Source organism: Hippocampus zosterae, chromosome 10 (assembly GCF_025434085.1).
Source record: "Hippocampus zosterae strain Florida chromosome 10, ASM2543408v3, whole genome shotgun sequence".
Taxonomy (NCBI): Eukaryota; Metazoa; Chordata; class Actinopteri; order Syngnathiformes; family Syngnathidae; genus Hippocampus; species Hippocampus zosterae.
This window is the reverse complement of record NC_067460.1, coordinates 21,606,738-21,893,174: the sequence shown is the minus strand read 5'-3', so window position 1 is coordinate 21,893,174 and position 286,437 is coordinate 21,606,738. Positions and strand designations below refer to the sequence as shown.

The 286,437-nt window shown below is 44.5% G+C and overlaps 12 protein-coding genes and 1 long non-coding RNA gene across 33 annotated transcripts; 8 read left to right on the top strand and 5 right to left on the bottom strand.

Moving 5' to 3' along the window:
• Nucleotides 1–950: 950 nt before the first annotated feature.
• Nucleotides 951–4,805, bottom strand: mmp13b (matrix metallopeptidase 13b). 2 transcript variants are annotated; one of them, XM_052078504.1, is made up of 11 exons: nucleotides 4,692–4,805; nucleotides 4,521–4,631; nucleotides 4,098–4,225; nucleotides 3,874–4,022; nucleotides 3,543–3,668; nucleotides 3,297–3,452; nucleotides 3,095–3,215; nucleotides 2,777–2,910; nucleotides 2,466–2,625; nucleotides 1,860–1,963; nucleotides 951–1,779 (listed from the first exon to the last, which is right to left on the bottom strand). In XM_052078504.1, the coding sequence occupies exons 1-11, from the start codon at nucleotides 4,782–4,784 to the stop codon at nucleotides 1,679–1,681; spliced, it is 1,383 nt and encodes a 460-aa protein (XP_051934464.1). In that variant the 5' UTR covers nucleotides 4,785–4,805; the 3' UTR covers nucleotides 951–1,678. The 2 variants fall into 2 exon arrangements, with proteins under 2 accessions (XP_051934464.1, XP_051934463.1); XM_052078503.1 differs by having other exon boundaries at nucleotides 3,095–3,452.
• Nucleotides 4,806–8,291: 3,486 nt separating this feature from the next.
• On the top strand, nucleotides 8,292–12,356 carry LOC127608947 (collagenase 3-like). The gene is made up of 11 exons (XM_052078500.1): nucleotides 8,292–8,509; nucleotides 8,879–8,995; nucleotides 9,111–9,238; nucleotides 10,420–10,568; nucleotides 10,636–10,761; nucleotides 10,877–11,038; nucleotides 11,129–11,312; nucleotides 11,381–11,511; nucleotides 11,586–11,751; nucleotides 11,945–12,048; nucleotides 12,185–12,356. Exons 1-11 carry the CDS (start codon nucleotides 8,393–8,395, stop codon nucleotides 12,286–12,288), a joined length of 1,488 nt encoding a protein of 495 aa, XP_051934460.1. The 5' UTR covers nucleotides 8,292–8,392; the 3' UTR covers nucleotides 12,289–12,356.
• A 775-nt stretch (nucleotides 12,357–13,131) lies between these two features.
• Nucleotides 13,132–28,709, top strand: tbrg1 (transforming growth factor beta regulator 1). Of its 3 annotated transcripts, XR_007964410.1 has the most exons (16): nucleotides 13,132–13,412; nucleotides 13,552–13,670; nucleotides 13,854–13,911; nucleotides 13,995–14,077; nucleotides 14,192–14,228; nucleotides 14,479–14,541; nucleotides 14,806–15,069; nucleotides 15,256–15,326; nucleotides 16,166–16,398; nucleotides 16,473–16,609; nucleotides 16,692–16,838; nucleotides 16,969–17,066; nucleotides 17,272–17,382; nucleotides 17,455–17,594; nucleotides 26,494–26,690; nucleotides 28,535–28,709. XR_007964410.1 is itself a non-coding variant. In XM_052078484.1 (15 exons), the coding sequence occupies exons 2-15, from the start codon at nucleotides 13,552–13,554 to the stop codon at nucleotides 26,496–26,498; spliced, it is 1,566 nt and encodes a 521-aa protein (XP_051934444.1). In that variant the 5' UTR covers nucleotides 13,132–13,412; the 3' UTR covers nucleotides 26,499–26,938. The 3 variants fall into 3 exon arrangements, 2 of the variants coding, with proteins under 2 accessions (XP_051934444.1, XP_051934443.1); XM_052078484.1 differs by lacking the exon at nucleotides 28,535–28,709 and having other exon boundaries at nucleotides 26,494–26,938; XM_052078483.1 differs by lacking the exons at nucleotides 26,494–26,690; nucleotides 28,535–28,709 and adding an exon at nucleotides 18,037–18,484.
• siae (sialic acid acetylesterase) lies at nucleotides 18,279–23,275 on the bottom strand. 2 transcript variants are annotated; one of them, XM_052078487.1, is made up of 10 exons: nucleotides 23,249–23,275; nucleotides 21,727–21,894; nucleotides 21,304–21,458; nucleotides 21,065–21,203; nucleotides 20,824–20,995; nucleotides 20,611–20,696; nucleotides 20,418–20,551; nucleotides 19,788–19,942; nucleotides 19,121–19,307; nucleotides 18,279–18,757 (listed from the first exon to the last, which is right to left on the bottom strand). In XM_052078487.1, the coding sequence occupies exons 2-10, from the start codon at nucleotides 21,887–21,889 to the stop codon at nucleotides 18,470–18,472; spliced, it is 1,479 nt and encodes a 492-aa protein (XP_051934447.1). In that variant the 5' UTR covers nucleotides 21,890–21,894; nucleotides 23,249–23,275; the 3' UTR covers nucleotides 18,279–18,469. The 2 variants fall into 2 exon arrangements, with proteins under 2 accessions (XP_051934447.1, XP_051934446.1); XM_052078486.1 differs by lacking the exon at nucleotides 23,249–23,275 and adding an exon at nucleotides 23,028–23,240.
• Nucleotides 28,710–61,154: 32,445 nt separating the features above from the next.
• On the top strand, nucleotides 61,155–113,740 carry b3gat1a (beta-1,3-glucuronyltransferase 1 (glucuronosyltransferase P) a). 5 transcript variants are annotated; one of them, XM_052078580.1, is made up of 8 exons: nucleotides 61,155–61,674; nucleotides 88,507–88,751; nucleotides 101,238–101,380; nucleotides 105,357–105,386; nucleotides 105,468–105,976; nucleotides 108,776–109,072; nucleotides 111,092–111,203; nucleotides 111,299–113,740. In XM_052078580.1, the coding sequence occupies exons 3-7, from the start codon at nucleotides 101,269–101,271 to the stop codon at nucleotides 111,176–111,178; spliced, it is 1,035 nt and encodes a 344-aa protein (XP_051934540.1). In that variant the 5' UTR covers nucleotides 61,155–61,674; nucleotides 88,507–88,751; nucleotides 101,238–101,268; the 3' UTR covers nucleotides 111,179–111,203; nucleotides 111,299–113,740. The 5 variants fall into 5 exon arrangements, with proteins under 5 accessions (XP_051934540.1, XP_051934538.1, XP_051934542.1 ...); XM_052078578.1 differs by having other exon boundaries at nucleotides 105,318–105,386; XM_052078582.1 differs by lacking the exon at nucleotides 105,357–105,386 and having other exon boundaries at nucleotides 61,157–61,674.
• Nucleotides 113,741–117,509: 3,769 nt separating this feature from the next.
• LOC127609032 (uncharacterized) lies at nucleotides 117,510–231,977 on the top strand. The gene is made up of 2 exons (XR_007964456.1): nucleotides 117,510–117,709; nucleotides 230,428–231,977. It is a non-coding gene; the product is annotated as an uncharacterized LOC127609032 (long non-coding RNA).
• On the top strand, nucleotides 131,345–137,511 carry ilvbl (ilvB (bacterial acetolactate synthase)-like). The gene is made up of 14 exons (XM_052078469.1): nucleotides 131,345–131,867; nucleotides 132,171–132,372; nucleotides 132,762–132,889; nucleotides 132,997–133,247; nucleotides 133,628–133,727; nucleotides 133,845–133,942; nucleotides 134,074–134,210; nucleotides 134,883–135,017; nucleotides 135,107–135,221; nucleotides 136,138–136,307; nucleotides 136,403–136,473; nucleotides 136,568–136,639; nucleotides 136,888–136,993; nucleotides 137,061–137,511. Exons 1-14 carry the CDS (start codon nucleotides 131,772–131,774, stop codon nucleotides 137,237–137,239), a joined length of 1,860 nt encoding a protein of 619 aa, XP_051934429.1. The 5' UTR covers nucleotides 131,345–131,771; the 3' UTR covers nucleotides 137,240–137,511.
• fam118b (family with sequence similarity 118 member B) lies at nucleotides 140,069–151,807 on the top strand. 4 transcript variants are annotated; one of them, XM_052078595.1, is made up of 7 exons: nucleotides 140,069–140,480; nucleotides 140,853–140,942; nucleotides 143,070–143,322; nucleotides 148,059–148,286; nucleotides 150,005–150,133; nucleotides 150,350–150,647; nucleotides 151,005–151,807. In XM_052078595.1, exons 2-7 carry the CDS (start codon nucleotides 140,860–140,862, stop codon nucleotides 151,025–151,027), a joined length of 1,014 nt encoding a protein of 337 aa, XP_051934555.1. In that variant the 5' UTR covers nucleotides 140,069–140,480; nucleotides 140,853–140,859; the 3' UTR covers nucleotides 151,028–151,807. The 4 variants fall into 4 exon arrangements, with proteins under 4 accessions (XP_051934555.1, XP_051934557.1, XP_051934556.1 ...); XM_052078597.1 differs by having other exon boundaries at nucleotides 151,000–151,807; XM_052078596.1 differs by having other exon boundaries at nucleotides 150,934–151,807.
• srpra (SRP receptor subunit alpha) lies at nucleotides 151,282–159,012 on the bottom strand. The gene is made up of 15 exons (XM_052078466.1): nucleotides 158,869–159,012; nucleotides 158,619–158,757; nucleotides 158,290–158,373; nucleotides 158,047–158,210; nucleotides 157,464–157,624; nucleotides 157,222–157,384; nucleotides 156,219–156,366; nucleotides 156,021–156,142; nucleotides 155,829–155,950; nucleotides 155,660–155,746; nucleotides 155,390–155,562; nucleotides 154,272–154,485; nucleotides 154,030–154,193; nucleotides 153,171–153,269; nucleotides 151,282–153,094 (listed from the first exon to the last, which is right to left on the bottom strand). Exons 2-15 carry the CDS (start codon nucleotides 158,739–158,741, stop codon nucleotides 152,966–152,968), a joined length of 1,953 nt encoding a protein of 650 aa, XP_051934426.1. The 5' UTR covers nucleotides 158,742–158,757; nucleotides 158,869–159,012; the 3' UTR covers nucleotides 151,282–152,965.
• st3gal4 (ST3 beta-galactoside alpha-2,3-sialyltransferase 4) lies at nucleotides 161,878–180,007 on the top strand. 5 transcript variants are annotated; one of them, XM_052078589.1, is made up of 12 exons: nucleotides 161,878–162,331; nucleotides 165,911–165,984; nucleotides 167,445–167,543; nucleotides 169,585–169,666; nucleotides 170,040–170,129; nucleotides 171,945–172,042; nucleotides 172,430–172,493; nucleotides 172,595–172,690; nucleotides 175,995–176,184; nucleotides 176,439–176,576; nucleotides 179,365–179,511; nucleotides 179,595–180,007. In XM_052078589.1, the coding sequence occupies exons 3-12, from the start codon at nucleotides 167,495–167,497 to the stop codon at nucleotides 179,682–179,684; spliced, it is 1,044 nt and encodes a 347-aa protein (XP_051934549.1). In that variant the 5' UTR covers nucleotides 161,878–162,331; nucleotides 165,911–165,984; nucleotides 167,445–167,494; the 3' UTR covers nucleotides 179,685–180,007. The 5 variants fall into 5 exon arrangements, with proteins under 5 accessions (XP_051934549.1, XP_051934551.1, XP_051934548.1 ...); XM_052078591.1 differs by lacking the exon at nucleotides 167,445–167,543 and having other exon boundaries at nucleotides 161,881–162,331; XM_052078588.1 differs by lacking the exon at nucleotides 161,878–162,331 and having other exon boundaries at nucleotides 167,055–167,543.
• Nucleotides 190,829–216,633, bottom strand: kcnj5 (potassium inwardly rectifying channel subfamily J member 5). 2 transcript variants are annotated; one of them, XM_052078531.1, is made up of 4 exons: nucleotides 216,482–216,633; nucleotides 207,136–207,218; nucleotides 205,521–206,394; nucleotides 190,829–190,978 (listed from the first exon to the last, which is right to left on the bottom strand). In XM_052078531.1, the coding sequence occupies exons 2-4, from the start codon at nucleotides 207,196–207,198 to the stop codon at nucleotides 190,935–190,937; spliced, it is 981 nt and encodes a 326-aa protein (XP_051934491.1). In that variant the 5' UTR covers nucleotides 207,199–207,218; nucleotides 216,482–216,633; the 3' UTR covers nucleotides 190,829–190,934. The 2 variants fall into 2 exon arrangements, with proteins under 2 accessions (XP_051934491.1, XP_051934490.1); XM_052078530.1 differs by lacking the exon at nucleotides 190,829–190,978 and adding an exon at nucleotides 198,128–200,043.
• kcnj1a.1 (potassium inwardly rectifying channel subfamily J member 1a, tandem duplicate 1) lies at nucleotides 225,781–229,578 on the top strand. The gene is made up of 2 exons (XM_052078567.1): nucleotides 225,781–225,940; nucleotides 227,791–229,578. Exon 2 carries the CDS (start codon nucleotides 227,809–227,811, stop codon nucleotides 228,928–228,930), a length of 1,122 nt encoding a protein of 373 aa, XP_051934527.1. The 5' UTR covers nucleotides 225,781–225,940; nucleotides 227,791–227,808; the 3' UTR covers nucleotides 228,931–229,578.
• fli1 (Fli-1 proto-oncogene, ETS transcription factor) lies at nucleotides 231,457–267,673 on the bottom strand. 5 transcript variants are annotated; one of them, XM_052078513.1, is made up of 9 exons: nucleotides 267,562–267,673; nucleotides 256,230–256,441; nucleotides 254,916–255,070; nucleotides 253,744–253,947; nucleotides 246,261–246,329; nucleotides 236,465–236,524; nucleotides 235,385–235,444; nucleotides 235,068–235,115; nucleotides 231,457–234,975 (listed from the first exon to the last, which is right to left on the bottom strand). In XM_052078513.1, exons 1-9 carry the CDS (start codon nucleotides 267,598–267,600, stop codon nucleotides 234,446–234,448), a joined length of 1,377 nt encoding a protein of 458 aa, XP_051934473.1. In that variant the 5' UTR covers nucleotides 267,601–267,673; the 3' UTR covers nucleotides 231,457–234,445. The 5 variants fall into 5 exon arrangements, with proteins under 5 accessions (XP_051934473.1, XP_051934474.1, XP_051934475.1 ...); XM_052078514.1 differs by having other exon boundaries at nucleotides 254,916–255,067; XM_052078515.1 differs by lacking the exon at nucleotides 267,562–267,673 and adding an exon at nucleotides 263,593–263,837.
• Between the last annotated feature and the right edge of the window lie 18,764 nt (nucleotides 267,674–286,437).

Genomic DNA, 286,437 nt, shown 5'->3' with positions numbered 1-286,437 from the left:
AACCGGTTGCCAGCCAATCGCAGGGCACACAGAGAAGAACAACCATCCGCGCTCACACTCACACCTCGGGACAATTTAGAGCGTTCAATTGGCCTACTGTATATGTTTTTGGAATGTGGGAGGAAACCAGAATACCCGGAGAAAAGCCACACGGGCTCCCGTTGAGATTGCGTGATGCAACATCTAAATATATTAAGGCTGCATTGTGTTCGAGCTTTTCACACGACCATGTGTGTGTGCGTACGTGTGCAATCGAGTCGAGGAAACTAAGAGGAGGTCCCACGTGTTTTGATTTTGTGGGGAGAATTTGCATCATCTCATCCTGCTAACCTCAGAGGGAGTTTCCAGGAATTAAGTGGAGTCAGTGTTCTTAATCATTTGTCGTTTTCTGTCCACCATCTGGTTGTAATCAGCCGACCTTAGGCGGGACTGCGCAACGTTTTTCCCCAAGGATGCTCGCTCATTCACTTTTCATTGCTCCTCCACCTTCAAATGTCTTTTACTCATCTCGATCCAAAGTTCCTAAGCTGTCGCCACGCCCTGAAAGATTTTAAGAGCACACAGGCAATTACGCGTACACAAACGACCATTTAGCTTCATCTTTAAAGCTGACAAACATGTTTGGAATACCGATACACGCAACTCTGGCTTCCTCCCACATTCCAAAAACATGCAAAGCAGGCTGATTGAACACTCAATGTCTGAGTGTGAGCAGCAATGATTGTTCGTCTCTGTGTGCCCTGCGATTGGCTGGCAAACGGTTCAGGGTGAACCCCACCTACTGCCCGAAGACGGCTGGGATAGGCTCCAGCACCCCCGCGTGGTGGGGAGGGATAAAGCGGTTCGGGAAATGGATGAAAGAAACACACTCAATGCATTTGCCAATTAGCACAAGTCAATTTTAAATTACTGTTCCCAAATGAATTAAAAAAATACTTTGACTTCCAATGTTCCACTTCAAAACAAATCCAATGAACCATTTTATTTATCATTGACAAGAAATAGCAAAAACACCACATGACAAGTATAGAACTCAAAATGGGCCTTCTTCAAAGTTATCAATCCCTTCTACTTATTAGCATTACTTTTCAAAAACATACAAATGATAGTTGTTTCACCTACAAGAGTGTGCAGATCTTTTTGAATCACATTATCATGTCCAGCACGGGTGTCAAACCCATTTTTGTCATGGACCGCATTGTTGTGACGATTTCCCTCGGAGGGCCGTTATGACCGAAACCATATCAAGAAGTCAAGAATAACGGTTTATTCGAACTACTGTTTAAGTTACTGTAATGAGGGTTTGGACAACAAGAAAATGCTTACAATATCTCTCTTATTTCTTACGTATGAGAATATGAATTTTGGTACAGCTAGCAAGCATCGTGAAAGTTGACATGTTTGATTGGCTTTCGTGGTCCACATAAAATGATGTGGCGGGCCAGATCTGGCCCCCGGTCCTTGACTTTGACACCAGTGATATACAGTCTCTGCAAATCCTGAGCTAGAAAAAGAACCAAAAGAATAAATACAAATACTATCAGCCATCACACTGATGGGAATTCTCTCTGTGTCTGTGTCCAGCACTGTTGCAAAGAAACATTTTTTTAAAATGTTGCTACTGTGTCATTCCTACGCATTCCCTTTTATTTTGTACATATCGAACATGTCTGCAACCTCAACAGCCGAGAATAAAGTTGGTTCTCAGGATACGCATGACCTTCCTTGACGTGTAACTGTACTCATACTGCGTGTGGTCATGGAAGAAATACAAAAACCCTGGAAAAAAAACAACAACAAAATACTACTTAGTTCACTTGAGATTGAAATTGAGTGACGGAGAAAAGTAAATTTGTTACCGTAGTGATAAACCGCAGCATCAACCTCGTCGTCCATTCCTGGAAAATCCTTCTCTATGGATCGCGGGGAGCCACTATCCATGGTGCCGCTTGCTTCATCATAGCTAAATGGAGAAACATAATATGAAGAATGACTCATGCAAATTAAAAAAATAGATTTAAAATATATATAATGATTATTTTAATAATCGATTGGTCTGGCAATTATTTTTTTCAATTAGATAAAAAAGTCAAGTCAAGTCAAGTCAACAGTATTTATAGAGCACTTTCAAACAGCCATCGCTGCATACAAAGTGACTCTGAGTCACGCACTGCTCCCCTGTCATGTGGTGTTCCACAGGGCTCAATTCCGGGGCCTCTGCTGTTCTCGCTGTATCTGCTCTCATTGGAATGCATTGAATTCAAATTTCCATCCTATCACTATATCCAAACACGATATTATTTCAAATTGACAGTGCAGAAAATGCAGCAATATATTATGATGACGTTACTGGTTTGGTCTGTAAGGTGCAGTGTGAAGGAAAGCGGGAGGGGATGCTACACTGCACATAAGCTGCTCCCTAATGGCCTCCGGAAAGAGCATACAGTAAACATCATAAACATTACCTCCAATACTCCTCATCATGGAAGAGGAGAGTTTTCCCCTCGTCTTTGATGTGAACAGCCGCATCCAGTTTCCTCACGCTTTTAGGAAGTCCCAGTTTGTGGATGTACTTTGGATAACCAGCCACAAGGTCGTATCCATTCAAAGCCCACATGCGGATACCTGATGAACGCCACAGCAAGAGTTTGCTTCACACATATATATATATATATATATATATATATATATATATATATATATATATATATATATATATATATATATATATATATATATATATATTGATCATTATCTGTTAAAAATGTTAACCCACCGCTAAAAATGATGACCTGGTCTTTCTCTGGGTTCTCATAGGCTGCGTCGACCTTGTTGGGGATGGACGGCCATGTGGACTTGATCAGTGTTAGCTCGGGTTCGTGCATCTGAGGGTGGAGGCGCCAGTAGAATCTGCAACATGACACAATCATCAATAAGTGTGTAAAACTGCAAATTTAATCTATGTATTTTTTTCAGAGAGAGAGAATGCAATTAATCACGTTTATATATTATGTGGATCTACTTAGGTTTCATAAAAAAAATAAAATAAAAAGAATGCCCTGAGAATATTCCGTCTGTTTGCGCATGGACTCACTTGTCTTTGAAGATGATGGTTTCTCCTCTGAGTTCTGTAGCAGCATCGAAGCTCAAAGTCGGGTCACATTTTTGAGGGGCGTCTGGTTTCGGCTTGATTTTCTTGTGGTCTGGGTTGGGGCCTACCGGTATATTTCGGAAAGAAATCAAATGATTAAAAAAAGACAAAGCAAGAAACGAATGGCTGATGATGGAGTCGTTACCATATAGTGCCTGGATGCCTTTGACATCATCTTCGGCAAGAGGGTACCCCGTCGCGTACGAATAGATGGGGTACATGAGGGCGCCCGAGTCTGTGGAGTGCGACATGCCGAGGGCGTGGCCCAACTCATGTGCTGCCACGATGAACAGATTATAAGCTGCGTGTAGGGGAAAAAAAAACCCACATTCATATTTCTGCCATCTTTTTCTTTTCATGAAATGTCACAACTTCTGAGTCGGACAATGACCTGATGAATCTTTGCTCCAGTGCTCGTCCTCATCGAAGTGAGTGTCTCCTCCAATGCCTTCGCCTGGCGGGTAAGCGTGAGCCAGCAGCCCGTTAGGACCGTCGAAAGGGTTGTGGTCACCATGTTCTGTATGGTACAAGTTTATTTACAGTTCCAATGGTCAACCGCAGAATCGATGATGATGATGCAATGCGCTTGGATCGTTCGGCTTTTACGCGGGTGAACATTATACAGTATATTCTGAGAGACAACCATTTGAGCGTGTTAATTCTCGCCTTCATCTGTCTTTCTCTCGTACATTAGGACGATTGCAAAAGTTTTGGGTGAATACCTTTCCTCCCAAAACTGATCATAATGTCAGCAGTGCCGTAGTACAGCTTCTTAAATCTCAGCGGCGTCGCGTCAGACCACACGTTGAGTGCGGTGCGGATGGCTCGGTCCACATCGGACTTCCTCAAATCCGGAGTGTAATTTAGAATCCTGAAACAAATGTGAAATGAATTGCAGATCCGAAGAACGATTTTTATCCACATTGACATGTCTGGGGAAACACACCTGAAGGTCACAATGTTATTTTTCCATTTGAGGTGTCGCGGGAAGTGGTTGTATTCGGCCATATCCGGGACACCACATCTTGCCTGAGTCATCACATCTAAGGTGTTGTCATCCAGATTGCCCGTCACCTGCAGTGTGATGTGTGTGCGCAGTGAGTTGTCTTCAAGATGTGAGTAGTTTTACATGACAGTATTCACACATCCGCACGCTCATTTATTTTGTTAGCATGCACATTGTCTGCTTGCAGTTGATTAATTACAAAGTAATTACAATTAATTACAAAGTGGGCGGACTTGTCCGAAATGCCGTTCTGACAACATATCATCGACGTAATACAACGAATATGAAATTCAGTGGAAAATCTCTCCATTTTGGGGTGAAACGGGGAAGTCTCAAAGGCACCGTAAGATGGAATGGACTCACCTTGAGTTTGAAGAACCTTTGCATTTCCTGAAGCTTGGACTTAAAGTCTCCCGCTGTCCTCTTCTGGCTTTGCAGACCAACCGGAAGGCCATAAAAGCGCCGAAGGTACTTCTGTAAATGACGAAGAGGTCCTGAATGTAGTGACGGAACTCATACAACCTGGGGTCTTACCTCAGCTAGCAGCCGGTTGTCTTTTTCCGTGGCTAGCAAAGGCCCAGCCAGAGAGGAGTGAGCGGCCAGTGGCAGCAGCAGCCAAAACAACATTGTGTCCGTCTTGCCGTCATTGACGCCGTGCATCTGTCACTCGTATTTATAATCCTTGACCTCCTCTTTTTTTTTTTCTTCCCATAAATGCTCCAAGTGATTCATCCAAAAGCACCTAGCCACTTCCTCCTAAGTGCCGAGAATGCACTCGTGTTTGTCTGAGCGCCTGCTTTTGAACTGTGCTGGGCTGACTCGATGAGTTTACCAAAACACACTTTGCAAGCGTCAGTGTGGCAAAAACACGCTGATGTTGCATTTAATGCTGCGACACGTGCAATATAGGGTAGCATCCAATCGTAGGGCACACGGAGACGAACGACCATCCGCGCTCACACTCACACCTAGGGACAATTTAGAGCATTCAATCAGCCTGCCATGCATGTTTTTTGGAATGTGGGTGGAAACCGTAGCACCCGGAGAAAAGCCACGCAGACACGGGGAGAACATGCAAATTCCACACAGGAAGGCCTGAGCTGGAACCGAACCCACAAGCTCTTCACTGTGAGGTCAAAGCGCGAACCAACCACTGTTACACCGCGTCGCCTGTCCTATTTAGTTTACGATTACAAAAAAAAAAAAACGGACTGATGGGAATGGTGACATGATTAGTTTATTAGTCAACCAAACAGCTGCACTTGAACCAGAAGTGACGTCAATAAATAGAATATGTGTGGATCATCATTCCGAGTTTTCTGTCAACACATCTCGACATCAATGGCCAAAATAATCAAACATTTCCAGAACCCAAAATTGTATAATTTGTGAATACTCCATAATGCCATTTTCATTGAAAAACAGTCTTGGGTGACTCCTGGTGTTTGACTTAAGCGTGATGTCCAGTTTATGTGTTTGTCAAGAGATGAGCCAGATGACTTGTGGTCATGAAAAGCTGCTCCAGGTGAGGAAATCATGTGTTCAGTGCCAAAGACCATCTGTGTTCAGCAAACTGCTCCGATGACTTGAATCAAACTCCTTCGGATTAACCGACAACTTGGATTTTGACCGGGAATTAACACATTTAACTGAAAATGGCACCATCTACATCCTCTCCCTGTCATGATATCGCAGAGTAAACAAATCCTGTATCCAAACTTTGGTTTCAGGATTTGGAGCAACGTCGCTTCTTCCATGGGAATATGTGGGACTGTGACTCAGAGAGGGGAAGTTGGCCTGTCGAGGGGAATTTGGATGGTATTTTAAAATGGTCCAGATATTTTAAAATGGTCCCTGACAAACACACACATGCTTTGCGCGCGCGCGTGTGTGTGTGTGTGACTGTGATGACATTTGATATTCCTGCCTCACACTGTTTTTGCACATCATTAACATGATTGCAGATCAGTCTTTGTACCTCCAACATTTACTATTCCATAAATAACTTATTTGGCATTGTGGCATTTTACTTTAGCGTAAAATATAACACGCCCACTAACCATCAAAACAAAACCAAAAAAAAAAGATCAGGTTCCCATGAAATAAAAATATTGGAATTTTCTAGGAATGAGAACGGAATCATGATGTAAACTCTGCCATCCATTCCATTCTCTACACCACTCATCCCGACAGAAGAAAACATAAAGTGCAGTAATTTGCAACTTTATTTATTTGTATGCTGCTGACTGGTTGCTTAGGTCTGCAAGTGTTCTGTTTTTATTGTGTGTCACTTCTTGTCTGCATATTTTGGAATTTTTGATTTGCTCCATCCATGTGGCCAAAATGTGCTGGCGAGCTCCTCACATTTCCGCTTAGCCTCAGCTTTTTCTCCAGTGGTGACGACGACCGTGCTCATGAAATGCTCTTTCCCATATGTCCTTCACTTCAACCCTCACCGTCCTCAATCCCCGAAAATGGCAGGAAATGTACCATAGCTCTTTTGGGTCAGATCAGAACAAATATGGCATGTGAGACAAATGTGCTCCATAATGCCTGTAAGATATTGCATTGTAGTCAAGTGAGGTGAAGAGTTCACTCATGACAATCGTAGAGAGATGTGAGGTGGTACTGAATAGGCCTATAGCAGGAAGTTGTACAGTGTTGTATGTATACATATTGAATACTCGAATGACCCACAACAAAAATGCGACAATTTGAAAACACGCCACAAGAGGGCAGCATAGATCCAAAGGCGAAGCTGCAGTTTTCCGCTCCTTCCTTCGCTCCAGAAGAGCAACTGTCATTCAGATTTGGGGGGGGGGGGGGGGGGGGGGGGCTTGACCAGTGCTTTCCAGATTTTTAATAATGTTTTACACATATATGACTGCGACCTACGTGTAATTACAATCCAAATGCAACACGATTGTTTTTGTTGCTCTGCGCCAAAGGGACAATGGGAACACTTGACAATGCCTTTCGGGAGACACTTTTATTGATGCAACCTCGTTACTATGTACATACTGCAGTCTGGATTTATATTTGTACCCTCTAAAAATGGTAATCAAATACACAGAGCACTCACTTCTTCAATTTCTCACCGCCAGAATTCAGAGGTCCAAATAACCAGTGGCGGTTCTGGGGGAGGGCCAACGGGGGCCAGTGCCCCTGTAGCACTGATTCTGGCCTCCCCTGTGGCCCCCCCTCCGAACGTAGATTACGCAGTCGCGCCGAGTCGCCGATGCGAAAAGTGGAACGAAAGTGCGTGATTCAACATTCTCGTCGGACCCTTTAATGCGCTGCACCACTTAAAAATGAGCGGGAAATGAGAAGCAGTCCGCAGAGAAGGCACTTACCACGACGTGCGCGCGCGCGTGTGTGTTTGTGCGCGCGCGTGTGTAAATTTTTTAGTCTCCCTTTTTATTTTTATTTTTATTTTTATTTAACAGGATCAATATATAAGACATTGCCTTTTAAAATTTGGATAATTATATGCATGTAAAACATCTAGCTTCAGTGTATTTGCAATTTTTGTACCCGGCAGGCTGGTACCATATCATCCCCTGGCTTGAATATTCTCAACAGATGGACACGGCGTATTGTTACGCTTGCAGACATTTTAGCCTTCCTAATACTGTTTTTTACTCATCACTGTAATGTTATGACTACAATTTCAAAGTTTGAAGAAATAAAAAGTCATGTAAGATGTTAAATCTGTCTTTTTAGCCCTGGTTTGAATGTGCCCCCCCATAAAAACCCCTGGCCCCAGCCCGGCCCCCTTAGTGAAATTGATCCAGAACCGCCACAGCAAATAACGCAATGTCATGCTGGACTCCATTCCAAAGTCCCAAAGCAGCTGGAGCCGGACTGTGTTTTGTGTTTGTCAAGGTTATCATAAAGGTGAAGAGAATTCTGTCCGCAACAAAAAAACATGGCAGCGCTTCTTTGTGACAAATTGACTCGCTTGCCAATTTTTCAACACTTTCATGGCACTGTCAGCTCAGATTCCACTGTATGTTTATTACCGATTTGATTGACGTGTTGGAGAGCATCGTGTTTTCACAACTTTGGGCATATTGAGCAATTGTTATTGATTCTGTGTTACTGAGTAATGATAGCGGGCACCAACTCCACCGTTTGCACAGTGGGTTTGTCGAAATGTGACTAACAAGAGCAGTACAGGGGGCGCTCCGGACTCTGGGAGTCTTAGTGGAAAGAGGAGTTGAAAGAGGAGAATCATGACGCTGCGATCGGCTTTGCGGACGCTGTTGCTGGTTGTGGGTTTTTGGGCAGTGAGCCATGCAGCACCCACCCTCGCGCCGACCGTTTCGCCAGAGGAAAACGACCTGGCTGAGGTAAAATGCAACCGCGTAGACATAAACTCCCTCATCGAGGAGCTGCGAGGAATACGCAGGTGGAGACAAGAGTTTTTACATATTGATAAAATATTCCACTGTCCTTAATTTCCTTCACAGGATTAAGTACAGCGCAACCTTTAATTTTGGACATTTTTTTGTAGGACAATGGCGAATGTCAAATTCGGTCCGATTTAGGAACATTTTCTATACATGGGACTAAAAATAATTGTGAAAAATAAGTTTACCACTATTCATAAAAAAAAACTTCTACTGTCTATTCTTCGGAACACTGCTTGTTGAGTTTGCCCTGTCTAATGTAATACGTCACATTTCAAGGCCTTCAATATGTTTTTTGCTTTGTATTAGAAATATATCTCTCAGTTTTACGATGATGTCGGCACCAGAAACACTACAAGGAGAAACCTTGTTCTGAGAAATTTTAGCGAAGATCTGGAATCCATGCAAGCTTTCTTCGGCTTGGAGGTAAAAACCACAAAAGACGCAATGCCGCCGGAACGGATTCGTTGGTGAAAGGTTGGGGCATAAAACATTTTGTCAGTCAAACATTTGCTCATCATATATGAATATGGGCTAACAGGTGACGGGGGTGTTGAACAAGGAGACGGTGGAGGTCATGAAAGCTCCCAGGTGTGGTGTGTCTGACCTCAGCCCTTATGTACACTTTGCTGGGAGACCCAAATGGAACAAGAGGCTAATAACGTACAGGTAAAGTGGGAAGATGTGACATTGATGGAATTGGATCCTCTCATTGAACTTTCAGGCGTGTGGATTGTGTGGTGGGAGCATAAATAGACTCGCTGGAGTCCAGATCAATGCGCACAAAGTACTGGAGCTGCAAGATCTCCACTTGCAGATGATGTCAAGTTGGCTGCTGTGGATTGGGCATTTGGAGACCGCCTTGCATACACGATCGTGCATCCATGTGTAACAAACACTCACTCACTCCACACACACACACAAACACAATAGTTAAGCCAAGGCCAGGGGGTTGCTTTTGAAAATATATTAAATACGATAAGAATTACAATGCGTTCACTGTATTGATTTCTATAATGATTCAAAGAGTCCAGTGCTGTTGTCATTCTTTATATTTCTGAATGAAATGTGATGACAGCCACCACACGTATCAGAGCGATGCATTACACCACCCGCGCCACAACTTAGACCTGATTTCAGCTCAAGTCGAACGTTTTCTATACTTTCCGTCAGGTGTGCTGGGGGTGTGTAAGTGAAAATGCCCTTGGTCTGGTCCGCCCAGAATGACGCAAAGCGGTCAACCAAATTCCCCAACTTCATATAATGAAGACATAAACATAACCCTGGCACAAAAATCAAGATATGCCGCGGTTTATAACAGTCGCACTTGTGCTGTCTCTCAAAACCAGAGCACTAGATCGGAATTTGCTCCCTGGGTTCAAATGCATGTTCATTCATTCATCTTCCGTACCGCTTGATCCTCACTAGGGTCGCGGGGGGTGCTGGAGCCCATCCCAGCCGTCTCCGGGCAGTAGGCGGGGGACACCCTGAATCGGTTGCCAGCCAATCGCAGGGCACACATAGACGAACAACCATCCACGCTCACACTCACACCTAGGGACAATTTAGAGTGTTCAATCAGCCTGCCACGCATATTTTTGGAATGCGGGAGGAAACCGGAGCACCCGGAGAAAACCCACGCAGGCCCGGGGAGAACATGCAAACTCCACACAGGGAGGCCGGAGCTGGAATCGAACCCGGTACCTCTGCACTGTGAAGCCGATGTGCTAACCACTGGACTACCGGGCCGCCCTCAAATGCATGTGACAGACTAAAATAAATTATGAGAATGAATTACTTACTCATTTGTTTGTCGCAGTCCGGTGAATGTTTCCATATGATTTGAGCAGGATCACTCGGTACACATCAGATCTGAGCCAGAGACAGGTAGATGCGACTATTGGCCAAGCCTTCCAGCTCTACAGCGACGTCATCCCACTCGACTTTAAGCAGATCTACAGTGGCACCGCGGACATCATGATTCTTTTTCAGGGTGGATGTAAGTCCATATCGAAGAAATGGGAGCTACCCGGGTACTTTTGTAATCCTCTTTGTTTTTCCTGTAGATCACGGGGACTTTTATCCTTTCGACGGAGCGGGTGGAGTCTTGGCTCACGCAAATTCTCCCGGAAGGCAGGAGGGAGGGGACACGCACTTTGATGACGATGAACAATGGACGCTGACTCAAACAGGTGCCTGGTATTTCGCGATGGCATCTTGAAGTGGAGGGCAGAACTGAGTCACTGTGTGTATTACGCTAAGCTAACCTTGACCTTTGCCCTGACTTGTTGTGCTCGCTGAGTTCAGGTGTAAATCTGTTGCTGGTGGCCGCGCATGAGTTCGGCCACGCTTTGGGATTGGACCATTCCAGAGACAGGCGTGCACTGATGTTCCCCACTTACCAATATGTCAACACCAACGGCTACAGGCTGCCAGATGATGACAGGCGAGGTGTTCAAGCACTCTATGGTGAGATCAAGTTCATTCAATGTTGGCACGTATTGAGCGCTTTTGCTCTTATGAAGCCCTGTTCCGCGTCTATCGCTCTCCATCTCTCAGGTAGCCGCTCACAAGAGCCGACAAAAGCCCCCAAACCCAATCCACCACCTGAACCAGAGCCAGAGGGTCCGACCGAAGACCCGGATGACGCTCTTCCAAACCCTCGTGATGAGCAGTGCAGCAGAGATTTGATGTTCGATGCCGCCACATCCATCAGAGGAGACTTGTTCTTCTTCAAAAACGGGTACCTTTATTTCATTCTGTTTATGCGGGATCAGAGTACGTCATCGTTACGTTTGTGTACCGCCAAAGATACTACTGGAGGAAGAGTTCCCTATTCCAAGGAATCCGTTTTACTAAAGTAAGCACAAAATGGTCGCGGATCAACACCGTTGATGCTGCATATGAGGTCCCGAGCAAGGATGCCGTTTATCTCTTTGAAGGTAAAGATCATTTAAATGTGCTTACATTGTAATTGTGTTCATCAACATTATGCCTACCGCCGCTTTCTCTCCAGGTAATCAGTTTTGGGGTATTAGGGCTTATGCAAAGACATTACTACCAGGCTATCCAAAGTCGCTGACTGCCCTGGGCCTGCCCTCCACCGTCGGTAAGGTGGATGCGGCCGTCTACGTGCCAACGACTGGAAAAACGCTGATATTCGTCAAACGACAGTATTGGAGGTGAGTACGTTTGATTTTGACGTCAATTATTTTGTATGGTATACTGTATGTACATCACTTGTATATTGATTTTTTTTGGGTGCTTATCGCGATTGTTTTTTTTTTTTTTCGCATGACAGTTGTGTCACTAGTTTTGACACGACTGTTTATTTTTGAAAAGGCATTACACTGCTGTCTCCTTGCTCTCCCACAGCTACGATGAGGTCAGAAACCAAATTGATTTTGGATACCCACGAGACACGGCGAGAGACTTTCGGGGAATCGGCTCCAAAGTTGATGCAGTTTTTTCCAATTATGGTGAGAAACACAATTTTCCGTTTTTTCCCCCCCAAGTCAGGGGATTGCCATGACTGCATTTAAAACACGATTTGCACTTTTTGTTCAAATGTTATGTTAGCCAAAGTTGCGTGAAACGATTTCTTCTTTCTGTTAGGGTACCTTTATTTCTCAGCGGGCCCAAGACAGATAGAGTACTATCTGCCACAACGGAGAGTGATGCGAGTGCTGCTAAACTATAGCTGGCTCAATTGTTACTAAGAGTGACAGCACAGTATGATTTTTTTTTTCTTGTTAGGAAATTGCGCAATAAATGATCTTCTCCATGACTGCTTCTGCTTCTTTTTTTCAAACAAGAAACATCACCACAATGTAACTTTACAATATTTTTAGTAACACTTTTATTCTGATAACAAAAAAGATACACCGCAGATGTCAGCATTTTATTTTTATGTTCCAATTGGAACAAATCTCTGTAATCTGCTTTGTTCACTTCACACAAGAGCAACCACTAAAGGACCTCAGCAGATGCCATATTGTGTAACATTTTCTTTGGGGGGGGGGGGGGGGGGGGGATTTTATGTACTTACATTTTAGAAAGACATGCACAGTCAGTGCACATGCAACATGAAAAGTACAATTTCCTATACTGTACCATACATGACGTCAACATGAATTGCGCCTTGATTTTCTCTCAGCAAATGAAGCACAGGTAAAGGCCAGAACCTGTTTGTCAAAGAAGACAAAATAATTACATTTTCATTTACTAGGTCAGCAACGAATAGAATACCCTCAAATTAATTATATCCCATTTTTTCTAAAGGGAGGCTACACAGGTTTTGGACGGAACTGTAAACCCTCCTGGTATCACCATCCCTGGATGACGAGGATAAATATAAGGATGACGTAAACGGACCTCGCACCTTTTAATTTTCAGACTTAAATAAGATATTCATTTTAATCATTTCACTTCAGTAAAGCTTTGAGTTTTCTACATCGATTCGGATATCGGTTTATAAAGTCAACTGTAAAAAACAAAGTAACGCTGGAGATGGCAGTCGTGTTTCTCACGCCTGTTGTAACAACTTAATTTTGGAAGACGAAGAAGAGTGGTGGCGGAAGCGTCTTGAACTTGCTACACGGAAAACGAATGCTGACAGTCGCCCGTTACACCGAACAATTTTGTAGTTTTTGCTCGTATACCGTAACAGTTGCCAATCCGTTCTCAAACGTTTCCACTCCCGGTTTTTGCGCAAGTTTGCTACTCTCGGCAGCTTACCAACGTTAGCCTTTAGCTTATCTGCACGTAAACAATGGACTGAATACGAGCCATACCGAACGCGTACTCCAAAAGTAAACTCAACTGTCACTTCGGTATAAACGAGGTGAGCATTTTTCTGCCTGTATCGACAGCTTTCTAGTTTCTCTTGTGTTGTTCGGCTGAGAGTATCCGTTTCTGTACGTTTTTTGCGCCGCTGTACTTTTAAGATGATTTCTACAACGTGTTGTTGTCTTGCTCACCAGATGGAGTCACTCAACACATTTGAATCAGAGATGGAGGCGGATGGGCAGGGGAGCTATTCTCTGTTTCCATCACTCGATAGCATTGCTGGTTTGTCTGGGACGGCTGACACATTGGAAAGGTTTGTAGTAACGATCTTTTTTTCAGCAAGTGAGTTTTATTTAAAGGTCAAGTGTGAAGTAAACTTTGTCAACCATCTTTTGAGTAATATGTAGGGTTGAAACCATTTTGGACTTTTCTGCGATTAGAGACTATATAAATACCTACATTTGACTTGCCTTGACTGAGCATTTTATCTTGACAGTGAACCGCCCAGTGAAATCGCGGAGAAGCCAAACCTGACCTGGCTTGATGCTGCTCAGGTTCGTGTTGTTCTTTTTATTAGGGGTAATCAACTAAGGTTAACAAACTTTGACGTTTTCTTTCTTTTGCACGCTACACATAGATTGTTTTGGAAGAAGCAGGACATCCCATGCACATAAAGGAGATCAAGCAGAGAATCATCGACCGGGGGCTTGTGCAGTCCAAGTATGGCTAATTACTGCATTTTGTTTTCCCACCATATACATCAATTGCTACCTTTAATTACGATTCAGGTTGTTGTATAAATTGCGTATTCTCACACTTTGCTCTGTTGGCCAGCGCAAAGTCAAGTCTGGAAGCCGTCATGTATCGCGAGGTAAGCAAGACTTCGCACATGTCGTACATTCGCCCTTTCTGTTCAGCTGATGCGTCGCATTCTTCATTTTGAGTTAATTTAGTGTAGCTCACATCCTTTCACATCGCCATAGACATCTGAACTGGGGTTAGATATGAAGGTGCGGGCAACCTTCGGGTTGAGCTGCACAAGCAAGTTGTTGGTAAACCGAACGCCTGACGTGGCTCGTCCAGCCCGGATGTGTCCGCTTCAGTCTCATGCTATATTTCAGACACAAAAAGGCAGCAGGAGATTCAAGAGGATTGAAAACAGAAACGGAGTCTTTGCAATGCTGGTGAGTTGAACGCGGGCAGAACTGACACTACATTCAAATGTCATCGAAAATTGCAAATATTGATGTGATTATTTCAATGCTTTTAGTTCTTTTGCGGAAGATTCTATACTACCGTACACGATAATGCCCAGTCAAAATAATTTTGTGTCACATTCCTTTCGTATGTGTGTGTGCGCGGGCACGTGGCATCAGTTATTATTTCACCATTCCCATTGTGGTTTGGCACCGCAAGAGCCTCCTGGTGATCGTTGTTTTCTCCCTTAGACAGATGCCGAGCGGCATCAGGCTCTGAAGACCTTCAGCGCTCAGGCCTTCCTTGGCACATCGCAACAGAACATCGTCTCGGCTTCGGGATCCGGGGGAGCCGCCGCCGCCGGAGGCGCCATCGCCGCCGCCCCCCCTTTTCCTCCCGCCGCCGTTTCCTCGGAGAGCAAAGCAAAGATGAGGAGAGGAGCACGGAAAAAAATGAACGAAAAGTACCGGCTGAAGTACCTTCGACTACGCAAAGCAGCGCGTGCCATGATATTTGTGAGTAAGCAAAGTCTTCGGGAGAATATATATATATATATATATTTTTTTTACTTTTGTGGTTGAACACAACCAAAAAGGAAAACGTGGAAACAGAAAGAAGTCAGTCGGCATCAAAAACATTCTTCACCATCAGTAACTATAAAGAGCCTTTTCTTGTAAGTAACATTTGTCATCGACTTACAGGAAAATGCAGCTTTGCATGATGAAGTTGCCCATTTGGAGGAGAAGTTTTTGAGAGCAAAGGAAGAGCGCCAGTAAGTCAATACACAGAAATGTCTGTCTTAATCAGGAACGGGCGGCCTGGTAGTCCAGTGGTTAGCACGTGGGCTTCACAGTGCAGAGGTACCGGGTTCGATTCCAGCTCCGGCCTCCCTGTGTGGAGTTTGCATGTCCTCACCGGGCCTGCGTGGGTTTTCTCCGGGTGCTCCGGTTTCCTCCCACATTCCTAAAACATGCCCGACAGGCTGATTGAAAACTCCAAATTGTCCCTTGGTGTGAGTGTCAGTGTGGCCGGTTATTCGTCTGTGTGTGCCCTGTGATTGGCTGGCAACCGGGTATTCCTTCCTGAAACCAGTCACGTAATTGTCTCAATAAATGCATCGCACGATTCTTTATCCAGGCGGCCCGGTAGTCCAGTGGTTAGCACGTCGGCTTCAAAGTGCAGAGGTACCGGGTTCGATTCCAGCTCCGGCCTCCCTGTGTGGAGTTTGCATGTTCTCCCCGGGCCTGCGTGGGTTTTCTCCGGGTGCTCCGGTTTCCTCCCACATTCCAAAAACATGCGTGGCAGGCTGATTGGACGCTCTAAATTGTCCGTAGGTGTGAATGTGAGCGTGGATGGTTGTTCGTCTCTGTGTGCCCTGCGATTGGTTGGCAACCGATTCAGGGTGTCCCCCGCCTACTGCCCGGAGACGGCTGGGATAGGCTCCAGCACCCCCCGCGACCGTAGTGAGGATCAAGCGGCTCGGAAGATGAATGAATGAATAATCAGGAACGAATTTATTTTCCCATTTTGATTGTTTCAACATTCGATCGATGGCCATCTTCGAAATCCGTCGGAAGAGCAGGGCCCAACTTTTGCAAGTCTCTCTTCCAGATTGTTGCTGTTGCACTACCAGTCTCTGTCGGAGGGAGACTTCCCGCCCACACCCAGCTCGACCGCTCATCCCGCCGCGCCGCCTCCCGCGACGAGCTGCAGCCCCGCAGGACCGCCCGGCCTGTGCGGGACGCACCTCCTCGCATCTGTGGCGTCGACGGTGGACGAGGGGCAGCTGAAGAAACCCAAGAAGGAACGTAAAGAGCGAGGCAGAGAGAATGGAAAGGATGAGCGTGAGTGCTCTCTTGAAGTGTTCCGGTGACCGCATCCTTGTCAAAACGTCGACATGACTTCAATTATTTTTAAGTTCCAAAGAAGATGACCAAGAAGAGAAAACTGGCTGATGGTTCCCGGAAGCTGGTGCAACCCATCCCACTCGACTCCTGCGGCCGTCCCGTCTTCCCCATCGTGCTGGGAGGCCTAACGCTGTACAGCTTGGGCGAGGTCGGGTGAAGTCACGCTAGACGCCGCGCCGGCCGGCCGGCGTGTCCTCCGCTCAAGCCAACCTTTCCCGACTCCTCCCCAGATTATCACGGATCGAATGTTTTTCCACGATGAATGCGCCATCTACCCGGTGGGCTTTTGCAGCACGCGGGTCTTTGCCAGCATGAAAAACCCTGAGCTGCAGTGCCTCTACACCTGCCAAATCAAAGATGGTGGAAGTGGGCCGCAGGTAATCGGAAACACGAAAGCTCGTGCCGGTTGTGGGGAGGATGTCGTGCGAAAGGGCAACGCCACGGAGTTTGGAGGTTGCGTCTTTTGACTCTTGTATTGCATTTTCCTTCCCGTTTGTCACGGCACAGTTTGAGATCGTGCCCGAAGATGATCCCCAGAATGCCATCGTGGCCTCCTCTGCCCTGACTTGCCACTCCAACTTGCTCAAAGCCGTCGCGTCAGTCAGGTACGAAACTGCGCAATCATTCCAACCAAAGAACCTACGAAATACACGCGGACTTGTCATTGACTTTCATGCTCTCTGAGATGAAGTCTCACCAGATTTGTCTGTGACATCATAACGTCTGGTTTGTTTCATTTTGCTTCCCATAAATCCTCAACTCCAAAAAGGCTTTGACGGTTAACCGTATCACTTTTTTTTCTCTTCTCAGTTCTAAGGCCGTTGCCCCGATCGTGCCATCCGGAGCCAATTTCTTTGGCTTCTCTCATCCCACCGTCCAGAATCTCATCCAGAGTTGTCCCGGAGCGCGGAAGTGTCACAAGTATGTTTCTTATCATTCTTTTTTTTGTTCTCGCATCACGTCTATGCTTTCAGTTTTGCTGTCTCCTCACAGCTACCGATGGATACGGTTCGAAGTGTGTCGCCCGGGCGATGGCCAGAAACCTCACAGCCTGTCGGAGGACGACGCCTCCATCAACTTTGAGGCCTATCAGCAACACCGACGCTTTAGCGACAAGCCGGAGCAAATCTCAGGTTTGGTTGACAGTAAAGGGCCCTCCCATTTTTAACACTTTTGATTAATAACTCATTTATGAAAATAACAGATGCCGTGGGGACTGACTAATTGCATCAATTTGTGAAAAAGTATCAAATTAACCAAATTTGGACATAGGAGGTTTGGGTCCAATGGCACTGATAATATGCATTTCGTTAATAGATTTTTTAGGGGGGGCGGGGTATTGTACTGTACTGCATATGGTCAGCAAAGTGGAACATTGTGATATGTGTTGTATGTATGTCCTACAAAGAGACAAAAGTTTGTCTTACTTTCACTCCGACATAATAGAACAAACTATTGTTGCAGAACTACATGTTGACTTGCGAGTTCAGTTTGAGTTCCGCAAGCAAAGAGTGGAATGCGGTCTGAATTTCTCAAACACTCTTCCGACTGAATCACGTCGTCTCTTTCTTTTAGCACAGACACTGCAGTGTTCTAGCACCTCACACCTGACCGCCACATCCGCCAAGCCGTCGACTGCCTACTTCGGCTCCTGACGTTTCTGTGCCTCAAATGGCATCAAAGTTGACAAGGAGAACAAATGCAGGACACACGTCGTGTCTTTTACACGTGACAGTCATCGTTTGCTATTTGGGCCCAAAAACGTCCGCAGTTGTCGACTGTACTTTTCCAAATGAAAAGCGGGAGCTCAACATGTATTCAAGATGCTGAAATCTTTTTATTTGTTCAAATTCTGTGAATGAGAAACAGTGATTTGTCTGCGAAAGTGTTCATTTAAATAAAAACATCTGGCCATCATATAGTCTTGGGAGCAGAGCAATTCGTCAGCGGTTTTCTAAAAATAGCAAGAATTTTATACAAACTCCAGTGCATCTCAACAACGAATAATTCAGAGAGATTCACCCCCCAAAAATGATTTCCAAAAAGAATAGTTATTAGCTTGATAGCGATTGAAAATGAAAGGGGGTGCAGGTAATGCAGTGTTTGCGCCGTAAACGGGACATGCTTTAAAATCACACGGCCAGTCTTTCCACGCGTATCGCAGAGCTGCGACTTCAGCCGTGGCTTGACAGACGCCGGCTGCTAGCTGGACGGTGGTGGCAGCCCACTGGATGATGGGAGCTGGAACCCAGAGGGACTTGGGCCCGCATGGACTCTGTGACTGCGAGCAGCAGATCTTGGGAGGAGGGAGAGGGGGAGGGGGATATATCTTAGAGATAATTAACTTGAGCTAATTTATCAAAAAATACCAAAACAGTGAACACACACACACACACACGTCATGATGAGCAACAGTCATAACGGCCCTTAACTCATTCACTCCCAAAGACGTTTTTAAGCGTCTTTTCAGACTTGGTCCAGAATTGGCTGATACTGAATGAGTTAACATGAACGAAACAGAAAAATAAAGTTGATACAAGAGTTTGTGAAAGGAAAATCTTTGCCTGGGCCCCAGACTTGGGATTCACTCGCTTGAAGCCGTTACAGGTTTTACAAGGAGCGAGGTCAGTACAAGCCGCCCACCGTCGGTGCTTATTACCTCAAAGACGTCCTTAGATGACTTGACAGCGACAGCTTGATCGTAGGTGATGTTGACATGCATCGCAGTGGACAGGATTTGTTTCGGGAAAGGGCCAAGGAAGGCCACATCCGTCTCGTTGTAGGCCACCGCTCGTGCTCCAAGTGTCAGTCTGTATGCTACGTCCTGCTTGTCACGAGGGTGGATGCTGCACATATACAGTCATGTCACGTCACGTCACCCGTGGAGGAGACAGTTCGGTGGGTTCAGTTTCAAAAAATGTCATTTGGAGCATAAAAAAGGGGTCGGGAGGCGCAGGAGCTCTGCTATGTTTGGATATACTGTGAACATTGATACAAACAGTACTGTATAAGCATATACAAATCGCGGTCAATCTTAAAGGTCACGCCCTTCACTATCTCTGATTCGCTGAGACAATCGTGCAACCTCTGATTTGATTTTTTTTTCACTTGCACCATTGTGAATTCAGGGTGCGTGGGCACCTGAGAGCCCCGCGTGAGGCTGAAATTCCAAGAATTTGGGCCATTTAAAATTAAACGGGGTGTCTTCAAATGAACAATTCTCCCAAAAAATAATTTGATTAATTTGATATTTATTCATCATCAATTCATCATTGCTTGTCTAGTTCACACATTGTTTGTGACTTAGAAGTATACCGTTTTCTTACCTGCCGTACGGTGAGGTCTCATCTGGTAAATCCAAAGCCACGGCCATGAAGGTCCTTTGCAGACGAGAGTTGGGAACAAAGCCTTTGTCGGCTGTCTGGTGCCAGCGGATGTTTGGAAAGCCATCATCCTTGGAGCCTTTTATGTTGGTGGACAGCTGCATCGGGGAGAACTTTTGTCTAAAAGGCACTTGAAAAGATTTTGACAATGGTGCATCTGGCCAAAGAAAACTGCTCACTGGTGAAAGACTAAAAATAATAGGCTCTAACCAACAAGTGGTTTGATCATCAAATATTACGTCAATTAATTGGGGGATGAATTGATGAATCGGATTTCAAAAGTACCCGCTTTCATTTCCATCTTGATTTAAAAACTGGACATCATTTCAAAATGACAGGTGAAAAAAACCCCACAAGCAAATTATGTTTCCAGTACTGGGTTTGGCCCCAAAATGTTGACCGTTCCTTTCCAGTGTAAAAGCAGACCTTTGCGCAAGTTGTTTTTATTCAAAGTCAAGATAACCAATCTGCTTTCACGGAGGACTGCGGAAATCAGCCCAGGGTTTGGGGATCACTGCTCGAAATGATTAATCATTGCATTTCTAAAGAATCTAACATTGCTCAGAAAAATACCTGGACAAATCCAAAGGGAAAGTCCATAGCAGTTTGCCCGCCTGAGCCCAGGTGAAATGCCATCCTCCAATCATCAATCATGGCAGGGAAAGAGCAGTTGTACTTGTTTTGATGATAATAAGTATTTCTTTCCCCTAAAAACAAAAACGGTGAGGCATTTCTATTTATAATAGGTTCTGATTGTGCACATTACCTTGGTACCACAGAGCTCCTTTGAGTGTCATGTTAAGCAGTGGGTGGATCATCGCATTCCACAGGACAGAGTTGTCAGTTGGTGAGCTGAGGACAAAGATTTTGAGAAGGTTTTAGAGCATTGGCCCCCCCGTCCCCAGCCTTTATTCTGCCACAGACTGGCAACCATCTGTCAAATGGGTGGGATGCTGATGGACCTTCTTTGTAAACCTACCGGTACTTTTTAGTCTGGTCCAGCCCACATTGCTGAAGCGCTCTTGAAGATGACCAGGCTTCGACGGGCGTGCCCCCCCAACAGGACTCCACCAGTCCTATTGGGTACTTCAGTTTCTCGTACATGTAACGTCCAAAGAGCCAACACACGGCAGAGAACTGCGACACACAACCTGGAAACACGCCGCCTTCTCAAAAGCAGTCGTTGGATCATAAGATGGAGAAACAAACCACTTGCTTACTTGCTGTCGGGACAGACCATGGAAGCGTCACTCCATTCAGATCGGTCAGCTCGGTGTCACTCGTCTTCAAGGCAACCATAAAAGGCCTCACGTGAGGATACTTGGATGCGAGAGAGAGTTCCTCAGATGCGTTGAAAATCTACCGGGTTAAAAAATAAAATAAATTAAATTAAATTAATCCAAATTTCAAATCTCTTGACCAGTCAGTCATGTATGAATTTTCTATACGTTTTGCTGACCTGAGATGTTTTAAAGTACATGTTGCTCTGGCCACCACAAAGCCAAATGTCGCCGAACAGGACATCCGTCAGAGTGGCTGAACTGTTCTGAAGAGTTGCAGTCACATTGTAGGGACCGCCAGCCTCGATGGGGTCCAGGGTGACTCGCCAGGTGCCTGCACAGACAGCAAAATTTGTGGATAATTTTAACCAGATTTTTCCAAGAAAAACTGAGGGTTCGGCTCCAAATATAAATACATTTACAAGAATCTGCAAATACATGAATCCGCAGGTGCCAAACCGTGAGTTTGCGGGGTCCTCTGTACTTTGTTGTCACCCTTAATTTCAAGCGACTTGCACATAGCATTTTTACGCATCTGTCACGATCAGGTTTGTCAGGTTTGACCGCTCCTTTTTTCAATCATGCTGAACAGCAACATTTACCGTTCTCCACAGTGACTGGTGAGCTGTTGTATTTCAGTGGTCCTGACAAGTAGACTGTGACTTGGGCACCTTCAGGGTTGCCATAACCCCACAGAATCGCTCTCTCCGGAGACTTTTGCAGCACCATGTGGTTGCCATAGTAGGAGGCAAAGCCAAAGGACATCACATCTAGGCACACAGACACACGTGTTCTCTTGAAAGAAAGTTTTACATGTTAATCTATACAACCTTGGCACATACTATATATAAACTCAGTGACTCCTCACTATTATTACATGGGTTGGAAGAAAAAAAAAGAATGTAAATGAGAATTGGTTAGTGGGCCGTATCATAATGTAAACGGTAGTTAGCATACATGTAGGAGTCAAAAGAAACAGCCGCTATTTTAATGTTGCGATATTGTAGGCGTGTTCTCGCATTTACGACTGACTGAAACTTTTTAATAATTTCTAATTAATAATAGTATCGCAGTTTCGACAGCGATACATCAAAAGATGTGTCAAATGGCGACAATTCTCGTAAAGTGTCAAAGTGATCATCATAATTAAGGCTTTTCCAAATACAAAGAGCTGCACATCCGTTTTTAAACATGTTATTTTGTTTTAATAATAATGATACAGAGAAAAAAAAATGAAATTTGTGATGTTGTGTTTATTATTTTACTTTGTTAACTGTTGCTAAGCGCTTTGTTACAGCTGCTGCTGTTGTGAAAGCGCTATGTAAAATAGTGTAAGCTTTTTAAAAATTGTTAATTATTATCATTTTATATTTAAGCTATATTCTTTTATGTTAGTTACCTTAATTATACTCAGTTTAATACGTCCTGAAATATTCTTATGTTGCTTACATGTCATTGGGGAAGAAAAGCAGGAAGGTGGGTCGTTACCGGAAAGAAGTGTTCGTTCGAGAGTTAGGAGGCAGCCGTTGGAAAAATAAAAAGAAAGAGCTGTGTCAATTTGTTCAAACGAAGTCGTCCTCTCCTTTTTGCTCATCCTAAACGTAGAGCAATCCATCTAAAACCTACGAACCCCCCAACTTACAATAGCATGTATTGTATTGTATGTGCAACCGAAAATAACGTTTTTTAGAGTGCACTTGTCATGACATGAGGCACCCAACTCCTAGGAGTGGATTCAGCAAAAACCACTCATGAACGCACTAACTGAGTGCAAAGTGCGGATTCACTCGTAAATTAACTTGGGAGAACTACGACACGACCACCACCAAGTTAACCTCGCTCATCTTCAACGCGATACACTTGAACGACGAAGTCCCGAAAAGGAAAATGTGGTTTTACTCACCGCGGCGTTGAAAGGAAGCTAAAACCAGAAGAACCAACGCATAAAAGAGCAAAAACGATGCAATGAGTAGGTAAGCCCACAACAGAAATACGAGTTTAGGAAAATATCTCGACATTCTTGTTCATGATTCGTCCCAACTTCTTTTGACGGTCCACAATGGAAAACGATGACATGCGCTAAAAGCAATCTCGACAGACAAACGATGATTTACACGTACTTCTTTTTACACGTAAAATGCGCCTACCCCCCTTGGACCGGGGCCAGCTGGCACAGGTGGAGGCGGAGTCAAAGTACGTCCATAAGGGATGCTCAAAATGGCGTTCGACGAAGTTAGGATTACAGCTACTGTACTGTCAAAAGTTTAGATGGACTTGATGGGCGCTGTTCTAATTTCTTTGCCTTTCACTTAGTTTGCATGGAAGTACCATAAAGGTAAAGTTGAAAGTCTGTAGTTAAACACATCGTTTTTATTTTAGAAGATGGCTGTTCAATCCAACCCTGGCCTTGGAAAGTCTGTTGCAATAAGGACTGGATAAATTGTGGGAACTCAGGCTGGGATTCAATGAGATAATAAATGACTCTCGGCCGGATGACTCTTCCATTAACTTCAATAACTCATTTAGCATACAGCTATAATGATTTAAAACATGGACGTACCTGCATCTTAAATGGATTATACCACATATGATGTGGATGACAAATCATATGTGGTACTCTCCTGAGTATGTGATTGTCTGCTCCATGAACTGACACTGACGCTTGACCTTATTTCCTTCGTACAGTAGCTGCAAAGCTATGCCTTTGACAGTGATAAAAGTAACATTGCAATCATTTATGTCACCTCCAAATGTGTTGATTTATTTATCACGGCCCTCCAGACAACATAGAACAAACGTGACAGTGCATTTCAATGTCATCACTTCAGTTCAGAAAGCCAGTGTGAATTAAATAGGTGAAATAGGATTGGAAAATAGCGACGGGCTCCTCGAGTGATCAGTGGAATGGGCTCTGGGCCGTTCCATCAAATTTTGCAGCTAATTTAATGCGCTGCGGTGACAGATGCAGATATGTTTGTGGCGCCACGCGTGAACCAGGATTTATGGCCGCTTTCGAGACCATCGTAAGTCCTTCGATGCAACATCCGTCATGTGATGAATCTCTCGAATTAGCGCCTCCCTTTAAGAGACTCAGTGGCTATTATGCGCAATAGAGCAGGTGGAGCGTCAACTCTATTGCTGACATTGTTCCTCCTCTCCCAGTACGAGTAATCATGCCAAAACCAGATAAGAATTGGAGATCATGCTATGTATTGTACAGTGAAACGAAACCTACATGTGCGAAAATACCCCCCCTTCCAGTGTGAAAAGATTTTCATACATTAAAGCCATTCCCACTTTTCTGCTCCCCCTACAATGAAAAGTCCCCCTGTTCCGTTATGCAAAATCTTTTTCTCTGCTCTTGCCTCGCAACGAGATTCACTACAACGAAAATGCTAATCCAACAACAGCATGCCACAGTGACCTCTGCTGCTTCGTTCGGAAACGGCAACAGCAACCACCACACTGGTTTACACATGCACAGTAGTACAGGGAGACTTTGTTTCAGACGCAGCCCAAACGTTGCATTGCTAAAATGGCTACAAAACGGACCTTTGCAGGCCAAGGAGTTAAGAAAAGAAAAACTTTAACGCTTAAAGACGGGATAAAGGTAATAAAAATGAAAGATGGAGAAAGCAAAATAAAAGACATTGGGCAATAAATTGATGTTAGTGAAAGTAAATGCTGATGGTAAATTTTGCAATTTCTTTTCCTTTTTTTCTTTCTACACTGGCTATATGAAGTGTCAAATGAGTGTATGCTCATACTTATGCACTATTGGAATAAAAATGAAAAGTACACATATAAGTTTTTTGTGGGTGTTCGTGTTTACGTCTGAGATCAAATTTGCTCGAGTGAAAAGTCCCCTGTTCTGAAAAAATTCTTGCTGCAAACATGATTTCGTTGTAGAGGAGTTTCACTGTATTTATTAGAACGTGCTCAACGAGAATTGGGCGTGTGTACTTTTCTGACACATCCAGTAGTTTGTTAAAATGAAAAGAAATTTAATATCAAACAGGCTGCATTGTGGACAAATCGTAAGCAGGTATGTCTCACAGTTCTGAAGTTAAATATTGCTTGAATACACAGGGTAACCAGAATTAAATGCAAGTGTCCGCAATCAGTTTTATTGATTTTTTTATTGGTGAAGCCAATTACAGCTGAAAACACCAGTTAGACAAATCACTGTAATGGACTGAAATTTACACTGTGTAAAAAATAGCAGTGCTGGCAGGAGAGCTCTTCAGCCTCTGACCATTATTTCCAAACAACTTTGTCCGGCACAACACGGAGTTGCACCACAGGAGGAATAATAACAACATGACCACAGGAAAGCAAATAAATGGATACATAAAGTCAAATGTCACACGATTATTCATGAACTTTATTTTTCTGTAGCAGTCATCAGACATTTAATTGAGCTTAATAAAGATTAAATCAGTATTCCATTAGCTTGACATAAAGTGAATTTGTCTTTAAGCAACTCGCACAAATACTACATAGAAGCAGTTTTGTTGAGATACAATTGATACTTCCCATGTTCGTTCTCTTTTTTTTTTAAACAAAGAAGTGTGATTGAGCTCAGAATCTTCTTTACAACGGAGACTTGACCAAGATGACAACTGAATAGTTAATCATGATCGATCGATCAAGAGAGACGGGTTAAAAACAAAGTGACGTCATTCACACATCTGACCACAAGAGGGCACTCATGCCATAGCAGTGCAACCAAATGACGCCTAGCATACTGTACAATGCACGTCTTCATTTCTTACCACATCCAACTTACAGTATAAAGAGGTGACATTTAGTTGTTGTATATGTTTTCAAATATGGTAGAATTGAAATTGAGCCAGTGTTCCAGTGTGCTCTGGTGTATTGTTTTCACTTCACTCCAGAAATGGAATGTCATTCCGTTATGCATTGATTGCACTCATGATGAAGGCCAATTGAGCAGAAGGAAGGCTTTTACGGCAATAATCAAATATTACTTTGGTTCCCAACACACTGCCAACAACTGACATAAATAGCCTTCATGGCAAAACCTCCATGAATTAAAAAGGCAGTCAACTCCCAGAGTGGTAAAGGTCACACACTGGACGAAATTAGCCGTTTATTATTATTATTATTATTTTTCACTCGTTTTTCCAATGTTAACATTTAGCTCTGCTCCGCCATGGAAAGCTCGGAGGTCATACATACTCCGACTTTATGCAGTTTTTCCTCAGCTCGTGAGGCTCGTGGAGTCATTGATCTTGTCAACCGGCAATCAATCAAGTCGAGTAAACTAATACATTTTCATAAATTGCTTTCATCAAATAAGAAGGAATTTAATAATAATTAACAGCCATTGTGCAATACATTTACAGGCTAGATTATGCATATGGGTGAGTATGGGAGTATGAACGGTTGTCGATACGTTCCCTCTGACTGGCTAGCCACCTCTTCCCCAATGTCATCCGGGATCGACTCAGCCATGGCACGAACAAATGGATGGAAGCCAACCCATCAAAACAAATCTTTCCCCACCCATGACGTGTGCTGCTGAGAACAGGAAGAGTATTTGGTGAGTCTTCTGTTGACTTGTCTTTGGTGTCAAGAGATGTCACTCACCACATATTTGAACACACAGCTTGGTTACTCTGTAACATGCGCATGGGCTCGGCAACAAAGCACTTATACATACAAAATCAACGCTCCCATAAAAATCGATACAGACGCTTCTCACAGAGGGGTCGCCAACCTTTTTGAAAGCTCCAGTCTGGATACTAATTGATAGAGAGGGCTACCATTTTTTTTCCACACTTCTAAAACAATTAAAAAAAAAAAAATTAACTTTAATGCAATGTATTTCTGACGCTCCCTACTTCTGCCTTAAAATTTTAAGAAAACCTTTATTAGTCTTGCAATGGAGAAATTCCAGATTCACAGCAGCAAAGTTATGAAAGGAAGAACTAGAACAACAAAAAAATAGGAGCTGCTGGAAAGGCAGCCACTCTCGCGGCGCCATTTTGAAGTCAAAATAACAAAAAATAACACAAGACAACACATAGGACAGAGACAGTCGTGCAATCTTCTTTTGAGGTTGGGGGTTCAAATCGGGACTGGGGCCTTCTGAGTACTCCGGATTCCTCCCTCATTCCCAAAACATGATAAAAAAAACATTGTTGTTGTTTTTTTTAAGCTAAATTATAAAAAACATTGTCATTCGGCGTGAATGTGAGTGTTATTATTTAGTTTCTCCCTGTGTGGAGTTTGCATGCTTTCCCGGGCCTGGGTGGGTTTTCTCCGGGTACTCCGGTTTCCAAAAACATGCATGGCAGGTTAATGGAACACTCAAAATTGTCCTTAAATGTGAGTGTGAGCGCGGATGGTTGTTCGTCTCTGTGTGCCCCGCGATTGGCTGGCAACCGGTTCAGGGTGTCCCCCACCTACTGCTCGTAGACAGCTGAGATAGGCTCCAGCACCCCCCCCCCCCCCCCCCCCACCCATGACCCTTGTGAGGATAAAGCAATTCAGAAAATCCTTAAAGTCCTTAAAAATGAAACGGCATATAGCTCGGTGCGGGTTTCGATGGGTTAAGATTTGTGAGTCCTGGGTCGGCAATGCGTCACTTATCAGATGACGCATATGAGTGAAACTTTTCTCATCATTAACTCTTAAGTAGTTATCTCTCTCATTTAAAAATAGAACTGCCTTTTCACACATTTTCAAACATTTTTGGTTTTATTAATGTTTTATATACAGTATGTATATATTTTACTTTCAAGTAAAGTAATATGCTGACCACTGACCACCCTTGCAGTCTCTATTTACCAATCTCAACGGATCGAAATGAGCTCAGAACACTCCAGCACATATATTTCAAATCATACAAAGACAATCTCATTTTTTTTTCTGCGTGAACATCGTCCAAACTGTGTCGTGAGATTGCCACACGCTCAGATGACTTTTATTTTTCCTGATGTCACGGTGACAACGCACCTTTAGATTTGTCTCGTTGGACATGTATATTCCACCTGAGCGGTTCTACTAAGTTCGTTAAATTCAGTGCTTACCACGAAGACGGCCACTGACTGTTCCAGGAAATATGCATCGCGTGTGGTGCTTAATAATTAAACAGCGCATGTGGATTCAGAGAACAAAACAGCAGTACACCGAGGCAGCATCTTCAGCACTCATATTTTAGCATGTAGGGCGCAAAGCCGTCATGCCAAGTAGTTGTATTTGCGAATTGGGAATACTATTTCCTGCAAGGTTGCTTTATTTAGCTTCTGTACGTGTGACGATTTGGTACATTCGTTTAACACGCCTCTGAGAGTGTTAAACACAAATTATGTGGAGTATTTTGATTGCATTCTTGTATCCAATTGTTTTGGTAAATTTTCAACGGTGTGCATTTCTTGACAGTCATACCGTGGCGATGTGATGAAGTCGTCAGAGTAAACTGAGGATGACGTCTGTTCGTAAAAAGAGTTGAGCGGTGCGACGTCGCAGCTGTGACTTTCCACATCACCTCCTTTCACATCAGTGAAAGTGACACTTATAGGTTGGTGCGTCGTAATCCTATATATCACCGTCTTGGCCGGCATACACTACGACAGCAAAAGTGGGCTGTGATGATGAATAATAAAACAGAATAATGGAAACAATGGTGATAAAGTGAAGAGGATTACATTTGAATGGCATTGCTAAAAGCACTTGGAGGACTCAGACCTCCACCGAGTTGTGAGCAACAAGACCATTTCTTTGTATCAGCTAAAAGGAAGACATTTTGTTTCAATTTTCACCCCGAGGTAACAAAGTGAAATTGGATGTGAGGAACAAAAAAAAAAAAGCAAATGCAGTGTACCAGACATCAATAGTTGGAAATTACTTTTAATGTCCAATATGTCATAGGTAATAGGACATAGTTCAATCTGTCCATCCATTTTCCGATCCGCGACAAGGGTCGCTAACGGTGCAGGGACCCGGGATGCCTCCCACGATCTCTTTTGTTGTTTTAGACCAGGGGTGTCCAAACCTTTTGCCAAGGGGGCCAGATTTTATGTGGTAAAATGTCAGGGGGCCGACCTTGGCTGACATTCTTTACATTGAACAACAATATTATTCAACGAAAGCCAGTCTGTTTCACATTTCCATTTTTATTTTAATTTCAACAATCTTAAGAATTTCTTTTGGTTCATTTGAAACAGGTATATCACATGCAACTGCGTATTCACTTGACTTTTTCTTAAACAGAAGTCTCCTGAGTGCAAATTGATTGATTTGAAACATAAGATGTATCACCATGACTTTTCAATAGTCACAAAACCTTTGACTCGAATAACGGGGAAATGAACAAGCAATACACATATCCACAACTGCAAGGATCATTTGAAATATGACATATCAGTCAATATAAAAACGGTGTGATGTCTTGTTAACTCGTGAGTGATGCCCTCTAGTGTCTAAATGCTATTACTCATTTAGTGAATGCTATTACTCATTTAGCCACTAGAGGGAAGCAGTACTCTATGAAACATCACTCACCAGTCTACGAAGCCTCAGTCAATGCAACACGTGTTCCATTGCGCCCAACTTGCGGGCCAGACGGCACTGATTTTATGACAGGGGCCGAGGGCCGGATGAAATTCGACCGCGGGCCGGATTTGGCCCGCGGGCCGTACTTTGGACATGCTGTTTTAGACAAACGAGGCCCGCTTTGTGAAGCAAAACAATGAAACAAAACACTCCTCAGTCAGTATTGCGCAACAACTCTGGAGGGGAAGCGACAGCGTCCTGAATGAGCTTAGACAAAAAGTGATGAAGCAAAGATAAATGCGTTCACACCTGGAAAAGGAGGCAGCGTGCGCAGATCAAGAAAATGTCGCTCAGGAAGTGGTGCGTGAGCTGTTCTGAAATTGTGCGGGTGAGTACAGCATAACATCAGAAAAAAAAGCACCATCACTGGATCCCTCAAACATCTTCATTTCTTTCAAAATTATTTGACGTTTTACTATCCATCCGTCCATTTTCTATACCGCGTATTCTTATTAGGGTTGCAGGTGACCTGGAACTGATCCGAGTTGAGAGACGCGGTACAGCCTGGATTCAGCGACAGCCAATCAAGCGGCACATATGGACAAACAAAGCATTGACATTCACGAACGTGCACGTGTTTTTTGGAACGGGGGAGTACAGATCAAAACATCTCCCAGGCATCTGATGGCAAAAACATTCCGAAGCAGGGAGATGAACGCGAGGGCAGAATATTGTTCTCCGGGTTGTCAGCGGGACAGCAGCGTCTTGCATTTACTCATTTCCTGTCTTCTAATCGCTTCGAAAACAGTCGCCCGCACACCGTCTTGTCTCATTTGTCTCCTCTGCACATTTCCCCATTCATGTTTTCGGCAAACATCTATTCTTCAAGAATCCATAACACATCCAAACGAAACAGAGTCAGACGCTATGTCTATTTGATGGTTCAACCACTAGCTAATTTGATTTACAGCAATAAAAAAAAAGTGAGTCAATTGTTTGTCTCTTAAGCATCTGTGACTGATACCCAGAGGACCAGGAAATATCTCCTACCGTCCAACAACATCATCGCATAATGGACTTTTAATGGGAGCATAATAGCCTTTATGGAGTCATGAATTTACTCTAATTGTTGCCTCGGGCAGCAAGAAAATGCAACAAACCCATATTTGGACATTTATTTGTACAGCTTCCGCGACATGTTTGTAATGTATGTATTTCAAAATGAAACCGACACTGTTTCATTTGAAAGCCCACCGGGAAGTCAATTCCAATACTAGGCAAGCACATCATCCGAGATTTTTAATCCTTTCAAATCTGAGGATGTTTGACATGGCAACAGACGAAAAAAAGGGTGATTTGGTCTAAACACCAAAACAACCCATAAAGATCCCATTGAGATTGCAATTCATTTCCTGAGGAATCATCTGTCAAGGTTTGTTGCTCCCTTTTTTTTATGGTGTCAAATTACCACAATGGGAAATATGATTGAAGAATGTTGTGTCACAAGATTATTTGCCATTTGATGTGGCCTGCGGCAAGAAAATTGATTAATGTTTTGTTATGGATGTTATATCTCAAATGCATTTGGCCACATATAGGAAATAATATATTGTAAGACTTGATTCACATGTTGTTTTTGGTTAGTTTTTTTTTGCATTCAACGTAGTACATAATGAACACATCAACACTTTTTTTTTTATTGCATCGTGGTCCGGACTGAAAGGACAATCACAAGGATTAGACTGAACTATTAGAGATCAATTCTAAATTTTAGACCCAAGTTTTAATCGGCTTACCAGCCTTATTTTATCTTATCATTAAATCGTAATAATTTTCAAACGGCGTTTTCTCTCTGCATGACTTCCTGGTGGTTGGATTGCACTTTTCTTGGTCGTATTCAAACCACTAAAACATTTTTTAACGTTTCGGAATCAGAATCCTTTCATGCACTTTGTAACCTGACAACATGATATGCTGTCTACTGTAGTAACGCTTTTCCTGAAAGGGTTAATTAAGAAAAAATTTCTTAAATGACAAATATAGATTATACTGTGTTTTATATTATACTGCATTTGGTACCGGGCCGCATAGAAAGAATTTGCCTTAATTCCGTTTTATTTCGGAAGACGAAACATGTTTTATTTTGAAAAACTACAGGATTCTCCGTTACATCTGCTTCTTTTCACGCTTGACACACGTCAAGCCACGCTTCTCCGTCACGTGACCGGTTACGCTAAAAACAAAACGCCGCAGCTCGCAAAATGAGTAAAAAAAACTGCTGGACATCGCAAATGACAGCGGCCTTAAAAGTACGTTCGAGACAACTGGATTACAGTTATGGCGGAATACTCCGAGATTGCCACAATAGCACTTTTGCTATTTCCGACATCCTACCAGTGTGAAGGGGTTTTCTGCAGCAACGGCGACTAAAACAAAATTAGGAAGTCGACTCGACATAAACCACACACTTGAGGTGTCATTTTCTCCTATTATCCCGAGATGGGACCGTCTGGTTGCAGAAAATCACGCTCGGGGCTGTGGTGAGTCGTCATTTTCATGCACTTTGAATTTGCGTTGTATCGTATTTTGAAGGCATTAAACATTACCATTGTGATCAGGGGGTCGCGGCCAGAATAGACGCTCCTTGTGTTTATTATTATATTTCAAAAACACCTCAGTTTTCATGCAGCTCATACCATATTATGTTGTTGTATTATTTCCGCCACACCTTAAATGCCGGTCCCTGAAAATATTGTCTAACGTAAACCAGTCCGTTGGGGCAAAAAAGGTTGGTTGGAAGGGTTGTTAGTACTGTATTGTCTGTTGTTTTACTGTTGATTGTATATATTAAATTGCTCCATGTACAGCACTTTGTATGCAACGATGGCTGTTTGAAAGTGCTCTATAAATATGGTTGAGTTGAGTTGAGTTGTACAAGCACAACCGACAATGGATGGATGGACTTTAAATATTCAAATGATATTCCGTTTGTAATCAAATTTGCGCTCAAAGCAGATTGCCACTGGAAAACTAATTGAGCCTCATCATTGAGAACGGTTAAAGCAGGGGCAGTGGCAATTTTCCATAATAATGAACCGTTCAATTTCACCATTAATGCGTTTCAATACATTTCCTTAGAGTGTGTTAGTTCCTCATCCAAAATCAGCAACGATTGGCGCCGGATGACTCCTGACTCTAATGAATATAAATGGGCTAGAAAATGGATGGATCAGTTTTATTAACAGTATTAGAATTTCGTTTTGGTGTTTTGGCGCTTTGTGTTAATTGAGCAATATCATGACATATAAAGTGATTTGACAGATCCGCACAATTGAATTTACAGGACCTGGTAAGATTAGATGCGGGAATTGAGATCTGGTGAGAAAGTTCTTGTTTTGCCGTGATGAAAACAGAATTGCAGCTCCGGTCCTTGAGAGCCGCAGTCCTGCTCGTTTTCGAAGTTCCCTCTCCCGACACCCAATTCAAATGATCAGGATTTGACAGAGTTTTCTGTTCATTGGAATCAGGTGTGTTGAAAGAGGGACATAAAAAAAACAAAAAAAAAACAAGCAGGACTGCGGCTTCCGGGGTTCCGAGTTGTCTACCCCTGACATTGAGGGCGAGATAGATGGATCCAGTTTTATTATTATTATTTTTTTTTGATGAGAAGAGTGTGTCATTCAAATACACACGTCGAGATGAAGCTTTTAATCCAAAGCTGTGACGACCATCTGTGCAGCCATCTGGTTAGCAGAGGAAAAGGATTCTATTTCTTAACTGGCTGCTTTTGTTTTCAAAGAAATGCATAAGTGCAAGCGCGAAGACTCATCAAGGCAAAGAGCTCTTTCACACGGAGGGGCGGTTGGAACTTTTCCATTCTGAATAATACAGGACTCTTTCTAGTTCAACGAGAAGCTTTTTGTAAGCTTCAGACTACTTGTCGTGTTTTGCTTTATCGTCACAAAATACGCCTTACCTGATTGGATAAAATCCACGGCAAGATTGTATTACTTTCACAATTATGTTGTCTACATAATTATTGTGGGTATACATTTTTTTTTGGACTGATAACAATTTGGTTCCTCTACTATACTTAATGTAGCACTTTGTTCAGCCGCTCTGGGTAACTATTCCATTTTATATTGCGCGAATATGCCATTATTCATTGCAGATTCAACGTTAGTGTGAACAAATTTGAGGGAAATACAAATAAGTCTCGTAAGATTGCATGACTCTCTGCGTCTTATGTGTTGTATTATTTTGTTATTTTATTTGAACTGTCCCGGTAGTCCAGTGGTTAGCACGTCGGCTTCACAGTGCAGAGGTACTGGGTTCGATTCCAGCGCCGGCCTCCCTGTGTGGAGTTTGCATGTTCTCCCCGGGCCTGCGTGGGTTTTCTCCGGGTGCTCTGGTTTCCTCCCACATTCCAAAAACATGCGTGGCAGGCTGATTGAACACTCTACATTGTCCCTAGGTGTGAGTGTGAGTGCGAATGGTTGTTCGTTTCTGTGTGCCCTGCGATTGGCTGGCAGCCGATTCAGGGTGTCCCCCCGCCTACTGCCCGACAAGACAGCTGGGATAGGCTCCAGCACCCCCCGCGACCCTAGTGAGGATCAAGCGGCTTGGAAGATGAATGAATGAATGAATGAATTTGAACTGTTCTGTTGATGGTGGCGCGGGTACCCGCAGCGGCTCCTCTCTCTCTCTCTCTCCTGTGGTTGAGAGAAAAGAAATTTTGTCTGTGCCGGATGTTGCACAGAGAACATATTTGACAATAAAGTTGACTTGACTTGACTAATGCACAACTAGACAAAGATTTCAATGTATTCAATGAGTGCCCTTGAAATTTAGATGGGGTGGGTGTAGGCCCACATAATACAGTCAGTCTCCTCACTTGGTAACCACGGTGAAGCCTTTCGCTCTCCCTATTGCACAGTGCATGTGAAATCGATCTCGTCTTGCGCTCTGTATGCTAAATAGTAAGACTCGGCGGTGTCACGGAATTCTGCAAAACACTTTCCACTTGCTCATTAGCCATGCGCAAATGTCAATTAGTGTGGCTTCAGCGTCCGGATATGCATCCATGTGCATGATGCACAGCGGCAGGACTTCTCCCAGAGGAAAACATTGGAGGCCGTGGAGGTGGAACATCTGCCTTTTTGCCTCGCTCTTGTTTCTCAGGGCATTCATGCATTCACGTCCTGCAGTTTAACTTCTCCAAAGGCCATTTGCTCGTACATTATGCATCGGCAGGGCATTGTCAGCTTTTTGTCGGAAAAGTCCTCGCAATATCACACAGGTACTTAAAGGGGTCGGGGGAGGGGGGGGCAGAAATGCAGAATTCACAATTTTTTTTCCATCTTTGCCACAACACAAGAACGCTGTGTGCCCGAAGGCGGTACTTCCTGCAAAGATTTCTTGGCACTAAGCTGCGGTAGTAACTTCTAAAATACCCAAAAGATGTAATTCAACATTCAAAAAAAAAAAGATGCCGTTCCCACAATCCCGCTCCTCATAATAGCCAAGGATAAAATTCACAGCATTGCACTCCTACTCCTGTCTATACATGTTCATCGTTGTCTTCTTTTCCTTTTACTTCTCCTTCTTCTTCTTTGTTCTTTGGTGGATTACAGCTCTTTGGTGCTTACCGCCACCTACTGGACAGGAAGCGCAAAGCCTTTTCATATATTGTCAACAGAAGCAACCCTACTTGTTTGTGTTAGGCCTCGCAAACGAACACCCGAGACAGGAATGACACGTTTCTGTCAGTCGTCAGCAAGATGGGCGTCCATCAATGACGGACCAAGAGAGAAAAAAAAATCACTTTCGTCATGTGCGTCCATCATTTTTCAAGTTTCCCCATCATTTGTCAGCAAAAAAGATGTCTGTCAGTGGACTGATGGCCCTTGCGTCAATGTTGACGGAATGCCCACCTCCAGAGCAGAAATTTGTTTTCCTGCTAAGTGCAGCATGAACAAAAACTAATCGTTGTTGTGTAAACATTTTAAGGGGAGACATATTTTCAATCTGAAGCGCATCTAATCAAAACCAATCAAATTGTTTCGCGTGACTCTGAGCAGAGGCTTCCTACGCAAAGGCGACGCTAATGGAAAACTCATCTTGTTCACTGAAGGCTGGGTCAACTAAAAGTAACATGAGTGCCCATAACATCCCCACAATCTTTCAAATATTATTCATAAAGATTGCCTTTATGAAAATGATGCTTTTTAAGAAATTGCTACTTTTGAATTGAGCTTTGTGATCCTGATTGGATTGGCTATTGAGCGGACTACCAATTTCCGAGGGGGCTTCACGTCAAAACTTAATTACTCCAAAGTCAATCGTCATCGGCTACAATTGGATCACATTCTGACTCGTTCAATCAGGCCCATTGATTTTTTTTGCTTTTCATCCAAGAAAAAAAAAAAAAACCTGCACGCTTTGGCCCAGAATGCAATGTATTAAGTGCTTGTTTGGATCAATCTAATGTGCAATGATAGCACATTCACAAACTGCTGACTGGCCAGCAAAATTAATTAATTTACCCGATGCTCTTTTAGGAAAGAATTCAGTATACACTCACTGGATGATCAGGTCACACTGGTAAAATGACATAAAAGCCAAAGATAATATTACAAATTGCGCAATTGCTTCCAGCAAGCTTCTAGGAATATTTATCTTTTTGCTGCTTTGCTAGCAGGACTAAACAAAAAGTATAAATAACCCAATTTACATGAAACTTTGTGGAGCAATGGCATACGAGCCAACGCATTTGAGAGTATGTCATGATAATCACACATTTGAATCAAATACAAGCCCAGAATGCCAAAAGTAGAGGCCAGCCTGTTTATCAATCATCTTCCTGAACTAGAAGGCATTCTGATCAAGAACAAACCAGTGCGGCGGAGTGGAGGTCACAAAACAAAAACAACAAAAAAAACAAAACAAAAAAAACTTGGTGCTCCTTCGGCGCGGATGTATGCTAGCTGCATGCTAGCTATCCAGCTCAGCAATAGCGCTCACTTAATGACGTGTCCGGTAAGTGTGTTCGTAAAAACAACTCAACAGATGGCTTCATCATAATTCATCACAAGTTATCACCAGCTGCGCAAACATCTGGCGTGAAAATATGACCAGTGCTGCGCAACAGAACTCCAATGGTTTTTATTCTACCTGAATCCTTAATTGAGACGCTCATTTGACTGCTAAGCGGGCTTCTTGTGTCCTGCAAAGCTTTTTTTTTTTTAAATGCTGGCAGTGAATTATATTCATCCCTTCACATCGGCTCTGAATTTCAATGCCAGGGCAGCCATGGCGCCAGTAACCTTTGTGCTCCCGTTTGAGCTGAAAGCCTTTTCTCACTTTTATGATAATTCAAGCAAAGTTGCTGCCCTTTGAGCCTCTGCCAGGTATTTGGTAAAAAAGTTTCAGTGTGCCTTGTATGACTTAAATGTTCCATTAACTCATTCACTCCCAAAGACGTTTTTAAACGTCTTTTCAGACTTGGTCCAGAATTGGCTGGTAGTGAATGAGTTACTTTGCCATACCGAGAACATATGCAGTCTTTGATTGTAAGCACGTTTTCTAAAAAAAAATAAAAATAAACCCCCTCCAGAAATGACATAGGAAACAATTCAAGGGATATGAAAACTTTAGTATCAAGTTAGGTTGTTTTAGTAGATACAGTTGACACTTGTTCTCTTGCCTGACCTCTGTGACGTTAGCATGGGCTGATTTTAGTTTGCACTGTGCTCATTTCAATCATCTACAATAATTAACTTGCTGGATGAGCGATTAGCTTTTGACTACACTTGTTTATAATTCACTGAGGTGCTTTAAACGCAATAATCGAATTCTTGTGAATTAACCAAAGGCTGCTGTTGTTGCACAGAAGCTGTTGAGTTAATTCCATATTCATGTGAGTCCATGCGCAGGTGTTCCGCTACACCACAGTGCGGAACATTTGGTTTCATGGCCACTTTTGACGAGTGAACAGCTTGTGTGTGTCCCTGAATGTGACAGTCGCAAAGGGGCGATGGGATTTGGCCGTTTGGACAATCTAATTTTCATTTTTTTTGGGGGGGGAGCAATGTATACCTTCATCAAACAACAAATAGTTTTAAAAGAAACCGGGCCACTATGCTCAACTTGGCGGCATTGCAGTGCTCACCGATGACACCATGTGCAATCATGTCCCAATCGTATCCTATTAACGCAAACGGTGACGAGGGCAATTACTTATCTTCAACAGCCGCTGCAGGGGAGATGTCTGCATTTTTTTTTTTAAATGTCGAGTGTTATGTTATGTCAAGTTCATAGCAAAATAAAATCACTTACTATGCAGAAATGCTGTGAAATGGCAAGAAACAAGGCAGATTTGGCAGAAGAAATAAGTGTATGTCCCCCCCAGAACATAAACATGGATGCACCCAACCTTGTGGAGTGATCACGCATCAAGAGACACTGTGGAGATGATTTGGTGTTTCGATGCTGCTCTTTTGGTCAGCAAGTTTTGATGGGGCTCAGAATCGGGAATTTCTCCATTGTGAGACTAATAAAGGTTTTCTTATCTTATCTTAACTCTTTAATGCCAGGTTGTGAATGTTTGCTAGACCGGAATAGGAGATGTCATTGAATTAGCCCCTAGTGGCGAATTCGAGCATTACATCTGTTGAAGAGAGGGTCACTTTTGGAGGGGTGGGGTGGTGTGGGGGGCAATGGAGAGACGAGCGTGAATGCTGACGGTTGAGATAAGAATTAGTTGGCGGTTTTCTGTGGCGACATTAACACGAAAGACATTTTTGATCGATCATCGCTTCAGTGTGGAAGCAGAGGCGACAGTTTTATTATTATTATTTTTGTTGTCTTTTCAACATTATACGAGGGCATGTTGTGGTTAGGCGGCCCGGTAGTCCAGTGGTTAGCACGTCGGCTTCACAGTGCAGAGGTACTGGGTTCGATTCCAGCTCCGGCCTCCCTGTGTGGAGTTTGCATGTTCTCCCCGGGCCTGCGTGGGTTTTCTCCGTGTGCTCCGGTTTCCTCCCACATTCCAAAAACATGCATGGCAGGCTGTTTGGACGCTCTAAATTGTCCCTAGGTGTGAGTGTGAGCGTGGATGGTTGTTCGTCTCTGTGTGCCCTGCGATTGGTTGGCAACCGATTCAGGGTGTCCCCCGCCTACTGCCCGGAGACAGCTGGGATAGGCTCCAGCACCCCCCGCGACCCTAGTGAGGATCAAGTGGTTAGGAAGATGAATGTTGTGGTTACTGGCATGAGGATTATAAGGACACGAGGAGCCTTCGTGGCTGCCTTTTCATACGAACATAGTTAGGACTTGCGCTTTTGTTCCACTTGACGATAGACTTGCGTATTTTACAAGCGAGGTTTCAATCAGGACCACGACTGTCGTCCCACCAAAGGTTGCGACGTCACTATGGGATGTTCATGGCCTCTGAGCATCAGTGGCTTTGTTTGATTTAGATTACCTCTGGGAGGCCAAGGGGTGAGGGGAGGGTTCATGCGGCGGCGGTTTCATGATACCAAAGTAATGGAGTGAGTGAGGCAACTCGGTTTCGCCATTGATTCCAATAAGACAAAGCAGTCGAGGGAGACGAGGAGCACAGCGGGACTTCAACACGCTGAGGAAGGAGTTTCACTCACCTGACCTGAGGGATGTTCACTGTTTACACAACAGAGGACGCGAGGGAAGGGGGGGGGGGGGTTAAAAACACATCACATTGGAATACATTGGGGAACTGTCCTCCATTACTGCTCTAAAAAAAAAACATTGTGGCTGTTTTTCAGTTTGTCAGAAAAAGATAGCACGTTACAAAGAAGCCAATGCAGGACATTTGTTGTCAGAAAGTAAGACATGTGAGTGTCTATCCGTCCACTTTATAGTTCGTTGATTTTTACGTATTTATTTTTTTCAGGGTCATGGTGGGGGGAGCTGGAAAATTTCCTCATAGACTAGAGTTGAAAGGCATCCTTACGCTCTGGAATGGTCACCCGTCAATCACGGTCAAGGCATAACGCACACATTGATGACATGTTCAAGTTGCGTGCCAAAAATAGGACGAAATCATCAAATTGATTGCGCGTGGTTGGAAGTCCCAAGGTAAAAGGTAAGAAGGCAAATCCGTGTTTCTGATTAGCACCGATTTAATCCCGAACGGGGGAAGTCCCGACAAATTCATTTTACTGTATCCTCGTCAAATCTTAGTTATTTGCAGGATGTGATTTCAATTTGCAACTTTATTTGTACTTTCCTGCCATTGTCGGCAAAATCTGTTTCTTTATTGAAAGAAACCATGATATGCGTCCAGCTGAACACGGAAAGAAAACGCATGAAAGGCTTGATGTCGATATGACGTAATTATTCTTCTTGTCTCACTACGCTGACCTGATCTGAATTTAAACTTTTATTTTTCCAAACCAGTTTTTTTTTATTTAGCTGTGTTTTAACTCATTCAGTACCAGCCAATTCTGGACCAAGTCTGAAAAGACGTTTAAATACGTCTTTGGGAGTGAATGAGTTAATGAACAACGACTTCTAAAGAAGACGAGGGATTTCCTCTCTATGTACTTTGCAATACTTTGTTCTGAATGCTGCGCATTGCTTTCTGAACAGGTTTTGTACTAAATTCTCATGAGACCGCGTTGTCATGGGAACACGCAGCCACGAATTTCATTTTCACTCCAGTATCATACCAAAAAAAAAAAAAAGAAAAATCTACCTTTGCCTCACTTTATTCTCTCCGTTGATCTCCCCTCAACATCATGCGAATAGAACAGCGTACGATTTATTTCCGCCATGGGATATGCAACCTCCTCATGTCGGGATGATGCACTTTTCAGCAACAACGCGCCGACTGTTTTATTTGAGGTATAAACAAGAGCGGATTGGATGGATATTCATTTGATGAAACCGAGTTGTTTCCTCCTCAACCGATCTTGTCAGTCCCGTCTGCATATTGTCGAGGTCTTTGGAAGACTGGATTCATTTTTCATTGCAGAATTTTCCTTCCAGTGCTGCCTACCGGTGCAGAATGCAAAGCATTGTCACCACGTCGAGTAAAGTTCAGCGGACTGAATATACATGCTCGTCATGTGCGGTGTATGAAATATGAATTAAAAGAAGACATGTAGTCGCTCCCGTGTTCTTTGCCATTAAGGCAAACTGCTCTCGCTGGCCCGTTTGAGTGCTTATAAATTTCGCAGGAGCTTGTGTCGGCTTTTTTTTTTACTTCCTGGACTTTGCCCACTTTTCTGTCTTCATCAATGAAAGCAGAAAGCTTCAGACATCCCAGCACATGGGTTAAAATTTCATGTTCTTATGCGGCAGGTAATAAGGGAAGAACAAAATGGCTGAAAGGCCCAATGACACGGAGGCACACAGCTAATGGATGTGTCGGGTGCCGGGTGCGCCGCATGATTATCAGTGGCACCCGAGAGGACGTTTCCGACTTTTCCATCTATCGTGCTGAACATTTGACAGACAATCAGACGATAGGATCTCAAGATAACGTTTTCCGTCAGTCAAGGATCCCTTTTGTTCACGGCGCGATGGGCCCCATCGCCTCAAGTTGAGATTCGGGCTTGCCTCGGACGTCTATTTTTGTGCCGAGGCTTTTGAACTGAACAACTTCCTCTCGGATCGTCTCACTCCCACCGTTGCCCCCCCTCTGCCGCGGTAAATCCCGTCCGCCCAAAATGTCAGTCGACCCTCTCACGATTCCCCAGTGGTCACATGACATTCAGCGGCGCACCGACAGGTCGGGCCACCCCCCTCGGCTAGCAGCGCCGAAGAGGGGGTGGCAGCGTCATTATGTGACACAAAGATTAAAATCATCCAAGATGATGTTGGCAGAAAAACGGTTTTCAGGCGGACTTAGCATATAAATGGAAAAGAGATTAAATCGCAAACAACCTTAGAGTTCATTGCGCGGCGGAGAGAATTGCTTTCCTTTGAAATGTTTGCGGTAATTTCGCACGTGGCCGGCCGGGCTTTTCCGTCAAAACGACGACAAATCAATTTATTTGGTGACATTTGAAAGTAGTTTAGTGGAGAGAAAGAACTAGCATTGCTCATTCATCTGTCATGACTAACGCTCATGTTATTGAATGCTAACAACGAAGAGGATAGCGATTCTTGCTAACTGCCCTTGGGAGTCCGGTAATTGCCTGGCCATCGGTCCGGCCCGGTATTATTTTCCAAAACGGACACTGTATTTGGAAATATTTGAAGCACAACATGTAGTCTGAGGTCCTTCTCTCATTTTATTCCGCATTTCTTTTTCGGAAGCTAATTTCGCGGTGGCAAGAGTGTGAGTTCACACGACTGCGGGGGGGAGATGTCATTGTCTGAAGTCATCTCGCCGCGATGGAAAATCAGGACGTTGTGCTTGAAAAGCCGAGTGAGACATCCAAGGAAGCTTCTCACCTTTCCGGGGCAGTTGACACGCGTGCGTGTGTGTGTTTGCGTCTGTGAACAAGAGGCTATCAGCCAAGCCTGTGTTGTACAGTTGCCATGGAAACAGGTTCCGCGCTTTGATGACAACCGTGAAAGTCCCGTTGAGAGATTTTTATGTTTCGGTCAGGGCACACGTTCACACGTATGCCCGTTTTACACTCCAGACAGACATTTTATGCTAATGTTGCTCGCAGCAGTATGAATTCATGCGTCTTTGTGCAGGCAAAAGCAAAATCGAAGAGGGTTTGCTTGGACGGTATGTCGCGCTGTTGTTGTGACTGTCGATGATGTCACGTTTGTTACTTTGAATCAATATTTTTGTTACAATCGTTGTTTTTCATTCTTCCAAAGTGTCCCCCGTTTGCTTTGTAATCACCAAACATGTGGACGGCGCCACCATGAAGTCCGATGGGTGCCTCTTGAACGATCGTCGACTTGGATGTGAAGGAGGAGTCGATGACCATTTTTTGCATTTGCCTTTGCCTTTGTGGAACTGATTACAAGTCATGAAAGTGACTGCTGAAAAAAAAAGGGGGGAAGGTAGTTTGCACCCGAAAGCGAACGCCGGGTCTCTTCAGATGACATCTTAATTAATATACTCTGCGGGAGCGAGTCACGTCGGAAGAACAAAGATGGAACGAAATGAGACGACAGCAGTGATAAGAGTACGCGCCGCGATTGGCTGCAACCCGAACGGAAGATCTTAGTGTCTCCTCCGGTGTGACACCTGCCCGCGACGGCAATGGAAAATGAATATGCGAGTGCATGTTTCAATTTGGGATGGTAATTGGTTTGTCTTGAAGGTGCCCGTTTGCGCTTCCGAGGTCACGGTCACCTTTTGTTTGCCTATTCGTCACACCGATTAACAAACATTGGCCTTCACGCGGGTGCGCGTCGCAAAAGTGGGCAACCGTCACAAATGTATCGGATGAATTCCAGCGGGTATTCATCGTTTTGGAAAAGCGGGAAAAAAAACGGCCTTCTCATTCTCAAATCATGTGAGGGATGATTTCAAGACATTGAAGTCAAGTGTACAAATCACACGAACGTGAGAAGTGACTTTTGCCAGCTTGTGTGGAAATGAATGCAAGAAATGTTACCGTTTGGATCCAAAAAGTAGACTCGATTTTTAGACTGGCGTGAAAGAGTCCTTCTGAATCGGTCCAGAAATAACACCCCGATCACTATTTGGGGCGTAGGGCATGCGATCGCGGCGTGCAAGCCCGCCTCCAATTTCCCTCGTCACGTCATCCGCAAGGGGACATCTTGCCTCGTCTTGTTGACCCGCAGATGTCATATTAAGGTCATACTGTTCACTCATCCATTTGACCAAACCCTCATGTTAAAATGAACAATTTTTTTGAGTGTTTGACAGATGTACACCATGCGGATTAGGAGAAGGTCGTGACGATTGCGCGCCAATCAAATTACCCACCGGGATTGTCTGGGAATAAAACTAGAACCCGTCGTTGTCATTTGTGTCAATGTCAGGGGTTGATGAAATCCCACCACAGGAGATGCATTAAAAAAATAAAATTAAATTAAAATGAATTATAATTATTAAAATTAATAAAAATTGCATTAAATATAATAAAATAAAAATTAATTAGCAATTATTAAAACTAATTAAAATTAAATTAAATTTAAAAAGACATTTAAAAAAACATACAAATGGGTATTTTCTTGCTTTTTTTTTCTTGCCTTTTTCTCTTTCTTTCGCATTGTGTGCATGTCCGAATGTGCTTCTCGAGCCAGCATGGCATCTAATTAAGTGTCTGACTTTGCCAGAGAGAAATGATGGATAATGTGGAAAGGCGCCGCTCATAAAAGCCAGCCAAGCAGAGTTAAATGGAGATTTGGGAATAGGCTCCGTCCGACCCGGGGGGGGGGGGCTTTGCAGATGGAGGTGAGGGTGCTTCAAGTTTAAAACGCGCCCAATCCCATCGCGATGAGCAGCCGAGCGGGAGCAGAACTCAGTGACTGTCACGCCGCACAGTCATCGTGTGATCTGCGGTGTAATTGCTGAATAATTTGCCAGCTGGTACGTGTTTTAATTTGATAAATGATGTTTTCCAACTCGGGGAAATGAGATTTGAATGCATTTTACGCCGTCGTCAAGACACGCCGGCGTTCGCTTTTATTGGAATTTGCGGTGATATTTCCTCCTGGAAAAAGATTTTCGACGATCCTCGACGCAAACGCGAACAATAAAGTCTTCCCGGTGCGACTTTAAACCAAAAGGAGCACGCCCGGCAGCCGCCGATAAGACCAAAGTTATACATCAGTTGTAAATGTGTAAAATCATCCAGGCATGGCAGGAGACAACGCTGCGTGAAAGCGGCCCCGCGTTTCTGTGTTTTTATCCGCGGAGTCCTTTGTACGCTCGGCTGTAAACACCGAAGGACAAATTCAATTGATGAGGCGCTGATAAAGCTTTGCGCTGCCTGCATCGGATACGTTTCCGGAAACTTGGTCCGCGAAACATGGCGGCTTTTTGGAGTGCATCAAATAGGAGGACGCTAGTGCGTGTGTGGGCGGCCCGGTAGTCCAGTGGTTAGCACGTCGGCTTCACAGTGCAGAGGTACCGGGTTCGATTCCAGCTCCGGCCTCCCTGTGTGGAGTTTGCATGTTCTCCCCGGGCCTGCGTGGGTTTTCTCCGGGTGCTCCGGTTTCCTCCCACATTCCAAAAATATGCATGGCAGGCAGATTGAACACTGTAAATTGTCCCTAGGTGTGAGTGTGAGTGCGAATGGTTGTTCGTTTCTGTGTGCCCTGCGATTGGCTGGCAACCGATTCAAGGTGTCGCCCGCCTACTGCCCGGAGACGGCTGGGATAGGCTCCAGCACCCCCCGCGACCCTAGTGAGGATAAAGCGGTTAGGAAGATGAATGAATGAATGAATAGTGCGTGTGTGTGTGTGCGTGGGTGTGTTCGTTGCCTCGAAGCAGGAATGGTTGCAACCTCCGCGATAAGAGCGCAAGCCGGAGCTCAAAAGCTGCCATTTAACATGCCCTTTGCGTTCTGAATCATTGCGTCTCATGTCCACCACGCTTCACTCTCGACGTATTTTTTCCGTCACGCGTTTCCACCCCTCACGTCGGGGCCTTGACGTCTCCTCTGTGGCCCTCCGTGTTATGGCGAGGCCCCTCTTCAACCCCCCTCAACGCTCCCTGCCACTGCCACCATGTCTGATTTCCCTGTCAGGTCCATCTGTTGCTTTGATGCCAACAGATGGGGGGGACAGGGGGGGGGGGGGAATTCTGCCCGCAGCGACGCACTTATACCATGAATCCAATGATACATCACACTCTGCATCATTTTACCGTCTAGCTAACTCTGGTTAAAGACTGGAGGTGGGAGGGGTTGGGGGGGGGGGGGTGGGGGTTCAAATATAAATACTGCCAACAACTGTAGAGTAGAACCTCTAAATCAGAGGTGCCCACACTGTTTGGACCGAAGATCTACTTTTCGATCAACTAACCTTCTAACAATCTACCATTACTGGCGCTAACAACTTCCGGTGACATAATTACGCGCCATTATAAATTAAAGATTTACATGCTTTATTTTATTTTTAAAACATTTTTTGTGAAAATGAGACTGACAGGATGATTAGGGTGTGCATACATCCATCCATTTTCCAGACCGCTTGATCCTCACTAGGGTCGCGGGGGGTGCTGGAGCCTATCCCAGCCGTCTTCGGGCAGTAGGCGGGGGACACCCTGGATCAGTTGCCAGCCAATCGCAGGGCACACAGAAACAAACAACCATCCACGCTCACACTCACACCTAGGGACAATTTAGAGTGTTCAATCAGCCTGCCATGCATGTTTTTGGAATGTGGGAGGAAACCGGAGCACCCGGAGAAAACCCACGCAGGCCCGGGGAGAACATGCAAACTCCACACAGGGAGGCCGGAGCTGGAATCGAACCCGGTACCTCTGCACTGTGAAGCCGGCGTGCTAACCACTGGACTACCGGGCCGCCCCCGGTGCGCATACATTAACACAAAAAACATATTAAGATAAGATATAAGATAAGATATCCTTTATTCGTCCCACACTGGGGAAATTGACTGCCTACAGCAGCAATTACTAACATGTACAAAGACATACAACTGGTTGTTTTGTTTTTTTCCCCTTGACACTCCTCAGATCTACTTGGGACCTGTCTTAGATCTATCGGTAGATCAGGATCGAGCTAATGGGCGGCACCCCTGCTCTAAATGTAGCTCGATAACATGAAAGCGAGCTGGGCTGGATATTTCTGCCCGAAATATACACGCACCCAAGTAACGCTCGCGGCCGTCACACGACGCCACGTAATCATTATGCGGGAGCGGTGACCTCGAACACGACGAGCGCTTTTGTCATGTACGTCATGCGCATGTCAAACATAACCGTCCTTATCCACTGCAGGCTTTGCATTTCTTTTCTTTTTGTAGTGGTCAGCCATTTTCTTTGCCGTTGCTACTATATCCTACTTGGAAGTAGACCTTACACAATGCGTCGCATTCACACGGAGGGACAAAAGATGCAGCAGCTTTCCAACATCTTATTGCCACTCGGTATTGAAAGGCAAGATGGATAGGACAAGTCATGCTGCGATGATTCAGCATTAAAAGTCATGTCGTTGCTCCTCGGGGGTAATGAATAGTGAAATCCATTTCCACGTCAGCGCAATAAATGTGTCGTTCACCTTTGCGGCTGAGCCTTCTTTCAATATATCATCGCTCATCTGATGGTATGAAACACTTTCTACAACATTCGCGCTTTGTGCCCAGTGATCCAGTAATTCCGGTGTCCTTTGATGCCAACGTGGGTTTTCTCCGGGTACTCCGGTTTCCTCCCACATTTCAAAAACATGCATGGGCAGGCTGATTGAACATTCCAAATTGTCCGTCGGTGTGAATGTGAACGCGGATGGTTGTTCGTTTCTGTGTGCCCTATGATTGGCTGGCAACCGGTTCAGGGTGTCCCCCGCCCAATGCCCGAAGACGGCTGGGATCGGCTCCGGCACCCGCCCCCCCCCTCGACCCATGTGAGGATAAAACGGTTCAGAAAACTTCAGAAAAATGTGCTCCCAAAAATGCAGCCCGAAATAACAGAACACAAACAAAGAGCCATCACGTGTTAACTCATTCACTCCCAAAGACGTTTTTAAACGTCTTTTCAGGCTTGGTATAGAATTGGCCGGTACGGAACGAGTTAATGACGTCACGGACAAATAAAGGTTCGCTCTTAACACTGGCGCAGACGCAACACATTTTTATCCGCATGGGGCTTTTATTGTGAAGAATAGACTGTCGGCTTGGAGCAACACTATTACGCACCGCTTTACGCTTGAATATGAAACCAAGGACATAATGTAGCGCACAGCAACATTGTGCATTTTCCGATCTCCATTAAAAGGCACATTATACCCATAATACGAGTTGTTTTGTCTGCTGAACTTGAGAGAGAGAGAGAAAGAGAAAGGGAGAGAGCGAGCCTATCCACACTGCAAACTGGATTGAGCTATTTACGATGCTCAGGAAGTTATCCTTAATGGACCCAGACATTGCCTTTGATTTAATAAAATATGATTTGGTAATGGCCATGTTTACAACCGAAGTTACTCCCTTTCATGAAAACCCATTAGCGTTATTGACAGTTTTAAGTTGCTCTGCTCTTATTAATTACGGGCAAGTACTGTATTTTGTTTTCACTCCTGTCGTTGGTGTACTGTATTTCCTCGATAGGAGAGGAAACGCCAAGAATACAAAACCGCCAGTTTGTCAGTAGTCGGCACCGATTCAGAGCGAGTATTCAGAACACGAGTAATTTTTAAACGATGCATCTATTTTCCTTCATTCGGACGCACTTTGGTCCATGGCAGGGGTCTGCATTCAACTGACGTATGACTGCCTGAACTTGTTTGACACGTGTAAGAAAAAGCTCTGCTTCTAAAGTAATCCCATTGGTGAGGATTTTCTCAAAATAGGAGCCAAATATTATCACATTCATTTTTTCCTCATCCTCATTAATCTAAATTGCCGCAGTAGGAATAGTGAATTGTCACGTGACGCCCGGTCAGCCGCTGTTCAGATGCCTGAACCATATGTGCGGTCTGACCAAAGCATGGATAAAATCCCCGGATTTTGCAGTATTAAACCGTTTTTTATCTCAGCTTGGCCGGGAGATTATGCCTCACAGAAGAAAGCGACCATCTGTCCGATGGGCCAGAAAATAGAAGACACTTCGCTACCTTTTTATGGAGCCAGGGATCTATGTTGCAGAACAACTGCAGATCAAACAGCAAAACACTCTGCATGGGTCAGTAGGTGCAGGCATGGGAAGAAATAGCTACTCGGAGCCTTTATGTGCCGTAGCGATTCACATTTACTCTTGGGATGTCAATTGCTTTCACAGCCTGGAATCTTAGACAATGCCGTTTTACCACTACACTTTGGTTTCTGTGATTTGGGGAAAAAAAATATGTATCTGTCTTAAGGAAAAATTTTTTTTATCTGTCTTAAGTCAGGGCGGCCCGGTAGTCCAGTGGTTAGCACGTGGGCTTCACAGTGCAGAGGTACCGGGTTCGATTCCAGCTACGGCCTCCCTGTGTGGAGTTTGCATGTTCTCCCCGGGCCTGCGTGGGTTTTCTCCGGGTGCTCCGGTTTCCTCCCACATTCCAAAAATATGCATGGCAGGCTGATTGAACACTCTAAATTGTCCCTAGGTGTGAGTGTGGGTGTGGATGCTTGTTCGTCTCTGTGTGCCCTGCGATTGGCTGGCAACCGATTCAGGGTGTCCCCCGCCTACTGCCCGAAGACAGCTGGGATAGGCTCCAGCACCCCCCGCGACCCTAGTGAGGATCAAGCGGCTTGGAAGATGAATGATGAATGAATGAATGTCTTAAGTCACGTGTATCCCAGTGTTGCCCAACCCCGACACCGGCCCGCGGATCATTTTTAGTATCGAGACGCACCGAAAGAATAACAACTTACATTACTTCCGTTTTATTCATTTCGGAATCTGAAAGATGTTTTATTTTGAAAAATTACCGGGTCCTCTGTTCCATCTGTGTCACTCTTGGCACAGGTCAAGGCGCGCTTCTCGGTCACGAGATAGGTTACAGCTAAAATGAAACCCAGGAGTGAGCAAAATGAGTAAAAAAAAAAAAAAAATACAAACATCTTTGGAAAGGGGAAATGGCCCAGCCAGGAGACAGAAGAGGAGCCTCCAACTTTCACAAAAATGAAGGCTACATTTTTGGATTTATGGAAAATATGGATCTATCTCAATGAGAGCTTCCTGCGCACCAAGCCCATTCTGCGGAATACACGGCGATGGGTGAGTCGTATTTTTCATGCGCTTTGTATTCGCGTTGTATCTTATTTTGAAGGCACGTTTAAATGTTGCCATAGCGATCACAGAGTGTTGCGGCCGGATTGGACGTTCCTCGTGTCGTGATTTGTGTTTATTATTATGTTGAGAAAATACCACAGGTTTCATGCAGGTCATGTCATATGTTGTTGCGTTCATCCAGCCTTCAGGGCCGGTCCCTGAAAATATCGTTTGACATTCAACCGGCCCATGGGGACTGCTGACGTATCCCATGGGGGGGGTGGAGGGGGTGAACATTTCCAAGTCTTAGCGAAGGTAGCGAATTCGCGTTCAGTTCAAGCTGCGTTCATGATCGCCAATAATACCAAATGCTTGAAATTTTGAACAAAAATGTATTTGCTAAAAGAAGAAAAACTGTTGGTAAATATCCGCAAAACGTTTGGCGAACGTTTGCGACTTTGAACGAACCCCGGCAAGAATGCAACATTGGCTACCTGCGCAAACTGACAAATGTTCGGCCCTCAATGGAGTACGCTCTTAAAAGTATGACGCGCCTTCCTGACTCTGGCGGCAAAGGAAATAGGGCATTTCAAAGTCGGGACAAATCCAAAGTCAAACTGTCTGGAATTTAATGGAGTCTGGTCAAATGTCCACTGTGTTACTCTCATTACGTCTTTTATTCCGCACCCTATTAAGCTGTACATTTAAAATCACATTTCTTAACTCATTTGTTCATCTTCGTGGAAACGGAGCTTTTTATAGACAAAAGCCCTCATAACCTACATCAGGATTTTTCCTCAAGTGTTTTTATTCGTTTTTAGGCATGGAAAAAAAAGATAAAAATAACGGCTCAGGGTTCCACCGAAGTGGCTGATGCACAACCGTGACATTAAGATTCATGAATTTATGAGAGAACAATGCGTGAATAGCTGTCCACTCTCGAAACCGCTGTCCCTGAAAGGCTTCATTTGCGCAGTCCGGATGAGCTGATGTTGAAAAGAGAAGAGAGTGTTGTTGAGCTTTGTTGGAATCATCTTCAGGTCTATTTTGCGTATTACAAAAATGGAAAGCGCGTCCGCCTCGCGGTTCTGAAATTGGACGTTCAGATTGGTGGCGGAGGCCTTCCCGTATGAAGTTTGCATGTTTTCCCAGGGATTGTGTCGCTTCCCTCCGAATTCCAAAAACGGGCTTTTTAGGCGAGTTAAGACCTCGACATTTTGCTGAAATATGAAAGGAAAGTAGATCGACCGGTCGATCTACGTCCCAACCCTCACCTATGGTCACGAGCTATGGGTCATGACCGAAAGAACGAGATCCCGGATACAAGCGGCCGAAATGAGTTTTCTCCGCAGGGTGTCCGGGCTCTCCCTTAGAGATAAGGTGAGAAGCTCGGTCATCCGGGAGGGGCTCGGAGTCGAGCCGCTTCTCCTCCACATCGAGAGGAGCCAGATGAGGTGGCTTGGGCATCTGATTCGGATGCCTCCTGAGCGCCTCCCCGGTGAGGTGTTCCGGTCATGTCCCACCGGGAGGAGACCCCGAGGAAGACCCAGGGCACGCTGGAGAGACTACGTCACCCAGCTGGCTTGGGAACGCCTCGGAATCCCCCGGGGAGAGCTGGAAGAAGTAGCTAGGGAGAGGGAAGTCTGGGCTTCCCTGCTAAAGCTGTTGCCCCCGCGACCCGGCCCCGGATAAGCGGTAGAAGATGGATGGATGGATGGATGAAAGGAAAGTTTCACTTCCTTTCATTCGTCTCCAGTATTGACCTGCGGTTGGCTGGAAACCAGTCCAGGATGGATCTGGCCTCTCACCCAAAATTAGCTCGGAAAGCCTACGGCTCTCCTGCGAGCCGAGTGAGGAGACGCTCTACGGAAATTGGATGTCTGGATGGATGGAATCGATCTTCAAATCAAACGATGACGCGTGCCTTCCCTTTTCCGATGTTCTGCCGCTCGACCCTCAGAAACATGCAAATGAGACTGCCTTGCCTCGTGCAATCTGATAAACATCCTCCCCCCTGAATACCGAGGGGCCTCGATGCAATTTCTGCCGGAAATGATTGCGCTGATGAGCGGGAGATGCGACGCGTCATCAGTGGAGGCATGGATGCCCTTCCAAATATCTGTTACGTTCTAATTCTCCCGGAAAAAAAAAAGATCTGCGCTCTGTTGCGGAATGGCGGCAGACTATTTTCCGCATCTAATTAGTCAAATGTTGCGACTCAGATATGATCGACTGGATCTGAGCCTCGGAGGCGATGTGCTTGCAGGCGGCGAGTATTGAAGGGGCGTGGTTGGGTGTGGGGGGGGGGTCTGTGAAAGCAGTGGATGGACAAAGGCAACGAAAACGTCATCGTAATCCATGAGCTCCATCTTGACATGACGGTTGACAGATCCCGTAACTTTTGATCCGAAAATTTTTGCCCGGAAACTGTCGCGGCGGAACTGTTGCGGTTGTTTCGGAGGGCCGCAATTGTCACTATTGTTGTTCTGTTGAAAAAGCGCTCCCGACTTTGGCAGTGCCTCCTGGCCTTGGTGAGGATTTTTGGACAAAGTGGAAAAATATGAGAGAAGCGGCGACAGGCTGGCAGTGTCAGCGCGAAAACACTTCAGCTCAGTCCAACGCCTGAAGTGAGAAATAATTCAGCTGTCCGAACACTTTGGAATGTTTTTCTCATTAATCACGCGTTGTCGTCTCCAAGACTTCACCTGTGAAACTTTTGTGATGGTTTAGTTTTTTGGACTGGATGAGAACAAAACAAGAGCATTGAGGGAGTAGAGGAATTTGTGTTTACCGCGGCACGCTAATTATCATCAATTGGATTTTTTGGGGGGGGGGGGCATTTGCCGATCATTCGTTGATTGCGGTTACATGAAACAGAACTGAGCAAATGAGTTTTCAATCCGCTTTTTGGTTGTGATTATGTCGACGTCTTCCTAGCTTCCTACCTCGTGAAAGCGTTTCGTTTTGTCACAGAAATAATTGAACAGTCATGTCTCCAAATTATTACTCTGGATTAATATCAGACCATTTTTGGGTGGTGCGCACAAGCAATATTATGCTTATTTAATAGACTGATGGCATCCATAAAGGGCTAACCGTTCAATTTTACAAACCGTTCAAGTTGTGCGTTACATCACTTAAGCTAATTGGGCTTGCATTAGCTAAATGCGGGTTCCTCCGCTACTACTTCCATCCATTTTCCCCATCCGCTTTATCCTCACAAGGGCCGCGGGGGCTGCTGGAGACTATCCCAACCGTGTTCGGGCAGTAGGCGGGGGGATGAGGGGGGGGGGGGGGTGGACTTGCTAGCCAGTCGCAGGGCACACACAGACCAACAACCATCCGCGCTCACACTCACACCTCGGGACAATTTGGAGTGTTCAATCAACGAAAACTTTGATGCTTTATTTTACAGTCTGGTTTCAGTTCCCTTTCATGATACTTTGCTTCATATCATAATACCTGTCACGTCCCGTGTTTGCCAGCAGGGGGCGGGCTTTCTGCCCGTCGTTTACACACCTGTCACCCATTTGGCAGTAATTGCTCAGCCTTTATTTGAACGCTCTGGCAGTCTACTCACTGCCGGAGAATTCCACGCTGCGCCAATATTCTCTCGCTCGAATTACTATTTGGATTATTTGTTGCCTCTTAGCTTTGTGGCTGTTATTACGCACCATTATTCCTATTACGTACAAAATTTATATAATCGTCTAATCAGACCTTCCTTGCCATTTGTTTTCCGCAAGCGTTTTCTGTTGTTCCCTTTATTCTATCCCTGGTCCTTATTTTGACCAGCGTTTTTTGTTATTCTCCCTGTCGGGTATTTTGTGTTCGTCATTAAAGACTCCTTTTGTTCTCTGACAAAATCTCTTTTGTGTCTGCTATTTCGGGGATTCACCTTTCAGTTATTTTGTTGTGCACGAAGCAATAATTCCATCGCTTCGGGCACAACGTGACAATACCCAACCCCTCATCCTTCACAGAAATTTGATTTTTAAAGGGTATTGTACATTTGAGTGTGTTTGGGAGTGTGTGTGTGTGGGGAGGGCGGGGCGTTAATGATCTAAAAAAATTAAAATAAAAAAATGAAGAAATAAAACAATCCAAGTCCCAAAAAAACTAATGCCATTCAAAAATGGGTTGCAACATCCAACAAGGAAGAGTCCCAGAACCCCCATCACAGGCATTTTTTTCATTCCATCTGGTGCCACAAGAGCAACCAACCCCTGAGGAATAGCGAAAAGAGGCAGAAGGACACCCGGGCTGCTTGCTCAGCCTGCCGCTATCACGACCTGAAGGGATTTTAACATGCAAGCAAGTATGAAGGAGGAGGCCTGGCGAGTCGCCTGCTCTCATTTCAGGATCAAAGGCGCATATCCCGTTTGGAGGAACACGACAAATCAACACCTGCTGCACGTCCAAGCGAAAAGCTCGCAAAGACGGTTCCGATATGACAAAACGGCAAATCGAAGGGATGGGCCTGTTCTACGGTTCCTATACGTTCTGGATTTGAACAGTCGTGAGGTCTCCTTCAAAATATGCTGAGCCGCATCAACCCACAGTAGCATTTGTACTTCTTTGAATGTTCTATTTATTCACTCAGCTATGTTGTATTTAACATCACCACCCACATACCCACAAAATCTTACCGCCGGATGACTACATCGCGAGTTAGGCCGTGTTTCAACTCAACTCGGCCTAACTCCAGAGATTGTTATGCAAGATGACTGAGCAAACCATTCGGGCTCATCTGGGGCTTAGTGGTGCCATTGTGGGTATATTGAATCGAGTTGTAATTACATATGCATAATTCTTCATCCGTCTTCATCTCTGCTGCCGGTTTTCGAGCGCTCGTCTGAGTTCTTTGTCTACAAAGGGGCGAGGGCAGAGAAAAAGCAATGTTTGTATGGATTTTTTTTTTTTTTGGTATCCACTTAGTTCCCTCCTCGACTAAGTATGACTATGGCGTCTCCAGATCACTTTTGTGTGACAGTATTCCCAACCAGAGAACCTAAAAAAAAATCCTCTCCTTTTGTGTGCTTGCCGATGGGACAGCAGGGTAATGTTTGCACAACTTGGCCAAACAGAGAAATCCTTCCTTGATCTGGGCCCACCACAGCAGCAATTTTGGATGTTTGCAAATAATCATGGACTTCTTTGTCTGCTGCGGAGTCGTTCCTTGCTCTCTTCAAGCCTTTGATAGTGTGGGCCAAATTATTATTCATTCATCTTCCGAGCCGCTTGATCCTCACTAGGGTCGCGGGGGGGTGCCGGAGCCTATCCCAGCTGTCTTCGGGCAGTAGGCGGGGGGACACCCTGAATCGGTTGCCAGCCAATTGCAGGGCACACAGAAACGAACAACCATTCGCACTCACACTCACACCTAGGGACAATTTAGAGCGTTCAATCAGCCTGCCACGCATGTTTTTGGAATGTGGGAGGAAACCGGAGCACCCGGAGAAAACCCACGCAGGCCCGGGGAGAACATGCAAACTCCACACAGGGAGGCCGGAGCTGGAATCGAACCCGGTACCTCTGCACTGTGATGCTGACGTGCTAACCACTGGACTACCGGGCCGCCCCAAATTATTATTATAATAATTTTTTTTACTGGCCTTCTCTCATTTAGAGAAGATGTTCCATCCATCCATCCATTTTCCGATCCGTTTATCCCCACTAGGGGGTGCCGTCTTCGGGCAGTAGGCGGGGGACACCCTGAATCGGTTGCTAGCCTGAATGTCTATAATTTGAGTTTTATCAGAGTTTATCTAATATGAAATTACCAGTCCTTGTGTGTGTGATTGCGACACACACACACACACACACAAACACAAACACACACACACACACACACACACACACACACACACACACACACGGTACAATATACACCAGACAGTATCTCCAGTCACATCTAAATGTCAGTGTTTTCATCGAAAAACACAAACAGTCTGCCATCAGCAGCAGACTGTGACTCGTAAAGCGACGCATAATCCCAGAGAGTGTCATGTGTGACTCTGAAATGAGATGTGTATATTTATATCCTCATTAATAATGCAGTGTCAAAAAAAACAGTATGAGCTTCTCGCCATGTGATTAACCCCGTTGTCTCGGGACAGACGGGGTAGATTATGTGAATTTACATAATTGGCGAAGAAACATTTCTCGTCCTGATTGGGGTTGATACCCATATCCAATACATTTCATACATACACGATTATTACAATTATTACAACATGTAAATGAAGCCAAGTCAAGCACGGCTGCATTTATTGAATAGTTTAGCGTGTGTGCATTTCTTAACCAAATGAGAGAATCATGTGCTGTTTTTCAACAAGGCCGTTTTTGGAATACTCTGTATTTGGAATTCAAGTGCTTGTGATAGAAACGTGAGCGTATTGAAAACATGGACTTGTTTTGTTTTTAACGTAGCAGCTTGCGTTTCCATGGAGGAAGTGCACAGACCGCGTGGGATGCTCGGTCGTCTGAGACGCATGTAGCGCATGTAACGTCCTTGTCTTCTGGGTGCTGTGATTCGGTATAAACGAATCCTCCTCGGCATGCCCGCATGCTGCTTTCTTTTGCTGCTGCCAAAAACTGATGTTCGTCGGAGAACATGTCACCTTGCCGCTGCCCCGGGAAACTTTTGATAAATCGGCAACATTTTTGTCCCGCGGTTCCCCAAAATACATACAACCAAATCCGTTGTTGCCGTTTCTACGGCAACAGCACCTGGACACATTTACATGGTTTAAAAAAATGAGATATTGTGGTTGCCAGTTCCCGGTTGTCTATTATTCTTGCAGTTTATTTGTCACACGAGACACTTTTGGATTTTTGGGGCCAAGAATAAAACGTCATCTCATATCCTCAGATGCCATCCAAGTGGTGATTGTAGATCAGCAATTCATCTATCGTGAGGCAACGGGAGCCGCTGCATCCGCACTATCCATCAGTCCCCGGCGACTGTCTATATAGGAGGGTCACCAGGCAACAGACTCACCTCCAAGTAATGATACAGCCCAAGGCCGTGGACACAGTAGCGGGCCAATAATGGAACGGCCACCTGCCCATGTATCAGTTTAATGTTCTTTATAGCCACCTCGTACAAGCTGTGTTATCCATCCGTGTCAGCCAGTGTTTTAGTGGGATTGTCGTCTTCATGAGTCAGGAAAAAAAAGAAAGGGTCATATCGCCCCAGAGGGACCGGGCGATGTCGCCTGAAATTCATATCACCGTGTCAATCGCATCCTCTCACGGTAACGGTCTACTTTACATCACAGTCTGAAATTAAAGGTAAACATATTTGTAGATATATCTAATATTAAATAAATATTAAATTAATTTATTAATTTATTAAATTAATATTAATTAATATTAATTATAATTATAAATTAATTTATAATATTTATATTTATAATAAATTTAAAATTAAAATTAAATAAATAAATAAATAAATAAATGATTCATTCTGTATCGTTTAAATATATACTCCATTCGAGAAGCAAACTTGATAAACTGAACTAATGTTGAAACAAATATGACTTAGGATAACATTTATTATGTAAAAGTCCAAATGAAATGTTAGCACATAATGCAAAATAGTGCAAAAAAATTTGTAAAAATACTGCAAAAAAAAAAATTGTGACTCCTGATATTTCAAATGAAATTAGTACAACCGGCTTTCTTTTTGGGTGTCTATAATTCATTCAAATTGCTTTGCCCGTGGATTGATTAGCTTAAGGGTGAGCCCTGCCCACCGTGTGACTTCTCATCATCTCATGCGCAAAAAGCAGCTCAGGAAACGGATGGAAAGCCGTTTTGAATATTTATTTTCAAACTAATATCCTCTTAACCAACGGTGGCATATACTTACAGCAGTCGGCACAAACCTGTTGAAGCTTAAAAATACCGTGCTGGCTAGAAGATATGAAACGATGAATCATCCCCCACCGAGCACCATCCCACGTCTTTTTCTCCCCGCGAGTGACGAAGCCTCTGTGAAACAGACGCAACTTGTAAGAGATCGTTCCAACAAACATCCAGCTTTTGATTCAGCAGCTCGAGTCATGAAAGTCTGAAGATTGCTGCCTGACCGGAGCTTAAAATACTCTGCGGCACTTCGCGGTGAAATATTGCAGCTAGCTGTCAAATCATCTGAGAGCTTTTCTTGCTGTCTATCCTCACATCGTATCACTTGGCGACGATGCCCTTGAGCAGTGGTCAAAACAAAAAAAAAAATCAACTTGTGGGGTGGGGGTTGGGGGGGAGATTCTCTCTTATCAGAAATGTATGGCTGCCTAAATATGAGGACTTTTGAGGATGTTGAAAATGAATACCATTTTCAAACTCTTATTTTATTTTTTTTGTCCTTTCAGTTTTTTTCCCTGATTCCTTCAATCTTAGCTTTTGTCGCACAACCTCGAACACTATTATCGATCGCAAACCCACTGTCAGAATTTGCAAAAGTAAAAATCACAAACACTGCCTTGTACTGACTCAGTCGCAACTTTAGTCTCGAATTTCAAACGGTCAACACACCCCTTGCAAATCTCTCTACATTTATAGCTTTTATTTCCACCCCTGTGACGACGGTCTGGCTACACCGTCACAGCAGAAAAGTGTTTTAGGTAATTGGGTAAACTTTGCAATCAGCCTGAGCGATAGAAGCAAGCCACAGGGAAGCTGTCGGCGGAGGAAGCAGGAAGTGTGAGAATTAGCGGAGGCTTGGAACAAGACGTGGTGGTGAAAAATAAAGAGGGAGAGGCGCAAGAAATGGAATGAATGATGACATCGGAGCCGCGATACTGGACCGTAGAATCAACCTTGGCCAAAGGACGGAGTTTTTTTTTTTTTTTGCCTCTGACTTGGGTTTAATGGCGTGTGCGTGTGTGTGTGTGTGTGTTTTGACATGATAAACACATTTATTACAGTTTAGATGTTGACACTAAATATTCATTCATTCATTCATTTTCCGAGTCGCTTGATCCTCACTAGGGTCGCGCAGGGTGCTGGAGCCTATACCAGCTGTCTTCGGGCAGTAGGCGGGGGACACCCTGAATCGGTTGCCAGCCAATCGCAGGGCACACAGAAACGAACAACCATTCACACTCACACCTAGGGACAATTTAGAGTGTTCAATCAGCCTGCCATGCATATTTTTGGAATGTGGGAGGAAACCGGAGCACCCGGAGAAAACCCACGCCGGCCCGGGGAGAACATGCAAACTCCACACAGGGACGCCGGAGCTGGAATCGAACCCGGTACCTCTGCACTGTGAAGCCGACGTGCTAACCACTGGACTACCGGGCCGCCCCGACAGTAAATATTTTGAATTAAAAAAAAAACAAACTTGAAATTTGATTTGCTGTGTGTTTGGCGAACTATGACAAAAATCTGACCTCAAACACACACACACACACACACACACAAAGAAGCAAAAACCAGATGTGGTTTTCATTGTTCCCATCAGTGTGTTGTTGGCGCGTCGTGTGATCACTCACATCATGTTGTTTTGAAACAAATATTCGATGTTATGACCTGATTAGCACTTGTGGCCTGTCACATAAAAAATGCGTGTGTGTGTGTGTACAGCGTCTAGAATACGGCTATGCTCGAAACTGAAGAGGTTCGCTCTTTTTTTCTTCTTTTTTTTTTGGACACGTGCTACACTTTTACCACTTGGGTCTTATTTTTCCCCGCATGTAGCGTCCAGGACTGGTAATGTCCCGCCACCTTTATGTTCCAATCCCCGAGCTGCACGCAGAGACAAGTCTGCTGTGTTAGCTCACAGGAGGTGAGCTGGCCAAGACGATACCTCTGACCCTCCGACCAGACGCTGTCTCACCTCCGCCGCTGAAGAGCTCTTTATTCAGTGACGCCTGAAATGAGATGTTTTATGGGATGGAAGTGCGCTGGAATTGGCATTTGAGCCAGTCACTGTCAATCAGTGAAGCCACGGGAGTAGGAAGACAGGAACTGGTTTGGCACAGGAACTTGCATTTCTGAAAAGGTTGAGAAGGACAGTGTTGTTTTTTTTTGGGGGGGTTGCAAGAAAAATCCTCGAGTGTAGTTCCTAATCAAGAAAAGGAGCCATTTAGGTCATTTAAGAGGCTGCTCACAATGGACCCGCAGACCTTAAAATGAAAAGGCAAAACTATATGCTTTTTGGCCAAAGAATGATTTGTTCATTCTCATTAAATGCAGACATAGTGTGTAGAATGTGAATCCGAAAATAAATGAGCTACTAATTAAATTCTAAACTCAAGTTTCTTGGTATAAACTATTTCAACAAAAAGTTTCATTTTTAACTCATTCAGCCAATTCTGGACCGAGTCTGAAAAGACGTTTAAAAACGTCATTGGGAGTGAATGAGTAAATGCCTTGCAATGGGACATGATTAGATTTGACATTATATATATATATATATATATATATATATATATATATATATATATATATATATATATATATATATATATATATATATATATATATATATATATATATATATATATATATATAATATATAAATATATATATATATATAATATATATATAATATATATATATATATAATATATATATATATATATATATAATGTCAAATCTAATCATGTCCCATTGCAAGGCATTTACTCATTCACTCCCAATGACGTTTTTAAACGTCTTTTCAATTTTTAATTATATATATATATATATATATATATATATATAATAAAAAATATATATAAAAATAGTATATATAAATATAAAGAAAATATATATATATATACCAGCTCCGGCCTCCCTGTGTGGAGTTTGCATGTTCTCCCCGGGCCTGCGTGGGTTTTCTCCGGGTGCTCCGGTTTCCTCCCACATTCCAAAAATATGCATGGCAGGCTGATTGAACACACTAAATTGTCCCTAGGTGTGAGTGTGAGTGCGAATGGTTGTTCGTCTCTGTGTGCCCTGCGATTGGCTGGCAACCAATTCAGGGTGTCTCCCGCCTACTGCCCGGAGACAGCTGGGATAGGCTCCAGCACCCCCCGCGACCCTAGTGAGGATCAAGCGGCTCGGAAGATGAATGAATGAATATATATATATAATTTTTAAAATTTAGCTCTAAATAAGAACATTTTTTTCCAAGTGTGTCTGGAAATATCTATTTAAAAAAAACGTAAAAACTAACCTTTATCATCTATTTTCAGGCAGTTTTATTGTATCCCATTAAATTGTGCAGGTGGAGCGAATGTGCTGGCACCGAAAAGCAAACAGCCGCTTGTCCCACCCAATCCCCGACGCGCACATCTGTGCAGTTGTGCAAAGCCACTGAAGGATGAGCGAAGGCTTTTTCTATGACACAACTGTCGACTGCGCCGCATTAACATCCACTCTGTTCTTCTACAATTAGCGTGTGCGACATGCTCTCTTAAAACAAACTTCCATCGGAGGACGCTCAGGACGTCGCGCTCTCATCATAACACCAGTGACAGACATGCCGAGGAAGTAGTTAGAGGGGGGGGGGGGGGGGGTCGGGGGAGGGCGGGGTTTCAACACATTTTAAACAGGGCTGTCTTTATGTGTTTTGTCACCAGCCTTCTTTTCCATCATCTTATTTCACTCACTCCCTCTCTACCCCCCCCCCCCGCCCTGAGCGGCAAGCCACCCTATTCTGAGCTTTTAATGGTACATGCCATTAGAAAGCTCATCTCTAGAAGGGAGGGGTGGTCTCAGTCTCAGCTCAGAGGCTACTTTCGCCCCCACCACCGCCATTCCACCCCCCCCTCCCCACCTCTTAGCATAAGCACATTCACATATGCCTTCGCACGCGTCGAGTCGCCTCATCCGTCTCGATAGAGCCGCCGACTTCAGAGTGCACCAGCTAGCCAGCCAGCCAACCAGCCGGCAGGAGAGAAACGGAGCGGGGGGGGTCGGGTGACAAAAGCAGAAGGGAGGGAGCAATAGAAAGAAGGGGTACGAATCCACTGAATAAAACACAACGCAGGAGAAAGGAAAACATCCTGCGAGTCAAAAAAGGGGGGAGGGGGGGGCGAACAAAAAAAACAAAAAACGATCTCCATCACGTGGATGAAGGACTACAAGAAAAGGATGCTTTGAATGCCGGAGGAAGAGGGGAGAGCGGGACGCAAAACACAGCGGGGGCACAACCAGGAATGAATGGGAGTCCTGCTTGCTTGCCGCACGCACTCGGTGACAAGAGCCGCCGCACGCTGAAGTCGCTGAAAAGGTAAAGGGGGGGGGGGGGGAAAAAAAAAGCTCGATGTATCTGCCCGTTTGCTCCGTCTGAACCGGTCCCACTTGAAAGGATGCAAAAGAGTTTTGACGGACGTGAGGCGATTTCCACGCTGATCATCAGGCGACGAGGAGGAGATTGCCATCTTTGTCCCTTGGTTGTGGTTGTAGCACGACATGGGGGGTGGGGGGGCGAGCACGAGCGAGAAGGAGGCTGTGTTGCATGCATGCCTGCTGCAGGGAGGGCTTTGGGAAGCACTTCCGAGGAGAAGATGAAAAAGATTGGGGTGATAATCCTTTGGGATGAGCATGCTGGCGATTTGCTCTTAACTGAGCAGCTGAGGCGATGCACATAAGGTCTTTTAAAAAAAAAAAAATTATTATGGATTGTGAGAGCTAAAATGAGTCATTCGCAGTCTGATGTATAAACAAGACAGAAGTTGGATTTTACGAGAAGGCTGCGCACCTCGGCGGGGAGTTTTCTCAAGCTCAAAAACCTGACAGACCCACTTTCACTCATGACCCGAGGGAATCGTGCGCTCTTCTTTTCCTCTCTTAACAACTTGTCCGTAGAGGCAAACAAAAAGAGGTGCAGGGAAAGGGGGGGAGCTTGAGTGGGGCTGTACGCTTCCTTTTCTGCTACCTGCCAAAGGAAGATCCTTGACTCTGAGACGGGATGTACTTTTAGACCTTCAACAGAGCTTTGTCAGCCCTTTTTTCTGTCAGGTTAGTCTTACAGCCAGGAAAAAAAAAGTACAGCGGGATCGTAAGAGTCAAATACAAATCTATTGTGGCTCTCCCAATGACCTTTTCAGATTGGGAAACCGTTTTGGAAATCGAAATGAGCCTTTCCATGGTGAAAATGTCAACTTTTTTGGGGGGTTTTTGTTTAACCCTTGAGAAACCCCACGGAGTCTAATTTGGCCCCCTATAATTTCTGCTACTCAAATGCCACCCTTAAATCCCATTCATTCATCTTCCGAACCGCTTGATCCTCACTAGGGTCGCGGGGGGTGCTGGAGCCTATCCCAGCTGCCTCCGGGCAGTAGGCGGGGGACACCCTGAATCGGTTGCCAGCCAATCACAGGGCACACAGAGACGAACAACCATTCACGCTCACACTCACACCTAGGGACAATTTAGAGTGTTCAATCAGCCTGCCACGCATGCCCCTGGAATGTGGGAGGAAACCGGAGCACCCGGAGAAAACCCACACAGACCCGGAGAAAACCCACAAACTCCACACAGGGAGGCCGGAGCTGGAATCGAACCCGGTACCTCTGCACTGTGAAGCCGACGTGCCAACCACTGGACCACCGGGCCGCCCCCCTAAAATCCCAAAGGGTCAAATTTGGCCCTCATCCTAAATGAGGATGAAACCCATAAATATTTGAAAAAACATATTTTTTATTTTGGTGTTCGCTCATTTCATGTAAAATTCATCATTTTCCAAAGAAGAAACGGGTTCTTCGGTTCTCCAAGGTTAAATAAAATACCAATTTGCTATTAGGGCTTGGCTTCACTAGGGACGGCAATGAGCTGGAGCGTATCCTACAGTGGCCATGTTTGGCCAACATTCCGAACTGTTCATCAGACAATCCAAGTCATGGAAAAAAAAACAAAAAACGTTGGTTTTCAAAGAACATCCATATTTAGATTTCGGATATTTGCATCCTCTCCACATGCTCCGGTGCTCTTCCATAATCCAAAAACATGCATGTTGGATTCATTGAAGACTCCGATTTCTACCCGTAGGTCCGGATAAGAGCCGCAATGGCCGGTCGTCTGCGGTTGCGCAGTCGGCTGGCTCCGCTCACCCGCGATTGGAATGAGCTCAAGCGGCCTTGAAAATGGCTGCGTGGGTGGACAGATTCTTATCTGTGTAAATTTAAGATTATCAAGGAGGTCCTTCGGGGATTAAAAGACTCCAAATGTAGTTTACGGTTCTGCTGCATTTCTGACTTGGGGGCTTCTCTATTATTGTACTGTAATTTATCCAAATATTTATTTACCTGCACCACTATGTGTAATTTAGCAGTGGGTTCAGACATTTCGTGAGGTCGGAAAAAGCTCGCGTGGTGTGAATATGGTGCCAAAGGTCTGAAGTCCAATTTTAAATCCTTAGTCATGTGTCGGCGCACATCAGTCCAACTGCCTGGAAGTTCTGAACCGGTCCGGTGGCAGGCGGCTGACACCCAGCATGATATGCGCCACACTGGGTAAAATATCCTCCCCCAAGTTATTTATTTTTTTCAATATATGTGCCACAGACACCAGTACTCACTTGGCTACTGATGAATGCAACTCCGCGTATTCACTCATTGGTATGATGTTCAATTAATCTCATTTTAGAAATAATTATACATGTCCGCGTGCGATGCTGGGAGTAATTTCAATCCGACGCTGCCACTCACACGCCGGGCGGTGGAATGAACCCCGACTGTGTTCTTTCCTCATTCGATCCATCCGATGAAATAACACAGCTATGAAAAATGACATCCTCAATGAATCCAACTGCCACTGTTTTAATCTGCTTATCATTCCCCCCCCCCGAGACGGCAAACGCATAAAAATATCTCGGCCTCTATAGCTTCCATGCAGTGCAAGGAGTGTGTGTGCTGTGTATATCCTGAATGTGCGCGCGTGTAGCCCCCCCCCCCCCCCCCCCCCGCAGCTGTTTGCAACGCTGGTGTCGGCATACTCCCGTGGCAGCGCACTCTTTGACTGTGCATATATTTAGTTTCTGCTCGGTGTGCCAATGTCAGCGAATAGCATCCGCATCTCACTTATGGAAGCGGACACCTTGTGGTGTCATCCGCGTTTGTCGCTTTCGGCCCACAAGCATTTATAACAACATTTATAAAGCTGTCGTTATTGTTCATACAAGAGATTGGGATTGAAACATCCCCCCCCCCCACCCCCGACCCCCAATTTGAATCACGTGTCCATTGCTCTGTTCTTTACGTTATGTGATGTTTTTCTTATATTTTTTTAACCCTCATATTATGTTGAAAAAAAATCACATTGATTATGTTGTGGGTCATTTTGACCCGCACTGTAAAAATCCACACAAAATAGTCCAAAAACAGGTTACACCAGTAACAACTTTGTTTAAGATGATGTAAACATTCAGATAAGAGACATACAAAAGATTTTTAATCCCAAAAGTATATTTAAGAACTGTTTAGTTAACGTTTTTCAATGTCACACTTCTTTTTTTCATTTAAATATGAGAGACGGAGATAAGGTCTTGAATATTTGATTCGGCATTCTTGGCATGATTTAAATTACCGCTGAAGAAATGCAACAGGGAACAGTGAATGACTCTTTTTATTTATTTTTTTTCTGTTCATCTTGATTTTAAAATGTCATGGCTATCTATTGCGCAAGTATGTTTGTAAAACATAATGACATTCGCTGCATCAATTGGGGCAGTGTGGGTACACACACACACACACACACACACACAAAAAGGCACACACACAGAGCTCATCTCTGATAGCTGTGCAGCATTTCACACGTCATTGCACATTGTAATAACACGTATGAAGCCAGACAAGAAGGTGGGATTGGGCTATGCGCAAATATTTGGGAAGCTAGGGACAAGACTGTGGAAGTTTGAAGTCAGCATGTCGGTGCCTGTAATTTAATCTCACCAGTACGGGCAGTCGTAGGGGAAAAACGGCAATAGTGGGTGCTGTGGAAGCTCACGATGCAAGTGGTGCGCGCTCAAAAGCTCGAAATATAAAATACATCCTCCTCTGCAAACGTGGTGTTGGTAGCTTTTGTTTCACCGGTAAGAACAATTGCTTGTAACAATGTAGACCTTGTTTTCTAAAATCACCCACGACTTCAGTTACATGCACACGTGTGTGTGTGGGTGTGTGTGTGCTTTTGTTTGACCGTTGGGGAATTTCACTCCATTGGACAATATCCTCTCTGTACAAAACAGTTGTGGCTACAGGAAAGACGCTATAAAATTGGATGCAAATCGTGGGATATTTTGCTCTACTAATGTTTAACCCACTCATCGTGCAGCACCATCAAAGAGAAGAGTTAAATAATTTACCAAACGACAAAAGACAGGGTGGCCCTGTGAACCATGGGATAGGCTCCGGCACCCCCCCCCCCCCCTCCGCCCCTTGACTCTTGTGAGGATAATGGATGGATGGACAATTGCAGAGAGACCTCAAATGTTGATTGTTGGTAAAAAAAGGACACGATTATACTCCGTGTCCCAAGTAACTGCCGACAATCTAATATTACGACTAAGAGTTGGTTCCTGTTTATATTTACAGTAATTTGTTCCGATGACATATTCTGTATTTTTCTACGGTGTCTTTGCGATCTTATCTTTAGCTGTGTGCTTAATGCGCAGCATGTTTGCACTGAGGATCGAGAGGAAAGAAATTTAATCCGTGCTGCATGTTATAAAAGCATATTTGACAATAAAGATGACCTTGATCTTTCGTAGTATTGCGATAAAAGCTGCCAGTGAGAAAATTTCCCGTTTAACCATCGCATAAAGATTTCGGAATTCACAATTGCTATAAAAGCTGTAAAATAGTCATCCAAAGTATGCGATAAATCTTTAAACTCAATTACAATCCCACTTCAGTATAAAGCACTGAAGAGTGAGTGACATGAGACCAGACTCGCTAAGAACGCTCAATGACGACGACCAAGAGACCAAATCCAGAGACTTCAAGCGAAAACGCGCAACGTCACCAAGACCCCAAGTAAATCAATAATCTTCATCAAATGGCGTAGCGGTACACTCGCCTGACTTGTGTGTGGGGAAACATGGCATCGGTCCCCACTCAGTGACGGTGTGAATGTGGGTGGGAATGGTTGTACGGTTGTATGTGCCCTGCGACTGACCGGCGACCAGTTCAGGGTGTAGTCCGCCTTTCAGTCAGCCGGGATAGGCTATCAGGATCAGCGGTGTTGAAAATGGATGGATGCATGGTGATCAAGTTCCTCAATGTGAGCGACTTTGTCCATTGTGAAGATCAACCAGCAAGTCTACAAAGAGATCGCACGGCGTTTGCAACGTCGCAGAAGCCTTGCAGGAGTGTGTCCAAGTGTGGAAGAGAGATTTGTAATCTTTCCTTTGTGAGATGAGGAGCAGTCCTGGAACTTTTCTGACACACTTTGGCTGTCAACCGTAAATCTTGTCAAACATGATGAGTTCATTTTCAAAGGTGGTCACACTTGGATGAATAAACCAAACGTAATGACACTCAGCTCCATTCTTGACAGCGTTATATGAGTCATTCATTCATTCATTCATCTTCCTAACCGCTTGATCCTCACTAGGGTCGCGGGGGGTGCTGGAGCCTATCCCAGCAGTCTCCGGGCAGTAGGCGGGGGACACCCTGAATCGGTTGCCAGCCAATCGCAGGGCACACAGAGACGATATATGAGTCAGTTAAAAAAAAAAGGCAAGTTGCAGTACAGCCAAATGGTTACAAAAAGTATTGTACATTTATTAGTCCCACATTATTAGCCAAAAATTCTGTGTCGGCTCGTGAGACGATCAATACCCGGTGTCAATGGTCAATGCGAGAGCTCACAATACGATATTGCGATTGCAATATTCCATCTCACTTCTCCGGTATTATTAGAAAAACGTGTCCATGTGCTTGGCAAAGCCTGGTTACCTTCCCTCCGACAGTCCCCCCCCCCCTCTCGGGACTGCGGTTGTTTGGCCGAGGCGCGTCACGGCCCCTTGACCAGCGAGTGAATAATAAGATGCAGGATTTTCTGGCGGCAGATGAATTCATCGGCATTTGTTTCGGCAAGCTGACAACGGCCGCCGTCAAGAGGACATGACGGGAAGGGTGAAGAGTCTGAGATGAGGAAGAGGAGTCGCACTCTCCAACATCACAATCACAAGAGTGAGGTGACACGAGTCAGATGGAAGTTCGATTCGCTTCCTCGCTCTCCTGTTTCCAGCAAGCTGATAAATAATGCAAGACGCAATCTGAATACATTTTCACCTCTGCCGAGTGTGAAAAGCATGAGGCTACAAGTTGGGCTTTGATTGGTCGATAGTTAGTTGCTACTTGGTTAACGAGTTTGCTCGTTAATAGGGTGACGTAAAAACGGCATGAGCGATTCATGAGAAATTTGGATGAATGACCGTTGGTAGCAACCGATACATTTTGCCGCAGATTTTGCCGGCTTAGCCGACGTCCCCACACGGTTGATAGTCACGGTTGTCCAAGGCTGGAGGTTGATATTTTTCTTTAGAACTCTCTATTGGGGTTGGCGATGTGATTCAATTTCAAACAAAACACGCTTCCCTTTTGACACGCGTATAAATATTAATAGTCCAGTGGTTAGCACGTCGGCTTCACAGTGCAGAGGTACCGGGTTCGATTCCAGCTCCGGCCTCCCTGTGTGGGTTTTCTCCGGGTGCTCCGGTTTCCTCCCACATTCCAAAAACATGCATGGCAGGCTTATTGGACGCTCTAAATTGTCCCTAGGTGCGATTGTGAGCGTGGATGGTTGTTCGTCTCTGTGTGCCCTGCGATTGGCTGGCAACCGATTCAGGGTTTCCCCCGCCTACTGCCCGAAGACGGCTGGGATAGGCTCCAGCACCCCCCGCGACCCTAGTGAGGATTACGCGGTTCAGAAAATGGATGGATGGATGGATAATTATTAAGTTAACAGCATTTGCTATAAACAAAACACTCAGAGAATGGATATATCTAAATCGATTCACCTACAACGCTGAAGTGGATCTTTTGACTCAATCATTATTTCTGGTCGTTGTTTGGTTTCATTTTTGACTCAAAAAGCAATCATAAATTAGAGAGGAAATCAACTAATTTTATATTTAAGAAAAAAAAAAACAATGTGTTATATTGAAGATGAATGAATGAATGAATGATCTGACATTTGCCACTGAAGCCTGTGTAGCTGTTTACAAATTCAGTCGCTAATTCCAAGTAATTCGTATGAGCCCCCTCTCCCTTTGTTCTTTATGTTTTTTTTTTTTTTTGCATAATCTCATTATGTGTATTTGTACTTGGCCACGTAGCCTCAGGCAAGTGCTGCTGCCTGGCAAATAGGAGGTAGTATTAGAGACAGCTGGCGGTGCAGTGTCACTTGTGTTTGCATTCATCAGGCCCGCTAAAGATTAGGAGACAGTGGTTGTTGGATGCCCACTGGAGGCGCCGTCACATGGCGTATTCATATAAAGGCGCCCGCCCCCCCACCAACGCCCCCACAAAGACACATCGTCTACTACTACTTCAGGCAAAAAAAAAAAAAAAAAACAATGAGCAAAGTTCCTCTCGCTCGCTCTCTCTCTCACACACAAATACAGAACACTCCCCCCCCCAACACCCACCCACCCGCCCCCCCTCCTCATCACCTCTCCCCGGATTGATCCAATTACATCCAATAGAAGGCAGAAGAGCTTAGCCTGCAGTCAGAGTGGTCTGGCGGAGGTGTGTAGCATGCAGCGCACACCGTACAGTAGCCACCATAAATTTTTATCTAACCGCGGGCACCCGAGGTCACCGGTGGCAGAGAGATAATCATTTGACATAATGACAGAGGTCAACTCTTGTCAACAGTCTGCCCTTATCTTTGGGATGCGACCCAATAAACACAGAGGACTCTTTAAACAGCCCGTGGTCCATCCCTCACGCTCTTCTGGCACACGATATTGGATAAGAAATATTAGCATTTATAGATTTGTGCTTTATTTCCTAGAGTAATAATTAGCCTTTTCCATTCCGGGTTTTTACGTAAAAAAAAAAAATCTCACAGTGTAACTTCCCTATGCAAGAAAGTACTTTTGTAATAATTCATTCATTCATTCATCCATCGATCTTCCGTACCGCTTGATCCTCACTAGGGTCGCGGGGGGTGCTGGAGCCCATCCCAGCCGGGCAGTAGGCGGGGGACACCCTGAATCGGTTGCCAGCCAATCGCAGGGCACACATAGACGAACAACCAACCACGCTCACACTCACACCTAGGGACAATTTAGAGTGTTCAATCAGCCTGCCACGCATGTTTTTGGAATGCGGGAGGAAACCGGAGCACCCGGAGAAAACCCACCCAGGCCCGGGGAGAACATGCAAACTCCACACAGGGAGGCCGGAGCTGGAATCGAACCCGGTACCTCTGCACTGTGAAGCCGACGTGCTAACCACTGGACTACCGGGCCGCCACTTTTGTAATAATGCTACCTTGAAATGAGTGCAACAAACTTTTACCTTTATTACTACTATTACTTCACCGTATGAACAAAAATGCCACAAAAATAACTAAAATCACACCTTGAGTATTCATATTGTGCAAAAATGGACAAAAAAATCAAAAAAATCCATCTTAAAATAATGACTTCAAATCACGATGAATGGTGCGCCGGATTGGAATCATCAGATTGCGGCAATTGTTACCAAGGAAAAAGCCGATTTATCCTCGGCGACTTTCAAGAATTCTAATGAAGGTTTTGGTACCACCTCCTGTTCATTCAATGGCTCGTTTAACTTTTGTTGACAGACATGTCGTTAAATTGATTGCAATCGCCACAGTGGCTGCCGAGTCAAGCATCTAACTCGAGGAAAAAGATTCCAAATGGTTAATGATTATATAATAATTACGTGGGTTTTTTTTTTTTATATCGTTGTTTATATGACTTGTATTGTTTTCTGGGTGAACTTTGTGAGTGAATCCAGCTGGCACACACAGCTTGATTGTTTTTCGTCGTCTGCGTGATAATAAAAAAAAAAAAAAGTGACCTTCCAGGGACGGCTTCAGTAATGACTTGGAGATTAGATGAACACAAGGGCAGGCATCACGGAGCAACAAAAACAGTGTTGCTTTTCCTACACAAGCAAGCTCTCATAATTATTTTTGTAGGAGGGTTTTGGCTTTTTTGGGGGGGGGGGATCCCCCAGTTTCGATGAAAACTTAGGCCGCATTCACGAATGCTGAAGCTAAATTCTTCAGTCATTGAGTGTCTTGTCGTGGAATTTATTTTTAATATTTCACGCCAAAAGGTAATTTTTTTTGGTGGGACTCCACCACATGAGTGTGTTATGCACCCAGCGGCCTCAGGAATCTCAATGCGGAAGCATATTCTGATTTCACCGTCTGAGCCTGACTGATCCTGTCGCCTGCAAAATAAATAATAAATGTGTTTGGGCCGCCGCGTCGCATGCGCTTTGTTACAGCTGACGCTGTTGTAAAAGCGCTGTATAAATCAGCATGTATTGTATTGTATTGTATTGTATTGTATTGTATTGTATTTAACCGTGCGCAGAGGCGCTCGACTAACTCTAAATCTCTCGCATTGTTTCGGCTTTTGCACGATGATGTCAACGATGCGGATTCGTCGGCAAGAGCCCGACGCAAAATAAGGGTCAACCTTGTTTGCCGAGACTTCAGTTCTCAACCCATCTCGCTCAATTCAGAAATATTTCTTTTCAAAAAGCAAGAGGCTTATTGATTTAGATTTTGTCACACAAGCCGGCTAATGGTTACTTTTTCCTTGTTGAATCAGTCACAAAGTCCACGTGATGTTTTTCAAAACTTGGCAGAGCCCTTCGCAATTGATTTCCGATCATGTCCAACTATTATCTAAAAACAACACTAGTTGTTTTCTTTGGGTTTCTAGCATAAAATACATTGGACGCGGACCGTAGGCAGCCCTTCTCAGAATTATATAGAGTTCTCATGTAGCATAATCTTAATTTATATATTTTTTAATATAATTTTTTTGGATAATATTCATAATTTTTTAAAACTGATTCACAATTGCTAATCTCTGCCGTGAAAACACTATTAGAACCACGAGGGGGTTTTCATTCAGGAACGGTGAATGAACTGGACTCATTTGTTGCCGTGGCGCAATCATTTCAGCTACACATTGTCAAATACAATTGGCTATGAAAGATTTATCTGATGCTGCTCTAAGAGTAAAATGAATCAAGGTCGTTTCAGCGTGCAGAATTATTTGACTGAATGAGCCGGACGTGCATTCAATTCAATATAACGTAAAGCGGCCAGCGTACTTCTCTTTTATTTTCTGCAATACGAGTCAACAACTGTCACGACAAGCCATACTTTGGCAGGTTTTTAATTTGATGAGCGTGATGTATTGTAAGCAGCAATCTGAGGGTCTGTTTACGCTATATTTTTTGGGGGAAAAAACAAATCACACTCGTTTAAAATCTGGCAACCGCTCTTTGCCTCAATCACAGTGATAGGCTGTGACTACTAAACAGGTATGAAAGAGAAGGTAGAATTTAAGCCGGAAAAAAAAAATATGAGGTCTACGTCGCTGAACTGCCAGACAGGATCAGTGTCACTATGATTGTTTTCGATATTTGCTTGCATGGCGTTTCATGCGTCCTTGGCGCCGGTTACCTCACACGCTCAAGTGTCGCATCTGTGAGTCACACAAATATGTGCGTGTTACCTCTTCCTTCGGCGAACAAGCCCTGCAAATACGTCATTAAAATGCGGACAGAAACCTGCCTCGTCTGGGGTTTTTTTTTCCCACACTGGATTTTCTGTTCACGGGGAACATATTTGTTCAGTGGGTGAGACTTGACATGTATAACTTGACAGAACAACAAGAAAATACATTCGTAAGAATATCATCTGCACGTTTTGGCCTCCTGGTGGCAGTGTGGTGCCGTGCATGAATGGAGTGCATCCTTCCAACGAAAACAGAAGAAAGTTCCCTTTTTTGGGTGATCGGGTCAAATTCGTGTCCTTGAATATTGCTATGTAACGTGTGCATCGGCGTTTGTGTGTAAATAACTGTTATTCGGAGGAATGTCACTCCCGAAGTCAATGCTAACTCCCTGTTAGCGTTTGAATGGCATATTACATCCGCTTTAGCATTAGCGCTAGTGACGTTTTAAAAGCCTGAGCGATTCTTGGAAAGCGCCTGATTGCAGGAAGTGCTTATTTTCAAAAGGAAAAAAAATATATAAATATTTGAAGTAAATAAAGACCAAAAGCGATAGTTCCAGTCCGTGCAATGCACCGTGGGTATTTTTCGCATTGGTGATCATCATTCGTGACGCATCTGTGTGATGTGCTGCTGCGTGTGGAATGTGGAGCGATCAAAGTGGGCTCTGTGAATTTGCCAAGCGCGATATTTGCTGCTCGGCCTTAGGCACGTGTGTGTGTGCGCGTGTGTGTGTGTGTCTCTTTTGTGTGTCTGCTTTTAACATCTGTGATCTGTGGTCCTGATGTGACTTGCTGGAGTGGTTGTTTAGTAGCAAATAAGCCTGTTCATGATTAAATACAATATATTGTTCATGCCGCTATATAGGGTGGGGGGAGTGGAGCTTTGGGAAGACAGTTGGAAAAGCCACTTACAAACATCGAACATCTGATTATTTACACTTGCTTGAGCTGGAGTTCATTGATTTAGAAGTTGTTTGTCACTTCGAAGTGCGCCTGGCTGCATACACGAGTACACACGCGTTTTGCGATTCGTCACGCCAAACGTCTCATGGATGTTGCGACGGGAGCGTTTGAACCAACGCCGGGAGGCTCGGTTCATTGACATTCAACGGAGCGTGCAGCCTCGACGCTGATAACGTAGACTACCGCAATGCTCCGATGGCAAGTTGCGCGCACGAAACAAATGCCCCTATGTCATTGATTACACACTACAAGCTAATGAGATAAGCCGAGGCGGAATCGATTCAATAGGAGAGGAATCATGCCGCAGGCGCAGATGTAGACGTGTGTTTGCGCGGACACGCTTCCGTACAGAAAGATAGACACCGAGCTCCACTTTTTTGGCCGAGAATATCCGCGTGTCGTCACTTCTCGTAAAATGAACTGCTTAATCATTACTATGTCAGCCACATCCTCAATCAAGTCAAGCTTCGTTGAAGGAAGTCTTCTGGAATCATGCGCTCAAATAAGTGATCTTGACGTTTTGCATTGATGACACTGGGCAATCATGGCCATTGTAGTCCTTGGATCCTTGACTAACGTGTAATTGGTTGTATTGTCCCCCAAAATAGATCTTTTTTTTACTATTACTGGATTATGATTGATGCCACATGGAAATTAAATCAATCCGAGGTGGACAAACATCAGTGATTGTGTTCAAGTTGGAGTTTTTTTTAATTTTTTGACAAGACCAATCGTGAGAGCTTTTGTCATTTTATCGTGATCTGATGGACCACAACGATAGATGGTGGCTTTTTAAAATTCATTCATTCATTCATTCATCTTCCGTACCGCTTGATCCTCACTAGGGTCGCGGGGGGTGCTGGAGCCCATCCCAGCCATCTCCGGGCAGTAGGCGGGGGACACCCTGAATCGGTTGCCAGCCAATCGCAGGGCACACAGAATCGAACAACCATCCGCACTCACACTCACACCTAGGGACAATTTAGAGTGTTCAATCAGCCTGCCACGCATGTTTTTGGAATGTGGGAGGAAATCGGAACACCCGGAGAAAACCCACGCAGGCCCGGGGAGAACATGCAAACTCCACACAGGGAGGCCGGAGCTGGAATCGAACCCAGTACCTCTGCGCTGTGAAGCCGAAAAATGTATTTAATTTTTTTTTATTTTTATGAACATGCAGTCAATGGCAAAATGGTGAAAAGGTTTCTTACGCCATGTCAAAAGGGAATGTTGGCGGTCGGTAATGGGATAAAAATCAATAAGGGTCTAACCGTGCCGCAGTGCAAATGAAAAGCGTGCATGCCACGATAACGGATATGGATTAGTGGGTGTGTGGCTTATGATGAATTGTCACGTACGACTTCCATTTTTATGCAGCATGCTGCAAACGCTGGTTAAACTGTGAGAGAAGTCCGGGGAAGGGGCTGTGTGGGGGTGTAATGAATAAACAAAGACACGAAACAAGCGCGACATATCAGTGACACTTCTGTTGTGTTAGTCGCTCTGAAGTTGACCTTCGTCTGCTCCTCTGTGGAAGAGTGACGTGCACTGTGAGGCGGACGCGCTAACCCGCCGACCACCGAGCCGCCCTGCAAATTCCGTCCTGATTCCAGTCATGCAGACATTTTTTTTATTTTTTTTTTTGCAGCCCCATAAGATGCTTCATATTCCGATTCCATCTGCCCCATGCGTCACTACCCCCCCTGAAGGCGTTGTGCTTTGATTTGGGACACAGCTGTACCAGAGCTTCCCCTGTACCAGCGCACCATTTGTTAACATGCAGGTGGTTTCTCACCTTGTCAGAGGCAAACCCGCTAGCAAACAGTCAAAGAGGTCAAACTATTGCTGTTAATTGAAGTGGAGGCGGGGAAAAAAAGGCGTTGTGGTGGGTTGGGGGTGTGGTGAGTAAAGGGGGGAGGGCATGTAGAAGAGAGAGCGATAGGATCCAGAAGCTCCGGTGATAGCAAAGCGTATCTGGAGATGAACCTATGCCTGTCGGTGAATTCAATGTCACAGAGTTGAGATGGCGACGGTTGATTACTCCGCCTACTTTGGGGCGATAGAAGACAGAGATAAATGCTACCTCGTGCCGTAGGATGTGATATATATACACCTAGAAGGATGAAATACCAAATAAAGCATGTGGGGTTTACAATTCAGGAAGTAGTAACAAGTTGAGGGGAAAAAAAATTGTATACATTTGCAAAAGCTATTTAATGGATGGATGCAATGTGTTACATAACTCATTATGCAATAATCCAATTAATTCTCAAGGCGCCGAATCCATCGCAACTTGAGAATTCTTGTTAAAAAGTATCAAGTCATACAACACATTTATTACAATGTTACAAACCCACTTTACCAGGTCATTTTCAGAACTGTGGCCTTGAGAATAGCAGCTTAAAAAAAAATCAACAAAAATGCATCATCTCATGGTTTTGTGTTCAAAAGAGAAAACGATGGAAATGAATTAAAAGGAGCACTGGTAATTTGTTCTTCTAAGGATATAGATCAATTCTAAGGATATAGATCAGATCCGCCTGAAGATGTCGGGTAGAGATGTGACATGAATGGACTCGAAAAGTTTCGCTATTGATTTTGCTTGACAAATGAATTTGACGTCATGTCTTAAAGCCGCACGTCCCTTAAACGCTCACTTTCTTGCTGTCACAGATGTTCCAAAGATCGCACTCCAGTCTAGGTAGAGTCTGTGTATTTTTCTAGATATTTTCCATATTATACCAGCCTGAGAAAATCTCGCCATATAGATAACAGTCATGGTCATGGCTTCCGCAGGACAAAAAAAAACATTGCAATTATTAACAGGGAGTCTACAAACTGTGTGCTCTCACGACCCCCACTTGTGCTCTTCACATAAAAGCGAAAAGGAAGAATTAGGCTTCAGTGCGTCTGAGCCGACTGGCCAGCACGCACAAAGAGACGCCTGCTTGACTTGGCTGACGCGTGGTCTTCAGAGGGCTCTGAAAATTTGCAATGAAATGTGTAAATGTCTACGACTCGACAGTTCATGGCAGCGGAACCATATTTGGCAACGTCGGGCAAGTCCATCGAATGAAGGGTGCAGAAGTCAGGCAGATGCTGAGTAAAACCTTTTAAGTGAGTGCTCAGCGACCCCCCCTCTTCCCTCCATGCATCTTGGGATATTTTCCCAGCCGAGTCATCACAATATTTATACTTTCAGTCGAAATGGGACTAGTGATGACTAACTCATTCAATACCAGCCTATTCTGAACCAAGTCTGAAAAGACGTTTAAAAACGTCTTTGGGAGTGAATGAGCTAACGACGTTTCACGAGATGGCAAGGATGTAAGAACAGACAAAAACGGCCTGTACCGGACGTACGCTGAGATTGACTCGCGACCAGTACGGTACAGAGTAAAGCCAACGCACTGCTAGCACTAGCTTTGATGCTAACGCTGCATAGCAATGGCAACACTCCTGGCTAGTCCACCGCCGTCGTCGATCACCGCAAACTCCCCCAAAAAAGTAGGCCTGTGGTTGCCATGGTAACAAGAGCAGCTCTATTCAGTTTGGTACAATCCGACGTGGCATAAAATGATTTCTAAAATCTGACGTCGATCTGTCATTTTTGAAAAGGAGCATACGTGTCCCGTACTGGCTACATGGTACCTGTTCCGAAATCCGCAACAGGGACTTTAACGGCGTACATGTAGAGAAGCTGATGGATGGCCGCGTAAGGAGCGAGACACCGCGCTCCATTCATCAAGACCAGACAAGCTCTTCAGGCGTGGTGGCCCGACGGACAAATGAGCTTCGAAAGCACCCCGCCGAGCGCTGAAAAATGTCTCCAAGAAGTTCCAGCTTGCCCATAAAAAGGACAAAGACCTCTTGAAGGTGACCATCCAGTAGGTGCCCAAATGGACATCCGAAAGTCCATAAAACACCGGTGAGCTTTTCGTCTCCGGCAACGGATCGCATGAAAAATGGCTCTTTGTGCTTCAATAAGGCCCCAAAATTGGCACTTTAAAGGCTTGCGCTGAAACTTGTTTGGATACGGCGCAGGGAACCTGCGGCCACGTAAATCACTATTTTTTTTTTTGCATTTGGAACGGTGACAAAAGGAGGCAGTTGACTGGAAAGAGAAATCTTTGTTGGAAGTGGAATGAAGCAGGAGGGGGAGGTCCAGAGAACCGATAAGCTAAACGGAACGGAACAATAAAGCAAAGAAATATTGCGGATGCCTCCCGAAAACTCCCCACAAGCACCATGACTGATGATTACCTTTCCAAATGTGCTAATCATCTGGGAGCCGTACTACAGGAGCTTATTTTAAAGCCTTTCTCCAAAATCTTCTCTCTTTATATAGTCCATACAGATGTCGTCTGGAATAAATTCATGATCATAACACCCCATCCGAGTCTGTTTTAGCTCATACTAAATGTCATTGCTGATTTTGCTGCCAAGCAGTAATGACCTTGCCTTTAAGAGTGATTTGAGTCTGACTTGGAAGCTCTCATCAATACATAAAGTGACCTTAAACCTCGTTAAAGGGCCGGGACTGTTAAAAGAACAAGTAAGACCGATGACTCGAAATACGTTTTGACGGTCAGTCAGCCCGATGAGTGATATTCACGGAGAAAAACTACCGCTATTCATAATGCAGCGACTTCATCGTAGCGTGAGGAAAATACATTATCGTTTTCTCCTTTTTGTTTCATATTTTATTTAAGGGCACCTTGTCGGTGAGCGATGAGGGCAGCGGTGTGTTTATTTGTCACCATTAGGGCGCGAGCCGCCGCGATGACTGCCATCAGTCACGCTTTGAATTCAACCGCCTTTGACATGTCACAGATATGTACTGTATGTCATCGTGTTTACGTCTGTTCGGAGCGGAGGTGCTGCTGATTGGCCGTTTTCCACCAGCTGACTTGGCAGGACTTTGAAACCGTATAAGAGGGTCAAGAATAATGGTCTGTTCAACTGTAGTTTAAGTTACTGTCATGAAGGTTTTGGGCACAAGAAAACTTACAATTGCTCTCTTATATATTACATAAGAGAATTTGAAATGTGGGTACAAATTTTAGTCGGCATCATAGAAGTCAACATGGTTTGGTTTGCTTTCGCGGGCCACATCAAATGATGTGGCGGGCCAGATCTGGCCCCCGGGCCTTGAGTTTGACACCTATTACATGCGAGAATTTGAAATGTGGGTACAAATTTTAGTCGGCATCATAGAAGTCAACATGGTTTGGTTTGCTTTCGCGGGCCACATCAAATGACGTGGCGGGCCAGATCTGGCCCGCGGGCCTTGAGTTTGACACCGGTGACTTAAGAGTCTCCAGACTGTAAAATAAATAAATAAATAAAAGTTGGGTAGACTCAAAATTTTATGGCAACAAAATGTGATAACATTTTAAATTCAGCAAAATAGTTGAACTTCTGAAATGGAATTCAGGTCGGTTAAAAGTCAGAAAACTTGGGGTGATGCCGTGCTGTCCAACATGCATCTCTTGGCTCATAAAGGCCCGAGCCGGTCCGCCTCCATTAACAAGCCGAGCAGTCTGGACAGACTCAAGGACACGCACGGGGTGCATCACCCACGCACGAGCACAGTGTGTGCTTAATTATTAGCTGACTTTGACTGTGACTTTCATTTGCGGTTTAAATCAAGCGTGGCTCAAATGTAGAGGAATCCATAAAAGTCTTCCCGGGATAATTCTTATTGCCAGTATCTCGCTGGCATGTCTCAGATCTTGTTTAGTTTTGGGTTTCTACTGTCTGCTCCGGGGTGGTAAATATCCACTGAGGATCGACTTGCCTTTGATGCAACTTTAGCTTTGTTTACTGAGGCAGACGCTTTAATTGCACCGTGTGCGCAAAGCGATGCGGCCTCCTATGGAAAAGCCAGCGTGCGGTTTGATTTAATTGGGCTTCTGGCTGGGATTTCTCTCAAATGATATTATTTCCGCTAATTGTGTGACGGTGTACACCTTAAAAGTACAATTCTTCTGATTGCGTTTTCTACTTCACAAACAAGCATGCTGACTTATCGATTTCTTCAAAGCGTTTACAAAGACGTTTACTCCCTCAAGCAATACTGACTGAAGAAACACCATTGAGTGACCGTCAACAGTATTTTTCAATAAATATGTGCAGTTTTACTTACTATGATCGGTTTTCTTTTATCATAAAGTGGTTTACTTCTCTTGACATGTGTATGAAGTTGGAAGCCAACCGGTGTCAGTCAAACAACAGACATGTGTTCTGGGGGTTCCACTGTATTATTGATAGAAGTCAGATACTGTACAACACATTTACATTCATTCATTCATTCATCTTCCGAGCCGCTTGATCCTCATTAGGGTCGCGGGGGGTGCCGGAGCCTATCCCAGCTGTCTTCGGGCAGTAGGCGGGGGACACCCTGAATCGGTTGCCAGCCAATCGCAGGGCACACAGAAACGAACAACCATTTGCACTCACACTCACACCTAGGGACAATTTAGAATGTTCAATCAGCCTGCCACGCATGTTTTTGGAATGTGGGAGGAAACCGGAGCACCCGGAGAAAACCCACGCAGGCCCGGGGAGAACATGCAAACTCCACACAGGGAGGCCGGAGCTGGAATCGAACCCGGTACCTCTGCACTGTGAAGCCGACGTGCTAACCACTGGACTACCGGGCCGCCACAACACATTTACATTCTAATCTTATTTTTTGAAGCAAATGCAGGCATCTCGAATGAGATTTTTTTTTTTTTTTTTACACACAAATGCACGAACACACACACACATGCACGCTCACACACGTACACACACACACATATGCTACAGTTGTCAGCTTCACGTCAGACTGGTTCCCAATTATCTCGCTTATTTGCCTCCGAGACTCTCTTGGTTTCACTTGTGTCGTCATGCACCCTCGCAGTAATTCTGTGACACCTCATTCATGTGTCTCACTCACTCACGCTCAAGACAATTTAGAGTCCTATTGTAACCGCCGCAATTTGCACGGGATAGTGACATGCCTGGCCAAGATGAGTGAAAAGCCGCAAATATTTAACATTCCCACTTAAAGTCATCATAAATGCTTAAATGAATAGTGAATGAATGAATGAATGAATAGTTTGAGCCAGGGTTGGGCAATTGATTTTGCATCAGGAACAGCGACACATGTGGCACATGTGTCGCTGTTCCTGTTAGTATGTTGACAAGCCAACATACTAACTTCAGCTTTGTCTGTATTCGTTTTAATGTATTTAGGGGGGGGGGGCATTAAATGTATGGAGATCGGATATGTTTTGTTATAGAAGGAAATCCACATTTTAAACCAAATTTTCAGCGGCCACAAAAAAGAAAAAAATTGAAAAAAAATCATCTTCACACTTTAAAAAGTACTTTCATCCACCAACTTATATTAGCAGCTCCTTTTCAGTTAAGTATGAGTCAAGTATCACAACGCTTGACTAAAAGAGCAAATCTTAGCCAATCAATTGGTCCACTTTTGTCCAATTGGATCGTGACTCGCAATTTTGTGTTTTTTTTTCGTCATCAATGGGGCACCAGAGTCTGTGTCAATCTTCACAAGTAGGCGTCGAGCAGGTGTCCTGGCTGTTTAAAGCGGCAATTGAACAAGACGGATGAAGATGCAAGTTCTGAGGACATATCCTTGACATCCTTTGCAGGGGGGGGGCTGGGAGGGGTAACATCTGTGCTGGCGTGCGTTTTCAGTCGCAGGTGCCCTGTGCTTGATTTGAGCTCAGGAAGGCGTTTATCCGCTCGTGCACCTGCGTGTTGTTGTAGCTGAGCAAACACAGCATTCGAATTAAAAGAGATACAAGCTAACGCACCGGTTGCACAGCCGCGCGTCACGGGGGTGGCGCGGGGGATCAGTTAAAGATGACTTGATCTAAAACGCCGAAAACACCGACCCAACAAGAACATCCGTGTTCTCCCTAATGCCTCCCTTCACACCATAAGATGACTTAAGCCCCCTGTTTTATGGGAAGCAGAGCCCATCCGTTCCCCCAAGCCTATGTAATTACCGGTACGTAGCCTTGGAGTGTGGCTTATATGATTGGGATGTAAGGAAGGGAGGGGCGGGGGGGGGGGCGTATTGCCTTTTCTGGGGGTGTCAAGGAAGAGCATCATTTAATTGCAACATGCGCACTATTTATTTGGTGGATTTGGAAGGGCAATGTCTTTGTTTTGGATTTCACCAGCAGGTCACAGACATCGTAGCAATCGGATAGTTTATTGCTCGAATGATCTGAAGTTGTGGGATGGACTGTTTGAAAGTGCTCTATAAATACTGTTGACTTGAGTTGACGTGACTTGACTTGATATTGGATCCAAAGAAGATAGATTGTGTAGTGCGGGGGTGGCCATTACGTCGATCGCGATCCACCGGTAGCTCGCGGATCGATCCCTAGTCGATCGTGTGGGGTATAGAAGAGGGAAAAAAAAACATTTGTGTGTCTCTGCATGTTAGTAATATATATTTTTGTGTGAATGCACACTGCACCCTAATCATCACATCACTTTCATAAAAAAATATTTAAAAAAAATAAATCTTTAACCCACAGCGGCGCATGACCCGCGTCACCGGAAGTTGCTAGCGCTCAGCAGTCTGCAATTGCAGCTTGTGATCGGAGCTGTTGCGCAATAGCTTTTATTGTTCTCATTATTCTCATTCAGTTTGTTTCATGTGCAATTTACCGAGGGCAGGGGGCAAAGAATGGGAAATCTGGAGGGCGTTTTTTAATTACAACGGTACGCGTGAAGCTACAAAAACGCGTAAAAGCGCATCGCGATCCTCCGCGTCAGGCTGTTGCTCATCACGGCACGCGGTACCAGCCAATTCTAGACCAAGTCTGAAAAGACGTTTAAAAACGTCTTTGGGAGTGAATGAGTTAAAAAAAAAAAAAAAGTAAAATAGAGTGACTCTTAAGCCAACCTTACAAGCACCACAGACGTGCTTGCCCTCACCCAATTGTTAAAATAGCAGCTCATAAAACATTCAATGCACACTTCGGCTTAAACATGTCATTACCTCCACGGCTACCGTCAGCTTCCTGCGTCGCTTGTCGACACATTTTTATTCCCCTGATGTCATGCCATCCGCTTAACATGAGTACATTATTGCTTAGTTCACAAGCCCCGGATCTCTATTCTAGCTCATCCCTAAGGTGTTTGATGCATGGAGGTGAGGGTTCATTTCAGATTCATCCAAGTATGAATTTATGGAAAGTGCTTTGCTTTGTACAGGGCATCTCCACAAAATTGGCATCCTTCAATTATTTAGCATGTCAGGCTTCGTGGAGAAGATGATCAGGAATTTGATGACACAGCAAACTTTTTAGTGCTCGTTATTAAGATTAAGAAAACCTTTATTAGTCTCGCAATGGAGAAATTCCAGATTCACAGCAGCAAAGTTATGAAAGGAAGAAGTAGAACAAAAAAAAATAGGAGCTGCTGGAAAGGCAGCCACTCTCGCGGCGCCATTTTGAAGTCAAAAATAACACAAGACAACACATAGGACAGCGACAGTCGTGCAATCTTCACCACATTTCTGCATACACTTTGTTGTCTGAAGCAGTTATAGATGAAAGAGGAGAGGATCAAAGTGTCCTTTCACCAGTGGATCAGAGACATCATGCTGAAAATGTGCACACGTCTGCTACAAGCAAAGTTTTGAAAGCAAACACGAAGCTGTAGCGTCCATTGACGAAAAGAGATTATTTCACTTCTCCTGTCCCACATAATCCGCTTCAAACTCCAAGCCGCGACTCCCAGCTCCAAATTTGTTATTCAAGCAAATTCAGTACAGTGGCTTTTGAAAGTGTCAAAATTGTTCGTTCTCAACATCCTGAACACGTATCCCAGACACAAACGGCAAAAAAGAGATTGCCGTCTCACGTTGGATACTCGCGATAAATTCCTCCCGCTCCTTAAGTGTCATATATATATCACGCGCTTTCTCTCTTTGACAATGTCCGTCTTCATATTGTCCCCAGACCCGGACTTTTCAGATGAAAAGGAAATCAATCAGTTGGGTGCCACACTATGAAAGATGTATTAGCTGTGCGCGCTTGCAGTGTCGCAATGAAGTTTCCTTTCAGGAGAATTACCTTCCCCGTTTATGTTTCATCAGCTCGAGAGGAAATCTAATGGCCGTTGTAAGTAAAATCAATAGTTCTGTCGTGAAGATGACAGTCCGTCCACTAAAAATACAATAAAGCTCCACATACTCCCAAGCTTGCTCAGTCATCTCTTTTCATTTTCGGACCTATCCTCTGTTATGTGCTGAATAACTCACGACTCACCGTTTAGTTATTACTATCATGCCGTGTGGTCAGTTTGGAGTCAAAAGAACATTTCAAAGTGAGTTGAGGAGCTTCATTTAGACAAAAGTGGTGTTTTGGGGAGTCAGTTACTCGCAGATTTTTGCTAGATGCATAGAATTGAAGAGAAAGATATTTGATTTTCAGGACCTGTAACTGGCGCCAATATTGAGCTGTTGGTTGCCATGACAATGAAAATACGATTTATTTAGGCTTGTTGTTTTATAAAAGTACATTATATTTCTATGCGAACTTTCATATTTGATTTTTCTTTAAATCCTCTGAATATGTTATTTGGAATATTTTGTGAAGAATCACTTCCGGGTGACGTGAATAGCGAGGAATTAACTCGTTCACTCCCAAAGACGTTTTTAAACGTCTTTTCTGACTTTGTCCAGAATTGGATGGTCCTGAATGAGTTAAAGAGGAAGATCGAGAAGACAACTTCAGAGGGAGAGAGAGACAGAGATAGAGCTACGATACCGTGTGGTCTACGTGATTTAATTCGATCTACTTTCGGTTGACCAAGGTGCACACGCTATGTCATTTTGTGTTTATTTTGGTGTCTTGTTCAAGATATTGTCATTTGGATTGCTGTTTGAAATGTGTTTTAATTTTCACCGTGTTCCACGAGTAAACATTTTTTGGACATCAATACCAGGCGTCAAGGACGACGCCTGGTATTGATGTTTTTTTGATGATTGATGATTTTTGACACCAAAAGTTTTTGATGTCAAAAAATATACCTTGACCTTGAAGCTACAGTACCAGCATGCTGTTGTGGGAGTGAGCAAATTCTGCGACGTGGTGACTTTTGGCAGTCGCGGCGACAAAATTAATCATTGCAGAGTCACGATAACAATAACAAAAGCAGCATCAAAGGCAAAAGGCCTCGCACTGATTCAGCAATAAAAGCCAGTTGGAACCATTTGTCAAGATGGTGCGCTTTCATGTGTACTCAGCTGTTGTAATGGACTTTTGAAAAATGCCTGAGCAAGGAAAAGTCTTTTGGTTTCATTACTGTGAGAATGCAATTTATAGTATTGTGTTCTCCTTTGATTAAAACAACAATACCTAGTGGCCCGGTAGTCCAGTGGTTAGCACGTCGGCTTCACAGTGCAGAGGTACCGGGTTCGATTCCAGCTCCGGCCTCCCTGTGTGGAGTTTGCATGTTCTCCCCGGGCCTGCGTGGGTTTTCTCCGGGTGCTCCGGTTTCCTCCCACATTCCAAAAACATGCGTGGCAGGCTGATTGAACACTCTAAATTGTCCCTAGGTGTGAGTGTGAGTGCGAATGGTTGTTCGTTTCTGTGTGCCCTGCGATTGGCTGGCAACCGATTCAGGGTGTCCCCCGCCTACTGCCCGAAGACGGCTGGGATAGGCTCCAGCACCCCCCGCGACCCTAGTGAGGATCAAGCGGCTCGGAAGATGAATGAATGAATACCTAGTACAGGAAAATTGTTACTGCTGCAGCGGTTGTGAAGCTGCATTGCGTTCCTTTTTAGCGTAGCTCCATCTAGTGGATGCATTGCGCAAACCGCAGCCACTATTGTAGCTGCTATTCTATCTTTTCTCTTATTATGCGGTGCACCAGATATATAAAAACAGTTTTAAAATGGGCCATTCATTACTCCGAAGCGCATTATAGTGCGGAAAATACGGTAATTGACACCAAAACACAAAGTGAAGACAATGATTCTTTTCAGTGTATATTTTTAGTCTTTTCAATTTCCACATTGAACAACAACGTTGCAGTCAGTGAGCCGCCTTCAAACGAGTTCCCCATCAACAGGACTGGGTAGCGAAAAACACCTCAAGATTTAACCTGGACCAATCTGTTCTTACACACAGCTGCTCTATGTCACCATGGAGACCGAAACAACAAAACAGCATGAGGTTGGGGAAAAAAAAAAAAGAGAAACCTTTTTCCTCCTGAGCAGCACTCGCGCAACCGACCGCATATCGGCCAAATTATCATCAGTCTCATATTATTTCATTGTTTCTGCGAACAGCACGAGCGATTATACTGTGCACTTTGCTGACACGCGGAAGGACAATGGCAAAATTATTGTGGGGAAATGTTTCCAATCAATCACGTTGGTGATAATTACCTCTCTGACATTTCCTTTATTGGTTGAAGTGGAGCGTTATGAAAGGTTAATGCTAAAGCTAACGCGCCGTCATTCCTTTGACGATTAGCAACGTGGCTAATTACGATTCTCGGGCTTCTGATGAGGACTGTTTTTGTGTGGGGGAAAAAAAAACCCCCACCAAAGGGAATTCTGTGCTGTGCTTTCATTGAGGGTGTTTGGAGGGAGGGGGATTGATCACGTCACAACCTCCATCCCTTGAAAGCCAACTGCAGCTCCTCCAATTACAGCTGATGGGCCACCTTTTTCTATCCCGAGGTGTCACAGCGATATGACACTTTTCCGAAGCACAAAGTGGATGGATAATAAAGCCTTGAGAGGAGGAATATGGAGACCATGCGGGTCTTATTGAACTTTTCCAAGACAGATTCTGAACCACTTGCGAATTATTAATATGAACGCTTGTGCAAGAATAAAGCATTTACTCACCCACCGATGAGCCTGAATTCATCACGGCGTCGTTTCCAGAGGCACGTCACAATTCCCCAAATGACACAAACAAATGAATGCCAAATGAATGACAGAGGCACGGCTCTCCGTTCTAACATCCGCGGATTGATCACATTTGCATCAACATGCTACCCAGGATCCGTTTCTCCGCAAACCTTCCACCTCGGCAAATGTTTACACTCGTTTTGCATGAAATTGTCGATTAAAGCTCTTTTGATTGTGCGGATGTCCGTCCTGTTGTCTCCAGCGGGAGTACATGCAGTGACTGTTGTTTCTGCGCGTTTTTTTTTCTTTTTTTTTTTTCTCCTCCTCGGGCACATGAGCATTGTGCATGTACTGTATATCGTTCTGGTGCATTAAAGAGAAGGATTGCACCTTCAGGGCTCTTCATCCACACATTTGATAAACAAGAGATACCTTTAAAAGCTTTTTTTTTTCTTCCCTCTTATATTTCCAGATGATGGATGCATTGATGCCCACCGCACATATTGAAAGTGCAGGTGCATTTTCTACATTTGCACCTTGGCCATCAATGAATACATCATCCTACGACCATTGTTCTTTCTCATAGTGTGGTGGTCCAAGCCCCCGCCTCCCTCCTCCCTCCTCTCCCCGCTTTGTCCTACATTCATCACTGTCAGGTACCCACATACATATATGCAGTCAGCCCATATTAAAGCCACAGCAGGCCGTCACGTGGCTTCGGAGCTGGGCCTAAGACTGCACACTCCTTACATTTGTGTGCCACACAGGTCAAATTGGAAAAGCGCAGAAACTGACACGTGTGTTTGTGTGCTACAAAATGTTTTGGTTTTTTTTCTGATGGAATGTGACATGAATGTGGGATTGGAAATGTAAGTTATTTTCTTAACACGGCCTGATGAACAATGAGACCGGACCTAGTATTGAAACCACGAACAATTTTACCATAGAGTGCAGTTGGCAGGTGCAGCGCTCTTAAAAAAAATATGAAATATGAGGATCAAGCGGCTCGGAAGATGAATGAATGAATGTATCTGGATGCGTCAAACTGTCATGACTTTTACTGGCCGCCCTCAATTAAAAGCCAAGTCCATCTTGAAAGCAAAGGGATGGATTTTGCTCTTAGTACATCACACTTCCAATCAGAGGGTCATTTCCATCCTGTGTGGTAACCATAGCGACAATTTGGCTCAAAAGACACATTTGGGATCAGCGCTGAGGTTGATCTCTGAGCGTTCAACCCTCGATGAGCTCTAGCACAGCTTGAGATCTGAAGCAATCTTTGGTCCTTCTGCAGTCAGAAGTTTTTTTTTTTTTATTTATTCATTTATTTTTGGGGCTCTGATGAGTGAGTCGGCCCATTTGCAATAAAGACTCTTTCATTAAAAAATAAAATAAAATTAAATAATAAATAAATATTCTCCCCGGGTCTGCGTGGATTTTCTCCGGGTGCTCCGGTTTCCTCCCACATTCCAAAAACATGCGTGGCGGGCTGATTGAACACTCTAAATTGTCCCTAGGTGTGAGTGAGGGTGTGCATGGTTGTTCGTCTCTGTGTGCCCTGCGATTGGCTGGCAACCGGTTCAGGGTGTCCCCCGCCTACTGCCCGGAGACAGCTGGGATAGGCTCCAGCACCCCCCGCGACCCTAGTGAGGAGGAGCAAGCGGTTCGGAAGATGAATGAATGAATGAAAAATAAATAAATAATAAATTATTATTCCCCTTGCCGCTTGCAAGCACTTTTGGTTTGACTCATTCTTATCCTGGTTGTTTTGTTCCCAGCATTTTATGTTGGATGTATTGTATTCGATCTTCTCTTGTTGTGCGTTTGTGAGATCCGCTCCTGGTCCGGAACCTTAACAAGTACAAGGCGCTTAACATATTGAACGACGACGGATCCTGGATCGCGGCTGTGAATTATTGGATGCGCCGAATGTTTGCTAGTCACATCCCAATTGGCAGCGCAGCTTCTCCAACTCGGTTGTCTCGCTCTGTGTGTCACGTCCGATAGAGCAAATTGTCGGCATAGCTTAATGGGTGCCTTCCTGGGGTGCCATTTTAAACCACGCCCCCAAAATCTTGACCATCGAGTAGGTGAAAAAGAGTTGATGCAATTCAGTTCTGAGCCTTAGCACGCCTTTCGCACTTATCTTCAGATGTATTTCGAATCAAATTACAAAAAACAAAAAAAAGACTTGACAGGAACTTTTGTGGTTGCTTGCGCCTGTCGCAACAAATTGATCGATGAACCGAAATACATTATTGGTAGGAGATCATTTCGCCTTCAATTAAAAAGAGAATTTACCCCGACACACTGTTTTTTTTCGTTTTTTTTGTCATTCATTGTTTGGAGCCAACCACTAACATAAAGAGGTCCGTTTTCCCTCCTGACACAAATTCCAATTCCATTCTGCGTTCTGCGAATGATCCAGCGGCTTCATTCCCATCCGTCAATGCTCCTCATTGTGTGACAAAGAGGAGGCCCATTCTTACCCACCTCTTTCCTTTCTCTAGCACGCCAAACTCCTCTCGGGAGTTCGTCTGTCGCCTTCGGCGTGATTTTCACGTCGTTTGAGCACCCACGAGCAAGCTCGTCTCTGTTCTCCGGGCGGCACCAATTAAGGCGGGCTGGAGCCGGGGCGAGTTGTGACAGAATTGGACGACACAACCAAGGCGAAGAGCAAAAGGGACGACGACGACGACGGCGCAGGGAGGAGGAGGGGCCTGCGGGTGCAACAGACACAAGCGGAGGAAAACCGGTGAGTGTCTTCTAGTTGACAGTGTGGCTGCGATGTGCACACGTTTTTATGCTGAGGGGTTTTTTTTTTTTTTTTGCGGCTTGATTAATGTGCAACTGGACTGTTTTTTTTTCTTGATGTTAGAAAAAAATAAAGGCTTCCCACCTAATACACAAACGACACCCGTGTTGGTAATTACCTAATAATAAATGGCCCTATTGCCCAAATATGGTATTGATGTTCTAATAATTCACCCCCCCATCCCCCAATTGCGTCGTGCAGCATCCCATTTTAATCCACTTTTGGCCTATTCCTTTCCTTGCTTTGTAAAGGCTGATAAAATAAGAGTTTGGCTGTCATACCTTGGCTGTCTATTTTCAGCCTTGCAGCACATCAAATAACGGCTCCATTTTCACTCGGGCACCCAGTCGATGAATTAGGAGGAAGGGGTCAAAATGATCTGAGAGATGCACTCAACTTTCCAATCTCTGATACCTCTGATTTCATACCAGGCTGAGATCTCGTGCCCGTGAGGCACGTGCTGGAAACAGTACGAGTGAATTTAGATGGGTCGATGCTGCGGATGAGAAAAAAAAAAATCTAACCTATTTTAAAAGCGTGAAGGCAGCAAATGATGAAAGAGTAAATCATGATGCTTAAACCACATATAGCCTGTCAGGCTCTTATTACCTAAGAAAATATTGCCAATAGTGTCGACTTTTTAGGGGAAAAGTCATTCCAAAAATTCAAGTCTTTTTTTTATTCAATCTAATGAGATCGAGTGCAAAAGTTCTGTCAAAATCGATGGCTTAAAAAGATCATGTGAACACCTCTCGGTACCATACAATGCAAATTATGGACACCCCTGCACAATATTGTTCAATTAATACCAATTAGTCGGAGTATTATGGTGGCATTACAAAAACCTCGCATATGAACTGGGCTGTGTCGACATTTTATATCCACCGCAGGTGATCGCTTCTGTTCAACTGGCCACACTGTATCGTGTGACATTATCTCAAGCGCAATATTCCTGTCGGGCATACTTCAGCTTCACCGAGTGATGCCAGCTCACAATTGACATCATTGTTGGCTTTTCCGGTCTCTCTTTCCGTAGCAAATAGCATATGTTATATAATCATTCGAATCCGCCTGCCCGCCCCTTCATTTGGTGCAAGTTGAATTAGCAGGCACTCACTCGCTAATCTGCAAAGCGGCCTCACGTCATAGATATTGATAGACGGCAACCATCGCTGGCCTGTCATGGGAAGGGTATGAACTCTTTGCACAGATGTGTGGGCTAAAAAAAAAAACATAACAAACAAACTAACACAAATGTCAACTCACAGAACCGTATGCTAATGAGACATCGATGATCCCTCTGGCTGTGTCTATAATGCTGTCACTGAAGTTGACTTTGATTATACTAGGATGTCATTGCGAAGTCGACAGAGGGTCAAATACGGCAGCTTGGTCACGGAAGAGAGTTATCAATGTGACGGGAGATGATATACACACACACTAGTGTTATTACACTAGTAATAGTTTTTTCTGAGCTTAATTAAGTGGTAATTACTATGACATTAGATAATCTAGAAGCAAAATCACCTTAGCAGCAATCATCTCCCAAATAGAGCGCTACGCTAATTCGGGAATTGCATCATCGAAATAGTTTTGCATTTGTATGTCCTGACCTAAGGCTACAAATCATATAAAGAATAGACCGTCATGTTCTACGTCCCACCTTTGGGCATTATTATTCAGAGTAAGAGCATTTCCCCTTCTGTTGCAGCGTCTCTCGTTCGCCTGGCTTTGCTGATAAACATGCCCGGACTGAGGTTTTTGTACAAGAATTAATTATTTAGTGGGATTGCATCTTCAAAAAAAAAACATGATGTATTACAGATGACAATTTGGAACGTTAGCGTTGGTCAAGCATCGTGGAAGGTGACGTGATTTGATTTGCTTTTGGGGGCGGCCTGGTGAACGAGTGGTTAGCGCGTCGACCTCACGGTGCAGAAGGTCGTGGGGTTCGATCCGACCTCCCCCTGTGTGGAGTTTGCATGTTCTCCCTCAGGCTGCGTGGGTTTGCAACCGGCTACTCCTGTTTCCTCTCGCATTCCAAAAACACGCATGACAAGTTAATGGAATACTCTAAATTGTTCCGAGGTATGAGCGGGGATAATTGTTCGTCTCTGTGCGTGCCTTGCGATTGGCTGGCAACCGGTTCAGGGTGTCTTCCGGCTGGAATAGCCTCCAGCAAACCCCCCCCCCCCAACACCCCCCTAACCCCCCACACCGCAACCCTTGTGAGGATAAAGCATATCAGAAAATGCATGGATGGATAAAATGATGTGACAGGCCAGATCTGGTTCCCCCGGGCTTTGAGTTTGACATCTGTTTTTTGTTATTGTAAAGTGTCCTTGGGTGTCTTGAAAGGCGCTTATAAATAAAATGTATTATTATTATATTATTATATATCTGTGCCATCTGGGATCATTGATAACTTGCGTAAGTCTTCATTTATCAGCAAACTTTTTTTTTTAAGTTGCCGTGTTGTAGAACGGCACTTTATTCAGGTCTGGCATTTATAGTAAACCGTGCTGACACCACAGATGTTGTAGTATTTGCTCCGGAAAGGAATTCAGTGGAAAACACAAGCCCACAGACAGACAGACGTGCTCACGCCGGGCCAAAAAAGTGTTGTTATGTGATGCAACCGTTTGCAATTTTATTGTTAAAATGACAACAACGCGCTCCATATTTCCCTATCGAACGGTGAATTATTCAGGGCACAACATGCAGCTTTGCCTGTCAAGCCAAGTCGCCGGGCAATCACCCGGCACAGTTGCTATAATAACCGTGGCTCATATAAGATGCAAGCAGAGCCCAACCCTTGCTGGAAAAGAAGAATTCTTCGCAAAATGAGCACAAGAGAAGCTTCGGCGTTTGAATCGTTTTTATCTCTCAAAAGCATGACCTACATAACTAGTTCTGGGAATTGACTGCACATTAATATTAAGCAGCAACTTTTGTGAGTCTCAGACACACGGCTCCACAAATATACTGTATTATTTGGAAATAACCGCAAAGCTCATGATGCAGTAAAAGTTTGTCACCATTGCAGAATCAGCGGGCGATGAATGATTGCGACCTTTCCGAATGCAGCTTGTGTGTTTTGTCCTCCATCCATCTCGAAATGATGCCACTGCACTTAAAGGTTAAAGGGCCAGAGGGCCGAGTGCAACTTCAGTTGAAAATGTGTCAAAGTCCTGATGACATGCGCTATGTTAACGGATGGAGCTCGTGTAGACCCACCCCCCGGTTGTAAAAATCCCCACCGGAAACGACGGCGATTCGTTCCAAGCTCAAAGTTGACCGTCATAAAACCGTCATTTTCACAAGTTCACCGGTTCTAAAATGAAAGCGTCGGACTATCATAAGGTGTAAGGCGAAGGTGATTTATGTTGCAGAGGTGCCCGGCGGGAGTGAAAAGCATTTGTCTAATTATTTCTTCGTTGACTCTGGTGAAAATGTATGATGGAGTAATACTTTGAGTGGTGAGCAAAACTTCATCCATCCATGTATTTTCCCATCCGTTTATCCTCACAAGTACCGCGGGGAGGTTTGGGGGGGTGCTGAAGCCGATCCCAGCCGTCTTCGAGCAGTAGACGGGGGTACACAGTGACGAAACAACCATCCACGCTCATACTCACACCTAGGGACTATTTAGGGTGTTAAATCAGCCTGCCGTGCATGTTTTTGGAATGTGGGAGGAAACCGGAGTACCCGGAGAAAAGCCACGCAGGCACAGGGAGAACATGCAAACTCCACACAGGGAGGCCAGAGCTGGAATCGAACCCGGTACCTCTGCACTGTGAAGCCGACGTGCTAACGACTGGACTACCGGGCCGCCTGGATAAAGAATCATGCAATGCATTTATTGAGACAATTACGTGATTGGTTTCAGGAAGGCATAACCGGTTGCCAGCCAATCACAGGGCACACACAGACGAATAACCATCCGCGCTGACACTCACACCAAGGGACAATTTGGCGTGTTCAACCATCTGCCGGGCATGTTTTCGGAATGTGGGAGGAAACCGGAGCACCCGGAGAAAAGCCACGCAGGCACGGGGAGAACATGCAAACTCCACACAGCTGGGATCGAACCCACAACCTCTGCACTGTAAGGTCGACCCGCTAACCACTTGACCACCAGGCCGCCGAGTCAGCAAAACTTCTGTAATTTAAATATTTGAATGCAAAGGGAGAATTGTTCCTATTTCGAAAGCTTTTGTTGAATTTAGCAGGCTCATGCTGCCCAAGCGATCCTGCCTTATTGTGTAATTAAGCCCATCACTCAGGAAAATATTCCTCGGAGTTCTGAATTTTTCAACATTCGGGTCATTCAACTGTTATCCAGTGTATTCATTCATTCATTCATTCATTTTCCGAGCCGCTTGATCCTCACTAGGGTCGCGGGGGTGCTGGACCCTATCCCAGCCGTCTTCGGGCAGTAGGCGGGGGACACCCTGAATCGGTTGCCAGCCAATCGCAGGGCACACAGAGACGAACAACCATTCGCACTCACACTCACACTTAGGGACAATTTAGAGTGTTCAATCAGCCTGCCATGCATATTTTTGGAATGTAGGAGGAAACCGGAGCACCCGGAGAAAACCCACGCAGGCCCGGGGAGAACATGCAAACTCCACACAGGGAGGCCGGAGCTGGAATCGAACCCGGTACCTCTGCACTGTGAAGCCCACGTGCTAACCACTGGACTACCGGGCCGCCCTTATCCAGTGTATCTTATCTAAAACTCTGCAATCGCTGTACAATTGGTGGAGATTAGTCGTGAAGAAGGACAGCGCAAATGAATAAATGCTGATTGGGGGGTTGTTTGCCAAGGGCCATCCCTCTTCCTCTTGTCACAGTTCAATTCTGCCCCCCTCCCCCACCCCGCCCCCTTACCTCTTCCCTCCCTGCACTTGACAGCATGGTAGCCCAATTGCAGCATTTCCACATGAAATGCAGCAGACCTCAAGGGGACTTGTTATAGACACTGGCTGGACCGCTCACCACCCTTTCACAAGGGGTCCTGCGGTGCAGACGAGTGATGGATAAATACGGGTGGTTTCATTCAGCCTGCGGGTTATTGATCACCCTTACAGTATAGGAGGGAAGGAAATCACCCGTCGGTGTGTCTGCATCCCTGCAGAAAAGAGGATTTGTAGAGAAGAGACACTCTACTGTGGTGAAAAATGGGACAATATGAGCTTGCTGCAAAGTTGGCACAAAGACAACAAATAGAAGATTGTTCTAGTTTGATGAAAACTTGACTAAGGATTTTTTTTCAGGGTTTTTTTTTTAGCCACAATGCCTTTTTTTTGTCTTTCTTGTTGCCTGGCAACACTGAGTTGATTTTTGTGTGTGTGTGTGTGTGTTTTTTTCCCCCTCATCTCAGTGCAGTCTGTTTTGTTTTATTATCAGTGTTGAAAAATTGACAATCCCTTTGGGACACAGTAATCTAATTCATTCGGCGCTGATGAAAAATGGAAATATCGCACATCATAGCATTCCAAAAAAAACATGCCTTGACAAGATTTGTTTTTATTCCTGAAGAGAGTGTTGTTATTTTGTTTGCGTAACTTATTTTTATTTTGCCAAATAACTAATTGGCAAGGATGGCATAGCGATATACCCAATTTCTAAGCCAGACCGTTGCGGTGTAGAGTATAATAAATTCAAGTACCGGTATGCATTTTTTGTGGACGCCACCGTTATGACGTCGGATATCTGAATCTCTGGGGCAGCAAGGTGGAAGAATGGGTTGGCAAAAATATAGCCACACCCATCACTTGACTGCCTGTCTATAGTATAAGTGATGTGTGAATATATTAAATATATGTACATGGACATCATCATGAACATCTACTTTTTTTTTCATTTTATTTTATTAACTCACTGATGTTACATCTTCTCTCAATGCCTCAAGAAACCCATCCATCCAACTTCCGGGTTGTCTTCTCGGTGGTTGGCGGGGTATGCGTTGAACCGGTTGCAAGCCAATCGCAGAGCACACGTCGATTAATAACAGCCATTCAAACCATAAAACGGTTTAGTATGTACAGATAACCCACTGTGCATTTTTTTACCCGGAGAAAACCCACACGGACACGAGGAAAACATGCAAACAATCAACCCACCGTGCATTTTTTTACCCGGAGAAAACCCACGCGGACACGAGGAAAACATGCAAACAATCAACCCACCGTGCATTTTTTTACCCGGAGAAAACCCACGCGGACACGAGGAAAACATGCAAACAATCAACCCACCGTGCATTTTTTTACCCGGAGAAAACCCACGCGGACAAGAGGAAAACATGCAAACAATCAACCCACCGTGCATTTTTTTACCCGAAGAAAACCCACGCGGACACGAGGAAAACATGCAAACTTTACACGGGTAGGCCAGAGCCAGGATTCGCACCCGCGACCTCTGCCAATGGAAACACGCCGATGTGCCTCGAGAAACGATGACAATTTAAGTTTTAAACAAGCCCCTTCAAGCTACGCGACAGCTGTCACGGATTGTCACAGCACGACACCGCGCGCACTCTTGTTTGATAAGCGTGGGTTAGGATAAAAATGTGCCGTTCACGACTTTGTACACAGTCTCCTTAAAGCCGCCTCTGAATCCAGTGACATGCTGCCTGTCAAGCACTTGCGCCTGTTATCTTTGCAAAGTCACCTCCGGAGTGCCGAGGTTTTGCTGTGTCAACAGCGTACTGTCCTGTGGCTGTGCCGGGGCCGCAGGCTCCTGACACAAGAGGACAAACGGTAATCGTCAGCGATGAGCAATTATTTCACAGGCAGGCAAAGGGCAAATTACCAAAGTCTCACTTTGAAATGTCAAAAATGTCTTGTTGGCACGCTCAGGTGGCACCTTTTGCTGACTTAGTGTTTCTCTTTCAACACTGTCGCTCTTTTGACATTTTTAGCAGGCATCTCCAAATGTCAGTGCTTTTATGCTGGCCCCCAAAAAAAAAAAAAAAAAATCCGGTATATGAAAGGAAAATTTCAGAGTGAACCTAAATTTAAACACTGATGCTATTATGTTGAGGATGAGCCATTTAATATGCTCCGAATCATGGATCGCATCAAAAAGGTGTGCAACAAACATAACGTATCCACCAATTAGCCAAGTTAATAACTGTCACGGCCACACATGAGCTGACATCTTCCATGCTAATCACGGCACGCCAAAGAACGGAAAAAAAAAATCATATCGCCGCAGTAATTATGTCATTAGGTAAACACCAGAGAAGGACATGAACTCACTGCCAGCTGTGTTCGCTCCTTAATTGTGATGTGCATGATTTGCGCATACAGTAGCACAGAGATTCGGGAGCTCTCCTGTAGAAAATGGCGCTGAAATAAAACACACACACACACACACATGCTGTATCGTCTGAGCCTGTTTGTAGATGCAGCTAAGCAAACCTGACACGTTGGAGACACGCATGACTTGCACTGGTTTAGGATGTCGAGACAAGTCCCCGCTTCCCTGTGGCTGCTAATGTCTTTGGAAAATATTCCATTTCTGACAAGACACTTTTCCTGCTTTGCCGTTCGAAAGTGACAATGACGGACGGCATTATTTTATCTTGATGCACCACTCCGATGGAAAAAAAAAAATCTATTATTTGGCTCACATGTTCAATAATTTGCTTTTATTGATAAAATCATATTGTTTTACAAAGGGGCGGCCCGGTAGTCCAGTGGTTAGCACGTCGGCTTCACAGTGCAGAGGTACCGGGTTCGATTCCAGCTCCGGCCTCCCTGTATGGAGTTTGCATGTTCTCCCCGGGCCTGCGTGGGTTTTCTCCGGGTGCTCTGGTTTCCTCCCACATTCCGAAAACGTGCGTGGCAGGCTGATTGAACACTCCAAATTGTCCCTAGGTGTGAGTGTGAGCGTGGATGGTTGTTCGTCTCTGTGTGCCCTGCGATTGGCTGGCAACCGATTCAGGGTGTCCCCCGCCTACTGCCCGAAGACAGCTGGGATAGGGCTCCAGCACCCCCCGCGACCCTAGTGAGGATCAAGTGGCTCGGAAGATGAATGAATGAATGAATGAATGAATGAATGAATGTTTTACAAAGGGGATTTCTCAATTTATACGAATTCGACTGGTAGACAAATAATACACGTGCCAAAATTCAAATTGAAAAGATCTATAATGTTGAGTTTGTAAAAGTCTGGGCAATTAAGAAAAAAAAAAGTCATTCACGACTATTATCCGAATGACTTGCCAGTTAATATGCCACACATCGTTCCAGAAAAGCCTCGATTTGTCTTTGTGTTATTGTCCCGATGGCAGTTGCCGACTTGAATTCCCAAACGCAGCGCCGGATGTGAATCCCCTTCACGATGATCAAATTGATAATTACACAAGTTTTCCTTTTCCAAAGGCAGATAATTGGAGGAGGACTTTGACGCGAGGGGAAACTCTCTTTGGAGAGGTCCAGGCCTTGACCCTCATTACAGCACTCCTAACTCGGTACAGATAGAAGATGAAGACGGCAAAACTTGCACTCAGAAAGTGACCTTTAATTAGCTAATGAATGCGGAAACTCCCGCTTGCCACCTCTGACCTCTTATCAAAGCCTAATAAGCCCGCGCATGGTGAAACATGTCACAAGCGCTTGCGATTGATTCCCGGCAGACTCCAAGTCTCTCGTTTCATGAGATAAACATGCAGTCCGCATTCATGAATCAGCCCCGAAGACTCGCTAGAGATTTTGTTTTGTTTTGAATGTATCGATTCACTGCCTTTTCATCGAAGGTGACTAATTCAGGATTGATGTTATTTATGATGCACACCACGGGTGACACTTTATAAATTATACCAAAACACTAAGGAGAGAGAGTCAATGAATGAGTATCGATGCAAAAAAAAAAAAAAAAAGGGGGTCATTTATTTCAAGGTTTGTAATTGCAGCCATGTAAGTGCCAATTTAATATTGGCTCATTTTTGTGGCATGTTCCAGATGCTGTGAAATGTTGATATTGTTGAATTATGTTGGAATATTTCTTCGGAACAATTTGTTGTGATGTCATGTGATAGGTCAGTGCGTAGTTAAGTACGGTAACCGTGAGCTTCGTCACATCCCGGCTTGATTACTGTCATGCACTTTCATTTGGAGTCAGCCAATACTCCATTAAGTGTCTCCAGTTGGTCCCGAATACTGCTGCTTGCCTCTTGACAGTTTTTTTTTGGTTTAGTTTTTTGTTTGGCGTTGCGCCGGGGCTCAATGAAGTTTAGAAAATGTTGCAGAAAAACTCAAGAAATACGGTGCCATCTATCTTCAACCACAAAAAAAGTAAAATTAAAACAATTGTGTAATTAATTGACAAGTAATTTAGAAAATTGTGCAAATTATTTACAATTAGTCATTTCATCTTCTCTACAGAGAATATAATATAGAGAGACCTCGGTTTGCGAAGGAGTGCCGTTCTTATGGCGGTGATCCAACACAAATTTGACGGGAAATCGGAATCGCGAACCTATGCAGTGATGAAATCCAAATTACAGTGGATCATGGTCTGAAAAACAAAAACAAAGTCCGCCGAGCCACGACGGACCTTTTGCAAAATAACTTGAACTTGTAGGCTTGGCAGCCTACTGGGGGCAATCTGAAACGATGCCATCATCCCCCCCGTGGCTTCCCTCAAGATCACACCAGACAGCGTCAAGCTGACACCGTTGGTGCTGGTTTCAGATGCGGAGACTCGACAGTCCCCGCTGAAGGTTCTCTCACTGTGGCCAAGCCTGCGATGAGAAGCTTTCGTGTCGCTCCCACCGGGGCCCGCGTTGAAAATGCGGTCTGACTGAGCGAGCAGCTCAATAAATTAGTCAGAAGAAGTTCAGGGCGGGCTGCATTCTTCCCCCGCGGTTATCGGCAGAAAACAAGTTGCCTTTAGGCTTAGTGCTCCTAAATCTTTTATCATTGCTTAGGCAGGCTGATCCTGGCATGGACTCGGGCCATCAATCACAGCCGATCCTCACAGCTAATGGCGTAATAAGATTTCTTGGGTAGCCTAAATCAAGGTTGAAAAGTAGCGTTTGCAGTAATCGTTCCAAATTGTGCGGGAAAAGGCTCATCTTATTTATTCCTAATTTTGTATGATCCTCTACAGTCTTTAGGTCTAGTTGCGCAATTCATCGAATAAAGAAAACAGTACAGCATCCTTGATTTTAAGAGGACAGTATCTGGTGCACTTTGAACAGTATTCATACAGATTTACTTTGACTGCATTTCTATTTTGGGAAACGTAAATCCGCTTCATGAGTCTTCCACTCTCGAGAGCCTCCAGGTGCGAATCGCTTTGATGGGCCATGTAACTCCACGCTTGCATGTGGGTGACCTTTCGTGAACTCGCGTTGAAAATCCATGAATGTCGCATTACCGGTACTATTAGACTGTCGGAAGGACTGGATTTGAATAATCAATGCCTAAACGCCTAGTTTTCAAGCTTCGGTATTTTTCCGAGGATTGTCACCAAATTGCAGATGCAAACTGCAGTTTTAGCATGTTTGGAAAAAAACGATGACGATCAGAGTGAAGATTTTTCATTTTCGTTTGATTTATTTATAACATTTACATTTGATGTAAAATATTTGATATAAAAATATTCATTACGTAATTCATTCATTCATTCATTCATTCATTCATCTTCCGAGCCGCTTGATCCTCACTAGGGTCGCGGGGGGTGCTGGAGCCTATCCCAGCTGTCTTCGGGCAGTAGGCGGGGGACACCCTGAATCGGATGCCAGCCAATCGCAGGGCACACAGAAACAAGCAACCATTCGCACTCACACTCACACCTAGGGACAATTTAGAGTGTTCAATCAGCCTGCCACGCATGTTTTTTGGAATGTGGGAGGAAACCGGAGCACCCGGAGAAAACCCACGCAGACCCCGGGGAGAACATGCAAACTCCACACAGGGAGGCCGGAGCTGGAATCGAACCCGGTACCTCTGCACTGTGAAGCCGACATGCTAACCACTGGACTACCGGGCCGCCTCAATACGTAATATTTATTTAATTTCATTTTCAATTCATTTAATCTCTTTCCAGCTAGTAAAGTTAATTATAGTTGTACGAATAACAATAATTAAAAAGATATTTTATACACACACACACACACACACACACACACACACACACACACAGATATTCCACTTTACGAGACCTAGCGAGCCGGAAGCCCTTCATGTCATGATTTCAGCCCCAAGACAATTGCACCTGTCATCAGAGTTGTCGGAGCTGTTTTGTGGCAAGTTGAAACAATGGGGCGACGCCATAAAAGGAACAAGAGCCAGCGGAGTGGATGAAAAACGAGCTATTCGTACTCAGGCACTTGTGGAAGGAGGTTGTCAAGTGGGGGGGGGGACACTGATCCAAGGTGGCTCGTCATCCCAGAGGTAGTCGTATGCAATTCTTTTATCGCCAAAAGATTCTGGTTGGCTGCTGTTAACAAGAACATCTGGGAATTCATGTCCGCCTGTTCTGTCTTCATCAGGGAGACATTTTGTGATTTTTTTGTGTGTGTTGCATAACCCATCTCGACCTTGGTCTCGCATAGCGTTGGACTTTTTTTTTTTTAGCGGTCTTCCGTTTTCGCAGGGCAACTCGGTCATCCTCAGTGTGCTGGAGTGGCTTATTCTCGTTGAAAACCACAAATCTGCTGATAAGGCGGGTGTTTCATATCCGGGGCATTGCTTTCAATTTGACCTTTTGTCTCTCATGCTCGTGTGCCGTTTGGAAAATTAAAAGGCTGAATTTCTAGTATTAATAAAGGTTTTCTTATCTTATCTTATCTTATTTATTAGTCTCCCTTTTGGTTGCGTACCCACGACTTGAATGTCATCCGGGACTGTTACTCACAGTTGATTTTTGTAATGGTTTGGATTGTTGCGGAGAATATCTTGAGCGCGGGGGAGGGGGGGCGGACTGACTTAACCCTTCCTCATTGATGCCACCTGGCACCGCCTCCTCCTCCAAGGCTTCCTCCTGCGGTGTTAACCTTCTTTTAGTTGCCAGTCACACTTTAAGAGACGCTCTATTTATTGTCTTTATTTTTTTCCGATCGACTTCTGCTGCTCCACAATCTCATTCGCCATGTGTCCTAGCTTCTGCCAACTAACACAAGTCCGTTAATCAACCCCACCCCACCCCCCACACCCCTCTTGTTCTATTGTCTTCAAATTTTCATCCCGTATGAATGTGGGCGAGCTCAAGTGCTTATTATCCTGCTTCGGAGTCGTTAAATGCAAATTAAGGCGCTGTAAATGCACCAGTCATTTCCCAGCAATTAAAATTCTGCAACATGGCTGCGGTGGGAAGTTTATTTTCCATGTGTCCACGCTAGCCTCAACTTCGAGGGTCACAAGTTAAGACATGGCTGACGACGTGTGTGTTTTGTTTCCCCCGCAGGTAATGCAGAGCCTCAAAACCGATCCCGGAGATGTCGAAGAGAAGAGATATTCTTGCCATCGTGTTGATCGTGCTACCCTGGACTCTGCTCATCACAGTTTGGCACCAAAGCGCCATCGCGCCGTTCCTCGCCATCCATAAGGGTACGTATTGCGGTCACACTCCACAAGCCATATCGAATCTCGAGTGGGTCCTCCAACCTCACGGCGCACTTCGTGGCTCAGTTAGAGGCTCTCTCTTGCCGTGATCATCGACTTCATTGCGGCTTATCCAACGTGCAAGAAATGAGTCGTAAAATGCTACAATAAATGTTTCAGTGAAAAACACAGGCCAAAATATGGTCGACATAACAGAGAAAGAGAAGAAGAAAATAATCCAGTCTTCCTATGTTCATGATATTAAACCTCTGAAAGTACGCACATGCTACATTGAAATAAAATACTATTTTGGCATAATTTCAAAGCTTGTAGGACATGTCATAAAAAAAATGTGTCGAGTCTCAACAAATATGTTCCAACAACCTACAATAATTCATTCATTCATTCATCTTCCGTACCGCTTGATCCCCACTAGGGTCGCGGGGGGTGCTGGAGCCCATCCCAGCCGTCTCCGGGCAGTAGGCGGGGGACACCCTGAATCGGTTGCCAGCCAATCGCAGGGCACACATAGACGAACAACCATCCACGCTCACACTCACACCTAGGGACAATTTAGAGTGTTCAATCAGCCTGCCATGCATATTTTTGGAATGTGGGAGGAAACCGGAGCACCCGGAGAAAACCCACGCAGGCCCGGGGAGAACATGCAAACTCCACACAGGGAGGCCGGAGCTGGAATCGAACCCGGTACCTCTGCACTGTGAAGCCGACGTGCTAACCACTGGACTACCGGGCCGCCCACCTACAATAATATTTATGCATTAACAGTGCAATATTAAAAGCCCAGGACTTTTTATTTTTTTGTTCTTGTTGTTTTTGCCCCTGTAAGGGTAAATACGGCAGTCCTATTTTACAAAAAAAAAACAAAGAAAAAAAAAGATGAATGATTATTAATATTGACTTGATTATGAAAATTGAAATAATTTACAGAACATTAGCATTTGAATGTTATGTTCGGTTAATTTCTGAGTTCTCGGGGCAGCCCAGTCAGCCACCTCAAATGTGTGCATAAGAAGATTAATTCGGTTCCAAATTTCTCGTTACTCTTCAAAACGGTACAAAAGTGCTCGAGGGTCTCTGAAACCAATATGTGACGCTTGTTTATAAATTTGTCAAGCATCGTGCGGGTAAATATTACCCCAATTACTCAACCACATATCTATCACGTGTTTCATCCATTTGGGTCAAACCATTTCCCACCGACTGACATTCGCCACTAATCAATTGCGGGGTTCGTTTCAGCCGCATTTGATGTCATAAAGGTTTCCACCAATTAGCTTAATGGAGCCCAAATAACGTGCGCTTCTTTTCATACATCATATTCATGAGCCTCTCCCGATCTTTCTCTGCCGAGCCCGCGCAGCAACAGTCGGAAATGTCAAGTAAGCTCTTGGGTAAACAAAGCCAAATTAGATGGACAGCAAATCAATGCGTCTTTGTCTTCGATTCATGACCTCGAAAAAAAAAATACTGTACATCCAAAAAGAGGGGCCAATACACAAGAACCAACGTAAATACAGTGACGCCAAATGCCTTGAAGCTCGCCGGCGAGGAAACGGTGAGGTGTGAAACCAAATTAAAACTCCTCATTTCAATTCATTTAACCTCGACCGCTCACAGGCTTGCTTTTGTGAGCTCTTATAAAGAGGGAGCCGCAGGTTTTGGCGCCATCCTCGCTGGCAGGCTGTTGTGAACATCTGGCCATCAGCAGATTGTGTTAATCTATGCGTTGCACCAAAAAAAAAAAAAAAGAAAAAAACTAATCTCCTTTTATGTCTCAAGTGCGAATGGCTCTGTGGATGAACTCTTGACGAAGATTGTTTTTAGCCACGGCAAAATGAAAAAAAAAAGCATCAATGATCCTGCGCGGTTCTATTTCTATAATATGCTATTTTAGAATTGTATTATCGCTGCCATTGCCAAATTGTTGAATTTATAATACCATTTTAGATGATCCAATGTTAACGTTTATGTCTTGATGAGAGGAGCCGATCATGATCTCGACAAAATATGGAACATAACAAACTTTATACCAACTTATGTTCTACATTCATGTGTCATATGATTTGATCAGGTTGGACCTGTCCATTCTGTGCCACAAGCCCAAAAAGCAAAGTCATATTTCATATTTCCATTCGTCATGACAAAGCAAAAGTGTTTTCATAGAAATCTTAAGCGCAGTGCCCAGGCACAGTTTCCTGCTGAAATATTAATAGGATCAACCAAAAACAAAATCCTTGCGCTGCTTTGAAATATGATTTCGAGCGAAAGGGTGCCTCAAGCCGGTGAAATCGGGTCTTGAAGGCCATTCAAACGCAGCTACTGTATAAAGATACCCCAAGAACTATTTACGTGTAACTCTTTTAAATGTAAAAATAGTTTTCAATAAAGGGGAGCTGTCACTTTAACCCACCGGTGTCAAACTCAAGGCCCAGGGGCCAGATCTGGCCCGCCACAATATTTGCTGTGGACCGCGAAAGCCAATCAAATGATGTTTGCTAAAATCTCTTCCAAAAATGTAAAATTCTTAGATGTTATAATAAGAGAAATACTGTAGTGTAAGCATTTTTTTGTTACCAAACCCCTCATGACAGGAACTTAATGTTTTTGGAATGTGGGAGGAAACCTTAGTACCCAGAGAAAACGCACACAGGCACGGGGAGAACATGCAAACTCCAGACAAGAAGGCAGGAGGCACCTGGGATAGGCTCAAGCATGCCCTGTCACCCTTGTGATGATAAAGCGCAGGGGTCACCAAACTGCGGCCCGCGGGCCAAATCCGGCCCGCCTCCACATTTGGTCCGGCCCCCCTGAACAATACCAGAGAGTCTTTTGATTTATTTTTCATCTATGTATATTTGTATTTTATCATAAAATTTGGCTTTTGCAATAAAACATTCCTTAGTTATGAACTATCCTCATGATTAACTATTAGCTAGTAACAATTTCATAAACACCTATAACGTGACATTTGTTCCATCCTTCTGCGGTCTGTCTATGGCGACCACAGAAAAAAAAATCCTCTCAAAGAGAATGTAATCATGGCGAAAAGGTGAGAAAAAAATATTCCGAATACAGGGAATTTAACCCAAAATGGAGAAACTATTTTTTTTTCAATGCAAAGAAAAGATTGTCTGTCTCCTCTGTCGGTGGCGGTATTCAAAGAATACAATCTGCGGAGACACTATGATTCCCGTCACAACAACAAGTACGATTTTTTTGCATGGGCAGATGAGAGCAGACAAACTGTCAACGCTAAAAAGAGGAACATTAGCTCAGCAAAATACATTTGTACGCCAAGCTCAGCTGAACCAGCCATCTGTTCGAGCTTGCTTTCGGTTTGCTCAACTGATAGCAAGCAGCGGTAAGGAGAGTTTGTCAAGAAATACATGAAAGCTGTCGTGGAGGTGGCGTGTCCCGAGTAGAAAGACGTCTTTAATACCGCGAGTGTATCAAAAAATGTGATTTGATTTTGGGTGGGTTTCTGGGAAACTTGCAGGCACACTTTTGCTGTTACAAACTGACCCCGGGCCCTCCATCAGAGAAAAGTTATGTGGCCCTCACAGGAAAAAGTTTGGGGACCACTGATAAAACCGATCAGAAAATGGATGGCTGGATGGACATAATACAACGTATTTTTATTGCTTCTTTGACATTGCATAGCATTCACAACAATCATGTGAACCCAAACAATTGTGACAGCAGCACAGCAGGCGAGTCAGTAGATAAGATGTTGACACTTCAACACAAGAGGAGCAAATCCACCATATTTTCCTTCCTGATACGGGAAACTCCAAAATCAATGTTTGCTTCTTTCTTTCGTTCTTTCGTTCTTTTGTTCTTTCTTTCCATGCTCTCCTATCACAATCTCTTTGTCCGTCAGCTGTGTTGTCCTCTCAGTGCTTGCTTTCACCTTTTGCAGCATGTCACCACCTAGTAAAAGAGATCTTTATCATTCCAGAGAGGCTTGCGGTGCGCCACCGGCTCTCAGGTACACTTTACCCACTTTGGGTTTAAGTCACCTGAGGCTGAGGTTGCACTCATGCCCTCGCACGTCTTCTTGAACCTGCAGGTGACGGTGTTGAGGGCAAGAGGGCAGGAGGCCAGGCAGGAGACTCCAAGGAATACTGCGCCTCAGATAAGGACATAGTGGAGGTGGTGAGGACCGAGTACGTGTACACCCGGCCACCGCCTTGGTCTGACGTTCTGCCCACCATCCACATCATCACGCCCACGTACAGCCGACCGGTGCAAAAGGCCGAGTTGACGCGGCTGGCTAACACCTTCCTCCACATTCCCAACCTGCACTGGATTCTGGTAGAGGACTCCCAAAGGAGGACGCCCCTCGTCACGCGCCTCCTCCGAGAAACGGGCCTCAACTACACTCACCTAAATGTTGAGACGCCCAGAAACTATAAGTTGCGCGGGGACACCAGGGACCCTCGAATCCCCCGCGGGACCATGCAGAGGAATCTGGCACTCCGCTGGCTGAGGGAGACCTTCAATGCAAATAGCACCCAAGCTGGAATCGTATACTTTGCTGACGATGACAATACTTACAGTCTGGAGCTCTTTGAGGAGGTTAGTGTCCGTTTCTTTGCTCTGCTAGTATCACTTTTTATTTTTTCTCATCTTCTTCTCTGAACACCCCCATGTTAAGCCTTGGTAAAAAAGCAACGACAGTAAAAGCAGAAAGTCAAGCTTTTGATACTTGCTTAGTGAGGTTAAAATCGGACAAACACGGAGCCAGTCAACGCTCCTCAGGCTCAGTAATTGTAGTCATTCTTCACAGAGGATAAAGAATATGCCAGAGTTATGTCATCATCATGCATGTTTTACTCCACTGTTTTTGCTCAAATATTTATTACTTAAATGTTTATAACACCATGACATCAATGCTTTTTTTGCATTGTTTATGAGCATTACTCTAAACAGACTTAGAACTAAAGCAAAGCAATATGATCGTCTCAGCTCGACTGTATTTACTGAGCACTTTCAAACAGCCATCGCGGCATACAAAGTGCTGTGCATGGAGAAACTAACATAAATACAACAATAAACCAATAAATCGGTAACAAAGATAAAATAAATTACTCACTAAAGCAAAGCAATATGTTACCCAATGTGCAATTCTCATTCCGACATTGAACCGCAACTGGGAGTGGCAATGACATCTTGAAACGTCTTTTGTTTTTGAGGAATTGCTCAGCATCTGCCAAACTGCTCCATGTTGCCAAATGACTGAGTTCACTGTTGTCATCCAGCAAGTCACACCACAAAAATATATAAATATCCTCCAAACGACGACTCTGATCTTAAAAAAAAAAAACATCCTAAACTGGTTTAGTTGTGTATCTCAAAGCAGGTTTTGATGCTGGCCAAGCAGAGGTCTGCTGACATCGGGGTTATTTCTGCTAAAGAGTGAGGCAGAGGAGCGCATTGATTAGGTTGCTGAAAACGATCATCTTCCAAGCAAGTGTCCTTATTGACCGTTTTGTGTCGTATTCCTTGCCGTAAAAATCAACCACGTCCTTCGGGTATCGGTCCAGAGGGGGAATTCTGCGGGGAGCCAAGTGTCAACTATCGACATGGCCTGTCGTTACCTTTCTCCGAAAATCATCCAAAGTGCTCAGTCACCTTCCGAAGAGCTCCATCGCCTCCGAAAGGCTATTTTACGCGGCGGTATGACAGCTCTGAAAGGACAGAGACGACAGAAAAGGGAGAGCGGACAATAAAAACAAAAAGAGAGACACAAATCCCACCGCGGTGACTTTTGCTGACGCCACTGAAAATACGACCGTCGTCTGCTGCTTGACAACTGTGCAAACAAGGTTGAAAGGAGTCTGTGCCGTATGTCCTTTAAAATAAGGACACCATTTCCTAAAGCTGCAATCACGATCAGGCGAAAATGTATTCCACTCTATTCTATCTCAGCCACTTTCGAAAGGCCGAGTAAATTGCTGTTATTGTCCGAATATTATTACCCGTCTTTCTAAAAGCATACTTCTCTGGTTCTATCTTTCCTTAAGAGCAAACAAAGAAACTCGACAAAAATGTTTATTTTCTTTGCAAGTTATCGACATACCATCAAAGTGTATCGTTGAGCCTTTTGTATTTGGTTTGCGGTCAGTACGTGATTGTCGAGCTGCCTCTTTGACACCTTTCTCATCCCTGAAGAATGCACGTCAAAATAAACGATGATAATATTGTACGATTTATTTTTTTTTAATGCAGTTTGAGTTGCTGTCATACTCTGTGCTTATATATGTGTATACATATGGCATATATGAATTATTGTTTTGTGTTTTTTGTTATTGTAAAGTGTCCTTGAGTGTCTTGAAAGGCGCTTATAAATGTATTATTATTATTATTATTATTAATTAATTCATACACCTGGCGGCCCGGTAGTCCAGTGGTTAGCACGTCGGCTTCACAGTGCAGAGGTACCGGGTTCGATTCCAGCTCCGGCCTCCCTGTGTGGAGTTTGCATGTTCTCTGCGGGCCTGCGTGGGTTTTCTCCGGGTGCTCCCGTTTCCTCCCGCATTCCAAAAACATGCGTGGCAGGCTGATTGAACACTCTAAATTGTCCCTAGGTGTGAGTGTGAGTGTGTATGGTTGTTCGTTTCTGTGTGCCCTGCGATTGGCTGGCAACCGATTCAGGGTGTCCCCCGCCTACTGCCCGGAGACAGCTGGGATAGGCTCCAGCACCCCCCGCGACCCTAGTGAGGATCAAGCGGCTCGGAAGATGAATGAATGAATGAAATGAATAATTCATACACAGATGGCCTTTACCAAGACAATGTTGCCGTAACCGGGCAAAAAAAAAAAAATTTAAAAGGCAATCCTCAGTTTTTGATGGATTTCCGTTCCTACGGTGGTATGGTAACACAAATTTGTCTGTCAATGATTTCAACCAAGTCCTCCCGGCCTCCCTGAATGGCAATTGAGCTTGCATTGAAAATGGCATTGATCTTTCCCATCGGAGAGCAACAATATGGAGCCTCTGAAAGTGGTCGGTGCTCCTCCACGTTTCTTCGCCAACGCGTTTTGAGTCAAAGGCAAAGATGAATGATTCAAATGATTCACTCGAGCCACTCCGAGAAGACATCGGACGTTCATACTTATTCTATTCAAATATGATCTCTGCTAATCGTCTCCATTGTGGACCACCTGTTGAACAATACGGGTGACGGGCCTCCGTCTGACAATGCGTCAGCCGAACAGCGCAAAAATGGCCGCGGGTCAATAGTCAGTTTTTCGTGATGAATAATAGCAGCGGCTCTTAAAAAGCCTCGATCGCCTGCTTTTAGTCGCACTGTCATGTCGACTTTTTCACATGACTAATTCTCTCCCTCCCGTCACTCTTCTCCCCCTTGCTAGATGAGATCAACTCAGAAAGTGTCCGTTTGGCCCGTAGCCTTCGTGGGCGGCCTGCGCTACGAGTCCCCCAAGGTCAACGCGGCCGGGAAAGTGTACGGCTGGAAAACGGTGTTCGACCCCAGTCGGCCCTTTGCCATCGACATGGCCGGCTTCGCCATCAACCTGAGGCTCATCCTCTTCAAGCCGCAGGCGTACTTTAAGCTTCGCGGGGTGAAGGGAGGCTACCAGGAAAGTAGTTTGCTGCGGGAACTAGTCACACTCAACGACCTGGAACCCAAAGCCGACAATTGCACTAAGGTAAGTCAGTACTGCTATTGTTGTTGTTGTTGTTGTTTTTTTTTAATGGTTTGCGCGATATTTTATGACTTGCAAGTGGTTAGGGAAGCCCCGCAAGTTTGTTAAATAGAAATGATCCGTTAAAAGGATGCAAAGTAATTTATCTTGATCATCCACGAAGAATATTCATCTTCCGAACCGCTTGATCCTCACTAGGGTCGCGGGGGGTGCTGGAGCCTATCCCAGCTGTCTTCGGGCAGTAGGCGGGGGACACCCTGAATCAGTTACCAGCCAATCGCAGGGCACACAGAGACGAACAACCAACCACGCTCACACTCACACCTAGGGACAATTTAGAGTGTTCGATCAGCCTGCCACGCATGTTTTTGGAATGTGGGAGGAAACCGGAGCACCCGGAGAAAACCCACGCAGGCCCGGGGAGAACATGCAAACTCCACACAGGGAGGCCGGAGCTGGAATCGAAACCGGTACCTCTCCACTGTGAAGCCGACGTGCTAACCACTGGACTACCGGGCCGCCCTACTGCTATTGTTGTTGTAAAAAAAAATTTAATGGTTTGTGCAATATTTTATGACTTGGAAGTGGTTAGGGAAGCCCCGCAAGTTTGTTAAATAGAAATGATCCGTTAAAATGATGCAAAGTAATTTATCTTGATAATCTACGAAGAATAGGTGGCCTGGTAGTCCAGTGGTTAGCACGTCGGCTTCACAGTGCAGAGGTACCGGGTTCGATTCCAGCTCCGGCCTCCCTGTGTGGAGTTTGCATGTTCTCCCCGGGCCTGCGTGGGTTTTCTCCGGGTGCTCCGGTTTCCTCCCACATTCCAAAAATATGCATGGCAGGCTGATTGAACATTCTAAATTGTCCCTAGGTGTGAGTGTGAGCGTGGATGGTTGTTCGTTTCTGTGTGCCCTGCGATTGGCTGGCAACCGATTCAGGGTGTCCCCCGCCTACTGCCCGAAGACAGCTGGGATAGGCTCCAGCACCTCCCGCGACCCTAGTGAGGATCAAGCGGCTCGGAAGTTGAATGAATGAATGAATCTACGAAGAATATATTTACACAAAAATGTGTAGCGTGTATATGTGCACATTTATAGATATGCGTGCTATGCTTGCTCATGGCCCACGGGCAGTTTACGCTCCGGAAAAGCTCTTTTCAGTCAGCCAGAGGGGCTTCATCTTGCCAACAGTCGTAAACCAAACCCATAGAGACAGAAAAAGTTCGCGTCAGCCAGCCTGTTCTTGACCTTCCTCAGCCATCCACAGGAGTAAATGAAAGGCAGGCAAATCGGGGGAAACCGCTGAGAGAGCGTAACGGGAGCTGGAGGAAATAGCGAGGTCAGGACACCGCGCTGATTACAGATGAGGGCGACGGAGAGATGGTGTGGATTTAGACGTGGGAGACAAAAAAAATCGGGTGAAATTGCGCAACGGGTGACAATTTACCTCATATATACGTGCGCAAAGTCGGAGTGGGTAGCTGGATGACAGGAAAGGAGGTCACTCCAGCTCTAAAAATCATCCTTGGGGCTGTCGAAAGCAGCAGTGTACATTATTATTGTTGTTATTTAGAACTGGCAGCACAGTGGTCAACTGGTTAGCATGTCCAACTTGCAGTTTAGGGGTGCGGGGTTCAATTCCAGGCCCCCGGACTTCCTGTGTGGAGTTTGCATGTTCTAGCTGCGTCTGTGTGGGTTTTCTCCTCCGGGTTTCCTCCCACATTCCAAAAACATGCGTGGCAGGTGAATGGAACAGTCTGAATTGTCTCTAGGTTTGATTGTGTGAATGGCGGTCCCCCGCCTACTGCCCGAAGACAGTTTATGAGCTTTCGGGCTTCATTTTCAGTCATTCACTCCCAAAGACGTTTTTAAACGTCTTTTCAGACTTGGTCTAGAATTGGCTGGTACTGAATGAGTTAAATGATTTTTTTTTAAATTGCTGTATATCCGTAACTCCAGAAGAGACAGAAAAACTGAATTAATAATGTTTTTTTTTAACTTCTGCTTTTCTTTTCATCATCAGATACTTGTTTGGCACACGAGAACAGAGAAGCCCATCCTCGTAAACGAAGGGAAAACACAATTCACAGACCCAAATGTGGAGGTTTAACCATTTCTTCCACATCTCCTGCAAAGTAAGACCATAGAACACACCTGAAAACCGCTTACAGATGGTTGTCGAATCAATGTCCACACTTTCTTATCGCATCTTGGTCTTTTCTGTTTTCAGACGTCTGTCATCGGAGTTCCGGATATGCATTGATGAAGATTGCCTTCGAGGTCCATGATATAAGACATTTTCCAAGAAACGGACAAAGCCGTGGCGATGTCGTATCGCAAAGCACAGAATGGCGACAGGCGGCTTTTATTTCAGAGGTGTGTGAAAGGGACGTCGTCGAGGACGCCTCACTGGGCAGTGGGGGTGTCTCGGTGATGACAACCTGCCGATAAGACAGCACAATTTCAACCAAGTCAGGTACGAGAGGGGGCACGTCACCGGAAAAAAAAAAAAAGGAAAATGTGGGAAATTCTACCAAAATGAAGGACAACGACGTGACACGGACGATGCGTCTTTTGGATTTTACTCCGAACAAAACACTGGAAGGGATGAAATGTTGTTTTTTTTTTATAACAATGTAATGTTTGCTTTAATTTAATTGAATTTCTTTCGCTGTTGACAAAACTACTGACCCGTGCATTGACGTTGACTCCTGGTTTACAAGAACGACATGCATTTTATTTCGAATGAACACTTGAAGATTCCGCAGTTGGAAAATGTACATGATTTAAAAAAAAAATGCACTTAATTCCTTAGCACTTCAATACACTGATGGTATTTCTTTGTAATCACTTGTGTAAATAGAAATTCTTAACGGGAGCAATCAGGAAGTGTTGAAAATGTGTTGTAACGACTGTATTTATGTTGGTGCATTCCCAAAAAAAATGATCGCACGGTCGAGTTTTTTTTTTTTTTTTTGGGTCAGAGGTGCAGTTTGTGTTGAAAAATCAATGCTGAAAAGACAATTTGTGTCATTTTTATTGACATCGAGCGTTCCCGTTCTTCAGTGCGCGGCCATCTACCGTATAAACGTACACAAACACAGCCGAAGTCATCATCAATAAATTCTGTGGAATCGTTTCAAGACATCTTAAGGCAACCGAGGCGAATCGGAGTTTGCTGTTCATTCACTCTAAAGTCGTTGGACAAGCTGAGCGTGGCTGCGTTAGGGCACAACTCCAAGGCGTAATTAATCTCGTCATTACAACAACTTGCTTGGAAAACCGAAGTTCTGCACCTTCGGAGATCGCTTCTCGATGAATAAATAAATCCGTAATCAAGGACGTGTAGTTATTCCGTAGCTAGTGGAAAGGTATGCAAAAAATATATATACTTGTCAAATGTCATGCTTGCAACATTCTCCACTAGCGATGGCAATCACTACATTGTCCCTTTTTAAAACCACTTTTTAATTACCAAAAAAAAAAACAAAGCCATTCACGTCCACAAAAAAAAACGTCTATATTTTTTGGTCACGTCACTCCAAAACATGTTTTTTTTTTAAATTTTATTTTTTATTAATTTGGCTTACTTATCATGCAGAATCTGACTACATTTGCTTTGGGGAAAAGCATCATTGTAAAATGGTCCAAGCTCTTTTCCTCGAAGGTGTCTATGGTCCAGGTCGCCAAAAGGACGCCTCACTGAGTCTTAAATAGAAGAACATACGCTTTCATTTGTGGCGTCTATGATTTGAAAAATCCCAAACGATGTATCGCGGTCATCTGAAGCGTAGGTGAGAATAGAGAAATCATTTGTCTGAACGCATCCTTCATGATCTCCTTTTTTTTGACGATGTCGCGCGTGAACTCAACTATCGACGCCGGCAGCTGTTATTAAGCCGCTCTGGACGGCGATAGTCATATCTGCGTACGTTTTCAACTTGATAAATCCGAGCTTATCTGAACGGCGTCAGGCAGAAGCAATTGGAGACGATTCAGCGCGGCAAGAGGAGAGCGCATAGAAATGGGTCCGGTCTAAATAATATATATATATATAGACTACATCAAGATACTGTCTTAGAAAACGACCAAATTCATCTTCCTGGCTGCTTTTATTTACTGCAGGATTGCGTAGCGGGTCGACCATTTTGCCTCTTGCAGTTTGAGACGCTGTTTGTTTTTATTCCGTTTTTATTTTTGCGTCTTATATTGAGGTACGGGTGTGCAATAAAAAAATCATACAACTGTCTGCCCACGAATGAAACGGCAGACACGCGTCCTGTCATCCACCAACCGGATCGTCATGTGAACAAATACGTAATCAGCAATAGTAGATGAAAATGATTTTTAAAGTTTTGGAATCATCCGGAATCCAATTGTGCCGTTAACCAGCAGCTTACGGAAAACCCCACCGGCACGGAAGCGCGACGGCTTTTTCTATCTGGAATGTCACTTGAGAAGCATTAACAAGCCCCTCTCAAGGGCTTCGAAGGCACAAAAGACTTCCACTTAAGCCCTCCGTTGGTCCCCCTCATCTTCACAGTCATCCTCATGTGAATCACACTTTATGCATGGGACTCTTTAAGGTTGTCCGATTGCCTCTGCGAGTTTGTCTCAAAATGGAAGATGGTCGTTCAAGAATCAAGAAAAATAAACAACAACATCAACTTGACTGACTTGACTTTTATGTTCGTTTACATGTGCCACTAGATTCATATTTGAAACTGCACTCGACCTTTGCTCATGTTTCCCTTAGAGAACACACAAGGAAAGAGTGGCAGAAATTCTGGGGATGCATTTTTTTTTTATGTTTTGGACTTGGCATGGCCACTTATAGGTCACTCGTGGAGCATAAGTATTCATGTCCCAAATCACCAATAAAAAGAATACAGATATGCCAATCATGCCTATTTGGCTGTTTAAACCGCAGAATTTCTGGCAAATTAACAGCACCTTTTATATCTCTTCCAAAAGTCCAGTAAAATATTCATTCATCTTCCGTACCGCTTGATCCTCACTAGGGTCGCGGGGGGTGCTGGAGCCTATCCCAGCTGTCTCCGGGCAGTAGGCGGGGTACACCCTGAATCGGTTGCCAGCCAATCGCAGGGCACACATAGACAAACAACCATCGACGCTCACACTCACACCTAGGGACAATTTAGAGTGTTCAACCAGCCTGCCATGCATATTTTTGAAATGTGGGAGGAAACCGGAACACCCGGAGAAAACCCACGCAGGACCGGGGAGAACATGCAAACTCCACACAGGGAGGCCGGAGCTGGAATCGAACCCGGTACCTCTGCACTGTGAAGCCAACGTGCTAACCACTGGACTACCGGGCCGCCCCAGTAAAATATTTGTCACATTTTTAATACTCTTCTAAAGATGAAAGTGGAAAAAATGTATTTACCTCATGCAAATATTGTATTGAATTCACTGATGGCCCGCGGTGATTTTATCAAATAATTACAGATTAAAATATAGATTACTATCGAGTTAAAAACGAGTGTCTATGCTTTGTATTGAGCTAAATGTGCATGGAATTATTTTGCTCTTCAAGTGAAGAGTAAAATAATAGAAATCGGCGATTCAAAGCAATGTCTGCCTTGTCTCTCAGTGTGTGTGCTTGAGGGATCCGTCACATCAGAGGGAGCAGATATGTGGACCGGAGTGCACTCCTCTTTCCGTCCACCACACGCAAGGTGTGTCTTTGAAAACACGCTCGACGCCTGAGAAAATCTGCTCTCTGCATTGCTCGTTCTTTCAATCCTGCCTCCCGGCCCTCGCGAGGTCAAAGCGCCATATAATGGAAGGTTGCTGTTGAAGCATAATCTTACCATCTGCATCGCCGCCACGCTGGAATAACTGACGCGATCTGTCGTGAAGCGAAAGTTACCAGCTCGGCCGAGGTGAACGCGAGGCCAGAGATAGTGGGCGGCCAGGCTGCCTCGTGTGAGCGAAGCCCACTGAGAAAAGTTGGAGAGGACGCGGTGATGGAGAAAGAGGTGATGCATCTTATTGAATTCTTTTACCACACTCTTAAGACAATACAGTACCCATGACTTCCATCTCTTTTTTTTTTTTTTTAACAAAAGGAAGCCATTTGTGCACATTTCGGGAAAATAATGAAATGTGCTGAATTTTTAAGTTTGCTCACTTATTAACTTCCAAATTGTTGTACCTTCGATTGAATATAGTAAGTGTTTAACCCTGAAGTAAAACATTAATTAGTTGGTGAAGAAAAACACGGTGGCAAGTAGCTGAGACGTGACCACCGATTGGCTTGCCGATTGTGATCAAAAGGCGGGAGTTCCCTCATGCGTGCGTCAGTGTGAGAGCGGGTTTCATGCTTTCATGTTTTACGTGACATGAACGCTCGATTCCATTCAATGTGCAATTTGTGTGACAGTTCGCGCTGCAAGAAGGAGAGATACCGACGCTCGTTTCTACCGACTGCTGTCAGGCTGCTGAATAAAAATAACAACAATAATAATAGGGCGGCCCGGTAGTCCAGTGGTTAGCACGTCGGCTTCACAGTGCAGAGGTACCGGGTTCGATTCCAGCTCCGGCCTCCCTGTGTGGAGTTTGCATGTTCTCCCCGGGCCTGCGTGGGTTTTCTCCGGGTGCTCCGGTTTCCTCCCACATTCCAAAAACATGCGTGGCATGCTGATTGAACACTCTAAATTGTCCCTAGGTGTGAGTGTGAGTGTGAATGGTTGTTTGTTTCTGTGTGCTCTGCGATTGGCTGGCAACCGATTCAGGGTGTCCCCCCGCCTACTGCCCGGAGACAGCTGGGATAGGCTCCAGCACCCCCCGCGACCCTAGTGAGGATCAAGCGGCTCGGAAAATGAATGAATGAATTAATGAATGAATTTACAACTTGTCCTAATAAAATAGATAAGTAAAAATTAAGCTGTGTGTTTAACAAGCCGTCAAGTCTCTTGTGTGCTTGATGAATGCGTATTTAGCAACGCTGCTCACGTAGAGTTTGGTTTGCAAAAAATAAAAAATAAATAAATGCAAATGAGTCTGATTCTGTCAGAAAAAACGGCAAGACAAAACATTGCACTCTACATTATTTACGATTCGGAAGCTACTTCCTACCGCGCCCGTTTCATTTGCCTGCGCTATATCAAACTATTCACATTTATAGCCACAGTCCAATAAAGGTCAAGTGAAACACTGTTTATGGACGACAAGGCAATATATACCAAATCCTTTTTGTGTGTGGTACATTTATCCTACTTTAGAAAAGTGTACATTCGCATCATCCGCAGTAATGCGATGCCTTGTGGGGACCTGCCGGAGAGCTGAAGGTGTCACTTTTTGCGACCTTTGTGGATATTTGACAGGATTTCACCTCTTAAAATGGACACTCATTTGCACTGTATTCTTCTTAACAGAGCACAGCTTGTTGGCCAGTGATGCAGGTTTAAAAAAAAAAAAATGAATCGGGTGCAAATTGTGTTGGAGTGTTACTAAATTCATAGACCGTTTTGCTTCATTGGTGCATATATCATCCAAATATAAGAGATGTTTTGTGCTTTCAGGATATTTGTTGTCTGATTGTCTTTGGAAGTCCATGTAGGAGGTCGAACAGTGCAACATGCGTCTCTAAGTAACTGCAAACAGACCTCTACGGGCAATTGATGTAAAGTTGACCAGGAAGATAACAAAACTGTGAAGTGGGCATTCATGTCTGTGTGTGATGACCAACCTCTAGCCCCCCCCCCAAAAAATGCTAGGTGCCCAAATCCGCAGTGACGAAACTGGAACTGGAGCACAAGTTTCAATTTCCCGTGCGCGTGCATACCGTACAAATGCATCGCCCGCTCTAGATTAATTATGAACACGGCCGCATCACAGTGACAAGGGGGTGTGCACACTTGTGCAACTCCAGTTCGGTTGCTTAGTTTGACTTCCGTTCTCAGAAATTCTTTACTGGGGCGCGTACTCAAAGCTAGGTCGTTAACGATAGCTCGTTAGGTAGGGTGTAACGTTGGAAGGAAGGGAAGTTTGTTGTAGCGGGAGGTCTCACCTTCCCGGAAAGCCATATTTCATCAAACACAAATGAACTTTTCCTGACGGGGGACTCTGAAGTCTTTCTTGATTCTTTCATTATTGCACGCTATTCTTTCGCACACCCCTCCGGGGACGCGTTTTGCATCCCCGCAAGACAATAAACGGTTATGACACGATTAACCACCTACCGACAAACACGCAGACGCAATTTGAGACCTCCACTTCCCACTCGCTCGCTCTGAAGCTGCCGATATAAGGGGTTCCGGGAAAAAAAAAAAAGCAATTGTGTGCAAATTATTCGGGCGGGAGTGTGAATAATTAAAGATGCCAAGCAACACTGTGCAGACGTGCTGCATCGCCTCCCGATACAATGAACGGTTTATGCAGACCAACTGTGCTTTCAATGTCTTCTGTATTTTGTTGTGGCCCGGTAGTCCAGTGGTTAGCACGTCGGCTTCACAATGCACAGGTACCGGGTTCGATTCCAGCTCCGGCCTCCCTGTGTGGAGTTTGCATGTTCTCCCCGGGCCTGCGTGGGTTTTCTCCGGGTGCTCCGGTTTCCTCCCACATTCCAAAAACATGCATGGCAGGCTGATTGGACGCTCTAAATTGTCCCTAGGTGTGAGTGTGAGCGTGTTCGTCTCTGTGTGCCCTGTGATTGGCTGGCAACCAATTCAGGGTGTCCCCCGCCTACTGGCCGAAGACAGCTGGGATAGGCTCCAGCACCCCCCGCGACCCTAGTGAGGATCAAGCGGCTCGGAAGATGAATGAATGAATGTTTAATATAAGGCAGGTATCCCTATTTTAATTTCAAAACAACAACAACAAACTTTGCAGTCGTAAAGCAGCGCAATTCATTACTTCTGTTTCTCAGGCAAGTTTGAAAAGGACAGTTGTGCTCGGGGGCCACTTCAGTAGCTGTCATTCACTTGGGAAAATCGGCTTCCGACTATTTTATCGTCCAATCTCGCCCTTTGTTTGTGAAAAGGGATGGTAGAAATTATGCAAACGGCTATTTATTTTCATTTTTATGAATTGTAAGGGCGGCCCGGTAGTCCAGTGGTTAGCACGTCGGCTTCACAGTGCAGAGGTACCCGGGTTCGATTCCAGCTCCGGCCTCCCTGTGTGGAGTTTGCATGTTCTCCCCGGGCCTGCGTGGGTTTTCTCCGGGTGCTCCGGTTTCCTCCCACATTCCAAAAACATGCATGGCAGGCTGAATGGACACTCTAAATTGTCCCTAGGTGTGAGTGTGAGCGTGGATGGTTGTTCGTTTCTGTGTGCCCTGCGATTGGCTGGCAACCGATTCAGGGTGTCCCCCGCCTACTGCCCGGAGACGGCTGGGATGGGCTCCAGCACCCCCCGCGACCCTAGTGAGGATCAAGCGGTACGGAAGATGAATGAATGAATGAATGAATAATGATCGAGGTGTGGGTAGTGTTTATACAATTTGAATATTTGTCAAATTGGGCGGCCCGGTAGACCAGTGGTTAGCACGTCGGCTTCACATTGCAGAGGTACCGGGTTCGATCCCAGCTCCGGCCTCCCTGTGTGGAGTTTGCATGTTCTCCCCGGGCCTGCGTGGGTTTTCTCCGGGTGCTCCGGTTTCCTCCCACATTCCAAAAACATGCATGGCAGGCTGATTGGGCGCTCTAAATTGTCCGTAGGTGTGAGTGTGAGCGTGGATGGTTGTTCGTCTCTGTGTGCCTTGCGATTGGCTGGCAACCGATTCAGGGTGTCCCCCGCCTACTGCCCGGAGACGGCTGGGATGGGCTCCAGCACCCCCCGCGACCCTAGTGAGGATCAAGCGGTGCGGAAGATGACGGATGACTGACTGAATTGTAAGATAATTTTCTAGATCAAAAGATCAAATTCAACCCCCACACCCTCAAAAAAAGGCACTATTTTTATGTCCTAAATCTGCGCAGTGGTGAAATAGACTTTGTTTTGGTATTTTCATAATTGCACGGAGCTTGACGTAGTTCGAAACGAGCTATTTCGTACTATTGTGGTGGTGAACACAGCCAATTTATTTCACCGCCAATTGAAGCTACTCTTCTCCTCCACTTTAAAATCACTGCACAAAAGACGCACAGTCCTTCACAAGGGGGAAAAACTGGTTTGCTGTCGTCCATGCGGGGGGAGGGGGGTTCAAGCACTTCAAGTATGTTTACAAGGAATTGCAAGCACACCTCCATAACGCATATGCTCTCTGAAATTGGCCCATTTCTCACTCATTGAATACTTTTTTCATATGACATCCTTGAACCATAAACACGTGATTAAAACAAAAGCAACAAAGTGCAAGACCCAAATGTGAAATGCTCTTTTAACTATTACCCATCCATTGCAAACTTGAGCGAATCGCTCACTATGCTGATGCCTGCCTTGGAAATTTTCGAAGGAAATCAGTTGTTTACAAAACGCCAGGAAAAAAACACTTCTGAGAGAGAACATGGACGAAAGAGGGCAAAAAACACGATGAGAACGCAGCTAAGAGTTAAATGACCATCATTTTTTATTCTTTACGCTATTCTTTGTGTATTTGTTACATATTTTGATGCAGTTTTATGCTGTAGAAAACATTTATATCTGAATTTTGAGGGGGTTCGGAACGGATTAGGGCATTTACATGGAAAACACGTCTCGACTTACAAACTGGTTAAGAAATTTCTTCCAGAACCAATTAATTTCGTAAGTAGAGGTACCACCGTATCCCGTATTTTGCAAATGACTAAATTTACTCGGGCACTTACGGAGCCCTCGGTTGAATAGCTAGCAGCTGCTGCAATTCCACCACTGCCAATCATGATCTGGAAGTTTCGCCTTGGTTTGCAACTTGGCAAGCAGACCGGGGTCTACTCCGCCTCTCACCTCAAGCCAGTGGGGATAGGCTCCAATTCGACTTCAATCTGTGTAAACGACGCATTCGAAAACAGTTGTACAGCTGTAAGCGCGCGGTGTCATCTCTGCCAAATTTCAGCACCTCAACAGAGTCACCTGAGTCTGTGCCAAAAAGCTGTCAAAACACGGGCCACAGAAACCTCGACAGCACATGCACGACCCCGTAACAAAACCGTGACAATAAATCAAGCTGAAATGATTAAAAAGAACGAAGTCGTATGTTTGCGGTTGCCGGGTAGCAATCTCCGATCCGGGCCACTGCTCCATTGCGCAACAGACTCCAAAGTGTGAGGATGAATCATGAAAACGCAGGCTGCCGTTCGAAGAGTCTTCAATCACTGCAAGGCTGCGCAAATGAGAACTTTGTTGTTCTCGAATCAGACCCAGATTGCCCAAAGCTACATTTGAGCGCCTGGCCAGAAAACACTTGAGAGTTGCGCCCATAACCGCACAGCCAAATGGTTTGGAAACGCGCGATAGATAGCGCTTTGTGGTTTACTCTGCAATTTCATCACTCGGCAGTAATGGACGGTCTCTGACCTCATCTGAAGTCGCTCAAAAGCAGACGTACGTGCGTACACACACGAGTATGCATATAAAATCCGCGCTTTTGATATTATGCAAAGTTAACCTGCAGCGAATACGGTTGTACAAGAAGAATTAACTCTAAATGGTGAGATGAAAGCAGAGGCAAAGGAAGCGAGATGTTAGATGTCTCTCTGCAACAAACACTCCACACTCGCCGTGCGGTAGTGGCGGAATTCATTGCCCGCAAGATGCTCCTCGCTTTTGTAATCCACAACCTCGGATAATGGAGCGTCATAATCTGCGAGATAAAGCACTATCAGAAACAGCGGACGGTGGAGAAAGCGGGAGGTGTGGGGGGTGACGCTTCTTAGGACGCCACATACTCATCTCCATCAAACGCCACGAAACCGCAAAAGGTGACCGAAGGATCCTTTTTGTGTTGTTATCTTGATGGAAAATTGCGCATTTTTTGTGCTTCACAAAAAATGCTCAAGGCATTCAGTAAAATCTAACGTGAAGATTACTGAAGGTGAGAGAGGGTTGTCACAAATAGCCGCAATTTACCACAACAGAATAAAAAAGCAGTGCAGCATGTTGTTAACGTAAACGTTTACCTGTCATGGCGTTTGGATGACCTGCATGCTGCAAAAAATTTGATCTGTCTCACTGTAATAAAAGCAAGAAAATATCAAAGGCTTTCTGTCATTTATTTTGCCTGCAAGAAGAAAAAAGGTTGTCCGGAGTGAAAAAGATCTTTTGCTAACATCAGTGCAGAAATAACCCAAGATAATGAAGCGCATGCAAATTTAATGATAAAAACATGATATTATATTTTGTCCTTGCTTTTTTGTCAGCGTTTTTGGTTTGTTTGGTTGTTTTTGGTTTTCATTGTAACTAGCATCATGAGTTGCGCTTACACATCCATGACCCTAATTAGGATTACCGAAATGAGGGCGGCCCGGTAGTCCAGTGGTTAGCACGACGGCTTCACAGTGCAGAGGTACCGGGTTCGATTCCAGCTCCGGCCTCCCTGTGTGGAGTTTGCATGTTCTCCCCGGGCCTGCGTGGGTTTTCTCCGGGTGCTCCGGTTTCCTCCCACATTCTAAAAACATGCATGGCAGGCTTATTGGACGCTCTAATTTGTCCCTAGGTGTGCGTGTGAGCGTCGATGGCTGTTCGTCTATGTGTGCGCTGCGATTGGCTGGCAACCGATTCAGGGTGTCCCCCGCCTACTGCCCGGAGACAGCTGGGATAGGCTCCAGCACCCCCCGGATCCCTAGTGAGGATCAAGCTGTACGGAAGATGAATGAGTACCGAAATTAATAGATCAAGCAACCCGTTTATCAAGTCAAGTCAAGATTATTTCTCGAGCACTTTCAAAACAGCCATCGCTGCATACAAAGTGCTGTACACGGAGCGATTTAACATGCACAATAAACAGTAAGACAAATCGGTAATAAAGGCGGTAGAAAGCACCAAGCAGTAAAATCAAGAACAAATCTAAGTCATGCTGAGTCGAACGCCAAAGAATACAATTTTTTTTATTCATTCATTCATTCATTCATCTTCCTAACCGCTTGATCCTCACTAGGGTCGCGGGGGGTGCTGGAGCCTATCCCAGCTGTCTCCGGGCAGTAGGCGGCGGACACCCTGAATCGGTTGCCAGCCAATCGCAGGGCACACAGAGACGAACAACCATTCGCACTCACACTCACACCTAGGGACAATTTAGAGTGTTCAATCAGCCTGCCATGCATATTTTTGGAATGTGGGAGGAAACCGGAGCACCCGGAGAAAACCCACGCAGGCCCGGGGAGAAAATGCAAACTCCACACCGGGAGGCCGGAGCTAGAATCGAACCCGGTACCTCTGCACTGTGAAGCCGACGTGCTAACCACTGGACGTAAAAAAAAAAAAAAAAGGGATGCAAAGCAATGTACAGTCCTTGGCAAAAGAAAATGTTGAATGAATTCACTCGGGGGTGACAAAAATCTCTCGTAACATTTGCTTAGAGCGGAGCCGTCGTTTCAATGATGAGATTTCCCTCAATTCCATTCCAATTGAAACACGGATGGGCCAAAGCCACACACCATTTCATGGCCTATTATAACTTACTAGGCCCGATGGGGGGAAATACACCCCCATAAAATGCAGCGACATCCTTGCATAAATTAGCTAGCTAGATTCTTTAGCGTGAAGCGATTAAGAATTCAATTTAAACTTTAGTGGCCAAATTGGTCTGACTTTAATGGATTGAATCAAGGGCATGCTGCTCGGGTGAATAATAACCGTGCACGGTGTTGAGTGACAAGAGCTGGGCTCAGCTGCTTTGGCAACGGGGCCACTGGCCGTGACCGACTGCTGGATATGTTTGTGACTACAGAGCACTCAAGCGTCAAGGACGCCAATCCCCATCGTGGCGTGCAGAGCCGGACACGTGCTTTCTGCGCAATCTGATTTTGGTTCGCATCCAACAACAATAAGCCCGCGCGTCTGTCATTGTGTTTGGACGACGGGGACAAATTCGAGGCTATATCGATTCGTCTGGAATGAGAAAATGAATGGACGGCGCTGAGTCGACTTGATGTGAATTACGCTTCTTCAAGCTGTCGGGGAAAAGTTTGTCTTTTGGATGTCGGAGCACATCGACACCTGCGCGGTGGATGATAAATATTTAAAGCGGATATAAAAGGTGTTAAGTGTATTTTTTTTCCCCCCTCACTAATACTGACAAACCCGTTCAAGTCACTGACATTTGAAGGTCATAAAACATTTAACACGGGGACCATAAGCTTCGAGTGGATGAAGTTCAATCATCGTGAATATTTGATTTTTGAGGATTTGGTTGATTGCTTACAACTGGAGTGCAGCACCTGTGCAGGGTTGGCGCACTGTTTAAGTGTTCGGTCAGCGGCTAATGAAATGCCGTACTGCCTCTTGGGTTATTTGAAGACTCGAGGTGTGAGTGTGAGTGTGACCGGCTGTTTATGTGTCTTGAAATTGACCAACAACCAGACCCAAGTCAACAAGTACAAGGTCTAGCTCACGTGAGATCCGCATGAGGATAACGCGGATGGAAACAAATGACGCTCCATAGTGCCTGTCCATCCATTAAGCGTGAAATTCAGCAACCAAGTAAATCTTTTTGTTATCTGTCTAATTCAGAAAATGTGTCCGAATAAGCCCTTCGGCATTTACGCAGCCAATTGGCATGATTAACCACACTAACCACCAGCGACTTAGTAGCTAGGTAGGTCGCGAAGATCAAAAGCCACTTTCAATCGACGGCTGGACTACTGTGCCTGAAACGCTACATCAAAGCCAAAGGATAAGCAGAGCTGAGTTTTGTTGGATGTATTGATTAGTGATTAGCATTAGACAAGGGCCTCAGCTTCTAATAAGTGGCACTTACTCGATTGCTCAGTGAAGTTGGGCCCACGACACCACATAGACGGCAAAGTCAAATTGGAATTTGGGGGATTATCTTCCGTACCGCTTGATCCTCACTAGGGTCGCGGGGGTGCCGGAGCCTATCCCAGCTGTCTTCGGGCAGTAGGCAGGGGACACCCTGAATCGGTTGCCAGCCAATCGCAGGGCACACAGAAACGAACAACCATTCGCACTCACGCTCACACCTAGGGACAATTTGGAGTGTTCAATCAGCCTGCCACGCATGTTTTTGGAATGTGGGAGGAAACCGCAGCACCCGGAGAAAACCCACGCAGGCCCGGGGAGAACATGCAAACTCCACACAAGGAGGCCGGAGCTGGAATCGAACCCGGTACCTCTGCACTGTGAAGCCGACGTGCTAACCACTGGACTACCGGGCGCCCTCTTTGGGGGATTAGTGATTCCTTTATGAGTGTGCGTGTGTGTGCGTGTGTGTGTGTGTGTGTGTGTGTGTGTGTGTGTACTTCCGAGTTAGTTACTTTTTTAGACTGACGACAGCCACCACAAGCTCAGCCAGTTGGTTGTCATGGTAACGGAATCTGTACTTGCAATTGGCCCCCGCAGTATGTAGGGCAGAATGCGAGCTGGTTCACTTGCATGAAATGGATCTGCTCTCTCAAACGGTGTAACTTCTAAACAGAGACAAGACAAAAAATATAGTGTGTAAATTGCGATTCTTGATCTTAAGGGCATTTTGACCAAAGCATATCTCATGTCAAGGTGTGTGTGTGTGTGTGTGTGTGTGTGTGTGTGTGTGTGTGTGTGTGGGTGAGGCACTATAGGACTCTTGGCACGGTCAGTTTTACATTTTGAGGTTTTGTATTTCTTCACAGTGCAAAAACTCAGCACCAAAAGTTCGTCAATCGACCTGATTTCAACCCAATTCCTTCCAAGAAAATGAATTCAGAGTCCATATCAGCAGATCTCAACTCTTAGTCTCTTGATGCTGTGCTCATCCTTGCAGATCCTGCATGCCAGCCCTAACCACAAGTACGTTTGAAGGTCACTGTAGGTGCTTCTCACAAGGTTCACGGGGGAAGGTGGTGGTGTTGGGGGTGGGGGGTGCTGGAGCCTATCCCAGCCGTCTTCGGGCAGTAGGCAAGGGACACCCTGAACCGGTTACCAGCCAGTCACAGGGCACACAGAGTCTAACAAGCATCCACGCTCACACTCACACCTTGGGACAATTTAGAGTGTTCAATCAGCCTGCCACGCATATTTTTGGAATGTGGGAGGAAACCGGAGCACCCGGAGAAAACCCACGCAGAACATGCAAACTCCACACATAAAAGCAGATTAGGTGCTGATGGGGAAACATTAATATAAAAGGAATGGCAAAGGAAGAGTGTTAAATGTAAATGCCACTTTATATAATAATAATAATAATAATGCATTTTATTTAAAAGCGCCTTTCATACCACCCAAGGACACTGTACAGACAATAAGAAAGTACAATGTAAAAATTGGTAAGCAAGATATTATATAAAAACACAAAATTGCGCGTCGTCCCGCACGCGGTCTGTCCTTCCGTCTGTCCCTTTTCAAAATGTACCTACTTCACCGCGCCGCCACTGCGCGCCGCCACTGCGCGCCGCCACTGCGCGCCGCCACTGCGCCGCTCAGGCAGCGGCTCACTACGATGGCGCGGGCATCTTAGCGAAAAAATGTCTACCCACAAGCATTGCAATGAAATTGTTAGTTATTTAGTAGAGCTAAACATCTCTTTATTTTCGCCATAAGCAATGAAGATGAACAAAAAGTTGAACCAAGCAACAACACTTTTGTGGGCCGAAGGCCCACATTACCAGCCTTCCGCAGGAAATAGCTGATGAGCCGCCCGGAGGGCGGCGAACCAGCTAGTACCTAATAAAAAATCGAGCAGGAAGAAGCACAATCGACATTTCCAGAAATTGACCCAATCGGTTTACATTACTTATCTGCACAGGACTACCAAGTTAACAGGTGTATGGAGGATAAACGCATTTAAATACGAGTTGAAATATTGCCTGTACCATCAATAAAAGTTGTATGATGGTGTTTTGAGTCTGGAACACATTAATTCAATTTGTATTATTTCCTACGGGGAAAGTATGTTCCATCATAATTCCTTTGCTTTACCTTTGGTGTGTCAGCCTATATAGTGAAGAGATTATTGCTTTGAGAGGTAACTCACACACCCACGCATTCTTCTTTACTTGTCTTCGAGGGACTATAAACATCTCCACTTAGCACCTGGAACTTCCAACTCAAGCAAAAAAAAAATAAATAAACGGTATCATCTTTTCCCCACACGCGGGGATCAGCACAAAATATGCAAATCTTTGAATGTTAAACTCGCATCACTTGTGGAAAAAAAAATAATCATGTGGCACTAAAACATTCATGAAAATTCTCACCCGAGGGATGTTTTGCTCGAACGTTCTGGTCGTCATCGGTCAGAGATGCATTCGAGAACAAGCTGACTAGCAGTGGAAAACAACAAACAGTTGGAAGGAGGAAACGAAACATGTCAGTATGTATTTTTTTTTTTGTGCCAGCTTTTAAGACCCGACAGGGACGGTCGTCCTTTGGACCAGTCGATGGCTGACACCGGGTCACTCTTGTCACACTGTGAAAAGATCATTCTTCCCCGGCCGACATGGCGCTTTGCCCGGCTCTGTGTGCGTGCGCGCTTATTGTTTACTCGACAATGCCTCGTTTTGAGACTCAGCCCTCCCTTCACATCTGAGGTCATCTGCAGCATCTCCACGAGGCCCCCGAAACATTTATGCCCGAAAAGATAACATCATGCATTGTGACTCAAAATGCCCCTTGCTGCCTTCTCTGACCCCCTTTTCGCCTCAGCCACACTTCCTATGAGCTCTGCATCAGATAAAAAAATACAGCGAAACCCATCCATCCGTTCGTTTTCTGTTGAGCTTATGCTCATTAGCTTCGCGTGCGATTGCGGATTGTCCCTGCTGATTTTCAGTGAGAGGAAGGAGGCGGGGGAGTGGGGGGCAGGGGGGCTGATCTCAGGGCACAGGCAAACACAGTCACGTTCACTTCGATGAGCAATTTAGAGTCCTCAATGAAGCTAAAATGCGAGGTTTTGGAAGATGGGAGGAAATGGAACCTCCATAGTGAAATGCCCGGAAAGGTGAATTTGGAGTTCAACCAATATTAATTTGGAAAAACAAATGGAAAAATGGGCGGCCCGGTAGTCCAGTGGTTAGCACGTCGGCTTCACAGTGCAGAGGTACCGGGTTCGATTCCAGCTCCGGCCTCCCTGTGTGGAGTTTGCATGTTCTCCCCGGGCCTGCGTGGGTTTTCTCCGGGTGCTCCGGTTTCCTCCCACATTCCAAAAACATGCGTGGCAGGCTGATTGGACGCTCTAAATTGTCCCTAGGTGTGAGTGTGAGTGTGAGTGCGAATGGTTGTTCGTTTCTGTGTGCCCTGCGATTGGCTGGCAACCGATTCAGGGTGTCCCCCGCCTACTGCCCGAGGACAGCTGGGATAGGCTCCAGCACCCCCACGACCCTAGTGAGGATCAAGCGGCTCGGAAGATGAATGAATGAATGAATGAAATGGAAAAATAAAACCCACAAGCGGCGGCCTAGTGGTCCAATGGTTCGCGCGTCGACCTCACAGTGCAAAGGTACTGGATTCAATTCCAGCCCCGTCCTCCCTGTGTGGAGTTTGCATGTTCCCCCGTGGCCTGCGTGGGTTTTCTCCGGGTACTCCGATTTACTCCCACGTTCCAAAAACATGCCTGGCAGGCTGATTGAACACTCTAAATTGTGCCTCAGTGTGAGCGTGAGCGCGGATGGTTGTTCGTCTCTGTGTGCCCTGCGATTGGCCGGCAACCGCAAAAGAATAGCTTTGAAATTTAAATAACTTTGATGGAAACATCATATCGCAAAGGTGATTTTGTTCAACTTTGGAGGTTCCACTGAATTGTTGTGGTTTTTGCTTTACCTTCAATAAAAGACGTGTATTTGACATTGTCAAATTAGTTTCATTCAGCACTTGAAGTGCCGTAATTAGGTGAACCTTGGAGTGCCGGGGGCCGTACAAGTCTTTGAATGGAGGACACATATTAAGGGTTGGCATTTGTTTTCGGCGGTCGCTACAGCCTCGATGCGGCTGCCTTTTCAAAAACACTTTGAAATGGAAATCAGAGTTTGTTCAATGGCGCACGGCGCTTATGGAGTGAAAATGTCTGCTGGGTGGATGCAAATTGACTGATTCGAGTGCGCACGGTGCATTTGATTGCACGCCAGGGTCATACAGTGGTTGCACTTGGTGTAAAAGAGTCATTCATACTTGTTTGGGATTGATTTTGGATGCCATATGCCAGGGCTGTCCTAACTTTATCCTACGATGGCCACATACAGAAATTGAAGGACGCAAGGGCCGCTTTGTCATTCTGCAGCTTTAATTTCTAACACATGCTAAAACCATCAAGCACTTATCTAGATATCGTGAAATTGGGGGCGCGGGGTGGGCATGGCTAACGAAGTTTCGATCCATGGCCCTTGTAAGCATGGCAAAGTGTCCTTGAGCAAGATGCTGAACTCCAAATTGCTTTTGATGCTGCATCATCAGGAGGTGAATGTGGAGTTTGTGTGAAGCCCTTTGAGCGCCTCGTAGGTCGGAAAGTGCGAGACAAGTACAATCTCATTTAACATTCATATGCTGTACATTTATTTCTTGTTGAATGACTGCTATGTCACAGCTTTAATTAAAGGTAATAAGTATGGTAGTGGGCGGCCCGGTAGTCCAGTGGTTAGCACGTCGGCTTCACAGTGCAGAGCTACCGGGTTCGATTCCAGCTCCGGCCTCCCTGTGTGGAGTTTGCATGTTCTCCCCAGGCCTACGTGGGTTTTCTCCGGGTGCTCCGGTTTCCTCCCACATTCCAAAAACATGCGTGGCAGGCTGATTGAACACTCTAAATTGTCCCTAGGTGTGAGTGTGAGTGCGAATGGTTGTTCGTTTCTGTGTGCCCTGCGATTGGCTGGCAACCGATTCAGGGTGTTCCCCCCCCCCCCCCCCACGCCTACTGCCCGAAGACAGCTGGGATAGGCTCCAGCACCCCCCGCAACCCTAGTGAGGATCAAGCGGTTCGGTAGATGAATGAATGAATGAATGAAAGTATGGTAGTAATGAAAAGCAATTTGAATTGGAAAATACTGTATATATCTAAAAGCTAAGATTTGCATGATTATCACAAAATAAAGGTTTCATGCCTCGCTGCACGTCCTATGTATCTCTGTTTTGATGATGATTAAAAAAAACAAAAACGCACACATGACCTGGAACTCATTTCCCCTCAAGTTAAGCTCCTCCAAAAATACCTAACGACAACAGCCAGCTACCCCATTATCAGTGTGAATCTATTTTGGTCACAATATCTAATGAATGCGACAATGTGTCCTTTCAGGGAGATACGCCTGTCAGATGCAATTATCGTTCTCCGAAATACCTCATGAAAACTCTCTTGGAATCATCAGTGATTTTCATGTGGGTATCAGTGAAGGTTCATTTGTGTGATGTGTACTGCCCTCCATGCATGTCTTATAAAACCCGGTCGTCCTTTGTCGAAGATGTAAAAATGTGTGTCAAAGTCCATGGAGACGTTTGTTGTTTGGCGATGCTGAGAAATGCTCACATAAGACAGTAATTCATCTGGCTTTCACGTGACATAAACCGATTTGTTTTCATGACAACTATACATATATACTGTACATACTTACATACATTTATATAATGCCAATGTTTGGATACATTTTACAACAAAACGTTTGTAGAAAGATTTTTTAAAAATGATTATACAAGAAAATATTGAATAGTGGTAATTCTATATGTATGTATGTATGTATGTATGTATGTATGTATGTATTAATTGTATACGTATGTATTATAATGTATATATTTAGATTGTAGTGTAAAATGTTTGATTTTTTTCCCTTCTCCCGCTTGGATAAAGAGCCATTCATTTTTGTTACTTTTGGCGTGTATATGTCACAATAATTCATATTGATTCTTCATCCTCCCCCCCCCCCCCAAACATTGGAATTTACTTAGTTCACTTACGTACTGCATGCTCATTAATGGATCTCAGAGAACTTAGAAATAAAATGCTGAAGTAAAAGTGCTCCCCTCCCTGCCATAGAACCACCCACCAGAATTGAAATGCAGTTCAACACTTCCACCTGCAGGATATTATCGACTCTGCAATAAAAATACTGTACTGTAGTCACTGTCCTACATAATGGTTATTCCTTCCTGAATCCAATCACGTAATTGTCTCAATAAATGCTTTGCACGATTCTTTATCCGGGCGGCCCGGCAGTCCAGTGTTTTGTCGGCTTCACAGTGCAGAGGTACCAGGTTCGATTCCAGCTCCGGCCTTCCTGTGTGGAGTTTGCATGTTCTGCGTGGATTTTCTCCGGGTGCTCCGGTTTCCTCCCACAACATTCCAAAAACATGCATGGCAGGCTGATTGGATGCTTTAAATCAGTGGTCACCAACATGGTGCCCGCGGGCACCAGGTAGCCCGTGAAGACCACTTGAGTAGCCCGCCAGTGCCTGGACATTGTGATTTGCTAGTAGAAATTATGATTTAAAAATGCAAACATTGGCAGTACTGTGAGACATTTCGAAACACGATCAAAGTCTGACAATTTAAATCATCAAGTATTAAAAACAACACATCCTCATATTATTGAAGGTATTTTGGACAAATATGTTATTTCAGACGTGTATCAATTTGGTAGCCCTTCACACAATCGGTACACATGAAGTTGCTCTCACCCTCAAAAATGTTGGTGACACCTGCTTTAAATTGTCCCTAGGTGTGAATGTGGGCGTGGATGTTTGTTCGTCTCTGTGTGCCCTGCGATTGGGTCGCAACTGATTCAGGGTGTCCCCCGCCTACTGCCCAAAGACGGCTGGGATAGGCTCCAGCACCCCCTGCGACCCTAGTGAGGATCAAGCGGTTCGGAAAATGGATGGATGGATGGATTCTTTATCCGCGAGAGCTATGGCACTGTATTAGTTTCTGTATACACGCTAAGACAAACATTTGACAAATTAATTTTCCAGCCAATTAAGTCTGCCATAATGACTTTAAATCGGTGTCTCTGCATATTTCCATTTGGAGAGGAAATAATTACTTGTATACACACACACACACGCACACACACACGCGCGCGCACACCACTGGGAGCCTTTCACGACAATCTTCCGGCAGTAGGCGGGGGACAAGCGAGTGGCAACGTAAAATGGCCGCCGGCAGCTAAACTTTCGCGTCCCTTCAAAATTATACTAACCGGAATAAGTTATTTTTATTTTCAAAATAAAACCGAACGTTTTCTCTGTGATAGGAATTGGAGGAAAATATAGGTACGGATTGAACAGTACCTAAAAAAAGGTAAATATAGTGTTTGATAATTTGACAACAGTTGGTTTTATTGCATCACATTGCGCCTGTCGTCCATTATTAGACCTTTATGTTGAAAGAACACGTCCAACTCGTGTGTTTCGCTACCGTATTATCTAAATATATGAATGGAAGTGCCACTATCGACGTTGTCATCGCAGGAAACGACTCCACTGTTTTAACCTATCGCCTCAAGTAATGTCGTATTCGCTAACTCAATAATGAACGTTCTAGAATACCACAATCTGAAACGTGTAGCAATTGTTTGCAGTGGTTCCCGATTAATTTAGCCTAGCCTGCATTGATCTGCGCCGGGTGAACTTCAGTGTTTTGTTTGTCAAGTGTAACTTCATTCCGCCCCACTGCCTTGCTTCTTGTCATGGAGTCACTCGGGGCCATTCTTGGGTGTTTTGTTCTAAGTGGACTTATATTTGCTGCCAACAGACTTGGCTTACTGTACCAGTTGTTCCACAAGGTAAGCGTTCACGGACTCATAAAATCAGTTATGGTGTTTCTTTTCTTACTACACAGCCAGAATGTTGAGCGCCATTTTAGTGAACCAATTACCCCACTTACTAAGTGCTATCATTCCCTTTAACGAGTGTTACGTGAAAAATTAAATGCACCTAACCTTAGACTTTGTATGCCTTCCTAACACAAAGGTCAATGCCACACCCTGGCATGTTGTGAATGATGGATGTCATTTTCTTTAGATGCAGCTGTGGTAAATCAGTTCACAATCGATTTTTAAAATCTCGTCCTTTTTGACATCACACAGACTGAGACAAACAGCCCTAGACATGGTGGCGAAAGTGTGGCAGAGGTCCTGCGTGCCCACGGGATCAAGTATGTCTTCACTCTGGTTGGTGGACACATCTCGCCCATCCTGGTGGCCTGCGAGAAAGTGGGCATCCGAATTGTGGACACCAGGCACGAGGCCACGGCTGTCTTTGCTGCTGATGCAGTGGCACGGCTTTCAGGTGCCCTTTTATCACAGCACATCACAGCGGCCATGTTGTTTTCTTATTGATGTTGACTTCTTGACAACAGATTCCTGAGCAGTCAGGATGATGATGAATGAATGTACAGATTTCATCTTCCACTCAGTCTTGACCAAGGTCTATGGTCTGAGTGTTAATGATGTGTGATTGGTTGAAAACAAAGGTGTAGACAGTAAGCACTGTCGTACAATGCAAGCAAACGACACAAGCCTTGTTAAATGTGAAATTTTTAGTCTACGCTGCGGGCCGCTCAAACACGGATGGCCATGGTGTATACACTCCTGATTTAAACCATGCAAACGTTTGTTGAACTTGCAATTTATCGTGTATCTAATAATGTATCCTTTTACTGACTGTCTTCCCATTAGGTACCGTTGGCGTAGCTGCAGTGACTGCTGGCCCAGGTCTCACTAACACTGTGACAGCAATGAAGAACGCTCAAATGGCGGAATCGCCCTTGTTGCTCATCGGAGGGGCTGCTGGGACACTTCTTCAGGTGCAGTCAAATTGTTATGTTGTGACAATATGTAGTGAGTGTAACTAATGTTTCTGAAATGTTCCACTCAATGTTTTTTTTCTGGTATTTGTTGTTTTGGGTTCCAGGGCAGAGGAGCACTGCAAGACATTGACCAAATGTCTCTATTTAAGCCTCTGTGTAAGTTCTGTGCCTCCATCAGAACGGTCCGAGAAATCGTGCCTGTTGTCAGAAAGGCGCTGGCTGTTGCCCAGTCTGGAACACCCGGGCCCGTTTTTATCGAATTCCCCATCGACACTCTGTACCCTTACCATTTGGTGTCCAGAGAGTTTGCTGTGAAAAACCCTCCCAAAGGCCTGATGGGCAAAATTATCTCCTGGTACGTTCATTTTTTTTGTTTTCCTCCCTCTATGTTATGGACAAAGTTCAAGTGCCATTTGTGGGTTACCTGAACAACATTAAGCACAACCACAACATTACGCACAACTGAACAAGTTGATGAAAGCCAATAACAAAGATAATGATGATCAATTTTAATTAGCTCATTTAGCATTCTTGGAGAGGCAACGTTTTTACATCAACATCAGTCGAAAATATGTAAATATTTTCTCAAATATTGGCGGGAAAAAAAATCTGCAAATGTTTGAATACGCGGGTGCTAAACCGTGTGCACGCAGGGTTTCCACTGTACATATTTAAAAAATCTCTTGAATTCTACTGTGTGTATATGATGTATGAAACTGAATGCATACTTGCTAGGTACCTTAACAACCACCTCACAAACATTTTTGCTGGTGCCTGGGAGAGAAGAGACGTTTCACCTCTACCCGTTGACATTCCACAAGCCACAGATGATCAGGTACATCAACACGTGGCTCTGTTTCGTTTTGTTTTTCTTTTTTCCCCCAAAACCTTGTGATGTGATACAGTGTGCGAAACGTATATCTTTTTTTTTTTTATTTGCAATGCTCATTAGGTACAAAAGTGTATTGAGCTGGTAAGCCGAGCCAAGAAGCCTGTTATTCTCCTCGGAAGCCAAGCCACGCTCCCACCAACGCCAGTCAATGACATCAGGTGAAAATGTGTTTGGCTAAAGTATTTTATTGTATAAGTACTCATTGTGTTTTACTGTTGTTGGGCGAGTTTATTCTACGTGGGTAAATCACGCGTAATATCCAATCGAATCCGTTTGATGGCATTTACAGGTGTGCTTTGGAGGACTTGGGCATTCCTTGCTTCCTTGGGGGCATGTCTCGAGGCATGCTGGGTAAAGACAGCCCGATCCACATTCGACAAAACAGACGCGATGCTCTGAAGGAGGCTGATGTTGTGATCCTCGCAGGTCAGATGCTGAGTATTGACTGGCAAAATCGTGTTTTTTTTAATTTTTTTTCCCCCCCAGCAAGTGCTCCAGTTTAAGTGTATCGGTAGTTGAGAAAAAGACACAAAAGACCAAAGGACATGCAACGGGAGTTCTAAAAACTGCAATATGGACATCTTTTTTTGTCATTTTGAAGAAAGTTTCATGTCCGTTTGTCATTCATACTTTCTGAGCACATGCACGGCTGGTGCTGATGAGAATGCTGTGTCATGGTAGGAAGTCTTTCCCACTTCCTCATTTCATTTTCACCCATTCATCACATTAATTTTATTCAACATTTGACCTAGGTAGAAAGAATTTGATTGAGTGAATGGTTGAGAAAATCATAGGGAGTGCAAGTCACTTCTTAGTTCATTTATTTTGTGTAGGTATAGCTGCCGGTGTTTGTTATTCTGGGAAATAGTGCAACATTTAGTCCACAAATGCATGTCAGATGATAAATCATATTTATTTGGACTTTGATCTTTCCTGTAGGGCCCGATAAGGCTAGATTAGACACACAAGTTTATGCTGGCCTTGTTATCTTGAAACGTGATATAATTGTCTTGATTCAGTCATCAATCGACACTATGAAAGATATGTTTCTAAATATTAGTAGTACAGCAGTTTGATTAGTTTTTTTTTGTTTTGCAGGCACGGTGTGCGACTTCCGTTTGGGCTACGGCAAAGTTCTGAACAGACGCAGTAAGATCATCGCTGTCAACAGAGACAGGATGCAGCTGCTCAAAAACTCGGATATGTTCTGGACACCAACTGTCGCAATTCAAGGTGTGTTTCGTAGCTATTTTGGGGTTTTTTTTTGTTTTTTTTTTTTGGTCACTTGCATTTGTAATTTCTAAAATGTTTGTCGATCACAGGTGATGCCGGTTCATTTTTAGTACGGCTTTTCAAAGGCTTAAAGGGCCATCGATGTCCGGAAGAATGGCCTCAAACCCTCAAAGCAGGAGACGTGATTAAAGAAAAGATAAATAGGTAAGGAGGCCATAGCAAATTTTCTCCTTACTAATTATGGAAGTGTACTGCTGACAGATACCAACAAAAAAAAATGCTCACTATCACGTGACGACATAAAAAGTATCGCATCATTCATTTTATAACGTGAACTTGCATCAAGACATGATTTAGTGCAGGGGTGTCCAAACTTTTTGCCAAGGGGGCCAGATTTTATGTGGTAAAATGTCGGGGGGCCGACCTTGGCTGACATTCTTTACATTGAACAACAATATTGTTCAACAAATTTTAGTAAGCCAGTCTGTTTCACATTTCCATTTTTATTTTAATTTCAACAATCTTAAGAATTTCTTTTGGTTCATTTGAAACAGGTATATCACATGCAACTGCTTATTCACTTGACTTTTTCTTAAACAGAAGTCTCCTGAGTGCAAATTGATTGATTTGAAACATAAAATGTATCACCATGACTTTTCAATAGTCACAAAACCTTTGACTCGAACAACAGGGAAATGAACAAGCAATACACATATCCACAACTGCAAGGATCATTTGAAATATGACATATCAGTCAATATAAACACGGAGTGATGTCTTGTTAACTCGTGAGTGGTGCCCTCTAGTGTCTAAATGCTATTACTCATTTAGTGAATGCTATTACTCATTTAGCCACTAGAGGGAAGCAGTACTCTATGAAACATCACTCACCAGTCTACGAGACCTCAGTCAATGCAACACGTGTTCCATTGCGCCCAACCTGCGGGCCAGACGGCACTGATTTTATGACAGGGGCCGAGGGCCGGATGAAATTCGACCGCGGGCCGGATTTGGCCCGCGGGCCGGACTTTGGACATGGGTGATTTAGTGCTTCGGGTGTTTGAAGAGCATGGCATTGACTTTAGCTAAGGTAATTGTTGTCTTTTTTTTTTATTTTCAGGGTTAAAGCCGATGAGAAGACGGAGCATCACCTGAATCCCTTGAAGGTACTTCACGTGTTGGATGAGCACATGTCAGAGGACAGCATCATTGTCGCGGACGGCGGGGATTTCGTAGGAAGTGCGGCTTATATCTTGAGGCCGCGGGCACCGCTGCGTTGGCTCGATCCAGGTTCGCTCCTCCTCTTTACATGACATGAAAAACTCTTTGGGGATTGCAGAAGTACACAATGAGTTGTGTTTTAGGAGAATAATGATTCCCCACAGGGGCCTTTGGAACGCTGGGCGTAGGAGGAGGATTTGCGCTAGGTGCAAAACTCTGCCGGCCTGAATCGGAGGTGCTGTGCGGATGCGAGTTTTTTTTTGGGGGGGGGGGGGATCCATCTGCTTGTGATGCTTCATGAATGAAATCTGACCTCCTGTGGGTTTTAGGTGTGGATTGTCTATGGTGACGGTTCACTTGGATACAGTGTTGCCGAGTTTGACACGTTCACTCGACATAAGGTACATCCATCATATTCATTACATTTCTGTGATACTGTTGTGAGAGATAGAGGTCAAGCATCATATCCATCCATCCATTTTCTGATCCGCTTTATCCTCACAAGGGTCACGAACAAAACACAAATCATTTGTCTTTGTGACAGATATGGCAGGCAATTTTAAGAAAATGCAAATGTTTGTACAATAAAGGCATCCCCCATCTGCAGTGGAGATGCCTGGTTTAAATCGGGATTCTCTTCTGTTTACAGACACCGGTTATTGCCGTGGTGGGAAATGACGCATGTTGGAGTCAGATTTCCAGAGAACAGGTTCCCATTCTGGGCAGCAACGTGGCATGTGGCCTGGCATATACAGGTTGGTGCTTGATGATTGGTTCTATCGCTCGTGTTCTAATGTATTCCGCTGACCTCTCTGTTTTCAGATTATCACACTGTGGCTGATGGGTATGGCGGTAAAGGTTACCTTATAAGGCGTGAGGATGAAGAGCAGCTCGGGGACATCATCAGGGAGGCTCGAAAGGAAAGTCGAATGGGCAAAGCAACACTTCTCAATGTCCTGATAGGCAAAACTAACTTTAGAGAGGGCTCCATTTCTGTGTAATGTTCATGTGCTCTGAGCATATTCAGCATGTACCAATGGCTTCTTTCATTTTTTTTTTAATATAGTATAGAAGAAAATGGATCGTGAAAGCCTTAATCGGTTAAACATTTTCTGCTTCCAGGGTTACTTTTCTGCCCAAACCATAATCATTGCATTTCAATAAGGGACACCCGCAAAAACAAACAATCAAACAAACAAAAAAAACAAAATGCTGGCATTGGGCTAAATAAACCCCCCTGTCACAATTTGGTAAATTTCATATTCTTCACAAATTTATACCATTGGCCACTCCACACTTGTGTTTTTGTTTTTCTAAATTGACAAATCGAAAGCGTTTAAAAATGGCTTGCTGTCTTTGACGATGTCATGCTAATGAGAATAAACATGCCGATTTTGGGGAACTGCTGAAAAGTGAGAATTTTTTCAATACAAGTATTTGTTCTCCACGTACGTATTGCAGTTTCTTGCGTTGTTAAGTAGATGCAACCAGAATGCCTTCAATCCCATTGTGAAATGAACATGAAGCCTTTGTGTTTGAAACCTGTCGTATTCTCCAGAGCAGCGGTGGCCAAGTCCGTGTCTTGAAATCCCCGATCCAGCCTGTTGACAATTTCTTCCTCTTCCAACACAGCTGATTGATTCTAATGATCAGGATCGTAATCGGACTTTTCAGCCTGGAGAATTTGTAGACATTTTGAATGCTTTCAAGTATATGCCTTTCGGATGCTCAAATAGAATAACAATAATATAGATTATTGCAGAATATATTGATATACGTGACTGTAATATACACCAATGATGTCATTTTTAGCAGGTAGATGTTATTTCATCTCAGGGGCCAGTTGTTTGTCCTCCAAGACCATATTAAATGTTTGAAAAAAATATGATGCAATCAGTCAAACAAATAATCATTTTTATATAAGATGAGCATTTCAGGGTTGAATGTTTTTGTGATTTTTAGAGCACTTTCCCCTGGGGTGGGGGGGGGGGAGGTTGTCGTATTTCTAGAATTGCATAGCAGGCCAGATGAAATGCTCCCGCCCACTCCTGCTTTACATTCTGCATCATATATTGCACTATAAATGTTCGTGATTGGTTCACAAGGCAAATGCACGTTTATTGCTGCTGTATGAAGGGATTTTTTTTGAGTGTCCAATAGAAAATGTGTGTTGAATTTAATTATCTAATAAACTGACAAAAACAGTGGCGACTTTTGTTTTCTGTAATGCATCAAATATTGTCATAGTTTTATGATTTTGATGAACCATCGATTCCATTCATTCTTTCTCTTGCGCTTATCCAGGGTCGTATCTCTTCCTGAGGTTTTCCCAGGCCAACCCAGGAGACTTAGTCTCTCAGGGTGTCCTAGGTCATCCCCGCAGACTCCTCCCAATGGGAATGTGCCCAGAACACCTTCACCAATGTGGCATCCAGGAAGTATTTGAACAAGATGACCAAGCTACCTCATCTGGCTCTTTTCAATGCAATTCGTCTCGGAGCTCCACCCATGTGACTGAAATTCTCACCCTATCTAGCCCAGACACCCAATTTCAGAGGCTTGTATCGACAATCTTTTTCTTTAGGACACGATACACAACTCGTGACCATAGGTAAGGGTAGGAACGTAGATTGACCGCATCATGGCATAGACTGCACCAGTCCGCTTGTCCATGTCCTGCTCCGTTCTTCCCACCCTTCCCCCTTGTGAACAAAAAAGCCCCAAAGATACTTGAACCCCCTTTGGTTGGGGCAAGGTCTCATTCCGGACCTAAATAAGGCAATCCATTGTTTTCCGACTTAGAAACACGGTCTCGAATATGGAGATGCTGTGTATCATCAGTACCGCTTCACACTCGGCTGCAAACCACTCCAGTGAGAGTTGAAGATTGCAGCTTGGGGAAGCCAACATAACCACATAATTTGCAAAAAATTGAGAGGTAATACTGTATAATACCTAGACCAAGAACAGTAAAACTCAGGACTCAAACTCAATTATCTCTGTTCTCACATCACGTTGACAGCAGGGACCAAATTTTGCTTGGATCCTTTCGACCAGGGTTCTTTGCCAATAATGAGACGTGGTATTCTAGGTAAGGTAAAACGTGTTCACTACAAAGAAGGAAGCTTCGAATCCAACTGGTAGTATCTCGTCTGCCGTCAACTAGATTAGGGGACGGGATTTTGGCTGCCAGTCTGAGCTGTATTTTTTATTATACAAGTAGCACCACAGGATAAATCGCAGGAACAGTCAAATGATCGAAACGTGTTCGATTTACAGTCTGAAAAATACGGTAGTTATTATCCATTTTAGAAAATGCTGACTGAAAACCGCAGATTATTTTTCAATGTGACTAAAAATACGTGTTCACAATTATGTTAAAGGAGAGGACGGATTTAGTTGAGGACAAAACACAGAGGGGGGGGGGGGTCCGTATTGCTATTTACGTCATCATTTTCAGAAAGGAGATACAATAAACACTATTTTTATACAATGTGCCCATACGACGTCACATACTTGGTTGTGTTTGAATCGTATTGCTTTCAAACGCTCATTAAAGTGTAGAAAATGAATAACATATTAAGTAAAACACAATGGCCAATTATTATGACTTGAAAACGTGTCATTAAGCTCCGACTTGTCGATATGAGTATGAGAATTATCTAATGCGAGTTCTATTTGATATATATGATACAATGTACTGTGTCTTGATGGAAGAAATGTACGACCTCTTTCTGACACGCCACACTACTGTAAACAACACGCTTTTGTTATCCGTGATGCACGTGAAGGCATCATAAAACAAGCAGCAGAATCACCACAGGCGGCGACTTCAACCACCCCGCTCTCTCTCTCTCGGCTCTCACGCGAAACACAAACTCAACATAGGACAAAAGTGTTGAGCCTCCGCGTAGTCCAAACTTTTTTTCGAAACGTTTTTAAGCCATTTGCGAAGGCTCCTTCGGGCTCTGCGTTCATCATGACAAGTTAACCCGAGTTCCTGTGCCATTTAAACAAGGTTAGAAAGACAGCGACAGCAACAGTTGTGCTGGGTATTACAGTCAAGTTAGCTCGGTGCTACGTCAGTTTGGAAGCCGGGTTTTGTCCATCACTTCTTGTTACAAATACTTGATGACGTGGACTTATTTCGATTACAAAACGCTGAGAGAGATTGCCAGGAGTTGTTTCTCACCGAGCTGGAATTACAACAAACGTCGGGCGCTTCCTCCCTTATAAATAAAGGTAAGTCATTTTCATACAGATGAGAGTGTTGACAAATAGGTGCAGTACATTCACTCGTCATTTTCCCTGGGATGGCTCAAACTACTGGCTGTTTGTCTCAGTCCTGGGTCTCATTCTACAGAAGATGCGCCGAATGTATACTTCCTGTTTTATCATAACTCAGACACCGCATTGTACAATGTTAAGTTTAACTTGTGCAAGTTAATTGCTCCATGTACAGCACTTTGTATGCAACGATGGCTGTTTGAAAGTCCTCTATAAATACAGTTGACTTGACTTAACTGCATAATAATAAAAACATATTGTCGCGTAAGTGAGGTAATCGGAAAAGTTTATTTTGAGGTACGGCATTGACTGTTCTGATGGTTCCAGGCGCTGAATGGCCTCTGTTGTAGCGGTGAAAACCGAGAAACGAACTGCAGCTGATTCTCAGGATGCAGATTCAAATGGGAAGAAGCCTAGGTAAGCATATGACATTGTGAACACTGGATCAAAAACACCCAGAAGCCAACTGTCTGTCATTGAGAAGTAAACTATAGACTGTATTTCGATGCAATACAATGTACCTTTTATTTATATAGCGCTTTCACAACAGCTGCAGCTGTAATAAAGTACTTTTTTTCAGAACATTTCAGGTAAAATAACAATGCAACAGAACACATAAGATAAAACATCCACTCTCTGTACACACTCAATGTCAACGAGATGTGTCAGAAAAGCTCCAGAGCTGGTGTCACAAAAGTTACCGTATTTTCACGACTACAAGGTGCCACTAAAAGTCTTACATTTTCTCCAAAATGGACAGGACGCCTTATAATGCGGAGCGTCTAGTGAATGCGCCGTGTTCCAAAGCCTGACTGAGAGCACCTCTGGCCGACACGCTATTTATATAGAGAAAAGGCGCAGTGCGTGACGACAGGCATGCGGAAGTCCGCCAATGAGTGAAGGGTGGGCGTTTAAGAGGACGCTAAAGGCACGCTCCTAGCAGGTACCGGTCGCGTGAGTACATTGTAAAATGGCGAAATAAAGTACAACCGAACTCAGTTTTGCTTCCATTGCCTTTTTAAAAACTTGTTTTTAGCGTGCGTGCATTACGCCGTATGTTTAAGATGGCGTATGTTTTACCATGCCTAGCTCCGCCCAATAATACAGTGCGTTTTGTGTATGTGTCAAATACAGAAATAGCACCCCTTACTGAGACTGCGCCCAACAACACGGTGCGCCGACTGGTCGTGAAAATACGTATATATTTCAAACCCAAACTGCCAATTAGGAGTTCTCCCCAGCAGAGTGGGTCAGACGGTCAACCAGGACATCGACCAAGAGATCCTGCGTTGTTTGTTCAGTGCGAGATAAAAGGTGGGAGTTGGGGCAAGGAAATGACTATTGCACCATGACAACGCATCTGATCACAATGCCCTGAGCTTCCGTCAGTTCCTGACCGAGAACAGCATTGGCATGCTGGAACAACCTCTGAACTCACCCAACCTGGCTTTGCGAGTTTTTTCCTCATTCCCAAGATGAGGGGACTCATCAAAGGGACCAGTTTTGAACATAGGGATGATGTCAAGATGGCCTTGCCGACTAAACTGAAGACAGTGAATATAGGTGGATTACGCCAAAGAGAAAATACATTTGTAGTTTCCATTTGAAATATACGGGAGGCCCGGTAGTCCAGTGGTTAGCACATCGGCTTCACAGTGCAGAGGTACCGGGTTCGATTCCAGCTCCGGCCTCCCTGTGTGGAGTTTGCATGTTCTCCCTGGGTCTGCGTGGGTTTTCTCCGGGTGCTCCGGTTTCCTCCCACATTCCAAAAACATGCATGGCTGGCTGATTGAACACTCTAAATTGTCCCTAGGTGTGAGTGTGAGTGCGAATGGTTGTTTGTTTCTGTGTGCCCTGTGATTGGCTGGCAACCGGTTCAGGGTGTCCCCCGCCTACTGCCCGGAGACGGCTGGGATAGGCTCCAGCACTCCCCGCGACCCTAGTGAGGATAAAGGGGCTTGGAAGATGAATGAATGAATGAATATATATATCAGAATTATAATGTGTGCCATACTCCTTTTTACTTAGGAATTTCTTTCACCAAGGCAATTACTTTTTTGAGTGTCATATTTCATTTTGTTAAATTGCCATCCTGTAACAAAACAGTACGGAAACAATATTACAATTGATATTTATCTTGATACCATTGAACTTTACAATAATGTGTTCTGTGCACCTCCACTGATCAAAACAATGCGTTCTGATTAATATTGTGTCTGGAATATGAGTTAAGGAAAATCCCCCCCGTTATTAGTCATCTTCAGGGCAGCCATTTTGCCACTTTCTGTCAGCTGAAAATGACTTCACAGTTGCTAGGGCTCAGGGAACAACCAATCAAGGCTCACTTGTTTTCTGAAGCGGAGCGATTCTTATAAAGAATGTTTTGGAGTGGACTTCCCCTTGGAAGTTTATATGTCACGTCTGATAAGAAAAGTCTCCAATTTGTACCTTGTTATTCCTGACACTGCTCACAAACTAGGACTTGTTCAGGTAATTAATTCTGTAAAGCGCTGTTTTATGGATGCCATTCTGTGTGTCCAAAAGGAAGCTGTTGCCCAGCCTGAAGACAAAGCATGCCCCCGAGCTCGTATTGGTGATCGGCACGGGGATAAGCTCCGCCGTGGCCCCGCAGGTCCCCGCTCTCCGCTCCTGGAAAGGCCTCATTCAGGCGCTGCTGGATGCCGCCAATGACTTTGACTTACTCGAAGAAGAGGAGAGTCGGCGTTTCCAAAAGCACATGCAGGAAGATAAAAATTTGGTGCACGTGGCTCACGACCTCATTCAGAAACTTTCCCCGGTAAGACATTATGTTTATGATTTCCCTTTGCTTCTCCTTTCCACATTGCTGTATCATCGCTTCAAGATCACTAATCTAATAATCCCCGTTTCCATGCTCTATGTTTAATTTTTCATCAAAATAAAGATAACCAGGCGGCCCGGTAGTCCAGTGGTTAGCACGTCGGCTTCACAGTGCAGAGGTACAGGGTTCGATTCCAGCTCCGGCCTCCCTGTGTGGAGTTTGCATGTTCTCCCCGGGCCTGTGTGGGTTTTCTCCGGGTGCTCCGGTTTCCTCCCACATTCCAAAAACATGCGTGGCAGGCTGATTGAACACTCTAAATTGTCCCTAGGTGTGAGTGTGAGTGCGAATGGTTGTTCGTTTCTGTGTGCCCTGCGATTGGCCGGCAACCGATTCAGGGTGTCCCCCGCCTACTGCCCGAAGACAGCTGGGATAGGCTCCAGCACCCCCCGCGACCCTACTGAGGATCAAGCGGCTCGGAAGATGAATGAATGAATAAAGATAACCAATGATCCTATGACTGCGGCATAATAAAAGGTCTGGCCGTTCAACTATTTTTTTTTTTGTACAACGGCAAATAGTTACTTTATCTTGGTATGGTTTTATCATACGGTGGCTATGTTAAATTGCTACTTCAAACATTGTCTGTACGGTTAGCAAAGGTTTGAAGAAGTTAATCTCTTTTCAAACAAACTGTGTTTCGACCATTATCTCTGATCTGATGGCAAACATTCAGACGGGAGATTACAGCATGTGCTGGGTGGTGATGTGAGTTTCTACACATGAACGGTAAACAGCACTTCTGTTATTTTATTATCGATGTTTAATCGTTGCCTCTGTTTCAATATATTGAGCAGTCCAAAAAAGATGCCGTCGCACTTTGTTACGTGAAGGCCCATTTCTCGTTTTGTGGTCTTCCAACGTCGTAGTTCTCTTTTCCATCATGGGTACCGTAACTGCGGTGGCTTTCACAAACCTGTGCAGACACGCGCATTTGCACACAAAAGCACCTGTGGAGTTTAAAGGTCAGCAAATCTTGCGTGACCTCGCACATGACCACTTGGTTTGACCTGCCAAATTTATGTGCAACTTGAGAGGAGTGATTTGCAGTGACATTTTTGGCATTGCAACAATACATTCACAAAAAAAAATCCCAAGAGCTGGAGAAATTGCTGACAGATGAGGGAGAGGGCGGCGGGGGGGTCCTGATAGCGTTTGTCTCCTGTTAGTCATGTCTCATTGCACTTTTGACACTGATAAAACTCACTTTGTGTCAACCCCTCAGCCTGCTGTCCCAAATGGAAGCAAACAACACTTTATGGCTTTCTCTGCCGTGTTCTTTTCACTCCACTGTGCTCCAGACCTGTTTGCTATCGGAAAAACACGAAAGACACGAGCTGCTCAACTCGACTGTATTCATAGAGCACTTTGAAACAGCCATCGCTGTATACAAAGTGCTGTCCATGGAGAAAATATCATACATACATTACAACCACAAAACAAGAGATGAATAACGAAGACAGTAGAAAGCACAGAAGAGTAAAAAGTCATGCCGAGTCTGCTTTGCATTTGGTTAAAGACACAGTCAGACATCGAGCCTGCTAACAATTTGCTATACAAGACTTGAACGGGCAACCTGCCTGCCATCTGCAATTATTTTGAAATCCTCCCGTGAAGCACCTTCGCATATGTGTCAACAGCATTTTCGGAGCCAAAAACCGCTCCCAAAGCGGACGATTTTGAAATCGACAGCTCTGTTATTTTCCTCTACGGGCCCAAGATGGTTTCTGTGTCTCCATTTTTACATTTCTCCTTTGAACGTCCCAGAAAGCAACCATCTTAAAAACGTATACAACGCAACACGTCATTATTTATATACGCTCGTGCTTTCACAAGAGCCATAGCTGTAACAACGTGCTTTACTGAACACTTAACATAACAGAACGTGAAATAAAACATTTGCATTTCAAACGTTATTCTTTTGTTAAATTAAGTTTAAAATGGGGGCGGCCCGGTAGTCCAGTGGTTAGCACGTCGGCTTCACAGTGCAGAGGTACCGGGTTCGATTCCAGCTCCGGCCTCCCTGGGTGCAGTTTGCATGTTCTCCCCGGGCCTGCGTGGGTTTTCTCCGGGTGCTCCGGTTTCCTCCCACATTCCAAAAACATGCGTGGCAGGCTGATTGAACACTCTGTATTGCCCCTAGGTGTGAGTTTGAGTGTGGATGGTTGTTCGTCTCTGTGTGCCCTGCGATTGGCTGGCAACCGGTTCAGGGTGTCCCCCGCCTACTGCCCGGAGACGGCTGGGATGGGCTCCAGCACCCTCCGCGACCTTAGTGAGGATCAAGCGGTACGGAAGATGAAGTTTAAAATGTGAATAATTTTGGGGGGGAAAATAAGCTCCAAATTTTGGACATCAAACTGTCGGAATGCGGAAACGGGATTTATTTTGATTGATGCTTTGGTAACGCTTTTTTTTCCCTGAAAGTCAGACTGTTGTAAGTGAACAATAACCGAATTTTCCGTGAAGTAAGCGGACTCCTTTTAGCAAATCTCCCGTGACTGGCGTTCAACATTGGTTTGTGCCTGTGTGACTAAGGCGGAGTGCTGAGTGAAGATCCAGACAGTAAACAATCAATAGTTGCCAATTGGCTGGCAGCCATGTTGTTTTTGCAGCTCTGTGTGAACAGAACGTGTTTTGACAACTTGACTTGTGTGGAACTTTTTCCGAAATGTACAAGCCCCCTTCCAGTGAAGTCATGAATATTCAACTTGCGATGAATATTCATTGATGAGTCAATGAATAGGCGGCCCGGTAGTCCAGTGGTTAGCACGTCGGCTTCACAGTGCAGAGGTACCGGGTTCGATTCCAGCTCCGGCCTCCCTGTGTGGAGTTTGCATGTTCTCCCCGGGCCTGCGTGGGTTTTCTCCGGGTGCTCCGGTTTCCTCCCACATTCCAAAAACATGCATGGCAGGCTTATTGGACGCTCTAAATTGTCCCTAGGTGTGAGTGTGAGCGTGAATGGTTGTTCGTCTCTGTGTGCCCTGCGATTGGCTGGCAACCGATTCAGGGTGTCCCCCGCCTACTGCCCGAAGACAGCTGGGATAGGCTCCAGCACCCCCCGCGACCCTAGTGAGGCTCAAGCGGCTCGGAAAATGAATGAATGAATGAATGAATGAGTCAATGAATATCTGAGGGTCGGGATATCATGATTTCATATTGCTGCTAAAAAAAAAAAAAAAAAAAACCCTGCGCACCGAACAGCAAGTAAATGCGAGTGAACCCGCTTAATTATCTGTTGATTTAAGTTCCAGACTTGTTTACTTGCACTTTATTTGCTGTTTGCTGAGTCGCTCAGATGGCCTGAGAACACAGCGATGTGGGCTTGGCTGCCATAGACACTACATGCGGATGATGGCTCCTTTCCCGTGGAAAGGAATCAAGCTGTTTAAAGCCCATTAGTTGGGTAATCGCCTTCAAGTCGGTCTCCCGGAGTCGAGCGTCTCCCGGCGCCCAGATCACCGAGGTGTCGCTACAGCGAGGCGCAAACGTTCACTATTTATAGCTTCCATACAGATTTACTCAGTCGTCAGAGCACAGTCGTCATCCGTGTACAGTACATGAGAGCCCCTACACCCCCCGTTTTTTTTAAAACCGGAGATCCCAATGAAACAAGATATTGTCCGAGCCGTGTGCGCTTTCACACAAAGACACAGCAGTCATGGAATTAGATGCGCAACAAAAGTGAGATTTGCTCTCACACCTTGTTCCCACCTTTTCGGCATTCTCATTGCTCTCAACTGCGGTCTCGGCGCTGTTAGGGCTCGGATTTCCTTTGCCTTTGAGTCACTTTATGCATCCTCGATTTAGGTGACGCGATGAGATAAGTAAAACCTTAAACTCGAGTTAAATCCAATTAGTTTCCTGCATGCTACAGGTTTGAGAAGGGCTTTAAGAGGTATGCGTGCTCATGTTTGTTTTTTGTTTTTTTTCCCCAAGAGTGCTCCATTCTAAATCGTCATATCATTCATTCATTCATCTTCCGTACCGCTTGATCCTCACTAGGGTCGCGGGGGGTGCTGGAGCCCATCCCAGCCGTCTCCGGGCAGTAGGCGGGGGACACCCTGAATCGGTTGCCAGCCAATCGCAGGGCACACAGACACGAACAACCATCCACGCTCACATTCACATCTAGGGACAATTTAGAGTGTTCAATCAGCCTGCCATGCATATTTTTGGAATGTGGGAGGAAACCGGAGCACCCGGAGAAAACCCACGCAGGCCCGGGGAGAACATGCAAACTCCGCACAGGGAGGCCGGAGCTGGAATCGAACCCGGTACCTCTGCACTGTGAAGCCGACGTGCTAACCACTGGACTACCGGGCCGCCTAATCGTCATATCAATTCATGTAAATTGAAGTCACCCACGAATGGAAAATAAAATGTCCGTCCGTCCATTTTATTGTTATCCCGCTTGTCCTCATGAGAGTCGCGAGTGAGCCGGAATTTATCTCAGCCGACTTTGGGGGCAAGAAGATGAACTGGCCGCCAGCCAATCACAAGGCCAAATAAAAACAAAACAAAACAATTTTCACATTTCATCAATTCAACATCTTCAATAAAACCAGCGTGCATTTCACACGCGGCAGTTCAAAGTGTGAGATTCTAATTTGTCCTGTGAAAATGTCAGTGTTTTTCGATTTATGAATGTGAACAATGTGTCACGATCTTATTGTCAGAGAACAGGCAATGTACGGTCCACGTTCTTCAAGGACTGCCTGTACGAGGTGTTCGACGATTTGGAATGCAAGATGGAGCACGCCGGGAAACATCTGCTGCGCTCCGTGCTGCAGTTAATGGAAAGCGGCGCGCTGGTCCTCACCACCAACTTTGACAACCTGTTGGAGATCTACGCGGCCCACCAAGGCACAAAGCTTGAATCTTTGGATCTGACCGATGAGAAAAAGGTAAAGGTTCCCTGTTGACATCATGCTGAGGTATTGATTGAACGGTCAAGCCTAGTTAAGACCGGTCAGCAATTTAAAAGGAGAGCAAGGTTCACTGGAGCATGAACGTCAACAAAGACTTGATTACTGGGCATGACTCGGAACGCTTAAAAAAATAAATTAAAATAAAATAAAAATAACAACCTTGAAATACTAAAGCAATATCATTTCCACTGCTTATTTGGTCAATTACTAACCTAATGGCCTGATGTTCTCCTTTTAGTCACCAGGATCGCCTTTTAATGAAGTTCCTCCTGGGTCAATATTGACCCAATTGATACTGATCACACTTGAAATAGCATTCTGTTTGGACTCCATTTACTTTTGGGTTAAAACCGAGCCTCAAGCGTAAGCACACTTTTTTTTTTTTGCTCCACCAAATTGTGCTATTATTTCTTAGTGGTGCACCAGGCATGTGAAATAAATGCGCCATAATCACCGAGTCAGCAAAATTGGTCTGGCCCAGCTCTGGGCCAGACACGGCACGTACAATCGGCCCACATACCTCAATGAATGACGGTCATGGCCCACGTCTGGCATTCATGCCATTGTATTTCAGTGCAGAAAGGGTTCTTTTTGGCAGCACCTCTGATTGGTCAATCACCAACATTTTCACAAGTGATGTGTCGATCGCGAACAAGCCGGTACAAAGAGACGAAAAAAAAAAACGACCACGTATAGTAAGTCATTTTGAGCCCCAAAAAACGACCACGTGTAGTTAAGCGTTTTTAGCCGAAAAAAAAGACCATGTTTAGTCAGGCATTTTGAGCAAAGCGTTTTTAGCCGAAAAAATTACCATGTATAGTGAGGCGTTTTAACCCGAAAAAAACGACCATGTATAGTAAGGCATTTTTAGACCAAAAAAACTGACCACGTATAGTAAGGCGTTTTTAGCCGAAAAAAACAACCATGTATAGTAAGGCGTTTTTAGCCGAAAAAAACCACCATGTATAGTAAGACGCTTTTTGCCCAAAAAAAACGACCCTGTTTAGTAAGGCATTTTTAGACGAAAAAAAAACCGACCACGTATAGTAAGGCGTTTTTAGCCGAAAAAAACCATGTTCAGTAAGGCGTTTTTAGCCGAAAAAAACCCGGCCATGTATATTAAGGCGTTTTAACCCGAAAAAAACGACCATGTATAGTAAGGCGTTTTTAGCTGAAAAAACGACCATGTATAGTAAGGCGTTTTTAGCCGAAAAAAAAACGACCATGTATAGTAAGGCGCTTTTTGCCGAAAAAAACGACCATGTATAGTATAGTAAGGCGTTTTTAGACGAAAAAAAACGACCATGTATAGTAAGGCGTTTTTAGCTGAAAAAACGACCATGTATAGTAAGGCATTTTTAGCCGAGAAAAACGACCTTGTATAGTAAGGCATTTTTAGCCGAAAAAAATGACCATGGTCGTTTTTTTTTCTGGCTAAAACCGCTATTTTGCCGACTCAAGGCCAGCTGTGCCGGCTTCATGCTGAATCTGGGGCCAGATGCCTTTGCTGACTGGGCATAAAATACAAATGTCAAACTTTTCCTAATGGTGACATACCATTGTGCCTCTCAGTCCCGGTATTTATGTCAGGGGGGCTGTAATATCCTCTTACTGCTACCCGCCGCCGATCCGGTCAGAACAGGATGTCGTGCAGCGGACTGTTCTAATGTGTGTGTTGTTCCTTTTGTGGGCAGGTGTTGGAGTGGGCTCAGGAGAAGCGGAGGTTAAGTGTTCTGCACATCCATGGCGTTTACACCAACCCGTGCGGCATTGTGCTGCACCCCGCTGGCTACCAGAATGTACTGAGGAACACGGAGGTTATGGTGAGTCTTTGAATGCTTTTTTGTGTGTGTGTGTGTGTATATTTTTGTGTAGTAGTCTCTGTGTAATATCAAAATTGGTTTGATGCACTGAAACCTTTGTTTGGGATAAATATGCAAAGAACACAGAAATCGGAGGCAAATACTATTTCAGAACACTGTGTGTACGTCTGCTATGACCGCGAGAACAATGACACATCTTCCCACTGGATTCCACAGCGTGAGATCCAGAAGCTGTACGAGACCAAATCGTTTGTTTTCCTGGGCTGCGGGCGAACCGTTGACGACACAACCTTCCAGGCGTTGTTCTTAGAGGCGGTGAAACACAAGTCTGACCTGGAGCATTTCATGCTCGTGCGACGCGAGGACGTGGGGGAGTTCAAGAAGCTGCGCGACAACATGCTGGACAAAGGCATCAAGGTCATTTCCTACGGGGACGAGTACTCGGACCTGCCCGAGTATTTAGAGCGGCTGGCCAACGAGATCTGCTTTCGAGAGGTGTCAACGAACGACTGGGGTAAGGTACAGTGTTCGTATGTGGTTTGATGGATAGCGATGATCAAACTTACATGACATTAATCAAGTTGTACGGTCAAATAAAACTTGCATCATTGATCAATGGTACGGCTCACTCGCTGAGCTGAAGACACATTTTGCACATTTTTGTACATGGCCTCATGCGCAATGGTACTTATGCCACTTTTTTTTTAAAAACTCATTTTACTGTACTTATGTTTTGATTGTTGACTTGAGCGATGTGCCAACATTCATTTACTGTATAACCTTTCTATCTGTATTTCCAGGGTTTTAAAATGGGGGGTGGTGGGGGCAGCGGAACGGCTTTAACACTCAGTCATACCTCCTTCAAGGTTAGGACTGAATGCTTCTTCTCGCTGACTTCGAGCTGTGGCCACACACCAGATTTCCACTTCAGCAAACAAGACTGTTCTTTCTGTATGTCAGGAGTGCTCGAACGTAAAAAGGATTTTTACTCCTTCGGGGCTCAAACTACCTGCGGATGTTCTAAGTAATTTCAGCTGACTGCATGACAGCATTCATGAAAGCTGGCTTTGTCAGTAACTTCGCTGAAATTCTCCATGTTGTCTTTTTGTCTAAGTGCCACAGACCATTGTTTTGGGGGGGGGGGGGGGTTGTGCATTTCCTTACAACAAGGGGGCAGTCTGCTGCAAGTATAGCAGCTGATTGGATTAACTATGTATGTCGTTCCCCCCCCAACATTGTTATTTAAAAGGGAAGCTAAATGGAAGTTTGGGACACTCCAGAAATACGTCTCTGCTGTTGATGGTAAACTATGAGAGATGTGATCTGTGATCGCTCGCCCATTAGTCATCACATTGGAAGGGGTATCTTCATGTTACCCCCTACTCACTGCATGCAAACGCACACAAATCCTACAAGGTTGGCGTCTGCCAAACGCAACACCCAACAAAAGGGTAACTTTTCATTTGCGCTGTACTGCATACAGGACTGGCACAAATATGTTAGAGACAATTCGAATTTTGTTCCTTTTTTGAAAGCCGTTGTCCTGCAAGGAGCAACTTGCCACTGGTGCAGACATGTTCTTTGTAAGTATTTTGTATTTTTAAGTACCGATGTGTGTGTTTGTGATATCGTATTTATAAGTACAATTTTCAAAATAAAGCTTTTGGCATCTCATTTGCATTGGTTGTATCGTTGAGTCGGACAATGAACGGGGACAACAACGCAGGAAGTTCCACAATGTATGCCGTGTACAACAGCTTTACTTAGAAATGTTTACATTCTCATAAATTAGCTCAAATAACCTTCGATCCGCTAATATTGCATTGATGTTTTAAGTTGATGAAGTTTAAGTGAGGAGATGCTTGGCTGAGGTCCTCCTATGAACGGATTAAGAAACCCGTGGGGGGAAACATAAATAACCATTCTTGGGGAAACGGGTCACAGCAATCATTCATTTACAAACGTACGGGCCTCCTCTGGGATTAATTTCTGAATTAGGCTGGTAAAGAACATGATACAATACTCCTTAAATTAGAACAAACGTGATCCTTCAAAGCAGTGGTGAGGAACCGGGCCATAATACATTTATAGGGGGGAAAAATATAATTCAGCACCTCAAGTAATGTCGATAATTACGTTACGGATATTTGTGGGTTAAATATGTTTGGGGCTCTCAACAGATATTCTGAGGTTGTATTTGTTTTTTTTTTCTATTGCATGCTGGATCAAATGCTCTTGTGCGGCTGCATGGCTCACTTGAGACAATGTATCAGTATACATTTAAATCCAATTCATTACCGTCAACTGAATCCAACGCCACGTTTCCACCTCTGAGTCGGATTCGTTCCCATGTGTCTTTGATGTGAGTGGTAACCAAGACAGCAGGCAGGAGACAAATAGGCACTATGGTCACGAAGCATTTCACAGGCAGCTGCTGCCAACCTGACCTGATTTAGTTAAGGGGGGTGGGAGGGGGGGGGTTGACAACTCGTTCTTACTGGGTAAACAAAGGTCCATCAGTCGGGAGTGATTCAAAACTGATAATGAGGTACTTGTCAATTTGGCCCAAATCCTTAAGTGTAAAAGTAAAAGGGAGGCCTCCTCCGGTTGTGCGGTTTTCAAATGCAGCGCCGTCCTTTCACGCTGGCCTGAAGCTGGGACGATGGTGCAATGAGCAGAAAAAAAAAAAACAGGACATGAGACAGGGCGGTAAAGAACGGCAAAGCGCGGGCTTTTAGCAGGGGGGCTCAAGCATCCCTTGGCAGCACGGCAAAATGAGAATGTCGGCTTCCTCGCAATGTCCAACGACAAACATCGGAGCCTGCTGCCATTCTAAGCCTTCATCAGGGCGCTGACCACAGCGCGGGCGTTGAGACTACGCAGGTCGTTGTACGTCTGACCGGTGCCCACAAACACTATTGGCTGGCCCGTGATGTAGGTCATGGAGATCGCCGCGCCAACCTGCGAAGGTAAAAAGGATGGTGCGTCAAATGTTCCGATACAATCCAAATGCACCTTTGCAATCCATTTAACGCACCTTGTCGTCGATGGTGTCAAATTTGGTCAGCACGATGCCGTCGATGAGGCGAGGTTTCTCCGACATGGAGTGGTCAGCCAGAGCCTGATTGAACTTGACCTGATGATCCAAGAACAAGAGTTTCATATGTACAAGTGGCACTTTTCTACCCAAATACGATGTTTGACAACATTTTTTTATGAGGGCAGTTGAGCAGGGTAGAAACACTGCCCTCTGTTGGACCTAAAAATAACAGCATTTTACAACAGGTTAGCTACTCGACAGCTGGTGTGAGGAGAGGGGCTTTGCACCGGTGTGGTGTCTTGTTCTTGCAGGGTGGAAAAGCCCTGTGACCACCTGCTGGGATATATTCCAGCCACCGGTGGCTTTGAACTGATTTGTTTTCATGGCTCAAACATGTGTAGGCAGAAGGAAGATCGTAGCTCAAGTAGTAAACATTTCCTGGTAGCAGTGTGATTTGATTGGCAGGTGACGGGTGTGGTTCATCGCATCCGGCTTGATTTGAAAAGTTTTAACGATGCAAGTTTGGCAGGATTGTTAAAATACTTCTCCACAGAAGACGTTTATTTGCACTTTAAGGGACTTTTGAGATCGACGTGGGTTCAATATTTTACCATAACCTGCCACGAAATCCTGGCTGGCTGTTTTCAAATAATTCTTAGATTGATTGTAGTTGCGCAGAGCAACATTATTCAAAAGCTCGTCAAGCGACTTTGTTTTCAATCTGGTTTCAGACCCTGCTGTGTGAAGTTAGCGTGTTCTCCCCATGCGTTCCTTTTCATGAAGACTCAAGTTGTGAATATTAGTTTTCCATGCCTCCAACAGGCAAGATTTCATCCCGGCGGTCAGACGGGCTTACCAATTGATCGACTGCCTCGTTGCCCACCAGAGCCTCCCCGACGAACAGCACAAGGTCAGGCATGTTGACAGCAATGAGTTTCGCCAGGGCTGTCATGAGGGGCGCGTTGTCCTGCATACGCCCCGCGGTGTCCACCAGCACCACGTCAAAAGCCTGGTTGCGAGCTGGAAGCAAAGAGTCAGGTAGGGCGGGGGATTTGATTTTTCGAGTTTCGTTACAGGTTGGGTTAATGAGGTTTATACCATAGGCAATGGCCTCCATTGCAATCCCAGCAGCATCCTTCCCGTAGCCCTTCTCATAGAGCTGGACCATCGTTCGTCCTCCGTGCTTCTCAGGAGGGTGCAGTGAGTTGAGGCGGCGCTGGTGGGTTCGCAGCTGTTCCACCGCCCCGGCGCGGAACGTGTCACAGGCAGCGATCAGCACAGTGAAACCGTTTTCAATGAGCCAGAATGAGATCTGGATCGAGAAATGGGGTGGGGGTGGGGGGGGGGGTCAGATTCACAAATGACGTTATGCTATTTATTGAATGGGATAAGTAATCAACAAAACAAATCTCTTGCAGGGTGCTAGCTCCACGTATCTTTGTAATTCGGGTATTTTTGTTTCATTGTGTGGACCTGATATGGACTGTTTTCAGCGCTTTTTGGCCACGACATTCGTCAAAGGACCAGTATCTGTGCTTGGTGGTTGCGCCTTCTCGGCAGCACGCCTGTACCAGCACAGATTTTGATTGGGAGGAATGTCGGCGCCATTGACTGTCGGTGCTGGACAGACCTGGGGCGCTTGTGTTTTTTGCGCCAGTAATGGGCAGCATTTTTCACAACCCCGATTTGTTCGGTGGCTATGTCAGCGCTGTTGGACAGTTGGCGTTGGTGCGGCTGGATGGATGGCCGCTGAAGTTGAGGATGAGGAGAGAGGAGCGTTGGCGAAGAGCGCCGGTGCGTATTTGGAACCGTGAGTCGCCGCTTGGAATTGAAGTGGATTTCCATGGGACAGGAGAAGTGAACCAATCTCTTTTTTCGTCAATGGATGCTACAGCTTCTTGTTGACTTTGAAACTTAGCTTGTAGCCGACGTGTGCACATTTTGAGCATGACGTCTCTGATCCACTGGTTAAAGGACACTTTGATTCTCTCCTCTTTCATCTCAAACTGCTTCAAACAACAAAGCGTGTGACGGAAAAGTGGTTAGGACTGCACGACTGTCCGTGTTTTATGTTATGTGTTGTGTTTATTATTTTACTTTATGTTAACTGTTTTGTAAAGTGCTTTGTTACAGCTGCCGCTGTTGTGAAAGCGCTATATAAATCAGCATGTATTGTATTGTATTGTATTTTCAATACCCGAAGACGAAAAACTCACCTTTGCCAGGTTGGTGGACTTTCCAACCCCGTTGACGCCACAGAACGTAATGACGAAAGGTCTCCTCTGGCCCTGCGCCTCCATGACGTCTCGCAGAATATCCACCCTGCGCTTGGGCTGCAGAATCTGCACCAGCGACTCTTGCAGGGCCTGCTTTACTGTTGAGGCAACAGCTATACACACACACACAAGAGATTTGCATCAATGAAATTGGACAATTGACTGTCGTGTGAGACAAAACAACTTGAAAACAAATGAATGTTTACTTACTGGTGAAGGTGCCCATGACTTTGCCTTCCAGTTTTTTGGCTACAGAGTCACAAAGCTGTGAGGCAATTTCGGCTGCTACATTCTTCGCTGTGAAGTGTGGGCCCACAAACGATGACCAATCAGTAATCAACGATTAACATCAAGTGAGAGAAAGGCGTCAATCTCATACCAATGAGGTGCTCCCTCATCTTCTCTAAAACCGGCTCCATGTCCTCCAGGTTCAGACTCTTGGAGCCCACCAAGCCTTTCAGCATGCCAAACATGCCGCCAAAGCCGCCACTCTTCTTGGCACTGACACAATTCCACATCTTTCATGCAAAGTTTTCACATTGAGTGCTAAAAGATCAACGCTCGTCCGTACCTTGTCTTGATTGTTGCATTGACAACTACTCTCTCTTCTTCCTCCTCCTCCTCCTCCTCCTCATCACTGGAATCACATTCCACAGATGGCAAATCTCCAATCATGGGGGTGAGCTGCATCCCCTGCAACATTTAGACATCATAACACGGTGTTCATTGAACAAAATAAATGTCTTTCAGTGGTCGTGTTGAGACATACAGTAGCAATGGGTGCATCCGGGCTTTGGTCACAATCAGGGGAACTCTCTCCGTTCCTGTCACTGAAGTCCAGGTCCTTGGTGCTGCTGCCAGTCATCTCCCAAACGCGCCTCTGTTTCTCCTTGGGCTTCTGAGGCTTTGGAGACTTACTAGCAGAAAGACAACACGCCAACAGATGACTTCATGGCATACATTATGATATCAAGATACACACTGCAATACTTCGAGACAGGCTTGACGAACAGAACAATACAAAAAGACATGCAATGAACCCGCTATCATTTGCAGGACCAAAATTTGCTAATTTGCATCGAGCCAGGGGGCGACGGCATGCTCCATTATATGCTGAAAAAAAAAAACCTCACCTATTAACTGGTTTTGTGCTGAGGCTACTAATATTATTGCTTCCGTGCCATCTTGTTGCCAAGTAACAATGTTGAAGTGAGTTTAGGAGCTTCAACATTGCTCTGGAACAATCTACCCCCGGACCTCCAAAACTGTACACCTCTCTCCACTTTCAAGTCCCGTCTAAAAACACACTTGTTCAGGACTGCCTACAATACTTAACTCTTCCATTTCCTCTGTTTGTATGTCTTGTTTTTATACAATATTTCTTTTAAATTTTTACATTGTATTGTCTGTAAAGTGTCCTTAGGTGGCATGAAAGGCACTTTTAAATGAAACGTATTATTATTATTATTATTATTATATCATTCATATTGTGATAGCACTGGGTTGCCATTTTGTGACATCAATAGGGAATTCTAAATGAATGATTGCGGATTTTCGCGACGTGCCGCATGGCTCTGTCTCGATCCCCCGCAAATAGTGGGGGAACTGGAAAATGTGTTTTCTCAGTACCCTCTTCTCTCACCCGTGACCCTGAACGTGATAAGTGGTAGAAGATAAACGGATGGCTGCTTGGAGATACAATCAAGTGAATGTCGTTCGATTTTGGAGGTTTCCCGAATTCATCTCCAGAAACGTCAATGTCAATCTCTCACCTGACTTTTTCAGCAGGTCCCACTGCACGCTTGCGAAAGAACTCCTCTCTCTTCTTCTGCATGATCTCTTCAGGAGTAAGGCCGTGGTTGCCGTTTTCAACCAGCTTTGGGGTAGAAGATGTGCCTTTGCCTTGATCTGCTTTGACAAGGTCCACCGGAGGAGCTGGAAGAGATTAGGCAAATCGGATTGAACAAGAAATCGTGATTTTTTAAAAAAATAATGTTCCTTCAACAACACTTACCTTCCTTTTTGGTATTCTTGCTTTTCTTGCTACCCTGATCTTTTTCTTTGTCCCCACCCTTTATTTCTATCATTGACTTCACAGTTTTTTGGGATTTTTCAGACTCCTTAAAGGAGCGCATAGGTGCCGGGCTCCGAGCCCTGCTACCCTCTTCTGCCTCTCTGTTGGAAAACATTATACATGAGCGGTGTCATTTATAATCAAACACATAGGTTGATTTGTCACAGGCAGCATTTTACGGCTGAAATGACTGTGGTGGCCAACAACAGTCACCACATGTTTTGCCACAACCCCCTCCCAACCACACCATCATCAAACACATGCACACACACTTAAAAGTTTTGGGAAATTCCATACACATTGTGGCTGGGTAAGACAAACTAAAAAAGATACTTGGGTACCTTTTTTTTGACAGGTTTAGTTTTTGGTGTAAACATGGGTGTTTGTGCAAATATTCCTGAGGAAGAAAAGCCCCTCTTGGTGTATTGTTGCAGGTATTGTGCCTGAACAAGTCACCTCTGATGCAGACATAAAACAGACCGTCCTATTTCTTTCGTAGATAATCAAATACAGTGACAGTTACCGAAGAAGCACTTTGAAGTCATCCTCAAATTCGAAGCTGTGGTTGAGAAGCTTAATCACTCCCTTTTGCTCCAGTTCATTCTTATAACGGTCCCTGAAATGCAGCTGGACGTCATTTATGAACTTGTCCACATAGGTCAGCGTTAGGATCTTCTGAAAACCCACCTGAAGAGCAAGCGCACACGGAGGTTACTATCCACTCGCCTATTATTTTTCATGAATACCGATGCGTTCACTGACTTACCACAAAAATCAACTCAAACTCGTTGTCCAGTTTATATTTGAGATTCAGGGATTCATGAGTGAAGGAGTTATTTCCACTCCGTTCCTGGAAAGTGACGAGGGATGTCAACAAGAGCTGAAAACATTTCCTCCACGCAACTTCCACAGGCGGCTTCAAAAACTAACCTAAACCATTTTTCTTTTCTTTTAGCTCGCTAAGTTGACGCCGGTTCTCGTGTGACAGATTTAATCGTGTCGCGCAGTACGGTACGTGTACAACGTGCGCAACTAGCTTGTTAGCATTAGCCCTTCGCACCGTTCCGGAGACGAAAACAATTTAACGAGGCTCACCTGCAGGATCACGGAGCGGATCAGGGCGTTGACGGGCCCGGTGAAGGACTCGGTGACACCGGTTCCCTGAAAGCACCACAGCACTATTCCACCTTTGCTGAAGATGGTGAAAAAATCGAGCATCTTGCCAACACGTAACCTGGATTAGAGAGGGTAAAACGGTTTAGAAAGGTGCAAACCGAAGGCCTACCAAACAAAAATAGGATGGAAAACAAGTGAAGGGGTGATTTCCAGTTCTCCAGGGACTCACCCAAAATACTAAAATAGTAAATAATCCCCCCGGCGAGTTGGCTCCACCACTTGTGCAAAACAGTTTTTCGACACGTCAGATGCAGAATCAGGAAGTGACGCAGTTGCGCTGCCATGCGCATGCGCGCGGTCGAAGTGTATGACGTTTCTTTTGTTTTTTGTAGTTTTTTTAAAACTTTATTGAAAAATCCGAATACAATTTTCAGTAAACAGAAAACAAAACGAACATTTTATTAATACATACAAATATTACAAACGTTTAGTTTCTTCTAAGTCTACGAGGGTATGGAGTGAGCGGCAACAGAACGCTACATTTCTTTCCAACCGAGCCTGGCCGTGTTGCGTTCAGTGCTGCGATTATTCAAAGAAGCCACTAAAGAGCGGTGTTGCCCACTTTTCCTCAGCATGACTCAGATTAAAGTACTGTACTGTACATCGATGCAAATAGTGTATATGATGCACAAACTTCCTTAGAATTTTCACGAATGGCTGATCTACTTTAGCAACGTTTTTAAATCTCACCTCAGGGTCTGCTAATGGGGGAACCTATGACATATTTTTAATCAGCACAGCCACCAAATTATTTTTATTTTTTTGGCTGCTGTGTATGTAATCAATACGGTGTAAGGCATGATGACACCGTGAAAAGTGAGAGCCAAAAATAACAGCTTGAGGCTTTATATCCGGTTTCAGATCAACAGATGACCCCAATATTCAATTCGCTATTTTCTATTCTCTATTCTCTAATTCTCATTCGGAATGATCCTCTCTTGAATGAGTAAATTGTAGTACATTACTCGGCACTATGTTATGCATTTAATTAATCACGTGAGAGGGGATTAGAAACTTACCGTTTGTCTGATATTGGTGCAAATAAAGTGTAAGATTATCAACGCTGAGCCCAATGCCTCAAAGTCTGTTAAACATTAAGATGACTTGTTTACTCTATTTATGGTGTTTTCTATCCATTTGAGGATTTTCAGTACAATCGAAATCGCCACCCAGAAACAAATACTCAGCATTGTTGCAATTACTGTGAACATTTTCTCAGGCATTGGCTAACCTCAAGCCACGGTTAATGCCAGTTTGTTTTATACCACTAACAGTCAAAAGGGATGGAAATGAATAGGCTGGAGAATGTCCTTCCTTAAGAAGAGAAAGACTAACAATAATTCTTCCAGGCTGATGGCTTACTGTTAAACCTGAATGTGATCCAGTTACGTCGTGGTCATCATCCAAGTGCTCTTTAAAAGAGGAGAAAAGAGGCCTGCGCAGAGCATGATCTACACGATACTCTCGGACCACCAACAGTCAGATAAAAAGCTCTCAGCAGTTTGTAACGACGCTGGTCTGGCCCGTGTGAGGCCAGATTGACCGGAACATTTGTGTTTGCGGTGAACGCATTCAGCTTGCCATGCGACTGCAATGCTTCGGCTGTGCTAATTAAAGGAGAACAGGGAGATCCAAACATCTTGTCAAGGTTTTTATCATACATCACAGATATACACCAAACAGTGAAATGAGAAGCCTGCAATTAAAATTCAGCACAGCAAACACAGATGGGTTGTTTGTTATACATCCGTTATTTCCTGTTGCAGCAGGACTAAGATAAGATATCTTTTATTCGTCCCACACTGGGGAAATTTACAGCCTCCAGCAGCAAGAATGTATGTAGAAAGAAGAAAGAAGAAAGAGAAAAAAAACAACAAACATCTTTCAATTAAATGCAATATGAACACAAAATGGATAAATCACAGTACTATTTACAATTTTCCTTCACATCATTTAATTACTATTATTATTATGATCATCTGCATATCATGAATGTGCGCTTCGTGACTTTTCCATCCAACGGCTGTTCTCCTTTTCCTCAATGGTGACATGTGTGTGTTGGAACCTATCCCGGCTGACGTGAGGCACCAGCATGAACTGGTGTGGTTGCTAGTCAATCAGATGCAATGGACTACAGTACCCTGATCAGGGATGTAAACACAAACTCCTAAAAAAAAAAAAAAAAAAAAAGTCAATCTACGGGTTGCAAAATGTCTTCATGCGTCATTAGACCGATGCTTGTTGTTGTACGACCAACATAGCAGCAGAGTGAAGTCCTGTGCCGTGTCGGATACGCTCCTCCTCAACGCTTTGGAATTGTCATTTTTGTTGAAGCCGGATTGGCGCTTTGCGGAGATCTTTTCGGTGAGGGGTTGATAGGGTCTCAGATACTGCAGGGGTTTCATCCGGGAGGATGACAGGTCGGCATGGTGAAAAAAAGGGCAACATTTTAGACCTAACAGGCCATGCAGCAAATCACTCTGAGAGCCTTTATCTACAAATAGAGAAAGCATTGTGAAACATGAGCTGCGTGATGGTCGAGGACCAAAAAAAAAAAAAAAAAAAAAACAGGGAGGCAGGAGAAGCAGGTTATACTGAACAAAATATATGAACAAAAACACCCACAGGGGCACACTGGAAGAACTAAATCAGTCACACACAGTCCTGAAAAAGAAAACCAATTACTGCGGTGATGTGAGGGTGTGGGGCTGCTTTGATACTTCAGGACCGAGATGAATTGCTGTGATTGATGGAACCATAAATTGTGCTCTTTTAAAGAAAACCCGTTTGTGACTTCAAGATGAAGCTCACGTGGCTTCTTCATCATGAAAATTAGCGGAAATACAACAGTCAACTTCTGAATGGCTTAAAAAAATAGAAGGTTTTGGAGTGGCCTAGTCAAAGTCCAGATTTTGATCTGATTGTTGCAATGCTGTGACATGACCTTTAAAAGGCTGTTAATACTAAAAAAATCCTTGAGTGTTGCTGAATTTCAACAATTAAACAAATAACATTCCCATCAATATTCTGAACACTAATTTGGAGCGGTTTTTTGTAGGGGAACGGAGGACACTCGCGATCCGAGATTCACCCCCCCCCCCCCCAACCTCACTATTGTGCAAGCCAGACGTGGATTCCACCACTAGACACTCGCGTGTTTCTCATGAATATTTCAGAAACAGGCAAAAATTATAACCACAAGCAGCTGTTTACAGCGCCGCACGAGGACCTTATGAGCAGATTTTGATTGAATGTGGACAAACATCGAGAAAACCCGACGAACTCAGTGCGCCATTCGCAAAGAGCAGACCCTCCAGTCCAGTCCGCCTGAAACGCGCGTGCAACCCTCTTTTCGCGCATGCGCATTGACGCGGTTTGGAACGTGATGCTGGAGGAGTTGAGGAGAGCGAACGCGTTTCGGAACCTGAGTTGCTGTGTGCCTGCGGGGGCGATCAGGCCAGCGGCGAGCTCCCCCGGTGGTCCGCTGGTTGGTTCGCCCCGTGATGCTCGTCTTTCCCTCGGAGGGAATAATTCATGTCGTAAGTCTAACGTGTCGCCGTGAGTCTGGTCACTCGTTCCCAGCAGCGCTTCACCTTCTCTTCGGATGAAAACGGCATTTGGTGGTCACGTTGGTGAGTACTGTTCGGATTCTCGACGACGCAAAACGTTAGACCAAAAAAAAAAAAAACACACAAGCTGGTGAACTGTAATTCCATTTGACTAGTCGGCTTGCGTTTCTTGAAGTCAAGTCATTTTTTCCATTTGACAGACGCTGCAGACGCTGTTATTTGCCACTGCTAAACACTTCTCACGTGCAATATTGCATGTGACGTAAAGAACATGACGGATTTGATAATTTGGCAGAAAAAAATGACTTCAATGTTGTTGTGCCACTTTAACTTTGATTTGGTTTAGCTGCACGGGCATCATACATTTATTTGCATTCCGGACGGATGGTGCACGATTGCAGTTGGAAAAGTGCACTTGTCTTATTGCGTCAAAGTAAAACCAAAACAACGGCACTAAGTGGCTTTATCTTTTCTTTCGACCAGAGGTCCCCGACCTTTTTTTGGACCAGTTTCATAAGATAAGATAAGATATCCTTTATTCGTCCCACAATGGGGAAATTTACAGCCTCCAGCAGCAAGAATGTATGTAGAAAGAAGAAAGGAGAAAGAGGAAAAAAAAACAACAACAAACATCTTCCAATTAAATACAATATGAACACAAACGGATAAAAAAATATTATTATTATTATTATGATTGTTATTTTTTATTCATCAGCCTGACAGCAGTAGGTAGGAACATCATGTCAGACGATATTTTCAGGGACCGGCCTTTAAGGCCGGATTGATATAACAATATAAATAATAATGAATATAAATAATGAAGTCCAAAACAATCACTGGTAGGTTTTCATTTGATTGGGATTTATGACCTGCATGAAATGTTTCGAATCGAAACATAATAATAAACACGAATCATGACATGAGGAACGTCCTATCCGGCCGCAACATTCTCAACACTCTCACAAACATAAGACTGTGGTAGTTGTATTTACGTAAGAGAAAGATAAAGTTGTGTGCTCGTGACATTTTTCTCTCAGTAGGATCAAAATATTTTACACCACATATCAAGGCTACCTCAAACAATTCACCCGGAATTTCAAATTAATGTTGTTGGTCTAGTTTCAGATGATCTGTTTCCTAAAAGTTACTGCAAGGAATAAATCGTTTGCAAGCCAGTTTGAAGTGTTGTAAGTAAAGACCATTTTTGAATCGATACGTGGCTTCCTATCGTGAAACCATAAAATGTTTTGCTGTGTGTCAGGGCAACTAGTGCAAGACACAGTACAGCATGAACATAAATAGCACTCATATCTTGTCAGATTTGGAGCTGTGCACTGTGAGAGTGTTGCCGTAAAAAAAAAATAAAATCAAATAAAAAACGCACACACACACACACACTAGTTTACAATGTTTTTAAGTGTTCCGTTTTATTGTGATGAATACGCCCAATCTTCCGTGAGGTTTGCACGGAGAACAATAGCAAAGTTGCAAAATCACTTGTGAAGAAAGTCTACTGTTGTGTAACTTCTGCATTTAATTAAATATCATTTCATCCCTCCCATGTTGGGCGATGTCACAAACAATGAAGAAAAGAGTGATGTGTCTTCTGAAATGGCCTGCGGGGACTTACGCGGTTCACATGGTTAGGGCTCCCATGAGGAAAATGCAATGAGGAAGCAAACGGATTTGATTAAAAGGTTTTTTTGAATCCTTTTCCTCATAAATGTAGTTAAACTGCCACATATGACATCCTGATTTAGCTCTTCTGAGCGCATTTAAAAACAAGAAGGATTATGTGTGTGTGTGTGTGTGTGTGTGTGTGTCTTCAAGGTCATTCTCTATTGTTATTTATTGATATAAATAAAAGCAAGCGGCCCGGTATCCAGTGGTTAGCACGTCGGCTTCACAGTGCAGAGGTACCGGCTTCGATTCCAGCTCCGGCCTCCCTGTGTGGAGTTTGCATGTTCTCCCCGGGCCTGCGTGGGTTTTCTCCGGGTGCTCCGGTTTCCTCCCACATTCCAAAAATATGCGTGGCAGGCTGATTGAACACTCGAAATTGTCCGTGGGTGTGAGCGTGGATGGTTGTTCGTCTCTGTGTGCCCTGCGATTGGCTGGCAACCGATTCAGGGTGTCCCCCGCCTACTGCCTGAAGACAGCTGGGATAGGCTCCAGCACCCCCCGCGACCCTAGTGAGGATCAAGCGGCTCGGAAGATGAATGAATGAATGAATGAATGAATGAATGAATAAAAGCAAAAAAAAACAACAACATAGTTCTACATTCTCAATTCTAATATGTGAATGTAAAAAGACAAACAGGCATCAAGGGTTGATGTATATTGCAATATTTGCATATTTGGAAGTGTTATGTGAGACTTCAGTGGCACATTTTTCTCTAACGTCGGGATGATTTCCAATTTTTACCCCATCAAGGGCATTTGATTTCAGACGTAGCACTGTATCGTGTCAGGGATTATAAATAATCCAAGAATACATCGCCATGGCATCGTGTGATTACTCAAACTCACAAATCATAGGAGAACTGAGTTATAGTGTATTCCAGTATGTCAGTAGGAAGGCGCATACGCGAGGTGTAGGCATAGCTGCGGCATAGTAGTGGTAGAATGTATGTAGTGGGGGGACGGCCGGCTAATGTCCTGTTTTGAAACACTTCTGATACTCAATTTGAATGAATATCAAGTTTTATAAAGGATCGTAGGAGATAGGCACTCAGAAATAACGATAAGACACTTCTGGCTACCAACAATAGACACTTTATTGGTCCCACACAGAAATGATAACACAGTTTAAACAAGTTGTATGAAGCTAAAGAACTCTTACCGTGTGCCAGTAGGGTGGAGAGCCAACACCCTCAGCAGAGTGAGCTTCAATACGAGCTGGGCGTTTGTACAGCAACCCATAGCGGACTCTGCTGAGGAGCATCGCTCCCCTCCTTTTATCCTCTAAAGTGTGTGCATCGGGAGGGGTGAGTGGCCATTCTCATCCCTCCCTACGCCACACTGTTTGTTGTGTAATCAAGTGGCATTGATCTCAATCAAGTTTTGACAATTCAAACAAAGCAGACTATGAAGTCGTCAAAGCAGGCTCCAGAGTCCATCTCTGGAATTGCTTAGGCAAGCAAGTCACCAAGTCATGCAATCATCTCAAAGCAGTTTTTTCACTGAGAAGAAATACATTGATTAAAGAAAACATCACAAAATATCTCAATATACCATGTCCAAAAAAAAAAAAAAAAAAGACAAAAACTTTTTTTCCCCATGAACTCCAGAAACATCTTTCATCATTCCAGTGTGTGTGACAACCACCAGTGAAGGGGCAGTGCTGAGATGGGAAGGGCTGGTCCGACGCCAAAGTTTCCCTATTTGCCTCACATCATTCTCAACCACATTGAAACGCATTCGAAAACTGATCCGTGTTGAACAACATATTATAGTTTCAGACATGCATGACATCACTTGCATGTTTTTTTGTTGTTGTTGTAGTTTTTTTGTTTTTCTCAACTCAGGCTCGAATACTTGTTTCCTCTTTTAGGGCCCACTTTCTGTTTCAGAGTTGCCATGATAGTGCTTCAATCCAGTTCACATTGTATCTGTCTGTCTTTTGTTTTTTTTTTCCGCATATAGCGCAAAAGAGCCCTGGGCTGATCGGTCGTAAACCCGCAGTGGACAGAGTTCACTGGAAATGACCGAGAGAAAAGGTAAAATCATCACTATGAGAGCAAATGAATTTCGTTCTGTTTACCAGATTTGTGTGAGAAATATCGTCACAAGTATGAGGGCCATCGGCCAATGGATCTACAAAATGTAATTTCTACTCTTTTGAAAGACATTTGACAGTCTTTTGTACTAATGACAATAATCATAATCATCTAACCTTTCTTTCTTGAATGTTTGACCCGACCTTGTATTTGAGAGGTTTCATTCCAAAAGTTGGTCTGAGCGAATTGTCTATTCCTCCAGAAGAACATTTTCGTGTTCAGACAATGTTGGACCGAAAGGTCAATGTGTTATTCATTGCTTTCTCTCTCTCCTTTAACGTTTAATAGGGTTGTTCAGTTAAGTCCGATCAGACGCATGCTTTTATGATCTTTGCTCTTTATACGGGAAATTCATGGGGTGCTTATGTGATGTCTATATTGTCTTTATAGAATTCCGTTTGATGTGAAATGCTCTGCATGTGTGTGTTTATAGATGTATCGATAGATATATCTATACTAGCTGGTTCATCTGGCTCATCAGCTAGTTCCTGCGGAAGGCTGTTAAGGTGGGCCTTCGGCCCACAAAAGTGTTGTTGCTTGGTTCAACTTTTTGTTCATCTTCATTGCTTATCGCGAAAATAAAGAGATGTTTAGCTCTACTAAATAACTAACAATTTCATAGCATTTTTTCGCCAAGATGCCCACGCGATCATAGTGAGCCACTGCCTGAGCGGCGCAGTGGAGGCGCGCGGCGGCGCGGTGAAGTAGGTACGTTTTGAAAAGGGACAGACGGAAGGACAGACCGCGTGCGGGACGACGCGCAATATATATATAGATATATCTAATCTAATCTATTTCCAGGGAGAGAGAGAGAGAGAGACTCATTTCTGGTCACACAGTTTATTTTTATTGGAGTCAAACTGAAGCACTCAACCCCTTGCGAGGGATGCTGGAGCTTATCCCAGCCGTCTTTGGGCAGTAGAGGGGGGGGGGGGTACACCCTGAATCGGTTGCCATCCGACAGTTTTAGTGTGGTCAATCAGCCTGCCATGCCTGTTTTTGGAATGTAGGAGTACCCGTAGAAAACCCACGCGGGCCAGGGGCGAACATACAAACTCCACACAGCTGGAATTGAACCCGGTACCTCTGCACTGTGAGGTCGACGCGCTAACCACCGGACCAGCGGGCCACCCTGTTCCAAGCCACTGATCCGTGCCTGACCACAAACGATCCTTTTCAACGGCAGTACTGTATCTCTTTTCTGCTGGGTTTTGCTTCCGGACATCTGCTTGTTTCTTAGCCACGCCCATTTCCTTCGTCACCCAAGCAGAAGTTGAAACAATACAGCGACTTATGATTCAAATTGCGGTTCAGAGATAGCCTTTTGCCGCATCTTCTGGGTAAAGCTTTTTTTTTTTTAGTTTTTTTAAAATTTCGTATTTGTTTTACGGCAAATGCAGGTGCTAATTTGGATTCTTGGCATCCGCACCCGGTCATACAGTGAGCAGACATGAGAAGGACATGGGGGAAAGTGAATAAGTCCCTGAACGCGGCTATAAGTAAGCGCTCTTCCTGTGTGTGTGTGTGTGTGTTACTTAACCCTAATCTTGATGCACATGAATACAGTATGTGAAGGGCTGGATAATTGTGGGAAAAAAATAACAAGCGCAAATATTTTGATTGTGATCGAAATCAGAATGATGAAAACGATCATTCGTTGCTTTCAAAAATGAGGACCGATCATCTCTGCACGATGAACACTTCATTTCTGAACGCCGTATTGTTTTTGTCGAGTCCAAAATGACTCTTTTTTTTCACATTTATCGGAAAATGGATGGATGGATGCGGACTATTTTGTGAAGCTCTTTGTTCCACTTGCAGCTGTTCTGAAAGCGCTATGCAAATAAAAGATGAATTGTATTGTAACCTACGTTTTTTTTTTCCTGCTACTGCTGATTATAAAGGAATGAAAAACATTCAGAATCACCCCCCTACCCCCCCGTGGTGAAAGTAGAGCATAGTTTGGTACTTTGGTGTTTAGTATATATTATCATTCATTCATTCATTCATCTTCCAAGCCGCTTGATCCTCACTAGGGTCGCGGGGGGTGCTGGAGCCCATCCCAGCTGTCTTCGGGCAGTAGGCGGGGGACACCCTGAATCGGTTGCCAGCCAATCACAGGGCACACAGAAATGAACAACCATTCGCATTCACACTCACACCTAGGGACAATTTAGAGTGTTCAATCAGCCTGCCACGCATGTTTTTGGAATGTGGGAGGAAACCGGAGCACCCGGAGAAAACCCACGCAGGCCCGGGGAGAACATGCAAACTCCACACAGGGAGGCCGGAGCTGGAATCGAACCCGGTACCTCTGCACTGTGAAGCCCACGTGCTAACCACTGGACTACCGGGCCGCCCGTATATATTATCATTGACCTCAATATCCTGGTGGTTTTCAAAATGTCAAAATGCTACTTCACTCCGGTGAAGGAGTTAAATTATGACCCCACTCACAGCACAGTTTCACCTTAACTGATCTTTCAGTTTGGCTGTCATCATGTGTTGGTAAGGCAGGAAGTCTGGCAACCAGAGTGCCTCACATGTCACTTTTAGGGAACTCTGTAACGTGGCGTGTTCATGCCTCAGTGCGTTTTGCCACGAGGGCGCATAACATCATGTTGATGGCTTGGGAAGTGATGACGGACAACACAAACAATAGCAATGCAACAAAATGTTTGTTCATTTACTGTATATCGAAATACAAAATTTGGAGTCATGGTGCGTGATATCAGGATGTCAGACATTGAGATAGTTTGATTTCCAAAATTAGTCTTTGGCTCCAAAAAAATAAAATAAAGACTTTAAAAGTATATTATTGTCTTTACTTGTGCTTTTTGTTGACCGCCCTGCTTGCCTTATTGTGATAAAAAAAAAAAAATGAGCGCCCTGCTGGCTCCAGATAATAATTGTCACTTGCCACGCCTGCGGTCTGGAGCGTATTTTTCGACGCCCGTTGTTCTAATTTCAAGACACACAAATTGCATGAATTGAAATGGAATTACCATGTTTCAAGCTTGCACCGTTTCCATCGTGAAACCGGTGCGGCATTGTTCAATATTTTTATATTGCTTACTGTCAGACAATCACTGTATAATTTGAGAAAAAAATGTACATTGTTAAATAATGTTAAACTACTCACCCCTTGAAGACAGAGCGGGAAAGTATTTGCAAAAATATACTGTCACTTAGTATCTGGATTTAATCTATTTAGTGTAATAACTAATAATAACATCTTTTGTATCAGCATATATTTGTTTAAATTGAAATTTAATGAAATGGATTGCTTATACGACAAGAGCGTGATGCGCCCTTATGTTGTGATTAGTTATATGGTTATGGTTGTAATTTTTTTCAATACTCGAACACTATTGAATTGAACTTATTTGTCATTTTATATTTAAAAAATAATGAGGGTATTTTGTAAACAATTGGATTAATTGGACTGAAGGTTTCAGTTTCATCCACTAACTTGTGCTTTACAATCGGATATGATATCGCAGTTTTATTTCTGTAATTCTTTTCTTTTTCTGATTCCAGCATGGTGCCTTAGTCTTCTCCCGCTTCTCTTCTTCTTCATCTCATTTTTCACATACTACTATTCCAATGCCATAGTTCAGAGGTAAAGACGCACACACACACACACACACACACACACACTTCATTCATCTTTTGTTATTACTATGGTATTAAGGTCACGTAACACCCAAAATGCCCGCTGTGCTTAAAAAAATGAAAAGAAAACATTTCTGGAGAACTGCAAAGCGCTGAGTCCCCATGAATAAAGTAGTACAAACCGACCACTGAGCCAAGGTGCTGGTCAATTAGTCCCTCATTCAGACCTACTTTGCACTTTTTCAGGCTTCTGGACCCAGTTTAATGTCTGGAGCAACTTATTTACTTAAGTTACTTTTTTTTTTTAATGACTTCAATAGCAGTTTTCAGTTTCATGCCAGTGGTGGTGATTCACGTCTTTGTGTCTTGTGTTTTCACAGTTATGCCGGCACCAGCAAGTCTGTCAAGAGCCACAACTCTTTGTGTGCCGGCAGGCTGACGCAGAAGAAGTGGGAGAGCCTCGACTTGAAGTGCGTCACGGCATGTCTGCTTAGGTTATCACGATTCACATGTGCTTCTGGCACAAGTGCTGTGCAACCATTACCCACCCCATTCGGCAAACCTGTTCGTACAAGAGCCAATATGATGATGAATGATGACGCCCTCATATCTTAAGCTTCTTCTGATATGAGCACTGTGTGATGGCTATAAACTCACATCACAATAAGCAACAGTTTGGCAAATAATGAAAATGCCATTTAAAAAAAACGGCTTCGAGTGGTTTAATAGCACTTGAGGTTGAAGCTTAGTGTCAAACTAAAAGTAAAACAAAGAGAATTACACATTGTTTTCCAAACAACCAAACTGCATTGCCTTAAGAGCATTCATCAGCTCGCTTAATACTAACATAATGGAAAGCAAGGCTGACATGCTAACAGTTAGCACCAATAATTACAGTTTTACAAACTTTGAAGCAACAGATATTTGAACACAAATTGTGGAGCATCACATGGTGAAAAAAAAAATAATGGAACAATATTTACAAGCATATATTCTTTATCCTCTACAAAAATGACTCCGGCGCTGTTCAGCAACAGTGTGAGATGCATTCTGTCCAAATGCAATATGAAACCACCTCCCAAATGTGGATTCAGTCTGTCTCTGGAAAATCAGATTTTATGTGCTTTGTGACTGCTCAGACTACAACAGAGCCATTCGGTTTCAATCTGATGGGCAGCAATAAAAAAATAAAATGGCTGTTATTCTTAATAAGGCCTGATATTACACAAAGTGAGTGGGGAGGAGTAAAAGTCTATTCTTTTTTTTTTTTACCTGCAGGACTGGAGCAGCACAATGAATTGAATTAATATTAAAACAATGTTGTTTTGCAGAGTTTGGAACGGATTAGTGACATTTCCATTCATTTCAATGGGGAAAGATGATTTGATGTGGGAGCGTTTTGAGTTATGAGTGTAGTCATGGAATGAATTCAACGCGTATCTCAAGGCACCGCTGTAGATGGATGTACAGTACAAATAGACAAATATTCTTTTTTTTAATGCGGCTCTTGTGTGAGATGCCATTTTCCTGACCAGATGCAGCTCCTGAAGTGAAGTATTTGCTGAGTATTTATTACCGATACCTTTTCCAAATATTGTTATTCTTTCCATTTGTGATCACTTAACTTATCAAGACCACGGTTCATCCCCCCAACCCCCTCAGCTTTTATTCTAAATCTTCACCTCTGGACTTTGACCTTTTAAAATGCCAAGATTCCTAAATCTTGACAAGATAAACATAGTGTGCATGAAGTCTACCGGTTTATGGTGCTTGAATGATTTTTGCTGTGACGTTTTGTGTCATAAAACCGCTCCCAAGTCCTATGGCGAACATGCTGACATATGAAGGTATGAAATGTATGGGAGCCTCTCTGTCACCGCAGTGGCTCATAGACAGCTGGAGTCCAACGCTGGTGAACAAGTCAAAATATTTGACGGGTAATACCAACTGCTGCATTTGTCCTGCTCCAGAAGCTCTGTGAACGTTGTCGTTTTCTTTTCCCTTTCCTCCGACGAGACGTGCCAACGGAGGATGTTAATGAGGGACATAGAAATTCAAATGGTCCGTCTGCTCTGCTCATAGCGAGTATGTTTCACCTTTGTAATAGATACCAGAAGCATGTTGGCAAGTTAAAGTACAAGCCAGCATCGTTTGCATTGTCTTGTGTGCTTTGTTATCACCAAACGGCATCAAAAATGACTTTGCTGCCACATTCATCTTCGTCTTCTTTCGTGATCTCCAATGTGATTGATGTGAAACCACCGTCCTGATGTTTCTCCCCACAGCATTAGCAGGCGGACGCAGCTCTTTCTAAAACTGGATGATTTCTTCTGGCGAGAACATCTGTCAACGTTGCCGCTACCTTATGGCATCAAGGGCAGCGGTGGGTAGATATTTATGACCTGCTATTTTGCCATTTTATTTCTTTCAACTTATTGATGATTTGACATTGTTGAACGTCTGGGTTTTTGTGTCTTACAAGACACAAACCATTTATTACAGAGGGTGGAGGACCTTTTTTCCTATCAGGGGGCATTTCAGTTTTATGAATGCCACCAAGGGTCAAACAAAGGAAAAAATAGGATGTGACAGTAGAACATTTGTTTTGTTTTAGGAGTTACATGGCCCAATGGATTAAATACTCCCACGGGGTCATTGATAGGCCACGTGCGCTAGGTTCCCCACCCCCGCTTGACCCCATCTTGCCGCTTTATTCCCTTTCTGACGATCGTCTATTTTAAACCGCTACCTTTCTCTCATTTCCACCCAGAACTGCAGCTGCTGAAAGTTCTTGCAGTAACAGCAAATTATCAGATGCCGGCCAACATAGACAAGTACGTGTGACACGGATAATGATCAGTAGGTTTAAGTACAGGTTTTGAATTAGGTTTCATCAAGAAGGATGAACAATGTGTGTTGTATTTCTTTCTTTCAGCCTGGAATGCAGAACCTGTGTTGTCATAGGCAACAGCTTTGCCATTAAAAACACATCCTTAGGAGGCATCATTGACAAATATGATGTGGTCATTCGGTAAGAAGAAACAAATTGTATTGTATATGCTTTTCATTGGACAACTATGTTATGTTTTATTGTATTTTCAAATTTTGCAAGGCTCGCCTCGATTTCTACAAATTAGGGCTGTGCACAAATCGGTGGTGACTTGAATCAGAAATTTCGGATTTGAGTGAGAAAGAATTAGGCATGTTGTTGTCTCATGTCACAGGCATGTTTGAGTGGCAACATGTGTGATGTATCTGTATGTATATATGACGCGTCGTGTGAGGCACGCTCTTTCAGAGCGATACCCGGAAGTGCTTACATGTGTATCAAAATGTTTATCCACTTAATGAGCATAAAATGAAACAGTGACGTAATTAGTCTATAAAGCCAATCGAGGCAGTGTAGCAATGCCCTTCTCGCTACTTTGCTGTTGGCCTCTGAAGTGCTAGCACAAAGGGAAACGGAAGCAAATATTAACGCTGGACTTGAGGGGAAAAAAAAAACACCTGCCCCAGGTTAGCTTTGCGCAAGCTAGCTGGTATGACAGAACACGGATCGATTTAAAGCTTTACCAAAAGCACCCCCCACCCCCTAAAAAAACAAAAAACATCCTAATTGTAGGTCACTGTATGGAAAGGGTAAATATGAGGCTTGGGAAAACGCTTTGGAAGAACGTAGGTTGATGATGAAAGCACACTCCACATACCATTTAGCGTTATGATCATTTTTTTCCTTTCTGGGACTATGACATGTTTTTCGGCAAAAGTACCAATAGTACTTGTAGTTATTAGTAATTGTACTAATGGTACTTCTCAGTACTTACTTCTACTTCTCAGTACTTCCTAGGAAGTACTGAGAAGTACCATTAGTACAATTTCAATTGATTAGGGATCTGCTGTTTGAATGCTAAACGAATAGCAATCTCTCTCAAGTCTTTTTAGTCCCTAATAAATAAACACAAAAAGTAACAAATGGAGTATTGCAATATTAATTTGCAACATTGAGACTTCAATTTGGTGCTTTTATTTCATCTCACCAATTAGAAAACCTTTGGGAGCTGTACAGCTAGTTTTCTCGACAGGAAACAGGATCACATTTTGTCATGTCAGGCATCAAAGTGCAAATCTGACTTTACTGCTTGGAGCAGACACACACACACACCGAGTTGCTCTAAGCCTCTTTCAAACAGCCCAGCTGTTGGCCTGGGTACAATGCATTTTTCTTCCCAACATTAACGTGTCCCGGTGCCTCCCTAGCCTCTGCTTCTGAACACAAATCAGTAGCCGGACATGTAGGTTTTTGATGGCCTGAATTCAATGCATGCCTGAAAGCAAATGTCATTGGATTTGTGTCATAGCAACACAACTTGAACCTTCTAAAAAGCCTAATGAGACTTGTGTGCAACCAAACATAGTCAAGGAGTTTCATAATACAACCTGAGTACAACTCACAAGATTTTGGGGAACCGGATGTTGGGTTCTGGAGAAATGTGGGGGTTTTTTTGTGTGTCCTTTTTAGGGAATGTTTGTGTGATATCTAGCCTATTGATAGTCTGGTCAAAAAAGCCTTACCATGAGAGTAAAACAAACTTTTGATAACAGTGGTAACTCTACTTACGATCATCTCTTCATACGAAATCTTCAAGTCACGAAATGCCTCAACAGGAAAATATTGCCTCTTTTTTTAATGAAAGATGTTTCAAGATACAAAAGATAAAAATACAGTATGGGCTGCCGCTCCCAGGTCCGAGTTTCCTGAATGCAATATACTTAGAGCTGCTCTGCCATTGGCTATTACCGAGCATCCTCCTGGCATCTCATTGGCTAAGAGGGACCTCTACCGTATGTGTAGATCAGGGGTGTCCAAACTTTTTGCTAGGGGGGCCAGATTTTATGTGGTAAAATGTCGGGGGGCCGACCTTGGCTGACATTCTTTACATTGAACAACAATATTGTTCAACAAATTTTAGTAAGTCAGTCTGTTTCACGTTTCCATTTTTATTTTAATTTCAACAATCTTAAGAATTTCTTTTGGTTCATTTGAAACAGGTATATCACATGCAACTGCTTATTCACTTGACTTTTTCTTAAACAGAAGTCTCCTGAGTGCAAATTGATTGATTTGAAACATAAAATGTATCACCATGACTTTTCAATAGTCACAAAACCTTTGACTCGAACAACAGGGAAATGAACAAGCAATACACATATCCACAACTGCAAGGATCATTTGAAATATGACATATCAGTCAATATGTAAGTTGAAGGGTTCGCAGGTTTTAAATGGATTGCTCTACGTTTAGAATGGGCAAAAAGGAGAGGACGACTTCGTTTGAACACAACTCTTTCTCTTTTATTTTTCTCTCCTCAACCGCTCCCCGCTAACGCTCCAACCAACACTCCCCCTTCCGGTAACGACCCGCCTTCCTGTTTTTCTTCTCCAATCACATGTAAGCAACCTAAGAATATTTCAGGACGTATTAAACAGAGTATAATTAAGGTAACTAACATAAAAGAATATAATGCATGAATATAAAATGATAATAATTAACAATTTAACAAAAGCTTACAAATATAAACACGGAGTGATGTCTTGTTAACTCGTGAGTGATGCCCTCTAGTGTCTAAATTCTATTACTCATTTAGTGAATGCTATTACTCATTTAGCCACTAGAGGGAAGCAGTACTCAATGAAACATCACTCACCAGTCTACGAGACCTCAGTCAATGCAACACGTGTTCCATTGCGCCCAACCTGCGGGCCAGACGGCACTGATTTTATGACAGGGGCCGAGGGCCGGATGAAATTCGACCGCGGGCCGGATTTGGCCCCCGGGCCGGACTTTGGACATGCCTGGTGTAGATAATAATAATAATGTGTCTATGCAGCGTCCTCATCATTCGCCCCTCGAGCCATGAGGCGTTCCGATAGTTTCACGTAAATGTGAATCAGACAAAGTGTTCACTAGTCGGGCTGTGTTCACAAGTATTCACGATGCTGTTGTTTACCTTGGACATTTTCGAAAGATTGTTAAAAGCCGAGAAAAGCAAAGCAACTCGGATCAGTTCTTTTCAAAACGCTAGGCATAAATCACCATTGAGAGAAAGCTTGAGCAAAAAACGATGATTGTATGTCAATTGTAATTGTGTCACACGTGCAAATTTGGCGACAATCCACCAGTTGAGTGAATATTAAGGGAATTGGAGGAATGTCTTGCCGAAAGAGCAAATAATTGAGACCGCCAGATCGTTCTTCGTGAAGGAAACTGTGGGATGGGCGTGTTGAATACTGTGATTTAGAAAATGAGACGTGATTCCAGTTTCTCCTCTTACAGACTGAACGACGCTCCGGTGAGGGGCTACGAGGACGACGTCGGGAACAAGACCACAATGAGATTCTTCTACCCCGAATCTGCCTCCTATAATCCAGGCTTGAACAACCAGCCTGGCACACTTCAGATCTTTGTGCCTTTTAAGCAGCAAGATCTACTGTGGCTCAAAGAGATCCTCTACAATGAGAAAAGGGTACGAGATGTGTGGGAAAAAGTTCTTGCCAGACCTTGCCAGCCAACCATATCAGGAACAAGCAGTGATAGGCCAATGTCAAAGTCCTTCTTGGGCCTGCTAGTCCGAACCGTTGCTGGGCCATTACCTGCTAATTATGCACATGACGTTGCTTCCAGTCATGAGGGAATTAGTGGCTGGCTTGCATCACTAGGGTGTACTGGACATGACTTACAGTATCTTTCGATTTCTTTTTGTGTGTGCATGCATTCCAGGGCAGAAAAGGTTTTTGGAGGCCCCCTCCCCAAATCTGGTTGGGTGATTTTGCTCAAATCCGAGTGCTGGACCCGCACTTTTTGCACCAGACGGCAGAGAAGCTGCTGCGAATCCCCCTGACCCCCAAGAGTAAACGGGTGAGGCTCCGCTTTTCCAGTTTCGAGAGTCATCATTCGTGTCGTTTGGTCGCTTTTACGTCTCCCACTCGGCACGAACCAAAGCTGGCTGGAGCAGCCGCCGGGACGGTCAAGGGTGTTTGGGTTGACAAACTCAGTTCAAGTGTAGCTCGGTCATTTGCAAGGGATCCAATTATGGCAGATGATGAGAAAGATCTTCCCGTTCTGACATTTTGATGCGAGATAAACCCTCGCCCTCTTCAAGTTTGCAGCAGATAATGGCTGAGAAATAAGTGGCTTGGGATAGAAAGCCTAAATTAGAGATTTGCAGTTCAAACGAAAAGGACAACTCAAACTATTTCCACAAGATGGCTGCTGTTGTTCAGTCATTTAGCAGTTCACCAAACAAAACTAAAGAAAAATGAACAAGAAACATGATGCAAGGCGTTTTAGCCGTTAGCCATTGATCTGTTTTCACTTGAAAACTTTTTTTCTGAGCCTGAACTTTGAAACAGTCCCCCCCCCCCACCCCTTAATGACCTCTTCAATCTCCTGGGAGATTGTGTGCCCGGCAGAGCCAAGTCTTCATTTGGTTCTGCCTTGCCAGAGCTCCTTTGTTTTCTTCTTGTCAAAGAATAAGAAGTGGTTAGCCTTTTTGGGCTGCAGTCCAAACAAGCGGGCAGTGTATGTGAGGTGAGGGCACCGGCAGCGAAAATGGTGTTTAGGACCAGCACCGGTTCTGGAAGGATGCAAATAGAGACACTTGTCTGTAGGCAGTTAACATGTGAGCGTGTTGACTAACTTCAAGGATTATTCAAAAAGCACTCAGCTGATTAGCACAAAACCTTGTGGAGTGGTGGGGTGTGGACCAAGGAAGGAAGGAAGGAAGGAGATCCAAAGAAGTGGGTGCTTATGAAGTACTGTTTTGGTGCACAGTCTTGTTTGGTGTGTTGGTTCTAACATTCTTTTGTGAACAAAGGGCTGAGAGAAAAATATTTATTCAGAGCGTAGTGCAAGAAGGTTTCATTTGAAGAAAGAAAAAAAAAATTGACCCGGCTTTGAACTACTTCATTTTTGGGCTCTCAAGTCTCACTGCTGGACCACACTTTCTGAGAACCACCCATATACTCTCCACCACCACTCCCTCTTCATCTTCTGCATCGCCGACACTTGTACAAAGCTACGTGATCCACCCAGTGCGTGTGTTCACACTCCTCTCCCAAAACACATGAGCTCTGTTCTTCGCTTGCAGTGATGACAGTGTGCAACCCACTCACCGAGATCTGCAGGCCTGTGTCCAAACTACACAGAGCTCTGGCACCGGCCATATGAGGGCTCATACACACAGAATGTCAGCTACTCCGCAAGAATCGGATTAAACACACACGCACACATGGACGGAGCACGGATTGTTGTTTGTCTTTCTTTGTTTGCCCTGCGATTGGCTGGCAACTGCTTCAGGTCAAGTGAAAAAAATTAAAACTGAATACAATTGAGGTCAAGTGAATTTTAAAAAAAAAGTAGTATCATGAGGAATTGTAGAGATCCTCCAGAATGGACATAACTCTGAATTCTGCTGTCTCTCCGTAACATAAACAACACTGTGGAGAGTTCACGCCATTGATTTTAATGGGGCCATCTCCACATAATGTAAGTAACATTGTTTATGATTGGCAGAGAGCGCTTAATCTAATCTTTTGAGTTATTTTATACTCACTGCTGGGATAGGCTCCAGCACGCTCCAGGACCCTTTTGAGGATAAAGTGGATCAGAAAATGGATGGATGGATGGATGGATGGATGGACATTTGATACTTTTTAGTCTTGCTGTGTTCTTTAGTTACGTGCTCAGCATTTAACTAATGAACAATAACGTGATCTATAAATTGAAACGATGATAGTTTTCCCATATTTTTTCTTTTTTTTTGTTTCCAAATGAGAAAATGAGGTGTTGAATTTATTTGTTGTACATCGACGATGCAGCTGCCATTTTACCGTCGTATGGGATCTCTTAGTTAGAGGAAAAGGGATCGCCATCTGTGGAATGGGTTTGCGTTTTTCTTTTCTTTTCAGTTGCATGTTGATGTCTGTTGATGTTTTTCATTCGGACTTTGCGCTTTTATAGGAAACACACGTCCAAATGTGGAACTAGTAATGTGCCTCACGAAATCTGTTGACTTGTGTCGCCATCTAGTGGCAAGGTGCAGTGGTGCATTGACAGCATCATGAAGGTGGGGAGAAGAGGTGCTTGTGTTCACGGATTCCTATTGCACATGGCTAATTTGAATGTTAGCTAAAGTCCAAGAGGAAATTTCTCATGAAGAACCAGCCATCACAAGGTCCATTCCCCAAACTTGAAGGATATTTCTCTCCAGTACCACCACAGAGGAACCCTGTTGGTTTTGAACTATATCCTGTCATAAACATTCACCGTGAAAGCTAAAGCTAAAAGATTGAGTCGTCAAAGTAAGGACCCTGATGATTTCCAAGTTTTTTTTTTTTTTGTTGGGTATCGCAACAAGAAGCAGTCCGATTTATTTCTTTACTTACTTGCACACCTACTCATTCATTCATTGTTATATCTCGCCCATCGTTGCTGAGGCAAACTAAGTAAGAAAGCGTCCGACTGGTTCTATGATTCGGTGACATTCCCATCGTGGTTCATCATGTAGGTAGACAGCAAACATCTATTCGTGTCTTGAACAATGTGTAAACAATTTGAATTTTATATCATGATATGTGGCTAGTTGGATTGATTTAAAAATGACAAAAACGTTTCAAACAAATTGATGTGTTTTTGCCTCCAAAAGATTCATCCGACAACTGGAATCCTTGCCGTCGTCGTTGCCCTTAACTACTGCGATGTGGTCCACATAGCTGGTTTTGGGTATCCAAACTCCAGGAACATCAATGACCCAGTCCATTACTTCGACCATAATACTATGAAATCTATGAAGGTAAGTAATGGCGGTCTTTAAAGTGATTAACATACCCCGTTCCCACCATTTTCATCCTAAGTCTATTTCTGTCCCTTTTCTAGAACTCTTACCATGACGTCAGTCATGAAGCCGAAGTCTTAAAAAGACTGGAGGACTCAGGCGCCATCTTTTACCTACACCCGCATTCATGAGGCACGTATGATAAGGTTACCAAATCGATTTATGCGTATGGTCTTCTAACTTCCATTGTCATGGTGTGCTGTTAGTGTACAACAAGCCAACGACCTTCTTGTTTTAATAGTTGTATTTCTCTTTAAGAATATAAATACACAATCACAAATGATTCGCACAGCATTTCATCTGCTCTCGGTTTGCAAAAATGTCATTGAATGGAGTTGTTTAATTTATTGTTTTTAAAAAAAAAATACATTCGAGTGGTACTGGTACTACTGGATAATTTTTGTTGGACAAAAAAAAAATGAAAATTTAAAATAAACTTTTTGTATTCAATCAATATGGCCACAAGATGGCAGTCAGACTCCTTTGAGTGTATCAACAATTCCACAGCAAAACCTCCACATAAAATCAAGTTGACATAATTATACTTATTATAATAATAAGTATAACACCATAATAAAAATCAAATCAGTGTCTACAGTATTTGAATTGCAGTACGAGAATTGTTAGCTCACATGTGTACAACATGGGACATATGGACGAGCAGGAACGCCATTATACTGTTGGGGCCGTGTGAAAACGGTGCTCATGTGGCAATTCAATAGCGTTGTAATGAACTGATTTATGCCTTTGACATTTAAAAGCTAGTTTGGTTTATGTCGCGTTGCAATTAACTTTGAATGAATGCTAATATAAAGCTAATCTAAAGCTTTTCATTGCATTCAAAAATGAGAATGAATGCTCGTTAGCACGTCCGACTCACTGTGCAGAGGTGCAGCGTTCGATTCCACGCCCTGGCCTTCCTATGGGAGCTTGCATTTTCTCCACTTGACTGCAAGGCTTTTCTCTGGGTACTCTGGTGTCGTCCCGCATTCCAAAGACGTGCACGGTTGGAAGCGTGAACGCTCTAAATCAGAGCTGTTCTTCTGGCCCGCAGGAGCCCTGCACCAACTCTTCTTCTCAGAGTATTCAGCCATAACTTTAATCCAGTTGTCTCGAACGTACTTTTAAGCTTTTTAAGCAGGACGTTAGGAGTTGACATTCCAGAGATTAAGTCAATTAAAATTGAATGTAAATATTATGTAATACAAAGGACGTATAGTTTACAGCAATTATCAAATAAAGATCACGTCACTCTTAATCAAATAAAATAAACGGTGGCAACAGTGGAAGTTAACGTAACCTTGATTTGAATAGAACGGTCCGAAAAAATATTCAGTTCATTTTTATTTAACAGAATGCACACAACTACACAACAATCGTTAATCAATGCATCAGGAATGGAATACAGTACAAATATAGTGGTTGAATTAATTGATTTGTTATGGAATATGTATGTATTATCTAATCAATCAAGGGCTCAGGAAATATGGACACATTTATCGTATTGACAGGATTGAGTTTTATGGGGTGAAAATACACGCACGCGCGCCCATACACACACACACACACACACACACGCACACACACACACACGCACACACACACACACACACACACACACATGCAGTGCGTCTGTTTGGCGTGCGCGTGCACGTCAAGGGTGGCCAGTGGACATTTCGTGTGGGAGAATACACAAGTGGTACAGGATGCAGTGAGGATACCCGGCGAGAGGGCATCTGGCTTGGCCTCAGGGGCGGGAGAACTGCCAGGAGGCAGGTGCCCTGTGATCGGCCCCCACACAAACCGATTCCATATGACGGGCGTGAGGAGAGAAAGAAAGCACAACAAATCCACCTTCTACTATACGGAGTTTCTTACTCTTCACCTATACGAACTCCCTTTTTTTTTCATGTTCGTGGCAGTCAATATGATCAAAATGATCCCATCTTATTATGCGTGGGCACCAAAAAAAAAAAAAATGCCCGAAGACAGCTGGGATAGCCTCCAGCACGCCCGCGACCCTTGTGAGGATACCGTAAGTGGTTCAGAAAATACATTTTTCATGTATGATGACATGTTTATTGTTCCAATATTAGCTATATCAGTTCCAGTGTAGGCGGCCCGGTAGTCCAGTGGTTAGCACGTGGGCTTCACAGTGCAGAGGTACCGGGTTCGATTCCAGCTCCGGCCTCCCTGTGTGGAGTTTGCATGTTCTCCCCGGGCCTGTGTGGGTTTTCTCCGGGTACTCCGGTTTCCTCCCACATTCCAAAAACATGTGTGGCAGGCTGATTGAACACTCCAAATTGTCCCTAGGTGTGAGTGTGAGTGCGAATGGTTGTTCGTTTGTGTGTGCCCTGCGGTTGGCTGGCAACCGATTCAGGGTATCCCCCGCCTACTGCCCGAAGACGGCTGGGATAGGCTCCAGCACCTCCCGCGACCCTAGTGAGGATCAAGCGGCTCGGAAAATGAATGAATGAATGAGTTCCAGTGTATAAAAATAAGTCGAAACAAATTTAAACGTATTAAAAACACACTAAGACCTATTCAAGTCAGGTGCGTGTCATGTTATGGTAACTATAACATCACAGTATTGTGGTGATGGTGGCAGGGAAGCAGTGATACACTCTGTTTCTTCAGTAAAAATTCTCGCATTTCCGCGAGCTACAAAATATCCTCCTCAAAATTAGAAAGCGTCAAATTAGGAATGTGGGATGTAGGGAATTGATCAAATCTGTATGCATAAGTTTCACGACATTTTGAATTGAACTACTGAATTAAAAATTGTTCATATATGTTCGAATTTGACTTTTGGGAAAAGTGAGTGCAATCTGAAAGAGCCTGACGCACGGTGTAGCTTTGACACGTGTTTTCCGCTGTTTTTCTCCACTTAAACGTTACGGCCCGGTTCAATAAGATTCGTTGTGACGTTTGTCAGCGTGATTCTGGCCTGTGGAAGAAAGAAAAAAACGTGGCGAGAAGCGAAGCCCCCCCCCGACACCCCCCCCCCCCTCTAAAAACTCCAGCTAATTCCACAAATATGCATGAGCATTACTTGGCGGCTGAGTGTCAGACAGAGACGTCTTCTCGATGTTCGTCATTGCACCGTTTGAGACGACGCAGCAGCATGTTGTCAGGAATAATAAATAAAGCCGCGGCCGCCGTGTGCGTACACGCTATGGAATCAATGCTGGATGGAATCGAGTCCGTCTGCTTGTGTGCACGTGTGTGCTGTACTGTTCCTTTAACAACGCAGCAGCCACTTTTCGATGTGCTTTTTGTACCCTCGGACATGGCAACGCAGCTCGTGTGTGTGCACAAACAAGAGGCCGAGTGTTCGCGCTCCCGGCCCGGCCGCCGGGTTCAGCGCCACTGCTTACAAAGCGCCAAAACCGCAGAATCTGAAAATGACACCGGGTTAAAAATGGAACATATTACTCAGCAACCCCCCCCCCCCCCCAAAAAAAAATAGAAGCCAGCCTACTATGGTCGGCGTTGTTGCAGTAACAACAACACTCAAACTGAACATGAACTTCAACTAACATTTATTGGCCACAAAATGTTTTTTTTTCCTCTCAAAGGGCCATGACAAAATGATGCAACCATTATATTTTTATCCTTTGTGTATTCTATTTTTGGAGCATCAGTGGGTTCTTTTTTTTTAATTTATTTTTTTTATGCTTCCGTAGGGTTTATTTGTTTTCAGAATTGCATGGCAGCCCGGGTGGTAAAGTTTAAACAGTCAAACGAGCTAATGTTTGCAAGATATATACTGTGTGTGTATATATATATATATCTCATCTCATCTTCCGTACCGCTTGATCCTCACTAGGGTCGCGGGGGGTGCTGGAGCCTATCCCAGCTGTCTCCGGGCAGTAGGCGGGGGGACACCCTGAATCGGTTGCCAGCCAATCGCAGGGCACACAGAAACGAACAACCATCCGCACTCACACTCACACCTAGGGACAATTTAGAGCGTCCAATCAGCCTGCCATGCATGTTTTCGGAATGTGGGAGGAAACCGGAGTACATTCCGAATAAAGAGCATTTTTCTTCTTGAGACAGGCAGAATAAAAGTGCAGTATTTGTTCTTCAATCCACATTTTGTTGACACACATCACCCGTCAGCTCATGTTGACTGTAAATGGAATGAATGCGTGGCATGGAGTGATGAGAGACGCGCCCTATCATAATGTTATTGTTTTATACAAAAAGTCACAGTCGTAGTAAAACATTGTCGACTTGTCCGCATTGACCCTCTTTCTCTCGGAAGCGGACTGGTATTGCCTATTTCCCTCTCGTGGGAAAATTCCTTTTTGGGCTTGTAATGTCCACTTATATAACCGTGTCCGTTTTTTAATATCTCGTCCATTTTTTTTTTTTACAGAAAGACGCTGCAGCCTTTTATACCCGTCAACCTGCTCTCAGTGTGCAAATACCCTCCCACGTCCTCTCTTCCTCCCCATCTGCTTGTAACGCCGAGCCTTGAATAATGACAATTCAAAACAATGGAACCACTCGACGGCGGTTTCATAAGGCTTTCAATAAAATGTTTTGCTGATATCCCCTCGTGGCGAAAAAAGAAGAAAAGAAAAACCTTGTCAGCGTGGTCACTTTGATCGGAGGATCGAATGGTGTGTACAGATTTAAAAATACGTTAACCACTTTCACATGCACACAAGATCATCACAACTGTGTACAGTCAAAGCTTTTTTCAAACGTAACCCCGTTTACGTTTTCAGCCTTATAACCTTACGTCAAAGTCACGATTTCATGTACCGTATTTTCCACACTAAAGCGCACCTTCATTGAATGGCCTATTTTCAATTTTTTTTCATACATTGGGTGCATCGCATTATAAGACGCAATCTACAATGCATCCACTAGATGGAGCTATGCTCAAGGAAACACCAAGAGAACAATCCGTGTTCAACCGCGTAACCGATCGCCTTAAGTTTGAACTCTGCGGTGTCAGCATGTCTCGAGCAAGGAGCCAATTTGGGGTCGAAATATTACCGTAATGACCATATACAAGGCGCATCGTATTTTAAGGCGTGCTGCGAGCTCTTCTAAGAGCATAAAAAGCTCCAGAAAAAAATACAAAAACAAAATAGGCTTGTGAGTTGTGTGGATGCTCACTGAGCCGAATCTCATTTGATGTCCCGCTAGTGGCCAAATAAGCGTTTTGGGATTTTGACGGTGACTTCACAGGCTTATTTTCCCCATTAATCCCCGTTTGTACGACTTTGATGGCATTCTACTTCAGAGGTCCCCCTGTACTCTGTCTTTGTTGATTTTTTTCCACTTGATTTTGATTGACTCACTTTGGCCAAGTGTTACAATTCCCCCAATACAGGAATATTCCAAATGGGTAACGCTTCAAGCTCTCTGAGCTCCTAAACGGTTATGATAGATGACGGCGTCATTAAAAGCAGTGGAGCTCATCTCTGGCCTCTACTTGATGCATTCGAGGATGTTTTGATCGTGCTCCCTAAAAGGCACACACCCGTGAAAGAAATAAACGCACGCCAACAAAAATCAATGCAGCAGCACGGATGTATTTTACTTTGCGATACTCAAGACGGTTGTTTCCAAAGTGAACTTCTAATCTGCTATGCCAGAGGAGAGGTAAAAATGGAGGAAAATATGATTCGCCGAAGGCCGCGCACATTTCACCTTAGACAACTCCTCTATTCTTCTTCGTGTACTTCGTGTAAAAAAAACAAACCACAGATGACAAACCGGCGGTATTTGCATTTAATCCTTTTCAGCAAAGCAGGCAGAAAGTGCTACAGTAAACAGATTACGGACTGAATAGCTGCGCTACGACTGGTTTGCGGTGATAACGAATACCAATAGAACACGGAGGGGAATGGAATTGATCGACTTTTTATAAAACTTGACAAACCAATGTTGCTTTCCATATCGGCGCTTCCTGAAAGAAACCCCGCGGGTGCCTCTTTACATTCCAGGCGATCTATAATGAGGTGCGGTGGGGTATCTCCCACTTATACATGATTGGAAGCAATACATCATATTAAACTGTATCTGAAAAACGCAATTTTCTCGTGGTCATGAACGATCCTGAGGACAAAATGCAGCAAAGCTTGCTCCGAGCGGCAACAAGAGGATCGTGTCATGGAAGTTCCATTGCGTAATACGGTGGAGAGATATATTTTGGGGGCAAACGAGAAGCTTGCAGGAGTAAACCTGGAGAAAATAAGACGGATGGAACCATTATTCAACGGAAATTTGAAATTTCAGGCACAGTGCATGTCAAAAAGTGGGAGACGGAACACTGGTGACATCAGCGCCTAAATGACTCCGTAAGCGAATGCGCTGCCAAGATTTATTTCCTTCAATGTTGTGTCCGGTCGGCTATTTTGAGCTGCGGGCACGTTTTAAAGCGTACAGATGAGATGTGCACTTGCGAGTGTCCCGTGCAGTTTGGTATTCATCACCGCAGCAGCCTTCGTTGGAACCTGCGGGCCTGTTTTCTCAATTTAGACTCTGACAGCAAGTCTAGTGCCCGACCAAGAGCTGCAAATGTCTCTTTGGACTCTTAGGATCACCTCCATCCGTCTTAAGCGCTCCCTGTCGACACCCACTCTCTCTTTGTGTGTGTGTCTGCATCTGTGTGTGTGTGTGTTTGTGTGGGTGTGTTACCGCAATGCAACTGTATTGGTCTCCGATGAGCAAGTTAACCCTGGGGTGCAAACGCAGGGAGTAGCAGCTGGAGATCCACTCTCCCTTGGTTCCTGTCCCAATTAATTAGCATGGACAAAGATGTCTACGTAAACACACGCGTCTGTCGACCGCACGCAAACACACACGGACGCGCACGGCGGGGGGCTGGGGGGTTTAAAGCAAAGAAGCGAGAGTTTATGGCGACTTCTGACAAAAAGCCCGGTGTTTCAAATTACAGCAGTTGTCATTTCAGGTGTTTTTCGTGTTGCTGAAAGTGAATACGTGGTGTATTACTCAAAAAGTAGTCGGACATGACTTCACCACATATTACAGTGGGACTGCATGTGGCTGTCCAAATCATTAAAAAAAAAAAAAACAGAACAACTATTTTGCGGCGCCCCGGTGGTCGACTGGTTAGCACGTTGGCCTCCTCACAGCGCAGAGGTGCAGCGTTCGATTCCGGAGTTTGCTTGTTCTCCCTTCGTGCTTGCGTGGGTTTTCTCCGGGTATTTCGGTTTCCACCCACATTCCGAAAACATGCACGGCAGGCTGACTGAACACTCCAAATTGTCCCTAGGTGTGAGTGTCGGTGCGGACGGTTATTCGTCTGTGTGTGTGCCCTGTGATTGGCTGGCAACCGGTTCAGGGTGTCCCCCCCTACTGCCCGAAAACAGCTGGGATAAGCTCCAGCATGCCCAGCGACCCGTGTGCCCTTAAAAAAAAGAGATGGGTGTTTTTTTTGTTTTGTTTTTTTACATGAACTTGGTTGTAATGATTATTTAATGATTATTTTGAAAGTAACTACGATGACGATTTATTTTCATAGTTACATTAAGCAAATACCGACAACCGTGATTAACATAAACATGACACCTGGGATTGCCACTTCATTTTTTCTTCTTTGTATTGTGGGGCAGTCTGGACGCTTCATCGGCACCACGCTGCCTCTCACAGGTCTGTCTTGGTACTTATAAGATCAGTAAGCAGGCACATGGCGGTTTTTCATCATCAACTGAGGGCTCGCTTAAGATTGAAGAATTGGTGCGTCTAACTTCATATGCGGATTGACATTTTAGCAGCACCGTGCTGCTGTGTGGGCCCGGAGTAAACGTGTTTTACTGACATGAAAGCCACAGCAGGCTCCATAATATCATGCACATGTTTAATTTTATGAATGGGTTTTATATTGAATGCAGGTGAAAACACCGCAGCGCACTTGTGCACAGTTGCCTGTCTGAAGAGGGTTAAACTCGATCCTTGTACGTGACGCCTGCCGCATCCTACTCCTGTCGCCGCAAGCTCCTCAAATCATATGACATTTTGCTGATGACTGTGTCACTCAGCAGATGGCTGACAGCTCCGTCGCGTCTGCCCACTGGTGATGTTGTTAGCGCTTTCGGAATGAAGGAAGAAGAAGAAGAAGAAGAAGAAGAAAAAAAAGCTTCATGCTCGCTTTAAATCAAAGAATGTTTCCTCAAATGGCAGCAGGCTAAAGCGAATAATACATCATGGCCTTCATGGTGATGAATTTGGCCTTGAATCACTTGAATGAGGTCTCGGATGCCTGCCAATAAAAAGAGAAGATGTATGTTTATGAAAGCCAGACAAAATGATTGAATATATTTTCGTGAAAAACAGTCAACCATTCGAGGCTATTTCAAGATCTTCCCACAGGAGGACATCCATTTCTAATCAAAGACCCTTTGCAGCTGAGGCCTCCTGCACTCACACACACACATACACGCACACACACACACACACACACACACACACACACACACACACTGCAATTATTTAGTTGTTGAGGCAGTCTGATAATGTTATATGTCTTTTTTTGAAGTGAAGCTTCAAACAGTAGATGACAGAAACACCTAACGAAGGGTTCTCCATTTTGACTCGGAGGCAAACGTCATTCTGAAATCTCCAGTGGTCGAACAACACTGAGGTCGCACAGCATTGATGCTAAGCAAAATGTTTGTGTTTGAATGCTTGTTTTATTTATAACCAACGGTTCACGTCTTTTTGCTCTCTTGTGATAAGTGGAAGCATTCATTCATTCATTCATCTTCCGTACCGCTTGATCCTCACGAGGGTGGCGGGGGGTGCTGGAGCCTATCCCAGCTGTCTCCGGGCAGTAGGCGGGGGGACACCCTGAATCGGTTGCCAGCCAATCACAGGGCACACAGAGACGAACAACCATCCACGCTCACACTCACACCTAGGAACAATTTAGAGTGTTCAATCAGCCTGTGGGAGGAAACCGGAGCACCCGGAGAAAACCCACGGAGGCCCGGGGAGAACATGCAAACTCCACACAGGGAGGCCGGAGCTGGAATCGAACCCGGCACCTCTGCACTGTGAAGCCGACGTGCTAACCACTGGACTACCGGGCCGCCCAAGTGGAAGCATGTGCAACGCAAATGTTAATTGACTATGGGTAAAATTGACGATCAAGTATGCACCCAAGAAGAAATTTCTATTCAAATTAAATTTTACTTTGCCCCTTTTAGATGCATAAAGAGGAGGAAAGGCTGATGCTGTCACGTATGCAAGGTGATGGTGGACCCCAAAGAGCAGGCAGGAGGGAGGAGCAGGTTGTACTTGATGAATTGCATTAAAACAGAAAAATAAATCCTAAACAAAGTCCCAAGAACAAAACAAATCCAAAGTAACAAACAAAACCATGGCAGAAGCTAAAACCGCAAAAGCAGAAACATGACCGTAGCCAAGAGCAAACAATGACCCGACACTGAGTGTTCGGGCGGGAGTCCTTTTATACAACTCATTATTCTATAACTACCTACAGGTGTGCAGCTGCAGGGGAGCCCTACAGTGCCACCTGTTGGTCCCAAATGGAATCATGACAGATGCAAAAAGCTTCGTATTGCAGGATGTCATTATTGTAGTCGGATGTTAATAAATACTTGCTCGCTGCCAGAATATTCACATGATTAGCCAAGAGAGAAACATTTGAGAGCTGAAGATACACCATGTAACAACTTACACCTGCATGCGTCGATCAGACCACCTGCATTAATTGGTTTGGAAATCCAAGGAAACGGCTGCTCATTTGGTTTCTCAATATTTATTTAGCAGTCTTTCTGCCCATCACGTTTGATATTCAGCACTTTGCAAATTGCACAAATAAAACTCCTAGTTATCCTGAGAGAGAAATTCCTGCCTTATCATTCATGGCAGTTAGTATTGGTATTTCCAATGACAAGCAAGCTAGCATAACATGCTACTGAATTAGTCCCCACTAAAAGACAACAATAACTTTTATAGTATGTGGTATACTAATCCGAGCATTAACATGAGTTTACCAAGAGAGACAGCCCAGGAATGAGTAATGATACAATTAACTTAGACCACATTCTTATTTTTTTCCCCCCCTAAATGTTGTCTTGTTTTCCCCACTGTTCCACTTTCCAGGTTTCACTGTAGATATAAACGGCTGAGTTTTGCCCTCATGAGTAAATGTCTGCACAAAATATGGGATTCTTCCCAAGATTCATTTTTTTCAGACTAATCTTGATGCTTACAGATAAACGATTTCCGGGCTTTAAAAATAACTCTCATGGCTTTTAGAAATTAAATTCTAATTAGAAACAGTGAGCACAGCCTCTGTCTGGTTTTAATAACAAATATACATGGGTTTTTTTCCCTCCATTTTCTTTGTCTAAATATTACATATCAACTCATATAACTGCCCAGTGAGGGTTTTGTTAATTTGAGATGGACATCGTTTGTCGTCATCACATCAAGAAGATAAGAAGAAAGAGATTTAACATTCTGATAGATCGATGGATTATATTGAAAATGGTAAAAAAGAGAGACTGATGTAAGAACGTATGTAACCGGTTTCTTTCTCTGTGGGCCTGCTTGGTGTCATATGGAGATGCACTTTGTCGCTTAATAAATGTGCGAAGACCCCCCCACCCCCCCCCCACACACACACCCACACACACACAAACACGCATCTCTATTATGCAACCATTTTAGTATTTCTACAATGAAATCACGGTAATGTGAGGGGGACAAAACAAAGAATTGGGGGTAAAGATGACGGACTTGGCAGCATGTGTGTTAGAAGCTGTCAGATATGCCTTCCAGAACCTCATTAGCATACTTCTTTCGTCTAAATATAGCCCGTCATCCCAAACTGAAGGGCAAACAAATGGATCCACGGAAACGGGCGTTGAAGTAATGTTAGCTGCTCCACTTTAAAAATATAATAATTGTGACGACGCCGGCATGTTGTAAAACGAACTTATGAATGTGACGCCGATGTGCCCGTGGTTGCGGTTTACGAGGCCATTTGGAAACGTTTACCATGCTACTTGCGACGGAGCAAACTGCAAATGACTGCAGGCTGCAGGGATGCCAGGGGATTGTGTTGAAAGGTCACAGGCAAAACAAGCTTGGCTGGAGGCAGGACATGCAGTGAAGAGGAAGCATGTGTTGAAGATGCACAAATCTGCTGGGACTTCCTCCCCAAAAAGTCGCAGAGACTCAACGGTATACTGCGGTTTGCATAAAGAGAGTACGACACACTGTTCCAGGCAGGCGGCGGGCCTGGATTGGCTGACTGTGCATACACGTGAACCTGTGTGTGTTGCGCCGTGTTCCTGATCCGATTATAGTCAACTCATAAAGGGTTGCTCCCTTTTTTGCATGAAGAGCTGAAGCAAAGCAGGTCACAGATGCTTGTAAATGCCAGGGCCCAACGGAGACCATCGCCCTGGAAGAAAAAAACATTCTTCCAGGGCGTGAAAAAAAATCGCAATACGTCACGTCGCAAATAGTTCCCTAAAAGTTCTCCAAGGTTACTGTATTTTCCTGACTATGAGCTGCTAATTTTTTCCCCCACACTTTCAACCCTGAACCTTTTAACTGTATTTATGAATATCTTCTAACAGGCTTCAAGCCGTCAATAGATTTAATCACAGTCTCGTCACATCTGCCCTGAATACTGAATATTAATTGCCATCTGCGCTTGGAGTGCGCACGCTAGCTGCCTGAAATTCTGTCGTCTGTGCGTAGCAATGCATGACTGTGTAGGAGCGTCTATAGAAGATATAGTAGGGTGAAAATAAGTCTCTCGAGTTCAGTCGAATGAGCATCGGGCACGAGTGCCATAAATACATCCATTTCTACAGTGCGACCCCCGTCCCTCTGTTGTTTGTTTATACCCGTACATGCTCTGTGATTGGTTGCTGACCCGTCCAGTGTGTACCCTTGAGAAGGCTCCAGTACACCCGTCACCCAAAATAATTACCAACACATTTTTTAAAATCGAGTTTTACACTAATAGAACATATCATAGCACAATGACGTGAAACACTTATTAAGAAAAGTTTTGTGTCTTTGTTTCATCACGTCTACAATATCAGTTTTTCAGGGATCGAGACAGCACAACCAAATCTCTTCATCTAGGGATTCCAAGCCTTTAGGAACTGTAATAATTGCTCCAAACCTCCTTCCTGTTGACATTCTACTACTAATATTAGAGTTGTAGTGTGTTGTTGTTTTGCAATGTATCGTGGTTGGCTTTCTTGCCTTCTGAAATTAGAATGTGAACCAGTTGGGGCAATAAACCCATCAAGTCACCGCGACAAGTGAAAGAGAAAAGAGTGGGTGTAAAAGCATCACCTCTCTTTCCCACGCACCAAAACAACACTAGAATCGGGAAAAGTGCTGTCCGGCCCTCACATACCTGAGGATGACTAATTTGTTTCAAAACACACACACACACCTCATGTGTGCCGTTTCAACTCAGAAGATAATTAGGGTTATGGGATAATGTTAGGGCTAGGGGTTAGGGTTGGGGGTTAAGGTTAGTGTTAGGGGTTAGGGTTTAGGTGTAGGGGTTTGTGGTAGAGGTAAGGGTTAGGAGGTTAGGGTAAGGGGTTAGGGTTATGGTTAGGGTTAGGAGTTTGGGGTTAATGTTAGAGGCTAGGGTCAGTGGTTAAGGGGTTAGGGTTGAGGGTTTGAGTTAGGGGGTTAGTTTCTGCAAGTAATGGAGGCAATTCTAAAAAATTTTAAGGGGGTGCAAATTTGTGTGTGCATGTGCGTGTGTGTGTGTGTGTGTGTGTGTGTGTGTATTTGGGGGCGAATTTGTCACATGGTCCAGTCCTGAATGAAGCTTTTGGAGCTTGTGTGGAACTATATTGATTTATCTCTATCATTGATGAGATCTTGCACATCCTTGCCCACTTTCTCCTCCGCATTTCAAAGGCTCTCACGTCAGATCAAACAGAACACACAAGTTCAAAAGCATTGCTTGTTTTTTACCAGACAAGGCATGTTACTGCACTGTTTAGATAAAAAACACGAATGGCTGGTAACCAAACAGGCATATTCATTTAATGTACATCTCTTGTGTTTCATGTCAATTTGTCAGAGTGGTCATAATACTGTTTTGTGGCTGGCCAAGTGTATATATTTATTTGGCTTTACAATGGCTCTCTTCGTGTAGCCTGAATTAAATTTAAAAGCTATTCTGTTATCCACCTACAAAGACAGAGAGCTTAAATTGATACAGTTAATCAAATCTCACACAGGAGATGAGTGAGACACACCGTGCATATCTAATACACTTTTTGAGCACACGTCCTGTTGTGCATGCTAGTTGTTCAAGAACCTTGAAAAACAAAGCGTAGTCGAGCTTTGAAGGGTTCGCATTGTGAAAAGCTGCTGAGATAGCTACAAAACAAATCTTCAAACAATCAGTGACATCAATAGAGATGACATTTTGGACCTGATAGATGCTAATGTGGTGGTTGCTCCTCAAATGCCTATTAGCAACACGCTGCCTGCCCATGACTCGCAGCCATGGCAGCTTGTTTATTTAGCTTGACAGTCAGTCTAATACGGGAGCTTTGCCAGCTATCGCAACAGGAGATGTATAAAGAATGGCCTTTGTCATACATTTGGAGAAGAAAATGTACCATGGCCGGCCATAAAAAAGGGCAGCACCTGGGTTGGACAAAGCAAATTGGCAGCAAATGGGTAGCCTAACTCGGTTATGAAACCCTTACCGATGCAGCGAGTAATGCTCGTTTCTTAAATATGGGCTGTGTGAAGTCCGTCGGGTTTGGTTTAGCAATGTTTTGGACCGATAATATTAGCTATGACAATGCAATTTTTTAATCCGATGTTCCTCGCATATGGATCCATTTTCTGATTTCTTGGATGTAGTATTTTAAAAATGCTCTGTAAAGCACTTTGTCCTAGCTGCAGCAGTTGTGAAGGCTCTATATAAATGAAGCTGTCTTGTATTGTATTCACTTTGGCATAGCTCCATCTAGTGGATGCATAACGCAATCGCAGCAAATATTGTAGTTTCTATTCTACGTGCCTGATAATGCGGTGTGCCCTATAGATGAAAATGGTTTCAAAATAGGCCATTCAATGAAGGTGCGCCTTATACTCCGAATTGCCTTGTAGTGTAGAAAATCCTTTTTATGGTGGTCTTCGGAGATACTCATTAGAAAGATGTCATTCACAAGTTTTAACAACATTCTGGTGAATGCAAAGACTCATCGTGAAAATCAACATGAAAGCAACTCTTGTGTCCACTTGATGTTGTCAGAGAGTGAAATTATACTCTTGAGCTGCAGAATTGAGATTCATCAAAGGGAAAAAGTCCTCTTGGTCTCGAGCAGCCTTTTGGCAAATCGCTGAGTTTGGAAAGGATTTTGCTTTCATGTGCACTTCCCAGCAACTGAAATTTGGGAGAGAAGCACTCTAGAAATCGTGATCAAAGGCGATATCTCTTTTGCAGCCATGATCAGGCAATGGTTTATCGGCCCTGTGAAGCTTTTTTACTTGCGACCCTCTCTCTATTTCAGACACTGTTTGATCTGTGTTCAGTGCGTTTCATAATTTGTGAAGAGACTGGCTGGCTGTGTCTGCAGACTTAATACCTGTACTTGCAATTTTTTTTTTTGTATAATCACAATCACTGGATTCCCAAGGCGTTTTGTTACAGTCAGTGCAGAGATCATCCTTTCAAGGGAACTCACAGAGGACTCTTAATGGCATATGACTTGGCAAAAACATAAGGATGCTAAATTTCGCTCTATCTTGCATTGAAGATGTGGTAGAAGAGCGGCATCGTGTAAGAAATCAGTTGTCGTTAACGTTCTCAACCAAAGACTCAAATTTAGTGTTTGGTTGTTAATGTCAGGAAATTGTATCCCCGGTTTATGACAATGTAAAAATGATTATCATTCTAGTAGAACCGCCCTGACCACACGACACAACTATTGGGGTAAGGGGCTCATACACAGACATACAGCCGTGTGTGCAAGGAAGCTTCCAATTGCTCACATCACTTGCACAACCGACTTCATCATAATACCAAAAGAAAACTCCGCCCATATGAACAGTTAAACTGCGTTTTACACCAGACTTGCTCTGGGTGCTCAAGTCTCTCTCTGTCTTTCTCTCTTGCCCACACACACACACAAATCTCAAATCTCCATTCAAAGCATGGATTTATTCATCATCGTACATTATTCAATTTTTAATCAGGCACTGAAATTCTGGGCTCCCAAATTTAATAGCCCGATAGGAATAGCCTTGACAGGACACTGCAGGGATTCTGTGAATTTGGCCCCTGAATCCTGCACACCTTCCGTTTTGAATCGAACATCATGTTCCTGTTGTTACTACTGTAGAGTGCTGGTTTAATCTGCCTTGCATAGAGTTTCTTGTGTTTCCTGTCGCTAGGCAATAGTACTTTTTTGTATTTGCCCGTCAAGCACAAAGATGACTCAGAGATCCTATGTATTTGTATTTCCTATGTAATCCTTGAGAATCCATCAGACTGTTAGTTTTCAGAAAATGTTGCAGCTGAAGTGTCATCCCCTTTTCTGTGTGTCGGTCACAAATAATTGATATACAATGGAACTAATCTAAAATTGTAATTTTGAAAACTGCTGCGTCCCATCAATTCGGACTGAGCCGTGATAATGACTGTCGGATTCCATTCTGTGTCACCTCACTCGACATTATTTGATTTGAGCAGTGACGTACAGTGAGGGTTAGGGAGGCACTGATCGTTCATGTTTGTCAAGGCTTTTTGGTTTTTCAAGTAACAAAATCCTGTATGCGTCCGCACACTCACGCATTGAGAATAAAAGGCAGGGAAAGCAGAAAAGATGTTTTTTTTTTCTTTTTGGTATGTTTTTGTTAATAGCACAGCCACAAAGCCAGTCTTTACGTGTATACCATTGCATTTGAAAAGAACGAGGAGCTTCAAACCTGGTAGTTCTAGCGTCGGATTTCCAGTATTTATGATTTCCCGCTTTTTTTTGAAAGTCCAGCTTTGCAAAATTTCTGAGTTTGGAAATGAAATCCTCCATTTTCAGGGCGAAAAATGGCAGCTAGTGTTTTCGCACAGCACTTGTTTACTGTTTGCGCACGGGTCAGAGTTCAGTGTGACCAGGCTGGTGGCAGGCTATCAGGCTGCTCACTATCGCCACCTTCCTAGAGGCACAGGTACTGGCTGACTCAAGGCAAGCGTTTTCCCTTTGGATTTATGTGATATTGGCTGTCCGTGCCTCACCTCTCATCTCCAAAGGATACTCTGTTTATTTAAGCAGGAAATACAGAATTAACACCAAAATCATAGTCCAGAGGACAACTATTAATACTTGTGTTATTTCATTACTTAGTTTCTTTTTCCTGTCATGATGGCAGGGGAGGCACAGCCTCAACTGCCTACCCTGACTGCATGTTCCTGGATTTGAGCCTGCATCCAATGATCAACCTGCTACATGTGCTTCGCTTTTTTTCTGATGCATTTCTGACACCTTTTCTAAAAGAAATACAATGAGAAGAGGAGAAAAATATCTACTGTGATTTACAGTAATCATGAGACTTATTTAATGCATGCTTTGGTCGTGTTCAAGTACGTTCACTCAGACTGTTTCAGTGTCATGTGACTGCGCAAAGTGTGGCTTCTCTTAAGCGGTGTTTAGCACCATTAGCCTAGCGCTTTGTATACATAGGACTTTGACTTGGATCATGCTAGCTCGCTGATAGTGGAGCTTATCTCACAAGGGTTACCTAAATGCAACGAACAGGATTTAGCCTTGGGCTTCACTGCACAAGATGTGCTGTACTGATAATTTAAACTTGTATTATCATGCCATATGCAGCTAATCCAATTTTCATGTATTTATGTATTGCAACCGCAGCTTTGTCAATTTGTTCCAGCAAAATGCTTTGTCACACTCTTCTACACAAAGGTCATTTCTGTTCCTTTTTTAGGATCGTGTCTGCGCAGGAAATAAATCACATGCAAATCATGTTGCCCCTGCTCGTTCATGCGTGAACACATTCCCAAGAACATGTTCCGTTCTTATGGCTGTATTATGTTTATTCCCATGAGAACAAAACAGATGACATTCCTGCGAGGAAAGATGACGGCTCTCTAACAACAAACCTATCATTTGGAAAATGGGATACACAGTCAGATGCAGTGAAAATAAACACATTGAAGCATCCTCGAAAAAGGAAAATTGAGCATTCGAAAACGATTAGGGATCTATAATTTAATCAATGACAGTTGGATATTGAAATGTCATTTATATTGCAGACATTTTACGTGCCTAGAAAATACCCTGTATCTTGAGCTGTGTTAAAATGTATTTGATACTTAGAAGTTGAGGATATAGGGGTCACCTCATGCAATTCAAATTGAGTACTGTCCGCCATGGCCCGATCAGAAACACGTGTCTGCTTCCAAACAAGGGCCATTAAACAGAAGACAAAGGACAGTTTGGCAAACCTGAAAATGGAGAACGATGAAGAACCCTTCAAGTAATATGGTGAGGACCAGTGGGAATCATAATGAAACACCCCAAATGATGGCGATTAGACAGGGAAGCTTTTCCCGTCGTCGCTGTAGGCAAGTGTTTATGCAGGTAGAGTCCCTTATGAATAAATATTCCATAAACACACATGGGATTGTTTCTTTTATGGAGGGAGGGTTGGAAAAGCAGTTGCTATAAAAATCAAGAGCCACTTCCACGAAGAACCCGCATGCATCAACCAGCAGTAGTAGCCTGTTGGGTAATTTAATCGCCCTCATCAAACCTACCGTCATCAAAATATTCGGTTTACTACGCAAAAGTCAAGGTCACCAATAGCTTTGTTGTTTGAGTAATCATACGATGGCTAAATGTGACTTGAATGTCACTCAGTCAAGGTCATGACTGTGAAGAGGTGAAGACAGTCTGTCTGTTTTTCAGGTAACAAACGATTTCATATTTTTTGGGGAGGATGACAAAAAGATGGGCAGTGCCAATTTGTTTGTGATTTTTTTTAACAGGGATGCATAGTACCAGTGATACCATAAATTACCGAACCTTCAATTTTGTTTTGATCATCCACCGAAATGATATGGCTTATTCCACGGTCCCTATCAATGATAGTTTTTCTAAATATGAATGCAAGAACCCCGCCCCCCACCCCAATACATAAAACCAGGAGTGAACTAAGACTTTTGCACAGTACTGTGTAATACGCGATTATTTCAAGATGGTCATTGATTGCATTTGAGCTGAGTCAGGTATCAAACTGGAGAAAATAGGTCAGTGGATTAATTGTCAAGACCAAAACTGCAGCAACAGGAGTGCTTCAGCCGAGCATTGTCTGATTTGTTTTTGAAATTAACGACCGTGATTTGATACTGAACCGGTATTTTGTTTTCTTAGCTGAATTTCAGCTGCTGAAATGACTATCCGTCGAGCTGTTTTCCACGGCTTATCAGGGCCACTGGTAACTGTGGGTTCATGACTCCAAATGGTCGACAACACAGACTTACAAGCATTCCCACTCACATCCACACCTGCAGTAATTGAGCGCAAATCAATTCCAGATTTGATAGATTTCTTAAGAATTTAATATACGCTGTCTTGGTTTTCTTCGTTCCATGTCCTCAAAGACAGTTTTAGTCTTGACATGGGTCTCATTTTATGCGGTCTTCACCACAATATGAGTCGTTGCATATTGGCTTGGCTTCTGTAACACAATGCCGAGGTTTTTGTCAATTTCTAAAAGCATGTTAACCGTTGCCCATTTCGTATTTACTCCTGCTTTTGATGAAATGACACTTCACAATAGTCGGGGGTGGTGGGGGGGGATCTTACTTCAAGTCAGTCCGCCACTCAATCGCATCATCCTGCACCAGCCTCTGCTACAGCTAATTACCCCGAAAATAAGCATAGAATGTGGTGCAAGCTGGATTCCTTTCGGGCAAAAAACTCAATGTCACACGGATGTGAAGCTACACAAACGAAAACTGCATATTGGTTGAGTACAGGTTGCATTTGGATCGCATTGTATATCTTCCGACAAGTAAGTAGCACATACAGACCGTATGCCATCCGAGCGAAGAGACTAGCATATCTATTAGCTAAAACAGCTCTCTCCATAAGGAGCCTAGTGCAATCTGTCTCGTCTACTGGTATCAGCTCAACTTCCTCAGACATATCTCGTACAAGTCGAGCAGGGCACACACATAAAGATAATCCTGAGTCTGATCCTGATTCTCCCCGTTCCAACCAAAGCCGGCAAAAGACCCCATCAACTGATGTGCGATGATTATCCTGTCCAGTCATCCTTTACCTTCCCCGGTTAGAGCCGACAAAACGCATTATGTTCAATATTCATCTTAGAATATTGTCGACAGGACATGGAGCTCTGGGATCGTTCGGCGTCGCGAAACGATTGCCAGTCATCACATGAGCATATGAAAAGAAACGAACGGCAATGGTAACAGATGCAAAGCTCACAGTGAGAGGACTTCAGGATCAGAGAGTCAGCTCATTGAGTTGAGTGTTATCCAAATCTTACCGCAAAAAGAAATGACAAAGAAGTTGTGGCAAGAAATTCTTACAGGCAGCCTTGCTTTTTTTCACCCGCAGCAGTCTGGATACCCACTTGCGGATTTCTGCCTCTCACAGGTCAAACCGGCTTCTATGTCGTTTGCTCACGTGTTTTTGGGGGGACAAGACTCTGATTGTCGGAGGACAGATCAACTGTGTGGTGTGCTGTGTTCCGAGTACACCTCACACCATTTGAACGATACAATGCTATCTTGTCTTGTCATGTCGTCTTTGTGTGTACCCTGCTATTGTTAGCTGGCATTGTGGTCGGCGGGTATCATGATAAGATTATAAAAAGACAATCAGTTAAAACCAACTTTTATGTGACGATATAGATGTGCGTTGGTGCTTACAGTACATGTCTAAAAAGCAATCCGTTCTATAGATTGATGCTCTAGTACGAGAAAAGGAGTATTGCATGGTTCAGTGTCTCGAAGCTTTGCAATGCGACAAGATGGCCATTGACTAAATTAAATATCATAATGTCCAATCCTCTCCGGTTGAGTTTTTTCTTTTTGTCTGATGGCTAATCAGCCAGGAAGTCCGTCAGCAAAGGGAGTCTCCTCCAAAGCAGCCGCCGAGCCGTTAGTCTCTCCTTTGTCACCTCCTGATTCTCTTTCCTCCTTGTCTTCATCCTGGCTAAGTGGGTCCAAGTCAGACAGGCCAAAAGTATGCATTTTTGGTTCGGGGCTCAGCAGTGACAGCTGCGGCAATAGCGGCCCATCCCGAAGCTTCGCCGCCATTTCCTTGGCGCTGCACGCGGGGGTGTTGGTCTCATAGACGTCGTGGAAGTTGTTGTAATCGACCTCATAGAAGCCCTTCTCCAGAGAGAGAACCGGTGTAAAGCGGTAACCCCAAAGCACTTCTGTGTCCAGATAGGAACTCCTGGCTTGACACGTCATCCCTAATCCGGATCCAGGCAGGCGTATCCACACACACACACATACAAATTAAAGGTATGAACACAGAGAAACAGAGACAAACAACCAAAGCAGACAGAAAAACAAACACACAGACAGATGACAAGAAAAGGGGAGAGAGACGTCAGTCAATTTTTCACGCCGATACTGTAACTGCATACCGAAACCTCCGCTCCTCCACGGCATCCATCAAACCAACAGCCGTAGCAATTCTGTACGTATTAAATATTTAAAATACGTACAGAATCTTGCAGATTTCTGTCGGCAAAATTACCAGTTGTGAAAGGTAGCAAATACTGGATTTGTCACTGCCCTGAAGCAGTTTTATTAAAACTATCCAAATAACCCACTCGGCTTTATGAGCATGTGATCCACTGCACTTAGAGTATGTTGACCCTGTCGGTGGTCTTTTTGAGAATTTTAAACCTACTCCATCTTTCCCGAGCTGCTTGGAATTTATGCTCCACACAAAGGAAAGAGCACCAAATAGACGGTATCCAACCCAAATTTGCGGGCTGGCTATTGTGATCTTAAATTTGATTCCTCGAGAGGTGAACGTGTTGTCAGTGGATTAATCCATCCATCCATCCATTCCATCCATTTTCTGAACCGCTTTATCCTCACAAGGGTCGGGGGGGGGGGGGGTGCTGGAGCCAATCGCAGCTGTCTTTGGGCAGTAGGCGGGGGACACCCTGAACCGGTTGCCAGCCAATCAGGGCAAGGCACACGGAGACGAACAACCATCCACGCTCATATTCACACAGAGCGACGATTTGGAGTGTCCAATAAGCCTGTCATGCATGTCTTTGGAATGTGGGAGGAAACCGGAGTACCCGGAGAAAACCCACGCAGGCACGAGAACATGCAAACTCCACACAGGAAGGCCAGAGCTGGAATCGAACCCTGCACGTCTGCATTGCGAGGTTGATGGCCTAACCACTGGACCACAGGGCCGCCGTAGATTAATTCTTTCAACCAATTACATTGCACCTAATTTTCTGACTCTCTTTCTGCCTGTGACACAAAGCGTGATTTCGATTGGATTAAAAATAGAAGAACACTTGATTCAGTTTCTTTTTTCATTCCATCTGGATAGTGACGGCCTAGTTTTTATTGTTAACTTGCCAAATATTTGCCTTTTTTTTCGGTGACATGAAAGTCAGCCTTTGTTTGTTTTTATATGAAAATGTTGCTTGTCTTAACTGGAGGAGGAATGTGTATTTTTATGGTTTCTTATTTCATCCAGAAGCGGCCCGGCGGCTGAGTGCTTAGCGCGTCGATCTCACAGTGCAGAGGTGGTGGGTTCGATCCTGGCCTTCCTCCCACATTCCAAAAACATGCACGGCAGGCTGATTGAACACTCGAAATTGTGCTGAGGTGTGAAGTCTTTGGAACTGCCGCTGCATCGCTGTCTATTAAATACTGTTTAAGGTCACAGTGGTGAAAGCAAGAAGAACAATAATTGAACCACATTACAGTTATCCGCCTCCATCAAGAATTCACGCGTAGAAGCACCCCTTCAAGGCAGACCTTTCAACCCAGAAAGAAAGATCGACACATAAAAGAGAGCTTCATTCCAGAATTAAGGCTGTTCCATTGAGGTGAGCTGCCTCCTGCTTCTTGTGCATCGTATGCTATGAAATCATTGTCAAGAGGTCAAGGCTAATTACCAACATTGCCTACATATCAAGTCCCCGTGATAATTCGTGTTATCACGTTAAATGTTTGGACAGCCAAGGTTATGTACGCGTACTTGTTTCCCTGCTCGTCCGTTCCTTTGTTGTTTCCCCTCGAGGCTTCCCATCGACACTAAATTCTCAAGCTGACTAAGCTTTGTTACTCGTGGAATTATTTGTCCTTGTGTTTATTTCTGACTACGCTGGGGATATGCTCCCCGCAAGGCTTTCCAATCTTGGTCATGTCATGTTCTGACCGAGCTGACTATTTGATGCAATTTTGCTGCTGTAGACTGTAAATTTCCCCAGTGTGGGACAAATAAAGGATATCTTATCTTATCTCATCTTATCCTTTGGCTGCAGACCCATCCTGGTGTTAAGGCCCTTTTGAATGTGTCGTTGGTCTTATGCACACATTGAATGATGCCAAATTAGTCCAAAGTAGTGTATGTGTTTGCGTTTGGTGGAAAGTTTGATAGATATCTGAACTCATTCATTCCCAAAGACGTTTTTATATGTCTTTTCAGACTTGGTTCAGAATTAGCTGGTACTGAATTAATATGCAACCCTACTTTTTCATTGGTCGGGTTACATATATATATATGTATATATATATGTATATATATATATATATATATGTAAATATTTTCATTGGTCGGTTTACATATACAGTACATATATATTCATTCATTCATTCATTCATCTTCCGAGGCCGCTTGATCCTCACTAGGGTCGCGGGGGGTGCTGGAGCCTATCCCAGCTGTCTTCGGGCAGTAGGCGGGGGACACCCTGAATCGGTTGGCAGCCAATCGCAGGGCACACAGAAACGGCCAACCATTCGCACTCACACTCACACCTAGGGACAATTTAGAGTGTTCAATCAGCCTGCCATGCATGTTTTTGGAATGTGGGAGGAAACCGGAGCACCCGGAGAAAACCCACGCAGGCCCGGGGAGAACATGTAAACTCCACACAGGGAGGCCGGAGCTGGAATCAAATCCGGTACCTCTGCACTGTGAAGCCGACGTGCTAACCACCGGACTACCGGGCCGCCTACATATATATTATATATATATATTATATAAACCGACCAATGAAAAAGTAGTGCAGTTGCATACCTGAATTAGGTACCAGATAATTGTAGTGTAACTTTTACGGATAGCATGGTGAAAAATAGAAATATTCAGACGTGAATGCATCAGAAAAAGCACGAGTAGCTCGCAATATTGACAAGATCTGCCGTGCCATTCGGAAAACAAACGATACTGTGTTGCACAAAACACCTCTTATTTGGCATATCAATATTACAATGGATAAAAGATGACAAAACTGTCATGAACTCTCGTCAGGGACGGTTCTACAATGACAACAAGGTTTGTTGTCGGCAACACGGACACACACACACACACACACACACACACACACGACGGGGCCTCGCTGACACCGAAACTCTAATAACTGCAGCATACTCACGAAGATGTTTGCTCAGCTGACTTTGAAGTTGCCAAAACAACTACCAGAATATATCGATAACAAACAGACGCTTTAGAGGTTATGAGTGCACTGTTCTGCTGTCGACACTCATCCGGAGTCATTACGTGCAAGTGGATGTTAACACACGTCGGTTGGCGCAATTGTCTTGACATATTTAACATCATCATGATATTTACAGTATGGAAATGACATGAAAAGACAATGTCTTTTAAGTGCTTCTTTTAATGACTGTAATGCTGCGAATTATGGCTGGAGTTGTTTATTTACCTAGTTGCAGATGGTTGGGGGGGCGGCTCGTCTGTTTTTATTTGGACAAAAACACGTCGTGGGTTAACGTGAATCAATGTTGACATTACATAGCAATTGATCTCAAGTGGACCTTGTGGACTTGGGCAGACTGGGGTGATAAAATTTTGTGTGTTTTCGATTCACCCTTGAAACTGTTGCAGTATCAGATTTCATACTTGAATTCATCCGAAAGTCGTTTTACATGCTTTGATAACGTGCTGCTGTTTTGGTTGGCAACAGCGTGCCAACAAGCTTTGCAATGAACAATTATTGCTTTAGTCGCAGCTTAGACCTTGCAAAAACTGGCGCCAGGTGAGCAACAATTCTTTCCTGGTTCGGTAGTACGTCACTTGCTTGGGGGCGATGCCCACATGGTCCCTGACGCGCGTGCTCTCCCGTTACATCATAAAGAACCGGCAACCTCTCATCACTGCTTTGTCAATAGAGTTGTACGGTGTCACCGGGATTAAGTATTGGTGACTCAGTGGCACAGCTCTGGGTTTGCTTTCTGTCATTGGAAACCAAACTCCTGTTTGACTCTGAGGACTGTCACGAATGCTACCGGCACGCGATGACAAATCATCGAACTAAGCTAACTTGCATTTCTCGGGTTTAAGCTTGCAACCACTTCTAAGAGTCTCAAGGGGACATTGTGCGTGGAGGGGGGTTGGTTGAGCTACAGGCAATAGTCAGATTGGCCACTTGCCCGGAGGAGAAGGACAGTGATGACACTAACACCTGAACGCCGCAGCGGCTTGTGCTAGCGAAGCGAGGAGGTGATTTAATGCCGGAGTCAAGTATCCAGCGGTGTGATAAGGAAGCATGATGACTACTGGTGCTTTGGGATAGAAAATAAATATAAAAATCAAATGTGAAATAGAGCAGAAATGTTCCGATGCAAGCAAAGCGCTGCCTGATCGCACCAGGGAGTGTTGTGCTTTGTTCATGCTTATCCAGGAGTGTAAACCGTCCCAATTAAACAGTGTGTCTCATTTATTAAGGCCAATGATGGATCTCACTATTCTCAGTGCCGGCACGTGTTATACTGTACATTTTTCTAAATAAATGTACGCATCGAAGAGTGGGCAAAAAAAGGGTTTGTGCAAATTAGAATTCCCGCTTCAGCTAAAAGAGACGGAAAGCTCATTAAAGAAGACGCTTAACAGCTAGCTATGAGGCATTTTTCACACGTTCAAGATGATTTTAAGAGTTAGGGAAGTGGGGTTGAGGCTATCCAGAGACAATTTTGACAGTTTTTCAGTAAAATATCATAAATCCTGAAATTGAAATAGGAGGATTTTTGGAAATTTACCGAAATACCCGGTGTCGTCTGTCTTTTAAGAATAAACCGGCCTGAAGCAGTTTTGAAGGGCTTGGCATTTACTCAAACCAAACAAACATCAGTGCGGGTTGCCAAACGTCTCTCATTTTGCAGTAAAAATATCAAAGCAAACCTTGAAGTAGCAACAGTGGAGCCGCGGGTGGCTGTATCTTCACGTCTAAGATGGTATGGGAGATTCTTATCCTTTCGTGACATTTACTTTAAAATGTTGCTGTCGAATATATAAACACCAGCTCCTCTGTCGAACCGGGTCAGTTTCGAGAAATACGCGCATATTGAATTCCATTTCGTATACCGCCCACTCGTGCCAGTTCATGTTCATCCAGATTGTTGGCGGACTGGCAACCATTTATTGACGAGGTGGAGGGTTAACCTGTATTCCCAATCAGAAATCAATCGCCAAGAACGGTGGGGCTACTTGCGTACATCGGTGGGCATAAATAACATCAACAAAAATATGTTTATTTTTTTTCCTCTCTATCTGTGCGGTCGGTCCCCAACATCTGTGGACCGGGTCATGTACTGGTGGTTTAGGATTACCGCTCTAGACCACAAGCTATCGTTTCTCAAGATCCGTCCATTACAATATTATTTCTAAAACCGTATTTGGTGAGTATCCGTGGAGGAATTGATCACAAGCCTCCCATTATCTGTTTCATACCTGTGGCCTCCACCATGCCCTCGAGGATGACCACGATCTCAAATTCCTCCTTCTCCATTTGTGCCATGGACATCTCCCAGAAGGGGCTCTTTTCGTTGATCTCGTGCGAGATGATGAGCGGCGACACCAGGAAGAGGCGATCATCTCCCGTGTCGAAGCCGATGTTGATGTCAGTTTGGTTGAGCGGGATGAACTCCCCCTCCTTGGTCTGCTGCGAGCGGATAAGCTTTGCTCGGATGGAGGCCTCCACAATGTGAGAATTCCTCAGGTCCCCCACCCGAAACATCAGGCACATCTTGTTGTCTCGCACCGATATGACGGCGTTGTGCGAGAACATGAGGGTCTCGGCGCGGTTCTTTGGCTGTGAGATCTTGACAAACATGCAGCCAACCATCATGGCGTTCACAATGGAACCCAGGATGGCCTGCACCAAAAGCAGTATGATACCTTCTGGGCATTTTTCCGTGATGACCCGATAGCCGTACCCGATGGTGGTCTCAGTTTCAATGGAGAAGAGGAAAGCGGAGACAAAACTGTTGAGGTTCTCCACGCAAGGGGTCCAGCCCTCCTCATCCGCATGCAACAGATCCCCGCGGATGAGCGCGATCAGCCACCACAGGAAGCCAAAGAAAAGCCAGTTGACGACATAGACGAGTGTGAAAATAAAGAGACTGAGACGCCAGCGGAGGTCGACGAGCGTGGTGAACAAGTCACTGAGGTAACGGTAGGTCTCTTGCACGTTTCCATGATGAACGTTACATTTGCCGTCCTTTTGCACATAGCGTTGACGTGGCTTCTTGGAGGGGTCGGATATCAAGTGTGTTCGCTCGGTTGATATCTGGGCCTCCCGTAAGTGCTTAGGAAGCTTCTTCACCTACAGAGAGGAGATAAAGAGGCAATGTCAGAGAAAGAGAGAGCGTTTCCCTACTTTTCAATAAACCATCGAGGACTTTAACATTTTCTGGAAAGATCCTATCGTGTAGCAAAGGATGAACAATATTTAATTTTGCGTATCCTCACCAGGGTTGGGCATGTGCCAGCTGACCTTTGAACCAGAGGCAGTCATTTAATTGCAAGGCACACATCCAGAAACAACCATTCACACAAACCTACCAGGCATGTTTTTGGGAATGTGAGAGGAAACCAGAATACCCGAAGAAAACCCACACAGAGTGTGGGCGGAGTGTGACTTGCCTTGACTAAATCATGAATGGCGTTGATATAGTAGATCAGTATATACAGGGAGTAAGGGGGAGAACAAAAAAACAAAACCCAAGGTCGTTGGCTCTTTGTTGGCCCAATTCCAATGAACGATCTGGCTCCATTGCTTCTCTCTGCCTCACTCTCTTGCGCCAATGTCCTCTCACTTCACACCTGGGATCCTGGCAAGCGTGCATCCTCCAGCTTTCCCAAAGATACTGATTGCACCCTTAACCAAGAGTTCTCCATTTCCATGCTCTCTCATGAAGACGACCAACTTTCAAGTTAGTCTAGATCTTGCATCATTTTGATTTTTTTTTTCTCTCTTCTTGCTCATCTCTCTTGATACTCTCTTCTCTCTGACGTGATGAATCTACTTTGCATTGCATGAATTGGTTTGTCTCTTTAGTTTTACCTGTGCAGGCGTGACACCTATCTCCATGTTGTGGTCCATGAGGATTCTGGAATCTCCCGCCATCCTCAACTGAAGCTCAACACCTACAGCACATAGGAAAAATGTCGCCGTTAGAGCCCAGACAAGGAGTTGCACTTTATTAGTCCTTAGCATTAAAGCCAAAAACCAGCAAGGTTTGTCTCTCATCTTTCACCTCGTAAACGAGGTTATTTAAAAAAAAATTATGGTCATTTATGTAAGGGAACAGTTGCAGCTGTGTGTTTGTCCATTGGGTAAAGTTGTCAGGACATAACAGTCGCTCATCTGAGAAGCCCTGTTTTTTGTAGTAATCCTGCTAAACCTTTCAAGCTACACAAAGCAATTAATTTAGAGAGCCCTGGGTGTTGTTTGAAAATCAATGCGTGTTAATTTACCAAAGGAGCAAAGGATTGCCGGCGCTCTGTAATCAACGGTGCTCAAAGAAATACGGCTAAATGACATAGTCTGGCTGATTCATGATCTAATGGCATGTGACATTTCCTTGTCGTCACTCGCTAGCATCAATCAATTTCACTGACCAGAAAAGCAGGCGGGACAGTAAAAGTGAGAGGAACACATCACAAATCAGGCCCACATAGGAATGTAGTGTTGACTTTGAATGTCCAAAGCAAATGGCAGTGTGACGTGACAGGCATCTGAGCAGGGAGGGGGGCAGACAGCGTGTGTGGAAAACACACAAAGCTTCTCACGGAATATATGAAAATGATTTGGTTTCTCAGAGTCATTGTTTTTTGCTTCTCCCATGAATTTAGCTTGGCTCCATGAAGGTCTGTGAATCCTGGGCTTGTACAAAAAAAGTCAACGGTACCGTCGATTGCGGCTCACGGTAGACTCGGCAGTCCTGATTGAGAGGTGTTTTATCTGGGTGGTTTAAGAGGGTAACAGACATGTATCTTGTTACCAGGAGAGTGACTGGATGCTTTCGCTCAATGGTGCTTGTGTTGATAACATGAGTATTATATCTGTAGTGTTTCAAAGTAACAGGAAGGAATGGTAAGCTATGCCACATCAACAGCAGTCAAGTCAAAGACATGGTCATGAGCAAAATGAGCTCGCCTACGAATGTATTTTCAAAAACTTGCCGCACCTTTAAGTAGACCACATCTGAAAATGACCACAACTCAATGAGCAAGGTCAGAGAATGCCCCACAAGAGATCGACTGCTATTTGAGACCACGGTTTTCGGCAATTGCGATGTTGTCCTGACACTGACTTTATTCAACTCCGTACAATCGAGCGCACCATCAACAATGATATAGAAGCTGTTATGATAAATTCAAACATTACTTTTTACTTTGCGTTCATTTAGTGGGCACCTGTAAAGCAGAGAGCTTGCTTTGAGATGAAGAACATCCATCCATTTTCGAATCCGCTTATCCTCACGAGGGTCGCGCGGGTGTGTTACAGCCTACCCCAGCTGTCTTCAGGCAGCAGGTGAGGTACACCCTGAACTGGTTGCCATCCACTCGCAGGGCACACATAGACGGACAACCATTTGTGCTCACAGTTACACCCAGGGACAATTTAGAGTGTTCCATGAACCTGCCATGTGTGTTTCTGAGGAGGGAGGAAACCGGAGTACCCGGAGAAAACCCACGCAGGCACGGGGAGTAGATGCAAACTCCACACAGGTAGGCCGCAGCCGGAATCGAAGCCTGCACGTCTGCACTGTGCGGCGGACGTGATATCCAGTCGACCTGTGCGACACTGCTCAAGATGATGTCCACCTCGAAAGTCCACAAATAAATCAGCACAGCATTTCCAGCGCACTCGCGTTTTAGTCCATATAAAAAGAACGGCCAGCTGGTAATGTAGTTCCAGTCCCCATTGTACTGTTTCTGCAGTGACACCGAGGCAAGATGGCTGTATAGTGGAGATCAATCCCTGCAGTGTTGTTTTAAAGCACTGGCTTTATATATCACTATAAGATGGACACGCTTGTGGCAACACTACCAACTGTTAGTTTGAATCCTAAATGCAACGGAACTCATACATATTTTAGTGCTTTCATACCGGACTGCCACTAAGCATGGCATGGTTACAAATAGCAGTATTAGGTCGCAAAGTCAGCAATATTACTTCTCGCTGTTCAGAATGCAGCATTACTGGTTGCTCATCTGTCTACTTTAAGATAATGTATTTCACGGTTGTCGCAGAATTTTTTGTTGTTGTTGTAAAAACCCTGGCAAACAAGAAAGAATAAAAGAAGTGAAACAAGTGTAGTAACCAACTGGACCACCAATTTCCTTTCTTAACAAACTACGAGTCCAATTCAAGGTCGTATCGGTGATACTGATCCAATACCGATACTTTGTGCAAGTAAACCTGAAAGCCGGGGAGAGGTACCAGTAGCTCCCACCAAGCGCATATCATTCAGACAAGATCGCAATGGCTTACTTTCTAATGTGTTCCTATTTATAATAATATATTCTCCTCCAATGACTCACGCATCAAAGCTACCAGTATTTTGATTTGAGTATTCATTTTAGAGCATGAAAATCTGGTCTCGCAGGTCGTGATCTTTCAGTATCGATCTGCACATCACTTAAAGATACCACAAGTGAATGCCAAAGCTTATCTTGTGTTCCTGGATCGTAGTCATGGAGGCTGCTTTCCTTGAAGTAACGGCAGTGGAATTATTGCCACTGGTAGTGTCAGGATTATGTTCCTGGCCTTGACGGACCCGTAAAATAGCAAGGACTTCATCCCTATCTTTGTTCACTTGTGACACTTGGAAGTCGGGCAGGTCAAATGACTAAAAACGTCCCCCCAGCAATTTTGGCTCCAGGCCGGACGAACACTGATACGTTCATAGACTGGCGTAGACAAACTTCACACCAACCCTCCCTCCCGATTTTCCCATTATGTCCGATAGCGAGCAGAGTGTATCAAGTTTTACCCTTCTCATGGATGACCTTCTCCGGAGTGACACATTGAGATGTCCCTCTCACACTGACTGGAGAACAATTTCCCTAATGATATGTCAAACTCTCTCTCTCTCTCTCTTTGCATCCATCAGTCACTCTCTACCTTAATGTCTCGACTGTCACGTTTTGCGTGATGGTGGTTGTAGGACCCCAAAAGGCAGGGAGGAGCAGGGTGGATTGACCAAAATGTATGCTCACATAGTCACAGCTCACAATGACCCAGCAAAGACTGACAGACACTCAAGGAACTAAATTCAAGCTAAGTGACGAGACAACGAGAAATACCTGGACAAGACACAACGAGAAACACCAGGACAAGACACAAAGGGTTGAGGGAGCTAATTGGTTACACACAAGGAACACTGATAACAAGAACAGGTGGCGATAAAAGGACACATGTGGAATCAAAACCAAACGTAACCAGACAGAAACATAACACCGACACCTTTCATATATTCAAGTCAGTAAGAGGGGCGGCCCGGTAGTCCAGTGGTTAGCACGTCGGCTTCACAGTGCAGAGGTACCGGGTTCAATTCCAGCTCCGGCCTCCCTGTGTGGAGTTTGCATGTTCTCCCCGGGCCTGCGTGGGTTTTCTCCGGGTGCTCCGGTTTCCTCCCAAATTCCAAAAACACGCGTGGCAGGCTGATTGAACACTCTAAATTGTCCCTGGGTGTGAGTGTGAGCGTGGATGGTTGTTCGTCTCTGTGTGCCCTGTGATTGGCTGGCAACCGATTCAGGGTGTCCCCCGCCTACTGCCCGAAGACAGCTGGGATAGGCTCCAGCACCCCCCGCGACCCTAGTGAGGATTAAGCGGCTTGGAAGATGAATGAATGAAGTCAGTAAGAGTTGTCCAACAGTCTTTGGTGTGTGACTCTCACCCGCAAAAGGTAAGAGTGTGTTGTCAGTGTTGTTCAAAACTCAGATGGTTTCAAAGCGCAACACCTCCAGGAGTCGATGCGCAACTCTCTTCAAAACCTCAAACGATTCTGATATGCTGCTGATGTAAGACACTTCCTGTGATCCAAGGCAAAAGGTGTGTGGAATTGCGATGTTGACACTGAACTGGTCAATCGCGGGAGGTCGGCTGCTTGAAAGGTAGATCTCAGTTCGAAAAAAGGTTGAGCTGCTTGAACAGGTGACACGGTTTCCACATGAATTGATCTTTAATCATTTGAAGGGAACTCTATGACAACGCTTTCATTCTTCTGTCCGACCGTGCGTTGTTGTTGATGTTTTGGTGAGAAATGAATGAATGATGATGAATGAGCTCACAAGTTTCCACGGATAGATCGATAGATGTGTTAGCCATCCTCGATTTCTTCCTTTCATCTGTGCTAATGAGCTCCAAATGTATGGGAATGTATTTCCCCGGGGCAGAAGATGCTCACGCTCACTCGATGATTACATAAACCCTGTACAAGAGGGGGAAAAAAAAAGCAAGAAATCCTTATGTGTAGAAAGAACTGTATGTGCTCTCTTCCCACGTCTTGATGACACTGCAGTGATTAGCAGCCTTTTATTTTGCTTTAAAAGTATGTCCGATTTGCATCAGGAGACACCTTTTATTAGTGATGGTGATTTGTCCTCGTTCTACAATAATCTGGCATCTCCGCGTGTGCCCAATTATTGAGGAAGTGTTTTATATTCCAGAACACGAGAGGACACTTCCAAACATCCGTAATTAGAAATGTAGCCATGCAGACGCTGCGTGAATGCAGGAATCCTCAACCGGGTTCAGCTCAACTGGCGCAACCTGAATGTTGATCAGATAGACATCCGAAGCGTCTCTGCTATTGTCTGTCTGTCTCGAAGAAGAGAATACTCCTGAATTAGACAAAGAGTCCGCCACTATTCAAACATCCGAGTCAGATAAAGGTAGCCCGAGCCTCGTCGGCCTCGGCGCTAAATCTTCCAGGTGTATTTCATACGCTAACCTGCTGCTAGCAGATCAGTATAAAAGCCATTTATTAAGACTCTCCTTCAACGTGGTTAGCCACTTTTCACTGCGTATCACCGCAAAGGGCTCTGTTCGCGCCCGTTTGACATGGTCAGCATTTGGAAACTTCTCAGTTCACTCGTATGGAGACGCCCCTGTCAGAAACATGCTAACGTACAGCGTCAACAACAGAAACATGCTGTTGTCAATTCAACACAATTCAAACCAAAAGTTGTAAAAATATCACGTTAAGGGTAAAGTATGAGCCTTAATGGAGACTTCTTCTTACTTTTTTCTTTTCTGATTGATATAAAAATGATTTAGTAGATATAAACGCATAACGGGGTAGGACTAGATAAGTTTTTTACTTCATCCTACTCCCTTGAACATAATAACTGTGTTGAATGAAGACTGATTTCTTTCTTTTTACTTTTTTATCTACCTTATTTTCTGTCAAATTCATTCATCCATTCATTCATTCATCTTCCGAGCCACTTGATCCTCACTAGGGTCGCGGGGGGTGCTGGAGCCTATCTCAGCTGTCTTCGGGCAGTAGGCGGGGGACACCCTGAATCGGTTGCCAGCCGATCGCAGGGCACACAGAGACGAACAACCATCCACGCTCACACTCACACCTAGGGACAATTTAGAGTGTTCAATCAGCCTGCCACACATGTTTTTGGAATGCGGGAGGAAACCGGAGCACCCGGAGAAAACCCACGCAGGCCCGGGGAGAACATGCAAACTCCACACAGGGAGGCCGGAGCTGGAATCGAACCCGGTACCTCTGCACTGTGAAGCTGACGTGCTAACCACTGGACTACCGGGCCGCCCTTTCTGTCAAATTATTACTGTATATGTTTTATGTTCAATAAACAAACAAACAATCAAGCAAAACAACAGCGCAGCAACTTAAAATGATCACAAACTGGATTGGAACCAGTAGACTCAATCATAATACAGAGGTACCTCTACTTACGAAATTAATTGGTTCCGGAAGAAATTTCTACAGTAGAACATTTTGTAAGTAGAGACGCGTTTTCCATGTCAATGCCCTAATCTGTTCCAAGACACCCCCCCCCCCATAATTCAGACATAATGTTTTCTAAACCATAAAAATGCATCAAAATATGCAACAAATACATGTTACAATTCGATTATTACACCATAAATGAGAGTTGTGCATAATGTAAACAACAAAGAACAGAGTAGAGAATAAAAATGATGGTCATAGAACTTTTAACTGCGTCCCCATCGGTTTTTTTTTGCCCTCTTTAGTTCATGTTCTCTTTCAGAAGTGGTTTTTGCCTGGCGTTTTGTAAACAACCAATCCATAGACGTTCGCTCTTGTCGGCTTTTAACAATCCTTCGCAATAGTCCAAGGCAAAAATCAGCATAGTGAGCGATCGCCGAACGGGTGAATACTTTTTCTGGGTGATTCACATTTACGTAAAAACTGTCGTAATGCCTCATCGGCCCCCCCAGCATTGGTGTATCGCATTGGTTGGGTACTAAGGGTACCTACATTTGATCCTGTAAATGTGTCACTATTGAGTACCTCAATGTATAAAAGCGAATCAAGTGCTGACTACAATCTTGAGCGTAACCACTTTTCACTACTTCCTTGCACGTGACCCTTGAAGAACATGAATATTGCTGCATGGATGAGTAACGGCAATATGAAAGGTGACCTGAACCCATTTCTATTCACTGGAGTATTTTGCAATTCCCCCGAGCCAGCAAAATGCACTGATGTGTGTGTATCTCCAGTGCGTGTGTGTAAAGTTAAAAAATAAATAAAATAAGGAAAGCAAAGAGGCCATAGCGGAAATATCAAATCAAAAGGTAAAGGATGCTTCGCACATGCTGCTCTGTACCAAAGCAAATATATATAAGCTCCGGGAGGCCGTTGGCAAATCAGCTGTACGATAAATGTTGAGGCTTGGAGCCGTAGGTGCAGGTGAATTTGCATCGGTTGATTTATGAGTGGTTTTTTTTTCGATAGGATTATCGAATTGTAGAAGCAATTTTAGACTGTTTAATATATTCACTCGACATCAAGTGCCAAGGTTGCATTCATATTCAGCTACCGAATTTGAATTCTCGATCGTTCTTCTTCAAAATCAATACAGAGACACTGTCACCATCGAATGGCAACTCGGTCGTAGTCCAGTTCATAAATGATTTCGACTTCGGAACGTTCTCCGTGGTCACGTACTGTTAAAAGTGAAATACAAGAGAAAAGACCAATCGGACAAAATAAATGAGCTATTTGCACAATAGACGTAGATACACCTAACATTGTGGAGCGATCACAATTCAGCGGGTACCATTAAAAAAAAAAAGTCAATCAGAGTCTATTTTCATTCAACATGCTATCCCCACAAAACGGACCATCAGATTGAATTCTGTGCAGGGAACTTTCTTTTTCTCTGCATTTGTCTGACAGACGGTGCTGTTGTAAACGTTGTCGATCTGCTCTGACTTCAAAATGCTCTCGGAAGTGAACCACGGTAAAGTCTGTCTGTGAACAATTGCATTTGGAGTGAGCTGTTCACTGGTTTTGCGTCGATGGCTCACCCACCCGCCAATTGATTGGGGCATGACATGTATGAGATACCGTGGATAAATAAACACAAAGTGACTGTATTAACGACTACAAATGGGTCTCACGCACAGATTTATGGAGGGTACTTCATTAGACTGTCCTTATTCCTGAATAAGCTCCTGATATCCATGCATGGCTGGGTCGCGGGGGGTGCTGGAGCCCATCCCTGCTGTCTTTGGGCAGTAGGCGGGGGACACCCTGAATCGGTTCCCAGCCAATCGCAGGGCACACAGAAACGAACAACCATTCGCACTCAGACTCATACCTAGGGACAATTTAGAGTGTTCAATCAGCCTGCCACGCATGTTTTTGGAATTTGGGAGGAAACCGGAGCACCCGGAGAAAACCCACGCAGGCCCGGGGAGAACATGCAAACTCCACACAGGGAGGCCGGAGCTGGAATCGAACCCGGCACCTCTGCACTGTGAAGCCGACGTGCTAACCACTGGACTACCGGGCCGCCCCCTTGAGACACCCAACAGTGGCTTTATCAACAGACGCACTTAATTCGCAGTGATTTTGGAGCGTCTCCAAAAGAACCAGATCTCGTTTCCCCGTTTCTTAGGAAGAACAGCCTAGCAGGAGTGGAGCGCTGAGGGTTGCAGCTTGCAATGATGTGCCGAGAATAAGGTCAAAAGGCCCCCTATCAGAAAACATTACATCTTTGCTGTTCACCCCCCCGCAGTGCACTTGAAATAGTCCGTGATGGCACAAGCAACTGTGCGCAGGCTCATTAAAGATGCTTGAGATACGTGTCGAATGCTTTGTCGCTCTATTTAGAAATCAGGCTCTTGGAACTTTCCCTGACTTTCCTCTATTAACGAAGAGAACAGCGACGCCTCACTTTTCAAGTTTTAAAAAAAAAATGTAATTCCCAAAGGAGAGAGAAAAAAAAGTGATGATTGATTCGGCACATTGCCGAGACGCCTGGCTTTAAATTCCCCGATGAGACAATAGCGGGCGGGCTCTGGCGGGGGAGGGGGGGCTGTACTTGATTAATATGGCCACTCAACCCATTGCCATAAAAGTTTTACAGCAACTACTTTCCGGATGTATGTTCAAGAGAGTACCGAGTCGTGTGTGTGTGTGTGTGTGTTCGAGGTACTCGTTCCCAGGCAATCAATAAACATGATTTGCAGACAATGCTTCGGCGTAGCCTACAATATTCATAAGGACGCAGCCAGCAGATGATCACTACCCCCGCATCCGCCGCTTTATCTCCAGTCGAATAGCTAGAAGCGAAAACATGCCGTTTGGCTGTGGTCTCTTCGCTCTCCTCCTCCTCGAGCGCTTACGGTTGCGCAGATGCACGTTCACGCTCCTGCATTGCACTCAGTGCAACTGTACGGCGGCACCCGGCGCACGAGGTGCTTGACGATCGACTCTCTCTCTCTGGTTTTGTGTCACAGAGAGCAACTATCACCACCCCCCCCCCTGCCCCCGCCAACCACGAGGGCACGCAGATGCACGCCGCTGGCGGATGTACAAAAAACGCCGCAGTCACACCGGCGATAAAAAACGAGGAGAGCAAGATGTGATGATGCGATTCCATCGCGCGCTGATGGAGGAGGCACTTTGCCCATCAACACTTTTTCTTCTCCTTTCGAGGTGTCAGATGGTTTCTGGCTTTCATCCATAAGTGCCACTTTAATTCCTCTCTCTACTCTTGTTCGATTCCAAACGACACCGTTTTATCCCTCGGCGAACACTTTTCACCAGGCAAGCGACTCCGTGTGGGGACGATGGCCGATGTGCAATGGAAGTCGTCATGCAAAATCTGATGCCATCCACCAATAGAGTGCGACTGATCTCATCGGCCATTTGTAGCGGGCTTACCTTCAGGTCTTTGTGGGTGTAGCTGTCTCTTCGAGGCATCTCACAAACTACTCCACTCCCCCAAACTGTGCAGTCCTTTTTTTTTTTGTTCCCCTCCTCCGGTTTCTGGCTCTCCTCCACCGCCACCCTGTTCCTTCTGCTCCTCACAGCTCTGTATCAAGTGTGAGCGAGGGCTCTGTGTCTCAGGCAGAGAGGCATGGGTGGGGGAGAGATAGAGGCAGAGGCAGAATGAAAGAGAGAGAGGACAAGACAACGGGATGTAGCTCTGCTCCCGGTGTCTTGATTGCTTCTCTCTTGTCCCTTCCGTGCACACATGAAACCGATTTTCCCTTCAGGATTCGTCCTTCACCTATTTCCACGTGCGCTCGCGTTACGTCTCGGTGAAAATCCAAAATAACAGTTTTGCAGACGGAGGTTAGGAAAGGATGCGTTTGTGTATTTCGCGTTGACAATGAAGACGAGGCAGTGCCACGGTGAGGAGGAGTGTGCTGTAATCACTTGCCAGAAAATGCCTCCGGGGTTTGAATGAGATGCGAGAAGAGAAAATCGTCTTTGGAAAAAAAAAAAACGGAGGAAAGGAAAGACAGAGGAAGCATTTACTGAATAGAAACACATCTGTTTCGACAAGCCTATTCACTCAGACCATAAAGCCATTATTTTATTTATTTGTTTATTTTTGTTGTATTTATTTTTTTTCTTATTTGATGTTGTTTTTAACATTATACTCGCGATTTTAACTGCTTGTTGTAAGGTGTCCTTGAGTTTCTAGAAAGGCGCCCACAAATAAAATGTATTATTATTATTATTAGGCGGCCCGGTAGTCCAGTGGTTAGCACGTCGGCTTCACAGTGCAGAGGTACCGGGTTCGATTCCAGCTCCGGCCTCCCTGTGTGGAGTTTGCATGTTCTCCCCGGGCCTGCGTGGGTTTTCTCCGGGTGCTCCGGTTTCCTCCCACATTCCAAAAACATGCGTGGCAGGCTGATTGAACACTCTAAATTGTCCCTAGGTGTGAGTGTGAGTGCGAATGGTTGTTCGTTTCTGTGTGCCCTGCGATTGGCTGGCAACCGATTCAGGGTGTCCCCCGCCTACTGCCCGAAGACAGCTGGGATAGGCTCCAGCACCCCCCGTGACCCTAGTGAGGATCAAGCGGCTCGGAAGATGAATGAATGAATGAATTATTATTATTATTATTATTAAAGGTGAACGTCACGTTTTGCTTTGCACGATGGCAGTTGTAGAACACCAAAATGTATGTAACAAAAAATACTCACAGGAGCACAATGGAAAAAAAAACCACACAAAAAATGGTTGCAAATCACAAGTATCAAACCAAACTATAACAGGAAACAAAACATGACAGGAGCACACGTATGCTCACGTAGTCACAGCTCACAATGACCAAGCAAAGACTGACAGACACTCAGGGAACTAAATTCAAGCAAAGTGACGAGACAACGAGAAACACCTGGACACGACACAAAAGGTTGAGGGAGCTAATTGGTTACACACGAGGAACACTGATAACGAGAACAGGTGGCGAAAAAAGGTCACATGACTAATCAAAATCAAACGTAACCAGACCGAAACATAACAGAGATGAGTCAAGTACTCTTGAAAGCGCGCGAGGTCATTTTGACCCAGAATTCCTCATGATAAGTAGAAGTGTTGCATCATATAAACCCTTGTGACCTCGAATTAACTAGTTAATTAATTAGATAACTCGGCGATCCGGCGACATCCACAACTAATCCTCGGCTAACATTTGTGCGTATATTTTTCTTATTGCTTGCCATGTGTTGTCTTCTTTCATCATGGAGCCAAGATGAATGTGCTCGACCTGCGAGCCACCAGTAGAATCTGCAAGTCGCGGGAGTACTATGAAGGTCTATAATTAGGACCGTTCAGACCGCCATTTTATAATCTATATAAACCCGTACCGATGGCTAGCAAATGACAGTGCGCCTGCTGTGTTGTTTCTTCTTCCCGCAGAGCACCAAGATTTTGATCTTTCTAATTGGTTCCCCATTAAATGACCAAGAAGCCTCCATTATAAAGTGATTTCCACCCCCTATGACGTAAATACGGCTGAACTGTACACAGGTCGCCTCAGTCATGAATGTGCCAACAATTTCTCAGTCCATGATATGCGATTAGGGTGAGCGTGGAGGGGAGGGTTGAGATCTCAGACGGGGAATGATTACACCTACTCTGAATGTGTAACTCGGGGGGGCTTGGCCTTGGTTGACTCAAACGCAAGATCAAAACAGGAGAAAGAAGAATGGACTTTACTCCGCACAGAGAAGATGACCGGTGCTTGAACGACGGCTGCGCGTATGACCCGCAACTCGAATCCTTCTGAGAGAGTTCCCAACCCCCCTCATTATTGCAAAACGCGTTGCTTGATGCCTTATGATCCTGTAATTGGCTCCCTGGCCGTTAGCCGCCGCAACTACGAGAAGTACCTGACAGCCTTCTTCCATTTTTGTTGCCGCATGGCAATTCCGTGGGACGAGTTGAGGGGAAGCGAGGAGTGCTGTCAAAGAGATATAAAAGGTCAGACAGAGTCATAAATCGTCTCCAAAAACTCAATATGGGAAGTCAAGATGGCGCCCGAGTAGGCAGCCGTCAGCAAGTGCTCTCATGAGCCTTGCTTTTTTTTGTTGTTCTTGTGTTTCTTTTGTCACTTTGTGTTTGTTGTTACGTCGTGTGGACTTGATGTGGACCTTTTACAGCATTTTTTGGCCACGACATTCATCAAGGAGGAGACTCTGTGCTTGGTGGTTGCGCCTTCTCGGCAGCATGGGTATACCAGCACTGTTTTTGACTGGAGGAATGTCGGCGCCATTTGACTGTCGTTGCTGGACAGTCCCGGGGCGCTTGTGTCTTGCGCCTGTAATGGGCAGCATTTTTCACAGCCCCGCTTTGTTCAGCGGAGAGATCGGTGCTGTTGAACGGTCTGCGGCTGGATGGATGGAGGTCTTGAGGAGCCGACGATGAGAAGAAAGGAGCGTTGGCGCGGAGTGCCGATGCGGATTTGGAGCTGGGAGTCGCGGCTTAGAGTTTGAAGCGGATTATGTGGGACAGGAGAAGTGAACTTCTCTTTTCGTCAATGGACGCCTCAGCTTCGTGTTTGCTTTCAAAACTTTGCTTGTAGCAGACGTGTGCACATTTTTCAGCATGATGTCTCTGATCCACTGGTGAAAGGACACTTTGATCAACTGCTTCAGACAACAAAGTGTATGCAGAAAAGTGGTGAAGATTGCACGACTGTCTTTGTCCTATGTGTTGTCTTGTGTTATTTTTTGTTATTTTGACTTCAAAATGGCGCCGCCAGAGTGGCTGCCTTTCCAGCAGCTCCTATTTTTTTGTTGTTCTACTTCTTCCTTTCATAACTTTGCTGCTGTGAATCTGGAATTTCTCCATTGCGAGACTAATGAAGGTATTCTTAATCTTAATCGTACATGAGGAGGAGACAAGCAGCGTGAACCTGTCCCCAACGATCCTTCCTTCTTCCTCTACCTCCTCCAACCTTTAAGCGCTGAACATGCAATCTCCTCCGTGGTATGGCCGTTAAATCTTGACATCCAGAATGTGTGACGGCTATATAAGGTTCGGGTATGTGTGTGTTCACGTGGACACACATCTCAACAATAAAGCATTTCAAAATAAATGGGCGTGCATTTTGTTGCGAGTCATTTGAAATTATGGGACCGGCGTAGATGAGCAGGCAGTGGCAAGCGTGGCCTCCTTAAGATTTACATTGTCCACCCGTGTTCACGCTTCCATTCCAACGTTTCATCAATTGCATTCTCCTATTCTAGCGAAACGGTTGACAGACACGGTTTGAGTGCTGGAGACGTCTGCCGAGACCAGCAGCAGCACTGAGTCGCCCACACTCCATAGCATCCTCGATTGAAGAAACAATGAAGTCAGAAGTGAGGCGGCCCGGTAGTCCAGTGGTTAGCACGTCGGCTTCACAGTGCAGAGGTACCGGGTTCGATTCCGGCTCCGGCCTCCCTGTGTGGAGTTTGCATATTCTCCCCGGGCCTGCGTGGGTTTTCTCCGGGTGCTCCGGTTTCCTCCCACATTCCAAAAACATGCATGGCAGGCTGATTGAACGCTCTAAATTGTGTCCCCCGCCTACTGCCCGAAGACGGCTGGGATAGGCTCCAGCACCCCCCGCGACCCTAGTGAGGATTAAGCGGTTCAGAAAATGGATGGATGGATGGATGGATGAAGTCAGAAGTGAGGACGTTGGGTCATCCTCACGCATCCTGATCCAAGCCTCTTAGCTTCATTCACCGTCACTTGTTATCACCCCCCAGCCCCCGTCGGATTCATTAACTCTGATTGATCCCCTCTTGTCAAAGACTTTGGCACCGTAGTGAACAGCCTTGTTGCTGACATTCCCCAAATAAACATTTGAGGGTGGGGGGGGGGGGGATTGGGGGGCGGGGTTAATGGATAACCTCAATGAACAAATCAGCGCAGTCGTGATGGAAGTAGCTGATGGTGTACTTGTCAGAACAAATGAATTGTTGCATGGAAATATTTCGCCAGCTTTACTTAGTCAATGGACATTTTGCATATATATATTTTTTTTTGGTGCCGAGGCTCGTGGGCGGATAATTCTGGGCAGGCAGGCCAGCATTAAAACATCTTGCAGAAATAAAGTCTTGTACTTGGAAATGTGTGAATTATTGAACATCTGTGATTATTTCCAAAGCAGTAGATGCCATCAAGATCAACAAATTGGTACAACGTGATTATAATTGCAGGGCGGGGTGGGGGTTGGGGGTAGGAAAACAAAAACATCAACATCAACAAGAGAGCTAAGAGAACGTGTACATGTATTAGGCTTTGAATTATGAATTGAAATGAGTGTGTGGCTCAACGGAGCAGCGTAGCGTTAAATAATTGACGAACGCTGTACATTGTGTTTCTTATGCGCAGAATTGGAACATACGGGAGCGGAAGTGGGCCACTGAAAGGGCCGAGTCCTCTCTCTCTCAGGAAAGACAACAAACAAAGCCAAACATGATTTTGAGCCATTGTATGTCACGTCACGATCTGGGGCTCGTGCCAGAATTGTTAAATTACAATTAACCCCTCTGCCTCCTGATATTTAACACTGAAACTGTCAAATGAATTCAGCCGCTCTGTACTTGTGGCAGGTGCCAGTAATACACAAAAATAATAATAATAGATTGGTGACAGGTGTTAAGAGGATTGAATTAGAATCTATGCTGTGAATAATGTTCTTTTATTTCATTATTTGTAATGTCTTCCGAGCCACTTGATCCTCACTAGGGTCGCGGGGGGTGCTGGAGCCTATCCCAGCTGTCTTCGGGCAGTAGGCGGGGGACACCCTGAATCGGTTGCCAGCCAATAGCAGGGCACACAGAAACGAACAACCATTCACACTCACACTCACACCTAGGGACAATTTAGAGTGTTCATTCAATCAGCCTGCCATGCATGTTTTTTGAATGTGGGAGGAAACCAGAGCACCCGGAGAAAACCCACGCAGACCCGGGGAGAACATGCAAACTCCACACAGGGAGGCCGGAGCTGGAATCGAACCCGGTACCTCTGCACTGTGTAGCCGACGTGCTAACCACTGGACTACCGGGCCGCCTATTTGTAATGTTTGTTTGATTTTTTTTTTTCGCATTCCAGACAATCCCTCCATGCAGATTTTTTTTTTTTTTGGGTGGGGGGTGATCTCTGGAACCTTCCAGCAGCGAGTCTGAAATGATATAAGCGGGGTAACCCTGCAGCCGCAACGCATTTCTCTCTCTCGAGCTATGTCATTCGAAAAGCGGTGAAAAGCTACGAAGCTGCTTCTGAACACGCCGTTCCATTTTTATGCCCTTTGAAGAAAATTACTCTGAGGAAAAAGATGAAAATGAAAATAATGACCTCGTTGGGAAAAAAACGAAACTGGGATTGTGATATGATGGCTGTGTGGTTGTCCTTCAAGCGGGAGAATAGTGCCGCGTTGTCAGTCTGTGTCAATGAACTCCTTGCATTCTCAAAGACTGCGTTGACCTACTCATTCATTTTTTAAAAACCCAAATCATTTACACGGCCTTTAAAAACCCAAACACTGCCAAAATTGGAGTTTTGAAAGGGTTATTGATTGCATGCGAATGTCGTCAATGCTGTTTCCTTATCACGCGCCACCGGCCAACTTGGAAGTGAGATATGAATGAAGAAGTGATTTGAAGTGTTTCTATCTTCGCTTCCCCCACTCATCAGAATCAGAATCATCTTTATTGGCCAAGTATGTAGAACACACAAGAAATTTGTCTCTGGTATAACACACTGCATTTGTATCATCGTAAACAAGGACATGACAAATAAGTATGGAAAGACCGTTCGTAATGTAAGTGACTCATTGACTTGCTTATTCCAGTGAGGGAGCTGCCTAATCAAGCCGAAGTCCTTTGAGGGGAGTATTTGTGACAGCAAATAGAAACACAACGTGAGCCCAGAATATTGAGTGGCAACAAAATGACACATTTGATTATTTTCTGTCGATGGGAGTTTAAAGATTCAAGGGTTAGGCAAATCCCTAATAAACAACAACATCAACGTGAAAAACACAATAATGTGCACCAACCGCACAGACTACTGAAATGCCAATGGAAAGGTACTGATGAGACTGTAAACCGGTGGTGTCCAAAGTAAGGGCCGCGGGCCGGCCCAGGCCCTGAAAATGGTTTAATCTCGCCCGCAAGATGATTTTGTAGAGTCTAAAAACTGAAAAATGTTCAGCATGCATCTGACTTCCCACAACAAAATACACACTGTAGACGGGTGCACACTAATTTACAACTGTAAACGCCAATTATATACTATTATGTTTATAATAGTAATATAATATATATTTATATATATTATATTATATTATATATATATATATATATATATATGATATATATTATATATATCATATATAATATAATATAAATACCGGCGGCCCGGTAGTCCAGTGGCTAGCACGTTGGCTTCACAGTGCAGAGGTACCGGGTTCGATTCCAGCTCCGGCCTCCCTGTGTGGAGTTTGCATGTTCTCCCCGGGCCTGCGTGGGTTGTCTCCGGGTGCTCCGGTTTCCTCCCACATTCCAAAAATATGCATGGCAGGCTGATTGAACACTCTGAATTGTCCCTAGGTGTGAGTGTGAGTGCGAATGGTTGTTCGTCTCGGTGTGCCCTGCGATTGACTGGCAACCGATTCAGGGTGTCCCCCGCCTACTGCCCGGAGACAGCTGGGATAGGCTCAGCACCCCCTGCGACCCTAGTGAGGATCAAGTGGTTAGGAAGATGAATGAATGAATGTTTATCGTTTTCATGAAAAGAATCAAATAAAATCTACCAGTATCTGCAAAGTTAATTTCCATTCATATGAGAACTCACAAATTTGTGGGGTGTCTGAGGTTACATGTTGCTTTATTACACACTCAAGGGACTTTGGCCCAACACTCAGTCGAGGAACAAGTGGAAAATTCCTACAAACCCCGCAGGCTTGTATTCTCAGCCGTATGCTCGTACAGGCATGTCGGCCTCCAGCCCCCGCCTACAGGCTCCTATTGATATGCATATTGCAGCCAATCCTATGATTCAGAGATGCCGGGATTACCGGTACAGTGACCTCAACTACTTCATCCCTATTGCAGACAAACGTCATCCTGCCCAAAGTCACAACAAACAAGGTGGATGCATGCGGTAGATCAACGATCCACTGCTTGCATCTGCCACAATGGGGAAAATGCCGCGCTAGCACATTTCTTCTACTTGGGATTGCAAATGACTGGCATTTAGCGCCATGCCGCTTTTACGCTGCGAATGATGGATATGGAATATAAATGCTCAGTGACACGATGACCCAGCGAAATGGCCAGCATCCACGAATACCATGTACTCCCATCTATCTCTCAGCGCACGCTTACACTCGGGCACACACAGGCTCACGTGCAGCAAGTCCTCCTGACCTTATCACTGAATATGTCCACCATTTAAATTCAAACTCACCGACCGTTTTAAATAGCTAACAGAGTTCATTGAAATCCTTTTGCCCTTTATTAGAAACCATAATTGGTGTTTCCTGCCGGTAGTTTGTCGTGGAACATTTTTGAGATATGACGATTTGTGTGTCAAAAGCCCCAAAATCGGAATCCGTTGAGTGTATTTGACCCCATATCAAAAATCGTAAAAGATACAGTTTTTTTAAGGGGTCACTATTATTTACAAATAGTCATTGACTGAATGTTCTTTTGAATGACTAGTCGTGAAAAGGCACTTCCAAAGTTGCCAAACCAGCCCGACGATCATTAATGGTGGCTAGTTGCAGGCCCATTGGGTACAAAAAAAAGCCATCAAAATGACAGAGTTAGTCAAAAAAAATCAAAAAATTAAAGATTTTTGGATGCCTAATGCTGAACATCCTTTTACAAGGGCATGGATGAATAGAAACATTGAACCTTGATAGGGCTGTGTGTGAACCACAGATTTTTGCAGATTCACTACCATATGCTCTACAACTCGTGAAGATAACACTGAAACTTTTTTGGGGGAATTTTACCAGAATACAATGGTGATGGAAAATGGAAAATATCCCCAAGTCCCGATTACAATTTGGAGCATGTTCCCCTTTCTATCTCTTGTCAAATCTCGTCCCAATTCTCCACAATTTTGCTTCGTGGGCCTCGTATTTTACACCAATGTAGCTCTTTGGTTTCAGTGCACTGCACTGATTTCTGACTGACAGGGACGAGTCAATTTTATCACATTTCAGGAGAAGCGGAGGGAGGTATATAAATTAATAATCATAATAATCACATAAAAAATAATCATTTTGTGACATTCCACACATGGGATATATACTGTACGTAATGCACATGGGGACATGACAATACAAATGATTTTAAAATTAGAATTTTCTGTAAATGTAAAAATATACTTATACTGTATTAATTCCACATGAGGGCAACGTGAAAACTAAAGAGGTGGATTTGGGTCCAAATTAAATCATAGCACACATTCAGTTTTGTTACACAGACACATCGATGTGTCCAGAATTGAATGATATCATAAACAAGAAAGGGAAAAGGACCAGCTCGGGGAGTGGATTGAGGTCAGCTTGGCCCTTGGTGCCAGGCGTCTGTGGGGTAAACACAACTTATTAGAGCCGGGGGAAGGGTCTCCGTGCATGTGTGCGTGTGTTTGAAGGTGGGGTGGGGGCTGGGGCGTGTTGCTTGATGTTTCTGTGGGCGTAAACACTACCTGGCCGTTCCGCTGTGAGAGGACAGTATAAATGTACGTGAGTGCAGTAGAGCAGGCATTAGAGGACACGCCTATAAAACTCTGCCAGTCAACTGTGAAGAGGACCAAAGAGGTGGAGCTGGACATCAACACTGAGCTGGATGCGCTGCAAGCTAGTTTATATCCGTTGAGGTGAGCATTATTTATTCCCGGCGAGACGTACAGTCGTCCTTTTTTGTGTCAGATTATTTTCAGATTGTTATTGGATATTAAAAATCATAGCATGAATCCTAATATTGCATCATTTTATTCAAAATCCAATGGCAGTCATGCAATCATAACCACGAGATTGAAACTCATATAGCGTGCTATTATAACAGTATGTTATAATAGTATGTATGTATGTTATTACAACAGTAATAACATACAGTAGAGCACTGTACTGTATAACATTTTAACTTATCTCATAAAAGTCTCATATAAATTGCTTTACTTACATCGAAAAGAATGATTTTAAAAAGTCATGCAACTTACCCAGACAAACATTAATAACTGTAAAAAAAAAGAAGATTTCTGTAATGCTCAATGAGACCTCTGCACCTGTTGACGGGTACTTGGTGAACAAAAAACACCTAATAACACCTGGGAGGAGGTTTAAGGGGGGTGGTTTTGGGTCCGCCCCACTGTTTGAGAAGGACCGATGTAAAACATATTTTTTCAATTGTGTATGTTTTTACAATTTTTAACGAAATATTGTGTTCCTATTTGAGCAACAATGAATGTGTAATAAACAATTTCACTGAGATGCACATGGACTCACATTTGTTAGACTGACTTTTGCATCCCATTCGGAGTGGATGTGCAAAAAAATGGCAAATGATTTTGTGCAGAATTAAATTAGACGATAAAGACACAATCATGTGTACATATTCTACATTGTGTGTTACTATTAACTGTTAATAATCAGCATCAGGAGATCACATCCGAGCTCAGAGCATGACCCTAGAGGAATACGAACAAAAGCAAAAAAACGTTTTAATCATAAAACGAAACACACGACTATAATCAACCTCAGGCAACTGAGTGTTGTTTTCCTATAATTGCAGAATATGATTGCAGTTCATTCAGAATGATCTAGGCCATAGGTGTCCAACTCAGGTCCTGGAGGGCCGCTGCCCTGCAAGTTTTTCCAAGTCTCCCTGTTGCAACACACCTGATTCAAATGATCAGATCATCTGCAAGCTCTGCGCAAGCCTGACATTGAACCTGTTCATTTGAATCAGGTGTGTTGCAACAGGGAGACTTGGAAAACATGCAGGGCAGCGGCCCTCCAGGACCTGAGTTGGACACCTATGAGCTAGGCACATGAAAAAGATGCAAAGGGATAAAAAAAACTAATGAAATGCGAGCTTTGAAGGCTGAAATAAACAAAAACTCGAGCCGCTGTACAGACTGTTTTGTACCAATTAAGTAAGACCATCAAGCGTTTGTGTGCGCACTTGACTCAGCAAAAACATGCACATAGTTTCTTTGGAGCTTTAGTCAGCAAATAAGGATTGAACTCGTATCTTATCTGAAAAATTAGTTTTCTACCTTGGTTGACGTGTTTATTTGGGTGATTTTTATTTTCTGCTTGAAGTTGAAATTTTGTGAAGTGTTATTACATTGGCTGCCAGGTGGTCCAGTGGTTAGCGCGTCGATCTCATAGTGCGGCGGTCGTGGGTTAGATTCCGACTCCGGCCTCTCTGTGTGGAGTTTGCCTGTTTTGGCTTTTCTCCGGGTACTCCGGTGTCCTCCCACATTTCAAAAACATGCATGACGGACTGATTGAACACTCAAAAATTGTCCATGGGTGTGAGTGTGAGCGCGGATGGTTGTCCGTCTCTGTGTGCCCTGCGATTGGCTGGCAACCGGTTCAGGGTGACCCCCGCCTACTACCCGAAGACAGCTGGGATAGCCTCCAGCACACCCCTATACTGCAATTGCTGTTTTATGAATGAAATGACCCATGTGCTGATCATGCTTTATTTTCTGTCATCAAGGTCGAGGACTCGTCGAAAATGTTTGGTCCAATCAATAAACGTCTCCAGAGCTACCTGGCTGAGCGAAAGCGTCGCAGGACCAGGCTGGTGACCAAAGACGGCCATTGCAACATCGAATATGGAAACATCAAGTACAGCAAGCACTTTGTCTTCCTGGCCGACTTCTGGACCACATTCGTGGAGATCCGGTGGCGTTTTGTGCTCTTATTCTTCATTGCCTCTTTCACCATGAGCTGGTTCATTTTCGGCCTGCTCTGGTACTGGATTGCCCGGAATAACGGAGATCTGACCTGGCAGGAACCCCCCGCGGACCACATGCCTTGCGTGGACAATGTCGCTGGACTCACCACCGCGTTCTTGTACTCCCTGGAAACCCAGACGACCATCGGGTACGGTGGGCGAGCCCTCACCCCCGTTTGCCCCGGCGCCGTGGCCCTTGTCATCATCCAGTCCCTCCTCGGCGCCGTCATCAACTGCTTCATGTGCGGAATCATCTTATCGAAAATTTCCTCGCCTAAGAAGAGAGCGAAGACCATCTCCTTCAGCGACATGGCCGTCATCAGCCCCAAGAACGGCGCCCTTTGCTTGTCGATACGAGTGGCCAACCTGCGCAAGACCCTCATGATCGGCAGCCAGATCTACGGCAAACTGCTGAGAACCACCATTACGCCAGACGGCGAGACCATCATCATGGACCAGGTGAACATTGACTTCATGGTGGACGCCGGGAAGGACAACCTATTCTTCGTGTGCCCGCTCACCCTTTGCCACGTGATCAGCAAGGGCAGCCCGTTCTTTGAGATGGCGGTGGACACGCTCCACAAGCAAGAGTTTGAGCTGGTGGTGTTCTTGGACGGCACCGCCGAGTCCACCAGTTCCTCCTGTCAAGTGCGGACTTCCTTCATTCCCCAGGAGATCATGTGGGGCTACAACTTCCTGCCCATCATCTCCCGAAGCAAAGAAGGTAAATACAGGGTGGATTTCTCCAACTTTTCCAAGGTGGTGCCCGTGGCCACCGCTCACTGCGCCTACTGTTTCCACAACATCAAAGGTCACCACCATCACTCCAAAGATGGACTTGACAACCAGGGTTTTGAGGTGATTGACATCCACGATCCTGCTTGTATCACCAAGATGTAAGACTGACTACACGGCTGGTGATAAAAGACATTCCGCCGATGAACCTCTCAAATATCCCAAAGCATGTTTGGCAAAACAGTGCGTAAGAGAAGCTCATTTGGAAAAGGTGTGTGTCGACTGAATTATTGGGAACAATTGTTGTATGCACGCCAAGCCACGCCCGTCAATGTCTATCAGCCGAGAACTTGTTTTCGGAAGGCTCGCCATGCTATGAAAATGGCTTTGGCCGGAATATCGGAGGAGAAAAGGATGAATGTACTCGAGGTCTTCTCGCAAAAGAAAATCGAATGAGCTCTCGCCGTGAATGAAGATGAGTCGCTTGTAATTTCCCTCGGACGCCGCGCATCGGATTTACTGAGGAGAGCAAAAAAGACGGTGTGATTCTGTGCATGAATCTTGAACAACTTGTTTCGGGTGCCTCGCAAATGTCACGGATGACTGAGCAATATTAGCAGTTGTTTCATAATTCATACCTGTGTTGTCTGCCAAACAAAAATAGACACTTGGTCCTTGAAACATTAACTTTTGTTTAGGTATTCCAGCACCGGCTCTCGCCTAGCTTCGATGTGGAACACTTGAGTGACATTATAGTGGAGAGCAATGTTTTCATGAAACACTTAAACGATGGAACCATTGAATGAAATCAAATATCATTTTATTGTTTTTTTTTTCTACTTGGTCTCATTGGGTGGGGGGGGGGGTTGGGTGGGGGGAATAGCTGAACTAAAACTATTTTTGCACACAAGATTGCTGTTTGTGTTATTAATGACACAAGACATTATGACAGGGATGCCCATTAGGTCGATCCTGATCTACCGGTAGATCTAAGACAGGTCCCAAGTAGATCCGAGGAGTGTCGAGAAGAAAAAAAACAAACAACCATTTGTAAGTCTTTGTACATATTAGTAATATATTTTTTGTGTTAATATACACTGCACACTAATCGGTCTCATTTTCACTAAAAAAAATATTTAAAAAATAAAATAAAGCAGGTAAATCTTAAATTTGTGTGTGTGTGTGTGTGCGTGCGCGCGCCGGTAAGGGTAGATCCCGTGAGGTTAGTTGATCAAAAAGTAGATCTTTGATCCAAAAAGTTTGGGCACCCCTGCATTATGGCATTTGACTGATGCTTTAATAGAATGAAATGCAACTCACGGTAACGATGGCAAGTCGCACCTTGCCTCTTGGGTTATACCATTTTGACTAGCCCGGGGGGGGGGGAGGGGATAGTCCCCAAACAATTGCCTGCCTTGCATTGGTGTCCACGTGAAATTATGATTGACATAAGGTCAAAGGATGGCGGCCCGGTAGTCCAGTGGTTAGCACGTCGGCTTCACAGTGCAGAGGTACCGGGTTCGATTCCAGCTCCGGCCTCCCTGTGTGGAGTTTGCATGTTCTCCCCGGGTTCTGCGTGGGTTTTCTCCGGGTGCTCCGGTTTCCTCCCACATTCCAAAAATGTGCATGGCAGGCTGATTGAACACTCTAAATTGTCCCTAGGTGTGAGTGTGAGTGCGAATGGTTGTTCGTCTCTGTGTGCCCTGCAATTGGCTGGCAACCGATTCAGGGTGTCCCCCGCCTACTGCCCGAAGACAGCTGAGATAGGCTCCAGCACCCCCCCGCGACCCTAGTGAGGATCAAGCGGCTCGGAAAATGAATGAATGAATGAATAAGGTCAAAGGAACATACTGCTGGCCGGCTATCACCCCTATTACGGATTTTCATCTCAACAAAGTGAAGTTGAAACAGCAAACAGACGAGCCAACATGTTTGGGAGCGCAATGGATGCAACTCTAATCCAATATTTCCAACCTTGATTGACCCAAGGCACTTATTTTACATCAGAAAAACAAAAAAAATCTCACCGCTGAGCGAAAATGTCAAAAATAGGATCAAAATTGAAATGATATTGAGTTTCTCTCAAGTTCCTCCAAAACTACATGACATATTCTGCTAAATGAACAGCAACAGGTGGATTCTCTGGTTTAGTGCAGCGTCTAATTGAACACCATTTGATTGGTGTGCCTGTCGATGTATGTACATCGCTGGCATAGACAGATAAATAAATGTATTCGTCATGAATAAATAACATTTTGGAGGCGGCCACTTTCACGGGAAGTCAACCCAAAAATGTTCTTAACAAAATGAAAAGTTCCATGTAGTCCAAACATGGTGTCAGAATAGGCTTTTTTTTTTTTTAAACCTCTCTGAACCTCTGTGTGGCTGCTACTGTCTAAAGACGGGCGTGGACGCACAATTTGTAGTTGTTCCACATTCCTGTGTGTGACCGGTGTGTGGTGCCATGGTTGTTTTTTAGTTTTTTTGGGGGGGGGGGGTACCCAAAAATGCACCTCACGATGAAATGCAAAGTATACTGTAAATAGTCACCTTGGTTCATGTAAAAAAAAAAAATAATAATAATAAAAAAGACAGAAAAATAAAATTTCACCATCCAGTTGTTCTCAAAATGAAAAGTTGCTGCGTTACCATGGAAACAAGCTGAAGCCATTGATAGGTCACAGGAGAGAGTTTGGGAGGTAAAAATATTTATTTCTCACATTTTCCTATACAAAAGCCCTTTTTGAAAAGGTCCGACTTCATACATTGCAGGAATGACAATCATAATTATTAACAATAATAATAATAATAATAATAATTAATGCATAGGCTACTTGTCCAATTATAAACACACTCACACACACAGACGCGCGCGCACACACACACACACATGCACGTACAAACACACACACGCACACACACATGGGGGGGGGTCTGTGTATGTGATATCCAAAATACATTGCTTATAAGAAGTAGTATAGGTCCCTTTTGACTGATATTGTTAAGATAAAAGTAATGTTCGTGGCGCATTAGAAATTGCAGGTTCCCTTTTTCAGCTGGAAGTCGGTGGATGTTAACGCCGTCTGTATTAATTTACATACAATATCTTGACATCCACCAATTTTTGGTCTGTTTGGCTTCAGAAGCAATTCAAGAACACACAGAGTTGAAATGTCCCTGTGTTTGATTTCAAGCAGTCACTTGTTTTTTGGTGGAGAAGGCAACAAAAAAAAAAATTGTGCGCGCAAAGGCACTTGGGATGTGACACAATCTCATACAAAATAACGACAATAAGAAGAACATTAAAAAAAACACAAAAATGCTAAAAATGTATTGCTCAAATGTACAAACATAAAACCGCTTAAATGCTGAAACAACAACTACTGAGCAGAAATGGACTTCAAAGATTTGCATTTTTTTTTTTTTTGACCGAGGTCAACTCGTATTAATTCTCTTGTCTCTTTTTAATACTGTGTCACATATGAAAATAGCTCTGCATAATTTATACAGTAAGTTGCTTTAATGCCTAGTTGACTGAACGCATCTAAAATAATAAAAAATAGGTCTGACAAACGCACAGCGTTTGCGAATCTGAGGAATTCCGTGTTTCATCTCATCATATTTTCAAATCGGTTTTGTTCTCTGATAAGCTTAGTCCAAAAGTCATTCACTTTCAAGTGTCTGCGTCACAATACTGGTCACGGAATGCATTTGCTCATATCGGCTTGTGCGGCCCACGATGAAAATGTTTAGGATATGATGCGATTACATGAGGAGGAAGTCTCTGTGCATGTTTTATCTGGCCCTTCCGATCAGTGAGAAACTAACATTCAAGCATACATGCTGCTCTCAAACTAGGATCCAGCCCCGGTATTATGCAACTTGACAACAAATTGAGAAAGCCACTTCCTCAGTGTGGCCTATGTGATCCCCGACTGGCCCCCGAAAGGAGATGAGGCACCGTGGCAGTCATGAAACAAATCAAAAATTGTCAAGACTTCTCATCGGGGGGGTGGGGGCGGGGGGGGGGGGGGGGATATTTCGAGTCTCTTGAAGACTGCGTGGAACAGCAGTTAAAGAATGATGCTAACACTGTCGGGGTTCAATGCTCATTTCATCACACGGTAAACCGGAGGCACTGGTTTTATTGCGATGCACTCGTTTGAGATTTTGCAGTCTCGTTATTAAACCGAGAGAAGGATTTTTCATATTTAAGAATGAACACGACCATCAAAATCCATTTTGTTTTTCTTGATAATATGAAATCCCCCGGGCGGCCCGGTAGTCCAGTGGTTAGCACGTGAGCTTCACAGTGCAGAGGTACCGGGTTCGATTCCAGCTCCGGCCTCCCTGTGTGGAGTTTGCATGTTCTCCCCGGGCCTGCGTGGGTTTTCTCCGGGTGCTCCGGTTTCCTCCCACATTCCAAAAATATGCTTGGCAGGCTGATTGAACACTCTAAATTGTCCCTAAGTGTGAGTGTGAGCGTGGATGGTTGTTCGTCTATGTGTGCCCTGCGATTGGCTGGCAACCGATTCAGGGTGTGCCCCGCCTACTGCCCGGAGACAGCTGGGGTTGGCTCCAGCACCCCCCGCGACCCTAGTGAGGATCAAGCAGTTAGGAAGATGAATGAATGAATGAAATCCCCCTGACAATCTTTGATTTGGCATCCTCTTTTAAGACACAAACCGGACAACATTCACATTAATACTGACATGGCGGAGAGACAAAACATGGCTTGGAGGCGACGACGCAGTAAACTTTTTAATAGCCGAGCGTGTCGGCTCTGGGTTGACTTTGTTGCGAAATTGCTTCAATTACGCCTCGACTCGGCTTCCTCAGCACAACAGAGCTGTACGCGTTGCCTGTCGTCAACTCCGCACGCAACGCGGAAAGCATTTAAAGTACAACTGACAGTTCAGCAGACATACAGCGCTTCCTCCCCCAACCGTTAAACTCCACTCTTGCCTTCCAGTTTGGAGGATAAATTAAATTGTGAATGGCATATTCCAGTTGCCAACTTTCATTCAGTGCCGAGAAAGGTCCGTGACTTGTGTGGTGGTGCGGGGGTTGGGAGGGGAGGGGGGTCGGGGGTGGAGGGCTCCATCTTTTTCCAGCAAATTCCAGAAGATTCTCAACACACACATAAAAGGGTACAGATGGACCAGCAGAGGCAGTGGGGGGGGGGGGGGGGGGGCGGGGGGGGGGGGAAATAAAACCAGATGAAGGCTTCGATGTGGTGGGAATAACAAACTCCGTCCGACACGGTTGTAGATGGTGGAAAAAGAGCGGATGCTTTCAAGCGTAATGGCTGCGATGTACTCAGGAGGACGTAGTAGATTGAGACCCGTAAATAAAGGGCCATGTCTGGGCAGACGCGATTGCTCTTCTGTCCTCGGACTTTGGCTTGACAAACGTTTCGGGGAAGAACCAGGTGCAGCTTTCAGGGGGTGCAGGGGGGTTTGCGGAAAATAAAGGTCCAAAACATCAAGTCTTCGAAAGGTAATTAAGTAGTACAGTATTCCATTTTTGGACTATAGGCATCCAGTTGTTTGGAAATTTGGAACAAATATAAAATCATCTCTTTCCATCTCCTCATGCCTCCTCGTCGCCGTCATTTGGGTCGAGCGTTATTGGGAGGGCAGGTCAGCAACGGCAGGCCTTGACGCTCCATCGAGGCGTTTTAATAGTAACTGCCCAGATGGGAGGGCACGTGGGTGTTCGGATGGCGAGGGACGTTGGGGTTAGGGTAGATGCCGGCGGCGGGCGAGCTCCAGTATGGAGCAGTTGGTCCGAAGAAGTTGGAGGAGGTAACCGGCATGGACGGAGGGTGAGGGGATACGAAGTTGACCTTCTGCTGGTGGCTGTGGTAGGAAGGCACGTAGGCTAGGTCCGAGGGGTACTTATACATGGACGACTCGGTGGGATGCGGTTGCAGCGCCTGGGCGATTCCGTGGAAGTCAAACTTATAAGCGTAGCGTTTGCCGTGCACCTTGGTCATGATGTTTTTGTCGTAGTAGTAGCGCAACGCTCGGCTCAGTTTGTCGTAGTTCATGTTGGGTTTGCTCTTGCGCTCGCCCCATCGTCGCGCAACCTCGTCCGGGTCCGTCATCTTGAACTCGCCGTTGGTGCCCTCCCAGGTGATGCAGCCGGCGTTGGCACTGTCCGACAGGAGCTCCAAAAGGAACTGCCAAAGTTGGATCTGGCCTGAACCTGTTGAGCAGAACACGAGGGGCTCATCGTTGGTTCGCGCTCAAATGCTTTTGTTTCTGAGATATTACACACGTGTTCATCGGCATTCTTACCAGGATTGGCTAGGCGACTACTGGTGGGACCGAGTATCTGGTAAGGATCTGTGAACAAATACACACACGTTATGCTCTTGAAAAGGACACCGTCCTGCACTCGCTGGCATGGATCGGAGGTCATGCATATAAAGTAGTCGTGAACATATTATTAACCTGGACTACCCTTCCAGGGCAGATTTCACTACTAAAAATACATTTCCACACTCAACAATTCCCTCTTGCCAAGAATCTGTGAGGGCGGAGGGCTTTAAAATAGCGGTTGCAACACCATCCGGAAAAAAAAAAAAAAAAAAAAGCACATAAACAGCTGCTACCTGGTTGAGCTCTGGGCTGCTCGGCGGTTTTAGTCACATTCTGAGTTACAACTGGTGAGCCTGCAGATGGAGGGACAGAGTGAAAAAAGACTTCAGAGAAACAGACGACACAACTGGCGCACCACAAGCCGCATGCAGCCCCCGTGTATATAAGTGACCCCTTATATATATATATATATATATATATATATATATATATATATATATATATATATATATATATATATATATATATATATATATATATATATATATTCATTCATTCATTCATCTTCCTAACCGCTTGATCCTCACAAGGGTCGCGGGGGGTGCTGGAGCCTATCCCAGCTGTCTCCGGGCAGTAGGCGGGGGACACTCTGAATCGGTTGCCAGCCAATCGCAGGGCACACAGAAACGAACAACCATTCGCACTCACACTCACACTCACACCTAGGGACAATTTAGAGTGTTCAATCAGCCTGCCATGCATATTTTTGGAATGTGGGAGGAAACCGGAGCACCCGGAGAAAACCCACGGAGGCCCGGGGAGAACATGCAAACTCCACACAGGGAGGCCGGAGCTGGAATCGAACCCGGTACCTCTGCACTGTGAAGCCGACGTACTAACCACTGGACTACCGGGCTGCCCATTATATATATATATATATATATATATATATAATCATACCTGTCAACTTTTCGGAGCGCCAACCTGTATAAACTACCCCCAAAAAATCCTTATAAAGAGCAAAAAAATCCTTATAATATACCAAAGCATTTTATATGTCAAAATAACGGCAGAAAAAAAAACCCCACGAAATTTTCAATGATATTTATTGTAGATCTCCATAATACAATGTCTGGTTAATGTCTAATCATCATTCTACTTCAGAGTTGTATTCCTGTGGTACTTTTTTCACCAACTCCGAAATCATTTGGAGTTGGTGAACAAAAAAAAAATAATTTCAGAATCCGTACGATTTGCGCGATACGGCCATTTACGTAAGATTCACCACAAAATCCGCATGAACTATGGCGAAACCGTATGAGTTAACAGGTACGATATATGAACCTGAATTATACAGAGCTTTTAGTCCTTACCTTTGGCACTGTGCATGTTGTTTGACCATCCTGTCCGTCGTACAGCATCGTATGAAGGGTCTAATGGGATAAAAATGGAGAACAACATTTAGGCCATGTCGAAATATTCATAACATAACTATTTCTCTGCAACATGCTTCCTTGCCACTCCTTCTGTGTTTTTCCTGGCTTTTTGTGTGCGCCTACTTCCTTGGAATAACACACTTAAGAGGAAAATATTAATGAACCATAGAACAAAAAAAAAAAGGAACTCGGCCCTGAAAGCAGTTTTCAACAAGGCAAATGTGCACTTATGGCTCTTTTTTTTTTTCTTAATGAACGTTCACAGGGGCCGCAACATCCTTGGAGGCCAGGGCAAGTCTAAAAAGAAAATTCACTGTGCTCTAGTGTCTACTGTCCAGGTACCAACATTAAAAATACTGTAGCTTAATAGGCCTAAACGTTCATCCAAAAATGCTGCAGCAGTTTGATTATAAACGGCATATTTAATATTCTTGTAAGATATTGCAATATTATACGACATATAGTGTTCATGTTAACATTTTGCTTGAAAACAGGAAAAATAAACTCTTGCACTGAAGCCATGATTAAAATATATGGCACTGAGGGCACTTCAGTCCTTCTAAATGATAAAATTCAAACGCATTGTACTGGATTAGAAACAAGCCACTGTAAACATTACGCACGGGTTGAAAATAAAAACATTTGCTGGTGGTACGTGCACCAGATTTTGAGAATCAATGCTCAAGTCATGTTATAATTCCAATGTCAACAACTGTTACAACGTATTATCCCCCATATGTGGCGACAATTCGTCATCGCCGCGTACCGGATTATTTATCCGGTACCAACAGCACATTCATCAATCACTGAGAAACGCGGCTGAAATGGCTCTCGACAGGATATCTGGTCGCGGCAGTGTTGTCCCGTTTGGCACACAGGGACGATTGTGTGGGTACACTGTTGGACAACGATTACAGACCATCGGGCAACTTGCAAAGCCCCTCACCACAAATGAAAGGTGAATTAAAGTTGATAGTTCCACATACAACGCGTTCACTTCCTCCCTTCATGAAACGTTGACTAACGGCCAACCCTGGCTCACTCCAGTAGCGATCAGTCACTCTGACACAAACAGGCAAAACAGAGGATGCGATGAGCCCCTGGCTGAGTCTCAAAGACACCCCGCTATCCTCAGAGTGCACCTGGCCAGCACCTATGATGTCTTGCATTATTCTCACAGCTCAAACAGTTGCCAGAGCACATTGAACTCTAAAGTATTTGGCAAGCCATGGAATTTTTGTCTTCCCTTTTTTTTTTTTTTTTTTTTAAATTTCCAATTCAAATCACTTGTGTTTCCCCCAGAAGGCACTTGAGGTGTAAGTGTGCTGACAGAGGTCGCGACTCGGATCGGCACGCTGGTTTCAAGGTCAAGAGGCAATCCCTTTTCCCATTTGCGGGAATCCCAAATTGACAAGGTAAGTCTGGAAAATCTATGTGGCTACCTTAACGTGGAGACCGGTATATGCTTTTATTAGAGACTGTTCTGGAATCGAATAGAGCTCACAGAGCACATCTCTATAGTTCTCGCCTTCTCTCTCTTGGCTGGGATAGGCTCCAGCAACCCGCAGCGACCCTTGGGAGGATAAGCGGATGTGTGTGTGTGTGACATTGACATTGAAATGATGGGAGGACATACAGGTACTGCATATGTGCAGTATGAATTGTAGAGGAAATTTTATTATGGTACAGTTGTAGTATATGCTTTGGTGAACGTATTATATATATATATATATATATATATATATATATATATATATATATATATATATATATATATATATATATATATATATATTATATATATAATCCGGCCTCAAAACACATAAAGCCATTATTTTATTTATTTATTTATTTTTGTTGTATTTATTTTTTCTTATTTGATGTTGTTTTTAACATTGTACTCGTGATTTTAACTGCTTGTTGTAAGGTGTCCTTGAGTTTCTAGAAAGGTGCCCACAAATAAAATGTATTATTATTGTATTATTATTATTATTATATACATATATATATATATATATATATATATATATATATATATATATATATATATATATAATATTTTTATACATATATATACATTTTATTATTATTATTTATTATTATTATTTATTATTTATAATTTATTTATTATTATTTATTATTTACATTTTTTATGACATTTTATCACTAACAGTAGCATTAAAAATAATTTAACCTGCATCATTTTTATCCTCAACACAGCCTTCCCTTGTCCACTGCGCTATATTGCCCTCTTGTGGACAAAAATATGTTAACCGCTCAACAAAAACCAGGCACACTCTTTTGTGCAAAAATGATCTACTGTACTGATATAAATTAAAAAAACACAGCTTTAGCCAATCTTTTAAATGAAGCTATATTCTGAAAGTTTCACCCATAAGTTCAAAAACTTCTTTTGAATGGATATTTAATGTCACATTGTTTCAAAGAGTCCTCTCAATGGGAACCGGCAAAATTTATGCTGCGCAGTAATCTTTTTTGTCTCATCAATTATTTCCCACCTATTAAACATTTAAAACCCTAAAATATTTCACCAAAGGGCCCCTTCAGGGGACTGGTGTTCAAAGTGTAGTAAAAGGCAATTGAGAGCGCAGATATAAGCATGAAAGGCGATGGATATTAACTGGCAAAAAGTCATTAGAATGATGAAAAGATGGTAAAAATGAGCAAAATGGGACAAAGAACAAGCGGGCCGCCATGGCTGAGGGCCTGTCAGGTCCAATCTAGCGCAGGCTTAGGAGCAGCGAGTCCGCGGAGACTCGTGTTTCCTGCCCCCTCGCCTGTAGACAACCTCTCTTTGTTTTACCTGCCCTTTCTCTCCCCCACCTCTTCACGCTAACCACCACCACCACCGACACCCCGAAAGCACCAACACACACATCCACTCAACAGCACCTTGAAAGAAACCCAGCCAAGTCTGCTCCATCGACATGCAGAGAAGACGGTGGATAGAAATGACAGATGGGAAGAAATAAATCATCAGTCAAGTCAAGTCAACAGTATTTCTCGAGCACTTTCAAACAGCAAATCGCTGCATACAAAGTGCTGTACATGGAGCAATTTAACATGCACAATAAACAGTAAGACAAATCGGAAGCAAAGACTGGAAAAGTGCACAAAATGTTTGGAATTTAGAAGGAAAACAACTGTAATGAAGTTCCTGGTAAGGACAGGCCGAATTCCACTCTGCTGTTTGTTCATAAACAGCCCCAAGAGGATTTCTGATATCAGTTTGAAGTCGCCCGCTTCAACCAACGCTGCGGTGCTACGAAAGAATGAAGTAAAGACGCCACAAAATGTGTGCCCCCACAATCCACTTTTGTAGCTCTTGTTTTTGTTGTGTTCACTGCAGCGAGAGGTTGCGAGAGGCCAGTGAATGAACAGAAGGAGAAGCAGCAGAATACCCCCCCACCCAAAAAAAAGAAGTAAAACGGTCTGGGGGCAAAGCAGAGCGAGCCAGCCTCGCAGACGTCGACTCAAGAGCGCAACCCTAAATCGCCTCCCCCGCTCTCTCCCACCTCCCTCATTTTTCCTTTGCTTTTGCTCTGACTGTGACTCGAGCCAGTTTCCACTCTTGTCTGGGGTGTGGTGCACGCTCCTGGGAGACTTTTGACTGCGCGACCATTTAGTCAAAACAAGACCCAAGTGCTAGACACGGAGAGGGCGAGAAAGGTGGAAAGACATGAAGTGTGTGTGTGTGTGTGTGTGTTTGTGTGAGTGTGTGTGTGAGAGAGAGAGCAACTTTTTGGAGAGAAACCTGGCAACCCAAGTCACATCTTGGATTCTTTTAAAGCTATCTTGAACAGTGAAACAGTCAATGAAAGACAAATATTCATATTTTCTTTTGGGGGGGGGGGCAAACGGCAACCATTAAACGTCATTAAAACCTTGTTTGTGAGAGCAGGGGGCATTTGTTTACACAAGAATATCTATTCCAAGCAATCAGGGTGGAATTTATTTGTACAATGTCGTTTTCCTATACAACACTGTTTAGATCATTTACGCAGTGGCCTAGTGGTCAGCATATCCACCTTGCTATGTGTTTTCTCCGGGTACTCTGAATTCCTCTCAAAGTACAAAAAACATGTTTCTTGAAGTTACTCAAAGATTCCGAAAGTTTCCCGAAGTGCGAATCGCAAGTTTAAAGAACTGTTGGTCTTCAGCAGAGGTTGGCAACCTCAAATACTCAAAAGAGCCACTTTGACCATTGACAACAGAAAAAAAGGACAATATATTATATATATATACACACAATCTCTCTCTCTCTCTCTCTCGCTCTCTCTCTCTCCCTCTCTCATAAAATATGAACTGGGCCATATAAATATTTTCCAAGCCATTAAAAAATAAAGTTTTTACAGTTGGACTGAAACAACTGAATATATATACATATATATACATAGTGAAAGTTAAATACTGTGTGTGTGTGTGTGTACACATATACACACACACACACATTTGTATACACACACACACACACACACACACACACACACACACACATTTGTATATATATACATATACACACACACACACACACATTTGTATATACACACGTACACACACACACACACACACACACACACACACACACACACACACACACACACACACACACACACACACACATTTGTATATATATACATATACACACACACACACACACACATTTGTATATACACACGTACACACACACACACACACACACACACACACACACACACACACACAACATTTTACTTTCACAATGAGTGACCAGATTTAGACCGGCGCATTTTGGATCCCGACACTCATTTTAGGAAAGGCTCGTAAAGCAATGTAATGTGTTCGAAGGAGACATGCAGCAAGCCACATGTGCACATGCATGCCAATCCACAAGCAGTCAGATTTTAAACACATACACGGGCACACGCACACGCGCGCGGACAGACACTCACACCCTTTCATTGCTGCTACATTCCGTGTTTCATACTCTGCCTTTTATTCATAACATTACATTTTACACCGCAGTGTCTGGGCCAGATTAAGGGTTGTCTCCTGCGGGATGCTTGTGCTTACTCAACCCCAAAGAGCCTGCAAAGTATTTGGCTCCTCTCGAGTGGCAATATGAACATGAACATCTGGCAGCGCTGATCTGTGAAACGTTCTGATAAAGGGCTTATCCCGGAGCAAACTTTGTTTGCCTCACATTTTTAAAACATATTGAAGCAGAATGCTGCGACTGAATGTTACAGAAGAGTCTAACAAAAATACTAAGAAAAAAAAAGGCAAAAGTGGCTGATGTCGCTGTACTCAACGTGCTCCCATTTTACCCCGCCAAAAATAGTCTTTTACATGATTCCAAACCAAAAAGAAGGCTGCTCACGGGTCCTTGAAATGTCTTACATTCTTGAAATGAAGGCCTTCGGTATCCCTTCACAGAACGCACTTAAATCCTTCAATATGATGTGAAAAGGTCTTAAAAATCCCCATTTTGTGTTTTTTGTTATTGTAAAGTGTCCTTGGGTGTCTTGAAAGGCGCTTATAAATAAAATGTATTATTATTCATTCATTCATCTTCCGAGCCACTTGATCCTCACTAGGGTCGCGGGGGGTGCTGGAGCCGATCCCAGCTGTCTTCGGGCAGTAGGCGGGGGACACCCTGAATCGGTTGCCAGCCAATCACAGGGCACACAGAGACGAACAACCATCCACGCTCACACTCACACCCACTGACAATTTAGAGTGTTCAATCAGCCTGCCATGCATGTTTTTGGAATGTGGGAGGAAACCGGAGCACCCGGAGAAAACCCACGCAGGCCCGAGGAGAACATGCAAACTCCACACAAGGAGGCCGGAGCTGGAATTGAACCCGGAACCTCTGCACTGTGAAGCCGACGTGCTAACCACTGGACTACCGGGCCGCCCTATTATTATTATTATTATTATTATTATTATTAAAAAAATAAAAATCCAGTGTTCCTTTTCAATTGCTGTGGTAAATGTGAGGGAGGGCCCAGTCAGGCAGCCTCCTCAGCACACCTGAGACTCGTCAGCTCAGCGCCCACCTGTTGCCTATCTGCTCGTTTGGACTGGTGCAAATTGACTCACAGCTTCTTGTTCCTTGTGTGGACTCGTCGCGCTTCCCCCTGAGTGACTTTGCGAAGACTCTTCAATAAACTACGGCAATTGTTGGCTTCAAAGATACCTGCCTGTTGTCGTGTTATTGGGGTCACATCCAAACCCTAACGGTAAACCTATTGTTCAAGTCAAGTCAAGTCAACAGTATTTATAGAGCACTTTCAAACAGCCATCGCTGCATACAAAGTGCTGTACATGCAATAAACAGTAAGCCGAATCGGTAATAAAGGCGGTAGAAAGCACCAAGCAGTAAAATCAAGAACAAATCCAAGTCATGCTGAGTCGAACGCCAAAGAATACAAGTGAGTTTTGAGGAGGGCTTTAAAGATGGGCAGCGAGGAGGCTTGCCGAATGTTCAGTGGGAGGTCATTCCAGAGAGAGGGACCAGCAACAGAAAAGGCTCGATCCCCTGTGAGCCTCAGTTTAGTTCTTGGTACTTCTAACAAAGACTGGTCCACAGACCTGAGGCGCCGGGCAGGTGTGTAGTTTAATAGTGTGAATACTAAAATTGAGATAGGGGATGTAAAAAAACAGACCAACGGTTTGTTTTTGTAATGTGTAATATTTTTCATATTCGTAAACTTGCACGACTGTCACAATGTCACCAAAATAGGTCTTCGGTTATTACAATTTTTTTGACGTCAATAGTTTGACCAAGGAAAACCTTATTGTATCCATTATTAGTGATAAATATTCCCTTTTTTTTAAATGAAAAACTGTTGATCAACCATCATGCTGAAACTGGCAGTGTTCAATCTTACATTATTTTTGGTAAAAATCCTCCAAAATTACCATGTAACTTAGAGCTAATCATAATTTTTTTTTAAAAGAAAAAAAAATAAGAGAACTGAGAAGTGACTCCTGTTTGCAAAACGGCAGTATCGTGTGTTTGCCCTCATCATTTAATAGCTTTAATAATTATTTCTTTTTTTTTCGGAAAGATGGCCAAATGATCGATATTAGAACGTGTGCCCCGACACAAGGGATTAAAACGTCAATCTCAAGCAGCAGTCATTGCATACGTATTTACTAATTGCATTATTTCCGTGTGGACGTTTCGGTTTGAGGATATCACGTGACCGCATCCTCTTTTTCTTGGCTGGGAGTAGGCCGTACATTGGCGAAAGAATGGATCACGTGTATCGTCACTCAGGCAGCTCATAATAGAAGTCACATCTTGTGAAAGGGAAATGCTCTTGAAGGGAGTAACCCGCTCTCCGTGCCAGTCCAAATACCTGGCGCTGAGAAGCAGGAAGGCCGGGGGTCGAGGGGTGACCTAGCAGAATCTTATCTGTCCTTCCCAATGGCCGACTCGCACTGTAAAGAACCCTCGCGACATCGGCCCGCTGCAGCGCTCGCCGCCCGGGGGCAGATAACGAGTCCGAGGGCATTTTCGGACACTTATCAGACGCAGAGTTTCCTCTTTTCCTGCCTGGATGGGCCTCTCATCCTGCGAGTCGGGCTATCATTGTTATTGCAGCGGGTTCTCGCTCCTCTTGCGGTGACACCAGATGGCCGACGTAAAGGATGTGTAGCTTTCTTTATTGCGATGCGAGCTTCGGGCCGTGTTTGCGTTATGTCGAGCCAGTCATGTTTGTAGAGTGAAAAGGTATCCGCAGGAAGTCACTTCGGGCGTTGTCCCGAAAAGGCTTAGCTCGGTTATGCGCTATGATTTTGAAGAGTTGGTTGAATTTAAATTTGGATTATTTAGAAAACGAGTCAAATTTATTTTGGGAAAATAATTGAAAAAAAAAAACATCACAAGAGACATCGGTTCAATGTGCAAAAGAGGAACTGTGTTGTGTTTTCTTGGCTTTTTGTGTACCAAACGTATTCTAAAAAAAAGGAGCATGTCCATACGGAGGTGTTCCGATCAACCCAATCTCATTAAGAAATTACCGCAAAACTAAAGTGTCACCATATTGTTGTTTTCTCCTTCTCAGTATTTGTACAGAAGGAAAAGTTGTGATTTTAAATGTCTTTTTTTTCACAAAACGTGTGTATTACTGTCTGTTAAACAAAGTTAAGGTTTGATGATGGCAACAGTTTTCAAGAGCCGTCCAAATTGAACGTCGACCGTCCCAGGACAGATTGTCTTATTTCAAGCACACTGTCACCATTTCACAAAATTAGCTACACTAACACCAATAAATCTTTAGAAATATCCCTGTGACTCATTTTTGATGAAAAATGTTCCTACTCCTGTCATTTAGTGGACATTTCAAAGTGGTTGTGAACTGCGGCAAAGAGCTTTGTTTTGCGAGACTGCTCCGATTGGAAACCCGGTGCAAACGCACTGGAACTGTGAAAAGTGAACCAAAAATTCTCAATCTGCACCATGACAAACAACGTTAAACCGAGTACCGCTACGACAATACTGCTCACACTGTCTTTCATCTTGATATTTTCTGTCATTGTAAAATTGCACAGTTTGGGTAATTTTGGTTTGCCCAAAATATTCTCATCACTTCTTGGTCTCATGTTGTTCAATTATACACCACAACAGTCAACTGTAATAATGAAAGCAACCCCTTTTTAACGTCACTCATTTAAAAATCTTTTCCGCCTTTCCCCGCGACCTATAAACTGTACAACTCCAATGAACATGAAAGAAAAAATCAAAACGACTGAAATAATGTGATGTGAATGCGTCAATTCTGAACACAAACACAACCTAGCAAACTAGCGATGGGAAAATGACGCTTGAAATTAGCTTCCTGCAGAGGCCAATGTATTTTTTTTTTTTTGGCCTCTTCTAGATGGCTCTCTCTGTTCAACAAAAGGCTGAAAGTGCACTGACTAACCCCCCTTTTTTGAAACCAACAGTGCCGTCTAAATTAATTTTGGGTCAGTTAATAAACAGTTAATAAATACAACAACTGCTTCATGAAGCATCTCCGGGCTTCACTTTCTCATCGCTAATCCAAACTATAAAAATACATGCACACTTGAGCTTACTTTTTGTCCGTACTTCCCTTTCTGAAAATATTTCAAAATAAATCACTTGAGTTGTACAGGTAATCGGCCACATTAATGGTTGGTAATGATTTTCAACGGTCAGGCTTTCTATCACAAAAACCCGGCATTGAAACCGAGTTACATCCACTGTGCCAAATGTTTCCAACAAATTGCAAAACGTCCTTTGATTGCCTTCTTTTCAACCATCACATGGACAAACTCACGCCCGATACAATGTGCTCTGAGTAGCCAATCATCCTCGCGTTGTTGCCTCAGCACCTGTCACTGATGCATATCCACCTCATGCCTCTTGTCTTGTTTCCACAATCATTGCATTCACCGTCTGTCTTCGCCCTGCCTGCTGCGGATGGAACTCATCAGCGCGCCACTTTTTAGCTCCTTGTTAATGTGCTCCTATTCTCTCCAACGTGGCTCGTCTCCCACACAAAAGCTACACCTGCCGCCTGAAAAGCAAACGGGGGAAACTGCCTTGGACTCCCGCGAGCAATTTGCTGCTTTCCACTTCCCCCTTTATTCGCCTACTTTTCCTCTTCCATCTCTTTGTAGCTCGCACGTGTTTTGCCACGTATGAATAGAAACACGAATTCCAAACCGAAACAATAACAAGAAGTGCGCCTACCTTCTTTGGCAGCCAGACGTGGGGATGCGTCTGTGTGTGATGGTGTACTGTAGGATGATGATGAGCTACCTGCAAGGAGATCACATACGAATGGCATTATAAAACCAAAAAATGGATTACAACCGTGAAGGTCCAATTATTTGCGTTACATTTATATTCCAATTTACATTCGATTGAAGAAGACGCCATAAAGTTTACGGCGTAAACCAAGGGAAGCCACTATTTGCAGGACATGATTCAATATGCATCAATCAATTCGAAAAGCAAATAAAACCACAGAGGAACTGCTAGAGGAACCTATAAATGCTCATAACTGGTTACAAAAAAAATATTATTTTGAGCTTTGCAGCGTGCATTTTCACACATTTTGTATGGCACTTTGAGGACTGATAAAAATCGACCCATCGACCCATTTTGCGATCCGCTTATCCTCACAAGAGTCGCATTGGATGCTGGAGCCTGTTCCAGCCGTCTTCGGGCAGTAGGCGGACGACACCTTGGACCGATTGCCAGCTCATACTCACACCGAGGGACAATTTAGAGTGTTCAATCAGCCTGCCATGCATGTTTTTGGAATGTGGGAGTAAACCGGAGTACCCGGAGAAAACCCACGTGCGCCCAGAGAGAACATACAAACTCCATACGGGGCGGGGGGCTGAAATTGAACCCGGTACCTCTGCACCGCGAGCTTGACACGCTGACCACTGGCCTCACCGGGCCGCTCACTGATAAAGCGTCTACTGCCACCAGCAGGTGGCAGTAGAAATTCCATTGACATTCGGGCTGCTCATCAAATTTTCTGAACCGAGGTCCCATTTTGGGCATCATCACCGAACTCAGTGGAATTTTTATACCATAAGAGCGAAGCATTGAACAAACTCCCGTCAAATGCAGCAAAGGGCAACGCAGTCAATGGACCTAAAATGTTTAGCTAACTATAAAAGTCAGTCGGCGTTTTAATTGCAAAGTCGAGCCCTGAATAATAACGGGTGCCTAGTCATTTCACCTTATGTAGCAGAACCCGGCGCTGCATTCCTGCGCTTACACAGGCACCCTGGGCGGCACCAAAATGCTCTCTTAATTTTAGCTGCCCCAGGCATAAATCAGCGAGTGGAAAAACAGACCCCCCCCAAAAAAATGCGCAGAGAAAACACCAGCGCTACTACTACGTAGACCGTGTTAAGATTTAGCGCACAGACAGCTGCTGAGTCGGGAGGAAAGTTTTCTTTTTTCTGAATTGGACAAAAATGAATCACGGTGGAGAAAAGTTTGTGTATGATTTGATGCAGATCCTCTGCGTCTGTGACTGGTGAGGGGGATGGAGTAGTCAACGAGGACCGCGCTCTGTTATTTTAGGGGGTAGAGCTAAAGGGGGCGAGGGGTGCTCCACAAATGTAGGCTAGCCTCCCAACACCCCACCCCTCCTGGTTCTACCTATTCCACTGCACCCCCCCCCCCCCCCCCAAGGCTCTGGGTCTCGTTTAGAGACCTGGGGCCTCAGAACAGGGGAACCATTGTATGAGGCAGGGTCCCTGCACAGCAATCAAACGCAGCTCCTCATACAAAAATAATTCCTCATGCTGAGTGCAGGCACGCTGGAAGCAAGCGAGCCACCAAAACAAGTTTGGAATCAGGGGGGAAAGTGTCGAAGGGAAAAGATGAAGACAAAATGGGGGGGGGGGGCGGCCGAGGAGAGAAGCAAAGGGGGCCGTTTAACCCTTTTCCTGCTGTGCGCCACAGATGTGGGCTGACCCAGACAGGCAAACAGGCAGCATTGCTGAGAAAACCTCAAAAACCATCCCGCAGAGAAATCCGGGATTGTTGTAATGCTGGAGAGGGAGAGCAAGGAGGGGTGAGAGCGAGAGAGGCAAATGACAGGGAATTTTGACTATGCTGCATATTTATTTGGACGCCCTCTTCCTCCCTTCGAAAACAAACACGTCTTACTAATCTCAGTGGCCCACGAGAAAAAAAAACTAAAACTAAAACTCCATCTTTCTTGTTCCAGATTACGTAATATAACCGATGCTACAAAAAAGACGTTCCTCCAGTGAGGTAGAGACGAACACGAACAGATTTCGGATCTTGAGCATCTCGACGGACCTCCGTCAACCCAGGTTGTTTATTCTGTGGAACCACAGGATGTCATCACCTAAACATGCGGCATAGACTTTGTCAACAAACCAGGGTTCCGAGTAACTCGATTAAGAGTAGTGGGCGATTAAAAGGGGACAATAAGGATACTGTCAAAAGAATGTAATACTATATTATGAATATTGTTTTGCCCGGTTCAAGTTCCCATTTGTTCTGGTTTGAAATCACATTTTCCCCATCGGAAACAATGGACATCAAATTCAACTTTTGTCATCGTTTCAACATTTGTACGAGTTGTACAGGTCATTCCCGCGATCCTAATTTCCGTACAAGCAAAGCTAGGAGTCTCGTTTGAGCCTAATTCACGACAGCCAAATTTGGTGTCATTGAAAGCCAAGTCTGGCTGAAAAAATGTTGGCAAAATGGTCATGTTTTGGTGGTTCCACTGTATTGGAAAGAGTAGCTTGCCTGTATTTTGGTGAGAGAATACAGCACATTTTGGCCAGCAAAACACCAAAACATTAGCTTCTGAAAATTAAAGCTGTACCATCAGGCTTTTGTAGAAGTACCTGTAGCTTCTGAAAATTAAAGCTGTACCATCAGGCTTTTGTAGAAGTACCTGTATAACAATCGCACCGCTTTTCCTGGATTGTCGCTACCTCTACACAAAGGCCAACGTAGACCGACACAACATTATGACTTCCAGTGTATGAACTGTACCAAAATCGGCCTTTCAGTTGAGCATTTATTGAGTTCTATCGTTGTGAATGTAGTTTGCTTTGAAGTCATGGATGGCGAAGAACCTTCTTGCCTTGCGAAAGACTGCCGACCACAAGACAGTGTATGTAGTCCTTTGTTTCACCCCAAAGTTAGCTGAGATAGGATCCATCACCCCGCAACCTTGAACAGGATCAGCGGCAATGAAAATTGACGGATGGATTCTTGATTTGGTTTTAATTGCACCTTTCTAGGATCCATTTTTTGGTATATTGGCTGCTATTAACCTTCAATTCGGTTCACATATTGGAACTCATTATACTGTAATTGCCGCCATATCTCCTCTTCTTTGTTTACATGTTGAAGTTTGCTTCTAGCCGCGGTGGCTGGATGATCCAGTGGTTAGCGCGTCGACCTCACAGTGCGTGGGTTTTCTCCGGGTTGTCCGGTTTCCTCACACATTCCGAAAACATGCACGATGGACTGATTGGACACTCTAAATTGTCCCTAGGTGTGAGTGTCAGCGTGGCTGGTTGTTCGTTTCTGTGTGCCCTGCGATTGGCTGGCAATCGGTTCAGGGTGTCCCCCACCTACTGCCTGAAGACAGCTGGGATAGGATCCAGCACGCCTCTGTAACCTTTGTAAGAATAAGGCGGAACAGAAAATGGATGGATGGATGGATTGCTTCTAGCTGCAGCACAAGCATAAATGTACTGTAAAGTGTAAGTTGAGAAATCATCTCCATCTTGAGAACCAAATAAATATTTCATCAAAAATTTTATTCCACCATTTTAATTTGAGTGAAATGCAGTCTGCTGCATCACTATACAGTCGCACCAAAATATATTATCTTTTGTCACGACTACATGATTTTGAAGTCTTCGGAACCGCAAATGGTAAAGGTTGCCTTACCAAATAAAAAGAAGCATGAAGCCATCTGGAATTGAATTCAGAACCCGGCACGGGATAAACATTATCGGAAAAGGATGGATGGATGCAGGCTCAGAGAAAAGGCAGTGAGGCCTACTTGTAAAACAGTCGCTCGTCATAATGTCTTTCCAACTGATTATCCAATTGTCCGATATCAGCATTCCTATCTGGCAGGAGCCATCTGCATGTCCACTTATTTCCAAGCGATATAAATTCTTGTTGCGCCGAGTGTCTGAAGTCCCACGTTAAAGTGAGCAGCTGCAGAGTAACTCTGTTTGGCTGCGAGCAGCAGACGGCTAACAGTACAGGGCCAGCTAGCCCCTGCGCACCGATGATAACCTGCCAATAGAAGGAACTAATGCGTAAGGAGCTCAATAAAAATGTTGTGAGGGTAGAAAGAGAGAGAGAGAGAAACATTTTCCCGACTCAGCCTTTAAGGCCAGATGTTTATGGTCTGTATAAACGATTGAGGGTTAGAGAATGTCCCCCACTCAGCAACAGTGCGGTGCAGAAGCCCAGACTTATCGCTCGTATTTTTTTTTTTTACTTGCGCTTTTCCATTTGGACTGCAATCTAGCCAGATACAAAAGAAACAGCGACAGCGGAGAAACAGAACCGTTGCTGTGTTCCAACGGTGCACACTCATGACCAGCTTGGACTGTTTCCATGAATTTTCCCCCCCCGAAATATTGAAGCGAAACTCCAACACTCGCATTTTGTGTTTTGGTACAGCTGTAATTTCTGCAGTCTCTCTTAACCTGGCTTTTATCCCCGGCGAGTGCTCGGTTCCCTGCACATGTGGTATCAAACCGACCTACGTGGGTGCGATAAAGCAAACAGTCCGCGGTCCTTCCGCGACAGACTAATTTGAACAAATTCTCCAATTGCACCCCAAATTGAAAGCACATTGAGTTGCGGACAGCCATCATTTATAATTTTTTTGGGGGAAAATCTAGCTAAGTGACCAAGAATCAAGCCAAAATGTTGCACTGGCAACTACCCTTGTTACGACAAGCAGCTGGTTGGCCAGACACGTGTTCTCATTGTGCTGGCAGAGGCACCGGTGTGGCAACCTGAATGATGTTGTTAGCCTCAATAGCACGACGACAGGCAGGTATCGTTGAAGCTAACACTTGGCGTAGTTTATTGAAGAGTCATTCAGGGGGAAGCACGAGGAGTCAAGTCAAGTCAAGTCAACAGTATTTCTGGAGCACTTTCAAACAGCCATCGCTGCATACAAAGTGCTGTACATGGAGCGATTTAACAAGCACAATAAACAGTAAGACAAATCGGTAACAAAGGCGGTAGAAAGCACCAGACAGTAAAATCAAGAACAAATCTAAGTCATGCTGAGTCGAACGCCAAAGAATACAAGTGAGGAGTCCACAAGGGAATGTCCACACAAGGAACGAGAAGCTGCAGGAGATGGTAACACAGTCCACTGGCGTGGTGACGGCACCAACTCGCACCGAGGAAATGGTCTGTGGGTCAATTTGTACCAGTCCAAACGAGCAAATAGGCAACAGGTGTGAGGTGCAGAGCACCCCGGCTGAGGAGGCTGCCTAGCTACCCCCCTCCCTAACAGATGTATCTGCATGGGACACGGAGGCTACGTTTGGCCGCACTCCGGCCGCAGGGTGGGGAAGTGTCTCCCAGCCCTGCGCCGGAGTGTAAATTCAGACCTTAATGACTGTGTGGAATGTTAATCAGAGGTTCAATAAACAGACTCACGCATGATGCACGCAGATGTCTATGGAATGATTGCAGTGCCCCTTTCGACGATTTACTGGTTTGGGAGTCGGGGATAATGGATGAAGGGGAAGTTGTATTGGCGTCGGTCACGTGACTTAAAATCACTCGTACTCGCATGGCTTGGCTCAGCCACCCCCTTCATCATTTCACTTGAGATGCTCGGCCTCCCTCCAACACTCATGAGCGGAGCCAGAAGTCTATTATCTGGACAGGTTTACTTTCGACGATGATTGTGCAGAAGGAGAAGAGCGAATGGATTTAGTTACCAAATCATTGTCCCTGCAGGGTCTGCCTCAACCCTCCACCTTCCCACTCCGTCTCTCTCAGACATTTGGTACTAACGTACTTAGTCTTGCCCTTAGGGTTGCGGTGTCAATAATTTCCCAGACAGCTGCTCTGAAGCACGTCAGCCCACGGATGGGAAGGGAGCGTTGCTTTTGTTTGTCGGGAACGGATCCAAAGCAATTTCAACGGGCAAGCGGAGAGGATTCCGCAGCGCACGAGGTCGAAATCAAAAGAGGGGGCAGCACCGGGTAAAGTCACGGTACAGCGCGTAAGCCGTCGCTAAGTCATGCGGCCGGTGGCCATAATGAAAACGGCAGTGCCTCGTGGCGGCCAGACAGATCCAGCCGGTGCGGCGTTGCACAATGAGGCCGTTATACTCATGACAAGTATCCCTCTCTGCCCTGACAACGTGAACGGGGAAAAAACTGTTGACACCCACAAAGTACAGTTCCCATTACATCACGTTGAGGCCCATCACAACGTTTTGGGAGTAAAGTTAAGTCGAGTGGAGACATCAATCACTCCGCCCGGGTGCGGTTGCTTGATATTCCGCGGCAGTGAAAGCAAACCCTCGCTGTTCTCTAGCTTACGATGCAAAGTATCCAATGATAGCTCCAACAGGTTTCTGTGATAATCGCCGAGATCATCGAGCCGCTGCATTCCGAAATCTTGACCCCCGCCAGATGGTGCATTTTATATTTCAAAGGCATTTGCATACTGCCCCGGCAAATTGCTTTGGGTTCCCAGCTGAAACATATGAAGCCGGATTCCATCTAGAGCCTCTTCAAAGGTAATAAGCTTGAATTTAGTTGCCTGGACACACCAGTCTAGCCTGCTTCCCGAGGCGATGCACCTGGACGTCTTGCAAAAAGTCCATGTGCTTTATAGCACAGCGAAGTGGAACGAGACATGTACTTGATGGATATCTCGACTAGGGAGGAACACTGCTAAGGACCTCTGAGACATTGTCGTGTGGAAAGTTTCCCGGCTGACCAACGGAGCCAAGGCTATGGACACGGTGTCACGGTTAAACTGCGAGCTTGGAAACAATCACCAGTGATCAGGACGGCAAATCACTGAATTTATTCTTTCTCGTCAGCGGCTTCATTTTCGCTAAATGAATATCATTCATCAAATGTCACCCAAACAACCTCTTTCCAGATTTGCTGGAAAGTACCTACTCTTTTCCAAAAAAACGACGGTATCACCCGTCGGATTGGATTCACAGCCCCGTCTTTTTTTTTTTTTTTTGGTGACTCTGGATAAATCCATCCATTCATTTTCCGAACCGCTTGATCCTCACTAGGGTCGCGGGGGGTGCTGGAGCCTATCCCAGCCATCTTTGGGCAGTAGGCGGGGGATACCCTGAATCAGTTGCCAGCCAATCACAGGGCACACAGAGACGAACAACCATCCACGCCCACACTCACACCTAGGGACAATTTAGAGCGTCCAATCAGCCTGCCATGCATGTTTTTGGAATGTGGGAGGAAACCGGAGCACCCGGAGAAACCCCACGCAGGCCCGGGGAGAACATGCAAACTCCACACAGGGAGGCCGGAGCTGGAATCGAACCCGGTACCTCTGCACTGTGAAGCCGACGTGCTAACCACTGGACTACCGGGCGGCCGACTCTGGATAAATAACTCATCACTATCAAATGCCCGTTTGCAACAACGTGACCATTTTGGGAGAACACACTTACTTTCCCTGAGGTAATTGAGATGAGAGAGAAGAACTTCGGCATTGTACATGGTGGTGAGCCGGAGGAAGTCGTCCTTGCTCATCTTGCACAACTCTTTGCCGTCCGTGTTTTGAAACAAGGACGTGTCAATCTCCAACAGGCCGTACTCCTTGATGGCCCACTCCAGCCACTGGCGCACGTGGTCCTGGGACCACAAGGAAGGATCTGCCGGAGGAAGGAACCAAAGTTGTCGTTTATTGCCTGCGCATTCATATTTGAACTTACATCTGGACTTGGAGGAGGACGAGGAGGGAGTTGAGCGTTTAGCAAGTCGCGCCATAAAAAAAAAAAAAAATGAACACGTTGAAAACGGAATGATTTATCAGCGGCAGGCACGGCTCCGTTATTAGATATAAATAATTCTTTGTCCTCCTTCGACCACAGGAGGATTCATCAGCGTCGGATAATGTTTCGGGTAAATCGACTTTCACAGGGGAGTCTTCATTTTCAAATCCCTTTCTGTCATTGTTCAACATTTTTTACCTGGACTTACATCTGGAGAGACTTACTCAACAAAGCTCAGTTTCTGTTGGATATACTGCTTAGACAACGTGGAACCCAGACTGCTAGCAGTCAAGGTGCAGCCTCCGTGTTGAAGGAGTGTCTGTCTGCATCCGTTTTAAATCAACCTGTGACAATTCACCGGGGACCCAAATTACATTCCCCCTACCCCCCCCCCCCTTTTTTTTTAATAAAATCAATTTGCCGTGATTGCTTTCAGGAAAAATATAACCCCCTTTCCCATCTTTGTGGCTCAAATGAATAATCCTGGCAAGGTACCCTTTCTTCGAAATTACAGGGCTGAAACTGCACTTGTAGCTCCACAAGTTGTGCCGTTTTCACATTTTTTAATGATTAACTTGGTGAAACCATAGCTGTTGGAGAAATATAACTCTGGCAGACCGAGAGATATTTCGACTCGCAAACACTCAGCCGCACTCTTGTGGGAGAGATGAAATATTGGCACCCAGCTAAATGAAAATAGGGCTGCCTGGGTGAAGCTGTTTCAAAAGAGAAGGACTATAGAAGAAAATATGAATTCTGTATTGCTTCTGTATATGAAATACACACACACATACACACACAACTTGACACAGCACATTTTGCGACATAGTTATGTTTCGAGTACTCACCAGCCGGCACAATGACTCTCCGTTCATTGGTGGTCATGTTAGGGGGAGGCGCAATTTTCTCATCCATGTAGTTTCCATAGTTCATCTGAGACGTCTCGTTATTCCCCACCACCTTATTACATTTACCCACGCTGCAGTCCACTGGAGACTCCCTGCTAAGCACACACAAGTGTATGGCCAAAAAAATATTAGGACGTCTTGTGAAACGGTTGTTTGGATAAAAAGATGGACTGTGTTAGTTAAAGCAAGACGATTGTCAAGGGAATTGGCTGGGTTTGTAAATAATAGTGGGTGAGAAATGTCCTAAACAAATATCAATTTGAGGATTTTTTTGGAGGGCGTGGGGGGGGTGCAATGACAAATCCTTACACAAACTTGTGATTGTATAGGTTCAATCTTGCATTTTTAGTGCAACATGTCCACCATGTGTTTGAGTCATCAGGATTTTGTTTATGCCCCTTGCTCGTGGAAAATCTTGCAACTTGGAAATACTGCATTACCATTTTTTTGTTTGTTGTTGTTGTTTTTTTGTTTTGTTTTGTTTTTGTTTTTTTGCTATTCTGTTGGATGAGAATGTTTGTGGGACACGTCGACAAACAATGACGTGCTGTAATCATGAATAAATTTGGGTTACTTTGAAAAAAAAACCAAGGAATTTGACCATTGCATTGTTTTTTGAGTAACATACAGCTTCTTGTCGATCAAAGACCTCCTCTCAAATAAATGTCAGCATGAGCGTTGCCGATTTCAAAATCGGAATCGCTTTCATTTGCCAAGCCGTGAAATTGTGTCACGCAAGTGCTACTGCACAAAAACATTTCCTGGAACAACAACATAGACATGCTCTATGCAGTAGGAATCAGTGTGTCCAAAATTTTATGCTCTGAAACATCAAAGAGTCTCAGATATGCCATGGGAAATTATTGATTGACTTGGATTTATACTGGTGACTTCTAGTACCAGGCGGATCCAAGAAAGACTTTTCCTCTTGATAGCAAAAGGACCAAGTCACCTGTGCACTTTTGCCACAAGCAAAGGGTAAGATCATCATTATTATTATTATTATGAAGTTGATCGTCATTATTTCAGAATTATGTCGAACCTTTTTGAGAAATTTTGGTTTGGTGCTGTACCTTGGGCTCATATGACAAATATAAGCACAGGTTCAATCAATGTCAAGGAGAGTGCTTCAAACAACTAAGCATCACAGCCCAAATAGATGCGTCCTGCAGTAATTATTTTTTTTAAAACATATCTTCAAAACAATATTATCAACATACATCGAACACACACACACACACTTCTGCTTCTTACCGCGATCCGTTCATATGCTCATATTCTCGCTTGACGTTGACCCGCACCGGCTGGTTGAGCCACTCCTGCGGTGGGGGTAATGGGTTGATTTTGTGAGTCTGGCCATAGTCCTGCGCGCCAGATGCAGTCATGTCTGTCTTGGGGAGGGGGGCAGCAGCAGCGTACGGCGGCTCAAATAAGGACTGGTCTTCACTCACCACTGATAGCGCCTCCTGTAAAGCGAAGCAACAATCACGTGGCCTGTACATCAGAATCGTAACTCAACAGTGTGTTTTTCAAGGGTTAGGGATGAGTAGCTGGTGAATGATTGAGGATTCGAACCAAAGCTCTGGCTGTAAAATCCGCTCTCGCACCCTGAATAGCATGAAGCATACAAAGTGAAGGGCTCAGCGTCGGGCCCTTCGAGCCGATTTTTGGTGTTTCGGTGACGACATCCGCGGCAGTCGTTTTGACATGCGAACACAATAAATAGCAGGCGTTATGTAAAAAATACAAAACTGATTTGCGGGGACTATTTTAGACCTCTTGGCCCTCTAATTTTGGTAACCCAACACCCCGCCTCCCACACAATTGCGCTCTGCTTATTCGTATTTCTGTTCAGTACAACTCCAAACGTTAATTCATCTGGGATACATGTTTGGCTTTTGTTTGTATCTGGTATTGTTATGAATTCTGAACTGAGGATTAAAGGATTGTGTTTGATATTTTAGGAGAATTATTGCATTCATTTGGGAGAATCTCATTGAACAAATGAAGGATCCACTGACATGCGATTGTGATGCGATTGTCAAGTTCTGCGTCATCAGATGAACCCGATTTGTAGTCTCGTGGCTAACAAATCGACGGACAGGCACTTCCACTTTTGTCAACTAAAAAGTGACTAGTTGTACAGAATATTCTTTTTGTAACCGTAGATCTACTTTTTGTGTCGTACATTTGGACTTTGCAACAAGTTTCGTGCTGGGCTAATTTCGGAACGGTATGAAATGATCACCATGCAGCTATCGTTGTGCGAATGTATCAACAAAAACAAGAACAAGCCAGAGCGAGGAAGTGTGTGAGTTTTGGGTGGGCTGGCTGGCAGATGTTCACCTCCAACGTTTCCTGCCAACACATGAGAATGACATCAATCTTCTCAACACTCTGCGGGCCAAGAGAGCAAATGAAGTCTCCAACATGTTGAACTCTTCCTTTAAGAATGGCAGGACGTTGACAGGCGATGACAGTGATAAGAATTGCTTCAAAGCGAACATCAGAATCCACTTTTTAAACGACATTGAAACTTGTGATGTCAAATATTTACTCTCCAGGGGAGCTTTGTGAGCACTAATTAGGTGTAGTTATGGGTCATATCACAGTATGGCATCCTAAGTAGTTTGGCTAAACAGCCCCTGTAGCTACTGTTGCTTCCTGTTGACGTGAGTTTGACTTCAATCATGCTCAAAGTGCAGTTAGGGTGCAAACAAATGCCGCTCTGCTTACACGTCTTCGGTTCTCCGCAACGATTTCTATGGTGAAAGATTGTTTCATCCATGGAAATGTATTGTTTGTCTTCTGTCTGAAGACTCAACAGAAGCAGTGGGTGGGTCACTGCAACACTGACCTAACTGCCGTGGCTCAGCAATGCAAGCAATGTAAGTTTATTAAAGAAAACAAAAGCCACTCTTGACCGGACAACTTATCGTGCAGTTTCACCGGGCTCCTCTTCATATGCCTGGGAAGTGTTCGATTTGTTTAAAATGCTGGAAAAGTCAAAATTCCAGACATGTCACGGTTGGAGTTTTGTTAAAAATGCTCCGTGACAATCGTTTTTGGTGAGCCATTGCCCTTCCAGCCGCCAAAAGCGCAGGGAGAAATACTCATAAGTCTGAATATGAGGCATTCTCATGACGTGTGGATGCTTTTGAGTCGGGATTTGAATCACATCTGGATCTGATAGGATCTGATGGCACGACTTAGACGGAGATGTGTCTAATCCTCAAAGGATGGAATTTAAATCATTCTGAAATGCCACGTATGTTTGTGGAAAAAAAGGGGGGAGAAAAATGACAAGACTGATCACTATTTCCAACGTCACCGCGATGCCAGAGATTCTCCAGTCCGACACTCTCCACCCGACTGAAGACACACTTTTAGATGGCCCACGCATAAATGTCAGAAATGAAGTCATATTCTATGGATCTGCAACAACTGATGCAATTATTCATACAAAATCCCCTTCAAGTAATACAGTACACTTAATATGATATCCAACTTGTGCTAGACAAAGCTCTCTGTCGGTAGCCTCGGTTATGTGCCAGAAATCAAGAAGAAAAAGCACATTTGGGAGGAGAATATAGACGTAAAAGGTTGCATAAAAGCTAAACCTCTTGAGAACGTTCAACCTCCCTCCCAGAATTAGATTTTCCAGGGATGAAATCAGTTGATCCATCATATAGTCTGATTCCTGGCAGTATTATTTGCTATCTAAGCAGCACACAGCAGCTAGTGTGCCACCGATAAAACGCCAAGACGCGATGGAACGTCTCGTTACAGCCCGATAAGGACACCCGCGACGATTGTGACTGTTGCAAGTTACATTCCGAGTGACATATCAGCCTGTCAAGTGGAAACCATGATTGGCAAGTGGTGTGTGCCCATCAAGATGGTAGAGAAGGGAGTTTAAAAATAGGAGCTGAGGAGAAATCTGCAGTGTTTTCTCTTTCCTGTACAACAAGCACAACGAACGGACGCGTCAGACTTCTACTTGGTTTGGACAACAAAACGATTCACTTGTGAAACGCATCCCCATTCAATTTCATTTACAACTTTTAACAACCCTTTGAAAATGTCCTAGGCAAACATCAGCATAGTGAGCGATCGCTCGACTGGTGAACACTTTTCTGGGTGATTCACATTTAAGTCAAACCATTGGAACGCCTCATGGCCCGAGGGACGAATGACGAGGACACAGCACAGACCTATCCAATTATCTATCTACAACTGTACACACATAGACACATACGGTAGCTCTTAGCCAATGGGAGCCAGGAAAATGCTAAGTAATAGTCAATGGAAGAGCAGCTCTAAGCATGTTGCGTTCAGGTAACTTGGAGCTGCCACAAGCAGCCTATACTGTCTTTTTTACCTTTCGTATCTTGACATTTCTTTCACAATTAGAGGCAGTGGCGGACCCTCAGGGCCAGCAAGGCCTTCTCTGCTGGCCTAAACATTCATACAATGACATAAATTTAATTCATGTTATTTTATTTTCATAAATATGTAAACAGAATTATTCTCTGTATTCTTTACGTCATATTATTTCCACTTAGTCGAGTGGCTTTCAATGTTATTTAAAATGATAGCTTGTGTTGCCAGGTACATTAAATTTGCTCGGGGCCTTCAGATTAAACAGAGCAGGCCCCTATGCGCTGTAAATCAGACATGTCCAGCTCCGGGCCTGTAGGGCAACGGTCCTGCCTGTTTTCCAGCTCTCCCGCCTGCAACACACCTGATTCAGATGATCAGCTCATCAGCCAGCTCTGAAGCAGCAACAGCAGCAGGTGTGTTGCAACAGGGAGACTTGGAGAAAATACAGGACAGCGGCACTCCAGGACCTGAGTTTGACACCTATGCCTTACATCGAGACTGGACGTGCGCGTTCGGTGATTGAATTAGCGCCTGCTTGAGGAAGCTATCGCTGCATTTTAACCCAAAACGGCCGAAGAAGAAGACATTGATCTGGTTGCTGGACTACTTTCCACACAATTTTCAAGACGGACCTTCTACAAAAAGCTGGATATTGTGCGAAGCGGTCGCCCAACTCCTGCGCTAGCTAGCTAGCCTGTCCCAGCAAGGAAAAGGGTTTGTCTGTCATTTTCAGACGAGCAATTATGAACGGTACCCGTGGCTCACAGCCTCTGAGAAACAAATTGTACTGCTGGGAATGCCTATTGCTTGCAACAGACCGATTTGGTGTTTGGAGCCACACTGGATTTACCCATTTAAGTTTTTTTACCAAGGCAGCAAGGAAACATCAGAACACGGCTGTCCACTTACAAACTATGGTGTGTTTAAAAACGTTTGGGGACACTCGTGTCGATGTGCAGCTCAGTGAACAGGCACTACATTGGTGAGTAAATGAATTTTATTTTACATTTCTTCGTCATTTTATGTCGTTAGTATTAAATTAATGGCAACGAAATAAAATGACAAAGAGCCTATACTGTATTGTGTTAATGTATGTGACGTCACTGAAGGCCTAAGGTTGAAATGCATGGCCCGCTACTGATTAGAGACAATATTTTCCTGTTTCGGCGTTTCGTAACTTTGATAATTTTGTATGAAGAGACATTCGTAAGTGGAGGTACCACTGTACACTATTTCATTCCCTGTAAGCAAAAGTGGCACAGCAGACAATTTCTTGCCCCAAGCTGCACTAGTGTATCGACTTACTGTGTACCTAACAATCAATTAAATTTATTTATATAGCACTTTTCATATATAAAAATTCAAGTGCTGTACAATGCTTTAAAACTTTTCAAACATACAACATAAAAAAAAACTTCAACTCCAAATGACCTTTTCCAGTGCCAACAACATACAGTAAGCTATGACTATAAATTTACTCTTGACAATGACAGAAGGAGGTACGCGCCTTGTTCCAGGGCTCCTCACTTGTCTTGAATGTGTTGTGTGAAAGCCAACCAAGGACTCGGCAAGTAGCCACTCGTCAACACTAATATTCTCCCCCAAAAAAGCCAAGAAATTTCATGAGCTGAAGTCTTTCAAAACTCCATGACTGCGCTAGGAAGTTTTTTGGCAACTAGAGACATCCAAAATGTATGACTTAGGATGCTCCATTGTACTTTACTATGAGGACGCACTCAGCATTTGGACTTATTTATCACTTCATCAATGTCGTACAGGATTGGAAAATTGGCTTTCCCTCATTTTATATCCAAATTCCATTTTTGGTTCCACGGTTATGATATAAGGTGCCTCAGGAAAATTGTAGAACTGGTGTGTCCCAAAAGATATATTCCAAATCCAGACTAGGAGGTTTTCCCTTCAATGTGGCCCAGATGATCAACACGTCTGTGCACAAGAAGAGGCGAGAGTTGTGGCAGGATAACTCCTTGCTGCCGTACCATGACAATCCTTACAATGCCCTGAGCATCTGACAGCTCCTGACCAAAAAATCCCATATTTTGCAAAACTTTTCGAATTATTTGGAATTTATTGTTTCTGTAGCCATAACATATTACGCAGCCACAAAATGGAACCACCGTTTCACAGAACAATCATGGCACAGCTTACCAACATTACACGACCAAACTCAGAAAACAGGTGAGCCATGATTGTTCATTACCTGAGCCCTGCGGAACTGTGATGTCATTTTCAGTCGACAGCAGGTGGCAAAATGGCCGCCCCTGAGATGGATAAAAGCGAGTGAGTTTTGGTATTTTATTAATATTCATATGCATTTTTTTATTAACCAGAAAGCCATGTTTTGACCACTGGGGGTGCATAGGACATATAATTTGATTTTATTTATACATGTTTTACTTGACTTAGTCTTTCATCCTTACACCGGGTTTTTTTTGGGTTGTTTTTTTTTGTTTTGTTTTTTGTTTTTTTTTTTAGTACAACTTTAGAGGTCCCATCTTAAAGGACGCACACAATGCCTCACGTGAGTCAAACACCTGCCTGGAGCCACTGCCTTGTTTTTGTTTACATCAGCCATCTCAGTGCATCACAACACGTTCTCCACCTGTAGTCCCACACGTGTGTCTCTTCGGCACACACAACACAACGGACGTCCACCCAGGAGGGCGTTGCGGAGGAGAAGGAGGAAAGGGCTCCATTCCTGTCTTTTGTTTAAGTCGGAAAAGGAAACCTGTCAGGAAAAGATTGTGTAGAACAGGAAACTCTCATGGCTCAAGAGAGTGTTCTTTCTTTAAGAGTGCACAGGTCAGCCCAGCCATTCACACCCACATTTCAAGTACGAGCCTATTCTTCATTCTTGGGTTTTGACGACAAACATCTCAATGCGTCTTGCACCCAATCCATCTACCATACAAAATAATCACACGCGTACGGCCTTCATGCGTAGCATTTTTTTTTTTTTTGGTGGTACGGCAAACGTTAACACTCCTTCAAAACGCACACACACACACACACACCACCTTCACCACCACCACACCCAACTGCCACAAACCTCCTACTTAAAATGTCTCCCAAAACACAACAGCACTTTTCATGAGGTGTGCTCGATTTTGGGTGCATTTTTTGGGGGCTGACACTTGTTAGGAAGTCAGCCAAGAGAGAGACTTGCCATTCAAACATCTGGAAGCATCTGCAGCCATCTGGAATGTGACTGTCTAGAAGGCAAAATGAGGAAGGGGGGGGGGGGGTTGCAGTAGCCAATGTTAATTCAGCCCAGCACTGCTTGTGACTACCAATTTCACCAAATACCACTTTCCAATGAGGGCAACCGTAATATGCTAATAATTATGCTAAATAGCCTACTTTTAAGATTTATGTATCCCCTTTTTATTTCCCCATCATGCATTGTCTAAGTGGTTCAAGTTGCCGCCACACTTGTGAGACTTTTGTTATTATAACGCATTAACTAACTAGTTATTAACAACTTTGTAACCACTCCGTAAGAGTAACGCGGGTTGTGTAACTCTTGACAACGAGAACACTTTGTGAAGTGTGGTTTTAAAGTGTTGCAAGCTTGCAAGTTGCCAAATAACAGATTTCCTTAAACGACACACAACAACCCCCTCCTACGAAAATACTAATATATGTTCTACGACTAATAACAAGGGGGGTGCCGACGAGATCACCGAACCATCACGTTATCGCCACCAATGACAGGCTCCGTTTGAACCCGTCACCGGAGATGCTGATTGCGCAGCTCCACTCCGGCGTGGAGCCTCCAATCCACTCACACTGCCTCGCCGGTCACATTTAAGAACAAGCTTGAAGTCAAGGAGAAGGCATTTACCTTACCAACATGAAAATGCAACTTTTTGTCTCTCCCCCCCCCCCCTCCCCCTCCCCGCCACAGAAAATGTGTTGCGGGGTAAAATAGGGCCGCTCCAGATGTGCGTAATTTGCGCGCTCGCTCCTCAGAAATCCAACGTGCGACTCAAGCGTCGACGCACGACATCCTCACATCGCTCGGAAAAAAAAATATGATTTAAAAAAAAACGAAGCAGTCGAAGGGGGATGGTTTGAAAGGAACAGCGAGAGAAAAAGGTCCTCGCTGGAGAGGTCCCAGTTCACGCACACCAAAAAAAAGAAAAAAAAAGGAGGTGCAACTTTGGGAGAAAAAAGCGGTCCCCGCGATCTACACCCCACTCTCCACCCTTACCTTAATAGTTCCGTCCATTTTGGGCAACTTTCAGTGGACTCCGTCGGTATCCCAAACATGACACGCTCCTGAATTAATTCCAGTCTAGTCCCCCGGTCTGTGTGGCGCAGAGAAAGACACTTTTTTTTCTTCTTTTTTTTTTCTTTCGTCCTAAATTTGGGAAGTGAAGTCACCGCCGCTCGCTTGGTCGCTCGCTCGCTTGCTGCTGCTGCTGCTGTTGTTGCGAAGGAAGGTTGAGAGAAGGAAGCGGTGTGTCACCCAAAAGCCCTGCCTTCGGAAAAAAAAAAAAAAAAAAAGGGCAGGATACTGTCCGGTGGAGATAAGCAGGCAAAACAATTGAGTGTTCACTCCGTTGTTATGTTTTTTTGTTTTATTTTTTTTTTCTAACTGGGGAATATTTACAGGATGGCAATGGCGGCCCGCTGTGGAATATTTTTACGTGCCGTTTTTTTTTCATTACAAAAATGCCACATATCATAGGTGGTGGGAGTGTGATATTATTGATGATAATAATAAATGGCCGAGTTCAGTTATAGTAGCGCACATTTACTTCCATCATATCTTTTAACATATCACATCTGGCAAGATCCGTTTTAAAGTCAAATGTGAGCATGCACGATGGAGAGGTGAGTGGACTTTAAATCAGCCCAAGATGACAAATCCGAGTGCTTGTTGCAATATTTCTTTGCCTTACAAGCTTCCACGTCAAGGTGAAGACTTCCCAGAGAAGCCATAAATCACATCCATGCATTCAACACCCTGCAACACCCCCCCCCAAAAAAAAAATCTGCTCTACACGTGTGTGGCACTGCAGGAAGTACAACCGTCATCATTCGGGTTTTGTTTTCAAATGCATTGACAAGTCTGGCGTCGTTCTTTGGTTAAAAAAAAAAAAAAAGGTAATTTCCACCCACACCTATTTGATCCTTTCTGTATTCCCCGTCAAACTTCGCTCTTTGCATAAAAAAGTTCCGCCCCCCCCTCCCGCCCACCAATTGGACGGCCCCTTTTAGTTTGATATTTTCAAGCTAGTGCATCTATTGAATGCTTAGCTATATTTTTCCAAATGGGGCGAGGTGGCGTATAGGAAAGCTTGGTGGGCCGGATCAAATCCTCTTGCGGACCGCATATGGCCCACATGCCGTAGGTTCTCAAACACTCATCCTACTTTTTTTTTTTTTGGGAGACATTTCTCCAGTGAAATTCAATGTCAGCTCGTTGATGAACGCTCTTTGCAGCCAGCTCAAAGTTGAGGCCGCGCCAGTGGCAGCAGGGCCGGTCTGTCTGCTCCCCTCTTGGGGGTCTGGCGGGGCTGAGGGCCCCACCCTTGGGACCGCCACATCTGGATCCTGCTAAGGGTCAAGGCATCTCCTGCCTGAGGCCAGCTCAGACTCGTATAATTAAGGGAGACACCTTGTTTAACTCTTCTCTGGCCAGTTTGATGCCACCTCCCTTTTCTTAAAGTCGCCTTAATTGTATGTTGCTCGTATTTAGTTTGAATCATGGGAGATCAAGCTGCACAATCCTAGGGCGGTCACGTGCAGGTTTTGCTTTTATCACGACAATAAAGGTCAGATCGCCAAGCTAATTGTTGTATTTGCCGTGAATCGGAACCACAATGCATCATTCTGTGAGCTGTTTCGAATATTTTGGTTAGCTTATTTAGGTTCATGAGTGTGTCAAGATATTAAAAACACCGTTAAATAAGATGTAGCCGCCACCACAAAAATACATCATTTGGTACGGAAGCTATTTTTAGAACAAGGAATTTTAATTTGCTGACTGAGTATTTGCTGGCCAATTATTAAAGGAAGTGAATGAGATATTTTGGGAAACAAGAATGCAAATGATAATGTCATGATAACTAAAGAAAATGAAACTAACCGATGAAGCATTGCAGATGCAGCTCCGGTATTGGATCTCACTGGATGACACAAGTGCACTTTATAAAAGTGACAACCAAAAAAAAACAAAAAACAAAAAAAAAAACGGATTTAACCAGTCAGACAAGATATAACATCTTCCCAAAACCCAGTTTCCTCTCTAGATCTCCCCATGAAGCCTATTAGGGTGACAGGGGGGTCCGGGCCCTATCCCAAGACCATAATGAATACAGTGGTAACAAACATTTTGGAAGGCCAATAAACAGATGCAAGTTGGTTTACTCAGTCAACCACAGAACATCTGGCTCGACGTTGTAAGGAGTCAGCCAGCAGACAGTTCTTCTTCTGCACACACACCATCAGACATACATTGCAGTGGTGCTCCTGCATGCACGGAGCCTTCCACTGGAAGGGCCCTGGATGTCAGAATTGGGGAGGGGTTACATGGACACAGGGGTCCCCAGCTTTTTTTTTTTTGCTCCGAATTAGTAAGAACCGTGAAGAACTCCCCCAATGGATTAAAAAAAAAACATGACTTGAGCTCAGATGGACGTGGTTGTTTTTCACAATCAACCACTCTGTCAATAGTGGGCTGTGGGCGCAAGTGGATGAGGACCCCTGGATGGAAGCCCAGAAGGGCCAAACAAGAGGTGGATGGAACAGGAGAATAATCATGATTAAAATAAAATACAAATGTTAGAACAACCGCACATACTGTTAATAAACATGTAATAAAACATTGAAAAAAAAATAAACATTGATCCAACAAAGAACAAAACAAATATGTTATACTTTGTCACGTTCCATGTTGTAGTTGAAAATGACCATTTCGCATCTTATCGTGCATGACAAATGCAAATGATGTGAATGACATTTAAAAAGTATGAAGAAACAATCCATTAAACATTCGTTCTCGTATTTTCTTCACCACAAGCACCCAAAACGAATAAAACAAAAAATAAAAAAAAAAAGGATGTCGTATGTTAACATCGGTCTTGATTTTGTTTTCTCCTTACGAATAGACCATAAAATAATAATAATACGTTGAATAAATAGAATGTTCTCGTTTTAATAAAAAAACACATTAAAAAATACAATTAATAAGACATCGACACCAAATGAAAATAAAACGTTTTGCATTCAACGTCACTCCAAGATTGATGAGACTCCAGCCTGAATTCCAAATACCAAAAGGCCACCAAAAAGTGGCGTCGGCAGCACGTATGTGCACGAACTGTCTGCCCCCCCCCCCCCCCCCACCCTCGCTCCGGGCCATAATTAATTTGAGATTTATTTTTATTGGAGAGTTCCAGTCTCGCCTGGTCTTAACCAAACAAAACCAAAATGCTTGGACCGTGGAGTCTTTTTGAAGGAGGAGGGGAAGGCGGGGGGGGGGGGGGGGTGGGCGGCCGGGGTGGACACGGATGTCTTATAGTTCTGCCACGTTATGAGCAAAATCTGTAAGTGTGCACGCCCCCCCCCCCAAAAAAAAAGTGAACTTGGCATCTAGCGTGAAACGTGTGTGCGGTTTGCATTTAAAAAACACACACAAATAAAACAATTATCATTTTAAAAAAGATGTTTCCATCCACGGTCATTCAAGAAGAAGGGGGAGGGAGGCACATTCTCAAAGCGTATTTTCTCACCAAACATTCCGCCATTCTAATTTCATTCTCAACAAACCCGGAATTGTTGAGAGTCCTCTTTTTTAACCTTGGCGGCGTGAAAAGAGAAAGATGTTGTTTTGCATGGAAAAATACTTGCGCTCTTGTTTTTTTTTTGTTTTATGTTCAATGCGCATTATTGCTCCTTTTAATTGGCTACGGTGCAAACGATGTCGACTGAGAAACTCTCCATATCATACAGATTATTTTTTGAACACCCCCCCACACACCCCCGACCTTATCTTTTATTATTGTAGTCCAAATCACAAATATTTTGCAATGAGCATAATTATTTCCCCCCTCAACTAAATTCTACATTCTTATGATTTCTTTGTTTTGTCGTTCCAACGTGGCTGAACACGTGAATTCATGGGGGGGGAGAACGAAAATAAAGTGAGGCAAAAGAGGCGGTGCTGTCTCACCTTGACGTAAGACGACGTGTCGGGGACAGTTTGGAACATGACTTGGAACTTGACACAAGGGGGACCCCCCCCCCCCCAACGGTGCTGCGGCGTGTCCAACAGTTGCACCCTGATATTGAAAAGGTGAAAAAGAATTGATTGAATCACTGGGATTTGTTACACAACCCGGCGCCGTTATTTTGCCCCTGTTCTTTTTTTTTCTTTCCCAATGTCACCAAGATGGATGAATTATTTGTGGTGGCCCGTGCAGGCGGGGGGGTTAGAGGACCCGGGGCCTCATCATGCATCCCGACCCCCTTCCCCCCTCCGTGCCTGAAGCTTACCACATATTGAAACACTTTTCACTTTAATAAGTGCAGCTTACAAAGTCTGGGGGTGAAAGGGCACTTGGAGGACGGTGCATTTGAGCCCCCCCCCCCTTTTTTTTAATTTGCAACAGTTAGGGGAGGCACATGCATCCTTTATACTGTATGCTAGTTTGATGAACATGTAATTAATTATAAAAGCCACAAAAATATGCAATGGGTTATTTGCAAATAAAACTAAAAATGTCAAATGAAGCCCCCCCCCCCCCAATAAAATGACTATTTATGGTGCTTGAACAGTGATCAGTGGTTAATGGCACTGCACGTTTCCTCATTTTTACAAGCCCAATTTCACCATCTGATGAGGTGTTGCTGTGTGGTAAATTCGCCTCGTCTCACGCTTGCGACCGCGGGACAGTTGAAAGCACGGCTGAGCGACCAAGCATATAAAGTTTATTTTTATTTTTTTTAATCGTCCCTTCAAGTTTTATTTTTTTTTAGAGTTGCACGGCCAGATCATGTATTGCCCTTTGGCCGTAGATTAGGAATCACTGCTTTAAATACATTTTTGTAGCCCGACTTATAATCAAGCAACCCCCCCCCCCCCAAAAAAAATGCGTCCAATTTCTCCGCAGTGAAGAAGGCGCAATGGATCCGGGCATCTGCACCCAATTAGGCAAGGGCAGCTCTGGTGAATAACGGCGTGAACCTTCCTCTGAGACAGCCCCGTGGGCCCGTGGGCCGAGACCCCTCTAGTGTTACATTTTAAGCATCTTAGTTTTGCTGTTATCCATCATGAGACTCAGCAAAAAAAAAAAAAACGCATTCCGTGTTGCTTCACGCCCCACAAAAGCGACTCGTAGGTGCAAAACGATCGAGATTTATAGCACGGCTGATGAATCGTACCCAAAAAAATGGAAGGCGCGCGTGCATGCGCGGTTGAAAATATGAGCGCACCCTGCAGCATTTCCAAGGCAGAATTGGTCCACTCACCTGTTCTTTTTGCGTTGAATGCGCGCCCGGGGGCAGGAAGTGTCACACCCCCTCCTCCTTCTCCTGCTGCTCCCACCTCGCACTTCTAAATAATTAAGTCCCGTTCACGCGAAGCCGCCCGTTTTTTCTTCTTCTTGTTCTTTGCGAGTTATTTTGGTTCGATAGTTGGAGCGGCGATGATATGAATGGAAATGTTTCCGAGATGGTGACAAAGAGAGCTGCGGCCAATGAGCAGCAAGTGAAAAACCTCCCCTTGTCTGCAGCGTGAGGCCACTCCGGCGTGAAATAAGAGGCCATACGCGCGCGCGGACACACACACACGCACACACACACTCACACACACATACATACTTTCATACACTCAACTATCTACCCGAATGTGGTACGTTTTGTCTTAAAACTTCTTGATGCTCAACTAAGATGTATTTTTGCCTTTTTTCATGGTTGGCACCTTCAAAGTATCACTTACAAATGCCATTAAATAACAAGAACAACGACAATAAAATAGTGAAAAATATGTTTTGTATAAAAATAAAATGACGATTAATAATGAGCCAAAAAATGCTTGTTTAAAAAAAAAGTTAACCTGGACAACCAATTAAAAAAAAATAAAATCAGAGAGGGGCACTGAAAACAAACGAAAGGAATAACATGGCTGCAAAAGTGTGCACACCTCATATAACGGGGATGTGGTTCTGCTCAGAATGAAGCGGTCACCTTGAAATTGATGTTAAACTGCCTCCAATTAACCCCAAACGAAGTTCTGTTGTTCTAGTAGGTTATTTATTTCCTTATTTATTTTCATTTATCGGGGCGGCCCTGTAGCCCAGTGGTTAGCACGTCGGCTTCACAGTGCAGAGGTACCGGGTTCGATTCCAGCTCCGGCCTCCCTGTGTGGAGTTTGCATGTTCTCCCCGGGCCTGCGTGGGTTTTCTGCGGGTGCTCCGGTTTCCTCCCACATTCCAAAAACATGCGTGGCAGGCTGATTGAACACTCTAAATCAGGTGTCACCAACATTTTTGAGGGTGAGAGCAACTTCATGTGTACCGATTGTGTGAAGGGCTACCAAATTGATACACGTCTGAAATAACATATTTGTCCAAAATACCTTCAATAATATGAGGATGTGTTATTTTTAATACTTGATGATTTAAATTGTCAGACTTTGATCGTGTTTCGAAATGTCTCACAGTACTGCCACTGTTTGCATTTTTAAATCATAATTTCTACTAGCAAATCACAATGTCCAGGCACTGGCGGGCTACTCAAGTGGTCTTCACGGGCTACCTGGTGCCCGCGGGCACCATGTTGGTGACCACTGCTCTAAATTGTCCCTCGGTGTGAGTGTGAGCACGGATGGTTGTTCGTTTCTGTGTGCCCTGCGATTGGCTGGCAACCGATTCAGGGTGTCCCCCGCCTACTGCCCGTAGAGAGCTGGGATAGGCTCCAGCACCCCCCGCGACCCTCGTGAGGATCAAGCGGCTCGGAAGATGAATGAATGAATTTTCATTTATCGCTTTTGGAAAATGCTGAGAGTAACTTTAACCCGTTTCTTGTCTGGTAACTATCCGAAGACTCTATACTGTCACTTGAACCGATTTATGGATGCCAAAAAGACCGAATGTACCTGGCTGTGGAACTTTTGGGTTGCTTATTTTTATACTATCTTAGCCGTGCTATCGTAGGCGACTTTGCCAAGCTCCTGGACAACATTTGACTCCGGTGGATTCAACTAGTAAGTGTGCGAAGAGTAACATAGACATGGAAGGCCATAACAAAGGTCACAGCCATATCATGGCCGAGCTCAAGTCACCAATCTAAATATGTGTGCCAAAGTGGCCTAATGTAGCATTTTCTATGATTTTGTGCTGTTATTAAAAATTGTATGCATGAAATAAAAAAACATATTGAGAGTTTCACTGCAGTGGCATGAGCTGGAATGACCATTAAAATAATGACCAATTCACTTGTTGATGCATCACGACACCTCACAGCAACACCGATGCAAATTGTCCACTTTGCGACAACCGTCAGGCTAAACACTTACGAACTGAATGCAAATATGATGACCATCGAACATCCATATGCAGTTTCTTGTATCTGTGTGTCGCCCTTGGCGATATGTCCGACCGGATTCCAACAACATTGACACAAGTTTATCAGCAGGCTCCTTCGTGCTCTTTTCCTGCTTGTATGACCCCCCCCTCGCCCCCGCCCCACTCCCAAACTTCATAACCCCCAACCACTCAGCTCACTAACTTCATTTCCTTCACACCGCCCGTCTCTTCCTTGAAAAGAGTACCACCAAAGGGGTGCTGGTGGCAATCCACGCTAGGCAGCTCACCCATGCGCGGCCTTTTTTAATTGGCCCGTCAAGGTCGCTATTTCACGCCGGGCAATCGCCGGGAAACAGGCGGCTCACTTATAAACTTTTGTTGTCCCGAGGTGTGTGCGTTCATTTGTGATTTTTATCAGAGGGTCTCGAACTGCGCGGGATGTCTTTGAAATTCAATAAGTCGTTCCCGCTCTCAAGACTTAAAAAAAATGTCCATATCTGCTGATGCAAAAACCAACACTTTATTCAATCCCCCGCATGTAGTTTTCCCCAGAAGAGAGGTCATCTGGTATAAAGGTTTCCTTTCATCATGGGGTGTTTGTCGCAGCGTTTCCTAACGCAGTGATTAGGAACACCGGCGTCAATAATGTTGTTCCCAGTGTCAAACAATGGACGGAAGGGCCAACATCCGTTTGAGTGAAAAATGGCATTTGTGATCCTGCTGTGTTGCTTTCCTCAGGATATTGTATCACGGGATTTCTAACGCATTGCAACGGCAACCAACAAATTCCTTAAAAGATGGAGAAAAATGCCCTATGATAAAGGTAACATGCTCCCCATGTTATGCTACTGTTGATATGAATACTCAATTTGAAATATATTTTCAAACAGGCATTCAATGACGATTTGATGTTCAAATTTTAACCTTTTGTCATCGAATTGAATCTTCATAACAATGCCCGTGATGCCTCTTGCAGCAAGCATCACAAGTGGTGGCTCAAAGGAGCAGTTCTGCCGGTCGCGACAGGTTTCTTTTTCAAGATCGGGATTGATTTGGGGCCAAACTGAGAGTGGAAATTGCTCTGCTGTGTTGGCACCACGTGGTCAAACCGTTAAAAGTTAAACTGTCTGGTTTTAATTTGACGACTGATGTGAGGATAGTCATGAAAATAAGCTTTTTTTTGGTCACCAAATTTGCATAACATATTTCATTGGACTGAATTATGGAAGAAGGAGTGCACAGTGGTTACGTCAGTGCATCAAATGCTGCTTGCTAACAGGACAAGGTGAAGGACCAAAAATGGGTGCATTCATTCATTCATTCATCTTCCTAACCGCTTGATCCTCACTAGGGTCGCGGGGGGTGCTGGAGCCTATCCCAGCCGTCTCCGGGCAGTAGGCGGGGGACACCCTGAATCGCCAGCCAATCGCAGGGCACACATAGACGAACAACCATCCACGCTCACACTCACACCTAGGGACAATTTAGAGTGTTCAATCAGCCTGCCATGCATATTTTTGGAATGTGGGAGGAAACCGGAGCACCCAGAGAAAACCCACACACGCCCGGGGAGAATATGCAAACTCCACACAGGGAGGCCGGAGCTGGAATCGAACCCGGTACCTCTGCACTGTGAAGCCAACGTGCTAACCACTGGACTACCGGGCCGCCAAAATTGGTGCACAACTGCCAAAAATGAGGCACTATGATGTCATCCAACTCTGGAAGGAGTACCGTAGATAAGTCAGTGGCCGGAGTTGAGTTTTGGACCAATGACTTCATTGACTATTTAGTGACCTAATTCCAAAACCAAAACATTGTTACCTTGATCTTCCAATACATCAACTCCAAACCGCTACATTACAATATAACTCTTTCAAACCACTTTTTGTCAATCTAAAAACTTTAAATAAATGATTAACATCATACTCAGTCCCCATAGATGCTAATCCAGAGACCCCTGCCTGTCTGTGTATGCTAACTTGTCCCCTCAAACTTAGCTACTCTAAAAGTGCTGACTTCTAGATGACTTCTAACCCAATTAAGTGAAGCTCGTTTCAACCTTAAGTGACCACAAGTCCAAATGATGATTAATGGTTATCCATGAGGATGTTGTTCAAACGACCCAATGTGATTATTCAAAGCTTGGTTGTTCAGACTGATTGTGGCAACCCTGCTTCTTGTACAGAAGTGGAAAAGGAGAATATTTGCAAATTCCTTGCATGTCTGGTTCCTCCATTAAGGCTTGCACTGTCTGGGGCTGCTCCTTTTTTCTTTCTTTTTTTTTTTTTTTGCACATTGACGTGGCTACGAGGTGTTTTTTTTTTGCATCCGGAGAAAATGCTGCTAAACAACCTTCCGATCATGCATTCCGCTGCCATTCTTTCCTCCTTAGCATGCTAACACTTCAGAACTGCTCCTCCCGGGACGCCATATCCAAAACGTATTTGGAGATGATTTGGGCAACCTACACAGACATCTTGCGATTACATCGCTTGGAGTTAAATGAAGCCCCCTCACCCTGAAGTGTAATGAATTATTTATTTAGTTTAAGGGGCTACCATAGATGTTCCAGAGATGGAGATCCAGGCTGTCCCAGCCCTCTTTTTGTTCCTCGGGGAGGGAGCAAACGGCAGTGTGGCACCAGAGGAGGCCGGGCCCTCCCCTCCCCTATGTCAGATCTTTTCATGGAACAACACAAATTTTCTTAGCTGAACATTCTTATCAGTTCAACTTTAAAAAGGCCCAACTTCAAAATGGTAGATGCCTTGTGGAATTTGCAGGGAAGTCCTTTCCACTTCGCTGGCCTCTCTGCACTTAATGGGATCCCCACAGATGGGGGCGGGGGGGCGGGGGGGGAAGCCTCCTTTTGCAAAGACAGTATTCCTGTTTTATGGATGAATATTTATTAGTGTGGTACTTTTTATCCATTTGTAGACGCAACCAAGGACAACATCCACAAGATGTCTGATGGGATTTGTTACTCGCCTGAATTGTTTACATCAGTCATTGCAATGCAAGAGAAAATACAGGAGATGTCATAACAATGCCACATCTCAACATGGACGAGACACACGAACACCTTTATGTTTGTCGCCGGGGGATTGCTTGCAAATCCGCCCAATCTGTCAACAGCAGTACAGAAAAACATTGAAAACATTTTTATGTTGTCTTACGTTGCCCAATACACTTTATAAAAACAGTTAAAATTACAGCAATTAAAACATGAATTAAAACATATTTTTAAATCCATTCCTTCGCCCCTGTTTTCACTGCCTTGCTTGCATAATTCGAATAAGGAAACGGAGCAAACTTGCTTAGTTCAATTCAGGGGTAGAACTGAAACATTAACATAACTAACCCTAACATCAACATTTTGTTTTGAACATTTTCAATGGTGTCTGCTAGCTTAACGCTAACGAAAGTTAGCATTGATCTTAGCGCCACCTAGATCAGTGCAGGGGTACCTAATGAAGGTGCAACAAAACACTCATTGGGCCATCAAAACAAACTTCAACTAAGCTTTTCTTTGAAACTGGCTCACACATTGCTCAGATGTTGTCCCGGTGTGTGTAAGGGGGGGAAGTATTAAATTAAAGAAAGTCAGACATCGGGCTGGCATTTTTGAAGGTAGTAGTTTCCCTATAAATGAATGACCTTGGAATGCCTCCTGATGAGTTGCCAATCATGGGCTCATAAGTTCACCATGTAACCTCACGTGGCGGTATTTGGCGCCGCAGGCTTGAGGCTGAGCTCAGATGAGAGGATATTTGAAGAGTGACATATGGCGGCGAGACACAGTGTATGCTGTCATTACAAGCGATATGCTCTTTTATGCCCTTGGTGAGTGTGTGTGTTAGTGGGTTCGATCCCGGCTCTGGGCTTCCTGTCTGGAATCTTTTCCCTGTGCCTTGCATGGGTTTTCTCAGGGTATTCTGGTTTCCTCCCACATTCCCAAAATATACACAGTAGGTTATCTGATCATTCTGAGTGTCCCCTCCGTGTGATTGTGAGTGCAAATGGTTGTTTGTCTCTATCCCACCTGCTGCATAAAGTCAGCTGAGAGAGGCTCCCGCACACACACACACAACCCTCGTGTGGATAAAGCGGTTCATAGAATGGATGGATGAATGACTTCTTCAGGTACAAAATAGTTTGCCACTTTTGTTCACTTATATTACCTTACATTGTGCACTTAAGTAGATAGTGCAATGTGGATTTTCCAGCCCACTTGAGTTAGCATGAAGTGTAAGATCCTGCCATAAACCAGCAAACAAAGTGCAGATTTTAGACCAATTCAAAATCACTCCATTTATTCATGGGCAGCAGGAATTAAAGCCTAAAAGTCATTGCTTCTGTGTTATTCAGTCATTCTCACTCATCCCCCCCACCCCCGAATTCTAAATCTAGTGACTGCTTGTCATTCAGTGGCGTTTTGAAGAAAAACACAGAGTGAAATGAATCTGCTGTCACCTCTCATTTGGGTCTGGCCAGCCCAAGTCAATAAGAAACGTGTTGTTCCCTGGATGGATGCAAGCTTGAGCCGGGCTCTCAAGTTTGGGGTTTTTAACCCCCCGTCTCCACATTCTCAAAGCATTTACTTTGAGGCCCGCGTCTCTCCTTCCACCTCCGCAACCCCCTCCCAGACATGTCTGACAGGCTGAACTCGACATGAGCTGTTCGGGAGCCTACAAAAATCATTCATCTGTGCCTTGAGACGGTCAAATCTGGATCTAATAAAGGGAGCTTGCCGATTGATCCTTTTCATGAAAAAAGGTAGTACCGACTCTGGCCACTGGAGGACTCTGTGGTTCAAGCCAAAGGCAAGCTCATTGAATGAAGCCTTTTGGTGCCCTTTTTATTCAGAAAAATTAATTCAAAAAAACAATCAAACATTCCATTTCTTTTCTATAAAAAAGTTCTCATTGGGGTGCACTGGAGCCTGTGCCTGCTGACTTTGGGCAAATGGCAGGATGCCCGTTGGGATGGTTACCAGCGAATCACAGCTCGGGCACATGTAGTCATGACAATTCACGCTCATATTCACAATTATGAATTTCAGCTTTCCTGACATGAATATTTATGGGATGTGGGAGAAAGCAGGAGCCCCTGGAGAACATGCCAAACTCCAGATCGGAAGTCTAGGAGCCAAGAGTCAAACCCCGCACCTCAGAATGTTGAAGAAGGCATGCAAACAGCTTGAACCACCGTGCTGCTAATGCACGGACAGAGGTGTCAAATCCAGGTCCAAACAGAGCTCGTTTGCCTGCCGTTTGAGTAAAAGCGCCTGTGGCTTAAGCCAAACTGTGACAGGATTTTTACTTTCTGCACCCGGATTTGACACTTCTGTGCACTAACAGTGTCTTTTGCAGAAAGGTATTTTAAGAACAAATGGTGTATCACGAAGGCCTTCGGAGTTTAGCCTCTACAAGATAGTTTACACTAGTTGGTTTTGAATGTAATATGTCACAAAATACAGTCGAACAGTGTATGTCCAAACATCCATAATTCAAGCAAACGTCCTGGAAAATGAAAATGTTAAAATGTTGACATTTGGATCGGCCATCTACAATGATGTCAACTTACTTCGCTGGAACTCACTTTAGCCAGCAGTGAAGTTTTAACTCTGCACGTTTAGTTTTCTCCTTGACATGTGTGGCACCTTATTCATTTATTGATTTCTTTAAAAAAAGAATTACACTCACACTTAGGGACAATTTAGAATGCTCCATTAACCTGCCATGCATGTTTTTTTTTGTTGGGTCCATCCACCCATTTTCTGTTCCGCCTTATCCTTACAAAGGTCACAGAGGCGTGCTGGAGCCTATCCCAGTTGTCTTTGTGCAGTAGGTGGGGGACACCCTGAACCGGTTGCCAGCCAATCGCAGGACACACAGTGACGAACAACCATTCGCACTCACACTCACACCTAGGGACAATTTCGAGTGTTCAATCAGCCTGCCATGCATTTTTTTGGAACGTGGGAAAACGCAGTACCCGGAGAAAACCCACACAGGCACGGAGAGGACATGCCAACTCCACACAGAAAGGCCGGAGCCGAAATCGAACCCTGCACCTCTGCACTGTGAGACCGACGTGCTAACCGGTTGACCACCGTGGCACCCTTTGTATAGTTACAGTATAAAATATTATTATAGGTTATTATAAACATTTTAAAGAGGGGTGGGGGTCAATACCCTGTAAGTTACAATTTCTATTTCCATTATGCCTTAGGGGAAAAATTTGTTGAGAGGATGACCAGCAACTCAAGCACTTAAAGTTTCCACGGTTTCTAAAACAGGAAGTGTCTTCTTGTGTACTGATACTGTTCAAACGTGACAGCAGCATTCTACACAGTCCATCTGCAGGCGGGCGAGCAAGCAAAGCAGTGCGTCACTTTTACGCCAGTAATTATTTGTGAGTGAGGGCACGATGTAGCACGTGGAGGAAACCGCAGCATTCCAAGGTGACTTTTTAAGTGCCCTGGCGTCTCTGTCATCACGCTTGCATGGAGGGGAAGTGTGAACACATGGGCGGGGTATTGGAAATGCATAAGTAACTTGGTGGTAACTTAAGTGATCGCGTTCCATGTGTCACATTGTGGTTTTTGTTTGGGGTTTGATGTTGTTTTTAGTGTCGAATGTCAAATGGCATTTGCTATCTCTGTCTAATGCTTGGCGTCACTTTTTTTTGGCCTTGTTTGTGTTTCCAAAAACCACCGATAGAGGGCACAGTTGAGCCGTGTGACAAGCTGCAGCTCTAACTTCAAGCTTGTGAGAATGTTTTTGTTTTTGAACAACTCTTTTACCGGAGCTTGAATATCTTCCTACTTTAACAGGCTAACCTACATAGCATCTTCAGTGTTTTATTTTAATCTTCTCGGTTGAATTTGCATATGAGCACAGTTTGATGAAGGTCAAATGAAAGTTGTCCCATATATTCCATCTCAACTCAAATTTGAGAAATAGAGCAGTTTGTTTCAAACCAAAATGTGTCCAACATGTAATTATCAAGTAAATGAGGACTTTTTTTTAATGTTTGTTGCACTAAATTAACTTTTTTGTTTTGCTGTTCATCAAAAGTTAGTATTTATAAGTCAAATTTATGACAACACGTTTTTCTGTACATTAGCATCTTGTGGAAATCCAGAATTTAAAACCTCTCTAAACTAGGCCCCCCCAAAAAGAACATTTTGTTGCGGTAACCCTTCACTTGTGTAAAAAGGAAAAATATTTCGGCGTTGTTGTTGTCATTGTTCCCTCATACAAGAATATTTGCCCATATTATGTCAAACCCAGACCACGTGGCTGCAGATACACAGAAGGGAAAAAGGATATTACGAAAAGTTCAACCAAGACAGGTCAGAGAAAGTGGGCTTCCGAATAGGAAATGAAATAATATGGGGTCAAAACCAGAAACAGACTGCTTCCTTAAAAAGAAAAAAACCCTGCATAGTACAGACCTGACATCTTTAACCCAAGTGTGCTCTATAAATAGCTTTCAGCACAGGGTAAGGTGTGGGAGTGCAAGAGGGGCTGAGTGAGGTGTGGATGAGTGGAGGCGGCCGGCGGTTGGAAACGGGAACATGACGCTGAGAGCCAAACAAAGACACACCTACTTGCCAGACAGCCGTGATATGAAAAATGTGTGTGTGAGCTTGTGTGCCTTGAGTGTGTGTAGTCAAGTGAAAGTATAGCAAGCAGAACTTGAGCTATCCCAGCACTTCTATTTTACAAACACAGTCTCTTAGTTCAAAATTAAGTTAAGCAGAGATGTGCAGATAAAATATGGGCGTGCTTTTACTTTCTGGAACATGTTTTTTTGGGGGGGGGTTAACTTCTCGAACCACATTTGAGTGATTGGGGGGCCATGAACCAGACAAAGAAGTTGCAGTTCTGGAAAATCACATTTTCGGGAGATAACCAATCAGCATTCCAGTACTAAATTGATCCCAAGCAACTCCACAATGATCGCGTGTTCAACAAGTATCACTCTGCTTACCTTCAAAAGCGTATTGGGAGTTTTTATGACATTGCACGTGTAAACCAGTTCAATTGATTTGGACGAAAAGCAATCAGGATTTGATTGTAATTGAACATTTCATTTTCATTTCATTCATTCATTCATCTTCCGAGCCGCTTGATCCTCACTAGGGTCGCGGGGGGTGCTGGAGCCCATCCCAGCTGTCTCCGGGCAGTAGGCGGGGGACACCCTGAATCGGTTGCCAGCCAATCGCAAGGCACACAGAAACGAACAACCATTCGCACTCACACTCACACCTAGGGACAATTTAGAGTGTTCAATCAGCCTGCCACGCATGTTTTTGGAATGTGGGAGGAAACCGGAGCACCCGGAGAAAACCCACGCAGGCCCGGGGAGAACATGCAAACTCCACACAGGGAGGCCGGAGCTGGAATCGAACCTGGTACCTCTGCACTGTGAAGCTGACGTGCTAACCACTAGACTACCGGGCCGCCCTGTAATTGAACAGGTTTTACAAAAAGATGGCATCTGAGCAATTTGCGACCTCCCCTCGATTCATTTACAGCGGCGTTTATCCTCATTAGGCTCTCCGATGAGTACGAAAGTGTCACGGCTGACTATGGGCAAGAACCTTGGAGTTGTCACAGTGCACATATTGTATTCAACGCAAGCATTTATTCTCAGATTTACACCTGTGGACAATTTAGAGTTAGCCTAGCATGCGTGTTTTTGGACTGTGAGAGGATGCCCGCTAAAGCATGCGAAGAACATGCAAATGCAAACGCAGCTTACAGCGCAATTGGCGATGTATCGTAATTCAATGAATCAAGGCGCCAAATGGGTTACAAGTGGAAAGCCACTGACAAGCGGCTCCCTTTCCCTCCGCTCATCACCCTGATAAGCAAGCCGCCCTCTGGAGCCGTAAGCTCATCACAGGCTGCCTCCAGTGAGCAACGTCGACAGGTCCTCTACTTGAGCTGATGTTGTTATCATGTTATAACCGCGGACGGGAGATGTCGTGACACTAACACCGAGTGCAACAGGTCCCTGGGGAAAGAATGACATTGTTCTTTTCAATCCAAACTAGAGCGAGACAATTCTTTAATCACTCAGATTGGGGGAATTGTTTTTAACGCCTTCTCGATAGGGTATTATTTCAGAAAGTAGCTTTCCCGCTGGCCTCCCCTCGCTGCTCCTAATGAGGGTGTGCATCGCCTTCACAGAGCCTCCTCGGCTAATTTCATGACAGGCATCTCCTTCTGGTAGACTAATGGAGAGGAATAGCGAGGCCGAAGACGCCACTGAAGGGACGGTGACGGCGGCTGAGTTAGCCGCACGGGGCGGGTGCGTGTCCATGAGTTGGGGGGTGAGGGGTGGAAGAGAAAGTGGGTCGTTGGCCTGGGAAGTTGCTGATCAAAAAGACGCTTCTCGTGTGACGTCACATTTCGACCGAAGAAGCCAGGGTAGAGGACACGCGGTCAAGTGAGTAAGATAACAGACGTCCTCATAACGACATTTTTTTTTTCACGAAAACCTGACATCAGTGGATCGATGAGCGATAACTCTAACAACGGATAAGACTTCTCTTTGTGCATTTTGCATTGTGGGTAAAACGATGTCAGCAAGAAGAGTCTCATTGTTGCTCTCTTGTTCTCTCCTTGTCTGTTGAGTAGGATTTTTTTGGGGAACATATTATTTTAAGACAACATATTCGCATGAAGGGCGGCCCGGTAGTCCAGTGGGGAGAACGTCGGCTTCACAGTGCAGAGGTTCCGGGTTCGATTCCAGCTCCGGCCTCCCTGTGTGGAGTTTGCATGTTCTCCCCGGGCCTGCGTGGGTTTTCTCCGGGTGCTCCGGTTTCCTCCCACATTCCAAAAACATGCGTGGCAGGCTGATTGAACACTCTAAATTGTCCATAGGTGTGAGTGTGAGCGTGGTTGGTTGTTCGTCTCTGTGTGCCCTGTGATTGGCAACCAATTCAGGGTGTCCCCCCGCCTACTGCCCGAAGACAGCTGGGATAGGCTCCAGCACCCCCCGCGACCCTAGTGAGGATCAAGCGGCTCGCAAGATGAATGAATGAATGAATATTCGCATGATTGCCATCAACTAAACTTAAGTACAATTGATTTCGACTCGAATTGATTCAGACATAAGTCGGCTAGCCTCCTCGCTGCCCATCTTCAAAGCCCTCCTCAAAACTCACTTGTATTCTTTGGCATTCGACTCAGCATGACTTAGTTTTGTTCTTGATTTTACTGTTTGGTGCTTTCTACCGCCTTTATTACCGATTTGTCTTACTGTTTATTGTGCATGTTAAATCGCTCCATGTACAGCACTTTGTATGCAGCGATGGCTGTTTGAAAGTGCTCGAGAAATACTGTTGACTTGACTTGATAAGTCACCATTTTTAGAACTCGGTCGGCTCAAATGAATGAAAGACTCGTCTTTACTTTGATTTCTATTCATGAGAGTAAACTTGAACCAATCCGACTTGAAAAGGTCTTCCCCCTCAATCTCTCAGTTAGGCCGCTCAAGATTCATGTCCGTTATGTGTTTAATTGACATCGTAGCAAAGTAATCGACAATACAGAGACGAGCTGGTGTCATGACTGTTCTGTTTGGTTTCTGTTTCCAGCCGGAACGGTAGGCGGTGACTCCGGCAACACATCTTTATTAGTCGAGTATAGGACTGCTTCAATTGGAGTAAACCCCGTCCAAACCCCGGGTGTCTGTCTGCAATGATACAAGGATGTGGCGCTTGTCTGTGTGTGTGTGTCTTTGTTTTGGTCCCAGCTCCAGCTGCAGTGGAGGGCGTTTCCCTCCAGCAGGCGCACTTGTTCCCAATCAAAACCTTGCCCAGTATTTCAGGACCGCCAAATTGGACCTACTCTCTTTCGGATTATTGACCTCGCTGCTGTTTCTCGACCTCTCGATCTCGCTCAGAGTCATTTTGACCAGTGAGCATGTGACATGGATGAAAACGTTGAGTGGAACAGAGCGCGGCTGTCCCGTGAAAGGCTTTTGAAAGGAAAAAAAACCCATCTGGGGGCTCCAGTGAAGACCGAGCACCCATCGAAGATTGAGGATGTTTGTCTGATTTACTCGAGTCTTTTTAGAAGTGTTTGGACAACTCTGCTAGGGGATTGGCGTTTTAATTAAAGATAATATCAAGAACTAATATTGCCCCTAAGACCTTGGCTTCCTCACAGTGCAACAGTCATGCTTCTCTCTGCGTATCTGGGTTCATGCCCTGCTATAAATGAATCCAGTTACTATACATATTTCCTTGTTTTCTCTCTGCCGGTGCCAAGAGCAATGGGCCCCAAACCTACCAGGGTGACGGTCGAACAGAACAGACAATATATCCTCACTTTATTTATTCGTTGTGGTCTTTCATCTAAAAATATCACGGGCAAGGAATAAAACAGAGAATAAAATGGCAGAAAGATGACTTTTCTTTTTTACAGGACGTTACAGCTTGGGAGCACTGAAGCCTTAAAATAGATGCTCGGCTCCTAAAGGCCCCCCCTTGCTTTGTAGTCAGCATGCAGCAACAACATCTGCAGGGCAGTTTCTATGGGGGGGACGGTGGGGGGGGGGACACATTTGGGCCGGCTATCAAAGACAGCGGTGATCCCCTATGAGAAGTTGGAGGCTTTGGACTCTTTCTCTCTCTCTCATACACACACACACACACACTCCCTCTTTCTGTCAGCTTCGAAGAATCTGCTGCAATCAGGACAATGCTAATAAAAGCCCATTAATATCATCTGTCAGCGCTATCTTTGGAAGCTCCCAAATGGGTAAATGAGAAAGGAAAAAAAAAGAAGTGACCATCTGGATCTACTTATGACACTGGTGAAGCAGTCGTAATTTGGGATGACAGAAGTCGACTTAAGTCACAAGCAACGGCAGCACAGGAACACTTGAAAAGCTGCGCGCAACAGCAAAAACACCCCCCCCCACCCCCGCCGCCCCCCTCCCCATATTCTCAGACACAGTCTCCGATTCCTCCTAAAGTACAATACGCATTGCCTTTATAAAGTTAATCTGAATGGATGTAATCTGATGTCCTCATTTTCTTTGCTCATAATTGTTAGAATAATTACAGAGTATTGCTTACTTATTAGGGCGGCCCGGTAGTCCAGTGGTTAGCACGTCGGCTTCACAGTGTAGATGTACCGGGTTCGATTCCAGCTCCGGCCTCCCTGTGTGGAGTTTGCATGTTCTCCCCGGGCCTGCGTGGGTTTTCTCCGGGTGCTCCGGTTTCCTCCCACATTCCAAAAAACATGCGTGGCAGGCTGATTGAACACTCCAAATTGTCCCAAGGTGTGAGTGTGAGTGTGATTGGTTGTTCGTTTCTGTGTGCCCTGCGATTGGCTGGCAACCAATTCAGGGTGTCCCCCGCCTACTGCCCGGAGACAGCTGGGATAGGCTCCAGCACCCCCCGCGACCCTAGTGAGGATCAAGCGGCTCGGAAGATGAATGAATGAATGAATGCTTACTTATTTATTTTTATATTTATACTTTTATTTATTGTAAAGTGTCAAACAATATCTGAACATTTTTTCATGGCGGCTGCACCATTTCTGGACCGGCTTCCGCCATGGCACTAGAGCTCATAATTCAAGCATCTTGATGGGCGGGACCACGTGACGGTTTTGAAGAGCGGGCCGTATCATTCGCCAAACAGAGTTTACACGGTTGAAATGACGACAACATCGAGAACAATTTTTTTTTTTCCCTCTCCTTACCCAGTGTTTTTCCTTTCTGAATTCTGATTGTAATTTCCCCATTGCGGGACAAATAAAGGATATTTTAACAAATGCAATCAGCAAATGGCCGTTTGATCAACTCCAGGGCCCCCGTATGGAGCTTAAAGCTAGCAAATCCACCCAGTATCTTGATTTTCAAAGGTCAGCTTGGGGGCTGAGAGGTTTTCCATCAATAATGACCCCCATACCAACAGTCCTGGAAAAGCCCGTCGCTGGTCTAGCGCAGAACTAAAAGACTTTCAACAGGTGGGATACCATCAGCGGCCTCAAGCAAATCAACAGCAGAGCTCTCCTAAAAAACAAAGAAGAAAAAAAAAAGTTTCTGCTGCCCATGTGGCCAACCGCAAGACAATCAGCAACAGTGATTTGTCATCCAACATCGTGATCATCATCACCATCATCCTAACTTCCATAGCACGCCGTCACTTTTCCATTCGTTTTAAACCTGTCGTAAATTCTGATCCGATGAATGCGACTCATTCAAGTGTTGCGTGGCGTGAAATGGGTCAATGTGACTGAATGACTCAATTGTTTCCCACCCTTCCCATTTGACGCTTGCTCGCCGCGCTTCACTTTCATGTTCATAAGAAAACACGAGCGAGGCATAAACAGAAGACTGGGGCAAAGATGGAGGGATAAAGTGGCGGGGCATGGTGGTGTGAGTGTCTTCATGCAGAGCAGAAGCGTACTTTGAACTGCTGAGCCATCTAATTGAAACAGTGTTGCTGCAGAGCTGGCCAACATTCATCCTCGCTTTTATTCCATTTTGCCTCAACACAGGAGTGCGCTCGACTCTCCACATGGCAAGAAATCATAGCCTCGCTTTTTTGCCCTGGATGTGTTGCCCATGTGTGTCCCCCCCACCCCCTGAGGGCCCCCGCGTGGCTTCTGAGGCCAATCAAAATCGAAGGAGGGGTCTTGAGAATAGCCAGCCTGAACCCCTTTCTCGTGGTTCTTCACGCCTCTCACCTCGGACTTGACTCCCCCCCCCCCCCCCGCCCCCCATATTTAAGTTTTATACTTCCAGACGACGATCTTAGGCCAATCAAAATCGAAGAGGGGTCTTGAGAAAAGCCAGCCTATACCCCTTCTCGTGGTTCTTCACACCTCTCACCTTGGACTTGAACCCCCCCCCCCCTCCCCGTATTTAAGTTTTACACTTCCAGACGCACGTCGCCATACCACCGCGTCTGAAGATTTACTGTTCAGCGTAGTGGCTGTCAAAGGTTTGAAGCATGCACTTTCTAATTCAAACAAATCTTGAACCGGGAGGTCACAGAATGATGGTGGGAGCCGCAAGGTGTTTCAGATGCTTCACAAGTGCTCGGCGGGACAGCGGCAGAGGTGTAACGTGGTCCATAGCTGAGGCCTGTAAAAGATTGTAAATTTAAAAAAAAAAAGTGAAAAATAAGCAAATGCAGAGATAAACTGCCACTCCCTTATCTGGTGCCGCTATCAAGGATGAGCAGGTGGGTTTGAAGATGCGCTGAAGCAAATTTCTTATTTCGCAGGAGACTGCTCAGCATTCGTGCGCCGGGCGCGGGGGTCAGGAGGTTGCACGGAGAAGACGATACGTCACGTACCGCCTACTCGATACACATTCGTGACAGTCACACGACGATTATTTATTGAGTTTTGAGATGGGAGTGTCGAGCCTTCACTGGAAAAAAAAAATAAAATACGGCATAAACCATCATCTCCGTATGTACAATTTTCATAGCGAGAGCGCCAAGAGTTGAAAACATTGAACTCAACACATTCCGATTAAAATCCAACTCAAACAAGGTTAGAAAATGCCAGATCACTTTCAACACAGTTAGAACCATCAGTCACATCACCCCCCCCAACTTTCCTTTCTTTGTATCTATGTTATGTGGCTTAAAATGGCTCTGTCGGGCATTTCCACGAGCAAAAAGCACAACTACTTTTTGGTCAAGTCTGATGGATTGTTATGCTCCACAGTCTCCATTTTGGCAAAATGTGCCCTATTTCTTCGCACAAAGCCTTCACTTGATTCAAAAGGGCGACTAAAAGCCTCAAGCGGCAAGTATTAAAAAAAATAAGACTCTGTCTCCTCCATTGTTGTTGGCATACAATTTCCCTGATGCATTCAATGGAGCCCAAGCTTCTAGCACAGGGGTGACCAAACTTTTTGGATTGAAGATCTACTTTTTGATCAACTAACCTCACGGGATCTACCCTTACCAGCGCTCGCACGCACACACACACACAAATTTAAGATTTACCTGCTTTATTTTTCATTCATTCATTCATCTTCCGAGCCGCTTGATCCTCACTAGAGTCGCGGGGGGGTGCTGGAGCCTATCCCAGCTGTCTTCGGGCAGTAGGCGGGGGACACCCTGAATTGGTTGCCAGCCAATCACAGGGCACACAAAGACGAACAACCATCCACGCTCACACTCACACCTAGGGACAATTTAGAGTGTTCAATCAGCCCGCCACGCATGTTTTTGGAATGTGGGAGGAAACCAGAGCACCCGGAGAAAACCCACGCAGGCCCGGGAAGAACATGCAAACTCCACACAGGGAGGCCGGAGCTGGAATCAAACCCGGTACCTCTGCACTGTGAAGCCAACGTGCTAACCACTGGATTACCGGGCCGCCCTAAGATTTACCTGCTTTATTTTATTTTGAAAATATTTTTTTTTGTGAAAATGAGACTGATTAGTGTGCAGTGTATATTAACACAAAAAATATATTACTAACATGTACAAAGACACACAAATGTTTGTTTGTTTGTTT

What these genes read in the sequence shown, in the direction of transcription:
- ilvbl (XM_052078469.1), top strand. Translation starts at nt 131,772, where the DNA reads ATGGAGTCACTCGGGGCCATTCTTGGGTGTTTTGTTCTAAGTGGACTT. An exon ending in TGTACCAGTTGTTCCACAAG is followed by an intron (nt 131,868 to 132,170) that starts GTAAGCGTTCAC and finishes GACATCACACAG; the next exon opens with ACTGAGACAAACAGCCCTAG. An exon ending in CACAAGCCACAGATGATCAG is followed by an intron (nt 133,728 to 133,844) that starts GTACATCAACAC and finishes AATGCTCATTAG; the next exon opens with GTACAAAAGTGTATTGAGCT.
- st3gal4 (XM_052078589.1), top strand. Translation starts at nt 167,495, where the DNA reads ATGAGAAGGACATGGGGGAAAGTGAATAAGTCCCTGAACGCGGCTATA. An exon ending in TTATGGCATCAAGGGCAGCG is followed by an intron (nt 172,043 to 172,429) that starts GTGGGTAGATAT and finishes ATTTCCACCCAG; the next exon opens with AACTGCAGCTGCTGAAAGTT. An exon ending in ATGCCGGCCAACATAGACAA is followed by an intron (nt 172,494 to 172,594) that starts GTACGTGTGACA and finishes TCTTTCTTTCAG; the next exon opens with CCTGGAATGCAGAACCTGTG.
- siae (XM_052078486.1), bottom strand. Translation starts at nt 23,142, where the DNA reads ATGTCGAGATATTTTCCTAAACTCGTATTTCTGTTGTGGGCTTACCTA. An exon ending in TGTACTTTAAAACATCTCAG is followed by an intron (nt 21,204 to 21,303) that starts GTCAGCAAAACG and finishes TTAACCCGGTAG; the next exon opens with ATTTTCAACGCATCTGAGGA. An exon ending in CATCTAAGGACGTCTTTGAG is followed by an intron (nt 18,758 to 19,120) that starts GTAATAAGCACC and finishes CCTCCTCCCAAG; the next exon opens with ATCTGCTGCTCGCAGTCACA.
- fli1 (XM_052078513.1), bottom strand. Translation starts at nt 267,600, where the DNA reads ATGTTCCAAACTGTCCCCGACACGTCGTCTTACGTCAAG. An exon ending in CAACATGCACAGTGCCAAAG is followed by an intron (nt 235,445 to 236,464) that starts GTAAGGACTAAA and finishes CTCCATCTGCAG; the next exon opens with GCTCACCAGTTGTAACTCAG. An exon ending in GCAGCCCAGAGCTCAACCAG is followed by an intron (nt 235,116 to 235,384) that starts GTAGCAGCTGTT and finishes ATTTGTTCACAG; the next exon opens with ATCCTTACCAGATACTCGGT.
- kcnj5 (XM_052078530.1), bottom strand. Translation starts at nt 207,198, where the DNA reads ATGGCGGGAGATTCCAGAATCCTCATGGACCACAACATGGAGATAGGT. An exon ending in TAGGTGTCACGCCTGCACAG is followed by an intron (nt 206,395 to 207,135) that starts GTAAAACTAAAG and finishes TCCTCTCTGTAG; the next exon opens with GTGAAGAAGCTTCCTAAGCA. An exon ending in GGGCATGGTGGAGGCCACAG is followed by an intron (nt 200,044 to 205,520) that starts GTATGAAACAGA and finishes GATCCGGATTAG; the next exon opens with GGATGACGTGTCAAGCCAGG.
- LOC127608947 (XM_052078500.1), top strand. Translation starts at nt 8,393, where the DNA reads ATGACGCTGCGATCGGCTTTGCGGACGCTGTTGCTGGTTGTGGGTTTT. An exon ending in AGGTGTTCAAGCACTCTATG is followed by an intron (nt 11,039 to 11,128) that starts GTGAGATCAAGT and finishes TCCATCTCTCAG; the next exon opens with GTAGCCGCTCACAAGAGCCG. An exon ending in TTGTTCTTCTTCAAAAACGG is followed by an intron (nt 11,313 to 11,380) that starts GTACCTTTATTT and finishes GTACCGCCAAAG; the next exon opens with ATACTACTGGAGGAAGAGTT.
- mmp13b (XM_052078503.1), bottom strand. Translation starts at nt 4,784, where the DNA reads ATGTTGTTTTGGCTGCTGCTGCCACTGGCCGCTCACTCCTCTCTGGCT. An exon ending in AATAACATTGTGACCTTCAG is followed by an intron (nt 4,023 to 4,097) that starts GTGTGTTTCCCC and finishes CATTTGTTTCAG; the next exon opens with GATTCTAAATTACACTCCGG. An exon ending in GATCAGTTTTGGGAGGAAAG is followed by an intron (nt 3,669 to 3,873) that starts GTATTCACCCAA and finishes TGTACCATACAG; the next exon opens with AACATGGTGACCACAACCCT.
- tbrg1 (XM_052078483.1), top strand. Translation starts at nt 13,552, where the DNA reads ATGGAGTCACTCAACACATTTGAATCAGAGATGGAGGCGGATGGGCAG. An exon ending in ATGGTGGAAGTGGGCCGCAG is followed by an intron (nt 16,839 to 16,968) that starts GTAATCGGAAAC and finishes GTCACGGCACAG; the next exon opens with TTTGAGATCGTGCCCGAAGA. An exon ending in CAAGCCGGAGCAAATCTCAG is followed by an intron (nt 17,595 to 18,036) that starts GTTTGGTTGACA and finishes TCTTTCTTTTAG; the next exon opens with CACAGACACTGCAGTGTTCT.
- fam118b (XM_052078594.1), top strand. Translation starts at nt 140,860, where the DNA reads ATGGCCTCTGTTGTAGCGGTGAAAACCGAGAAACGAACTGCAGCTGAT. An exon ending in TCATTCAGAAACTTTCCCCG is followed by an intron (nt 143,323 to 148,058) that starts GTAAGACATTAT and finishes TCTTATTGTCAG; the next exon opens with AGAACAGGCAATGTACGGTC. An exon ending in ATCTGACCGATGAGAAAAAG is followed by an intron (nt 148,287 to 150,004) that starts GTAAAGGTTCCC and finishes TTTTGTGGGCAG; the next exon opens with GTGTTGGAGTGGGCTCAGGA.
- srpra (XM_052078466.1), bottom strand. Translation starts at nt 158,741, where the DNA reads ATGCTCGATTTTTTCACCATCTTCAGCAAAGGTGGAATAGTGCTGTGG. An exon ending in AATGCAACAATCAAGACAAG is followed by an intron (nt 155,951 to 156,020) that starts GTACGGACGAGC and finishes GAATTGTGTCAG; the next exon opens with TGCCAAGAAGAGTGGCGGCT. An exon ending in GATGAGGGAGCACCTCATTG is followed by an intron (nt 155,747 to 155,828) that starts GTATGAGATTGA and finishes CACACTTCACAG; the next exon opens with CGAAGAATGTAGCAGCCGAA.
- b3gat1a (XM_052078578.1), top strand. Translation starts at nt 101,269, where the DNA reads ATGTCGAAGAGAAGAGATATTCTTGCCATCGTGTTGATCGTGCTACCC. An exon ending in GTTCCTCGCCATCCATAAGG is followed by an intron (nt 101,381 to 105,317) that starts GTACGTATTGCG and finishes CACCTTTTGCAG; the next exon opens with CATGTCACCACCTAGTAAAA. An exon ending in GGTGCGCCACCGGCTCTCAG is followed by an intron (nt 105,387 to 105,467) that starts GTACACTTTACC and finishes TTGAACCTGCAG; the next exon opens with GTGACGGTGTTGAGGGCAAG.
- kcnj1a.1 (XM_052078567.1), top strand. Translation starts at nt 227,809, where the DNA reads ATGTTTGGTCCAATCAATAAACGTCTCCAGAGCTACCTGGCTGAGCGA.